We start from the raw sequence: 288,358 nt of genomic DNA, 5'->3' as shown, positions 1-288,358 counted from the left end.
CGTGTCGCATAGCAACAGGCAGCCTGGCTGGGATGGGAGCTTGACGGGGATCCAGCCTCATGCTGCGGGGCAGGAACACAGGACGGAAATTTAGGTGGCGTGCCTGACACACATTCTCTCCTGTGAATATTAAGACAAGGCTTCTTGACAAAATGCACTGGAGAAGTTTTTAACTTTGAGTACCCAATATCTTTTTGGAAGATGGTATTAATTAATTGCCCCCTCTGCGTCCCCAGCTCAATTAATTCAATTTCCACAAATCTTCGTTGGGTCCACACATGTTCTCTGTGCCACCCTTCCCTTCCTTTCTCCCCTTCCTTCCTCCTGGTTTTATTTACACCTCTGTGGGCGATGGATGAGCACCGCCTGTCTATGCATAAGGGAACACCTGCTGGCTGAGTGATGCTGAGGACAAGGAAAGGCACACCATGGATTTTTTGTTGTGGAGCCCGTTACTGATATGCAGGGGTTTCTAGAACACCTAAATGTCCTTGTCGGAATCTGCACGTTTATCTACTACTTCAACATTTTTGCTCATGTTCAAGAACCAGCCTTCAAGACAAACTTCTTACTCTTCAGCTTTCTAACTTTAAAATCAAACCTACTTCAAAAAATGATGACTGTTCCATATTCATGGTGTTTTGTTTGTAGTAACACCATTTAAACATCAGAGCAACAATGTTTTTCAAATTTACAAATTACTTTTTATAATTGCAGTTTCTAATTTGAGGACTCAGACTGGAATATCAAAATACACTGATGGTATTCACTTGGTATTTTATCCAGTTTCCTCCAAAATATAAACTTAAATAATTTTAATTGAGCTGAGTTTTCAGAGATTTGATAAATGTCTGAATTGGATACAACCCATTAGACAAAAACTTCAATTTGTGAAACAGATGTTAGGAAGAAGCTGTTTTATATTACAGGCTTCCTCCATAAGGGATAAGCTTAATGGCAAACTGTTAGAAAACGATTTGAATTTCTAAGAAAAGGATGATTGATTGATGCTTGAAACTTGTCTTTAAAAAAAACTACAGCAAATTAAAATTATTTCTCATCCATAATAATTATATTTAACAGTGTGGTGACCATACAGATACAGGAAAAGAACATACTGTATGAAAATAAAGGAACACTGTTCTTGGAGGTTGTTGTGGAGGATTAATATTGATTTTCTAACCATCATCTGTAAGGTGAATGAAAGGTTCCTGGGCATTTTGATTTCAAGGTTATGCTTTCTTTGCTTACACTCATATATGCTTTAGGTAAATCTGCCGAAAATTAAAATACTGCCATCAAGATTGCCAGGAAAAATATCAACAACCTCAGATATGCAGATGAAACCACCCTAATGACAGACAATGAAGAGGAACTAAAGAACCTCTTGGTGAGTGTGAAGGAGGAGAATGAAACAACTGGCTTGACACGCAACATTCAAAAAACTAAGATCATGACATCAAGTCCCATCACTTCATGGCAAATAGATGAGGGAAAGTGGAAGCAGTGACAGATAAAGATCAGAGCAAAATAAATGAAAAATAAATTGAACTGGCAAAAATCAATAGAAGTAAAAGCTGGTATTTAGAGAAGATAAAATTGATAACACTTTAGTGAGACAGATCAAGAAAAAAGGGATAAGACTCAAGTCAATAAATTAGAAGTGAAAAAGAACTTAACAGACATACAAAGGATCATAACAGACTACTATGAGCAACTATATGCCAATAAAATGGACAGCCTGGAAGAAATGAGCCATTTCTTAGAAAAGCACAATCCTCCAAAACTGAACCAAGAAGAAATAGAAAACATGAGCAGACCAATCACATGCACTGAAATCAAAACTGATTAAAAAATCTTCCAACGTGCAAAAGTCCAGGGCCAAATGGCCTCACAGTCAAATTCTATCAGACATTTACAGAAGACCTAATACCTAATCTTCTCAAACAATTTCAAAAACTTGCAGAGGGAAGAAAACTCCCAAATTCATTCTAGGAGGCCACCATCACTCTGATACCAAAACCAGACAAAGACATCACAAAATTTTTAAAATTATGGACTAATATCACAGATGAACATAGATGCAAAAATCCACAACAAAATACCAGCAAACAGATTGTGGCAAAAGGGCACGTGATGAAAGGAACTTAGGAGAAAGAACAGGAAGGTGTGTGTCTGAGTCCCGGAACATTCCCTCAGAAATGATAGAGAAGTTTTGAGGCTACGGTAAGAATAAGACTGAAAACCAGAGGCAGGAGGCTTAAGTCCAAAACCTGAGAACACCAGAGAACTCCTGACTCCAGGGAACATTAATCGATAAGAGCTCATCAAAAGCCTCCATACCTACACTGAAACCAAGCACCACCCAAAAGCCAACAAGTTCCAGAGCAAGACATACCATGCAAATTCTCCAGCAACACAGGAACATAGCTCTGAGCTTCAATACACAGGCTGCCCAAAGTCACTCCAAACCCATTAACATCTCAAAACTCACTACTGGACCCTTAATTGCACTCCAGATTGAAGAAATCCAGCTCCACCCACCAGAACACTGACACAAGCTTCCCTAACCAGGAAACCTTGACAAGCCATTGATCCAACCCCACACACAGTGAGGAAACTACACAATAAAGAGAACTCCACAAACTGCCAGAATATGGAAAGGCCACTCCAAACACACCAATATAAACAAGATGAAGAGGCAGAGGAATACCCAGGATAAATGCCCACCAAACCAAACCAAAGAGGAGGAGATAAGGAATCTACCTGATAAAGAATTCAGAATAATGATAGTGAAAATGATCCAAAATCTTGAAAACAAAATGGAGTTACAGATAAATAGCCTGAGACAAGGATTGAGAAGATGCAAGCAAAGTTTAACAAGGACCTTGAAGAAATAAAGAAGAGTCAATATATAATAAATAATGGAATAAATGAGATCAGAAACACTCTGGAGGGAACCAACAGTAGAATAACGGAGGCAGAAGATAGGATAAGTGAGGTAGAAGATAGAATGGTAGAAGTAAATGAAGCAGAGAGGAAAAAAGAATTAAAAGAAATGAAGACAACCTCAGAGACCTCTGGGACAATATTAAATGCCCCAACATTCGAATCACAGGAGTCCCAGAAGAAGATGACAAAAAGAAAGGCCATGAGAAAATACCTGAGGAGATAATAGTTGAAAACTTCCCTAAAATGGGGAAGGAAATAATCACCCAAGTCCAAGAAACCCAGAGAGTCCCAAACAGGATAAACCCAAGGCGAAACACCCCCAAACATGTATTAATCAAATTAACAAAGAACAGATATTAAAAGCAGCAAGGGAAAAACAACAAATAACACACAAGGGTATTCCCATAAGAATAATAGCTGATCTTTCAATAGAAATTCTTCAGGCCAGAAGGGAATGGCAAGATATACGGAAAGTGATGAAAGAGAAAAACCTACAACCTAGATTACTGTACCCAGCAAGGATCTCATTCAGAAATGAAGGAGAAATCAAAAGCTTTACAGACAAGCAAAAGCTGGGAGAATTCAGCACCACCACACCAGCTCTTCAACAAATGCTAAAGGATCTTCTCTAGACAGGAAACACAGAAAAGGTTTATAAACTCGAACCCAAAACAACAAAGTAAATGGCAGTGGGATCATACTTATCAATAATTACCTTAAATGTAAATAGGTTGAATGCCCCAACCAAAAGGCAAAGACTGGCTGAATGGATACAAAAACAAGACCCCTATATATGTTGTCTACAAGAGACCCACCTCAAAACAGGGAACACATACAGACTGAAAGTGAAGGGCTGGAAAAAGATATTCCACGCAAATAGAGACCAAAAGAAAGCAGGAGTAGCAACTCATATCAGATAAAATAGACTTTAAAATAAAGGCTGTGAAAAGAGACAAAGAAGGACACTACATAATGATCAAAGGATCAATCCAAGAAGAAGATATAATGATTATAAATAGATATGCACCCAACATAGGAGCACTGCAATATGTAAGGCAAATGCTAACAAATATGAAAGGGGAAATTAACAATAACACAATAATAGTGGGAGACTTTAATACCCCACTCACACCTTGGATAGATAACTAAACATAAAATTAATAAGGAAACACAAACTTTAAGTGATACAATAGACCAGTCAGACCTAATTGATATCTATAGGACATTTCACCCCCAAACAATGAATGTCACCTTTTGCTCAAGTGCGCATGGAACCTTCTCCAGGATAGATCACATCCTGGGCCATAAATCTAGCCTTGGTAAATTCAAAAAAACTGAAACCATTCCAAGCATCTTTTCTGACCACAATGCAGTAAGATTAGATGTCAATTACAAGAGAAAAACTATTAGAAATTCCAACACATGGAGGCTGAACAACATGCTGCTGAATAACCAACAAATCACAGAAGAAATCAAAAAATAAAATATGCATAGAAATGAATGAAAATGAAAACACAACAACCGAAAATGTATGGGACACTGTAAAAGCAGTGCTAAGGGGAAGGTTCATAGCAATGCGGGCTTACCTCAAGAAACAAGAAGAAAGTCAAATAAATAACCTAATTCTACACCTAAAGCAACTAGAAAAGGAAGAAATGAAGAACCCCAGAGTTAGTAGAAGGAAAGAAATCTTAAAAATTGGGGCAGAAATAAATGCAAAAGAAACAAAAGAGACCATAGCAAAAATCAACAAAGCTAAAAGCTGGTTCTTTGAGAAGATAAATAAAATTGACAAACCATTAGCCAGACTCATCAAGAAACAAGGGAGAGGAATCAAGTCAACAAAATTAGAAATGAAAATGGAGAAAACAACAGATAATACAGAAATACAAAGGATCATAAGAGACTACTATCAGTAACTATATGCCAATAAAATGGATGACTTTGAAGAAATGGACAAATTCTTAGAAAAGTACAACTTTCCAAAACTGAACCAGGAATAGAAAATCTTAACAGACTGATCACAAGCACGGAAATTGAAACTGTAATCAGAAATCTTCCAGCAACAAAAACCCAGGACCAGACGGCTTCACAGCTGAATTCTACCAAAAATTTAAAGAGCTAACACCTATCCTACTCAAACTCTCCCAGAGAATTGCAGAGGAAAGTATAAACTCCCAAACTCATTCTATGAGGCCACCATCATCCTAACACCAAAACAAGACAAAGATGCTACAAAAAAAGAAAACTGGAGGCCAATATCACTGATGAACATAGATGCTAAACTCCTTAACAAAATTCTAGCAAATAGAATCCAACAACATATTAAAAAGATCATACATCATGACCAAGTGGGCTTTATCCCAGGGATGCAAGGATTCTTCAATATCTGGAAATCAATCAATATAATACACCCCATTAACAAACTGAAAGGTAAAAACCATATGATTTTCTCAACAGATGCAGAGAAAGCCTTTCACAAAATTCAACATCCATTTATGATAAAAACCCTCCAGAAAGCAGGAATAAAAGGAACATACCTCAACATAATAAAAGCTATATATGACAAACCCACAGCAAACATTATCCTCAATGGTGAAAAATTGAAGGCATTTCCCCTAAAGTCAGGAACAAGACAAGGGTGCCTACTCTCACCACTACCATTCAACATAGTTTTGGAAGTTTTGGCCACAGCAATCAAAGCAGAAAAAGAAATAAATGGAATCCAGATTGGAAAAGAAGAAGTAAAACTCTCACTGTTTGCAGATGACATGATCCTCTATATAGAAACCCTAAAGACTCCACTAGAAAATTGCTAGAGCTAATCCATGAATACAGTAAAGGCAGTACAGAAGAAATAAAAAAATAAATACACATAGAAATGAATGAAAAAATTAATACGCAGATATAAAATCAATTAAAATTAATACACAGATAATTAATTAATAAAATTAATACATAGATATATAATTAATACACAGAAATCCCTTGCATTCCTATAAACTACCAATGAGAAAACAGAGAAACAAACAATGCCATTCACCATTGCAATGAAAAGAATAAAATACTTAGGAATATATCTACCTAAAGAAACAAAAGACCTATATATATAGGAAACTATGAAACACTGATGAAAGAAATCAAAGAGGACACAAATAGATGGAGAAATAGACCATGTTCATGGATGGGAAGAATCAATATAGTGAAAATGAGTATACTACCCAAAGCAATCTATAGATTCAATGCAATCCCTATCAAGCTACCAATGATATTTTCACAGAACTAGAATAAATAATTTCACAGTTTGTATGGAAATACAAAAAACCTCGAATAGCCAAAGCAATCTTGAGAAACAAGAATGGAACTGGAGGAATCAACCTGCCTGACTTCAGGCTCTACTACAAAGCTACAGCCATCAAGACAGCATGGTACTGGCACAAAGACAGAAATATAGATTAATGGAACAGAATAGAAAGTCCAGAGATAAATCCACACACCTACGGACACCTTATCTTCAACAAAGGAGGCAAGACTATATAACGAAGAAAAGACAAACACTTTAACAAGTGGTGCTGGGAAAACTGGTCAACCACTTGTAAAAGAATGAAACTAGAACACTTTCTAACACCATACACAAAAATAAACTCAAAATGGATTAAATATCTAAATGTAAGACCAGAAACTATAAAACTCCTAGAGGAAAACATAGGCAAAACACCCTCCGACATAATTCACAGCAGGATCCTCTATGATCCTCTGTGACCCACCTCCCAGAGTATTGGAAATAAAAGCAAAAATAAACAGATGGGACCTAATTAAACTTAAAAGCTTTTGCACAATGAAGGAAACTCTAAGCAAGGTGAGAAGACAGCCTTCAAAATGGAAGAAAATAATAGCAAACAAAGCAACTGACAGAGAATTAATCTCAAAAAAATACAAGTAACTCCTGCAGCTCAAATCCAGAAAAATAAACGACCCAATCAAAAAATGGGCCAAAGAACTAAACAGACATTTCTCCAAAGAAGACATACCAATGGCTAACAAACATATGAAAAGATGCTCAACATCACTCATTATCAGAGAAATGCAAATCAAAACCACAATGAGGTACCATTTCACACCAGTAAGAATGGCTGCTATCCAAAAGTCTACAAGCAGTAAATGCTGGAGAGGGTGTGGAGAAAAGGGAACCCTCTTACACTGTTGGTGGGAAGGCAAACTAGTACAGCCACTATGGAGAAGAGTGTGGAGATTCCTTAAAACACTGAAAATAGAACTGCCATATGACCCAGCAATCCCACTGCTGGGCATACACACCGAGGAAACCAGAATTGAGAGAGACATGTGTACCCCAAATTTCACTGTAGAACTGTTTATAATAGCCAGGACACGGAAAGAACCTAGATGTCCATCAGCAGACGAATGGATAAGAAAGCTGTGGTACATATACACAGTAGAATATTACTCAGCCATTAAAAAGAATACATTTGAATCAGTTCTAATGAGGTGGATCAAACTGGAGCATATTATACAGAGTGAAGTAAGTCAGAAAGAAAAACACCAATACAGTATACTAACACATATATTAGTATGTGGAATTTAGAAAGGTGGTAATGATAACTCCACATGTGAGACAGCAAAAGAGACACAGATGTATAGAACAGTCTTTTGGACTCTGTGGGAGAGGGCAAGGGTGGACTGATTTAAGAGAATAGCATTGAAACATGTATATTATCATATGTAAAACGGATCACCAGTCCAGGTTCGATGCATGAGACAGGGTGCTCGGGGCTGGTGCACTGGGATGACCCAGAGGGATGGGATGCAGAGGGATATGGGAGGGGGGTTCACAATGAGGAACACGTGTACACCCGTGGCAGATCCATGTCAGTGTAGGGCAAAACCACTACAATATTGTAATTAGCCTCCAATTAAAATAAATTTATATTTTAGAAAATACCAACAAACAGAATCCAACATTAATACATTAAAAGAATCAGACACCATGATCAAGTGGAATTTATCCCAGGGATTCTTCAATAAATGCCAATCAATGTGATACACCATATTAACAAATTGAAGAATAAACAACATATAATCTCATAAATACAGAAAAAGCTCTTGACACAATTCAACACTTATGTATGAAAAGAACTCTCCAGAGTGTAGGCAAAGAGGGAACCTACCTCAATGCAAGAGGCCATATGCAACAAGCACATAGCAAACATTGTTCTCGATGGTGAGAAACTGGAAGCGTTTCCTCTAAGATCAAGAACAAGACAACGGTGCCCACTCTTTGCCACCGTTATTCAACATAGTATTGGAAGTCCTAGCCACAGCAATCAGAAGAAAAAAAAGAGGAATCCTGACTGTAAAAGAAGAAGTAAAACTGTCACTGTGCAGATGACATGATACTGTACATAGATCCTGCCAGAAAACTACTAGAGCCCGTCAATGATTTTGCAAAGCTGCAGGATGCAAAATTGAAGCACAGAAATCCCTTGCCTTCCTATACACTAACAACGAGAAATCAGAAAGAGAAAAAAGGAAAAAAATGCCTTCAGCACTGCAACAAAAATAATAAAATACCTGGGAATAAACCTACTGAGGAGACAAAAGACCTGTATTTAGAAAACTAGAAGGCACTGCTGAAAGAAGTCAAAGACAAATAAGAAAATATACCATCTTCTTGGATCAGAAGAATCAATATTGTGAAAAGGACTAAACTAACCCCAAACAATCTACAGATTAGTGTAGTCTCTTATCAAATTCTAATGACATTCTTCACAAAATTATAATGAAAAATTTTTACAATTTGTATGGAATCACAAAAAAATCAGAATAGCCAAAGCAATCTTGAGAAAGAAAAATGGAGCTGGAGGAATAAACTTTTCTGACTTCACACTATACTACAAAGCTTCAGTAATCAAGATAATATGGTACTGGCACAAAAACAGAAATATTCAATGGAACAAGGTAAAAAGCCCCCTCAAAATCCACACACCTATGGGCCCCTTAACTTTGACAAAGGAGGAATATACAATGGCGAAAAGAGACAGCCTCTTCAATACGTAGCACTGGGAACACTGGATAGCTACATGTGAAAAAATGAAATTAGAACATACTCAACACCACACACAAAGATGAACTAAGAAAATAGGTTGTAGACCTAAATGTAAGTCCAGAAACTGTAAAACTCTTAGAGGAAAGCATAGAACGCTCTTTGACATGAATCACCACAAGATCCTCTTTGACCAACCTCCTAGGGTTACGGAAACAAAACCTAAAATAAACAAATGGGACCTAATTAAACTTAAAAGCTTTTGCACAGCAAAGTAAACTATAAACAAGGTGGAAAGACAACCCTCAGAATGGGAAATATAATTGCAAACAAAACAACTGAAAAGGGATTCATATCCAAAATATACAAGCAGCTTGTGCAGCTCAATATCAGAAAAACAACCCAATCAAGAAACAGGCAAAGACCTAAACCAACATTTCTCCTAAGAAGACATACAGATGGCCAAACACATGAAAATATGTTCAACATCACTCATTATGGAGAGAAATAAAAATCAAAACTGCAATGAGGTACCACATAACACTAGTTAGAATAGCCACCATGAAAAAAATCTACCAACAATAAATGTGTAGAGGGTGTGGAGAAAAGTCTACATTCCCTGTTGTAGGGAATGTAAACTGATACAACCACTCTGGAGAACAGTATGAAGATTCCTTAAAAAGACAAGGAATAAAACTACAATATTACTCAGCAGTTCCACTACTGGACACATATTCTGAGAAAACCATAATTCAAGAAGACCCATGTACCCCAATGTTCATTGCAGCTCTATTTATTGGCAGGACATGGAAGCAACCTCAATGTCCATGGACAGATGAATGGATAAAGAAGTTGTGGTACATATATACAATGGAATATTACTCAGCCATAAAAAGGAACAAAATTGGGTCATTTGTAGTGATGTGAATAAACCCAAAGTGTCATGCATAGTGAAGTCAGAAAGAGAAAATCAGACATCATGTACTAATGCACATATTTATGGAATCTAGAAAAATGGTACTGATGAGCATATTTGCAGGGAAGGAATGGAGACACAGACGTAGAGAATGGACTTGTATTCACAGTGGGGAAAGAAAGGGTGAGGCAAACAGAGTAACACTGACATATATACACTGCAGTGTTTAAAACAGATAACTAGTGGGAAACAGAGCTCAACTCTGTCGTCTGGGACAACCTGGAAGGATGGGATTGGGTGGGGAGTGTGAGAGGGTGGCTGAAGAGAGAGGGGATATTTCTATATTTAGAGCTGATTCATGCTGTTTTCCTGCAGAAACCAGCACAACATTGTAAGGTAATTATAATTCAATTCAATTAATTGACAAAAGGAAAGAAATCATAAAACTCAGAGCAGAAATAAATGAAACAAAAAAGAAAAAGTTAAAAATACCAATAAAATAAAAGTTGGCTCTTTGAGAAAATAAAATTGATAAACCTTTAGCCAGACTTGAAATAAAATTGGATAGGACTCAAATGAATAAAATTAGAAAAAGGAGAAATCACAAATGATGCTGTAGATCTAAGGATCATAAGAGATCCTTATATGCCTTATATGCCAATAAAATGGACAACCTGGAAGAAATGAAACAGGAAGTATTAGAAAATATAAACAGACCAATCACAAGTAATGAAACTGAAACAGTAATTAAAAATCTTCCAGCAGAAGTCCAGGACCTCATGGCTTCACAACCAAATTCTAGCAAACATTTATGTTAGACCTAACACCTCTCCTTCTTAAAACTCTTTCAAAGAATTGTAAAGGGAGGGACACTCCAAATTCACTCTATGATATCACCATCACCCTGAAACCAAAACCACACAAAGACATAACAAAGTAAAGGCCAATATCACTGATGAACACAGATGGAAAAAAATCCTTATAACAGAGTAGCAAACAATTCAAGACACATTAAAAGGATCATACATCATGATCAAATGGAATTTATTCCAGGGATACAAGGATTCTCCAATATATGCAGATCAAACAATGCAATACACCATGTTAATAAATTAAAGAATAAAAGCCATATGATCATCTCAATAGATGTAGAAGAAGCTTTTGACAAAATCAAACACCCATTTATGGTAAAAACTGACCAGAAAGTGGGCATAGAGGAAACACATCTCAATATAATAAGGCCATATACAGCAAACCTACAGCAAACATCATTCTCAATGGTGAAAAACTGAAAGCATTTCTCTGAATATCAGGAATAAGACAAGGCTGTCCATTCTGACCACTCTTATTCAATGTAGTTTTGGTAGTTCTAGTCCAGCAATCAGGGAAGAAAAAATAAATAAACTGAAAAAGAAGCAAAACTGTCACTGTTTGCATATGATATGTTACTATACATAGAAAATCCTAAAGATGCCACCAGAGGAGCTTCCCTGGTGGTTCAGGAGTCAAGAATCCACCTGCCAATGCAGGAGACACAGGTTTGATCCCTTGTCTGGGAGGATCCCATGTGCTGTGGTGCAACGAAGCATATGTACCACAATACAACAGAGCCTGGGAGCTACAAATACTAGCCCATGTGCTGCAGCTACTAAAGCTCGTGTGCCCTAAAGCCCGTGCTCCATGGTAAGAGATGCCACTGCAGTAAGCCCATGCAGAGCAATAAAGAGTAGCCACCACTTGCCACACTAGAGAAAAGCACGCACAGCAACAAAGACCCAACACAGCCAAAAATAGACAAATTATTTAAAAAACGAGTTTTTGAGGTTAATTTGTGCTTTTATTTGCCAATATAATCAACTACAGTGGACTGCAAACTTTGATTAAAAAATATTATTTTATATCACAATCCAATACATACATATATAATATGTATACATATGTAAAAGCAAAATAAAGCTTTACCAAAAACCCTGAGTGCTATTTTTTGAGAACTTTATTAAAAAAAAAAAAAGAAACAGAAGAAACAATAATCTTAAAAACAAATGCCATCAGAAATCTACTGAACCTAATCAATGAATTTGGTAAAATTTCAGTATATAAAATTAATGCATGGAAATCTTTTGTATTTCTATACTAACAAAAAATAAACAAATTAGGAAAACAATCCCATTTACCATTGGAAGGAATAGTACAAAGTACCTAGAAATAAGCCTACCTATGGAGGCAAAGTTTTAAGCTAATTTAAAATTCAGCATTCAGAAAACTAAGATTATGGCATCCAGTCCCATCACTTCATGGCAAACAGATGGGGGAAACAATGGAAACAGTGAGAGACTTTTTTGAGGGGGGGCTCCAAAATCACTGCAGATGGTGACCGCAGCAATGAAATTAAAAGATGCTTGCTCCTTGGAAGAAAAGCTATGACCAACCTAGACAGCATACTAAAAAGCAGAGACATTACTTAGCCAACAAAGGTCTGTCTAGTCAAAGCTATGGTTTTTCCAGTAGTCATGTATGGATCTGAGAGTTAGACTATAAAGAAAACTGAGCACTGAAAAATTGATGCTTTTGAACTGAGGTGTTGGAGAAGACTCTTGAGAGTCCCTTGCACTGCAAGGAGATCCAACCAGTCCATCCAAAAGAGGTCAGTCCTGAATAGTCACTGGAAGGACTGATGCTGAAGCTGGAACTCCAATAATTTGGCCACCTGATGCGAAGAACTGACTCATTGGAAAAGACTCTGATGCTGGGAAAAATTGAAGGTGGGAGGAGAAGGGGAAGACAGAGGATGAGATGGTTGGATGGCATCACTGACTTGATGGCCATTAGTTTGAGTAAACTCCGAAGCGAAGCCTGGCGTGCTGCAGTCCATGGGGTCACAAAGAGTTGGACACGACTGAGTGACTGAATTGAAGGAGGCAAAAGACCTATACTCATGAAAATATAAACACTGATGAAAGAAATCAAAGACAACACAAACAGATGGAGTAATATACCATATTTTTGGATTGGAAGAATCAATACTGTGAAAATGAATACACTACCCAACACAAGCTATAGATTCAATGCAATTCCTATCAAATTATCAAGGTCATTCTTCACAGAATTAGAACAGAAATTGTACAATTAGTATGGAAACACTAAAGACCCAGAGTAGCCAAAGCAGTCTTGAGAAAGAAAAACATATCTGGAAAAATCAGGCTCCTTGACTTCAAACTAGACTACAGAGCTACAGTAATCAAGACATCATGGTACTGGCACAAAAACAGAAATGTAGATCAATGGTAAAGGACAGATACCCCGGAATAAACCCCCACACCTGTGGTCACCTAATCTGTGACACAGAAGGCAAGAAGATACAATAGAGAAAAGGAAGCCTCTTCAATAAGTAGTGCTGGAAAATCTGGACAGCTCTGGGGTGGGATTTGGGGCATGGGAAGACACAAGAGCAGAAGGATATATCTATGTGCTGAGTTGCTCAGTATACGTATAGCCGGTTCATGTAGTTACACAGTGTAAATTAAAACATTATAAAGCAATTAAACTTCGATTAAAAATAAATTGTTTAAATGTTCAATTAGAAAAAAGAAAGCTTGAGTTGCACTTAAATCAGATGAAATAGTTTTAACTTCGAGATTGTTACAAGAGACAAGGTCACAACATAATAATCAAGGGATCAATCCAAGAATAAGATATAATAATTGTATTTTTGCACCACGGTAGGAACACCTCAATATATAAGGCAAATGCTAACAAACAAAACAGAGAAATCAACAGTAATGCAAAAATAGTGGGGGATTTAATATTCCATTTACACAAATGGACAAATCATCAAGATAGAAAATAAATAAGGAAACAAGCTTTAAATGACACGATAGACCAGATAGACTTAATTGATATTTACATAAAACATTCAACCTGAAAGTAGCAGCATTCACTTTCTTCTCAAGTGCACACAGAACATCCTTCAGGACAGAGCACATGTCGGGTCATGATTCAAGCCTCAGTAAATTCAAGAAAACTGAAATTGTATCAAGCATCTTTTCCAAAAACACTATGAGATTAGAAATCAATTATAGGAAAAGAACTATAAAAAAAAAAACCACAAACACATGGAGGCTAAATAATATGCTGCTAAATAACCAAGAGATCACTGAGGAAATCAAACAGGAAATTTAAAAACTACGTAGAAACAAATGACAATGAAAGCACGACAACCCAAAAACTATGGGACGCAGCAGAAGCAGTTCTAAGAGTGAAGTTTACAGCGATTCATTCTCCCCTTAAGAGAGAAGAAAAATCTCAAACAGTCTGCTCTTCCACCTGATGCAACCAGAGAAAGACGAGCAAAGAATCCACAGTGGAAGGGAAGAAATGGTAAAAGAGCAGAAGTGAAATGTAAACAAAACAATAGCAAATATCAATGAAAGTAAAAGTTGGTTCTTTGAAAAAATAAAATTGATAAAACTTAAGTCAGACTCAAAAACGGAGAAATCTGAATCAATAAAATTAGAAATAAAAACGAAGAAATTACAGCTGACACTGAAGACATACACAGGATCATATGGTGCCGCAGAAGCAACTATATACCAATAAAAATGGATGACCTGGAAGAAACGGACGAATTCATTGAAAGGTACAACCTTCCAAGACTGGACCAATAAGAAATAGAAAATATAAACAGACCAATCACAAGTAATGAAATTGAAGGAGTAATAAAAAATCTTCCAACAAACAAAAGTCAAGGACCTGATGGCTTCACAGGCAAGTTCCATCGAACATTTATAGAAGACCTAACATGTCTGCTTTGCAGACTCTTCCAAAAAATTGCAGCAGGAAGGAAACTCCTAAACTTGATTTATAAGGCCACCATCACCCAAATACCCAAACCAGACAAAGATATCACACAAAAAGGAAAATTATAGAAAATTACAGACCAATATTACTGAAGAATACAGATGTAAAAGTCCTCAACAAAATACTAGCAAACAGACTTCAACAACACATTAAAAGGATCATATACCACAATTAAGTGGGATTTATCCTAGGGATGCAAGGAGTCTTTGATATATGCAAATCAATCAATGTGATACACTATATTAACAAATTGAAACACAAAAACCATATGATCATCTCAATAAGTGCAGAAAAAGCTTTTAACAAAATTCCACACCCATTTATGACAAAAATTCTCCAGAAAGTGGGCATAGAAGGGACATGCCACAATATAAATAAAGGCCGTATACAACAAACCCACAGCAAATACCATTCTCAGTGATGAAAAGCAAAGCACTTCTTTTGCGATCAGCAACAAGACAAGGATGCCCACTCTTGCTACTCTTATCCAATATAGATTTTGAAGTTCTAGCCATGGCAATCAGAGAATAAAAAGAAATACAAACTGGAAAAGAAGAAATAAAACCATCACTATTTGCTGATGGCATGATACTATACATAGAAAATCCTAAAGATGCCATCAGAAATCTACTGGACCTAAACAATGAATTTGGTAAGGTTGTAAGATGTAAATTGATGCACAGAAATCTCTTGCATACACTAACAACGAAAGAGTGAAAGAGAACTTAAGGAAACAGTCTCATTTACCATTGCAACAAAAATAATAAAATAGCTAGGAATAAGCCTACCCAGGAGGCAAAAACCTGTACTCAGAATACTATAAGACACTGATAAAAGAAATCAAAGATGAAAAAAATAGATGAATAAATATACCATGTTCTTGGATTGAAAGAATATCGTAAAAAATGACTATCCTACCCAAAACAATTACAGATTCAATGCAATCCAAATAAAACTACCAATGTAATTTCTCACAGAATCAAAAACTAAAAAGTTTATCACTTGGATAGAAACACAAAAGAACCTGAATAGTCAAAGCAATCTGGAGAAAGAAAAATGGAGATGGAGGAATCAACCTTCCTGACTTCAGACTATACCACAAAGCCTCAGTAATCAAGACAATATGGTATTGGCCCCAAAACAGAAATATAGATAAGTAGTTCAGGATACAAATCTAAAAGATAAGTCCATACAACTATGGTACCTAATGTATGACAAAGGAGGCAAGAATATACAATGGAGAAAGGACAGTCTCTTCATTAAGTGGTGCTGGGAAAAATGGACATCTATATGTGAAAGAATGAAATTAGAACACTACCTAACACCATATATGAAAATAAACTCTAAATGGATTAAAGACCTAAATATAAAACTTGACACTATAAAAATCCTAGAGGAAAACATAATGAGGACACTTTGACATAAATCACAGTAAGATCTTCTTTATCCCACCTCCTAGTATAATGAAACCCAGAAAGAAAGAAAGTGAATTTGCTCAGTTGTGTCTGACTCTTTGTGACCCCATGGACTGTAGCCTACCAGGCTTCTCTGTCCATGGAATTTTCCAGGCAAGAGTACTGGAGTGGATTGCCATTTCCTTCTCTAGGGGATCTTCCCGATCCAGGGATCGAACCTGGGTCTCCTGCAATGCAAGCAGACACTTTACCATCTGAGCCACCAGGGAAGCAAACAAAAATAAAATGAGATATAATCAAACTTTAAAACTTTTGCACATCAAGTTCAGTTCAGTCGCTCAGTCATATCTGACTCTTTGTGACCCGATGAATCACAGCAGGCCAGGCCTCCTTGTCTATCACCAGCTCCTGGAGTTCACCCAAACTCATGTGCATCGAATTTGTGATGCCATCCAGCCATCTCATCCTCGGTCGTCCCCTTCTCCTCCTGCCCCCAATCCCTCCCAGCATCAGGGTCTTTTCCAATGAGTCAACTATTCCCATGAGGTAAGTTTCAGCCTCAGCATCAGTCCTTCCAATGAACACCCAGGACTGATCTCCTTTAGGATGGACTGGTTGGATCTCCTTGCAGTCCAAGGGACTCTCAAGAGTCTTCTTCAACACCACAGTTCAAAAGCATCAATTCTTTGGCACTCAGCTTTCTTTATAGTCCAACTCTCACATCCATACATGACCACAGGAAAAACCATAGCCTTGACTAGACAGACCTTTGTTGGCAAAGTAATATCTCTGCTTTTTAATATGGTATCTAGGTTGGTCATAACTTTCCTTCCAGGGAGTAAGCGTCTTTTAATTTCATCGCTGCAGTCACCATCTGCAGTGATTTTGGAGCCCAAAAACATAAAGTCTGACACTGTTTCCACTGTTTCCCCATCTAGGAAACCATAAACAAGATGAAAGGACAGCACTTAGAATGAGATAAAGTAAATGCAAATGAAGCAAGTGGCAAAGGATTAATTCCCAAAATATATAAACAGTTCATGCAACTCAATATCAAAAAACAAAGAAGCCAATCAAAAAGTGAGCAGAAGACCTAAACAGACATTTCTCCAAAGAAGACATACAGATGGCCAAGAGGCACATGAAAAGATGCTCAACATCACTAATTATTTGAGAAATGCAAATCAAAACTACAGTGAGGTATAACCTCACACCAGTCAGAACAGCCATCATCAACAAATCTACTGATAATAAACGCTGGCAAGGGTGTGGAGAAAAGGGAACCCTCTTACACTGTTGGTGGGAATGTAAATTGATATAGCCACTACACAGAACAGTATGGATATTCCTTAAAAAACTAAAATTAGAACCACAATATGACCCAGCAGTCCTACTCCTGGCATATACCCAGACAACATCATAATTCAAAAAGACACATGCACTCCAGCGTTAATTGCAGCTCTATTTGCAATAGCCACGACATTAAAGCAGTCTAGATGTACATTAGCAAATGAATGGATAAAGAAGATACTTAGATATAATGGAATGTTACTCAATTGTAAAAAAAAAAAAAAAGGTCATTTTAGTGATGTGGAAGAGCCTACAGTTTTTGTCTTGCAGAGTGAAGTCAGAAAAACATTGTATATAAATGCATATATATGGACACTATTAACAGAAAAATGGTATTGAACCATTGCAGGGCAAGAATAGAGACACATATAGAGAATGCACATGTAGACATGGAGTTGGGGGAAGAGGAGGGTAGGATAAATTGGGAGATTACGATTGACCTCTATACACTACCATGTGCAAAGCAGACAGTTCGTGGGAACCTGCTTTATAGCACAGGCACTCAGCATAGTGCTCTGTGATGACCTAGGGTGGTGGGATGGGAGGCTGTGGGAGGGAGAATTAAGAGACAGAGGATATATGTATACATAAAGCTGATGAACTTCGTGGTAAAGCAGAAAGTAACACAATATTGTAAAGTAATTATATTCCAATCTTTAAAACACCTGAGAAACACCAGGGCCTACTGTCAGCATTCCATGGTTAAAGTGGGGCCCACAGCAGCACCAACAGCAGGATAAACCCAAGGAAAGACATGTTACAACACACCAATCTGCCGGGGTCCAGCCCTGGTGGGTCCAGGGTAATTCGAAGGAGAGATGGAGCAGGCATCCTAGGAAAAAACTTATTTAATTACAAATCTAAAGAGAGATTAGAAAGGAATAGTGTAGTAGGAAAATTAGTGGAGAAAAAAGAGGCTGAATAACTTGGTTTACGTGGGATACCAATAAAACTCCAAGACAAGGAATTTGCACCATCTACGTTGGGCCACCGGCGCCCATTTGAATATCGGAGGGTGCCCCACCTTGGGCTCCCTCTCTCACGGATCTTAGAAGCCAGAGCAAGTAAGTAGACATGGTGAGTACCCATGCTCCAGATGGGAATTCAGCCAGAAGGGGAAAGAAAGAACGACACGGGGGAATTAGTCTTTCCAGAAACTGATCCGATCTCTTTATTTTTTAGGTTTGCTTATATACCTTTTGTTACACATAGAGACAAATGGACATTTTAAAGTCACGTGGGGGTCAGCAGTCCTGACCTTTATCAAAATCAGGTGCTTCACATAAATGTATAAAAAAAGGTCTTAGGGGTTTTACATCATCTTCTGGCCATGAGGCCTGCTGACATTTTACGACCCTTTCTTTCTGATAATGGTCAGTTAACCAAAAAACTTCTTTTCCAGGGGTGATTTTTCTTAAACCAGGCGCCACCCTCTGAAGGTAGCAGATAAAGTTGCATTCCTATAGGGTGAGGGTGTAGTGGGTTACAACTAAGACAGGAATTTATTTAACCTAAGGTTAACGTGATTAATCTTAAAGGTTAATACTTATTTCTCCTATATGCTAGTTATATTCATTATAAGGGCAGGGAATATGGAGATTTAGCAGCAAACATCAGCCCAACAAATGAAAACCCTTCACCAATGTTCCCCTTAAGATCTATTTAGTCTTAAGATAGTGATAAAGTTACATTTTTGCATAGCAAGGATGTAGTGATTAATAACAAAGTACAGTGATCTATAACAAAAGAGAAAATTCATTAACTCAAAAGGTCTAGTATTGCTAACATCAAAAACTACTATATTTCCTTTTCTATATTCCAAATACATTAAAATTTTCCCAGGTGCCTAAGGATATGGAGGCCTGGCGGCAATCATTGACTCAACAATGAGAAAAGCCCTATGCTAATTAAGATTTTCAAAATACTCCAAACCCTCTGTGCTGTTTATGGTTGAGAGGTAGTAAACAATCAGGAGTATGGATAATCCTGTCACACAAGCTAGTCTGCCAGCAGAGAGGTTTGACCTGAGACACCCTTGTCACACCCAGGGCAGGGAATATGGAGACTTAGCAGCAATTATTGGCACCACAAATGAAAAACCCTTTACCAATATAATTCCTAACCAACCCACTATACTGATAATTTCTAACTTCCCAAAAGAATCTGCCTTTAGTAAGTCTAAAACATCTCATGCCTGTCACGGTCGGGAGGCTGTAAACAATCACATGTGGCCGGACAAACCTGTACAGGCAGGCTAGGTAACCTTCAGAGGAGTTCGTAAGTTGAAACACTTGTCACGCCCAGGAATTTTTATTGACTTGCAGCTGTAAGTTAACTCCTTCTCCAAGAGAACCGGTGGGGAACAGCCCCCCATAAAGTCAGAGGTGGAGGTGAGAGCATGAAACAGTAAAGTAGGTAGACTCTGGTTTGTGGGGTAGATGCTCGGGAACAGGGGGTTTCCTGAGGCTCGATCCCGCCTTTGCGTATGCCGAAGCCTCCTTCCTCATGACCTTTGCCATGGGCAGAGTTCCTCACGCTGGCTCCCGGCACCAATCAAATTAACAAATATTAAATACAAAGAAAAAACAGTGACGGCAACACAGGAAGAGCAACAAATAAGATACAAGCAAGTCCCCATCAGGCTACCAGCTGATTTTTCAGCAGAAACTGCAGAACAGAAAGGAGTCACAGGATACATTTAAAGTGAAGACAGGGAAAAAACCTAAAAACAAGAACACCCTATACCACAAGGCTCTCATTCAGAGGTGGCAGAGAAATCAAAAGCTTTACAGAGAAGCAAAAGATCAGCGAACTCAGCACCACCAAACCAACTTCAGAACAAATGCTAAAGGAACATCTATAGGAAAGAAAAAAAAAGAGGTCAGAACTAGAAACAAGAAAATCACAAACTGTAAAGCTGGTAAAGAGAGACACACAGTAACAGTAGGAAATCAACAAACAAATATGATACCAAAATAAGTAACGATGAGGAAAGAAGAGTAAAATGCAGGAAATGGGAAATGCATTTGAAAGAGACCAGCAACTTAAAAAAAACCTCGTGTATATAGATTTGCTGTATCAAAAATCTGTGGCAACCACAAACCAAAAACTACAATAGATACAGTCACAGAAAGCAATGCTAATACAACAGTGAAGATATCCACAAATCATAGGCAAAGAGAACAAAAGAGGAAGGGAAGAGAAAAGAACTATGATCACAAATCCTAAACAATTAACAAAATAGTAGTAAGAACACACATATCATAATTACCTTAAATGTAAATGGATTAAATGCTCCAACCAAAAAAAAAAAAACATATATTGGCTGATGGATACAAAAACAAGAACCCCATATATGCTGTGTACAAGAGACCAGCTTCAAGCCGAGGGACACATACAAACTGAAAATGGTGGGGGGAAGGAGGGGATGGAAAAAGGTATTCCTTGCAAAGGAAACCAAAAGAAAGCTGAAGTATCAACATAATATGAGAAAAATAGATTTTAAAATAAAGACAGTTGCAAGAAACAAAAAATAACACTACAGAATGATCACAGGATTGAACCAAGAAGATATAAACATCGTAAATACATACACACCCACACAGGAGGTCCTCAACATGCGAGGCAAATGCTGAGAGCAATGAGAGGGGAAAGAGTAGCACAGTAGTACTGGAGGACTGAATAACACAGCACTTGTACCAATAGAAAGACCATCCAGACAGAAAATCAGTAAGGAGACATGAGCCTTAAACAGCACAGGGGACCAAGCAGACTGAATTGATATTTAAAGAACATTCCATTTGAAAGAGGTGAATAAACTTTCCTCTCAAGTGCATATGGAAGCTTCTCCAGAATAGATGACATCTTGGGCCATAAATGAAGCCTGGTAAAATTTAAGAAAATTGAAATCATGTCAAGCATCTTTCCCAAACACAATGCTCTAAGATTAGAAAGTAATTACAAAAAAAAAAAATCTAAAAAACACAAACATGTAGAGGCTAAACAATATGTTATTAAGTACCAATGGGTCAATGAGAAAAAGAAAAAAAGATATGAATGACAATGAAACCACAACAATCTAAATCTTATGGGACAGAGCAAAAGCAGTTCTAAGAGGGAAGTTTGCAGTAACATAAAATCTTAACTCAGGAAAGAAGAAAAATCTACAATAAACAACTTGATCTTACACCTAAAGCAACAAGAGACAGAAAAACAAAACCCAAAGTTAGTAGAAGGAAAGAAATCATAAACATCGGAACAGAAATAAGTGAAACAGAGACAGTGAAAACAATAGAAAAGATCAGTGAAACTAAAAACTGGTTCTTTGAAAAGAAAGACAATAAATCTTTAATGCAGAGTCATCAAGAAGGAAAAGGCTCAACTGATAAAATTAGAAATGAAAGAAGTTAAAGCTGACATGACAGAAATATAAAGAATCATAAGAGCCTACTACAAACAACTATATATCAATTAAATGGACAACCTAAACGAAATGGACAAATTATTAGAAAGGTACAACTTACAAGACTGATCAGGAAAAAAAAAGAAAATATGAACACACCAATCACAAGCACTGAAATGGTGATTTAAAAAATCCCAACAAACCAAAGTCCAGGAGTAGATGCCTTCAGAGGTGAATCCAGACATTTAGAGAAGAATTAACACTGTATTTCTCAAAATCTTCCAAAAATTTCAGAGGAAGAAACACTTCTGAACTCATTCTATAAGGCCACCATCACTGTGATACCAAAATCAGACAAAGATAACACACACAAAAAAAGATAATGACAAGCCGACATCACTGATAAACATAGATGCAGAAATCCTCAACAAAATGTTAGCAAATCTAACCCCCAAAACACATCAAAACGATCATACCCTGTGATCAAGTGGGATCTGTCTTCTATCCACAAATCAATCTATGTGGTATACAACATTAACAAATTGAAGAATTAAAACATATGATCATCTCAATAGAAGCAGAAAAAGTTTTTGACAAAATTCAACATTCATTTATAATAAAAACTCTCCAGAAAGTGGGTATAGAGGGAGCCTACCTAAACATAATAAAGGCTCTATATGACAACCCACAGCTAAATTCAACAGTGAAAAGCTGGAAACATATCCTTTAAGATCAGCAACAAGACAAAAACATCCATTCTCACATTTATTCAAATTAGTTTTGGAAATCCTAGCCACAGAAGTCAGAAGAAAAAGAAATAAAGGTAATCCAAATTTGAAAAGAAGAATTAAACTGTCACTGTTTGAAGATGACATTATACCATACACAGAATATCTTAACAATGCTACCAGAAAACTACTAGATGTTATCAATGAATTGGGTAATGTTTCAGCATGCAAAATTAGTTCACAGAAATTTCTTGCATTTTTATACACTAACAAATGGTCAGAAAGAGCAATTAATGAAACAATTCCATTTACCTTCACATCAGAAAGAACAAGATATCTAGGAATAAACCTACTTAAGGAGACAAAAACCTGTACTCTGAAAACTAAGATGCTGATGAAAGAAACTGAAGATACACAGACAGATGGAAAGACACCTATTCTTGGAGTAGAAGAATCAATATCATCAAAATGACTGTACTTCCAAAGTAAGTTACAGATTCAATGCAATCTCTATCAAATTACCAACAGCATTTTTCAGAGAACTAGAACAAAATTTGCTTAAATTTATGGAAACACAAAGTACATGAATAGCCAAAGCAATCCTGAGAGAGAAAATCAGCTGGAAGAATCAGGTTCCCTGACTTTGGACTATACTACAAAGCAACAAAGGTCTGTCTAGTCAAGGCTATGGTTTTTCCTGTGGTCATGTATGGATGTGAGAGTTGGACTGTGAAGGATGAGTGCCAAAGAATTGATGCTTTTGAACTGTGGTGCTGGAGAAGACTCTTGAGAGTCCCTTGGACTGCAAGGAGATCCAACCAGTCCATTCTGAAGGAGATCGGCCCTGGGATTTCTTTGGAAGGAATGATGCTGAAGCTGAAACTCCAGTACTTTGGCCACCTCATTCAATGAGTTGACTCATTGGAAAAGACTCTGATGCTGGGAGGGATCGGGGGCAGGAGGAGAAGGGGATGACAGAGGATGAGATGGCTGGATGGCATCACGGACTTGATGGACGTGAGTCTGAGTGAACTCCGGGAGTTGGTGATGGACAGGGAGGCCTGGCGTGCTGCGATTCATGGGGTCGCAAAGAGTCAGACACGACTGAGCGAATGAACTGAACTGAAAAACTACAAGGAGAGCCACCACATGATCCAGCAATCCACCACGTGGGCATATAGCCAGAGAAAAACAACTCAATAATATACATGTTCCTCAGTATTCGCAGCAGCAGGGTTTACAGTAGCCAAGACACGGAAGCAACAAAAGTGTCAAACAGATGAAAAAATAAAGAGGATATATATATATATATATGTATACACATACACATAAACACACAAACACACACACAATGGAATATGATAGCCATATAAAGAATGAAATAATGCCATTTGCAACAACATGGATGGACCTGGAGATTATCAACTAAGTGAAGTCAGACAGAGAAAGACAAATATATATTATTAATATTGAAATCTAAAAAGTGATACAAATGAACTGCTTTACAAAACAGAAATAGACTTACAGACTCAGAAAACAAACTTATGCTTGCCAAAGGGGAAAAATGGGCAGGGGAGGGATAAATTAGTAGTTTGAGATGAAAATAAACACATGACTATATATAAAATAATCAACAATGATCAACTATATAGCACATGAAACTCTACTCAATATTCTGTAATAACCTATTTGGGAAAAAAGGGAAAAGGAAGGGACATGTGTATACACATAACTGAATCACTTTGCTGTATGCCTAAAATTAGCACATTTTTAATTGACCATCAGTTCAGTTCAGTTGCTCAGTCATGTCCGACTCTTTGCAACCCCATGAACTGCAGCACGTCAGGCCTCCCTGTCCATCACCAACTCACGGAATTTACTCAAACTCCTGTCCACCGAGTCAGTGATGCCATGCAACCATCTCATCCTCTGTCATCCCCTTCTTCTGCCTTCAATCTTTCCCAGCATCAGGGTCTTTTCCAATGAGTCAGTTCTTCCCATCAGGTGGCCAAAGTATTGGAGTTTCAGCTTCAGAATCAGTCCTTCCAAAGAAATCCCAGGGCTGATCTCCTTCAGAATGGACTGGTTGGCTCTCCTTGCAGTCCAAGGAACTCTCAAGCGTCTTCTCCAACACCACAGTTCAAAAGCATCAATTTTTTGGTGCTCAGCCTTCTTCACAGTCCAACTCTCACATCTATACATGACCACAGGAAAAACCATAGCCTTGACTAGACGGACCTTAGTCGGCAAAGTAATGTCTCTGCTTTTGAATATGCTATCTAGGTTGGCCACAACTTTTCTTCCAAGGAGTAAGCGTCTTTTAATTTCATGGCTGCAATCACCATCTGCAGTGATTTTGAAGCCCCCCAAAATAAAGTCTGACACTATTTCCACTGTTTCCCCATCTATTTCCCATGAAGTGATGGGACCAAGATGCCATGATCTTTGTTTTCTGAATGTTGACTTTTAAGCCAACTTTTTCACTCTCCTCTTTCGCTTTCATCAAGAGGCTCTTTAGTTCTTCTTTGCTTTCTGCCATAAGGGTCGTGTCATCTGCATATCTGAGGTTATTGATATTTCTCCTGGCAGTCTTGATTCCAGCTTGGGCTTCTTCCAGCCCAGCATTTCTCATGACGTACTCTGCATATAAGTTAAATAAACAAGGTGACGTTATACAGCCTTAATGTACTCCTTTCCCTATTTGGAATCAGTCTATTGATCCATCTCCAGTTGTAAATGTTGCTTCCTGACCTGCATACAGCTTTTTCAAAAGGCAGGTCAGATTGGTATTCTCATCTCTTTAAGACTTTTCCACAGTTTGTTATGATGCTACCTTCTTCTAGGTCCTATATTTAAGTGCAGTCATTTTGGGTGTGAGGGCTTCAGAAGATGAATTCAGGTGGGAGACGTGATTTAGCATATAAGTCAAAGGAGACAGAAGTCCTAGTTAAAAACAAACACACACCTCTGCTGGCAAATTCAGTGTGGCTCACCTGTGTTGTGAACAGACCTGATTTGACCAATCATGCTCTGCTGTAATTTGACTCAGAGAGCAGGTCTAGAAACATCACTCTGACTGCATTACATCCGCCAATCTGAAGAGGTGGCTTCATATGAAACCCTCTTACTGCTGTACTACGTTTCAAAAACATGACTCATGACTCTGAGTGCTGCAGAGAGAGTGGACAGGAGACAAGATGGCAGAGAAGGAGGTGAGCCCACCTCCTCGCATGAAAACACCAGAATCACAACTAACTGCTGGACAACCCTTGACAAAAAAGGACTGGAACCCTCTAAAAAAGATACTTGACATCCAAAGATAAAAAAAGAAGTTGCCACAACAAGGTAGGATGGACGCCTTCCTGATACAATCCAATAACTGCTGTGAGGGTGATGCACCAACTGGAAAATAACTGTATCGCAGAGGCTCTCACACAGGAGTGAGAGCTCCGTGTCACCTGTCAGGCTCCACGGCTGGGGGTTCTGGCAACAGGACAAGGAGCCCCCAGAGCATTTGGCTTTAAAGGCCAGTGGGGCCTGCCTGCAGAAGAAAACAATAGGAAAGATCAATGAACCAAAAGCCTTTGAAATGAAAAACAAAAACTGACAAACCTTTGGCCAGCCACATTACCAAAAAAAGGGGAAAGGGCTCAAATCAATAAAATGATAAATGAAAAAGGAGAAGTTACAACTGAGAACAAAGAAATAAAGGATCATAAGAGACTATTGCATGCAATTATATGCCAACAAAATGAACAACCTAGAAGAAATGGACAAATTCTTAGAAAGGTGCAATCGTCCAAGTGTCAACCAGGAAGAAATACAAAATATGAACAGACCAATCACAAGTACTGGAATTGAAAGTGTGATGTATAAAGTCCCAACAAACAAAAGTCCAGGACAAGATGTCTTCACAGTGGAATTCTAACAAACATTTCAGTTCAGTTCAGTCGCTCAGTCGTGTCCGACTCTTTGCGACCCCATGAATCACAGCACGCCAGGCCTCCCTGTCCATCACCAACTCCCAGAGTTCACTCAGATTCACGTCCATTGAGTCAGTGACGCCATCCAGCCATCTTATCCTCTATTGTCCCCTTCTCCTCCTGCCTCCAATCCCTCCCAGCATCAGAGTCTTTTCCAATGAGTCAACTCTTTGCATGAGGTGACCAAAGTACTGGAGTTTCAGCTTCAGCATCATTCCCTCCAAAGAAATCCCAGGGCTGACCTTCTTCAGAATGAACTGGTTGGATCTCCTTGCAGTCCAAGGGACTCTCAAGAATCAGAGAGGAGTAAATACCTAGCCTTCTGAAACTATTCAAAAAAACTGAAGAAAAAGTAATTCTCAAAAACTCGTTCTAAGAGGCTATTACCCTGATACCAAAACCAGATAAAGACACCATGAAAAAATAAAATTCACTGATGAACACAGATGCAAAAATTCTCAACTAAATAGTAGCAAACCGAATCCAACAACACATTAAAAGGATCATACCCCATGACCAACTGGGATTTATTCCAGGCATATAGTGATTTCTCAGTATCTGCAAATAAACCAGTGTGATACATCACATTAACAAACTGAAGAATAAAAACCACATGATCATCTCAATACACAAAAAGCTTTGGACAGAATTCAACACCCATTTATGACAACTCTCCATAAAGTGAACACAGTGGTAACCTGCTTCAATATAATAAACCTCATATATGACAAACCCAGAGCTAACATCCTACTCAACGTGAAAAGCTGAAAGCATTTCCTCGAAATCAGGAACAAGATAAGGGTATCCACTCTCATCTAAACATTGCTGATTATTAGAGAAATGCAAATCAAAACTAAAATGCCAGATCACCTCATACTGCTCAAAATGACAAACCTCAAAAAGTCTACAAATAATAAATGCATGAGAAGATGTGGGGAAAAAGGAACCCTCCTACACTGTTGGAATGTAGATTGATAAAACTTCAGTGGAGGTTCTTTAAAAAATCATTATATGATCCAGCAATTATTATATGATCAAGCTGGAGTCAAGACTGCCAGGAGAAATAACAACCTCAAATATGCATATGATACCACTCTAATGGCACAAAGAAGAACTAAGGAGCCTCTTGGTGAAGGTGAAAGAGGAGAGTGAAACAGGTGGCTTGAAACTCAACAATCAATAACCTAAGATCATGGCGTCCAGTCCCATCGCTTCATGACAAACGGAAGGGGAAACAGTGGAAGCAGTGACAGATTTTATTTTCTTGGGCTCCAAAGTCACTGCAGATGGTGACTGCAGCCATGAAATTGAAAGACACTTGTTCCTTGGAAGGAAAGCTATGACAAACCTAGACAGTGTCTTAAAAAGCAGAGATACCACTTTTATGACAAAAGTTCATATAGCCAAAGCTGTGGTTTTTCCAATAGTCATGTATGGATATGAGAGCTGGATCATAAAGAAGGCTGAGCACTGAAGAATTCATGCTTCTGAACTGTGGTGTTGGAGAAGACTCTTGAGAGTCCCTTGGACAGCAAGGAGATCCACCCAGTCCATCCTAAAGGAAATCAGTCCTAAATATTCATTGGAAGGACTGATGCTGAAGCTCAAACTCCAATCCTTTGGCCACCTGATGTGAAGAGCCAACTTATTGGAAAAGACCCTAATGCTGGAAAAGATTGAAGGCAAAAGGGAAGGGGATGGCAGAGGATAAGATGGTTAGATAGTATCACTGATGGATTTGAGCAAACTCCAGGAGACAGTGGAGGACAGGAGAGCCTGGGGAGCTGCAGTCCATGAAAGAGCTGGCCACAACTTAGCAACAGAACAACAACAAATGATCCAGCAATCCCACTCCTGGGCACGGTCTGGGGAAAACCAAAATTCAGAAAGACATGAAGTGACCTAAATGTCCACAGACAGAGGAACGAAGAAGATGTGGGATATATATATATATATACACACACACACACACACACGATTGAATACTGGAATGAAATAATGCCGTTTCTAGCAACATGGACGGGCCTAGAGATTATCATACTATGTGAAGTAAATCAGATAAAGACAAATACTTAAGATATTGCTTATATGTGGAAGCTAAAATGATGATACAAATGAATTTATTTACAAAACAGAAACAGAATGACAGACTTTGAAAACAAACTTACGATTCCCAAAGGGGAAAGTGATGGGAAGGGATAAATCAGGAATGTGGGATTAATATAGATACAGTACTATACATATAATAATAATCAACAAGGGCTTACTGTATAGCACAGATAATTCTCAATATGCTGTATAATCTATATGGAAGAACATCTTTAAAAGAATGCGTGCGTGTGTGTGTGTGTGTGTGTGTGTGTGTGTGTGAATACATAAATAGTTGAGTATGTTCATATCTCAAGGCAAGAATGCTGAAGTGGTTTGCCATTCCCTTCTCCAGTGGATCACATTCTGTCAGAACTCTCCACCATGACCCGTCCATCTTGGGTGGCCCTACACAGCATGGCTTGTAGTTTCATTGAGTTGGACAAGGCTGTGGTCCATGTGGTCAGTTTGGTTAGTTTCCTGTGATCGTGGTTTTCATTCTGTCTGCCCTCTGATGGAGAAGGATAAAGAGGCTTGTGGAAACTTCCTGATGGGAGGGACTAGCTAGTGTATAAGATGGCAGAGTAGAAGGACGTGCACTCATTTCCTGTGAGTCTCTGGAGAAGCTGCAGGATCAGGGGCACTGACTACAGCAGTCCCAAGAGCCACGGCAGGCTGGCATAAGCCCTGTTTTTTTGATGCTGTTGAAGTGCTGCACTCAATATGCCAGCAAATCTGGAAAATTCAGCAGTAGTCACAGGACTGGGAAAGATCAGTTTTCATTCTAATCCCAAGGAGGGCAATGCCAAAGAATGTTCAAACTACTGCACAATTGTACTCATTTCACATGCTAGCAAAGTAATGCTCAAAATTCTCCAAGCTAGATTTCAATAGTACATGAACTGAGACCTTCCACATGTTCAAGCTGGATTTAGAAAAGGTAGAGGAACCAGAGATCAAATTGCCAACATCCGCTGGATCACAGAAGAAACAAGAGAGTTCCAGAAGAACAAATACTTCTGTTTTATTGACTATGCTAAAGCCTTTGACTGTGTGGATCACAACAAACTGGAAAATCCTTCAAGAGATGGGAATACCAGACCATCTGACCTGCCTCCTGAGAAATCTGTATACAGGTCAAGAGGCAACAGTTAGAGCCAGACATGGAACAACAGACTGGTTCCAAGTTGAGAAAGTAGTATGTCAAGACTGTATATTGTCACCCTGATTATTTAACTTATATACAGAGTACATCATGCAAAATGCAGGGCTAGATGAAGCACAAGTTGGAATCAAGATTGCCAGGAAAAATATCAATAAACTCAGATATCAGATGACACCACCCTTATGGCAGAAAGCAAAGAGGAACTAAAGAGCACCTTGATGAAGGTGAAAGAGGAGAGTGAAAGTTGGCTGAAAACTCAACATTCAAAACACTAAATAAGGTCATGGCAACTGGTCCCATCACCTCATGGCAAATACATGGGGAAACAATGGAAACCATGACAAACTCTGTTTTCTTGGGCTCCAAAACCACTGTGGATGGTGACTGCAGCCATGAAATTAGAAGACGCTTGCTTGGTCCTTGGAAGAAAAGCTATCACAAACCTATACGACATATTAAAAAGCAGAGACATTACATTGCCAGCAAAGGTCTATATAATCAAAGCTATGGTTTTTCCAGTAGTCATGTATGGATGTGAGAGTTGGACTGTTAAGAAGGCTGAACACCGAAGAATGGATACTTTTGAACTGTGGTGTTGGAGAAGACTCTTGAGAATTCCTCAGACTGCAAGGAGATCAAACCAGTCCATCCTAAAGGAAATCAGTCCTGAATATTCATTGGAAAAGACCAATGCTGAAGCTCCAATACTTTGGCCACATGACAGGAAGAGTGTATTCCTTAGAAAAGATCCCAGTGCTGGGAAAGACTGAGGCAAGAGAAGAAGGGGACGACAGAGTTGGTCATTCATTTGTATGATATGAAGTTTAACACTTCATGAAAACAATGGGACATAGAAATTCGGTGTAGTGAAGTCAGAACAGCTATCCTTACCTGTTCTGTTTTTTAAAAGTTTAGAAAGCAAGAACAAACAGCAGCAAGTAATCGTGGCTGAATCCTTAGTTTCACTAAATGTAAAAGAGAAATAGGTGGCTCAGATGGGCAAGAGTCTGCCTGCAGTGCAGGGGCCCTGTGCTTGATTCCCAGGTTGGCAAGATCCCCTGGGGGAAGGAATGGTTACTCACTCCAGTATTCTTGCCTGGAGAATCCCATGGACAGAAGAGCCTGGCAGGCTACAGCCCATGGAGTCACAAAGGGTTGGACATGACTGAACAATTAATACTTTCAAGAGAATAATAAAAAATAAAATAATACCCTTAATAAGATGAAAAAAATGCCAGAAAGGCATGCTGACAAAATAATGTGAAAACTGTAACCTCATATTTCAAAATCAGTTAAATTAAAATATTATAGGAGATATGAAAATTAAAACATAAATAATAATTAAATATAAATAAGGGAAGGCTTGATTTTAACTCCAACACAGAAAGATCTTAGAAGCTATCACTTCCACACAAAAACAAAATTGCTGAACAAACAGAAAATCAGTGATTACTGTTTAAATTCATCAGAGAACTCAGATCACAGGGCTGCTGATCCAAAGTGTGAAGACATTTGAACACAGAAAAGCAAGGGAATGGATAAAGAATCACCTTTTTAAGAAGTGATGTTAAAATGATTGGACATCCATATATGAAAAAACAATTAAATCTAGATACAGAACTTATATTTTTAGTTACTTTTTGTGAAAACTATATCATAGACCTAAATGTAAAGCACAATAATATAAAACTTCTGTAAAATAACACAGGAGAAAATCTTTATGACCTTGGATTTGGCCATAAGTTTTTACATATAATATCAACATCACAAGCACTTTCCTTAAAAAATTAGTAATTTATACTTTGTTAAAACTTAAAACTTTTGCTCTACTTCAAGACACTTAAGAGAATAAAAACACAAGCCATATGATGGATGAAACTATTTGCAAAATATCTGTATGATAAAGGTCTTACATTCAAAATATACAAATTCTTAAAATTCAATAGTAACATACAAAAAAATCCAATTGAAAAATGGGAAAAAGAATTGAACAGACATTTCAACACAGTTGTATGGATGGCAAACATGCATAAAATGATGTTTGACAGCATTTACTAGTTTCAAATTAAAATAACAATGAAACTTTGCTATGGCCTTCCCAGGTGGCTCAATGGTAAAGAATCCACCTGCCAAGCAGGAGATGTGGGTTTGATCCCTAGGTTGGGAAGATCCCCTGGAGAAGGAAATGGCAACCCACTTCCGTGTTCTTGTCTGGAGAATCCCATGGACAGAGGAGCCTGACGGGCTACCATCCAGAGGGTTGCAGAGTTGGACACAACTGGGCAACTAACATACACCAAGGAGGCGAAAGTTCTTCATTCTGAAAATGTTGATAAAAGAAATCAAATAGGACACCAGCAGATGGACGATAAACCATTTTCTTGGACTGAAGAATCAATAGTGTCAAAATGACTATACTGATCAAGGCAATCTATAGAATCAATGCTGCTGCTGCTACTGCTGCTGCTGCTAAGTCACTTCAGTCGTGTCCGACTCTGTGCAACACCACAGACAGCAGCCCACCAGTTTCCGCCGTCCCTGGGACTCTCCAGGCAAGAACACTGGAGTGGGCTGCCATTTCCTTCTACAATGCAGGAAAGTGAAAAGTCAAAGTGAAATTGCTCAGTCATGTCCGACTCTTAGCAACCTCATGGACTGCAGCCTACCAGGCTCCTCTGTCCATGGGATTTTCCAGGCAAGAGTACTAGAGTGGGGTGCCAATGCCTTCTCCGATAGAGTCAATGCAGTACTTATCAAATTACCAGTGGCATTTTTCACGAATAATCAGAACAAATAATTTCTTAGTTTGTATGGAAAAACAAAAGAACCCAAATAGCCAAAGCAGTTCTGAGAAAGAAAAAGCAGGGCTGGAGGAATTCGACTCCATGAGTTCAGGCTATACTACAAAGCCACAGTCATCGAAACTGTAACACCATCAAAAGTAAACTCAGAATGGATTAAATTCTTAAAAATAAGGCCAGATATTATAAAAGTCATATAGGAAAACACAGAACACTTTTGGACATAAATGCTGCAGTATCTTTTTGGATCCTCCTCCTAGAGTAAAGAAAATAAAAATAAAGAAATGGGACCTAATTAAACTTAAAAGCTTTTCCACAGCAAAGGAAACCATAAACAAAATGAAAAGACAACCCACAGAATGGGAGAAAATATTTGGAACAAAGCCACTGAGAAGGGATTTATCTCCACAATATCCCAACAGCTCATACAACTCAACAAAGACACAAAACAATGCGCTTGAAACATGAGCAGAAAACCTAAATAGACGTTTCTCCAAAGAAGACACGATGGCCAAGAAGCACAGGAAATGCTTAGCACCACCAATTATTAGAGAAATGCAAATCAAAGCTACTGAGGCATACCTCACACTGATCAGAACGGCCATCGTCAAAAAAAAAAAAAAACAAACCAAAAAACCCTACAAATAATAAATTCTGGAGAGAGTGTAGGGAAAAGGAAACCCCCCGACACTGTTGGTGGGAGTATAAATTGCTATAACCATTATGGAGAACAGTATGGGGGTTGCTTAAAACCTAGTGTTAGAACTACCATTCGATCCTGCAATCCCACTTATAAACGCATCTGCAACATTGTTCAGAACAGAGAGCACCTCTCAAGGGCCCCTATCAAGTCTCTTTCAGACACCCAAGAACTGGGAAGATGGCAAGTCTACTCTCCAAAAAGCCACATCCTGTAGAGACACAGCCAGCCCGGATCCTGCTGTGGACCCACCCCATCTCCTGCATGCTGCCCTTTGAAAAGACTCAAACCCTCACCCTGCTGTGCCAATGCCAATCTTTGTGTCTGTCCCCTGTCCGCTCCTACAAAGTGAATAAAACCTCTCTTTCTCCTCTTGCTAATATTTCTGTGAATTCTTTCACAACCCATGCCAGCTCACCTAACATTTCGGTGGCCTATGGGGGAATCTTCACTAACTCCTTTCACCTCAACCTCCAGCTCAATCATCCTAGTCGTCGCCCACCAGGACATCTATCAAACTCCAAGTATTATCTTGGGTGGGTCTTTCTTGGGAGAACAGTGGCCGCATGTAGACAGCAGCAAACCCCGCTGTGGGGTCTGTCACTATCTGAGTCAGAATCTGGCCTTGGGGGACATCCCCTGTCCATCTCCCTCTTGTCACTGCTTCATCTCTGAGATCTGGGGATGCCTAACTCCGGAGTGAATCCTTCTAAATCCCACCATGCTCCTTCTGACCTCCAGGATTCCCAGAAAGGCCCCATCCTCGAAATTGGCTCTTTACTCTTCTTCATAATCCAAGTCCCAATCTGGGCTTCGGCCAGGACTGAGTCCTGGCTCAGGGATTCAAGTCCCAGTCTGAGTTACACAGTTTTCATTATGGACCACTCTCTACCCATCCCCTTGGGATGTCTCCTCAAACACTGGAAAGATCTCAGATTAGAAAACCTCAGACCCAAACAAATGGCCTTTTTCTGCCACACAGCTTGGCCTCAGTGTAAGATGGGTCGCACAGCCCCAGCTTGGCTCTCTCAACCGTAACACTGTTTTCCAACTCAATCTTGACTGTTGCTGCCTTGGTTAATCTCCTAAAATTCTTTATGCCCAGGCCTTCTTTCACCTCACACAACACCCCGAGCCTCGGTCCTCTCGCCGCTCTTGAGCCTCTCGTTGCTCCTTTCCACCAAGCTCTCCTCCACCGGCCCCTAGTTCTCCTCCTTCCCTCATCACACCCGGTGGACGTCCCCCTCGGCCTCCTCTTGAGTCAGCCACCCAGTTTCCTTTCTGTGAAGTGGCTGACAGTAAGGAAAACATTCGTATTCATGTTCCTTTTTCTATGTCTGATCTTTCCCAAGCTGAACTCAAGGAAGACAATTTCTTAGAAGAACCCACTCTTTTCCTGTCTCACCTTCCAAAGACTCCACATCTTTTCACCAATTTAGATTCAACCTCTGAGGAAAGTGAAACAATCGTGGCATGCATTTCATTTCCCAGTCAGCCCATGATATCCATCACAAACTCCAAAAGTTCCGGAAGGGCCCTCAGACACCCCGCTGCAGTCCATGGTGTTGCAAAGAGTCAGACGCGACTGAGCGACTGAACTGAACCTGACCCTGAAGGTCTTTAATAAATAAGATGAAAATAGACAACAGGAAAAGAGAGACTGACAACAGTCTCAAGAGCAGAAACAATCTTTCCAAATGATTGTCTCTGCAATTAGAGACACCCTTCAGAATAAAACTTAGCTGAGGACTTCCCTGGTGGTAAAAAAAAAAAAAAAATGCCCACCAATGCAGGGGACATGGGTTCGATCCCTGGTCTGGGAAGATCCCGCAGGCCTTGGAGTAACCATGCAACACAGCCACTGAGCTTGTGCTCTAGAGCCTGAGAGCTGCGAAGCTGCAACTACCAAGCCCCAGGGCCCTGGAGACCGCGCTCACAGGAAAGCCGCTGCAATCAGATGCCTGCACGTCACAACTAGAGAGTGCACCCCGCTCCCCACAGCCAGAGAAAGCCCTCGCAGCAGCGAAGATCCAGCACGGCCAAGAATTAATCAGCAGAAAGACTCAGCCAAGGTCCCCCAACCAACAAAAAGGGAAACAGCCACGGGGGGCCCAGCACTGGCTTCTGCTGCAGCTGCAAACAAGGAGGGCACTGGAGTCAAGAATGCCGCAGGAAAAGGCTACCCCCTGGACAGTGCCCACTTGGTAAACTAGCAAGGCAAGGGAAGTGGAACCGCCCTCCCCTCGATTAAAGGGGACAAAGCCCCCTTCCGGAACCAGGGAACGCTCCTGCAAGGAACTCCTCCACCCCCAAGGGCTTCTACATTCTTCAGATTGACAGGTCCCAACGCTGGACCTGGCTCTACGACAGAAGACTGACATGGCCAAGCCACGCATAACTCTATCCATAGCAGATAAAAAATCAGTCTAATTGATGTTGGAGTTACTCACTCTGCTCCTCTTGAATTTTCAGGTCCCTTGATTCCCTCACCATTATCAGAGGAGAAGGCAAACCTCAATGTGCTCTCCAAACCTCTGACTCACCATGCTCACTGGGAGACCAAGTCTTCTCACATTCCTTGCTCACCCTTCCCAACTGTCCCACCACCTCCAAGGCAGGGACTTTATGACCCGCCTAAGGACTCCACTAATTCTCCAGTCAGAATTCTCCACTAATTCTTCCCTGGAATCTGAGAAGACTCTCCCTCTGATGCTTGGCCCCTCCCTCTCCCACCAGAAATACACAGTTTCTCTCAATTGCATGGGACATTGACATCCCTGGCGGACCTCTCACCTGACTCCTGTCACTATCCCCAGGAGGGACCCCTCTGACTTTCCCCACCGCTCTCAACATCCAATAAAATGGCAAGATCTCAGAAGACACAAACCCCTCACTAAAAAACGTCTCAACGCTGGGCTCCTTAGATCCACCAACTCCCCTCATATCGCCTCTTTCTACCCATTACGAAGGCAAGTGGCACCGATTGTCGAGTACAGGCCCTGTGCACAGTTAACGAGGCAGTGGTCCCTCTCCCCTTCTAGTTGCAAATCCCTATACCACCCTCAGCTCTCCTCCTAATACTCAGCTCTTTACTGTTCTGGATCTAAACGATACTTTCTCCACTATCCCTCTCTCATGAGATTCCCAAGACACACTTGACTTTTCCATGGATGGACCCTGATGCTCACTGCTCCCAACGACTCACCTGGACCTCCCTCCCCCAGCGATTTAGAGATGGCCCCCACCTCTGTGGTCAAGCCCCACCTCTGATCTATCCACTCTAGTCACTCCTTATCCAATATGCTGATGACCTCCTCTGCAGCCAGGACCACAACACCTCCCTTACCAACACCACCGCCCCTCCTCATTTACTTTGCTTCATGAGGATACACAGTTTCTCCTTCCAAAACACAAATTAGTCAGATCGTAGTAAATAACTAGGATTTCTCTTGTCCCCAGTACAAGGATCAATTGCTACTCAACATACCTTGCATGTGTGCCTGCTAAGTCACTTCAGTCATGTCTGATTCTGTGACCCATGGACTATATCCCGCCAGACTCCGCTGTCCATGGGATTCTCCAGGCAAGCATACTGGAGTGGGTTGCCATGGACTCTTCCAGTGGATCTTATATCTTGATAAAACCATAGTTCAAAAAGACACCTGTACCCCAATGTTCATTGCAGCACTATTTACAACGGCAGGACATGGAAGCAACCTATACGTCCCCTGACTGATGAACGGATAAAGAAGCTGTGGTACATACATACAGTGGAATGCTGCTCAGCCATAAAGATGAACTAATGTTTCAGCTGAACTGAGCTGGAGGAACCTAGAGCCTGTTTTGCAGAGTGAAGCAAGTCAGAAAGAGAAAAATAAATATATATGGATGCATATGTATGGAATCCAAAAAAACAGTACAGATGAACCTATCTGCAGGGCAGGAATGGAGATGAACATGTAGAGAACGGATATGCAGAAATCAACAGAGAAGAGTGGAAATCAACACAACATTATGAAGCGATTATCCTCCAATTGAAAAAACCCAGACAAACAGAAGGCACTTTGGTCTCTCTCCTTCCACCTCATAGAAAAAAGGAATTTAGGATATTTCTGGGCCTCACTGGTTACTTCCACATCTGGATCCCCCACTGTGGCCTTACAACAAACCTCTTCATGAGGTTCTCCAGGGACCCCAAAATGAACCCCCAGAATGAAACTCCTCTCTGCGGTTGGCCTTCACCTTACTCCAGACAGCCCTCACCTCCGCTCTGGCCCAGCCCTCCCAAATGTAGATAAGCCCTTTGTATTATACCATACACTCATGAATGACAAGAGATGGCTCTGGGACCCTTAGAACAAAAATATGGCCCAGATTTCACCTCTCAAATTACCCAACAGGTATCTCAAGCTTTAGACATTAAATACTATATGCAGCTTGGCATCCCCAGTCTTCAAGAAAAAATAAAAAGGCTCATTTGTCCCTTAAAACAGGGGTCCCCAACCTCCAGGGCATGGACCAGTAGCCCTGCAGTAGCTTTAGATTAAAGTGCACAATAAACGCAACGTTCTTGAATCATCCCGAAAGCCCCAACACCCCACCTCTAATCCGTGGAAAAACTGTCTTCCGAGAAATCAGCCCCTGGTGCCAAGAAGGTTGGGTCCCACAGCCTTAAGAGACACCGAGAGCGGGCTAGAACTCCTCTCTCCCTCTTCTGACTCAGAGCTGCCTGCAGATTACTCAGAAGGTCCCTTACACCTCAGTCCCTTTGAACTCATGAAGGACATCCAGCAATTCTTACTCCCTTTCTACCAGGAAACCTCCTCCTCTGGGACCATACGATCTCAGTTTCAGAACTAACAGCCAGCCTTTTACGGTCCCATGCTAACAGGTACCCACCCCAAACTCAGGACTTGCTCCTATCTATAATCCTACAACCTGGGGAGCAGGTTCTACTATGGGACCTGCCTGGACATACCAAACCCCTCCCACCCCTCGGAAGGGCCCATAACAACTCCAACAACAATCAAGCTCTCAGCACATCCACCCTGGATCCACCTGTCATGATGCTCATCTACTGATTCCCTGCCATGTCCTCAACACAGTCCTCTCCCTACACCTGTCAAATGTCATCTGACACCAGACTCTGGATCTACTGGAACCCAGAGACGACCAGAGCCGTGAGCACGACTCAAGACGACTATGCCCTGGTGGGCTTACATGTGTCTTGCTCTCTTATTTCCCCTTCTATTCTTTATTTTATAACTACAAACATAACCCTTCTTCTATCACTGGAATGAAGTTCCTAGCCCCTTGCTGGACCAGCCCCGAAGATGCCTAACACAGAACGCTTGGTCTCTTTCTTACCTTGTATTTAACCACGTTCTTTCATACCAGCCACCCCTCCTTAAGTGCCACCCATCAACCCCATTTCCACCACAATAAAACAAACTACAGCCCTCCTTCAAAAGGCTAGCAGCTGACAACACCACAACTGCTGGCTATGTGCTAACGTTGCCAGGACAGGCTTCTCAGGTTCCTAGAACCGCCTCTGGCATGCACAACCTTGTCCCTACTCACGGCTGCCTGGTTAGGGCCCCAACCCCCCAGGGTGGTATTTCTGGCCTCAGGCTGTCTCATGGGTCCAAAAGAACCTCTCTGACCCACTTATACCTACTTCCCCATCCATGGACCCATCTTTCAGGAGGTTTCCTCAGCCTCCCATCTGTGTTATGGCCAACATTAACTCCTACGCGGTCCCCTGGCCTCACCACGTTTCAGTTCAGCTCATTTCAGTCACTCAGTCATGTCTGACTCTTTGAGACCCCATTGACTGCAGCACGCCAGGCTTCCCTGCCCATCACCAACTCCTGGAGCTTGCTCAAACTCATGTCCATCGAGTCAGTGATGCCTTCCAACCATCTCATCCTCTGTCGTCCCCTTCTCCTCCCACCTTCAATCTTTCCCAGCATCAGGGTGTTTTCCAATGAGTCAGATCTTTGCATCAGGTGGCCAAAGGATTGGAGCTTCAGCTTCAGCATCAGCCCTTCCAATGAATATTAAGGACTGATTTCCTTTAGGATGGACTGGTTGTATCTCCTTGCAGTCCAAGGGACTCTCAAGAATCTTCTCCAACGTCACAGTCAAAAGCATCAATTCTTCAGTGCTCAGCTTTCTTTATAGTCCAACTCTCACATCCATACATGACTACGGAGAAAACCATAGCTTTGACTAGATGGACCTTTGTTGACAAAGTAATGTCTCTGCTTTTTAATAAGCTGTCTAGCTTGGTCATAGCTTTACTTCCAAGGAACAAATGTCTTTTGATTTCATGGCTGCAGTCACCATCTGCAGTGATTTTGGAGCCCAAGAAAATAAAGTCTCTCACTGTTTCCATTGTTTCCCCATATATTTGCCATGAAGTGATGAGACTGGATGCCATGATCTTCGTTTTCTGAATGTTGAGTTTTAAATCAACTTTTTCACTCTCCTCTTTCACTTTCATCAAGAGGCTCTTTAATTCTTCATTTTCTGCCATAAGGGTGATGTCATCTGCATATTTGAGGTTATTGATATTTCTCCCAGCAATCTTGATTCCAGCTTGTGCTTCATTTAGCCCAGTGTTTCTCATGATGTACTCTGCATATAAGTTAAATAAGCAGGGTGACAATGTACAGCCTTGACATGCTCTTTGCCCAATTTGGAACCAGTCTGTTGTTCCATATTCAGTTCTAACTGTTGCTATTTGACCGGCATACAAATTTCTCAGGAGGCAGGTCAGGTGGTCTGGTATTCCCATCTCTTTCAGAATTCTCCACAGTTTATTGTGATCCACATAGTCAAAGCCTTTGGTATAGTCAATAGAGCAGAAGCTGATGTTTTTCTGGAATTCTCTTGCTTTTTCCATGATCCAGCAGATGTTGGCGATTTGATCTCTGGTTCCTCTGCCTTTTCTAAAACTGGCTTTAACATCTGGAAGTTCATGGTTCACGTACTGTTGAGGCCTGACTTGAAGAATTTTGAGCATTACCTTACTAGTGTGTGAGATGAGTGCAATTGTGCGGTAGTTTGAACCTTCGTTATTGCCTTTCTTTGGGATTGGAATGAAAACTGACCTTTTCCAGTGCTGTGGCCACTGCCGAGTTTTCCAAATTTGCTGGCATACTGAATGCAGCACTTTCACAGCATCATCTTTTATGATTTTAAATAGCTCTACTAACTGGAAGTCCATCACCCCCAGTACCCCAACTTATGATGACCTTTCTCAGCTGGAAGTGTAGCTCCTTCCAACTGCAAGCAAATCTATACTTAAACCCCGCCTGACAGTGGGATAGACCAAGAAATGAACTATTATTAAAATAAATAATTTCCCCAACAACCAAATGTACCTTCCCAAAATCAGGCAACAGCTCACTCCCATCCTCTCTCAGTGAACGGTCCTTTCATGGGACTGTTTGTCCTCTTGTCAGGTCCACTGACGGCTGCCTGGCCTCATCGATAGGAAACATCTGGCACCTGTCCCACACAGGTAAAACTAGGTGTCACAGAGACACCAGCTCTTTCTTTCCACACAATGTGTGAGGCTTTGACTTTCAACAACAGCTTCACACCTGGAAAATGACACCTCCAGCTTCCCAAAAGCTTCTGCCTGCTTAAACCCATTGGTGGAACTTGCTCCAGCTGGTACATATCCCTTTACTAGGAGGGTCCAGATACAAACTTCCTCTTTTATTTTTAAAGTTTTTAACTGGAAGATAATTGCTTTATAGCATTGTGTTGGTTTTTGCCATATGTCAACATGAATCAGCCATAAGTATAGATATGTCCTCTCTTTCTTGAACCTTCTGCCCACCTCATCCTACCCCTCTAGGTTGTCACAAAGCACCAGGTTTGAGCTCCCTACATCATACAGCAAATTCCCATTGGCTATCTATTTCATAGATGGTAATGCATATGTTTCCATGCGACTCTCTCAATTCGTCCCACCCTCTCCTTCCCCCACTGTGTTCACAAGTCTTTCCTCTCTGTCTGCATCTCCACTGTTACCCTACAAACAGGCTCATCAGTACCATCTTTCTAGATTCCATATGTAGGTGTTAATATATGATATTTGCTTTCTGTTTCTGACTTACTTCACTCTGTATAACAGGCTGTAAGTTCATTCACCTCATTAGAACTGTCTCAAATGCATTCCTTTTTATAGCTGAGTAATATTCCATTGTGTACATGTACCACAACTTCTTTATCCATTCAGCTGCTGTTGGACATCTAGGTTGCTTCCATGTCCTGGCTATTGTAAACAGTGCTGCGATGAACACTGGGGTACATGTGCAGTTTTCAATTATGGTTTCCTCTGGGTACATGCCCTGTAGTGGACTGCTGGGTCATAGGTGCAACCCTCCTCTTTAACATGACTTATGGCCTGCATTCTCCCTACAGCTGGACTACACTTTCTCTGTGGGGCCTCAGCGTTGTCTCTGTATGCCTCCTAACCAGACTGGAGCCTGCACCGCGGTATTCCTTTTCCTCCGGATAAGCATCTGCACTGGGCCCATGCTTCTCCCCCATCTTTTCAGCAAGAGCCTCTATCAGTCCTAGTAACTGGGCTACAGCTCTGGCTTCAGGCACCGGGACTGCGTTTATCACAGATTCTTCCACAACTACCATGCTCTGTTTCCTCCTTTTTGGCCCCTGTCTTATCTGGCTCCTCCCCTTCTTTCTCAAACATCTACTGCCCTTAGCAAATCTCGCTCCTCTATCACAGGTCTTACCTTTCAGACCATTCAATTCCAAGACAGCCCACATGCCCCTCCGCCCCCACCAGGTAGGGACAGCCCTATGCAGCTCAGCAAGAAGAAGAGACTTCCACCCCAGTTTTTCAAAAGGGGCCGACTGGGCTCCATGTAACACTCAAGAACAAGTTATATTCAGAGGGAGGAAATGTAAACCCATTGAACATTGTTCACAACAGAGTAGCACCTGTCAAGGGCCACCATCAAGTCTCTTTCTGACACCTAAGAACTGAGAAATTACTGAAGATGGCAAGTCTGTTCTCCAAAAATCCACATCCTGTAGAGACACAGCCAGCCCAGATACTGCCGTGGACCAGAACAGATGTGAATCCACCCCTTTTCCTGCACGTTGCCCTTTGAAACTCAATAAAAGACTCAAACCCTCACCCTTTGATGCCAACACCATTCTACGTGCCTGGCCCCTTTCCTCCTTTAGAAAGTGAATGAAAACTCTCTTTTCCTCCTCCTAATCTCTCAGAATTCTTTCATAACCTGTGTCGGCTAACCTACCACCACGACTGGGCTGTATCTGGAGAAAACAAATTTGCAAAGACGCATGCCATCCAGTGCTCACTGCAGCAATGAACACGACAGCCCAGACAGGAAAAGCAACCTAAGTGCCCATCCACAGAGGAGCGGGAAAGAAGACGTGGCACGCGTAGACAATGGAACGTTACTCAGCCATGAAAAGAAGGGAAGAATGCCATTTGCCACAATATGGATGGACCCAGCGATTGTCATACTCAGTCAATCAAACAAATCTAAGAAATGTGAAACCTAAAAAGATGACGCAAAGGAATTTATTTATAAAATAGAAACAGACTCACAGACTTTGAAAACAAACTTACAGTTCCCAAAGGAAATGTAGGGAAGGGAGTGATAAGTTAGGAGTTTGGGACGAAAATTTACCCACTTCTATATATAAAACAGATAAACAACAAGGACCTACTGTGGAGCACAAAGAACTCTACTCAATACTCTGTAATAACCTATGTGGAAAAAGGATCTAAAAAAGAGTGCTCATATGAGTGTGTATAACTGAATCACTTTGCTATATACCTGAAACTTACGCAACACTGTACCTAAGCTATATCCCAATATAAAATAAAAACTAAACTAAAAAAAAGGAAAAAAAATAGTTAACGATCTTGAGATGAGACTATCCTGTGTTACCTGAGAAACCCCAATATAACCTCACGAATACTTAATGGAGGAGAACTTTTTCTGGCTGTTGTGGGAGAGTGATGTGATTACTGAAGATGGTGCTAGCTTTGAAGAGGAAGGACAGTGTCCTTGACCCAAGGCATGGGGTGGCCTCTAGAAGTTGGAAAGTCAAGGAAATACATTGTTCCTTAGAGCCTTCAGAAAAGAAGGCATTTTTGCTGATACTTTGATTTCAGCCCAGGCAGACCCATGTTGGACATCTGACCTAGAGAATTGTAAGATGATAAATTTGTGTTGCTTTATGTTATGTTTGTGGTATTTTATTAAAGCAGTAATAAAAACTACAATGAAAACACTTAATAAAATCACCAGACCTTAAAAATTGTGAGCAAGAAATAAATTCAGATTGCAATTAGACTTTCCAATGGCAATGCCCCCGAGGGCAGAAATGACAAGACAATGGGGTAACTTTAAAGGGATGTACTAAGGAACAAAGTGTGAGACAGAATTTTATATCCAGTTACCAACACATTGTTAACAGCATACAAGTCCACGGTGAACACCCTTAAACCTTTCCTGAGGAGCTCTCCAGACAATGAGCTTCAAAGAACAAAAATAACTAGAGACACTGGCATGAAAACCCCTGTGTCCTTAAAATGGAGACTGATAGCAAGGGGAAAGAAAATGCAAATGTAAAATCTGAATATTAAAAGAAAGCTTGAGTTAAGGCATGAAATATTTTCTCTTAAAAAAAAAAAGCGAGTGTTACCTACTTCTGTCTACTGAAAAGGAAAACAACGACCAACCCAGATGTGGCAGATGCAAGTAGGAACCACACCCCAGCTGTGTCCTCAACCATTTCCTGTGGAGCAGAACCCCAGCATCTTCAGCAAAAAGGCTGTCTAGGCCTGGCAAGAAGTCTACAGATGCCCGAAACCTGCCGTGACACAAAATAGCCATGGATCTATCAAGACATCAAAGTACTTTTAGAAGATCTCAAGAGCCACACTGAAGAGCTTCCTAGAGGCTACAAAGATTTAATTTGAACACCAATGAAAATAATAGATACATTGTTCAGTTCAGTCGCTCAGTCGTGTCCAACTCTTTGCGACCCCATGAATCGCAGCACACCAGGCCTCCCTGTCCATCACCAACTCCTGGAGTTCACTCAGACTCACGTCCATCGAGTCTGTGATGCCATCCAGCCATCTCATCCTCGGTCGTCCCCTTCTCCTCCTGCCCCCAATCCCTCCCAGCATCAGAGTCTTTTCCAATGAGTCAACTCTTCGCATGAGGTGGCCAAAGTACTGGAGTTTCAGCTTTAGCATCATTCCTTCCAAAGAAATCCCAGGGCTGATCTCCTTCAGAATGGACTGGTTGGATCTCCTTGCAGTCCAAGGGACTCTCAAGAGTCTTCTCCAACACCACAGTTCAAAAGCATCAATTCTTCGGTGCTCAGCCTTCTTCACAGTCCAACTCTCACATCCATACATGACCACAGGAAAAACCATAGCCTTGACTAGATGGACCTTAGTCGGCAAAGTAATGTCTCTGCTTTTGAATATACTATCTAGGTTGGTCATAACTTTTCTTCCAAGGAGTAAGCGTCTTGTAATTTCATGGCTGCAGTCACCATTCTGCAGTGATTTTGGAGCCCCCCCAAAATAAAGTCTGACACTGTTTCCACTGTTTCCCCATCTATTTCCCATGGAGTGATGGGACCAGATGCCATGATCTTCATTTTCTTTTATTTTAATTTTTACTTTATTTTACTTTACAATACTGTATTGGTTTTGCCATACATTGACTTGAATCCACCACGGGTGTACATGCGAATCCAAACATGAACCCCCCTTCCACCTCCCTCCCCACAACATCCCTCTGGGTCATCCCCGTGCACCAGCCCCAAGCATGCTGTAGCCTGCATCGGACATAGACTGGCGATTCAATTCTTACATGATAGTATACATGTTTCAATGCCATTCTCCCAAATCATCCCACCCTCTCCCTCTCCCTCTGAGTCCAAAAGTCTGCTATACACATCTGTGTCTTTTTTGCTGTCTTGCATACAGGGTCATCATTGCCATCTTTCTAAATTCCATATATATGTATTAGTATACTGTATTGGTGTTTTTCTTTCTGGCTTACTTCACTCTGTATAATCGGCTCCAATTTCATCCATCTCATCAGAACTAATTCAAATGTATTCTTTTTAATGGCTGAGTAATACTCCATTGTGTATATGTACCACAGCTTTCTTATCCATTCATCTGCTGATGAACATCTAGGTTGTTTCCATGTCCTGGCTATTATAAACAGTGCTGCGATGAACATTGGGGTACATGTGTCTCTTTCAATTCTGGTTTCCTCAGTGTGTATGTTGAGTTTTAGGCCAACTTTTTCACTCTCCACTTTCACTTTCATCAAGAGGCTTTTTAGCTCCTCTTCACTTTCTGCCATAAGGGTGGTGTCATCTGCATATCTGAGGTTATTGATATTTCTCCTGGCAGTCTTGATTCCAGCTTGTGTTTCTTCCAGTCCAGCATTTCTCATGATGTACTCTGCATAGAAGTTAAATAAGCAGGGTGACAATATACAGCCTTGACGTACTCCTTTTCCTATTTGGAACCAGTCTGTTGTTCCATGGCCAGTTCTAACTGTTGCTTCCTGACCTGCATACAGATTTCTCAAGAGGCAGGTCAGGTGGTCTGGTATTCCCATCTCTTGCGGAATTTTCCACAGTTTATTGTGATCCACACAGTCAAAGGCTTTGGCATAGTCAATAAAGCAGAAATAGATGTGTTTCTGGAACTCTCTTGCTTTTTCCATGATCCAGCGGATGTTGGCAATTTGATCTCTGGTTCCTCTGCCTTTTCTAAAACCAGCTTGAACATCTGGAAGTTCACAGTTCACGTGTTGCTGTAGTCTGGCCTGGAGAATTTTGAGCATTACTTTACTAGCATGTGAGATGAGTGCAATTGTGTGGTAGTTTGAACATTTGTCGGCATTGCCTTTCTTTGGCATTGGAATGAAAACTGACCTTTTCCAGTCGTGTGGCCAGTGCTGAGTTTTCCAAATTAGCTGGCATATTGAGTGCAGCACTTTCACAGCATCATCTTTCAGGATTTGAAACAGCTCAACTGGAATTCCATCACCTCCACTAGCTTTGTTCATAGCGATGCTTTCCAAGGCCCACTTGACTTCACATTCCAGGATGTCTGGCTCTAGATGAGTGATCACACCATCGTGACTATCCAGGTCAGGAAGATCTTTTTTGTACAGTTCTTTTCTGTTCATTCTTGCCACCTCTTCTTAATATCTTCTGCTTCTGTTAGGTCCAGACCATTTCTGTCCTTTATCGAGCCCATCTTTGCATGAAATGTTCCCTTGGTATCTCTAATTTTCTTGAAGAGATCTCTAGTCTTTCCCATTCTGTTCTTTTCCTCTATTTCTTTGCATTGATCGCTGAAGAAGGCTTTCTTATCTCTTCTTGCTATTCTCTGGAACTCTGCATTCTGATGCTTATATCTTTCCTTTTCTCCTTTGCTTTTCACTTCTCTTCTTTTCACAGCTACTTGTAAGGCCTCGGCAGACAGCCATTTTGCTTTTTTGCATTTCTTTTCCATGGGGATGGTCTTGATCCCTGTCTCCTGTACAATGTCACGAACCTCATTCCATAGTTCATCAGGCACTCTATCTATCAGATCTAGGCCCTTAAATTTATTTCTCACTTCCACTGTATAATCATAAGGGATTTGATTTAGGTCATACCTGAATGGTCTAGCAGTTTTCCCTACTTTCTTCAATTTGAGTCTGAATTTGGTAATAAGGAGTTTATGATCTGAGCCACAGTCAGCTCCTGGTCTTTTTTTTGTTGACTGTATAGAGCTTCTCCATCTTTGGCTGCAAAGAATATAATCAATCTGATTTCGTTGTTGACCATCTGGTGATGTCCACGTATAGAATCTTCTCTTGTGTCATTGGAAGAGGGTGTTTCTGGCTGCGACCCGGTGCACTAAGCGCGGCTGAGAGGAGTTACCCCACGTCCGAGGTCAGGGGCAGTGGCCGAGAGTGCCAGGCTGTGACAGCACAGGAATGGCCGAGAGGAGCTACCCAAGTCCGAGGTCAGTGGTGGCCGGGAGGGGACACCCCGTGTCCGAGGTCAGGGGTGGCTGGGAGAAGCCACTTCGCACCCGAGACCAGGGGTGGCCGGGAGAAGCCACTTCGCACCCGAGACCAGGAGCGGTGGCCCTGAGGAGCCACCCCGCGCCCATGCCAGGGGCGGCGGCCAGGAGGAGCCACCCCAAGCTGGAGGCCAGGGGCAGCACCCGAGGCCAGGGGCAGTGGCTGGAAGGAGCAACCCAAGGAGTGGTGGCTGCACCAGCGTAGGAGGGCCTAGAGGAGCTATCCCAAGTTGAAGGTCAGGAAGAGCGGCGGTAAGGAGATACCCCTCATCCAAGGTAAGGAGCAATGGCTGTGCTTTGCTGGAGCAGCCATGAAGAGATACCCCACGCCCAAGGTAAAAGAAACCCAAGTAAGATGGTAGGTGTTGCAAGAGGGCATCAGAGGGCAGACACACTGAAACCATACAGAAAACTAGTCAATCTAATCACACTAGGACCACAGCCTTGTCTAACTCAATGAAACCAAGCCATGCCCGCGGGGCAACCAAGACAGGCGGGTCATGGTGGAAAGGTCTGACAGAATGTGGTCCACTGGAGAAGGGTATGGCAAACCACTTCAGTATTCTTGCCTTGAGAACCCCATGAACAGTATGAAAAGGCAAAATGATAGGATACTGAAAGAGGAACTCCCCAGGTCAGTGGGTGCCCAATATGCTACTGGAGATCAGTGGAGAATTAACTCCAGAAAGAATGAAGGGATGGAGCCAAAGCAAAAACAATACCCAGCTATGGATGTGACTGGTGATAGAAGCAAGGTCCGATGCTGTAAAGAGCAATACTGCATAGGAACCTGGAATGTCAGGTCCATGAATCAAGGCAAATTGGAAGTGGTCAAACAAGAGATGGCAAGGATGAACGTCGACATTCTAGGAATCACCGAACTGAAATGGACTGGAATGGGTGAATTTCACTCAGATGACTGATAGTCATTTATTCCCATGAATTTATTATAATACTCAAAAAAGAGTTAATTGATCATCATCAGAATATACTAGGAACTAAACTCATTATTTTGGAAATGGGAACATGAAGAGAATCAAATATCTATCCTGCCTTTACTACACTATCACACCACTGGATAACATATGAGTTTATCAGAGGAAGTTTCACTTTACAATAGTATTTCCGCTAATAAATAAAAAAGAAAGAACAGAGCTAGACTATCACCATGTTCTTCCCTAATGAACTACCTGAACTAAGATTTGAGCATTAATGCCTGCTAACATCACAGAAGAGAAAATCACATTTTTGCCTTCTGATAGAACACCCCTCCACCCATGAAATTGTCTTGGAAACATATCTACTCCAAATCTGATCAAAACTCTAGATCCAACTATCAGTGTTCAGGATATATATTAATAGAAAAGACAGAAAGAGCTGTTCAAGAACATAAACCCATCTCTGTTTCTTTAACCACATAGCAAAAGCAAGACATAAAAGAGGGCAAAAGAAGTAGAGACAGAGATGAAAACCGACAATTAAAAAAAAACTTAACCACTGGTGTGAATGTAAATTGGTACAGGAACTATGGAAAACAGTATGGAGGTTTCTTCAAAAGCTAAACACAGTTATCATAGGACCTGCCAATCCCAGTCCTCGGCACAGATCTGCAGAAAACTCTATCTGAAAAGATACACACACCCCAGTGTTCACTGCAGCACTATTTACAATAGCCAAGCCACAGAGACAACATAAATGTCTCCTGGTTGATGTGCGGAAGCACATGGGTGGCTCAGCTGGTAAAGAACCCACCAGCAGTGCGTGAGACCTGGATTCGATCCCTAGGTTGGGAAGATCCCCTGGAGAAGGGGATGGAAACTCACTCCAATATTCTTTCCTTGAGAGTCCCCATGAACAGAGGAGCCTGGCAGGTAACGGTCCATGGGATTGCAGAGAGTCAGACACGACCGAGTAACTAAGTACAGCATGTGTGTGTGTGTATATATATACACACACATATACAATGGAATACTACTCAGGATGGAATGGAATACTATTCAGGCATAAAAAAGGGGGAAATAATGGTATTTGTAGTAATGTGGATGGATTTAGAGATTATCATACTTAGTAAAGTAATCCATACAGAGAAAGATAAAAAATCATGATATTGCTTATATGTAGAATCTTAAAAAAGATACAAATGAACTTATTTACATAACAAATATATCCACAGACACAGAAAACAAACCTATAATTACCAAAGGGTAAAGCAGGAAGAGGGGAGTGGGATAAATTAAGGGTTTGGGATTAGCTTAGACACACACTATATACAAAATAGATAACCAACTAGGACCTACTGTATAGCACAGGAAATACACTCAATATTTTGTAATAACCTTTAAGGGAAAAGAATCTGACAAAAGTATGTAAAAGGAAAAAGAAATTAAGAAATCTCTGTCACATACAGATTTATTTGCATTCTAATTCAAATAATCTATAAAATCAATCCATTTATAGCATTTATGGGATAATGGGAAATTTGCATGCTTACTGGATATTGATAATATTTTTAACATTGTTCAACTTTTTAGTTAGAATATTGACATTTTCTTTACATTATTAACTTCTTTCAGAGACATACTGAAATGGAGAGATGAAAATAATGTGTTTGGGATTCACTTCAAAAGTTCACAAGATGGAAAAAGTAGATACCTTGTAAGCAATAGAGTATAGTGGTGGGTTGGCCAAAAAGTCTGTTTGGGTTTTTCCTGACAGGTTATGGTAAAACCTGAATAAACTTTTTGGCCAACCCAATAGCTACATTATAGGCAACGGAGTGGATAATTTGCTGATGCTGTGTAACACGTTTCAGGGATTTTGTTATATTATTCTATCTTCAAATATGTTTGAAATTTTCAACAATAAAAAGGTTTTTAAAAAATTCAAATAGTGATTGCATTGCTCCAGCTTTCTGACGACCATCCCATTCTTCGAGATTACTCTAAGTGCTACTGAAATGGCATCATGAAGCACTTTAAGGTCTTTAAGTAGTTTGGAATATAATGTATATGGAACTGGCAATCCGCATACATGTAAAGGTCACTCTTCACCATGTTTCTTTCACCCCTTCCAGACTGAAGATTAGTCTATGGATGAAGAAGACAGAAACACAGGTTAGACGGAACCAGCTTATCCTGGTGTGCTTAGTCACTCAGTCGTGTCCAGCTCTTTTGTGACATCAGCCGTAGCCCGCCAGGCTCTTCTGACCATGGGATTCTCCAGGCAAGAATACTGGAGTGGCTTGCCATTTCCTCCTCCAGCTTAGCCTTGGCCAAGGGTCAAAGGGAAGAGCTGTCATAACCCACCAGTCCTCCAGGAATTTCACTTTTACGACAGGATACCCTTGAACCTAAATCCAAAATAGACATGGTTGATTTTCTTTCTACTTTAAGTAAACCCAACTTTCATTTGGGCCAAGAGGGAAGCTACATATAGATGCTGCAACTATTACAGGTTTAGAGGTCTTGTGCTGAGTCTGTTGCTTTGTTAGGATTGGGAAAGTGAAAGGGAGCTAGTGTTGGGCTCTTTGAAACACCACAGTATGTAGCCTGCTCCTCCATCCATGGGAATTCCTAGGCAAGAATACTGGAGTGGGTTGCCATTCCCTTCCTCAGGGGATCTTCCTGACCCAGGAATCGAACCAGGGTCTCCCGCACTGCAAGCAGACTCTCTACTGTCTGAGCTACCAGGAGACTTGTTAGGATTAGCAATCCTTTATTTTGAATTTTAAAACCTGCAATGCTAGCTTTTCCCATTTTCATTAATATTATCTCATAATAAGTTTAAAGACATTTGACAGTTTTCTATACTCTCCAAGTTCCATGAATAATATTCCTTACATGATTTTTGTGAAGACAGAAAATGTTAAAAGGTATCCAAAGTTAGGTTCTGTTATTCCCTAGCTTGAATTGAAGAGTCTGCTATGAATACGAACTGTCTGAATCCCCAGTTCCTCCCCTCCTGGTATATTAGGAGCATACATCCAGCTGCAGGATAACACTGGCAAGCACAGCGATGGTTTTCACTGGGAACCCCAAACACTGAATGCCTCGTTTTTCTTTTCAAAAAATCCCCTATGCTAGGAGATATGTGATGCCATTTGTGCCAGATGCTTTGCATAATAATGGTCCCCTTCAGTTTTCCAGGCTCACACAGAAGAATCACTCAGGAAACTAGCAGTAACATCAACAAAAAAGAAAACTGCCCATTTTTCACTGAAAGTGCTCTTATTTTGCTAGTGTTTTAAATCAATTTTATTTTTTTTAATGTCAATTCTTGTAAGAATTCAGAAAAAGATATGCAATTGTTAACATTTCAGGTAAAATTATTACTCTTCATAATCTCTATCTTTTCCACGGAGCAGTTTTCTTTAAAAGAAGTGTTATTACCTCCCTACTCATGTGGGCCCTCAGTTCAGTTCAGTTATTCAAGACTCTGCAACCCCATGAACTGCAGCATGCCAGGCTTCCCTGTCCATCACCAACTCCCAGAGCTTACTCAAACTCATGTTCATTGAGTCGGTGATGCCATCCAACCATCTTCTAATAAATGTCTACAGGTGGGACTCGGATTATAAAGGCAGAGTGAAATTAATGTTATTAATGTACCAAGGTGTGAAGTATGAACTTCAGCTGGGTTTCCATAAAGAACTCTGTTGATTACATGTTTGAAGCTACAGATATCTGTCTCAAATGTTGCTATTGAAGCCTTTTACGAGCTCTCATGCTAATCAGCGAGGAGAGCCTGCAGCTTTTCCATGTAACGTGGAGTCCATGCTGACGAGCAGCTTATCAGCGCTAAGGATAGCCGCTGTGTTTTAGCAGTGGGCATCAGAAGACACTCTCCACGTTTGCCTTCTTCAGAACTGAGTACTTAAGAAAGTACCAGAATGTTGCCAGGAGCCTTGCCTATAAGGTGCTGCCTTTGAGAATGTTTGCAAGCATTTACAAGAGTAACCAGAATGCATTCCATCCCTTGTGAATTTCTTAGTTTATGGGAAGGACAGACTTGTTAGGCATCCTCCTAGGGACTGTTAGACATGTCTAATAGTCTAATAATTTTCTGCATATTTCTTAAGATTGTTACTCAGATTTTGAAGCATTACAAAAGACGCAACTTTCAGGGTGCTGATGTCAAGCTACACTTGATCTTGACAAGAGGTGTTCTCAGTTAAAACGTTATAGCCCTCCTAATCCTCCAGTTCATTAATCCTTTCTAAATTTAGAAATCCTGACTTGGTGAGACATCATCAACCCACAGATGTGGTCCCACTTATGAATCATCTGTCAATTCACTTACTCATTTAAGTCATGGGTCAGTATTATTTACTGAAATCTACTTTATGCTATAAGCACTGGATTGCATTCCACTCATGTACAAGTAGTCTGTGGAGGATACAAACACAGAAGCTTTGATCAAGTACCTCTGGCAGCAGGGAGTAGTAGTAGCATTAGTTGCTCAGTCGTATCCAACTTTCTGTGACCCCACGGATTGTAGCCTGTCAGGGTCCTCTGTCCGTGGGATTCTCCAGGCAACAAAACCAGAGAGGGTTGCCATTTCCTTCTCCAGAGGATCTTCCCCACCCAGGGATTGAATCTGGGTCTCCTGTGTTGCAGGCAGATTCTTTACCATCTGAGTTATAGGAAAGTTCAAGAACAAAGAAAGCTCCTTGGGCAATGAGGCAGGCCTCTCAGAGAAGGTAACAGCTACTCTAGGCCTTAAACAATGAGGAGTCTATGAAAAGGAATATTGATACCTTTTTCACTGTGTTCTTTATCCTGCCAACCAGGCGTCTCCCTTGTCCTCAGGAAAAAAAGTTAATTAAAATCATGATTGGTAACAATGCTTTATTCTTGGATGTCAAGAAATTCCATCCCCAAAACACATACCCCAAAGTTCACTGCAGCGCTGTTTACAATAGGCAATACACAGAAGCAACCTAAATGTCCGTTGACAGACGAAATGAACGAAGAAGACGAGGTATACATACACAATGGAATGTTACTCAGTCGTCAAAAAGAGTGAAATAAGGCCGTGTGCAGCAACATGGATGGACCTGGAGACTGTCACACTGAGTGAAGGAAGTCAGAGAAGCAGAAACATATGATCTCTCTCATTTGTGGAATCAGAAAAGACATACAATTGAACTTATTTACAAAACAGAGAAAGACTCACAGAAGATGAACTTATGGTAGACAGGAGGGAAGGATGGAGGAAGAGATAGCTAGGGAGTTTGGGGTGTTCAGGTACACAATGTTATATTCAAAGTGGATAACCTAAAAGGACCTACTGTGTAGCACAGGGAACTCTGCTCAATATAACGTGGCAGCCTGGATGGGAGGGGAGTTTGGGAGAGAATGGGTACACGCATATGTATGACTGATTCCTCTTGCCGTCCACCTGAAACTATCACAACATTGTTCACTGGCCATCCTCCAATACAAAATAAAGAAAATTAATTACAAACAATAAAAATAAAGAAATCCCATCTCCAGAAAGCCCCTGTTAAAATGTGAAGGAGGATGGCTCATTAACTCATTTGCCAGACTTGTAGTAACTCTGTTATATCACACAATTGATACAAGGTTCAGTTGAGAAGATATTTGGGAAATCCCATTCTTTGTCAATTGTAAAATATAGATCCCAGCAGTCGTGTATGGCTGTGAGAGTTGGACTATAAAGAAAGCTGAGTGCTGAAGAACTTTTGCTTTTGAACTGTGGTGTTGGAGAAGACTCTTGAGGGTCCCTTGGACTGCAAGGAGATACAACCAGTCCATCCCAAAGGAAATCAGTCCTGAATAGTCATTGGAAGGACTGATGCTGAAGCTGAAACTCCAATACTTTGGCCACCTGACGCGAAGAACTGACTCATTGTAAAAGATCTCAATGCTGGGAAAGACTGAAGGCAGGAGGAGAAGGGGATGACAGAGGATGAGATGGGTGGATGGCATCACTGACTCGATGGACATGAATTTGAGTAAACTCCGGGAGTTGATGATGGACAGGGAAGCCTGGCGTGCTGCAGTCCAGGGGTCGCAAAAAGTTGGATGCGACCGAACTGAAAGTACACAGCAAGTGTTAGATATTTGTGATACACCACTGTTGTTCTAATAAAACCATTCTTACTGTAATAAGGATTATTTTATCAGTTCTCTGCACTTTGGAAATATAACCTGGAATAAGTTGAGAAATACAAATAGATTTGAAATATGTTAATGTTCTGTCATAGTGGATACTTCCAAGAAGACTTATCAGGGAAAATTTTGTCTTAAGTTTTGTGCTTAAGACAAGCTTGTGTCTCTCTTTTGTGCTACCAGAGAGAAAACAACAAATAGGCTAGAAATTAGATCTCGTTTAGAAATTACAACGACCTCCACCTGGGTTGGCCCTGCTGGCTCAGCCATGCTCCCGTGTTTCCGCACTGAGGCTTCACCCCTTCTATGCCTCCACCCACATGGCACCTGCCACGCAAAAACTTTACCCAACAGCTGAGTGTAGACCCAGACCTAGGGTGCTGACAAACTGGGGGTTCCCAGACTATTTCTGAAGGATGACGTTTGATATTTCAATTAGAATCAAAATTAAATATTAAGACAAAAACTCCATTGTATTATCTTAGTCTTCATTTAGGAACTAAGAATCGTTTTACTGTCCCCATGTTTAAGGCTCCCGAAAGGTCTTCGATGCCCCACCTGGGAGTTTCAAAGCGCCTTCAGTTTCCCACGGTCCTAAACGCCCGGACAGGCCGGGGACGCTGTAGACCGAGGGCAGGGTGGACGGCTTGTTCTCTGAGCGTCTCCTGTGCCCTGAGGGCGACACGTGGGACTGGACCGACAGGAAAGGATATTTGCAAACCCGAGGCCGCTCCTGGGCGTCATATCCAGGAGCTTCCTGCCTGTTAGGCCTCTCCCGTCTCCAAACAAACGTCCCGCATTTAAAACGAGCCCAGCCTGCAGCCCTCCTGTCTTCCCCACATCATGCGCAGGACCTACCCAGGGGTACCCAGAGTGTTTAAAGACCCCGTCTCCTACCTTTCTCCTGGTCCGAAGCCGCTCCCGCCGAGGTCCGGGGAGACGGGGCATCAGCCGAGCCTCGTGTCGCCTAAATAAAGGGCCCACGAGCAGGCGAGTGGGCTCCGCCCCTAACATGCACCTGAGCAGAGCGGGCAGGGGGTGGGGTTTGATGCTGGGCTGGAGGCGTCCTGAAATGCACACACTGGCCAATAGTTCAAAGGAGGGCTTTCCCCCTTTACGTTTCTAAGCTCATTGCAGCGTTTCTTAAAACCCCCACTTTCCTCTGGAGTTTCCCTCGCCCCCCACTTTTTTGCACCCACAACTGCTCCTCACCTTCTCTGGCACAATTCTCCCAATTTCGGCCGTGACTTGTGCCTCTCTGCTTGCGTGTTTGCTCACTCGCTAAGTCGTGGCTCACATTTTAAAACCCCATGGACTGTAGCCCATCAGGCTCCCCTGTCCTTGGGAGTCTCCAGGCAAAAATACTGAAGTGGGTTGCCATTTCCTCCTTCAGCGGGGCTTCCTAACCTAGGCATTGAACCCATATCTCATACATTCTGCGTTGGCTGGCCGGTTCTTTACCACTAGGGTCACTTCCGTTTGGTCTGTTATTTAAGGACAATCTATCTTTATAAATGGGGCTGCCACTGTGGCTCCTGCAGATGAAGAGTCTGCCTGCAATGCGGGAGACCTGGGTTCCATCCCTGGGTCAGGAAAATCCCCTGGAGAAGGAAATGACAACCCACTCCAGTATTCTTGCCTGGAAATTCCCATGGATGGAGGAGCCTCGCGGGCTACAGTCCATGGGTTGCAAAGAGTAGGACGCGACTGAGCAACTTCACTTTCACTTCTTCACTGTCTGTCTGGATGATCTGTCCATTGATGTTAGCGGGAGGTTAAAGTCTGCCGCTATTACTGTGTGACTGTCAACTTCTCTTTTATGTCTCTTAATATTTGCTGATAAACTGAGGTGCTCCTGTGCTGGGTGCACGTATACGTGCGGTTGTTATATCTTCTTCTTGGGTTGACCGTTGGATCATTATGTAGTGTCCACAGCTCTCCAGCTCTCCTGAATGCAAGCCCGCTTGCCTTCAAAGCCAGACACTCTGCAGGCTCATTTCTTGGTGCAGGACTCCCAGCCGATGTGGGACTCAGACCCCTCGCCCCTTTGGAGGAAGCTCTGCAATCCTGATTGTCCCCGAGTTTGTGGGAAGCCTGCCTGAGTATGTGGGTTTTGACTACACTGCGTCTCCGCCCCTCCTGCTTGTCTTGCTGTGGTTCCTTTATGTCTTCAGTTGTAGGAGATCTCCTGCTAGTCTTTAGGTCACGCTCATCAACAGTTGTTGTGTAAACAGCTATAATTTTGGTGCACCCATGGGAGAAGGTGAGCTCAGGGTCTTCCTGCTCTATCGTGGCTCCCTCCTGCTTTGCTCCTCTTTGAATCTGCACTTCTTAGCATGACATCTGTCTTGCTGTCAGTGCTTAATAGCTTTGTGTTGAATGAAACTGAATAGAATTTCACTAATCAAGATGGCAGAATTTGGGAAAGACCTGGTACCTCTCTGTTAACTCTCAAATGAGTCTGATAAATTAACTATCTCTTTCTTTGGAGATGGGCTATCCACTACATATTCGTACCAGGCACGCAAAACTGAAAACAGAAGGAACTGGTGTTGAGTTTAGTAATAATAAAACTAAAAGTCTCTAATTCTGAAGTTATGAAGTGGGATGGAATGAAGCATGTAGTCAGGAACATTTTTCTAAAACTCAAAACCCAGGAGGAAGTTAATCCTGTAGTCATTTCTGCATGAATTTTGGGTAAAGGTTCTCAAATTACAGTAACAGTTCAATTAAATCACTCAGTAGTGTCCAGCTCTGTGACCCCATGAACTGCAGCATGCCAGGCCTCCCTGTCCACCACCAACCCCCTGAGTTTACTCAAGCTCATGTCTATTGAGTTGGTGATGCCATCCAACCATCTTATCCTCTGTCATCCCCTTCTCCCACCTTCAATCTTTCCCAGCATCAGGGTCTTTTCAAATGAGTCAGCTCTTCACATCAGATGGCCAAATTATTGTAGTTTCAGCTTCAACATCAGTCTTTCCAATGAGTATTCAGGACTGATTTCCTTTAGGATGGACTGGTTGGATCTCCTTGCAGTCCAAGGGACTCTCAAGAGTTTTCTCCAACACCACAGTTCAAAAGCATCAATTCTTTGGTGCTCAGCTTTCTTTATATCCCAACTCTCAAATTACAGTATAGAAGGGTATTATTATATGTTCTTTGGAAAGATACACAAGCTAAAGGCTATTTTAACTATTTAGGTAGCCTCTCTTGGTTCAATGTATGGGTAAATGTGAAATTTTTATTAAGCATATTTTCTTTCTTTACATATTTTTTGTCCATTAATGAAGTGTTAACAGTAAAGATTATAGTGTATTTTCAGATTTGTACTGAATAATATACAAAGCAACTGACATTTGGTTTATTCTAACAATTGTTCCACACATTTCTTTAATGATTTTGAAACTGTTGGCATAATAGAAAAGAATTTAGAAGTCATTTAAAGCTTAAAGCTTATTTGTGCTTAATTATTTAATAGAATCCTGGCCATAGTCAATCCTTGGCACGTTGTAAAGTAGGTTATGTTCTCATTTTTTTATATCATTAATACTTTAAATGATGTGGTCAGCACCATCAGAATTTCATCCTAATTAGTTGCATCTTATTTTGTGATTTGTCTTGGGTGCCCTTGATTGCAGGATGAACATTTTTTGCCAACCTTTTCCCTCGTGCCACGTTTTAAATGTTACCAAGCCAATATTTACATAATTGGCTTCTCCCTTTCCACCCTTTTCTGTCCATTATACCTCCCCTCCCCCATATGAGGACATCTCTTTTGGAGCTCTGAGGCTCTTCTGTCCTGGACAGTGAAACAGTCGCCTTTCAGAAAATCCCTGTTATGTTCCCTGCAATCTTCTCTTCCACCACCATTTCTTCTCCAGGTAAGATTTCAGGTGCTGTGTCTGATGTCAGTTAATTATGTTGTACTTGGCACCAAGTGCAAGATATTTGGTATTATTTTTTCCATTAAATGAGCAAAGGGAATAATTCTGTTTAGAATGAATGTGAGGAAGTGTTGTAACATGTACTGGATTTAAAGTCATATTTGTATGTTCCAGATACATTTGAATGATTCAGAAAACATGACTCGTGAGCAGCCTCACTGTGGACTGGGAGGGTGCCGACAGCCTCGGGCCTGTGTGCTGCAGTCCGTGAGGTCACGAAGAGTTGGACGCAACTCAGCAACAACAACAACCCAAGCCTCGGAGGTCTAGACATCCATGAAACTGCCAATGAAAGAATGGCGTGGGTTATGGGGAGAGGAGGAAGAAACCCTCCAGGGAACATCAAATTTATATATTTAACTTTACTGAATCAGTACTTAGAAGGTGAAAGTTGTGAAATTTACTGGCGATCCAGGAATCACCAGCTAATCCAGTTTGCCTCCTTATTTTTGGTGGAAGAAGAAACAAGAAAATAACCAAGGAATGGATTTGAAGCTCAGAACAGAGGAACTGAGTTGAAAAGTCCTTAGTACCAAGGAAGAAAAAAGTCAGACAACATGTCCTCTCGCAGGTTACAAAAGGGAATCCTGCTGATATAGGAGAAAGTTAACTGGGACCCAGCAGTTTTGGGTAGAAATAGCTACCTCTTCCTAGGATGATTATACTGCCTCAGCAGCTTCTTGCTAGACAGTTTCAGCAGCCACACGACTATACAGGCCGTCAGAGGCAAGTGTGTGAGTCTGTCTCAGAGAATCCCGGGCAGCCAGGCTCTCACCCTCATGTCCTGAGGCTTGGCCTTTGGGGCACAAGATGCTAGAGCTCTTGGAAGGAGCTGTGACGTGTGCTTGGGAAGGGGCTTCTGGAACAGAGCAGAGGACCGTGAAGACAGCAGAAGGTGGCAGCAGGAGGGTCTCACCCCCCAGTGAACCAAACACGGTGGGACTTGCTGAGCATGGTGGGGGCTGGGTCGCACTGTCCTTGCTGCGGAGGATGTGGGGTGGCAGGGTCCCCTGTGAGCTCCAGGTCAGGCTGAGGGGACAGTGCTGCTGCCCAGGGACATTGAGGGGCCCCCACGCACGTCCCGCCACCTCTTCCAGCAGTGGCCTCTGGGGGTCGGGGCTGCCCTGCAGGAGGGGCTGCAGCCTGTACACCACTCCTGACCAAGAGGAGATGCCAGGGAGGGTGGCACAGCCTGGGGAACCACGCAGACCCCAGCCCCCTCTACTCTTCAATGCGACATCCTCCAGGGAGATGGGGATGCTGCCGTTTATCTCTGTCCACTGGAGAAGGGAATGGCAAACCATTTCAGTATTCTTGCCTTGAGAACCCCATGAACAGTATGAAAAGGCAAAATGATAGGATACTGAAAGAGGAACCCCCCAGGTCAGTAGGTGCCCAATATGCTACTGGAGATCAGTGGAGAATTAACTCCAGAAAGAATGAAGGGATGGAGCCAAAGCAAAAACAATACCCAGCTGTGGATGTGACTGGTGATAGAAGCAAGGTCCGATGCTAAAAAGAGCAATATTGCATAGGAACCTGGAATGTCAGGTCTATGAATCAAGGCAAATTGGAAGTGGTCAAACAAGAGATGGCAAGAGTGAACGTCGACATTCTAGGAATTAGCAAACTAAAATGGACTGGAATGGGTGAATTTAACTCAGATGACCATTATATCTACTACTGTGGGCAGGAATCCCTCAGAAGAAATGGAGTAGTCATCATGGTCAACAAAAGAGTCCGAAATGCAGCACTTGGATGCAATCTCAAAAACAACAGAATGATCTCTGTTCGTTTCCAAGGCAAACCATTCAATATCACCATAATCCAAGTCAATGCCTCAACCAGTAACACTGAAGAAGCTGAAGTTGAACTGTCCTATGAAGACCTACAAGACCTTTTAGAACTAACACCCCAAAAAGATGTCCTTTTCATTATAGGGGACTGAAATGCCAAAGTAGGAAGTCAAAAAACACCTGGAGTAACAGGCAATTTTGGCCTTGGAATGCGGAATGAAGCAGGGCAAAGTCTAATAGAGTTTTGCCAAGAAAATGCACTGGTCATAGCAAACACCCTCTTCCAACAACACAAAAGAAGACTGTACACATGGACATTACCAGATGGTCAACACCGAAATCAGATTGATTATATTCTTTGCAGCCAAAGATGGAGAATCTCTATACAGTCAACAAAAAAATAAAGACCAGGAGCTGACTGTGGCTCAGAACATGAACTCCTTATTGCCAAATTCAGACTCAAATTGAAGAAAGTAGGGAAAACCGCTAGACCATTCAGGTATGACCTAAATCAAATTCCTTATGATTATACAGTGGAAGTGAGAAATAAATTTAAGGGCCTAGATCTGATAGATAGAGTGCCTGATGGACTATGGAATGAGGTTCATGACATTGTACAGGAGACAGGGATCAAGACCATCCCCATGGAAAAGAAATGCAAAAAAGCAAAATGGCTGTCTGCCGAGGCCTTACAAGTAGCTGTGAAAAGAAGAGAAGTGAAAAGCAAAGGAGAAAAGGAAAGATATAAGCATCTGAATGCAGAGTTCCAGAGAATAGCAAGAAGAGATAAGAAAGCCTTCTTCAGCAACCAATGCAAAGCAATAGAGGAAAACAACAGAATGGGAAAGACTAGAGATCTCTTCAAGAAAATTAGGGATACCAAGGGAACATTTCATGCAAAGATGGGCTCGATAAAGGACAGAAATGGTCTGGACCTAACAGAAGCAGAAGGTATTAAGAAGAGGTGGCAAGAATACACAGAACTGTACAAAAAAGATCTTCATGACCTGATTAATCACGATGGTGTGATCACTCATCTAGAGCCAGACATCTTGGAATGTGAAGTCAAGTGGGCCTTGGAAAGCATCACTACGAACAAAGCTAGTGGAGGTGATGGAATTCCAGTTGAGCTGTTTCAAATCCTGAAAGATGATGCTGTGAAAGTGCTGCACTCAATATGCCAGCTAATTTGGAAAACTCAGCACTGGCCACACGACTGGAAAAGGTCAGTTTTTATTTCAATCCCAAAGAAAGGCAATGCCAAAGAATGCCCAAACTACCGCACAATTGCACTCATCTCACATGCTAGTAAAGTAATGCTCAAAATTCTCCAAGCCAGGCTTCAGCAACACGTGAACCGTGAACTTCCTGATGTTCAAGCTGGTTTTAGAAAAGGCAGAGGAACCAGAGATCAAATTGCTAACATCTGCTGGATCATGGAAAAAGCAAGAGAGTTCCAGAAAACCATCTATTTCTGCTTTATTGACTATGCCAAAGCCTTTGACTGTGTGGATCACAATAAACTGTGGAAAATTCTGCAAGAGATGGGACTACCAGACCACCTGACCTGCCTCTTGAGAAATCTGTATGCAGGTTAGGAAGCAACAGTTAGAACTGGACATGGAACAACAGACTGGTTCCAAATAGGAAAAGGAGTACGTCAAGGCTGTATATTGTCACCCTGCTTATTGAACTTCTATGCAGAGTACATCATGAGAAACGCTGGACTGGAAGAAACAAGCTGGAATCAAGATTGCCAGGAGAAATATCAATAATCTCAGATATGCAGATGACACCATTCTTATGGCAGAAAGTGAAGAGGAGCTAAAAAGCCTCATGATGAAAGTGAAAGAGGAGAGTGAAAAAGTCAGCCTAAAACTCAGCATTCAGAAAATGAAGATCATGGCATCTGGTCCCATCACTTCATGGGAAATAGATGGGGAAACAGTGGAAATAGTGTCAGATTTTGTTTTGGGGGGCTCCAAAATCACTGCAGAATGGTGACTGCAGCCATGAAATTAAAAGACGCTTACTCCTTGGAAGAAAAGTTACGACCAACCTAGATAGCATATTCAAAAGCAGGGACATTACTTTGCCGACTAAGGTCTGTCTAGTCAAGGCTATGGTTTTTCCTGTGGTCATGTATGGATGTGAGAGTTGGACTGTGAAGAAGGCTGAGTGCCGAAGAATTGATGCTTTTGAACTGTGGTGTTGGAGAAGACTCTTGAGAGTCCCTTGGACTGCAAGGAGATCCAACCAGTCCGTTCTGAAGGAGATCAGCCCTGGGATTTCTTTGGAAGGAATGATGCTAAAGCTGAAACTCCAATACTTTGGCCACCTCATGCAAAGAGTTGACTCATTGGAAAAGACTCTGCTGCTGGGAGGGATTGGGGGCAGGAGGAGAAGGGGACGGCAGAGGATGAGATGGCTGGATGGCATCACTGACTCAATGGACATGAGTCTGATTGAACTCCGAGAGTTGGTGATGGAGAGGGAGGCCTGGTGTGCTGCAATTCATGGGGTCACAAAGAGTCGGACATGACTGAGGGACTGAACTGAACTGAACTGAAGAGGGGAGAGTCCAGATGACTGATGGGTATTTCTCCTTAAGATGGGAAAAAGCAGCTTTGCACCAAGAACAAGGTAGTGATTGGAGCTGCAGAGGTTCTCCACAGGGCTTGGAGCTGATGACTCTTTTCCTAATAACCAGGAGAATATGACCAAGAAAATTAAAGTACCCTCCAAATGTGAGGATAATCCCTCAGAAGTCTAGTGAGAAACAAAAGTTACAAAACACAGTTGGATTAAACACAGTTGGTCGGAAAGTTCATACTTATATCCAGGGCTGCACTTCTTCAGTTATTGCTTTAAATAGTTAATGATCACAAATACTCTTTTTTTTTTTTTTTTAATAAGAAGAGCTGTTTCCAGAGAGAAATGACTGGCTGGCTGATGTCTTATTGGGCAGCTGGGCGCCAACACTTGGCCATCCTCCCACATCTCCTAACTGGTGTCTGACAGCAGCAAAGAGAAATTGTTATGGTCTTAGGGAGCAAATAAACTGACTTTAGACCTGAATTTTGTATACCTAACTTGTAACAGTGATGAAAAATACCGTAGCATCCCAATAATCTGTTTTTACTTTTCTGTGTAATTGATTCAATCATGTAAAATCCGTTCAGTCTCTCGTGCAAAGTGACCTTTGATCAGATTTATCCCTAAACATAGATCTATTCCTATCAGGATCTAGCTTGAATTTTGACCTAAGGATTGATCTACCATCTTGAAACATTTTCCACCTAGTTTTAGCCTCTCTAATTTTAATTTCTGGGTTGAAGGACACAAAAAGAAACATCCTCTGAGAATAATCCTCTTTAAAACAATAGCTCTCATTAAAACAAACCGAGAATATTTATTATACAGGTTTTAAGATGAACTGGAGAAGGCAATGGCAACCCACTCCAGTACTCTTGCCTGGAAAATCCCATGGACGGAGGAGCCTGGTAGGCTACAGTCCATGGGGTCGTGAAGAGTCGAACATGACTGAGCGACTTCACTTGCACTTTTCACTTTCCTGCATTGGAGAAGGAAATGGCAACCCACTCCAGTGTTCTTGCCTGGAGAATCCCAGGGATGAGGGAGCCTGGTGGGCTGCCGTCTCTGGGGCCGCACAGAGTCGGACACGACTGAAGCGACTTAGCAGCAGCAGCAGCAGCAAGACGAGCTACACATGGCAACAGTGTGTTCGTTTTTACAGCCCTTCTGGGTCTTCATCTGAGACCCAGATAACCTGAGATGAAACAGTTGTCTCATTGCTGGACTGGGCTTCCCAGGTGGCGCTAGTGGTAAAGAACCCGCCTGCCAATTCAGGAGACATGAGCAACATGGATTCCATCCCTGTGTCGGGAAGACTCCCTGGAGGAGGGCATGGCAACCCCCTCCAGTATTCTTGCCTGGAGAATCCCACAGACAGACAGTCCATGGGGCTGCAAAGAGCTGCACTCAACGGAAGCGAGCAAGCACACGTGCTCCATCTCTGAAGTAGTAACCCTTGAGAGCAGGTGTTAGATCTACTGAAATGCATTCGGTAGGCCAACACACTATTCATGTACATTACGAAACTCCATTTAATCCAAATAAATGTAATTCTATCACATGGATGTGTTTGGCTAGTTTCTTCAAGAGAGAGGGACTGGAATTTGTGTTTCATTTAAAATGATTTAAAGTGGCTTTCACCAATTCAGATGACAATATCATATTTTACTTTCTAATTGAAAACAATATTGTCTTTATTCTTTTTTTTCCCCATGACAAGGCCTCCCGTTCTACCAAATGCTAAATAAGTTGACATAATTGGAATCTCCTCTAATCAGTGATTCTGGTCATTAAATGCTTCAGATACTTAATTATTAAATTGATCATCCTTATCCCTCTTCAATTCAGAACATTTAAGTCCTATTACTGCAGATTCAGTAACTGAATCGAATGAGCACTCAGCAGTGAAGGGGTATCGAACTGAAACCCATGTTCGGTTCAGATCTCCAGGCAAGAGGACTTTTTGACTTCTGTCAGTCAAAGAATTAAATAACAACGCATTCAAAAGTAGCAAAGACTTTTAGAAAAACCCGAGTTTGAGTTCACATGGAGACATCTATATCCTGTATGTCAGAGACTTAATCACTTTGGGAACCTTATGAAAGAAACCTTAAGAGTTAGATGTAGTCAAACTTTTTCATGTAACAAAGTATTTTCAAATTAAACCTCCTCTCGGTGGTTAGTATTTAGTTATTTACCTTCGTGCAAAATTAAGCATCCCCAAATTATTCAAATGAAGAGTAATTTTTTGGTTTTGCTTTTTTGGAAATAGGACTGGCCTGGCAAAATAAACTTTCTGAATGATCTCTGGGGAAGCTCACCTGGCAGGTACCTGTGGATACGTGGCCTGATGGTGAAAGGCTTTCACTGTTGATTGGGTCACCGGATGAGCTGACCTATGACATCTCCAAATCCATGACTTGAGGGGCTGAGTCACAACAGGCTCTGAGAGCACCTATGCTTTCGGGACTTTTACCAACATGTATACCAGTTTCCATTTGGTGTTTGCTTTATTTCAGGCTGAATAAACTTCAGTTTTGGGGCCTGGAGCTCCAAACCATGAACCCCTCTGAGAGGTGCCTCTTAGAACTGGAAGAGGTGGATTTGAGAGCAGTTTTCAAGAAGTTGTCACCCAGCATATCAGGAGACCCTGTGGTTGGTTCCTGAAGTGGCTGTCCCCAGGCAGGACTACCAAAGAGATTTGATGGATGTTCCCAGGTTCCTGGAACCACGTAAAGCAGAGCCTGGGCACCAGATCACAGAAGCATGGGCTTAAATTGAAAACATGCATTTTTGTCATCACTTCTCAATGGATGCACAGCAATAAAAGCTGCACTTTTGCTGGGAGCGAGTTGAAATGTGAAAGGTCAGATTCACTTCAGAATTAAGGAAAGTTTCATGCTTTGAATCATACCGCTGTCGAGCATAAAACCAGGGAAAACTGGCTAGCTAGTTATCATCAAAAGGATGATTTAAACCAAGACATGAGGGTCAGTCTTTCTGGATGTGACGATCATGGGTGACTGTGATTCCTTAAGAAAAGAGGTTTAGCGATAATCCTAAAAGACTGGGTTAAAAAAAGTCATCACTGCAAAGAAAACCTTTTTTTTTTTTTTTTCCATTCTTATCATCAGCTGTTTGGGGGACTGAGGCTTTTGATTTATTTTCTGACAATTTTATTGATAACATACAGGTCGTCTGTACAGTTTGTGTCAGTCTTACAGACGAAGTGATTTCTCCAGCTGGATGGGGCTGCCATCTCAGGGGTGATTCAGAGACATGACAACATGAAAAGGTAATCTTTCCTTGCACAAAATCTGCTTGGTTTAGAAATACATCATAAGATGGGTGGGAAGGGGATTGCGGGGCAGTTATCCCTGGGGTTGGTTTGGCAGATAGAGTAGGAGATGGGAGAAAACGGCACCCGTGCATGTCCCCTTGACACTCGGCCTTATCTGAGTGATTGTGGGAGATGCCACACCTGCTGTGCTCACTTGCAGTTAGTGTTTTCATGAGTAACTATTACAATACACCCGTGAGTCAGAGGGACGAGTACTGTTTTTCAGGCTAAATTCATGTCATCTGGATGCGGCAGACTAGAAACTTAAAACCTATCAATATGTTTCTTGGTCTCCAAAGGTTCTTACTGCTGCTGCTGCTAAGTCACTTCAGTCGTGTCTGACCCTGTGCGACCCCATAGATGGCAGCCCCCTAGGCTCCTCTGTCCCTGGGATTCTCCAGGCAAGAATACTGGAGTGGGTTGCCATTTCCTTCTCCAATGCATGAAAGTGAAAAGTGAAAGTGAAGTCCCTCAGTCGTGCCCGACTCTTACTGACCCCATGGACTAGAGCCTACTAGGCTCCTCCGTCCAAGGGATTTTCCAGGCAAGAGTACTGGAGTGGGGTGCCATTGCCTTAAGGTAAGGATAAAAGTTCCTCTTTCAAAGAGCTGTCAAGGTTTTAGTGAGACGTGATGCACAGAATGTAGCTAACTGGAGTCCTGGTCCTTACCAAAAGCCCCCCAACCCGCCCAAAGGATCCCTCGTTATCATTGTAATAACGGAAATTCTCATTACTGTAACGCCTTTCAGTTCTACCTCAAGGTACTGGGACAATTTCTCTTCCATGACTGCAGCTAATACTGGTCGGTAATGATAATAATTATGGTACCCAGGGCCAGACTCTGGGACCACACCGCCCTCTGTCTCAGATGCCGGCCTGTTAAGCAGTGGTCACTTAGGAAGTAAACTAGGGCAGGCGCCATGGCCGGTTTAAGTTATGGTTGTTATTTCCTGCTTCCCTTTGCACTGTGCCTTCGGGAGCAGCGTGAGAGGCCCGTTGCAGGAGCCTTCCTGTCCCTCCTCATAAACATGCCCCAGATGTGGCCCTGGCTACCCGGTCAGGGTGCGCCCAGGGCAGGAAGCGGGAGGGCTGTGTCCACTCTGCATCCAGGCCCCCAGGGCTGCAGATGGCTGTGCTGGGGGGACGGGCACCCTCAGCTGGTCCCGGGGCTGGGATCCAATGGATCCTCATCGCACCTCCCACTGTGGGGACTCAGCATCCGTGTGTCATCTTTTATTATTAATGGACTAATGACTGTCACTCTGCAGATGAATACTAAATGGCTCACCTGTTCCTGGGCAGTAGTTTCAGAAGCAGAGGAGTCCCGCCTCCTGCCACATTCCTGGTTTTTCTTGTTGGTGTGGACAGGTGTGTCTCAGTCATCAACCACTGTGTAGCAAATCAACCTGAAACTTAGTGACTTCAAACAATGACTTCTGATTTCTCTTTGATTCTGTGGCATGATGGGGTGGTCGCTCTGCTGGTCTCACACGGTCACCAGGTGGCTGCATCCAGCAGGCAGGGTGGCTGGGAGCCTGGCAGAACTGAGCCTCTGTTTCCAGGTGGTACATTCACTCCAGATTTCACAGCATGGAAGTCTCAGTACCACCATCTAAGAGAAGGGAAAAAAACCCTTGCAAACCTCTTGAGCCTAGAATCATTTCCACGAGATGTGAGATGCTGTTGGTCAAAGAAAACCGAACGACCAGCCCTGACCCAGGGGACAGCAAGCAGACCCACCTCTTGAGGGAAGCAGTGGCGATGTTATAATGCAAACAAGGTCAACAGGAACTGTCTCCACCATCACTGAAACCAAACATACACAAATTGCAAAAGTACACGGGATGTGAAAGTTGCATCTTTTGCAAATATTTTCTCTCATTCCATATTTTTTTAAAATTTTGTTTATGGTTTGCTTTGCTATGCAAAAGCTTTTAGGTTTAATTGTGTCCCATTTGCTTATTTTTGTTTTTATTTTGATTAAGCTAGGACGTGGATCCAAAAAAATATTGCTATGATTTATGTCAAAGAGAGTTTTCTGTGTTTTCTTCTAAGAGTTTATAGTATACAGCCTTACATTAGGTCTTTAATCCATTTTGAGCTTATCTTTCTGTATGGTGTCACAGGATGTTCTAATTTTATTCTTTTACATGTAGCTGTCCAGTTTTCCCGGCACCACTATGAACTGTCTTTTCTCCACTGTATATCCTTGCCTTCTTTGTTGTAGATTAATTGACTGTAGGTGCGTGGGTTTATTTCCGGGATTTCTAGTCTGTTCCATTGATCTATGTTTCTGTTTTTGTGGCAGCACCATACTGTTTTGATGCCTGTAGCTTTGTAGTATAGTCTGAAGTCAGGGAGTGTGATTGCTCCAGCTGTTCTTCTTTCTCAAGATTGTTTTGAGTATTCAGTGTTTTTTTTTTTTGTTTCCATACAAATTTTAAAATTATTTGTTCTAGTTCTGGGATTAATTTACAAAACAAAAAATTGCTCATACAGCTTAATTAAAAAAAAAAAAAAAACAAGCAACCCAATTAAAAAAGTGGACAGAAGACCTAAATAGACATTCCTCCAAAGAAGACACACAGATGGCCGACAGGCACATGAAAAGATGCTCAGTGCTGCTAGTTATCAGAGAGATGCAAACTGAAACGGCAGTGAGGCATCACTCCACAGCAGCCAGAATGGCCATCATTACAGAGCTCACAGATAGCAAATCCCAGGTAGGGAGTGGAGCAAAGGGAGCCCACGTACACTGTTGGCAGGACAGTAAACTGGCACCTTGCTGTGGAGAACAGTGTAGAGGTTCATTCAAAAGCTAAAAACAGAGTTCCCATATGATCCAGAAATCCCATTCCTGGGCATATATCAGAAGAAAACTCTAATTCAAAAAGATACATGCACACCAATGTTCATTACAGCACTGTTTACAATAACCAAGACAGGGAAGCAACCTAAATGTCCACAACAGATGAATGGATAAAGAAAATACGCTGCATATATATAATGAAATACTCCTCAGCTATAAAAACAAGGGAATAGCTCCCTTCCTGTTTCCTGTCACGGCGCAGGATCAAGGCGAGAAGGAGAGCCCCATGCGGGAGCTGCGCATCCGCAAGCTCTGTCTCAACATCTGCGTCGGGGAGAGCGGAGACAGGCTGACCCGGGCAGCCAAGGTGCTGGAGCAGCTCACGGGCCAGACCCCAGTGTTCTCCAAAGCTAGATACACTGTCAGATCCTTCGGCATCAGGAGAAATGAAAAGATTGCCGTCCACTGCACCGTCCGTGGGGCCAAAGCAGAAGAAATCCTGGAGAAAGGTCTATAGGTGTGAGAGTATGAGTTAAGAAAAAATAACTTCTCAGATACTGGAAACTTTGGCTTTGGGATCCAAGAACACATCGATCTGGGGATCAAGTGTGACCCAAGCATCGGTATCTACGGCCTGGACTTCTGTGTGGCGCTGGGTAGGCCAGGTTTCAGCATCGCAGACAAGAAGCCCAGGACAGGCTGCACTGGGGCCAAACACAGAATCAGCAAAGAGGAGGCCACGCGCTGGTTCCAGCGGAAGTATGATGGGGTCATCCTTCCTGGCAAGTAAATTCCCGTTTCATCCAAAAGGCCAATGAAACATTTTCAATGAAAAAAAAAAAATGAAAATAAAAACAAGGAAATGATACCATTTGCAGCAACATGGATGGACCTAGAAATTATCACACTAAACGAAGTCAGAGAAAGAGCAGCATCATATGATGTCGCTTATGTGTGGAATCTTTAAAAAATCACACAAATTAACTTCTTTACAAATCAGAAATAGACCCACCTATGTAGAAACCAAATCTGTGGTTATCAAAGTAGATGGAGCTGGGAGAAAGATAAACTAGGAGACTGGGATTAGCATATACACACCACTATATACAGAATGGACAGTGGGACATATTGTATAGTGCTGCGAACTGTATTTGCTGCTAAGTCACTTCAGTCGTGCCTGACTCTGTGCAACCCCATAGGCGGCAGCCCACCAGGCTCCCCCGTCCCTGGGATGCTCCAGGCAAGAACACTGGAGTGGGTTGCCATTTCCTTCTCCAATGCAGGAAAGTGAAAAGTGAAAGGGAATTCACTCAGTCATATCTGACTCTTAGCGACCCCATGGACTGCAGCCCACCAGACTCCTCCATCCATGGGATTTTCCAGGCAAGAGTACTGGAGTGGGGTGCCATTGCCTTCTCTGGGGAACTATATTTAATATCTTATAATAACCCATAGTGGAAAAGAATCTGAAAAACTATATATATATATATATATATATATATATATGTATATAGTGGCTCAGCAGTAAAGAAACTGCCTGCCAATGCAGGAGATGTGGGTTTGATCCCTGGGTCTTGGAGAAGGAAATGGCACCCCACTCCAGTATTCCCATCTGGAGAATCCCAGGGACGGAGGAGGCACCCCACTCCAGTATTCTCGTCTGGAGAATCCCAGGGACAGAGAAGCCTGGTGGGCTATAGTCCGTGAGGTCACAAAAGAGCCAGACACGACTTAGTGACTAAACAACAACAATATATATACGCACACACATGCATATATATATATATATGTATATATTATGTATGTATACATAACATCTGAATCACTTTGCTGTATACCTGAAACAACACTGTAAATTAACTATACTTCTATTAAAAAAGGTCAATTAAATAAAAAGTTGCACCAATATTGGTGATGCAAATGCTAGACTTTTCTACTTAAGATGGGGTTTTGCTGATGTATGACAGAAATCAAACCAATATTGTACAGCAATTATCCTTCAATTAAAAATAAATAAATTTAAAAAAAAAACATAAAAAGGCAAAAAAAAAAAAAAAAAGACGGGATTGATCCTGTTAAAGAGAGTTCAGTACAAATACTCCACAGGGCTGACATGGCAGCATCCTCACAGAAGACACTGTGTGTGCAGCCTGCTCAGATGCAGATCTGACTTGCTGGGCTGGTCAGTAAGTGACTTCCTGTGTGTTTGGTGCATCCACATGGGATTATTTATTCATGCCTGCATTCACATATATGTATACATATGAGAGCATATTCCAATGGAAAGCCCTGAACTAGGCTCTGGAAGAGAGTGAACAGCCAGATTACTTAGACATCTTTTTCAAACTTGAAATATTACCATCAATGGTCACCATTTTCTTCTTACCTGTCCAACTTCTCCTCGGTGATTTTTTTCAGTTTGTAGTTTTTTTAAGTGAAAGTGGAAGTTGCTCTGTCATGTCTGACTCTTTGCGACCCCATGGACTGTAGCCCGCCAGCCTCCTCTGTCCATGGGATTCTCCAGGCAGGAATACTGGAGTGAGGAGTCATCCCCTTTTCCAGGGGATCTTCCCTACCCAGGGATCAAACCCAAGTGTCCTGCATTGTAGGCGGATTCTTTACCATTTGAGCCACCAGGGAAGCCTGTAGCTTTTTAAAGTCAGCTATACTTTTTCCTTTAAGCAAGACCTCTTTCTGTCCTTCCCACATAAGTCTCTGTTGAGAAGCTGTAACTCTGATGGCATGTAAACATAAAGAGAATATCTTCTGGAAAACTCTAAACGCAGATACCCAGAGACACCCTCTTCTTGGACAAACACTTTAAACAATATTAAAAACAGAGGGAAAGCCAAAGATTAAGACATTAATAGCTACAGAGCTATGACAGTTTAGTAGCTGGGATGTCCAATGACAAGTCACATAAATCTTGGGCACTTTGGGATTTTGCAGGTGGCAGGTACAGACAATACTCATTCATTATTTGTTCACTTATGCAGAAAATATTGTGATTTTATTGTACGCTAGGCCTGTTCTAGGTGAGAAATTTTTCAGTGAAATAAAGAAGGAGAGCAAAGTTCTTGTCCCACGTCCTCAGAGACCATGTGACTTGTCAGGGAAGGATAAATGGTACGGAAAAAACAAAGCAGAAGCTGGGAAGATGAGGGGAAGATAGCGAAGAGACGGAAATGGGCTGAAACAGTAGGATGAGAGGGAAGTCAAGATGGGATGCTGTCCCACTGGGTGGCGAGGGTTTTGAGAAAGCAGTGACAGTTATTTCAGAGGCGGTAAAGTCTGAGGATGGGCCGCTGTGTTTGGCAATGTGGTCACTGGTGACCCTGATATGAGCTCATCCATGGGGTGGGGCAGGGAAAAGCCACATCAGTTTGATTTCAAAGGAATGGGAAGAGAGGAAGGACAGGAAGAGAAATATTAAGCCCCTTTATGGGTGTGTTGCTGAAAGGTGTACTAAGGAATAGGATGGTAATTAGAGGGAGATGGGGCCACAGCGGGTAATTCTATATGATAGAAAAATAGCAACATGTTTGGTGCTGTTGGAGAGGATCTGGTACAGGGGGAAAGTTGATGGTGCTCAAGGGGGAGGGCAGTGATGGCCTTCAACAGCTGGGGAGCATGGCTTGCTGCCAAACATATATAAGAAGTCATGTTATTAATTTCTTGAGCATATATCCAAATATATAAGCATATATTTAAATTTTGTATTTATATGCTACTTTATTTTTTTTTACAGTATACAAAAGATTTTATTTATTTATTTAATTGGAGGGTAATCGCTTTACAATGTTGCGTTGGTTTCTGCCACACATCAACATGACTCGGTTACAGGTATGACTCCTCCCTCTTGAACCTCCCTCCTCCCCCCGCAACCCCGTCCCACCCTCTAGGTTGAGCTCCAGGTTGAGCGCCTTGCATCATACAGGAAGTTTCTGCTCGATGTCTGTTTTGCATATGGTAATGTATATGTTTCAATGCTACTCTCTAAATTCGCCCCGCCCTCTCCTTCCCCTGCCATGTCCATAAGTCTGTTCTCTATGTCTGAGCCTCTATTCCTGCCCTGCAAATAGGTTCCTCAGTACCATTTTTCTAGATTCCTTATATATGCATTAATATATGATACTTGTCTCTTCTTGCCTTACTTCAGTGTGTAAGGCGTTAGGTCCATCCACCTCACTAGAACTGACTCAAATTCGTTCCTTTTTATGGCTGAGTAATATTCCGCTATATATGTATCACAGCTTCTTTATCCACTCATCTGTCAGTGGAGATCTAGGTTGCTTCCATGTCCTGGCTATCATAGCTAGTGCTGCAGTGAACGGTGGGGTGCATGTGTCTTTTTCAGTTATGGTGTCCTCAGGGCATATGCCCACTAGTGGGATTATGGTAGTTTTATTCCTAGTTTTTAAAGAAATCTCCATACTGTTCTCCATAGAGTCTGTATAAATTTACATTTCCACCAACAGGGCAAGAGAGTTCCCTTTTCTCCACATCCTGTCTAGCATATATACATTTCACAACATGTAAGATTCTAATTAAATCTTCAGAGGAAAAGAATACATAAATATAAGACTATTTTCTCTCCATACCCCATAGTCTTATACACATGCTCCTTTTAAAAATGTTCTTAAATTTTTATTTCATGTATTTATATACCTTACTTGTAGATTTCTATTCCATTTTGTTCCACACAGTCATTTTAAAACTACTTAACCTAATTTCGTTCTCACTGACATTTCCCCCATACATTCTCAAGTTTATTTTAAAATGTATCTTTCTATATTATGCACACAAACTTACCACCTACGCTCCTTGAAGTGTGTGTACGGTACTTGAAGGTTCTTACCTTCAGACAAGGTCACGTCTGACACTGATTTATCAAAAAGCAGCTGAAAGGAAAGAGCTTGGCCTTTTAGATCAGAGAATCCCAGTGTTCCTTTTATCTTGCTCTTCTGTCTCAGGAAGTGTTTTGACCTTAAGCAGCACCTTATAAAGAGCAAGGAATTTAAATGTAAAGCTAGAGGTGAGTTAGTTGAAAGGTTCTTCACATGCTCCTGGAGGTTACCTTTGTTACATGTAATGTCACATAAGCAAAAAATACTCAGAAAGAGGAACAGCCACACTTCAATTTTTATTAGTGGATGTTGGATTGCTTTTTAACCACAGGTTATTCCCATGACTTTCTCAAATCCATGACTAAAGGACAAACCATGTGCATCTTTGCTTTGGTACAAACTAAAACCTTTCACTGCCTGATAGGAAGAGTGAGGAAGGTACCTAGTTTTTTTGTAATTTCTATATGAAACAATGCAGTTTCCAGTGAATGGGCAAACTAAAAACACATCCCCAAGTTGCAAAGAGTAAAGATTGTAGACATCAGCCACTGGAGCTTTTCCCAGAAGACACGTCCTTTGGCAGGCATTTTTGCTAAATTATGAGGCTGAAACTATTGGCACAAGAAACATCATTCTGTGATTGGCTAATATAATACAACAAAACAGTGATTTCAGCTTGAACCACTATGAACATCTGTATGGTGGTCAAGGGAGTTCTTCCTTCAGTTTCAACGTGGTCCTGGTCGTGAATTGATGTTTCCAGGTGCATCAGAAGAACTCTCGGGGGCAAGCGTCTCATTCACAGTGCACGGGTCTCTTCCTCCAGGGGCAGGGTGGCCCTAGATCAGCCTCTCTGCTGCAGGAGCATCCATCACACTCCACATCTCCACACGAGAGCTGTCCTTTTCCTGACGGCTTGGGTTGTAGGAGCCCTGGGTTGCCCTTTTGTTGGAGGCGAGAACAGAAGCCACCACTGCCAGAAAGAGGATCAGCAACAAGGCTAACATCACTGAACCAACGGCGGCGAACACGTCCGACAGCAAGTCATCTGCCAACTGTGAGGATGGAGATAATTGTGATGTGAGTTACAGAGCAAAGGAGAATGGCCAGGACAAGCAAATACTCTGGAATGAAAGTCAAGCAGAGCACAGGTGCCACCCTGTGCCTGAGAAAGACTAAATACGGAGGGACATTCAGGGGTTCTTATTCCCAGATCACGAGAATGGGACCATGTCTCTAGTTTTAAGGTCTGGAGTCAGGAAGTAAGGCACATTTACTGTGTTTACCTTGTGTCTTGGTCTCAGTGACTGAGAGCATTCATCTCAAGGCCACAGGATGAACCCACACGTAGCCATGCATGCGTGCTCAGTCAGTCCTGTCTGACTCTTTGCTACCTCATGGACTGTAGCCCGCCAGACTCCTCTGTCCATGGGATTTCCCAGGCAAGGAGACTGGAGTGGGTTGCCATCTCCTCCTCCAGGAGATCTTTGCGACTCAGGGATCAAACCTGTGTCTCCTGGGTCCCCTGCATTGCAGGCGGATTCTTTGCCACTACACCACGTGGGAAGCCCAAACCCACATGTGTATTTGTAAAATAGTTTTCCAAGTATAGGATCCAACTGTTTACAGTCTTTTGACTCCTGTGCAAAAAGTTCTGATTTTACACTGAAAGAATGGTTGTTTTACAGCCTTTCTTGGGAAATGAAGAAAATTAAATCAGTTGGGCCTCCTGGGAAAGATCTGAGACAAAGGATGGGCTGCAAGGCTCTGGTTTCCACACTCACCACTTTGATTTGGATTCAATGCGACAACTGAACAGTTGTGGACACAGTCGTGCTCCGTGTGGAGCCAGACCTCGACAAACAGGAAACTGCAGGAAGAGCCCCTCTTGGAGGAGCTGGGTCTGGGACACTCAAGGGTGGGCCTTGGACAGACGGGTCTCTCTGATGTTGACTGCATTGTGTTTGCCAAGCACTTTTTGTCAATGGATAAAAGACACTGATTGGGTTGCACAGAAATATTAAAGACAAGACATACTTGCTATTTAAATTTTTAACAGGCTTGCAAAGAAATATTTCTGTCAGGGTAAACAAAGCAGAAGTAGACGGCCTTCTCATCTAGCTTTCCCTAGGACCCATCCCCTGTCACCTAACCAAGTTGCTACTATAAATGTAATCTCTGTTACTGTAATAGCCTAGGGAATTTTTAACACTTTGGCTTTCCTTTGTGCGTGTGTGTGTGTGTTTGTTGTTGTTCTTCACTGTGCTTTGGTTTAAATCATTATATGGTCAATATATTCCCATGATACTGTGTCTCTTCATAATACTATCTTGTATTCACTATGTCTTGTATTCACTTGTTCAAATGTGGTTCATTAGTTTCTTCAATCAACAATATTTACTGACTGTCTGCTATAAACATTGAACTGAGCTAGGAAATAAAAATCAAAGGTAAGCCAAGGTTTGATATCTGGAGCTGAGATTGTGGACATGGGCAAATGGAGGACACACACATGCACACACATAGATAATCATCATATATCTTAAACACGTGTTACGGAAACGTCATAAATGATCTACATGGGCTGTAGGTCGAGTGATAGTGGAGGATGCATGTGATTACCATTGGAAGGATAAATGAGCATTCAAATATTTCAAGCAGGAAATTCTACTTGGATCAAACAACTTGAAGTAAAAAGGGCAAGAGTATACAAAAGTCCTTAAGAGTTTGGAGAAACAGGAAGAAATCTGACATGACCAAAGGTATTGTCCATGAATGTGTGCATTTGAGCGGTAAAGGATTTAAAGAGTTGGTGAGAGATGGGACTCTAAAGTAGATGAATCTTAACCAGAAATCTGAAAGCCACACTAAAATTCAGTCTTGGTCCTGAGGTCACTGGGAGCCTGGGAAGGTGTTTGAGTAAGAGCATAGTATGATCAGATCTGTGTTTTATTAACTTGGCTAGGGTAACAGGGTGGAGGGTGATGGGTGTGAAGGTGGGGCTGGAGATCGAGGAGATAGGAGTTTATTGTATTTGTCAAGATGAGATGATTTGGGTCTAAGTTTACCAGTGGAGTGAGACTCTCCAGGCAAGAATACTGGAGTGGGTTGCCATTCCCTTCTCCAGGGGATCTTCCCAACCCAGGGATCAAACCCAAGTTTCCTGCATTTCAGGCAAATTCTTTACCCTCTGAGCCACCAGGAAATCCCACATTCACTGGGAGAAGATACACAGGAACAGAAACAGGAAGACTTTGGTTCAGGTTGGGAAAGGCGAGTGTCAGTTTCCTGGACAGTGTTCAGGTGCGCAGTGCTATTAGACAGAAAGAAATAACTGCTCCCTCTTCTCCACATTATTGTCTAAAATTCTGGGTCTCAGCAGCTTTCCCAGTTACTGGAGAAAAGCAAGTAAAGTTTCACCGAAATTAGTTCCTCTTGAGAAAAATCATTCACCTCAACTCGAGGGCCCGTCCTCAGGCCACGGGGTGTGGCAGTGACATCCTTTATCAGGGATGACAACCGTGGACTTGAAGAGAACTGTAGACATGGCCTTGAAAGCTCAAGAGTCTGGGACTCAGAAGGGCAAATGGAGCCTCCGGTGCTCTCTGGGGACCTCTCCATCATGCAACACTCGTTCCTAGCTGCTGAATTCTCCTAATCTAGCCGGTAAGTGGCATGGTCTCTGGGAGTAAATGGCTGCTCTGCTGGTGAGGGAGTTGGGAGCGGCCACACCTACACGGAGAAGGGAGAAATCACTGGGTTTGCCTCTGTTTTCTCAACTTTTCTGGCTTCGTCCCATTTGGCCTGAGAAGGATGGCATGCGGGAAGCTGATGCCTCCCTGCAGCCAGAGAGAGGGGACACTGCAGGTGTAGGCACTGAGCTCTCGCTGGAACCCCACTTCTGAAAGAACCAGAGGACTGGTCTGCTCCACTCATCTCGGGACCTGCGGGGAACCAAGGCTCTTCTCCGTAGAGGCTCTGGGCTCTCAGCAACGTGGACAGTGCAAGGGCCAGCTCTGGGCTGGGAGCAGCCCCTGGCCCAGCCCACCAGCAATGTGCAGAGTGGGAAGGCTCAGCCTGTCCCCACAGGGCCCTGAGCTTGATCCAGCGCCCTGTGCCCCGCCAGTGTGATCACCACGTCCTTCCCCACTGGAGACTCAGGTTTATCACTTGCAATGCTGGATCCAAGTGTTGACACCTAGGGACCAGGGTCAGGAGTCCCTGAAGAGGTGCTCAGCACATGAGGACGTGAGCCGCAGTGAAGGCGCGATGCGCCCCCTCCCTGACTTTACTTCACTCTGAAAGATGAACGGGAACTCCCTTGATGCCTTGGGGTGCGACCCAGGAGCCGACCTACAAACCTAAGATTGCAATTCCGAGCTCCAGATAAAGCGCTGGCTGAAATGGCTGGCCTAACCAAATCAGATAAGACTCATCACTAAACTCTGGAGGGGAGCTGAAGGCATCGGGGTTTGAAACCACCTCTGGGAGGCCCTTTGCTTTTGAATTCCCATGGTGGAAAGGCCTTATTAGCTCTGCTATTCTTCAGCTGGGCTTAAAATACACAGCCCCGGAATGGATCCTTTGATACGGAAACTGCTGGGACACAGGAACTGACAAGGCCGCCAAGTGCGGACTGTCCTGGAAAACAGCAGGAGTGCCAGGTCAGGCCTGTTTCGGTGGGTTGTGCTTCTAATGCTGCGGTTTTGAATAACCTTTCTCAGAAAAGACAGATTCCAGGCTAACTAAAACTTTCATGTAAAATTACTTTTCACATGGCTTACGCTGCAACCTGTACTGTTATGCTAACATCCTGTTTATGAAATGTACATCCTCTTTATGAAATGTATGAAACGTACATCTTTATATGAAATGTACATTTTATATGTGATCAAATTAAATGGTGACAAGCTGAACTTCCTATCTGCAGAATAAAATATATCAGTGTTTCATTTTTTTCCCCTGTAGAAGACTCGTTCTGAATTCCTGACTGGTTGTGGCTGAATGAGACCCAAGGAAGGGTGCACGCTGGCATTCTGAGAGAAACGGCCAAAACTTCCTTTGAACCATCTCGCCTGGGGCTAGGCTGAAACACACTGGAAACTTCAGAAGCTTTTTCCCTGAAATTCCAAAAGAGGAATTCTAACCGTGACTCTTCTGAGGGGAGGCTGCAAACGGAATGCGCTCGCTAAACAACCGGAAGTGGGTTGGAATCCAGTTTTGCCACTCTATCCTCTGTGCGTCTCTGCTGACTGCCCACCTGTGAAGGAGGGGTGACAGCTGTGTGTCTGAGACTCGCTCCGTAGCATAGAAAGCATCCAGGTGTGCAGAGCGTCTCCGAGGGCAGGCCCAGAAGGGAGCTCAGTCCTGTGGTCACCCGTTTCTCACCCCCCAGACGGAACCTTCCCGGCTGATTTCCCAGGTCCTGCCTGGGTGTCGGATTACCCATCAGATGCCTCCACTCTGGTGCCGTGTCAGGACGCAGTGCCCAGCCTAGGAGCCGGGGGGTGGGGCGGGCGCTGCCCTGGAGCTGGCCGGGGCCCAAGCCGTCGGCCAGCAGGGCCCACCGCCCCCTGGCTAGCTGACTGCTGGACAGTTCATCTGACTCTGAAAACACAGGATGAACTGGCTTGTCTGGAAAGGAAAAGAAACAAGATCGCTTCTGTCCTCAGCCCCAGAATCCGCCTGTCATAATATTTAGGGCCAACACGGAAAAATGTGAAAACAATAAACAGCGGAAAGAGACGCTGTGGAAAAAAACGGGATATTTTCGGAAACTTGACCTTCTATTTCCAAGTGAAAGGTGGTGAAGATGTTGGAGCTTTGACCTGAAGTGAGGAAATTTAGGACTAAGGTTGGGGCTACCTACCTAGGTGCATGTTTTTCTCAAGTACGTTTGTGGCTGAAAAAAGGAGAAATGGTGGGACTTAGAAATTGGCTCCTGAAAAACACTAGGGTAGAGTGAATTCCCCAAATCCTTCTAAGAATTCAGTCAATATGTCAGCTGTGTGGAAATACGTGGAAAATGATGAGTAAAAATGTTCAGATGCTTGTGGGCTACATTCCAGCTTCCTTGTGCGAGTTTCTGAAGTGTGTGTGTGTGTGTGTGTGTGTGTGTGTGTGTGTATGTAGTGTTACACAAGTACATAATGATATATCAGGTGCTATTATGACCATTATTAACTAATGTGAAAAACACTTTAAGGATGCAATGTTTTTTACAAAGCCGGTTATAATATTTACCTTCCATCTATGTATCTAAAGTGAAACAAGGACATCTCCTTAATTCTCACAGTTCAAATTTAAAAAAAACGAAGAGAGAGTGCAGTCCTTGTGAATTACTATTGTGACCAGTAGGTCTTCTATTTGGTGGATTGTAAAACCCTCCCACACAGACCTGGGTCCTTGAACTATCTCTTATCAGTGAATTGCTAGAAACAGCCGTTTCCATAGTAATATTGAATATGTGCCAGAACCCTGTTTTTAAAATGAATATTGCTGCAGTGGCCAATTTTCAACCACAAATACACTGTCCACTTGACAGTTATAAGAGCGGGGGGAACAGGGGACCGAGAGGCCGAAAGAGGGGCCTGGGCAGTGTCCAGGCCCAGGGAGTGGACCACCCAGCAGGGCTCCCATCACCTCATAAAAGGCTCAGGACTGGGGAGGGTGGTGGCCACACGGCGGGGGGATCCCCTCCAGGCAGCCCCCAGCCACCGGCTCCAGGGGACTCTCAAGGGCACCTGAGCTGAAGCCCAAGGGCATCTTCTCCTTGGCGCCCCCATCTTCATCTGCTGCTTCTCCCAGAAAACACACAGGCTCTCAGAGGAATCAATAGAGGTCTTCCAAACCAATTCTCACCACGTAATTACAGTCCCTCACACCTCCACGGGGTGGGGCAGGGCAGCCTCTCGACAGCCTGGGACGGGCACAAGGAGCTACATGAGGGGGTTCAGGGCACCACTGGCCTGGGGGAGCTGCCCTGGGGAACTTCAGACGTGATTTCCACATCAGGCCCTGTCGAAGGCGCTGGAACAGCTCCTGTGGAAGCTTGGTGTGGGCCCATGCCTGGCAGTGCTTCCCAGATGGCGTTAGTGGTAAACAGCATGCCTGCCGACGCAGGAGACGGGAGAGACGAAGGCTCAGTCCCTGGGTCAGGAGGATCCCCTGGAGGAGGGCACGGCACCCACTCCAATATGCTTGTCTGGAGCATCCCGTGGGCAGAGGAGCCTGGCGGGCTGCCGTCCACAGGGTCGCACAGAGTCGGCTGCGATGGAGCGTCTAAGCACAGCACGCCTTAAGCTGAGAGCGGAAGGGTGCTGAGACAGTGGTCCTAAAGGGACACGGTTATTCCTGCCTTCAGCAAACAGTCCTTGAACACATCCTCTGACTGAGCCCAGCGGCACCTGGGGTTTGGTGAGGAGCCTCCAGGCCCCACCCCATCCCTCCAGGGGTGGGTCTGGAATCCTCCTGATGTCCCACAGGCTCATTCGGATGAGGACGCCAGATTTCCAGCAGAAGGACTGATGCAGCTAGGAGGCTGGAGACCTTTGCTTTCATAGTTCTCTCTCCTTGAGCAGGCGGTCTCAGTGATAGAATTGTTTTCCTTGGAATGCAAGGCCTTGTGAGTAAAACTTCTCTCTCTCTTTGCCTCATACAAGAACCGAATCCCAGTGGCCCCAACTCGGGTTTCAGATGTTGCCGCAAACTTGCTGCGTGCAGATAATCGCGGCCCTTTCTCGGGTCGGGGAAAAGGGTCACCAGACGCTGTAGGCAAGGAAACGTCCAGCTGGTAGGTGGGGATAGTTGCTTCCTGTCGCCTTCGCTGGTCGCCCTCGTTGACTGCTGCCAGCTTCATCTCTCCCTGGCACGTCATGCCCCGTGACACCTACACAGGTCAGGGGTGTCTGCCCTCCAAGTGTGGAAGCTCCATTAAGGGGCAGCCCCATCCTTCTGCCTCCCCGGCACCTGAACTGACCTGGGTCCCCCCAGGGACCCCATGGCGAGCACCACTGGGCAGAAGGGCTTGCCCAGTACACAGAGCTTCCCTCCTGGGATTCCTGCAGGAGGACATCCTCAGCCTGCATCCCGTGGAGGACGAGGCAGCCACTCTCTGATTCTGCTGAAGGGTGGGTGCACCTCAAAGGGGCTGCGGGCAGACCCGAAGGGGCAGATTGGGAACCACGTGGTCAAGGGGCGAAGGGGCCATGAAGACACTTGCTGACTCTTCCTTTCTGCGGAATCAACCACAAACAACTTGTCTGCTTCCAGCTTCTCCTGTCCCTGGAGCCCAGACGGGAATGTCATTAGGCAGAGCAACTAAGTCCAGGCACCACAACTACTGAGCTGTGCTCTGGAGTCCGTGTTCCATGAGGAGAGCAGCCACTGCAATGAGACGCCCTCACACCGCAAGGAAAAGTAGCCTCCGCTCCTTGCGGCTGGAGGAAGCCCACGTGCAAAACGGCGAAGACCCAGCCCAGCCAAAAATAAATAAATAAATAAATGTTTTTTATAAACCTCTTTTTTTAAAATTTGCTTTCATTTCCTGGTCAAGGTCATCATCAGCTGCAGCCTCACTAGCACCTTGCTCTGTGGCAAAATGACCTTCTTGACCAGCCCTTTTTTGAATAGGAACCTCCTCCCCGACCCCTTCTGCAGACCCCTCCTCTATTCAGAGCACCCTTGGGCTTGGCTGCCCTCTGCATTGCCCCTGAGGACCCTTCGGGGTCCCCCTCCTGGGGTCTGTGTCTCTGTCAGCAGAGCCTGGGGCTTCAGCAGCATTGAGAAGACCTGCAACCCCGCCTGCCTGGCATGACCTGCCCCGTGCACTTGAACGTGCTGCCCTGATCAAGAAGGGTTGGGCCCCCCTCCACCCCTCCCCTCTGAACTGCAAGGATGGGAATCCATTTCCTCTGGAACTTTCCAACATGCAAAGTGCAGTGCTTCGCACAGTGACCGAACAATCATTCCCGACTCACCCGCTTGTAGTGCTCACGGCTCTATTTAACGCGTTGATTCCATCCTTTCCAGTGGCGGGGAGAGTTCTCTACAGCACGCAGCGCTGCTGGTGGGGCCCTTCATGCACGCAGCTGCTTGTGCACTCATTCACGCACTGTGTGGTTACTGAACGCTTTCACCGGCGCAGGCGGTTCACGGGGTCCTGGACACACGGAACCCAAAGGTGCGGGCGCCGTCTTGCTACAGCGGACCGTGGAGGTGGTGGTACCGGGCGGGGCGGCCACACGGACCACTGCAGTTCCCGGGAGGGGGCCTCTGGTAGAGCCCGGCGCCAAGGAAAGGGAAAGGGGGGGAGAAGGTTGACTTCCTGACATCTCCCAGTTTTCTTAAGGGGAGCTGCGAGGAGACGAGGCAAGGAAAGGCGCCGGAAGCAGAAGGAAAGAGAGAGCGTTCGAGAGAGGGAGAGCAGGTGCCAGCCTCTCCGGCTTGCCTGCGAGGCTGCTGGGGGGCGTGCTTCTCGCTTCTGTAGAGCCCCGTGTGAGAAGCACCAGTCACGTGGCAGGAAGATCCAGTCACGTGGCTGGGTCACCCAGCCTGGGTGTGGAACCCAACCTGAGTCGCTCCAGGAGGCTTCTCTCCCCTCCCTCAGCGAAGCGGAAGCCAGCATCTCAAGAGCAATTTCTGTATATTCTCTGTGGGTTCTTTCCCCGCACGTCTGACCTACACCTCTTATCAGAATCGCATCAGCCTCACATGCGGGAGTCCTCTACTGACCAGCGTTTTGTAGGACCCAGAAGGACTTAAATTTCTTTCTACCCCTCCTTTTTGCTATGGTCTCTAGATTTTTAGAAGGTGACTGATAAGTATGCCAGTTGATTTTGAAATGCCAGCATTTCAAAAGCAAGAGGATATCCAGCAAACAAGTTAAAAGGGCCTGGGGACTTTTGAGATTAACCGATACTAAAATGACAACAACTAAATGCAAGGGACTGGATCCTGGATCAAAATAAACAAACAAATCTCAAGGACAACTGGGGCCAATTAGAGAAATCTGAGCGTGGGTAGAATACGAGATGGTCAATTTCATGAACGCTTCCTAGTATATGGGCTTCTCAGATGGCACAGTGGTAAAGAATCCACCTGCCAATGCAGGAGACTCGAGAGATTCGGGTTCAAGCCCTGTGTCAGGAAGATACGCTGGAGGAAGAAATGGCAGCCCACTCCAGTATTCTTGCCTAAAAAGTTCCATGGACTGAGGAGCCTGGCGGGCTACAGCCCATGGGGTCACAAAGAGTCAGACACGACTGAGCGACAAAGCATTCACATTTAGTATGCAGTTGCAGAAGGAAGTCCTATTCCTTTGGAGACATTTGCTGAAATATTTAGTGACAAACATAGGGTCACAAAGAGTTGGACATGACTGAAATGACTTAGCATGCAAGCAAAATGTTATAACATCTGCACCCTACATTCTAAAGAAGGACGTATTCTGAGGCAAGAAAGGGAACAAAATACTAAAAAAGTTGCTGTAACTGGGTGAAGGGCATGCATGTGTTCACTGCATTTTTTTTTCCCTGATTTTCTTTAACTTTCATTCCCCCCCCCCCCAGATCATGGAAAAGTAATATTTTAAAAAATGATGGTTATGGTGAAAGTAATTCCCCTAAACCCCCAGTTTGCAGACCTTGCTTCTCTCACTGTTTGTTCCTCTGCTACTTCAGGTCTTGTTGATTTCTCTCTCTGCTATAATTTTACTGCCCAGTCAATCCTGTTTCCATCAATGGTTTTATCTCCCCTGCCAGACACTGAGACACTCATGGATCACATCACACACCAGTTTCATCACGGAATTGGCCTTAACCACCCCCTGCCGGAACCTAACACGGTGCCAGGCACATGGTGGGCGTTCATGGTCTTTCTCACCATCTCCTGGCACCGTCCTTCTTGACCTAAAAGCTGTTGTTCAGTCACTAAGTCACATTTGACTCTTTACGACCCCGTGGACCGCAGCACGCCGGGCTCCCCTGTCCTCCACCATCTCGCAGAGTTTGCTCAGATTTGTGTCCATTGAGTTGGTGATGCTATCTAAAAGCTGTACCTTGGCCATTTCCTCACGCAGATTATGTCCTTCTTACCAACTTTCTTCAGTTGGTGAAAAGCTGCTATTGATTCATTCTCACATTAGGCAGGAAAAGAGAGTGCTGAACCCCCTACATGCTTATGGCTTATCACATGTCCTTTCTTTTTCGGCAGAGGTAATCTAGTCTCTGTCACCATATTTATTGCCCGCAAATCAAAACCAGTTGCTAGAGTAACGATGGTCTATTGGTTTGTGTCGGCTTAATCCATGTCAGGGGGGCTTTAGGGGCGTATAAGGATAATTTGACCAGCAAAAGGAAAGCCATAAAAATGATCAAAAAGCTAACAGATATGCTGAGAACACCAAGCTTATTTTGCTGAGGATTTATGGCCAACTTATCAGAAAACTATTTGGTCCAAGTCGACATTCAAATTGCTCCCTCTGTAATTCAGCAAAGATTCCAGCCTCCAAAAAAAACACCCAAAACCCAGCCCCTATAATGAGATACCCTGGAAACCCCTAACTTGCAGCACATGGAGTTTAATTTTCAACAGTTGTGAGATGGCAGTAAATTCAGCTTTGGAATAACCAGCTCCACTGATGCCTCAGACCTGCATTAAATTAACGGAGCACAGAGATGAACTGCCACGCCTCCTCTGACATACCCACATCTGCATTTATTCAGCAAGTGGAGCTTAAATGTCTGACCTCCCCCAGATGGCACTGGGGCCAGGGCCTGCAGGGTCCTGGCAGAAGTGGGTGCCAAGTCACTGGGCTCTGCCACACGACGTCAGCTGTGCCCCGGGCCCAGCCCTGGAGGCTGTATTTTATTGACCAGACTCAAATTGGCTTCCCCTTGTGTAGGTGATAAAGAGTGGCGTCAAGTCACCCATGTGAAATACATCACTTTAACTCTGACAGCTTGTCATTGAAGGCCTTGTTTATATAATCTATTGTGCCATTTACTCTATTATTATTTTAAAAAGCAGACATAGAAATAAAAACCCTACCTTCCAGTGTTTCGTGGACGGATGTCCTGTACCTTCTCTGAAATAATCTCAGAAGTAGCTATTTCTCTTGTCACTGTTGGTTTACATCAACTGATCAGAGTTTCAGTTTCAGAGTTGGCCTCACAGAAGATGAAAGCTGGATCTCGTGCTTTAATGAGAAGTCTTTGGGGCATAGCTTCTCCCTTCGAAATCATTTGAGAATTGCTGTGTCTAAACAGGCAAGAAGCCTGCCATGCTGAGGTTGGCCAGATCTGAAGCAAGCATTCTTAAATCTGTGAGCTTGTCACCGCTTAAAACACCAGGGTGCCTTACCACCAGCAAAGATAGAAATCTTCATATTGGAAAGGGTGGTTCAAGTAGTATTTAGTTTCAGAACACAGAGTTCTTTCAGAAGTCAAGAGTTCAGATTCCAAATAAGCCTTTTGGTAAAGTTCTATAGGTTTTACTGTGGGCAGAATTAAAACACAAACATGAACACAAGAATCTTATGTCTGATGTTGCTAATAGTCTACCTAAATGCCCCCAAATGCATCTGGAGGTAATGATCTGTTTACATTAGTACTGAGGCATGGACAGTCTTCCTTCTTGGAGAGACAAAAATAAAGTCTAACAGCATTTAACTCTTAGTCTAAAAACACTGGCTTCCTTGGTGGCTCAGTGGTAAAGAATCGACCTGTCAATGCAAGAGACCCAAGTTTGATCCCTGAGTTGGGAAGATCCCCTGGAGTAGGGCATGGCAACCCACTCTAGTATCCTTGCCAGGGAATACCGTGGACAGAGGAACCTGGGGGGGCTATAGTCCATGAAGTCACAAACAGTCAGACATGACTGAGCACCTAAACAACAGCTAAAAACCTTGCTGAACTACAGGACCCTATCTCTATGTACTAATATAGTATAGAATTTAAGATCCCATTAGAGAATGAGATCAGACTCTAGCTGTGATGGTTACTTTACATTTTTGGAGCTCTAAGTGTCTGGACACCTGATGCGAAGAGCCAACTCATTGGAAAAGACCCTGATGCTGGGAAAGATTGAAGGCAGGAGGAGAAGGGGGTGGCAGAGGACGAGATGGTTAGATAGCATCACCAACTCAATGGACATGGGTTTGAGCAAACTTCAGGAGATGGTGAAGGACAGGGAAGCCTGGTGTGCTGCAGTCCATGGGGTCACAAAGAGGTGGACATGACTGAGCGACGGAACAACAAGAGCAAAGTGTCTGGACACAGTAATTATGGCGTTCGACTAGCCTGCACCACCTTTTGAAAGAACAGTCGAGGAGATCCTTGCCTGAGCAGCTCTCTGCCTTCCCTGCAGAGGGCTCAAAGGACAGGCCACGCCCTCCCCTCCTGTTGCCACTGACTAATTTCTAGTCATGTCATGAAGGTAGCTCAGTCGTATCCAACTCTTTGCAACCCCGTGGACTGTAGCCTACCATGCTCCTCCGTCCATGGGATTCTCCAGGCAAGAATACTGGAGTGGGTTGCCATTTCCTTCTCCAGGAGATCTTCCCAACCCAGGGATCGAACCCGGGTCTCCCGCATTGCAGGCAGACGCTTTACCATCTGAGCCACCAGTTAAGCTCGACTAATTTCTAGTGATGTTTTAATAAAATGGAGATCAGATTCTCTGCTGCCTACCCAGTTCAGAAACCTTTTAAAGAAGAAATAAGATAGCCCAGCTAATTTATTTAATTGCATTCTGGTTCAATAATTAGCTGTTAATATTCCAAGAGTGTAAAGCTCTTCTCTGGATTGTCTTTGCTGATCACTGTATTTTCTCATATTCTATGTCATATTGAAATTTTAATTATTTACATTCATTCCCCCCCCCCCCCCCGCCACTGAAGTTTGGAGTAATTGCCCAAAGAATATCCCCCTTACTAACTGGAATAATCTGAAACATACGGAAATCTTGTTAGCTAAACCCCCAAAGAGACTGAGAACTGAGAATTCAGACTGTAAACTAAGCCTCTTCGGTCTGCTTGCTTCTTTTTCCCAGACCCTAGACTAACACCCCTCTCCCTCCCTGTAAAGGCTATGTCCCTTGAGTCTATAACTTTTCTGTTCCACCACCATTTAGATGACTTGTCCTCAGGGACGTGGCTGTGTTAAGAGCCCCAGGAAGCAAACCGTGATTAGTCGCCAGGCTTGCGAAATCCTCCCCGGTTCTGTTTACGAGCACGGCTGCCAACCCTCCGAAGGCTGGCTCGGCACCCGTGTTCTTTTCAGGGTCACTCTGCCTGCAGAGCACAGATTAAACACACAGCCTCGGGACTCTCGTTGCTGTGAGGAGAAACATTTACATTCCACTGACAGCACGGGGTGTAAAAGGAAGCCATCTGCTCTGATTTAACGACTTCAGGAGTTGCTACGACTCCAAGATGAGAAATGTCACAACGTGGCTCACCCTCAGCCCAGGGCTTTTCTGTGAGGCAGATCTGGGGAGGAATCACCTCGGTGTTAGGAGGCATTTTCATCCTGAGAGATTCTCAGAGGTTGGCCCTCTACCCAATGGTTTCATTGTTGTCTTTTATTAATGGTTCTTTGCTACAGTTTTGTAGGGCTCTTTTCCTGGTCTTAGGAACCTGGAATAAATCTATTATTTCTAACATAAAGGTGACAATTAGGTCATTGATTATTTGTGCATTCCACTGAGGCAATTCACCTGTTTGATATCCAGTCCATTTTCTACAATGAGATCAGCTGTAAAATATTGATACTTCAGAAGGAAAAGGTGGGGTGTGCGTGCTCAGGCGCTCAGTCACGTCTGACTCTTTGCGACCCTACGGAGCCCAGCCAGGCTCCTCTGTCCCTGGGATTCTCCAGAAAGAATACTGGAGTGGGTTGCCATTTCCTTCTCCAGCTAAAAGGTTGTAAACAGGGGAAAAAGGAAAAGTAATTTAAACCTGAGGATTTAATACGTCCTTGGCCTCTGCCATGCCATCTCAGTTCAATCTTCATGATTGTCTAAGGATACAGAGATCGTTGCTCTTAATTAAAAGATCTTTTAAGCAATTTGTCCCAAGTAATGAATTGTTTAAGCAGCAGATCTGGTATCCAAATCGTCCGGGTTTGTTCACTTATACACAGATGCATCCTGGGTAGAGCACTAGGTAGATATAACCCTAAGTTTACCCTGAATTTCAACCAAGTTCCCCTTATTCGACATATTTACCCACTGAGAGATGAGTAAGAATAGTTATTTTATATTCGGATCTCTTGCTACGGACAGTGCTTACATAATCAGCACGGCTTCTCTGCTTACTGGTGTTGGTCTAATTGTTTAGGAATTTGCACGACAGAAAAAGCTCCGACAAAAGTAGGCTGATGGGTAGAAGCGTTTTGTCTGTGAGTTCTAGGAAGGTGCCTGGCACACAGCAGCTATCTGGGAGCAAAGCTGTCTCTCTAAACAGTGCCGGCATAGATGCTGAAAAATTCAGCAGAAGAACAAAGAAAGGGACCCCTAATTCACAACTTTCAGTCCTATGCTTTTAACAGCCCAGCATGTCTACCAAGAAACAAAGCAACGCAGAAAAATCTCCCAGGGTTGTTGCTTGTATGAAACAGCCCTGTGCTACCCTCCAGTTTTAACACAATGTTATCAGGCGATGATTAAGAAGGTAGCTGTTTCCTCGCTTTGCAGTGTCAGAAAACAAGGTATCAAGCCAACAACTGCCTTTGGAGGTGCAGCACTCAGATCACAGCCAGGTATTGCTTCCAAGTGTAAATATTAACAGCAAAGGAGAGGAGGCGATCTCCTCTGGCTCTGGGCTGCCTGAGCTCAGCAGATTAACGTGACACTCCGGCCTGATTTGCTGAGATGCAGATAATTGAGCTTCTTGTTAACGAGTTTCCATGTTTTGTTTTTTTTTTAGCCCATCAGCAGGTTCTTGAATCAATGCCTGGATTAGGTTTGACTAACATCAGCACAATTGACTCTGATGGAAAGTTTAAAATTTATAATTAAAAACTGCACGTCCATTTGCTAGTTTCCAAGTAAAAGGAGTTAATCCTTCTGGAAGCATTTATACCTAGTTTCCAGAACATGTTATTTCTTCGGCCTCTGCTTGAATGAAGGAGTCTGTGATGTTTTCAGGACACTGGGTAATGCTTAGGGGCAAGCTGAAGGAGGCCTCTCATGTTTCACCCATTGCCAAAGGATTTAAGGTCTTCATGAGTTTGGGTGAATGACAATGGTTTTCACACTCCTTTTGAGATGCTGGTAAAGAATCTGCCTGCAATGCAGGAGACGTGGGTTCAATCCCTGGGTTAGGAAGCTCCCTTGGAGAAGGGCATGGCAACCCACTCCAGTACTCTTGCCTGGAAAATCCTACGGGCAGAGGAGCCTGGCAGGCTACAGTCCACAGTGCCGCAAAGAGTCGGACACGACTGAGTGACTAACATTTTTGAGACACTAAGTTTCAAAACTATTATATAGGAGCTCTTATTTTCTTGTAGATTTTTAAAAAATGGCCTCAGCATTGTTTATATGAAAACGTGCTTGCATCCTTTTCTTTATATAAAGTACATAAACATGGCTTACTGGTCCTGCATTCAATAAATGCCAGTTGATGAGGATGATGATCCCGGAGTCCCTCAAATGCACTTGAGCTGTCTCGCTGCAATGGCACGTTACTACCCATAAAAATCTGACACAAAATGTGTCCAGATGTGTGTCTTTGCAGCTCCATGGACTGTAGCCCTCCAGGCTCCTCTGTCCATGGGATTCTCCAGGCAAGAATACTGGAGTGGACTCCCATTTCCTCCTCCAGGGGATCTTCCCAACTCATGGATGGAACCAGAGTCTCCTACATCTCCTGTGCTGGCAGGCAGATTCGGTGCCGCTGAGCCACCTGGGAAGCTTGTCCTACACTACCATGCACAAAATCAAGGATGGCAGCCTTGCCCAAGCACCAAATGTATAAAGTCTACACGCTTTTGTTTATAAGAACATACTCTGAATTTATGTGGCAAAAATTCTAATCGGCATATTCTTGGCTATGGACTCCTATGGTTCATCACACACTAATGTCTTAGTGTGTGGTTTCAAGATCTATACTTTTCTATATTTAGAAAGCTGTATTCAAACAGAATATGGCATCTTCTTCTTTTCTGCCAACTTCAAAGTTCGTAACACATTGTAGTTGCTCCAATTCTTTTTGGCTGAGTCGACAAACTAGACAGCACTGTAAAACAATGCAGAAGTGGACGTGGCATAGGTGACAGGCAGCGCCTGATCTATCCAGGTGACACTCAGCTCACTTCTCAGGAAGAGAGCATGGCCTGGTTGGTCTGTGCATCGAGACTGACCTCACTCTGAACTCGGAGAACTCAGCAGGAGCTGGTCATTGTGACTGCAATCCATGACCACTGGGATGTGGACAGTTCAGTTCAGTCACTCAGTCACGTCCAACTCTTTGCCACCCATGGACTGCAGCATGCCAGGCTGCCCTGTCCATCACCAACTCCCGGAGCTTGCTCAAAGTTATGCCCATCGAGTTGGTGATGCCATCCAACCATCTCATCCTCTGCTGCTCCCTTCTCCTCCCGCCTTCAGTCTCTGCCAGCATCTGGGTCTTTTCCAATGAGTCGGCTCTTTACATCAGGTGGCTAAAGTATCGGAGCTTCAGCTTCAGCATCAGTCCTTCCAATGAAGAGTCAGGGTTGATTTCCTTTAGGGTGGGCTGCTTTCATAAGGACATCAGTGAACAAATCCTGAAAAGGGAACTGGACCAAGGATGGTGTCCTTGTCAAATCCACTTCAGCCCACAAGGCCGTGTGAGTCAACGCACAGGACCCAGCCAGCTCTTCCCTCCCCCAATATTTTACTTGAACAGGGAGCCACTCAAACGCTTTGCCCTCTGGAAAGGCACATGCCTGTGTGATGCTCACAAAGGGCCTCCCAGGCTCCTTACATCCCAAAATGCCTCTGTACAAAGGCGCTCATGGAAGGAGCCCATCCCCTGCCAGCCAAACAGCCACCATTACTGTCTCAAGGCAGAAGACAGATGGCACACAGTGACACAGAACCTGGACCTCCTGAACTCACCCTGCGAGGTGACTGGGGAGCTTAAAGGCATCACTTAGGGCTCTGCAAATACAGTATCAAACAGGGATGCTTATAGTGGTTACTACAATTCAAGAGCATCTATTGTGGTAATTTAAGGGGTAATTTAATGTGCATCCATGCGTGCTAAGTTGCTTCAGTCGTGTCTCACTCTTTGCAACCCCATAGACTATAGCCTGCCCGGCTCCTCTCTCTGTGGGATTCTCCAGGCAAGATGCTTATATTGGTTACTATAATTCAAGGACATTTATTTTGGTAATTTAAGTAGCGATGGAATTATCCCAGTTCAAACATATAGGACCATTACCCTCAGGAAGCTGCAAATTAGAATAATTTACATACTGCCCGCTGTGAATATCTTTAGCATTCACAGGACTTAATCGTAAAAACAAATAGGTTATTCTGGATTCCATGGGGGCCCCAGAGCAGATACTACAATCTTCGTTCACAAGATTTACATTTTTCATATTCTCCCTGGAAATGTTCAAAAAATTCCAGAGTTACTTGGATATCGTCTGTCTCGTGAAAACCTTCCATTTCTGTAAGTTATAGATGTGCATGTGTGAGTGCTAAGCTGCTTCAGTCGTGTCTGACTCTTTGTGACTCCGTGGACTGTAGCCTGCCAGGCTCCTCTGTCCATGGGATTCTCCAGGCAAGAATACCGGAGAGGGTCTATATATAATGACATCTGTTTCAAACTCCTATTTTATAATTAAGAAACGCTAACATCTCTAAACTATTCAGGTAGGGTAGTCTGCTGAAAACCAATGTCCAGGTGTTGTGTTTATAAATTAGGACACTGAAACCTGAGGCAGTGTTTTGAAGGAAAACCAGTGACGAGTCTGAGTAAATCATTTAACTCGTCTGGGCCTTAGTTCTTGCATCTGTCCAGTGTCAGCAACCTTCCTACTGATGTCAGGATTAAATGAGGTGCTGCCGGCATGCTTGTGGTCATCAAGACAGCTCAACATCAGAGAAGGCCCAGATCTTGGTGAAAGAGGTATGAGAGGACCCTGGTCAGCCGGCGCCTGAGCCAGTGGGCTGCCCATGGCTGAACTGGTAACTCTCCCTGGGCAGCTAATGGTCCTCTTTCAGAAATGATAGGCTTCCCCAGCTCTGAAACAAATTACACCAAAGAAATGCTCGAACCACCTCTGTCTTGGGGCTTCCCTGGTGGCTCACATGGGAAAGAGTCCATCTGCAACGCACGAGACCTGGGTTCCATCCTGGGTCAGGAAGATCCCCTGGAGAAGGGAAAGGCAAACCACTTCAGTATTCTGGTCTGGAGAATTCCACGGACAGAGAGGGGTATGATCCACACGGTCACAAAGAGTTGGACACAACTGAGAGATGGGAATACCAGATCACCTGACCTGCCTCTTGAGAAACCTTGTATGCAGGTCAGGAAGCAACAGTTAGAACTGGACATGGAACAACAGACTGGTTCCAAATAGGAAAAGAAGTACGTCAAGGCTGTATATCGTCACCCTGCTTATTTAATTTCTATGCAGAATACATCATGAGAAACACCGGGCTGGAAGAACCACAAGCTAGAATCAAGATTGCCAGGAGAAATATCAATAACCTCAGATACGCAGATGACACCACCCTTACGGCAGAAAGTGAAGAGGAACTCAAAAGCCTCTTGATGAAAGTGAAAGAGGAGAGTGAAAAAGTTGGCTTGAAGCTCAACATTCAGAAAACGAAGATCATGGCATCTGGTTCCATCACTTCATGGGAAATAGACGGGAAAACAGTGGCTGACTTTATTTTTCTGGGCTCCCAAATCACTGCAGATGGTGACTGCAGCCATGAAACTAAAAGATGCTTACCCCTTGGAAGGAAGGTTATGACCAACCTAGACAGCATATTAAAAAGCAGATATTACTTTGTCAACAAAGGTCCATCCAGTCAAGGCTCTGGTTTTTCCAGTGGTCATGTATGGATGTGAAAGTTGGACTATAAAGAAAGCTGAGTGCCAAAGAATTGATGCTTTTGAACTGTAGTGTTGGAGAAGACTCTTGAGAGTCCCTTGGATGGCAAGGAGATCAAACCAGTCCATCCTAAAGGACATCAGTCCTGGGTGTTCATTGGTAGGACTAATTTTGAAGCTGAAACTCCAATACTTTGGCCACCTGATGCAAAGAACTGACTCATTGGAAAAGACCGCGATGCTGGGAAAGATTGAAGGCAGGAGGAGAAGGGGACAACAGAGGATGAGAAGGTTGGATGGCATCACCAACACAATGGACATGGGTTTGGGTGGACTCCAGGAGTTGTTGATGGACAGGGAGGCCTGGTGTGCTGCGGTTCACGGGGTCGCAAAAAGTTGGACACAACTGAGTGACTGAACTGAACTGAAACTGAGCAACTAACACTTTTCATCTCCATCTTGGTCTATTTTATAAGGATTTGCATAGCTGGGACATTTTAAAAAGTGAGCAAATGCCTTTCTTAATTTTACATACTTCAAGATGATGAATGATAGCCTTATTAGTCTATTGCCTCAAAGAATCTTTTTCGTGGTGCTGATCCAGGGAATTTGCTCAGTTTTTAGAGAAGAGGGACTTAATCTGATTAAGCTTGAACCTCCTCAGACCAAAACATGCCTTTGGTCCTTTGAGAAAAAAGAGGGAGAGCATCACAGGCCTGAAAAATCCTCAATTAATGAAAAAGAACTTTAGAAAGATTTAAATGAAGTTTTTTTGGGGAAAAAAAAAAGATGCTTAAAGCAAAACTTAGTAACCCAGAACTATGCCTAGAGAAATTTTTAATTAGCAGAAATCAGGTTAAAGAACATGTGCCTTTAATAAGTTAGAGAAAAACCAACCCCCCAACCAGACCTATTCAACAAAATTTTCTGCCCCAACAGCATAATTTAAGAAAAAAAAGAGAATATCTAGAACAAGGAGCAAATTGTATCCGTTTGAGTTCCAATAGGAAAGAATAAGTCTGCGAATATCACTGATGTGTTTCCACCAGTCAAATAAAGCCATCATTAAAGAAAGGTGCTACTATTTTTGGTGGAAGGGAACCCTTTTAATCAGAGTGAGGGGCAGCCCATGGAAAATCACAACCTATTGAAAATAATTTAAAGGACGGCGTGGTGCCGGCCCAAATCGGGTTATGAAATGACTCTTTCCTGCTCCGGCTGGGTTTCAGACAGAAGCTGGACTATCTAATCTGTAATCTAGCCCTCGCTTGAATTTATCCGATTTTACACCCCACCACTTCCAGCATCCTTTGGCATCCCGGCCAGGGCTGGTCCCTCTTTGTACCTCACGTCGTCCAGACTCGGTTCCCACCATCGCATCTTTACTCCTGACCTTTCTTCTCTCTTGAACGCACTCCCGTTTTCTGTTCTGCAATAATCTTCCTCGTGTTTTATGGCCTAGTCGAATTCCCATAACCTCCTTGAAAACTCCCCCTCTTGGAATAACTCGCTGTGACCAAACTTCGGTAATTCATCCTGTGCTTTCACTCAGCCCCATAAATCAGGGGCTGTTTTCAACATGTCTTGTGGCTTCTCTTTCTCCTCCAGAACCAGATTGCTGTTTTATTGGCGCTCTCGGAGTAGGGATTATGCATCTCCCTGATTCCCTGTCCCCCTCCCTCCCTCCCTGTGTCCTGTCCACTCTTAGACACGGTGCAGAAATGCCTGTTTGACGCTGTGGTCACCTCCTTGACCCTCAGCGGGCAGAGACAGCAGCCTCTCAGCAGTGCCCGGCCTCGAGGTGGGACTTGTGAAGGGACAGGAGCCTGGGCTTCCTGCTAGGAGGCCCGGCTCGTCAGCTCAGCCCACAGGAGCAGTCTTGGAAGACGGAGGTGGCTCAGAGGCAGGGTGACCTAGCGGGGAGGAGAAGCTGGTGGATGGCTCAGCCCCTCAGGCTCAGCTGAACTCAGAAAGCAGGGAACAAGTGGAAATCTCTTCAAGAAGTTTTTTCTGACAACCAGTGCTGTGAAAAAATAAGTGCTGGTCTTGCTAATGGTGCTCTTGGGGCAAATACAGGCCATTTCACCCATGTCCGTGCCCTCGTGGGGCAGCTGTCGGGCACCCTTCCCCTTGGGAAGAGCTCTAACTCTTTGCTGGGTCCTCCTAGTCTCCTGGAACTGCCTGAATTTCATCTGCCCCTTTTCCTCTTTCACTGCTTGGGGCTCTTCAATAATCTGTCCAGTGTTTTATCATCTTGTAGGGTCAGTGCCGTAAATCTCCTTGCCTCTCTCAGACCTCTAACCCTCCTCCCATGACCCCGAAGGAACTCGGTGTTCTGACGATTGGTCTTCAGGGTTCCTGTCTCAGACTCTTGCAAATATCAAGATGCCGTTACTCAAAGACAAACGCCTAATCATCTAGGCCACGTGTAATTATAAACACATCACGGCACATCTCACTGCAGAATCCCAGTGAGAACCTGGGGTTCTGGGCTCTCTGCTAACAGCACACAACTTTATTTGCGACAATTTCTTCTATGAGAACCAATTTATTCAGCCCTTTGGCAACAAAGAATCAAACAAAACAAAAAAAGACGTCTGGGGAAAATGTGCTTTTTGTGTGGCTAAGAAAATTCCTGCCCATTCTGTAAGACCTGGTCAAGGATCTTCTGGGAGAAACTTTCCCTGCCCTCCCCTCCTCTGTGCAAACCATGTGCCACCCACCATTCCTTCGTCCATCCATTCATCCCTTCAGTAAGGAGTGAAGCAGCTGCTCTGTCAGGCAGGGCTGCCAGGCCCAGACCTTACAGAGTTAAACAGCCTTCCAGGAGCTCACAGGCCAGAGGACTCGGCAGACAAATCAAAGTGTCTGCACTATCGCACCCACAAATGTGGGGCACGTGCCCCAGAACCTGAGCACGGGTCCTGCACCTTCTGAACTGGATCTGCTCGAGAAAGGCACTTAACCACGGACTTTGTGTTCTCAACAGTAACGCGGGAAAATTAATATCATGTAAGTCTTGGGACATTTGTGACAAATAATCAGCATAATGTGTGAGAAGACCTTAGGCCTAGTGGCTAGCTCGCAGGAGGACTCTACAGTTAATAACCGTCATCCATGTTGTTATCATTATATGTTACAATGGAGGTGTATTTGGGAAGGTGTGGGAGCTTGAAGGCCCCCTAGTGTTGATGGGGGAGGGCAGAAGAGAAAGGAAGACTTCAGTGGCAACTCTGAGAATATACATACTGGACCTGGCAAAGAAGGATTAAATGAGAATTCAAAGAGTAAGGAATTATATTTTCTTTAAAACGTCTTTTTTCAAAGTTGCAACTGTGGTCAGCTTGTTCTGGGTGTAGAAGAGGTGAAGGCCTGGATTTTAACGATGCAACACACCCATATTTGAAGAGAAGAGAACTTAACACTCCTCTTCAGAATCACTGGTTTTGAGGGGCCCTGTCCATCCTGCTGTAAATGGAATGCTTTCCTAAAAGCAAGTGAGTGAGTGAGTGAAGTTGCTCAGTCATGTCCGACTCTTTGTGACCCCATGGACTGTAGCCTACCAGGCCCCTCAGTCCATGGAATTTTCCAGGCAAGAGTACTGGAGTGGGTTGCCATTGCCTTCTCTAGGAGATCTTCCCAACCCAGCTATCGTACCTGGGTCTTCTGAATTGCAGGCAGACGCTTTACTGTCTGAGCCACCAGGGAAGCCTCCTAAAAGCAAAGAGGAAGCCAAGTTAGATACATCCCAGAGGGCTGCCCTGAGACTGTGTTACAGGTGAGCGCCCACGTCTTTGTGAAGCTAAGCTTCCTCTGGGAAATGGTTCAGGAAAGAGCCAATTTATATCAAATTTCACTTCAACATGAATAATAGGGTTTCTGTGCATTTGGTTCTTGGATGGAAATAATGTTCCTCTGTGGGAGAGTGTGGGCTTCCTCAGGGGCTCAGCGGTAAACAATCTGCCCGCAGTTCAGGACATACGGGAGACTCAGGTTTGATCCCTGGCTCGGGAACACCCCCTGGAGGAGACCAGGGCACACACTCCAGGAATCCTGTCTGGGAAACCCCATGGACAGAGGAGCCTGGACAGACATCAGGCTACAGTCCGTGGTGTCACAGAGAGTCAGATTTGACTGAAGTGACTGAGCACAGTGGAAAGAGCGGATCACTGATCCTCAAGAGCCTTCCATCACCAAAGAGGCTACTAACGACCAGCACTAGGCTTTTCCATTCTGCGAATTTGGTAGGAAAGCTGGACAGATTTTCGGTACTTAATATGTACCATCACTTATATCTTCATAACTGTGGGACAGGCTTCACACACACACACACACACACACACACACTTAGAAAATGCCACTCTGAACTCATCTTAAAAACACATCATTTGTTATATCAGTAGGTTCTTTAATATTCATTACCTACTATTCAGGGAGGCCTGGCGTGCTGCAATTCATGGGGTTGCAAAGAGTCGGACACGACTGAGCGACTGAACTAAACTGAACTGATACATGATATATATAATGCTGGCTATTTAAAACTTCAAAGGAATATATGAGCTTTAAAATAAATGTTTTCTTGAGTTTTTTTTCAGCTTCCTAGGTGGCACAGTTGGTAAAGAACTTGCCTGTCAATGCAGGAGACTCAAGAGATGGGGTTCGATCCCTGGGTTGGGAAAGTCCCCTGGAGGAGGAAATGGCAACCCATTCCAATATTCTTGCCTGGAGAATCCCATGAACAGAGGAGCCTGGTGGGCTACAGTCCCTGGGGTTGCACAGAGTTGCACATGACTGAGCACGCATTGTACTAGAGTGATTTCACTCATTCATCAACAATTAATATGTAATTTGCCACTTTGAATAACAAGTATATGGATACCTCAAATCTCCATAACACAGTCTTGCTATTCAGCATAGGGTTATCAAAAAATGTTAGGGGGATTGAGTTAAAATAACATTATTCAGAGTTTTATGTGCAACTAAAGTCAGGCAGACAATAAAGTGATCATATTCCAAATGATTAAATATGTTTCATTGCAAATAGCCTATTTGTTTTCAGAGGAGCTATACCTAGTATGTTACTTTCCTCTGTACAATTAGTTTCCGATAGATTTCCATACTACACGAAACAATCTGTGACTCAGTAATTACAATGTGAGAAGAAGATAAGACCCATGATATTTTTATGTCCTTTTAGAAGGAAAGAATTCTTTCTATCAAGCCTAGGAAAATAATATTTGTATAATACATATATGAATCATGAAAGTTTAAAGCAGAAAAATATTAAACACCAGTACCAATTTCAAGTCAGTTTTCTTGATATTTAAATTTGGTCAAATATAAAATCCCCTGGAGTGGGCCCGGTTTTCTACATTTACTTTCACAAAAAAGATCAGCAATGTATTCAATGAGCTGCACCCTCTTTTCCCAAACCCAATGTAAGCCAGTCAAGAAGAAAGTCCATATAAGAATCTATACATTCAATTCTTGAAAAAAATTGGGAGAAACTAAATTCATGTTATATTCAACTAGATAACATCATGATATTCACTTGCATACTAACTGTTTTGTTTCATTAATCATGACTCTATTTTTAATAGATGAACCAATGTTAAAACTTCTTCTTGAGTAAAAACCAACAGGAATAACTCAAGAAAATAATAGTTAACATGGTGTGATCAGCTTCATTATTCACCTTGAGTCTTTTGTTAAGTTAACTAGATTGTAACAGGGACTTGCTTTCTAAAATGTTCTGTGGGGACTTTCTTGATGGTCCAGTGGTTGAAAATCACCTGGCGATGCGGGGAGCACAGGTTCAGTTCCTGCTCAGGGAACTAAGATCCCACATGCTGAGCAGCTACTAAGCCTGTGCCCCACAACCAGAGTCCGTGCACCTTAGCAAGAGACCTCACGCAAAGCCAAGAAGATTCCTTGTGCAATAACAACATCTTAGTCAAGAGAATGAGGGGATCCTGCTATTTGCAACAGCCTGGATGGACTTTGAGGGTGTTGTTGTTATTGTTGTTCAGTCGCTCAGTCGTGTCTGACTCTTTGAGAACCCATGGACTGCAGCACGCCAGGCTCCCTTTCCTTCACTATCTCCCGGAGTGGCTCAGATTCACGTCCACTGAGTCAGTGACGCCATTCAACCATCTCATCCTCTGTCGTCCCCTTCTCCTCCCGCCTTCAATCTTTCCCAGCATCAGGGTCTTTTCCAGTGAGTCAAGTCCTTCCCATCAGGTGGCCAAAGTATTGGAGTTTCAGCTTCAGTACCAGTCCTTCCAATGAATATTCAGGGCTGATTTCCTTTAGGATGGACTGGTTGGATCTCCTTGCAGTCCAAGGGACTCTCAAGAGTCTTCTCTAACACCACAGTTCAAAAGGATCAATTCTTCATCATTTAACGTTCCTTATGGTCCAACTCTCATATCCGTACATAACTACTGGAAAAACCAAAGCTTTGACTATGCAGATCTTTGTCAATAAAGTGATGTCTCTGCTTTTTAAAATGCTATCCAGGTTTGTCACAGCTTTTCCTTCCAAGGAGCAAGCATCGTTTGTGGCAGTCATCGTCTGCAGTGATTTTGGAGCCCAAGAAAATAAAATCTGTCACTGCTTCTACTTCTGCCTTGAAGACCAAGTGAAAACGCCCCTCTTCTGTACTCCTCTAGAGCTGGCACTGAGTTCCATCCTAACACTGACCCAGGAATTCTTCTCCTCTGCCAGTCTACATCCTCAATGAGACCCTCAGCTTGTGGGCATGTGCTGCGTCTAATCTACTGTTGAATTCTCTAGTCCAGGGCATAGCACATAGAAGGTATTTATCAGCATTTGTTGAATAAATCAAAAAATAAAGTTGAGAAATGAAGTGGTCTATACTACTAGTGATTTTGGCAGTTGAGAATAATTTTCATAGTTTTTTCACTGGTATTCTTCCTAAATCACTAAACTCAAACTTTATGTATCACCGTTCCCAGAAAAGACTCCATCTAAATTTTGCAAAATTAAAGCTGAACAACTTCTGCTGTAATGCTCAGATATGGCAAAGGGATCTTTAAACACAATTTAGTGAAGAATTTGGAAGGTGAGAGATATTGGTTGCCCTTACAGTGAAAAATATGTATTTATGGAAGGCTTATCACAATCCCTGGCCCAGAGAAGTTTCTTGGAAGTGTTAAATTCATCTTTCTGTGCTGTCAAAACACTGATTTCTCCCAACCTCCCTATTTTCTCAACTTTCCCTGTTCTCCAAAAAGAAGGGTGATAAAAACCACATCCACACACAGGAGGAAATGGTATGGCCAAAAATAGACACATAGCCTTGTTTAGTTCAAATGCTGAACCTTAAAAATGAGCAAAATGAAACATTTCTAACTCAACCACTACACGTTATGTTTCAGAGGCAGAGTCTAGAGGAGCCTGTGTAGATTTCCGTCACTCAGGTGAGAGGGCCCCTTCTCAAGAGCCAGGTTAACCGGGGACACTGCACATCCCCAGTAAGAACAATTAAGGATGTCATCAACTTGAGAATCCCAACTAGAGGAGTGTCTGGACATAGAGGGAAGGTACATGGAACTTTGACCTAGGCGGGCACAGGTGTCTATCTGCAGGAACATGTCTGGGGGAAGAGACCACCATTCAGGGTGATCAGCACAGGTTCTTCTGTGTTTGCTGTGTGTGTGTGTGTGTGTGGGTGTGGGTGTGGGTGTGGGTGTGTGTGTGTACCTGCGCATGCACCAGACTTGTGGCCATCTTAGCGTGCAAGACACAGTCAAGGCAAATGAAGACAGATATCAGAAGATGAGGAGTAGAGACACAGAAACAATGGTTTTATTTTTCCGTGCAAATGTGCACAAACTGTAGTCACACACAATGCAACTGAAAATACAGAAGAAGACAGAGAAGAAGGACAGGGTTTTTAGGTCAGATATGACAAGACATGGGGAAACAGAAAAGCAACTGACAATAGAACTGCATGGAGGAAGAAATGGCGAGTGACTCAGAAAGATATCTGGAAGGAAACGTGTTATATTTGGAATGACCTCTATGTACATAATTACAGATCTGCCCAAGAGGGAGTAGATGGAAAAACTGTATGTGTGGTCTTTGGCTATAATCAATTTTATGGTTACTTCAGATAATTTGGGAAAGCAAATATTGATAGGAAGGGTTTCTCCAGGTCTCTTGTCAGGAAATCTAACTGTGCAGCAGATCAGCTGAGATGGCGGGGTAGCACATGCTGTCGGGGGGTGAGGGGGTGGGGAGCAGAAAGGAAAGGAAACTTCAACATAAGCTTCTCCAGTCGAGGGCCTGCCAGCGCTCCACAGCATAGAGCATTTGCTGCATAAAATCCTCTGTGACTGCTGAAAACTAAGGTTGAGCTTACCTCCTTTGCTTTTATAGAATGCTGCTTTGTAGTTTTGATGTCATGCTATATTTAAATTTAGCTTGTAATTTCCACAGGAAAACAATTTTATTAACAAAAAAAAGGAAGAAGGAACTAACTGAGTATTGGATGCCACCCACTGGATAAACCGCCCTCACATTTTCAAACCAGGGCAACTCCTAAAGACACAAATGCATTTACAAAACGATATTTGGCGGGCCTTTGCTATTATAGTGGCTTTCTGAATTATTTCATAAGATCAACCTATTTTCCCTTTAAATGAACACTAATCATGGCTCCTTGGGAAGGTATGTCCACACACAGACACTTAGCATAAATGACAGCAAGTCAGCAGAAGCAATAAAAATACTAGTAAATAAAGTTACTTTCTAATTAATATATTATATACTGTACTAAAGCTAAGCAAGAATATATATTAATCTTTGCATACCTTATTAATTTACTTGGTAAATCCATCACTTCATGTACCTAATTATTAAAAAATCATAGTGCCAAATATATTTTGATTATAATATAGGTCTGTGGGGTCACACAGAGTCAGACACGACTGAAGCAACTTAGCAGCTGCAGTATGTTTTCTGTTCAGAAATATAGTTGAGAGGATAAATTTACTTGCAGATTTTAGAAAAACAGGCCTCCAGGAAATTCAAGTTTTATAAATTGTATTTTTAGTATATACCTATAGAATAGCATTTCTTTCTTTTTAAAATATGTATTGAAAAGCAATTGCAATTAGTTCATTTGATAGGAAAGTCAATAAGCTCATAAATTTATAAGCAATTAACAAAAAGTTATTTGTATAGAAAGTATTGCAGGAAAAAAGGAATGGAAAAAAGTTTTATCTGTCATTTTTTCTGAAGAAGAAAGGTTTTGTGGAATTATAAATTACACTGGTAAGGAGTAACTTGAGAACTGATACCAATTATATCAGAAAAGATTCCTTCTACATTTTGAGGGACTTCATGGGATTCTCCACTTTATATATATTTTTAACTTACCAGAGAACTGGCAACACAGCATAGATGGATAAAAATTTTTTAAAAAAATCTAATTTCAAACTGTTGTGTCCTGAATAATAGATGGGAATGAAAGGACAAGACTGACTGAGCATGAGGGTGAGGGAGAGTGACTTACACTATAAAGGTGCCCACAAGAGCAGGTGTGGGAAAAAGCACCCTCTCACTAAGGGTCCTTCAGACACAGATGCGCTTAGAATGATGGCATATTTGTACTCAATATTCTCGGCAAGGAGACGTTTCTGCTTGCATTGAGAACAATATTGCTTTGCATTTAGAGCCAGAATAAGTAAATATTTGCTACACTCGTAAAGTGCTTTGCAATATGCTTAAAATAGGCCTTGAATTTAGTTTTCAAGATGATTAAATTTCAAGGCATATCCTGAAAGTCGTGGTTTCAGGTTTGGGAGCGCTCAGACGCAGTCAGTAATCGTCCTGGTCTCCCCATTCGACCACGGGCTCATCATTCAGGCGCAGGATGAGGTAGGAGAGGAGCTGGAAGAGGTTCTGCCAGAGCAGCAGCGAGACGTAGAAGGAGAGGCCGCTTACGTCCAGCTCGCAGCGCGGCCCGGCGAAGGCCAGCGCGCACGTGCACCGGAACCCGTTCAGCAGGTCGTGACAGCGGCCGCCGTGCAGGCAGGGGTCGGACGCGCACTCGTCGATGTCCTTGTCACACCTTCAACACAAACAGCAGAGACCGGGCCCGGCTCAGCACACTGGCCGTGACACCACCAGGGAGGGAGCGCTTTGGCCTCCCCAGCGGAGTGGGACCGGCAAATCCCCACGCCCTTCCTGCGTGTCCGACAGCTGGGAGACAGCCCTCCAAATGCCTTTCACGGATTTTGGTTTTAATGAAAATAATGTGTATGCACACGCACACTGTTAATTAGAATGAGAAAACTGGTGCAAATCTTTAGAAACTAAAGCAAAATGGAGCCATGCACAGGTCAATTTCATTTTCCCCCTCAAGAGTTAGTGTGGTTGTCACCTTGTAAAAGTTTGGTTCATTGGGGTACGTGGGGGCCAGGAGAGGGAGCTGTGTTTTTCAAACCCAGCGTCTACAGAGCCGGCCTGGGGCTATGAGGGTTCTAAAGCATCGGTGTGCCAGGCGAAGGGGAGAAGCCCATAAGAAGCGGGAAAATGTATTTGGTGTATCCTGGGGGCTTTTGGATTATTCTCCTTGGGAATTGCATTTTACATATATACATATATATGTAAAATGCATGAGAGCTAAGCCACTTCAGTCATGTCCAGCTCTTTGCAGCCCTGTGGACTATAGCCCACCAGGCTCCTCTCTCTATGGGATTCTCCAGGCAGGAATACTGGAGTGGGTTGCCATTTCCTCCTCCAGAGGATCTTTCCAACCCAGGATCAAACCTGCATCTCTCGCATCTCTTCACTGCAGGCAGCCTCTTTACCGCCCATTCATTTGGCTGCACCAGATCCCAGCTGCGGCACGTGGCTTCTTCGCTGTGGCTAGCGGGATCCCTAGTTGCAGCTGTGGGATCTTCAGTTGCCGCCTGTGAACCCCTAGCTGCAGCACGTGGGATCTAGTTCCCTGACCAGGAATCACACCCTAGGCGCCCTGCATTGGGAGTGCGGAGTCCCAGTCCCTGGACCACCAGGGAAGTCCTGGAGATTCCATTTTTAATAAAAGCCAAAGTAGATAATCAGAAGATTGCAGTCACTAATAAACTGGTTTCATAGCTAGGTTGTAACCTTTCCAGGTCCAGGTAGAACGATTTTCAAAAGCCAAAATTTTCCAAAAACAAGTGATGCCAGTTCTAAGGTGACTGAAACTGCCCTCTTCCCTGGAGCACTGTCACTTTTCACCTGGTTTTCCATCTACCGAAATTGCTTTTCTGTGCATTCACTGATTAACTGCCCAGTCCCTTACTGAGTAGATATTGAGCACATGCCAAAACCTCCACTGGGCCTCGGGATAGAGCAGTAACTGAGACATCTCCCTGACTTTGGGAAATTCATACAAAATCATAGCTTCAAAAGTCTCTGCAGAGCAGCTCATAGAGGTGAAGTCCACTCCAAGCAGGTTTTCATTCCCCACCTCTGAAGAGGTAAGCATGTGCGCCTGGGTCATCCACTAATCCCCAGGCTCAAGAAATGAAAAGAGGAGGCGGTGGGTGGGGCAGGGCCTCCCCAAGGCACAAAGGGAAAAAGATTTCATCCCAGAGAAATAGCTCCTTACCCCGCTGGGTACCGAGCATAGCTGGGGCATTTTGTTTCCCTGCTTTGGCTCAGGCTCCCGGGATGGAGGAGGCCTCTCTGGTCGGAGCAGAGCGGAGCTCAATGACTGGAGGGGGCTTGCCAAGTCCTCCCTGCCCTGGGTGGGCCGGAGCGTTCAGAGCATCCACCACGCATAGCCTGCCGGGGTGACGGCACAGAGCTGGAGGTCTGAACCCCACGGCAGAGGAGGCGGTCTGTTACATGACAGCTTTCCAACATCTCTGGGCTTTGTGGAAGCCTCACCCCCTGGTCCTGGGGAGGCTGCCCAGTGCTTTCCGCTTTTCCCCTAGTTATTCTTTCTCTGTTGCTTATCTACTTCTCTTTCAAACTGAACAGTCCACAGTATACACACAACAATCATTATTGGAGCTTTCGTTAGGAGTTATTAATGGGCAGGAAATTAAAAAAAAATAAATCCATTGCCATCCAGTGAAATAACTAATGACAGAGAAGGACTTTGAAAGCATGGAATCCATGGAACACCTGGGGACTATTTTAGAAATTCATTTTCAGTGGAGAAGTTTATCTTGGTGAAACGATTCCTGGGAGAAGAAGGAGAATGTTGAGCTTGCTTTTCTTACCATATTTGAAATCAACAATTTGGAGGTTAAATGTCAGATAATCTTTTTAAAAAAAAAAAAAAACCAAACAATGTTGGAGGAAAGGGAGACATTTACTGTAAACAGGGACAACATGCAAGCAGCAGAGAAAAATAATCCAAGACTCTGGATGAGGTCTAAGCTGTCGTCATTAGACATCAGTTAATCAACTGAATAATAACAGTAAGCATTAAACTGTGCCATCGAGGCAGAAGGGAACCAGCACTTAAATATATAAAGCACTGTTCAAATTTCCGGACAAGAAAATCTTTGCAGTATTTTGGAGATGGAATCAGAGGCCAGCCAAATGGTCTCTGGGTTAACAATATTATTATGGTGCATGCACGGAAAAAAATGGTGCCGTGAAAAGCAGAATGTGACGTCAGGTCACACCCCTCCATACACACAGATTCTCCAACCGCCCATGCTGCATAGAGCCAGCCACTGAGAGCAGACCAAGAAAGCAAGGACCAGCCTTGTCACTGAATGTTGGAGGGGAAAAATGCAGGTGTGGCCACACTGCCTGCTGTTTGCCAACATGACGAAAGAACTATGTCTGTGTGGTGCCCGAAGCACTAGCTGAAAAAGAGAAAATTCCAGTTAATCCAAACTGCAGTTGTCATGGGGCAAAAATGCACCCATTATTTTACTAACTACTCTTCTGGGGAAAATTAATTCGGTCAAAATCGTTTTGTCCAAGGTGTTGGATTTGATCTAATTTGTTCAATGGAGGAAGCCTGATCAGAGAACAATTTATCTAGCCCTGGATGGTGTAAGAGATGGAGGAGAACTCTTTCCCTTTTCTTTTAGTTGTTGCAAGTAAAGATTTGGTCATATGTTTATGCCAGAAACATCCTAGAGATGGGCAGAGGTTCTGAAGGTGGCCTGACCTGGCTGCAGCACAATCTGAATCGACACCTGACCTCTCCCCTAACCTCTCAGCTTCAGTTTACACAAATGCAGAAGGGATATAAAGACAATTAGAGACAATATTTGTAGGGTGCCTGGCAGAGTGCTAGACAAATGGCCAAGTATTTGTTCTCTGCTGCTACAGTGTATCTGTAGAGTCTCAGTTTGTCACCATTCTGGGGACACTGATCCCCTTGGGCATCTGACAAAAGCTACAGGGTGTGCACTTTTTTGGACTTTCCAGGCAGCACTAGTGGGTAAAGAACCCACCTGCCAAGGCAGGAGACATAAGAAACTTGGGTTTGATCCCTGTGTCAGGGACATATTCTGGAGTAAGGAATCGCAGTCCACTCCAGTATTCTTGCCTGGAGAATCCCATGGACAGAGGAGCCTGGCAGACTACAGCCTGGGGGGGTGGGGGGAGGGAGCGTTGCACAGAGTCAGACATGACTGAAGTGACTTAGCACACACACCTGCACATTTTTGCCCTTGAACTCACCTCAGCAAGTCACATGCATATACAAACATGCTTGCATTTTCAGCAAGTTATATATTGAGAGCAGTAATCAATTCCACGTCAACAATCCCAGCATTAGGTACGGAGGACAGGGCTTCTCTGGGAACAGTAGAGTCATCTGGATAAGATGCGTATACTTTTAGTGTTCTAGGTAAGTCCACAGGGCAGTCTTTAAGGTATATTTTATTTGACCTCAACAATACCCACCTTTGCATCATGTGTTAGAGTTAGTGGGAAAGAAACATGAATCCAGAAGTATTTCTAAGAAAGAAAAATATCACATTTCACATTTTTCAGAGACATATTTCCCTAGTTAAAGTCTTGGCTCATAAAGTGTCCTTGACTTTGACCTCAAGGGTAATTTTTCTTTTTTATTTTGACTCTGGCCAGACCTATACTAAAGCACAGATTTTCCTATGGGAACTGAGACGAGAAAGCGGAGAAGAAACACACTTCGTATTGTCTCACTGTTGTCCGGCCTGGAAGGCCCTCCCGTAAAGCTCTGCTGCGACTCACCGTTCCCCCGTAAAACCTGGCCAGCAGGCGCACTTCATTTCTCCCTGGAACTCCGTGCAGTTGCCACCGTTGTAGCAAGTGAGGTTGGTCTTCTCATTCCCACAGAAGGTGGAGGGTAATCGGAGGTACCTAGGGAGAAAAAAGTAATAGTCACTGCAATTCATCTTGTTCATTTCATTCAAGAACACTTTTTTAGAAAAGTCCGTGTATCTTGTCCGTGCCAAACTCATGAGGTGCTCAGGCCAACTGAGCTACAGACGCTTAACTGTGCTGTTTTGGACACGGATCACTCTTTGGTCCACAGGTCCTGCGGGAGGGCGCTGTAAGGAGCGTGCCTATCCATCTTCCATTTCTACCCAGTGCTCATTCATGAGATAAGATCTGTGCCGGGGGGTGCGGGGGTGGGGTGGTGGTGGCAATAAATTTAGTGTTGGAAAGAAACTCGCTATGGCTAGATTTGCTGCTGCTTGGCTAATAAATCACTTCAGGCCATAGGAAAATTGCATCTCTATAAACGTCAGGAAAGAAAGGCCAGGACTCTGGTACCCAAGCACTCGTGTGATTTCTCCGCTGCCTCTCACTGAAGCCGAACTCTGGTTGCCCCGCCAACACTTGCTGCCCTCATCCAATAATTCATGACTTAGCAGAAGGCAAGCCAAATGCTGTCCAGGAGGTTTGTATACAGCAGTCAGTGGAAAGTACATGTGAATTCAGAGTGTGGCTCTTTTGTTTAAAAACACAACTTTATATGTTAAGGAATGCCTATAAAAGCCAGTACAAATTGTTAGATGCTAAGCAGAACTTACTACCAGATAAAATCCAGGGCTGTGACGGGGCTGGTTAAAAAGACTTCAAAGTGTCTAGGTCCTTAACTACACTGTGCGTGTTGTGCACGGAATCAGATACATAGTTAATATTCAAGAAAGATAAAATGAGTTTTATTTTGTTCTGCTCAGCAGACTGCAGCTAATATGGAGAAAGCAACCTATATGGTAAGTGTGTCTCTTCCCACAAGAGCTAATCAATTTGACTTTAAAAAGAAAATATCATAAGGATTTTTCATAAGAGCCAAAAACGTCAACCAGCTTTGGAAGAGGTCAATTAGCAATGCAAATAGGAAGCTTTGTATACATCTTAACGTTTAATAAACAATTTTTGAATCTTGTTAGAAAGTACTTTTGAATCAAAACTTTAATCTTTGAAAACTTGGCTTTGATGAATTAGGCAGAAAAAAATACTGGCGCACTGGCTCCTAGGCATATGTGTGTCTTTTACTTATCCAAAGTCACCACAGCAGTACTATTGATTTTGATCCTGAATGTCTTTTGCTGTTAAGCATTCAGTTTACCTGTTGGCAAATGAGTAGGTTAACTATGAGAAGTCACGTTTTATGTCCGTACTCAGCAGTCAGCCCTGTGTCTTGCCTTCACAGGCTCTGAACAACAGTATCATGGAGACAAAAATACATCTCCTTGTAGCTGTGACTACATGTTGTGTCTACCAGGAGATTCATCCAGTGAAGGTATCACCACTGAACTACTGTAATGTCTCCAGGCTGCCAGCCCACTCCAGGCATTCTTGTCAACATTCTGGAATCTATTACTTGCTGGAAATAATGGTCTCATGTTCCTACGTGCGTGCTTAGTCACTTTAGTCATATCTGACTCGTCATGACCCTGTGGACTGTAGCCCGCCAGGCTCCTCTGTCCATGGGATTCTCCAGGCAAGGATACTGGAGTGGGTTGCCATGCCCTTCTCCAGGGGGTCTTCCTGACCCAGGGACTAAACCCACATCTCTCATGTCTCCTGAACTGGAAGGCGGATTCTCTACCACTGACCCATCACGGAAGCCCACATGCATATCTATTATGTGTACGTATTTGTGTATATAATTGTACTGTCCTTTGACATTTTGATTTTTATCTTACTGGTTCCCTCATTAATTCATGACAAAGTCATCGAAACATGCTCATTCTGAGTCATGAATTCCCATTTTGGAAACTACTTCAACATAGCCTTTTCAGAATTTTGTAACATTGACCTGCCTGAAGTGACCCAGGGCATTCTTTCAGGGATAGAAGTCGTGCTTCCTCCTACAAAACCAGAATTCAGCTTGTATTGGTTGTCACTGTGTTTATTTCCTGCGGCCTTAAGGCTCGGACTCCAGGGCCCGTCGTTCCCGAGACGTACTCTGCCCGAGGTGACTGAGAAGACATTTTGTTTGAAGGATGTGGTCCAAATCCTGTAGAACGTGCCGGCAGATGCAATCCTGTCTTCACGGGCCTGAACCGTCATGGCCGTGACCGTGAGCCCTGCTCAGCACAGCGTACTGAGTGTACCTGTGCACGTGAGCACACCTCCAGACACGCTTTATATGGGTGTAAGGCTCACCTGGCCGCTCAGAAGATAAAGAATCCGCCTGCAAGGAGGAGACGTGGGTTGCATCCCTGGGTCGGGAAGACCCCCTGGAGAAGGGACTGGCTAAGCTGCTCCAGTATTCTCACGCGGGAAATCCCACGGATGGAGGAGCCCGGCAAGCGACTGTTCATGGGGTCGCAAACAGTTGGATGCGACTGAGCGACTAACGCTTAATGCTCACCTGCAGAACCTTCCCGTGAAATTTCCAGGACAGCGGCAAGAGTAGCTGTTGGCGTCACTCATGCAGGTGGCCCCGTTTGCACACTGGTGATGCTGGCAGTGGTCCACCTCCGACTCGCAGTTCACACCTGTGAAGCCAGGCTCACACCTGCAGTGATAGGCTGCCCCGCCAGGGGCGGAGCAGTTGCCGTGGATACAGGGGCTTGAAAGGCATTCATCGACGTCGAGCTCGCAGTGTGGCCCCGACCGTCCCGCGGGACAGGTGCAGCGGTGGGAGCTGTAGGTGTCCTTGCAGCGGCCTCCGTGCAGGCAGGGCCCGGAGCGGCAGGCGTCCAGCTGCAGGCAGCCCGTCTCTACCGGAGGCCCGGAGACTTTGAGAAACCGCTCCTTCTGAGGTCTGTTCATCAAGCCACCGCCGTTTTCAAAGTAAGATAGATAGAGGCCGCTGATGGCGATCGTGCTTAGACACCCTCGCAGGGCCCGAGTGCTGTTGCTAGCTCGGTCACCCACATAGACGTCTGTGTCATCCTTCAGGAAGCTGAGGCTTCCGGCAGCGACTGCGCTGGTCACAGGAGGCGTTTGCCCGTCCACCTCCATCTGCCACCTGGAAGCCTGGGCCCCCGGGTCTGTCATGGAGATGGTCACCTGGTACCACACGCCGTCGCTCACCGGCTGCAGACTCGTCAGACTCAGCGTGTAAAAGCTGTTGCCGCTTCGCAGTTGAAATAACAACCGGGAATCCCGAATGTGAATACGAAGGAATTCAGGCTCCTTCTCTGCGTGCAGTATGATCGCGTGGGCATCCCTCGTTCTGAAACCGAACGTGACATTGGTGAGCTCTCTGGTGATGTTCCCGTTGCTCCTGAATATTATCTCACGGCTTTGTCCATTAAAAACAGCATTTGCGATACCTAAAGAGAGAAGGCCGTGCCAGTCAGCAACTTGACTAAACCTGTAACATTTGCTTCAGTTCGGTTGCTCAGTTGTGTCCGACTCTTTGTGACCCCATGGACTGCAGCATGCCAGGCTTCCCTATCACCAGCTCCTGAAGCTTGCTCAAACTCTTTTGCTTAATTACCTTTATTAACATTAATGATCAAGATATTATTACCATCATGTATTGACTGATATGGGCTAGGCACTCTGTTAGTTGTCTTTATATTACTTTTAATACAGTTATTAAATACAGGTTTATTATTAATATCATTTCTATTTTATAGAATAAGAAATTGAGATTCATAGAAGTTAAGTAATTTTTTCATGGTCAAATGGCTAATAGTTAATGAAGACAGTGTCAAACCTGGAAGGTCTGACACCAAAACCCGAATCATATATTTCTTTTCCATTGAAACGCTAATACATTCCAATATTATTTTGCTTCAGTTCCCACCAATAAAGCATTGATTACCATTTTATACATCAAGAAACTAAGCACAAAGCAATCTCAAGTCTAGCAATGGTTACACAGCAAATTAACAGTGGACACTGGCTTCTGAGTTAGCTGAGTGTGTGCTCAGTCGTGTCCGACTCTTTGCATCCCTATGGACTGTAGCCCACTGGGCTCCTCTGTCCCTTGAATTTTCCAGGCAAGGATACTTGAGGGGCTTCCATTTACTTCTCCAGGGGATCTTCCTGACCCAGAGATCTCACCCATATCTCTTGTGTCTCCTGTACTGGCAGGCAGATTCTTTACCACTAGTACCACCTGGGAAGCTGACCATGAGGCTCTTAAAAGTAGCAGTCTAAATGACTGATTTACTATCTGCAAACTCCAATTAGGTGTCCAGTTACCAATCTGTGCCTAACTAAGAGCTGTGAAATGGGCAAAACCATAAAACCATACCATCTGCTCCACTGTATGACATATATACGTGATCACATATGACCACAGCACTTTGGGGCAATCTCACTGCGTTTTTCTATTGAAGTGTTTTATCTCTTAAAATATCTGATGCTGTCAGTTTATGATCTCCTTTAATATGTTCTTAAGAAAGTAAGAGAAAGAAGAACTGCTTCAGCTTTCCACCTAACCTGTAAACCTAACAAATTTGGATCCACTCTGCTTTCTATTCTGTTATAATAGACTGTTGTTGAGTTGCTCAGTTAAGTCCGACTCTTTGTGACCCCATGAACTGCAGCACACCAGGCTTCCCTGTCCTTCACCATCTCCCAGAGCTTGCTCAAACTCATGTCCATTGAGTCAGTGATGCCATCCAACCATCTCATCCTCTGTCATCCCCTTCTCCTCCCACCTTCAATCTTTCCCAGCATCAGGGTCTTTTCCAGGGAGTCAGCTCTTCCTATCAGGTGGCCAAAATATTGGAACTTATATGGATGCATGGGATGCATATGGATGTTATAATGGATGCATTGTCCTTCTTCTCATCTGTATAATAACAGAAAATATATATACTGTTCTCTGCCCCTGGTTCCTGACCTGAGGCTCCGAAAATCCTGGTAAATTCCTAAATGATGAGAGCATGGCCCTGGGAGCATGTGTGTTGTAATGAGACAACTCTGCTTGGGTTTCTGAATGGAGCCTGGATGCAGGCTGGTCATCAGGAAGACCAAGCCATGACTAGAAGCCTGAAACTCTCAGCCCCAGCCCATCCTCTAGAGAAGGACGAGGTTGGAAAATGGGGTTAATAATTAGTCATGCCTACATAAAGAAGCTTCCACAAAACCCCCAAAGTATGGCATTCAGAGAGCTTCCAAGCTGCTCAACACAGGTACACTGGGACGGTCACGCACCCCATCTCCTCAGGACAGAAGCTCCTGCACTGGGGGCCCTCCCAGACCTTGCCCTGTGTATCTCCTCATCCAGATGTCCATCTGGGCCTTTGCAGATCTCCCAATAAGCTGCGAAACCAGTAAGTGTTTCCCAGAGTTCTGTGAGCTGCTCTCGCAAATTAACTGAACTGAGGTGGGGATTGTGGGAATCTCAGATTTACAGCTGATTGATCAGAAGCACGAGTGACAACCTGGACTTGTGGTTGGCATCGGAAACGGGGTGGGAGTCTTGCAGCGGGACCGAGCCTGTGGCCTGTGAGACCTCACACGATGTCTGGAGAGACAGTCAGAGTTGCACTGAATTGTGAGAACTTGTAGGACACCCAGCTGGTGCTGCGGGATTGCCTGGTCAGGGGGAGCCTGCACACGTCAGGCATCAGAAATGTTGTCAGTGGGGTCCTAGTGTCAAAATCAAGGGGAAGCACAGAGGAGGGGGACCGCTGGGTTTTCCCTAATCGGGGGGGAAGCCATAGGTTTTGCCTCATACGCCCAAGCCCAGCTGTCCCGGCCATGCCTTGGGTCCCCTTCATTTCCACCTTCTACACGGAACCTCCCGCTGTACTTCATCATGATTTTCCCTCCCCTTCTTTCATTTCCCAACGGTGCACAAATAGGCTGCAATTGCACACGAAAACCCGAGTCCTACACTGACTCCCACCGACCCTCTTGCATTTTTATTTCTCTAGTTCCTTCTCTGGCAAAGCTTTTTCCGAATAGTTTTATATTCACCTTGTCTCCACTTTCTCATCTCCCATTTTGTTTCTTAACATCTTCCACTGAGCCTTTGGTTCCCGTCACGTCACTGAAACCACTCTGGTCAAGGTCACGGAGGCACCGGTGTGACCCGGTCCAACAGGCAACTCTCTGTGCTCATTGTCTCCCAGCTTTCCATGGAAATGAACCTCCCAGCACTGTGTCTGCTCACGCGTGGAGCAGCACACCCACCCTCGGACACTTGAGGTGCAGCCTCTTCCAGCTCTTCCTCAGTGCTCTAGTTTCTATTGCTCTGCAGAGCAACGCACTGACCATTCCTGAGCCTGAGACCCCACTGGCTACCGTCACATCCAGAAAGACGCCCCAAGTCCCACACACGGCGGACAGAATCTCTGTGGCCCAGCCTCTGACCGACTTTCCAGCGCCATTTCCAGCCACTCTTGCTCATTCACGTGCTACAGCCACAAAAGCTGCTGTTTCTTGAAGACAACAGGCTTGTTCCCAAACTGTGTCTTTTACCTTTGCTGTTACTTAGACAGGATATTGGCCCCTGCTCTTCCCACACCCGCCTCTTTCTCAAAATAATATGTGCTCAAATGTCACCTCTTCTGCGAGGGTTTCCCCAACTATCCAAGTGTTTCCATCCCAAATCCACTCTCTTTTCAATTATTCTGCTTGATTTTCTCCATAGCATCTTCTAACTATTTGAAATTACATTGTTAAATTTTCTTTAACAATCCAATTAAAAATAAACAAAATAAAAAATATAATAATATAATAGTGAAATAGTGAAAGTGTTAGTTGCTGTCATGTCTGACTCTGTGTGACCCTCTGGACTGTAGCCCACCAGGCTCCTCTGACCATGGGATTCTCTAGGCCAGAATACTGGAGTGGGTTGCCATGCCCTTCTCCAGGGGGTCTTCCCAACCCAGGGATCAAAGTTGGGTCTCCCACATTATGGGCAGATTCTTTATATATATAAAATATACATTTTATATAATATATAAATACTCATATTTTATATATAAAATAATACATAATAATAATAAAATAAGTAAAAATTTTCCTACTTGTTCCTGGTCTTTCCTCACTAGAACATGAACTTTTACGAGATCTTGGACATTCTCTGTCTAGGTTCCCACTAAGCCCTGTGCCTGGAACACTGCCTGGCATAGAGTAGGTGCTCAGTAAATATTATTAAATGAATAATGTATGAAAGTCACTCAGTCCTTAATTCTGAAAAGTGAGATAATGATTAGAAACCTCAACATGAGTAAATTCAAGTGGATTATTTGACTGGATTAGCATTGCTCTTGATTTTATTGCTTTTGACTGTGGTGAATCTTTTTTTTTTTTTTTCCAGCCAGGTTGCGATTAGGGAGGAAAAGAGCAAGAAGTGCCTCATTACATGCTTTAACATGTAACATGTTAACATAAATGCTAAGATGACAAGTCTCATGATTCCTCCAGCTCCTGAAGAAAGAGTGGCATCTGTCACGCTGCATAACTCGTCTCACAGACATGCTGACCGTGCAGAAGTCACTCCTTGTTATCTGAGTTAGAACCGCCGTGCAGGTACCATTTATACTCTGCCTTCCTTCAGGGGACTTGATCATAATAAACACGTCTCTGTCTAAGGTGGGTTGTAATTTTTAAGTCTCTCTCCTTCTATAGGATGCTCAGATAGAAACAATTAGGCACTAAAGGTAAATTCGGGTAATGCACCAGCTATACTCTCCAGAGTAGTTACTCTAGCAGAACTATCTTTTCAGCACATCTCACTCGGAAAACATACCATACGGTCACGAGATCACATACAACAGAGCAAAGATGATCTGGGGTGATAGCTGTTGGATAGGGAAAGTTCACCCCTCCTACTGGTTTCCCTCCCCCTCCCCCACTTTATTAAGATAGAGCATACATCAAAAATGTTTCTGAGGCTCTATGAAAGGTCAGAGGCAAACTTTCTCCTCTCTCCGCAGAGGCAACGCCTAGGAATGAAGAGCCCTCCATGCCTTTCCGAGGCATCCAAGTCCTTCACATGAAGACAGAAGGCAACAACTCTCACCTGGGGTGTGGTGAGTGCCACTGTTTTTAGAAACCCTTTTCTTTTTTCCCTATGAAGGCATTCAGAATGATTTAAACCCTTTTGTAGAACATAACTGGGACAAACAACTTTAGTACTTCCATCAAAAGAGTAATAATAAAATGAATAAGTAGTAAACTATTTTAAGCAAGGAATTCAGAGGGTCGAGCAAGGCAAAAGGTGGCATTAAAATTCTGCATCACATTTCAGGCCTGATCTCATTCTTTATGCAAATTCATCATGCTTTCTTCATGTGTGCAGCATGTGTTCGTGTGCGTGTGTGCTAAGTCGCTTCAGTCGTGTCCCACTCTGTGCAACCCCATGGCCTGTAACCCACCAGGCTCCTCTGTCCATGGGATCCTCCAGGCAAGAATACTGGAGTGGGTTGCCATGCCCTCCTCCAGGGGATCTTCCCACCCCAGGGACTGAACCCGGGTCTCTCATGCCTCCTGCATTGGCAGGTGGGTTCTTTACCACTAGCGCCACCTGGAAAGCCCCATGTGTAGTACATTATTCTTAAATATGAAGCATGAGGGTATGTGTATTCTTCAAGAAAAGCTCCCCAAGTATATACACAATGCAATACATTTCACACGTCACCTGATAAGTTGACATATCATCTTAAAATACATAAACATCAGAGTAAATATATACTTGTCCTCAGTCACTTCCAAGCTCAGTTGTTAATGGCCCTGAGGGCCATCTACCCTCTAGCTCCAGACTATTATTTTAGTTCATTGTTTTACAAGGTATTTTGTATATTTTTTAAATTGTATGCAGGCAATGTTCTTTAAATCTAGAGCAGTTAAGTGAAGATATTGAGTTAACTTGAAGAAAACAGATATTCATTAAGCAAATGCTTCCTGACAGCCTCCTATGTGTCTGGCATTGTTCTGAGTGCTGGGAGTACGCTGGGAAGCCAGAGTGAATACCTCCTTCTCTTTTGAAGCATATATTCCACTGAGGAAAAGATGATGAGCAAGTGAGCAAATACGTATAAAACAAAACATCCAAGGATGATAAGATCCATGAAGGAAAATGAGGCCAGGGAAGAGGGCGTTTGGGTAGGAAAGGGAATGAAGTGAAGAGGCAGCCTGTGAGGCTCTGGGCTGGGAGGGTTCAGGGTAGAGGTGGGGGGAGCCTGATTGATGGGGTGAATGCAAGAAGACTGGACAGTAAGACGTGAGGAGCGTGTGGAGGCCAGCTCCCAGAGGGGTTCTCCCACCAGGAAAGGGGCAGGAACATGGGAGGCAGCTGGTGGGGATGGGGGGCAGGCGTCATCCCCCAAGGGAATCAGGGGAAGTAGTTTGTGATGAGGATTTGACAGTATGTTTATATGCTGGTGGGAGAACTGATGATGCTGCTGGCGGGCGAGAGAAAAATTTCAGAAGCAAAATCACTGAACGAGGGAAAGAGATGAGAGTTGAGTCCAAACATGGAGGGTTGGCTACACACTGAACTGTGCATTGTCTCAAGTAGAAGAAAAGACAGACTATGAATCACTGTGTCACCAGTACGTAGACATGTCAAAATTGTGAGGACAGTGTTCAGCTTGCTAACATTTGGGAAACCGTTGAGTAGTGCTGCATTGGGGCAGGAAAACTGTTCCAACTGAGGGAAATACTCTTTGCAAACAGGAATTGAGTGCTTAACGTGTTTGGCTGTCTACACACAAGGTCATACAATGATCACACACACAGAGACATACACACACACACACACAGATTTCTCTGCTTGTCCAGCAGACATTTTATCCTTGTTTTACAGAGGAAGCCTTAGATTATGGAGGCAAGTGAGCCATTGGAGGCCTCATAGCTAACCGATGGCAACAGGCTCACGCTGGTGCTTTTGCTCTGCATAATCAGCAAGGAGGAAAGAAAAGCCAAGTATCAGCCAGCTAGCTCTTTCTCTAGAAATCAGCCTTACACGATCCAGGATGTAGGTTTGGAGTTGCTATGGCCACCATCTCCCCACTCCCCCAAAATCCAGGGGTGGGATATGTCATGAGGTTACCCTGGTTTACTACACTCATGTTAGGCTTGTTACACCATCCCTCATGCTGGGGGAAGCAACCACAAGCTTCTCTGCTGAGCTGGGTGTGTCTGTGTTCTTCTTCTGGGTCGACTCATCGACCAACTGAAACGCCCAGCCGGACTGGGTGGCAAGAAGTCTAAAATGCACCTACATTCGAAGCCTCGAGGCAGCTGCAGGCACTGGGCGCCGGGAGGACACGGGCCGAGTTCACACCAGCGCAGCTCCTGGCAGGCCTTTCCGGCTGTGTTCGCAGGGCAGGAGCAGGAGAAGTCGTCCCACAGCGGGTAGCAGATGCCTCCGTGGTGACAGGGGTTGGGCTGAGTAGACAGTAAATCACAGGCGTAAGGAGCTCTGGCAGCTAAATGCGGAAAGGAGCCAAGCAAGACTCCGTGAATCTGTTCATGTTAATTTCCTACTTATTTACATATCGAACATTTTTATATCTGTTGGCTGGTAAGCAGAATAAAACTTACTGTTACCATCAAAAGGAAAAGGGAAATAAATAAAAATATATAATATTGATCTCCTGTAGCACAAGGAAGATTTTCAAAGGTATGATAATAGTCTCTGAAACTTACAAATTACCAAACACTTTCAATGACACTAATGAACATTTGAGTTAGAGCCTTTACCTCTCATTTCTCCTGGTGAGGAAACTGAGGTCCCTTTCATTGTCCAAGATCCTGTGTGCTTGTATGCCTGCTTCAGTCATGTCTGACACTTTGCCGCCCCATGGACTGGAGCCCACCAGGCTCCTCTGTCCATGGGGTTCTCCAGGCAAGAATGCTGGAGTGGGTTGCCATGCCCTCCTCCAGAAGATCTTCCCATCCTAGGGATTGATCCTGGGTCTCTTATGTCTCCTGCATTGGCAGGTGGGTTCTTTACCACTGAGCCACCTAGGAAGCCCTTCCAAGATCCTATCAAAAGCCAAACGGTGAAGCTGGTACTTAGATCCTCTGGGTCCCCATAGAGAGGCACCTCTGCCCTGCAGGAGCCCCACCTCTGAATCAGAAACATACTGTTATCATCTGAGTCCTCACAAGGTTGCTCACAAAGTAATCAAAACAGAAACACTGACAAAGCAATTCCTGAGAGCTCCATCTGCACTATGTCCATCACTCTATTAACATGTCATCTGGGGACTTCCCTGGTGGTCCAGCGGTCAAGACTTCACCTTCCAAAGCAGGTAGTGTGGTTCAGTCCCTGGTTGGGGGTCAAGATTCCACACGCCTTGAGGCCAAGAAACCAGAATATAAAACAAAAGCAATATTGTAACACATTCAATAAAGACTTTAAAAATGGTCCACGTCAAAAACTTAAGGAGAGGGTGGGATGATTTGAGAGAACAGCACTGAAACATACATATTACCATGTGTAAAACAGTCAGTGACAGTTTGATGCATGGCGCAGAGAACCCAAAGCTGGTGCTCTGTGACAGCCTGGAGGGGTGGGGTGGGGTGGCGGGGGGAGGGGGTTCAGCAGGGAGGGGACAGCACGGACAAAGTCCGTGTGAATAATCCTACCTCACACAGGCTGTCTCCGGGACAGCCTTCGGTCACATTGACAAGAACGGCATTGTGGGCTGCGCTGCTTGTTGAATTTGGGAAGAATTCCAGGTTCTCGTTGTTTAGCCTTATATCTTGGATACAGCCTTTGAAGAATCCACCGCTAACCTCAGTCTCTCGCCTGTCGGGCAGTCCACCAACATAGAGGACATCTCCTCTTTGGAGTTTCCACGTAGGAGCAGAAAGAAATCCTAGATTTTGTGACGACTGATACAGTTCAATTTTATTTGGCTTGATTTTCAAAGATACCAAGCGGATGTTTCCGTCGCTGAGAACAAATGTTACTAGTAATTTGGGAGAACCTGGAGTCAGCATCGCTAGCCTGCCATGCTCTAGCCAGACACGGAGGTACTGGTAAGTGCTGTTTCCCAGAGCTAGGAGCAGGCCAGCCGGCCGGCGTGTTCGAACAAACATGGAGAGTGTGAGGTCTTCTTCGTAATCCTTGTTGAGATGAAAAACAGCATATCCAGGAGAGTCATCTTGGCCAAATCTGCCTGCCACATACTCTTTAATAGCAAAATAGAGGAGGAGAAACCAAGAAGAAACATCTTAAGATTCACAAGTAAAAAGCAGCAAAAGATTATATACACACACACACACACACACACACACACATATATAATTGCAATGCATATATGTTGTTGTTTCTTCACTCAGTCATGTCCAACTCCTTTGCAACACCGTGGACTGTAGCCTGCCAGGTTCCTGTGTCCATAGGATTTCTCAGGCAGGCAAGAATACTGGAGTGGGTGGTCTTTTCTTTCTCCAGGGGATCTTCATGACACAGGGATTGAACCCATATTTCCTGCATTGTCTGGTGGATTCTTTACCACTGAGCCATCGGGGATGCCCGTAATGAATATATATATATATATATATATATATATGTGCACAAATACAGCCATATTTTTTAAAGTTCATGACAGACTTATTCAACAGAATGACAATTTAGCCTGACTTTCTGAATTTGTGGGTTTACTTTATTCTAAATTTAGATTTCGGTGTACAGTTTATAGTCGAGGTCCACTGATCACAAGGAGGAAGAGAAGATTTCTGCAGTGATGAAACTCTGCGCCTCCTCCTCACTGTCCTGAAGAGGTGGGACTAAAAGGTGGGAGACCAGATCCTACTCTGCTCCGACTTGGCTTGGAGAAGTCTGGGGAGCAAGAGCTCTTCCTCCAGGACATTAAGCAGACTCTTGGAGCAACTGTCGTCTTTGCTATACGGGGAGCATCCTCAAGCAAGTGGCATTAAACCTAATTATTCCTTGCAAAGGAAAGAAATCAAGAACTAGACTGGCAAATCCTCGCTTGCGAAGATGGTCCTGATAATAAGAGGAGGTGAGGCAGCTGAACAAACGAAGAGGAGGACTCTTCCTCCTGTGGTCCTTGGTGGGTAAAGGAAAGGCATGGAGCACACAGAAGTTGGACAAAGCTGAGTTGAGTCCCCAACATCTCCTGGGGACACAGAGGTTTCTAATGCACGGACGTGGCGACACTACGGGTGTGCCTCACCACAAGAAAACCTTGAGGAGCATGAAAATGAATGGACGCGGACCTTCAAAAGCATCGATGATACAGTAGAAACAAAAGCTTTCGTACTCCTAAAGCTTATTTTCCAGCTGGGTAGAGGTTATGTGGTATGTGAAGTGGTGACAGTTTCTTTGGTATAAAATAAATCAAGCAGACAATGGGATTACAGAGAGCTGGGGGTGGAAGTGGAGTCAGCATTTTAAATGGAGTGGTCAGGGAAGAGCTCTGAGAAGGTACTATTTGAGCAAAACCCCAAAGAAAGGAGAGATATTATTGCAGAAATGCAGGAAAGAAATGACGGTAGCTTGGTGGAGATGGGGAGAAGTGATCAGATTCTGGAAATGTGTTGGTAGGACCAACAGGATCTTCTGGGGCAAGTTCATCTCCAAGGAGTCTGGTCTAAGTAACTAGAAGCATAGAGTTTCTATTTGCAGAGATGGAGAAGAAAACAGGAGGAATGGATTTGGGTGGGGGAGGAATGGGATTCCACAGTAAATTTAAGACGTCCTATTAGATATCCAGGTGGAAGTGTCTAGTCAGCAGTTAGATACAGAGGTTCAGGGAAGACATTTGGCGCGAGCCATGGTAATTTCGGATTTACCAGCGTACACATGGCTTTCTAGCCACAAGACCAGATACGATCACCAAGAACATCAATGTAGAGAGAGAAGAGGTCCAAGAACTGAGCCCTTAAGCATCAGACACCTGGAGGTAAAGGAGCCGATAAATGAGTAAGATAGAAAGAGAACCCAGACGGTGGTGCCCCCCAGCCCAGGGAAGGAAGGGCTTTCAGGAGGAAAAGCAGAGTGAAAGTGAAAGCCACTCAGTCATTTCCGACTCTTTGTGACCCCAGGGACTATACAGTCCAGGAATTCTCCAGGCCAGAATACTGGAGTGGGTAGCCTTTCCCTTCTCCAGGGGATCTTCCCAACCCAGGGATCGAACCCAGGTCTCCCACATTGCTGGTGGATTCCTTCCCAGCTGAGCCAGCAGGGAAACCCAAGAATGCTGGAGTGGGTAGCCTGTCTCTTCTCCAGCCAATCTTCCTGTAAGAGGAATTGAACTGGGGTCTCCTGCATTGCAGGAGGATTCTTTACCAGCTGAGCCACCAGGGAAGCCTTTCAGAAAGAGGGGGTATTCAACTGTGGTAATGGTTGCTGAGCAGTCAAGGCAGGTGAGGACTGAAAACTGACTGCTGAATTTGGCAACCTGGAAATCGCTGATGCACTAGACAGGGCATCACCTTAAAGATATTACCGTCTTCACGCCTTCACATCCCCGTCCGACCCAGAAAAACGGCATATTCCAGCGTATTTAAATGATGTCATATGGTTCCACTGAAGTTTGAACAAAGGTGGGACATATTTTAGTTTAGCTGAACTACAGTGAAACTTGCTCAGGCAACCGTCGTGTTTGAAGACCTCCCACATAAAAGGCTGCATTTTCAGAATTCCGTCTTGATTTCTTACAGAATCATTACAGCTCGAATCTGCATTTGGAGACCACCCGCTCCAGGGAGCTACAGGTGGCTTTCAAAGCGCGCTGTTAGATATAACGGTCTGTTTGAAGAGACTAACATCTCTGAACACACAGCAGTGCTTTCATGTGAGATAAAATGTTTAATAAGGAAAGCTGGCTCTTGATGTTCCCGAGGTTTGGGAAAATGCACAGAACCGCTCAGCTCAGGGGTGGTCCCCGCTGGTCATCCTGGGACGCCTACAGCATCACTTTGTGGATCCAGATTAAAAAGACAGAACACAGAGCGGTTTCTTTCTCTCAGAAGTTTGACTCTTCAGCAGTCCTGTTCATCTTCAGAAGTCACAAGCACGTAGTCAGAGCACATGATTTAGTACATGATTTTAGAAGCACCTGACGCCATACATGACTCGTCTGGGGACACGGAAAGAATGATTCTTGTATGTGTTGTTGATATGTCCTGGAGAGGGATGACAAATATGGCTGAAAAGTAACTTCAAGTTTTAATGATTGATGGACTGCAACAAGAAGAAATGTATTGAGAATAAATAAAAGCCACTTGGGTCTAAACGCACTTCACTGGTTTAGGGTGGAAGAAGCAGAATTCTGCAGCACCATCAGTGAGAACAGCTCAAAGTAAGCCTATCGCAGAATGAGGCTGCCCAAAGGTCAATGTGATCTTAAGCTGCAGAACAGAAGAATGTTCTCCAGAGTGAGAAGGTCACAGTCCCATGGCACTCTGCACTCTCAGACCCAGCTAGGAGCCAGATAAGCACATTTATTCCCAAGCAAGCAAGCAACCAATGGAGGGTCTGAAAATGAGCCCCTATGGAAAGCATTGGAAGAAGCTGGGTGTGTTTAGCATGATAGGCATGACGGCCTGGATAGTACAAGACTTGTCTCCAAATATTTGTGTTCTCATGGAGAACACAAGTGAGCAAGATTGGCATTGGCTCCAAGAGTTACAATGCAGCCAATGAATGGAAGGGTAGGTCATCTTGCATTATTTCAGGACCAAGAAACAACTTTTAGGGGATTTCTAGGAAGATGGAGGATGAATGGGTTCTCACACCTGGCTTTGCATAAGCAGAGTTCTGGGCCACTACACTTGGCATGCACAGCTGTAAGAAATTCAGTCATGGAGTGAAGCACATCCTATGCCTGAGAAGCTCTAATTCCAAGAGGGTAAGAGTCTCAAAGTTTAGGTATATAACTGGAGATAAAACATATGTCAATTGCCTCTGTTAATGAAACATCCTCTAGAAGGAATGAGATCAGTGACATGTTATACTGAACAGTATCTTGGAAGCTCCCTGTTCCTGGATACAGCCAGGATGACAAGATAACACTGATATGGAGCATCAAAAAATGATGCCTAAGGAATCATGTCTATGCTTCTAAGGAAGCATAGACAGTTGCAGACAAGTTCTGAGAAAATTTTCTCTGAACTCTTCTTATTGAGACACTTGATTATTTTTAAATGATCAGCTTTACAATGCAGGAAGCCCCTCTGTCTTCCATGTGTAGTCAGCCAGCTAAATTCTCCATCCAGTCTGTCTGTTCCTTGCAATGGGTACCATGTTTGGGAAATGCTGAGCCGGGATCAAGACCTGGGTGAAGTTCACCTTGTACTTTTTAGCACATCTCCTCCCTCCTGAACGTCTATGTACAATGACAGAAAGATTCAAGGTTGTCCCATAGAGCTTGCAAGCATCTTCTGTGATGGGATAAACTCCCCAGCAAACATTCCTCAAAGATGACAGCAAATACAGGACACTTTGAGGCTTCTCAGGTGGCACTAGTAGTAAAGAATCTGCCTTCCAATGTAGGAGACCTAAGAGATGTGGGTTTGATCCTTGGGTCAGGAAGATCCCCTGGAGAAGGGCATGGCAACCCACTCCAGTATTGTTGCCTGGAGAATCCCATGGGCAGAAGAGCCTTGCAGGCTACAGTCCATAGGGTCACAAAGAGTGAGACTCAACTGAGCTGACAGAATGCACACAAGGATGCTTTGAATTTATGACTAAGAGGTGATATCCGAAATATAACTTTTCTTAAACTTACACCAAGAAGTTCAGAAAGAGACTTTACAGAACTTACTCCCTAAGGAGATATCTTCTGAAGCTTTTTCATGAGGATTAACCAGTTTCAAATAGTAGAGGGGTGGGGGCAGCAGGGTGGGGGAGAAGGAACTTGGAGGAAGACAGGGGACAGGTAACCAACTCAGGAACTGGGTTTCAAGACTGAGTTTTCCAAGTTGGAAAAAATAAAGCAAACCAGAACCCACAAGACTGGCATCTCTTGAATCTATTTACCAGGACAGTTAGCATCACTGCAGTCAGTAGTAACCTCATGGGTCACTGCACTTGGAAGCTGGTCAAAATGACTCAGCATCTGTTTGTTATTTTGTATATGTAGGAAAAATATTGCCTTGGGTCAATTAGACTTTTCTTCAAAAACTGAACATTGCTGCAGTATAATCTCTCCCTTTCTCCTTTAAAAAAAATCTCAAAACAACTTGCCATTCCATTTAAAATATTACTTAGAGCTAGTAGATGCCAGACCTCATTGTCAAGCAGGTCCGTGATTTGTAATGAATATTGTGGTCAGGGGGAGACCCATGAATAGTGTCTAATAATTCTCAGCCCTTCATACATGGAGTAGGGTATAGACCAAGGCTGGTTTCAATTTCACTTCATATAAAACACAGAAGACTATTTACCAGATGTCGTCCTTTTTCAAATAACTCTCAAATCTTGGGGTGAATTACAGCTGCACTTCAAAGCAGTCTGTTGCAATTACCTTTCCGACATTTTCAGCGCAAAAGAATCATAATAAAAAGAAACAGGTATGTATTGATCACTATCAACAGCAATCTTTGGAACGATGTTGGAAGTAAGGCTTTTGAAGTGCATTTCAAACTCATCTGCTGGAGAAATTAAATCAATTAGTTTATGGCATCTACCCAGTTTCCATGTTGTTACTTTTTAAAAATATTTTCTTTCTTGGACACGTAAGTAGAATACCTGTTTTCTCCAATGCAACTCTTAAAATACACCTTTGAATAAAACTGGTGGTTTATAAAAGTGCTAAACTGAGGCACAATTTTGGAGCAAGTGTGAACTGCATAGAAAGGAGGGCAAGAAAGTAACTGTTTCTTAGGAAAGAAACACCTACTACACACGAGCCATTGAGCTAGGACTTGGCATTGACTAGTTTCATGGCCTATTCTTCAAAAAGCCTGCTTCCCTTTCAAGTAAAATATACAAGAAATTTCTGGTACACCACAAATGATAAGATTATAGCAGCACTTTGTAAACACCAAGAAGGAAACCCGCTTGGATGGGAGCTTTGGGCTTAGTTTTCACTCCTCTGCGTGGCTGAAACCCTGGCGTGGGACGCGATCACTGAGATGGAGCTAGTGCACACCCCCAGCCTGCTCCGTTTCCCGTCGGCGGGCAGCCAGCAGCAGCGTCCTGCGGGGTCATCACCGCCAGGAGCAGCCTGGCCGTTACGCCCCCAGCCCCCTCACCTCCGCGACAGCCGTGGCCGCGGTAGGGCCGGTAGCACTCACACTGGTGACCGAGCCACAGGTTGAGGCAGCGTCCTCTGTTGTGACAAGGCTGGCTCTCACACCAGTCCTTTCGGGCACAGCCTGCCCTGACGTTCAGAGACTGGTCGGATGAGATGCTCTCTGCAGTGATGGCATTCGAGTCCAGGTGCACGTCTTGGAGGCAGCCTACGAGCGAAGGTGTGGATGGCCTCTTATAGACGTTAAACAAGGCATCATCACTGTGGGCTCTTCCCTCTGGCAAACCCCCTAAAAAGGAGTTCTGGAGAGCACACACTGATGACCCAGCACTTTCAAACGGAGAAGGAGCCGTAGCGATGCATGTCCCCATGCAAGAGTCGTCACGTAGGGCGAGGGTCACAGCCTCTGCAAACGTCGCCTCCACCGCGTGCCACCCTCCGTCGCTGGTGTCGTGGGGGATGAGCAGGACCACCTTTGGCCGATCGCCAACTTGAACGGTCAAGTGGACGAAGCCAGCCAGCACCTCCAGCATCACAAACGCGTCCTGGTCACCCCGGAAGAGCAGCAGGGCCGCCGGCTGGACGGTCTGGAACCTGAGGGCTATGGTACAGCCTGAGTCCTGGGTCAGAGCTGAGCCACTTGAGACCCACAGGAAGCCGGTGCCCTCAAAGGACAGCGTGGTGACAGTTCCACACCGTGACCCGGTGTAGCCAGCAGGGCACAGGCAGTCAAATCCGTGCCGGCCGTCGTGGACGTGGGGGACGCATGTCCCGTTGTTTAGACATGGATGATCGGCACAGCCCAGGAGAATATCAGAGCAGTCCCTGCCTCCAAAGAAGACTCCAGAACGGGGAGCAAACGGGCAGCGGCAAGCGTAACCCTCAGGCGAGTTCTCACATGTGCCCCCGTTGCGGCAAGGGCTGGACGAGCACTCGTCCACGTCCTCTTCACAGTGGACTCCTGTTCAAGGACAGAGAACAGATCTGAGTTACATACAGTCAGATCGAACACAGACACCTCACGTCATCTTCATGTGGAATCTTGCGGAGGGGCAGACGGGCTCAGGTTTAGGGCTGCGACAGAGAGAAGTGTGAATCATGATCGAGGATGCCATCATTCTGCCTGTGAGGGGCATGGAAGTGCCGTCACAGCAAGCCTGGAATTCTTCCTCTAGAAATCGGCTCCTTGCCATGTAGAGTGGCTGACTCAAATTACCACCGACAGACACATATGCAACACTGAATATCATAACATTTTTTTTAAAGAGAGAGATTGCTATTGGGATCAAATCTAGATACAAACTATTTGTTTGGGGACTTAATTCCCAGATATGGTTTATGCTGCCCTGGGCTGGCAACTTCACTCTGTTCCACTTGGGAGCAACGATCTGCCTTCTCTATTTTTTGGCAGCTCCCCAAAATCCCTAGAAGCCTCCCTGGTGGCTCAGATGGTAAAGAATCTGCCTGCCAGTGCAGGAGAGGTAAGTGTGACCCCTGGGTCAGGAAGGAGCCCTGGAGAAGGAAATGGCAACCCACTCCAGTATTGTTGCCTGGGAAACCCCACGGAGAGAGGAGCCTGGCCGCTACAGTCCACAGGCTCGCAAAGAGCTGGACACGACTCAGCAACTAGAGAAGAAGAACATAATCCCTAGACCCATAGACAGCGCACACACCTCTCTCTGCAGAGGCTTCTGAGGAGAATGGAGGGGCCCCTCTCCTGCTCACCAGGATTCCAACATAAGCCGTGAAATCTGTCCAGCAAGCCCTGGCTTCTAGCTCCTTCACTTTCTTTACTCTTCTTCCTGACTCTCAAGTCAAAAAAATTTTTGATACCTAATTAGAGAGCTCATTAAGTGAATTCTGTTAGAATTCTAATAGGATTCATTTAATCCAAGTAACAAAAAGAAACATAACACTGTGTGAGAGTGATGGCTGCTGCTTTTTGATGAAGTTCAAATGCACAAACGGTGCTGACAGAAACTTCCATGCGTGTGGCACTTACACAGCGTTGCCAACACCGTCACCCACGTGATGTGTCTGTGCTTACTGAAAGATCCAGAGGCTTTCAGGGCAGACGGGCTCAGCTCTCTTTCACAGGCAGTTTCGAAGCTTAGAAAGACTGGTGTCTAAATTCCAAAGCACTTATACAATCTGGTTTTTAAAATGCACTTTCTCTTTTTAATTGATAATTTAGTGCATTCCTGCTTATTGTTATTACTAACATGTCTGTCTAACTTTCCCAATGAACTCCATACCTAAATGCCTGCTTTTAAAATTTACTCAAAGGCTCCCATATTGATAAAGCCGGGTTTGAATCCCAGCTAAGGCAGTGAGCAAGTTACATTTACTTTTTGTGTCTAGGTCTTCTGATCTACAAAACGGGGCTAATAATAGTACCTGCAGCACAGGGCTTTTTCAAGATTGAGTTAAGACACACTGGATGCTCTTAACATTGCTTGATATATAAATAACTACTCCATACGTGTTAGCTGTAATTAAAATGCAGTACAAAAGGGATTATTCTCTCATGACCAAATCAAGTCGCACTATCATCATTGAGAGAGACCATTTAGAAAGGGTGGGCATATGGAGTGACTGACAAATTGTACGGCTCTCCATAATGAGAGGTTTACTGGGACAGCATGTTAGGCTGCAGTCTCACTCTTCATGAGAGAAGGGAAGCTGTCCTGTTCAACAGTCCATGTCTAAACCACGCACGATGCCTGCACCATGTTTGGCGCTTGGAAACTAATTTTTAAATGAATTGATTAATGATGACCATTGTAAGCTGACTAAAATGTTCATATTGAACTTATCCTCATCTAATCCAAAGCCCAAAGTGCTCGTTTTGTGTCTATTTTCAGGTAAATTTATCCGATGTTAATCTGTGCCCCTGGCCACCTAGGCACCATGTGTTTAGACCCTATTGTACTTATATTTCACTCTACTTGGATTGCTTTCATACAATTTCGTTAATCCAAAAGTACTTCAAGCTCCATGAAAAGAGGGAACATACCACAATCTTAGGGTCTCCAACAGTCCCTGCACGGGGCTGAGCAGGTATGTGTTAGAAAAGAAACTGGATGAGTAGACAAAGTAAAATGAAATCAAATGGATTTGTTGGCTATAATATAGAATCATCCTAGACTTCCTCTTGTTGGGCTCTAAAATCCCTGCAGATGGTGACTGCAGCCATGAAATCAAGGCGATTACTTCTTGGCAGGAAAACTATCACAAGCCTAGATAGCATATTAAAGTGCAAAGACATCACTTTGCCAACAAAGGTGCATAATAGTCAAGGCCATGGTCTTTCCAGTGGTCATGTATGGATGTGAGAGCTGGACCAGAAAGAAAGTAGAACACTGAAGAACTGATGCTTTTGCATTGCGGTGCTGGAGAAGACTCTTGAGAGTCCTTCAATAGCAAGGAGATCAAAGAGGTCAATCCTAAAGGAACTTAACCCTGAATATTCATTGGAAGGACTGATGCTGAAGCTGAAGCTCTAGTGCTTTGGCTACCTGATGCAAAGAGCTGGCTCATTGGAAAAAACCCTGATGCTGGGAAAGGTTGAGGGCAGGAGAAGCGGGTGGCAGAGGATGAGATGGTTGGATGGCATCATCGATTCGATGGACAAAATCTTGGACAAACTCCGGGAGATAGTGAAGGACAAGGAATCCTAGCATGCTGCAGTCCATGGGGTCACAAAGAGTCAGTCATAACTTGGTGACTGAACAAGCAATCAAAAAATAATCATCCTTATAGGTAATAGAGAACTGACATAGGAATTACAGGCTACATTCTAAAGGAGAGTTCTAATGCAAGTTGCATTTAACTGAACTTCCAAAAAGGTCTTCTAAAACTTTGTTGTTAGATATTTTACTTAGATTTGATTCTCACAGGATTTTAAGCACAGAAAAAATTAATCTGCAAGCATTTAATTAAGAGGAATACTGAACAACTCATTAGTCATAATCATATAAGTGAAACACCTTGCCCCCACCCATTGTGCCTTTCAACATATTTAATGGAGTGGAGGGTAAAAGCTTGGATAAAATCTCCAGCAGACTCCAAGTCTTTTCTGCTCAGCCTTGAGTAATAATAGTCTTAAGGTCATATTTTGAACACCGATGCTAAATAGTCATAAGAACAGTGAAGTTTCAGTACATTTCAGAATTGAATCTTCTTTCTCCATCTGCTAGGTGGACTTCAGGCTATCTTGGAAATGACTTGAGGAGTTCCCCCTTCTTTTTCCCTCCACTCCACCCCCCTACCCTTCTGGACTTCTGCCTGAGTGTCAGAAGGGTTCAGAAGGTATTCCCTGCCGGGTGCTGGCAGTGCATGCTTCACGCTCCCTGAGACTGGCACGTGCTTCAGGGGGACTTATTCCGGGGGCTCTTTGCTGGGTCCTTGGTCTCCGATGCTCCAGTGAAGACCCCAGAGAGCTGCCCAGCAGGCCTTGCTCTCAAGTTGCCCCTCCACCAGCCCCTTCCCCATGGATTTCCTGAGGTTTACTTCACTTCACCCACTCAGTTTGTCCGTTGGCGTTCCTGAACCTTCTAAGACGGACCAGGACCCATTTCACACTGGCCACTGGCTGCCACCCCTCCTGTGATTCCCTAAGAACCCCAGGTCCACGGGCTTTGCTTCACAAGTGGAGGGGAAGCGGTCGCTGCCCAGCCCAGCCCAGCAGCATCCCCTTCGCCCTCCTCTCCTTCTCCTGCGGCCCCAGGCATGCCCTTTCGCCTCTAGGTTCCTCGGGTAGGTGGAGAATCTAGGCTAAGTTGCCGCTCCTGCTCATCCCCACAAATTATGTGAGACTGCAGTCTCCTTGGAGCCACTCTGGCTGGTTGTGGTGAGAATGTAACCCCCAACCTGGCACATGAGGGCTGGGCTCCAGCTTGGCATAGCGGCCAGTTTATCCAGAGAAATCTCTGCACAGACTTGCTCCTTCAAGCTGCCTCCTGGGAGCTTTCACAGAACCTTGAAATGAGCCTAAAGTCTGTCTTCTGTCTTGATTTTAACATTCTGCATTATAGTCTCTCAAAATTCATGTTGGTTCCTGAAGCAACCATATTTAGACCCATTGTGATCTGCTGTGCTAAGTCACTGCTACTCTGAGGAGCGACAGGCTGCTAAGTTTTGTCCTACCCTTTGCAAGGGTATAGACTGTAGCCCAGCAGGCTCCTCCATCCATGGGATTCTTCAGACAAGAACACTGGAGTGGGTTGCCATGCCCTCCTCCAGGGGACCTTCCCAACCCAGGGATCGAACCTGTGTCTCTTATGTCTCCTGCATTGGCAGATGGGCGTTTTACCACCTGGGAAGTCTTTTTTGACCCCTTAGTAGAAGTTTTACTTTACTGTTTTCTTAAATTTATAAGACACCTATTCTGAGCCTCACAGAGGATCGTGAGAGACACAAAGCAGAAGACACAGGCCAGGCTTCAGTATGCTTACGGCATAGCAGAATAAGAAAACTTGTATTTATGCAAATACAGAAAATGCATTGCGTATAGCAGGTTCTCAAAGAATGTATGGATATTAAGTGAGGATCAAACCAGGGGAACATTTGAGAAGATTTAGCCAAGACAGATTTTATTTTCTTGGGTTCCAAAGTCACTGTGGATGGTGACTACAGCCATAAAATTAAAAGACACTTGCTCCTTGGAAGAAAAGCTATGACAAACCTAGACAGGGTATTAAAAAGCAGAGACATCACTTTGCTGACAAACGTCTATATAGTCAAAGCTATGGTTTTCCCAGGAGTCATGTGCAGACGTGAGAGTTGGACCATGAAGAAGACTGGACACCAAAGAACTGATGCTTTTGAACTGTGGTGGAGAAGACTCCTGAGAGTCCCTTGGAGTGCAAGGAGATCAAACGAGTCAATCCTAAAGGAAATCAACCCTGAATATTCATTGGAAGGACTGATGCTGAAACTGAAGCTCCAGTACTTTGGCCACCTGATGCAAACAGCCAACTCATTGCAAAAGACCCAGATGCTGAGAAAGCTTGAGAGTAGGAGGAGAAGGGGGTGACAGAAGATGAGAAGGTTGGATGGCATCATCGACTCAATGAACATAAATTTAAGCAAACTCCAGGAGACAGTGAAGGACAGGGAAGCCTGGGGTGCTGTAGTCCACGGGGTTGGAAAGAGTTGGACATGACTGAGTGACTGACCAACAAGTCAGGTTTTAAGGAAAAAACGTTGAATGAGAGATTGTTGTAAATCTTTAGTTGTGAAAACTAAAAATTTTAAATCAAATCAATCAATAGATATTGATTACATATCTACTGCATATAAAAAACACTATGGATAACATGGAATAAAAACTGACCCCTGTCCTCACTAGTTTAATGGAAAAATAAGACAAATGTGTGAAAAAATTAAATGAAATTGTAAATTAAGACAACATTAGAGAGAACACTGAACAGGGTATAATGGGTCCCAAGTGAATGGTATGAACAACGGCTGCTCTGGAGAGAGAGCGATCTTCAGGATGGGCTGGATTGGGAAGATTTTGTAGGTAGAATTTAAGACAGGTTTTCAAGTATGGATCAGATTGGCAAAGACACATGCAGACTTAACCGAATCAGCAAAAACTGTTTCATGGAAAACCATTAGACGTTTAGAAGTGACAGTGCGCTTGGCAATCTAGTTGGCATGGAGGATTTATGCAGGAAAATCAAGTTAGAAAGATTAAATGTAGCCAGATTGGAGCAGGTCTGGCATTGAGGGCGTTTTGTTTCATTAATTAATTTTTGGAAGGCAATGGGGATTAAGCTGGTAGTTATCAGGACCTGTCACGCGAGTGTATGTTCCTCGATTCTTTGTCTCGTCACAACAAAGATTTGGAGGGACGGACATTAAAGCCCCCTCGGCGAGTCACAGCTCTCAGGTCTTGGATAGACCGTGTTATAGCTCTCAGGTCTCACATGGACCGTGGTATAGCTCTTAGACAAATCAGTGTTACAGCTCAGTGTTACAGCTCTATTTTATTTAGAAGATAGCAGGAAAATCCATCTTCGAGGCGTGAGGGCACGTCGATCTAAAGACACGAGGAGAAGAGCGCCCCAGCGCCCGGGAGGGAGAGAGAGAGCTGGCTCTGGCTCCTCTGTTTATCGTTTTTCTCCCCCGGGCCTGTCCTGTGTAAACTGGGCCAGCCAGGAGTGTTGCTTGTTTCACCTGAGGTCCTCACTCCGGTCCTCGGACCTTCTTTTGTTTCATCTTCGTGGGCTTTTCCCTTCCTTGTCTGTGGCCACCGCCGTTCTGGACTCCTCCTCCCTGCTCTGCCCGCCTAGCAGACCCATCCCACGGGATCTGTACCAGAGTGAAGTGGGAAGAAACCAGAGATGGGAAGACACGAGGCAGCTGTGAGAATCACCCGCACCTGAGATGAGGAGGGCCTGGAATCAGACACTTCCTTCTTTATCATTACAGTCGCCTTGCGTTTATCTCTGGTCAGCAAATAAGTACAGAGAGGGATATTTCTTTATGGTTGCTGACTGTATTTTATCTTGCAGCTCCTAAAATTTATAGATTTAATCTTCCACAAAATAACTACCAATCACTTGATTATTAGTATGTGTTTCCTCTAAATATAAACAAGAAAAACTAGTTTTAGATTTTACTACCATCATGGGGAAAAAAGAGAGAAAGTCTGGGTCAACAGGTCTGAAGAAAGGTCAATATTTAGGTCAATAGTCTGAAGAAAGTAAGAAGAATTAGATATTAAAAGTAGAAAGGTAATTTATGCTTTCACTTTGCTTAAAATCTGTTCTGTTGACATCTCCAACATAAAGTAAGGTTAGGCATATTTATTTCATGAACCTAGAAATTAAAATGGGAAGAGAGACTGAAACTTCTTTTATTGGCTATTTGACTAGCTTGGCAAAGAATGTCTGCTGTCAATCAAGATAAAAGGATTAAGGAATATTTGTAGGATTACCTGTGTCACTGTCTTCTTAATGGGTATTTTAGTTGACAATGAATTGGTTATTTAGGTCCTTGTATTTATAGAACAAGGTGGATTGCTTAAAGCTGTTATGTTGTCTATGTGAAATCTATTCATTTAATTCAAAAAGGTAACTTCCTTTTATTTTTCTAAAGTTCTTTTATTTGAATATCTGATTCTATGATGATTATATTTAAAAATAAGATAGGGAAAATTCATATTATCTGGAATACCCCACATTTACACAATAATAAATTATATTCAAGGATAAAAAGGACATAGACTTTATGTTTAATATAAATATCATGAACTCTTCAATGACCCTTTGCTATATTCCCACTTTACAGAAAGTCATAGCTAATGAAATATCTAATAGAAAATTATTTCTACAAAAACTTATATATAAGTAAGTTTATCTTTCTTCATTTTAAATGACTCAGGTGTTTCATTTTAATAGAAATCAAGAAAAAATTAAAGTCCAAGGACTCATTGCCTAAATATTCCCTGTACTCATTACTTTCTGTTACTCAAAACTCATAAGTTTCAGTTGACAGTAATCTCTAATATAGCATTAACACTAGCTGCCAAATAACCATCTTAAACACTGTAACAATGGTACCAATCACCTTATACAAATAATAAGAAAAGAGTGAGTTACCTATGAGCATTGCCATTAAAATGTGAAAACCTTGGGTCCTGGCTCCAAACATTTTCCTGTAGAAAAAGGGGTATCCATCCAAACACCTGCTAGGTTGACAGGACCAGTTTCTGACGGTTTTCTACCATTTTCCAAAAGTGTGTCACCTTCTTCCTTCAGGCAGAGGCTGTGGGACTTAGTCTGGGTGCTGGATCAGTGGGGCTTAGTGTGACCCATCTGTGCTGCTTACCAAGTAGACCTGTTACAGCCTTAGTCTCTCCCTAGTTCTGGCGCCTCCCCTTTCTAAGTCCCGAGAGCAAACGTTGACAAGCACACTGCCACCTCTATCACAGAAGGATGCGTTTGGGGGGCTTGACAGACAGACTGGAATTTTTGGTAACTTCCATCATGGACCATTAGAGATCGATTTTATTTTTTCTTGACAACAATGAAAATGGTTTTTGTTTTCATTTTTCCCCCTATTTTGCTTTTGAACAGCAGTTAGAAAATTTATGGCAGCTTCGAATCTACTGAACGTCTATGCAGGGCACTGGCAAAGAGAAACTATGGAAACAGCAGGGGTTTTCATCAGACTTCACAGATTGTGGCCAGTTATTTGTGTGATGCTCCCAGGCTTCAATTCCACTTCTCTGTGGAAAAAAAGAAAAAAAGACTCTGCTTTGTTCGTCTTAAGTATGATGGCATTTGATGCTGTGCAACAGGACAATTTAAACAGGTGAGGTGTTTGGGACAAACTTAGAGCTGGTGCTTGATGGCTTTGTTTTGCTCTTATTTTAACAGACCTGAGGATCTGCAGAGGTTTCACTCGGCCAAAACAGGCTGAGACCTCATCAAGCGCCACAGAACTGCCCTGGGGCCTGAAATCCTTACCACTGGAGCAATTTCTGTAGAGGCCTGGTCTCTTAGAAGTCTTGAAAAGATGAAAATATTACCTGAGAAGGGTGGTAACTGTGTCATGAGACAGGCATCAGTGCCTTCTCGTGGGTCAGTGTGATGTGTGAAGTCACTCAGTCATGTCCGACTCTTTGCGACCCCATGGACTGTAGCCTACCAGGCTCCCCCCTCTATGGGATTCTCCAGGCAAGAGTACTGGAGTGGGTTGCCATTTCCTTCTCCAGGGGATCTTCCTGACCCAGGGATTGAACCTGGGTCTCCCACATTCCAGGCAGATGCTTTAACATCTAAGCCACCAGGATATCTAAGCCTAAAAATCTGCCAGGGGGCTTCTCTGGTGACTTGTTCAGGGGTTCAGGGGGTTCAATCCCTGCTCTGGGAGGTTCCCACATGCCACAACTACCGAACCTGTGCTCCAGAGCCCGGGAGCCGCCACTCTTGTCGCCCTCACGCCTGGAGTTTGCTCTCCACAGCAAGAGAAGCCGCCGCAATGCGAAGCCACAGGCCACAGCTAGAGGGAAGCCCCCACCCCTTGCCACAACTAGGGAAAGGCCTGCATGGCAGCGAAGACCCGGCAAAGCCAAAAACAAATTTTAAAAGTTATTTTTAAACAGTCTGCCGTGGATCTGAGTCAGAGAGGCCGTGATGGAAACCAGGTGATACGGGAAAAGTCATTGCAATAGTATATTCACTCACTGACTATTTGCTCACTCTCTTAACTGTGCTGGATGAATGCGCATCACTCCTTATTCATTCATCCTTTTAACAGGTGCTGGAAATAGGAAGTGAGCAAAAGGAGCCTTGGCTTTGCTTCACGGGAGGGAACATGGGTTACCCAAGTTTACAGCCCTAGGGAAGGCTGGGCAGACGGGGGTCTCGAGGACCACAGGACCAAGTCAGCCCACGGGGGCTAGAGGAGAGGGGGTGGTGCAGAGGAGAAGCAACATAGTCAGAGTTCTGACTAATGGGTCAGCTCAGAGAGAAGTTTCTGGCAACCATCAGGGAGCCAGAATAATGAAATAGAATAAACAAAGAGTAGGAGCCTTGAAAACTGATTTTCAAAAGCCAACTTTGATACTTACTAGGCTATGAGAACTTGGGCAGGCTTCCCAGGTGGCACCGTGGTAAAGAACCCACCTGCCAATGCAGGACACACAAGTGACTGGGGTTTGATCTGTGAGTTAGGAAGATCCCCTGGAGGAGAAATGGCAACCTGCTCCAGTATTGTTGCCTGGAGAATCCCGTGGACAGAGGAGCCTGGTGGGCTGCAGGCCACGGGGTCGCAAAAGAGTTGAAGGCGACTGAGCATGCGCATGCTTGCATGCAGGGGAGCTCAGGGGAGCAGGAAGCTCAGGGGAGCTCAGGCAAGCAGCTATTTTTTAAGCTAAAGCTAATGTATGAAATGGACATAATAAAGCCTATTAAGTAGTCATTTCAGTGTGAGCAAAATGAAAACTATAAATGCTTGGGGCATAGTAGTATTTCAAAAGAATTTCCATAATTTGTGTGTGTGTGTAATGGATAACTAAACTTGAATATAAATGACTAGAACTAAAATGTAGAAGGCATACTGACCAAATTTGCAGGCAATGTGAACTTGTTCAAGATAAGGACTCCTCTGAACCAGAAATGATGGGCCAACCCAACAGTTGTTTCCCCTGCACATCTCACGCCCTTCCTTACGGGCAGAGCACACCGCCACCATAATGAAGGCCGAAGACAGACTCTCTCACATCCTCCTTGGTAGCTGGGCCACGGGCATGTGACCCAGTCCCGGGCAATGGAACCTGAGGAGGCTCTGCTAGGGGGCCTCTGCAAAGGGCTTTCCTTCCTAACATGAAAAGATATGCGGCCGTCCTCTGATATTGTCTGGTACAGCTATGCCCTACGGCTGTCACAGTGGAAAATACTATCTAGAGCAAATAAAATGATAATCCTTCTGAAACTCCAGATTTCTAATGCTTTTAATCCTTTCAGTTCAGTTCAGCCGCTCAGTCATGTCCAACTCTTTGCAATCCCGTGGATGGCAGCACACCAGGCTTCCCTGTCCTTCACCAACTCCCGGAGCTTGCTCAAACTCATGTCCATCGAGTCGGGGATGCCATCCAACCATCTTATCCTCTGTTGTCCCCTTCTCCTCCCACCTTCAATCTTTCCCAGCATCAGGGTCTTTTCCAATGAGTCAGTTCTTCGCATCAGGTGGCCAAAGTATCGGAGATTTAGCTTCAGCATCAGTCCTTTCAATGAATATTCAGGACTGATTTCCTTTAGGATGGACTGGTTGGATCTCCTTGCAGTCCAAGGGACTCTCAAGAGTCTTCTCCAACACCACAGTTCAAAAGCATTAATTCTTCAGCCCTCAGCTTTCTTCACAGTCCAACTCTCACATCCATACATGACTCCTGGAAAAACCATAGACGGACCTTTGTTGGGAAAGTAATATCTCTGCTTTTTAATATGCTGTCTAGGTTGGTCATAGCTGTTCTTCCAAGGAACAAGTGTCTTTTAATTTCATGGCTGAAGTCACCATCTGCAGTGATTTTGGAGTCCAAGAATATAAAGTCTGTCCCTGTTTCCATTGTCTCCCCATCTATTGGCATGAAGTGATGGGATTGGATGCCATGATCTTCATTTTCTGAATGTTGAGTTTTAAACCAACTTTTTCACTCTCCTCTTTCACTTTCATCAAGAGGCTCTTTAGTTCTTCACTTTCTGCCATAAGGGTGGTGTCATCTGTGTATCTGAGGTTATTGATATTTCACCCGGCAAACTTGATTCCAGCTTGTGCTTCATCCAGCCTGGCATTTCAAATGATGTACTCTGCATATAAGTTAAATAAGCATGGTGACAATATACAGCCTTGACGAACTCCCTTCCTCATTTGGAACCAGTCTGTTGTTCTATGTCAGTTCTAACTGTTGCTTCTTAACTCACATACAGATTTCTCAGGAGGCAGGTCAGGTGGTCTGGTATTTCCATCTCTTTCAGAATTTTCCATAGTTTGTTGTGATCCACACAGTCAAAGGTTTTGGCATAGTCAATAAAGCAGAAGTAGATGTTTCTCTGGAACTCTCTTGCTTTTTCGATGATCCAGTGAATGTTGGCAATTTGATCTCTGGTTCCTCTGTCTTTTCTAAATCCAGCTTGAACATCTGGAAGTTCATGGTTCATGTACTGTTGAAGCCTAGAGGAATTTTGAGCATTACTTTATTAGCATGTGAGATGAGTGTAAGTGTGCAGTAGTTTGAACATTTTTTGGCATTGCCTTTCTTTGGAATTGGAAAGAAAACCGACTTTTTCCAGTCCTGTGGCCATGGCTGAGTTTTCCAAATTTGCTGGCATGTTAAGTGTAGCACTTTCAAAGCATCATCTTTTAGGATCTGAAATAGCTCAACTGGAATTCCATCACCTCCACTAGCTTTGTTCGTAGTGATGCTTCCTAAGGCCCACTTGACTGTGCATTCCAGGATGTCTGACTCTAGGTGAGTGGGTAGCCTTTCCCTTCTCCAGGGGATCTTCCCAACTCAGGGATCAAACCCAGGTCTCCCACATTGCGGATGGATTCTTTACCAGCTGAGCCACTAGGGAAGCCCTTGGATCCTTTAATAGGAATTGCTACAAGAAGTACACTTCATAAGGAAATCTAATATAAATCAATTCCTTGAAACCATGTTGTTAGAGACATTCTTGAAGAAAATAGGGAAGTTTAACCCAGAGAAAAGCAGGTACTAGAGAGCATCAGAAGGTCTGCATGGAGCTATAAGTCCAGACTGCAAAACTGTCTTTTTTGTTTGGTGCTGCCAGGAAAAAGTGGCACCAACGAACGGTAAGATGCCATAGGATGCTATATTTATGCTCACTGTGCAGAATCTCCTGGAAATCGATGCTGAGGTTCATAGAATCAGTTGTCTTGAAAGACAGGAAGTTTCCTGACCTTGAAGATGTGCACATTGAGAAAGGATCACCATGCAGGGTGAATGCTACACAGAAAATTAAAGAACAGATGGGTTATAGAGTCCAGCGGCCTCTAAGGACTCTTCTAGCCCTGAGATTCTATCATCATTTACAAGTAAAAGATGTGTTGTATGCATCACTGCTAAGTAAATAATATAAGAAGAGACTCCCTCAGCAGAGCATGCTTAATACAATAAACTTCAACATCTTCATAAGCTTGTCACAGTTTTTAGAATATGTTTAAAAGGAAAGAGTAGTAAATTCCTTAGAAGGCTTCTACCAGAATCAGTGAGATAGTTATTCTGATTTGACAGGTCCAGCTCGTACTGGGGGCTTATCCAACACTATTTATCTTGCCAAAACCTCTTACCTCCATTTTTACTTGCTTAAGAGAACAATTAAGTTTTTAAAAATATATATCCATAATTTATTCTATGTTGATTATAGTTCAATTACACTTTTCCAGAGGTCACCAAAAGTGATCTCAACCAGCCAGAACATAATCATGAAGATATATTCTAAAAGTGTCTATGTTTAAAAAACAGAGATTGCAAAGTTAATTAACTGTATCCTCAGACCCTTGTTCACCAGTTATTATTATTTTGTGTTAGTTGCTCAGTTGTGTCTGACTCTTTGCGACCACATGAACTGTAGCCAACCAGGCTCCTCTGTCTGTGGGATTCTCCAGGCAAGAATACTGGAGTAGATTGCCAAGCCCTTCTCCAGGGGATCTCCCTGACCCAGGGATCAAACCTGTGTCTCTTATGTCTCCTGCATTGGCAGGGGGGTTCTTTACCACTAGCACCATTATTTTAGACACAATTATTATTTTAGATACACACCTTCTGATGTCCCCAGTACCTGCTTTTCTCTGGGTTAAACTTCTTTACCTTTTTCAATACCTGGATTACCAGGTATCCAGAAAGAGAAAAGAGGACTCTACCATATATATTTTCAGCATCAAGAAATAACAGTTGAGAGCTGGACAGTTGAGTAGATGAAAAGTAATTTCTAAGAACCGTGAAGGGTCCCAGCCCTGTGAACAGTTTACAATTTCCACAATGACAGAGTGTGTTGCTTCTGTCATTTCAGAGAAGATGGAAGTGACTCCTGGTGGGTGCGACCAGGGCCCCCGTCTGCATGACTCCTGAGATGAGCCTATTCCTTCTCTTCTAAATCAAGTTGCTTCCAAGGAAAACAATGCAATGATATGGCATAAAATAATATGTGAAAGTAAGCCAGTTGGGAAATATTAAAAATAGGAGCAAAATCAATGTCTATTTTAAGGCTGCACTCCATAGGATAATGACATTCAATAAACCAATAACATAAGTCATCAATAGAATGCCTAAGTGCATGCAGCCTTTTCCGCCCAGAAATGCAATAAAAGTGTCATATATTTCTGAAATATTTTAATGCAAAATGGTGGAAAGAGAACATATTTTCCCACAAGAATCATACAAATGTTTTACGTCTAAAGCTTTTTTACGTGGGCCCCCCCAACCTTAGTGACATCAAAAAAGCAGGATGTTACCATTGGTGAGTGTCTTGTTTATTGAGGTGTGTATGTGCGCAGCATTGAGCACGGGCTGTTTCTTCACCATCCATTTTCCTTTGGTCTATTTCATTATTGCGCTATTCTAAAGTTTGACTCAAGACACATACACACACTCTCTAGACCTGACATTTGTTCAGAACCATACAGCCACTCAGGTAAAAATACTGAGCCCAGAGGAAGATTCAATTCAGTCCATGTGTGAAGAGTATGGGGAGATCTTCAAATGGAAGACGAAATAGCTGCACAAAAGCTTTGCATTTCAGGCCTACGATGCACTTGATTTTTGCACTTCAAAAGTCCCACTTTGAAGCCCAGTGGGGACGGGGGGAGTGATTTTTGGTTATTTTACGGACACCAAGTGGAAAATGCAGCACTGCACACCTTCACTCCTGTTGTCTTTACTTTGAAAAGTAATTTCAGAGAAACTCAATCCAGTTCGACCGGAGCTCTCCTAATTGGCTCCGATCAGTAAATCATCAGAGACGACTCTGCCCTTGCTGAGTCCCTCTCCCCCTCTTCTTGTCAAAAGTGCACGATCAAACACCCGGTTACGGGGAGTTACAAAAACCTGGTCTGGGCTGGGCTCCACGCGCCGCTGTTCCACATGGTGTTTGCCTTCTCTCTGCCATGGCAGCAAGGGCCTTTCCTTTCGTTGGTAGTGACAATCGTGCTCTCACACGTTTATTAATAGTTGGTTCTGCAGGGCCACCAAGTAATGTCCGAGGCTGAGGAAATGACTGAGCTGACATTCAGGGCCCTCGACAATCTGGCTTTTATTTACCATCCCCTCCACCCCACCCCCAAGCCCAGCATTCCTTTCCACTGCCCACCACAGAAAGGGTCTGTATTCACACATTTTTAGCAGAATAAAAATTGAAGCATATTCGAAGCGTTCTCCCTCTCTCCACTTATTCAAAATTTCAACTTTCTTCCCAGACTCAGCTTCGTGGGTGCTCAAGCCTGTGGAATGCCTGCACTGAGCAGTCTCAGGACACCCTGCCCTCCAGCATCCCAGGCTTGTCTCAGAACAGACTAGGTTGTATTGCTACTTATTCTTTAATATTTGTGATTTGCTTTCCTCCAGCTGCACTGTAAGGTCTGTGCATGTGAATGCCTCGATTGTCACTCTCTAGTAGACGCTTTACACACCAGCACTGTGCCCGGTGAACAGTACCCCACAATGCTACAGGGTGATGTGCCTGTCTCTGACACAGTGCGTGCGGTACAGTCACATGTTCCCAGAATCAAAGCTCACACGCATTCAGTCCTTTCCACGCATAAAAGAAGAGTCTAACATATTGGAACACAACTCTAGTCTCTACCTGAGGGCTCTGAACCTGGTGCTCACAGACAGCTAAAGCATCCATGAATGGACATCTCGGGTTTATGGACCTTTTGAAAACATAAGAAATATTTTGTGATTTGTTATTATTGCATTTTCTGGGGAGACCATTCATAGTAGCAACTCTAAAATTTAATATAATAAGTATCACTTAAAAACTTGAGTAGCTTTGTTCTCCACCAGATGTTTGCTAGGGAACAAGTGAAAGTGAAGTCGCTCAGTCCAGGCTCCTCTGTCCATGGAATTCTCCAGGCAAGAATACTGGAGTGGGTTACCATTTCCTTCTCCAGGGGATCCTCCCGACCCAGGGATCGAACCCAGGTCTCCCACACTGCAGGCAGACGCTTTTCCATCTGAGCCACCAGGGAAGCCCTAAGTATCACTTCAGTTCAGTTCAGTCACTCAGTCGTGTCCGACTCTTCGAGACCCCATGAATCGCAGCACGCCAGGCCTCCCTGTCCATCACCATCTCCCGGAGTTCACTCAGACTCACGTCCATCGAGTCCGTGATGCCATCCAGCCATCTCATCCTCGGTTGTCCCCTTCTCCTCCTGCCCCCAATCCCTCCCAGCATCAGAGTCTTATCCAATGAGTCAACTCTTTGCATGAGGTGGCCAAAGTACTGGAGTTTCAGCTTTAGCATCATTCCTTCCAAAGAAATCCCAGGGCTGATCTCCTTCAGAACGGACTGGTTGGATCTCCTTGCAGTCCAAGGGACTCTCAAGAGTCTTCTCCAACACCACAGTTCAAAGCATCAATTCTTTGGCGCTCAGCCTTCTTCACAGTCCAACTCTCACATCCATACATGACCACAGGAAAAACCATAGCCTTGACTAGACAGACCTTAGTCGGCAAAGTAATGTCTCTGCTTTTGAATATGCTATCTAGGTTGGTCATAACTTTTCTTCCAAGGAGTAAGCGTCTTTTAATTTCATGGCTGCAATCACCATCTGCAGTGATTTTGGAGCCCAGAAACATAAAGTCTGACCCTGTTTCCACTGTTTCCCCATCTATTTCCCATGAAGTGATGGGACTGGATGCCATGATCTTCGTTTTCTGAATGTTGAGTTTTAAGCCAACTTTTTCACTCTCCTCTTTCACTTTCATCAAGAGGCTTTTTAATTCCTCTTCACTTTCTGCCATAATGGTGGTGTCATCTGCATATCTGAGGTTATTGATATTTCTCCCGGCAATCTTGATTCCAGCTTGTGTTTCTTCCAGTCCAGCATTTCTCATGATGTACTCTGCATATAAGGTAAATAAGCATGGTGACAATATGCAGCCTTGACGTACTCCTTTTCCTATTTGAAACCAGTCTGTTGTTCCATATCCAGTTCTAACTTTTGCTTCCTGACCTGCATACAGATTTCTCAACAGGCAGTTCAGGTGGTCTGGTATTCCCATCTCTTTCAGAATTTTCCACAGTTGATTGTGATCCACACAGTCAAAGGCTTTGGCATAGTCAATAAAGCAGAAATAGATGTTTTTCTGGAACTCTCTTGCTTTTTCGATGATCCAGCAGATGTTGGCAATTTGATCTCTGGTTCCTCTGCCTTTTCTAAAGCCAGCTTGAACATCAGGAAGTTCACAGTTCACGTATTGCTGAAGCCTGGCTTGGAGAATTTTGAGCATTACTTTACTAGCGTGAGATGAGTGCAACTGTGCGGTAGTTTGAGTATCACTTAGTGAGGGTTAAAATGTGTTTAAAAAGGCAGATTCCCAGGAAAAAGCATTACACAAATTTTGATGTGTAAAGGGACATGCAGATGATTTCAGGAAGCTGCACTATGCTCGTGATAATACAGAGTAAAACTTCGTTCCTGTGTGTGACATAAACAGAAACACATAACCGGTCTCCACCTTGGTTCCTCCCTAGACCTCCTAAGACTAGTCATTTCCTGAGTGAGGGGGTGATAGGAGTGTCCCACACAGCGGTCCTAAATCCCTTGGATGATAACAGTGGCTTTTGTTCTAATGAGGCAACTTTGGGTGGGCTCCTGGATAGCTTTAGGTTGAGGGAGGGTCACCAGAAAGACCAAGCTGAGATCAGAAGCTTGAACGTTCAGCCCCACCCCATATTCTCCAGGGGTTGTACCTACATGATAAAGCTTCCATAAAAACTCCTCAAGTACAAGAGTCAGAGAATTTCCAGGTTGGTGACCACCCCGAGGTGCTGGGAAGGTGGCCTGTTTTGAGAGGGGACCCAGAACCAGCCACCACCACCTCTGTGCCCCATGTTTCTCTTCCATTTTGCTGTTAATAAATTGCGTCCTTTACGATAAGCAAAATCAAAAACACAATATACCGAAATTTATGGAATCAGCAAAAACAGTACTAAGAAGGTAGCTTACAGTGATAAACGCCTACATTAAAAAACAAGATCTCAAATAAACAGCCTAACTTTACACTGCAAGAAGCTAGGAAAAGAAGCAAAACCTGGCCTGACGTTAGCAGAAGGCTGGAAAGAGAGATTAGAGTAGAAATAAATGAAACAGAGAATATAAGCCATGGAAAAAAATTCATGAAACTTAGAATTGATTTTCTGAAAAGACAAACAGAACTGATGAACCCTTAGCCAGACGAATCACGGGAAAACAAGAGAAAACTCAAATAAAACCAGAATTGAAAGAGAAGTCTTTACAACCAATACTGCAGCCTCAAAAAAAGAAAAGAAAATCCTGTACGTGTGACAATGGGGATGAACCTGGAGGACATTATGCTGAGCAAAATAAGCCAGAAGCAGAGAGACAAATGGGGCTTCTCAGCTGGCACCAGTGGTAAAGAACCCGTCTGCCGATGCAGGAGACATACGAGGAGGTGTGGTTCCATCCCTGAGTCAGGAAGATCTCCTGGAGGAAGGCATGGTAACCCACTCCAGTGCTCTTGCTGGAGAATCCCATAGACCGAGGAGCCTGGTGGGCTACAATCCATGGGGTCGCGAAGAGTCAGACACAACTGAGCGAATTAGCACACACAGAAAGACAAATGCGGCATAATCTCACTTACACGTGGAAACTAAAATAATCAAATTCACGGAAGCAAAGAGCAGAGAGAGGGGGCTGCGAGGGACAGGAGCAAGGCCGAAATGGAAGGTTATCAGAAAAAAGCTTCAGTTATGCAAAGAGAACAAGTTCTAGAAACCTACTGTACAGCAGAATGTTGATAGTCAGTAACACTGTATTTTGTATGTAAAATCTGCTAATAGTAGATCTTATGTTCAATGTTTTAATAAAATTTTTAAAAATTTTAAGAGGCTAGATTTCATGTTAAATGTTCTTACTACAATAAAAAGTGTAAATAGTAAACACATGAAGACATCTAAAATGACTAAAGCTGTGTTCAAAAGCAAGTCATTGGGCATAATGATTTATTCCTGATTTAATTTATTAACAAAAGATAAAATAGAATCTTGTAAAACAAAAAGCATGTCATAAAAATAGAGTCAAAATAACTGCTGTTCAAATTTTAAGTTTTGGAAGTAGGAAATAATAGAGGATCGGAAGTGGTAAATACTGGAGGAAAAAGCATAATACACAGCAGAAATGAAAGATTTAAGACCATTTAAGACCCATAGGTGTTTATTTCCACAGAGGGGGAAAAAGATAAATGACACACTAGATTTACTCAAGAAAAAAATTTTAAATTAACAGCAAATACTAATATATTGTAAAAACAGATACAAAAGATATACAAAAGAATACCATTTATAATATACAGAAATACATTTTGAAAATTTGAAAACAAGCAGGCATAATTTTCTGGGAAGTAAAAATGATCAAACGACTAAAGGAAGAATAGAAGGAGATAACAGCTAGGAGAAATATTTCAAGAGCTTTTTACCACAAAAGGCTAAGGTGCTTAACAGTTTTCATAAATTAATAATAACCCTGATGTTAGACAATATCCTGCAGAAAAAGATGGAAAGGTATTCAAAGCGTGATATTTTCCTATCATAAAATCAACATCTAACTGTTAGATTATCTGAAAAAAGCATGCAAATCAACCTTAATCATGCATATTGATACAATAGTACTATTATGAATAGTACTATTGTGAATAAGATACCCCCAATTTTTTTTTAATTAAAACAAATTTTTTTTCAAAAACGACTTTTAAGATGTGATCAAAGCTAACATCATTATAACAAGCCATATTTATAGACTGCAAGGAGATCAAACCAATCAGTCCTAAAGGAAATCATTGGAAGGTCTGAATGTTCATTGGAAGGACTGACGCTGAAACTGAAGCTCCAACACTTTGGCCACCTGATGCGAAGAGCTGACTCACTGTAAAAGACCCTGGTGCTGGGAAAGACTGAAGGCAGGAGAGAAGGGGATGACAGAGGATGAGATGGTTGGATGGCATCACTCAATGGACATGAGTCTGAGCAGGCTCAGGAGTTGGTGATGGACAGGGAGGCCTGGCTTGCTGCAGTCCATGGGGTCCCAAAGAGTCAGACACTACTGAGCAACTGAACTGAATCCAGTTATGGATAACTGGACAGACACATGTATTAATATGCACACAGCAGAATACTATTTAACCTTTAAACGGGAAAGAACTCTGACAGTCTGCTGATGTTTGAACCTTGATTGTATTATGCTAAGTGAATCAAGCCAGTCACAAGAGAAATACTGAATAATTTGACTTGTGTGAGGTTTCTAGATTAGTCAAATGCATAAAGAGAGAAAATAGAATGCTGGTTGTCAGGGCCTGGAGACAGGTTCGCTAGGAGAGTTGCTTAATGGGTGTATAATTTTAATTTTGCAAGATGAAAAGAGTTCCAAAGATTGGCTATACAATAATGTGAATGTACTTAATATTACTGAACTGTACACTTAAAAATGGCTAAGAAGATACATTTTGTTATGTGTATCCTATCACAATTAAAAGCAAAAGTAATAAAAGATAAGAATGAGGGAAACTTTTTAAAAAATTTACTGAAGGATGCAACTCAAATTTCTGTTCTGAAATACAGATACAATTCAATACTAGAAAATCTGCCAATAGTTTACATTAATAGGAATAATAACAAAAACATGATTCTTTCAACAGGTGATAAAAATCAGTTCAATAAAATCCAACACCATTTCTACAAAATAAGATGCTGTCAGAATAGTGAGATGGAAGCATCCAAGATCAACATGGTAAGTATGTCTCTCTTTCATCAGATATGCATGGAATGGTAAGACTAAGGTAAAATCAGGAGTCCAACATGAGTTAGCACTCAATTGTAATTAATTACACATCGAGTACTTGCAAGCTAAGTCAATTCAGTCACGTCTGACTCTTTGTGACTCCATGGGCTGTAGTCAACCAGACTCCTCTGTCCATGGGGTTCTTCAGGCAAGAATTTTGCCATGGGTTGCTGTGCCCTCCTCCAGGGGATCTTCTTGACCCAGGCATCTACCTGTGTCTCTTATGTCTCCTGCATTGGCAGCCGTCTTCTTTATCACTAGTGCCACCTGGGAAGCCCAATTACACACGCAGTTCAGTCACTCAGTCGTGTACAACTTTTTGTGACCCATGGATTGCAGCAATCCAGGCTTCCCTGTCCATCACCAGCTCCCAGAGCCTGCTCAAACTCATGTCCATCAAGTTAGTTCATCTAAACACATAATTACATTTAAAATATACCTTTCGAGATTTGTCATTGATTTGGTCATTTTAATAAGAGATGAGAAAAACTGTAGGTATTGAGAAGAAGAGTTATTTGCAAACAAAATGGAATTTCTTTTATGCAACATTTAAAACTGAGCCACTCTACTGGGCCCTGAGCATTAGCTTGGTTTATCCTTTTGAAAAAAAAAAAAAGTGAAAGTGTTAGTCATTCAGTCTTGTCCGATTCTTTGTGACTCCACGAACGATATTTACATATGGGAAACTGAGCCTCAGCAGGGTTAAGTTCACACCGTTCTCACTGGAATCTCTGCCCATAGAAACCTCACTGTTACTTTGCTTCTTTCATTCCCCGGTTTGACGTGAAGGGCAGCATCTCTGATTTACCAGAGCAGAGATTCAGTCTACCTGAATTATGTTTTCAGGAAATACTTGCGAGGAGAGAGAGAGACGACGGAACAGGAGAAGAAATATACCAAATATTTCTGAGCGAGGGGTTACGATGGTTTTCAGGTTTCCTCATTCTTTCGGTATTTTCCAAAATTTTCTACAATGAGCATATTTTACTTTGATTTAGAAAATATAACAGACATATTTCAGAAAGCGAATGCGTCTTTGCTAAAGCATCCAAGTCTTTGGGAGCCAAAAAAATTTTTTTAATAACTTAAAGCAGGCCTGAATGAATATTTGGGTGAGAAACTGTGTACATCAAAGTGAGGCTGAATGGTGCTTTTATGTGTTTGCATGGTTTACGGTTTATTCTGGAAGAAAAAAAGCAGGACAGGGTTTGTAAGGCCACTAGAGATCCAGGAGTTCCATAAGGTGCTTAATGTTTCTGTTTTTAAGATGTACCCTAGTTTATTTTATCACTTGTAAACGCTCTTTCGTAATACTTCTGGTTTCTCTTGGCGGCTCCTGTGTTCAAAATCTCTGACCCACTTTAATGACACCAGCCATGAAGGGTGTGGCACCATCTAGTGGAAACTCCCGCTAACTGCAGAACCACTGATTTCATTCATTAGTTCATTGACTCATGGGATACAAATGGTGGCTTGAGTGTGAGATACTTGGCTAAACCTTTTGTTTTCATTGATTCGATTCTCACACATGGTAGGTAGACTTCTAATGTGCCTCTAAGATCCCCATTCTTGGTATCTATACTCTCATGTAATCTCTTCCCCATGAGTCTGAGCTGGAACCGGTGACTTGTTTCTAAATACTAGAATATGGCAGAGGTGATGGGATTCACTTCCATGATTATGTTGAAAAGACTGTGACTTCCAAAATGACTTGCTCTGTTGATGACTTTGATCAAATCGCCATTGTTAAAAGCCGACCATCAGTGAGAACTGAGACCCTCAGTCCAACCCTCCTCAAGGAATTGACTCCAGCTGACAACTCCATGAGTGGGTTTGAAAGTAGATTATATCCCAGTTGATTTCTGCTGGATTCTATGTTATCTATATTACGTCCTTTCTGTTTGCTTTGGGTTTAATTAGCTTCTTTTTCTGGTGTCTTAGAAGCTTAGATTATTATTTGAGATTTTTCAGACTTTCCTAATGTAAGCAGGTAATGATATAAATTAGGAATGGGCAAACTTTTTCTGTAAAGGGTGTGATGGCAGATATTTAGGCTTTGTGATCCATATGCCCTCTTGTGCGTGCATACTGAGTCGCTTCAGTCGTGGCCTACTCTTTGCGACCCCCTGGACTGCAGCATGCCAGGCTCCTCTGTCCATGCGATTCTCCAGGCAAGAATACCAGAGTGGGTTGCCATCTCCTCCAGGGGCTCTTCCAGACCTGTGTTTCTCATGTCTCCTGCATCGGCAGGCAGATTCCTTACCACTTGTGCCACCTGGGAAGCCCTTCTTGCAACCACTCAACTCCAGGGTAGAAGATGATAAATTTACAGAAGATTTCCAAGCAAACTTCATTTATAAAAACAAGCAGTGGTATGAATTTTGTTGCTACAGTTTTCTAACTTTGCTATAAATTTCTGAGATTAAGTTTTAGTATTATAAAGATGTCACAGAAAGGCTGAAAGTCCACTAAAATTCCTCTCTTTTCTCCTTTGTAGGTAATATCTCTTTTCTCTGCCTGACCACAAGATTTTCTCTTTCTGTTTAGCTTTCAGCAGTTTGAAAATGATGTATCTAGGAGTGTGTGTATGTGTGTGTGTGTGATTTCTTCCTAGGTTTCTCTGAGATTCTTTAATTCTTTAATCTTGGGATTTAGTATCTTTATTATTATTTTTAGAGAATTTTTAGCCACTTTCTCTTAAAATATTTTGTTCCATCTCCTTTCTTGCTTTTGCATCAATTATAGGTATGTTAAACTGATATTGTCCAAAGCTCCCATAGGTACTGTCTTTTTTTTTCTTCCATTTTCACTCTTATTTTCTGTTTATGTTTAGTTTGAATAATTTCTATTTACTTACCTTCAAGTTCACTGACTCTTTCCTCAATAGTGTTGAGTTTACTGATGAGGTTGCAGACAAAACTCTTCCTTTCTGATATTGTATTTAAAAAAAATGCATTCAAGTTATATGTGATGCTCATGGAATTTCCATCTCACGGCTGAAATTAGCAATCTGTGTATTATCCCTCTTTTCAGTTAGGACTTTCAACACGCTGACCAAAGTCATCCAAAAGCCCTGCCTGCTGCTCCCAGCGTCTGCGCCACCCTCGGGTCTCTTGCTCTTCCAGTATGGAAGTCATCTCTCTGTGGTCCTGCCTCCCTGGAGATGAGCTGTTGCTTGTCAGGTGCTGGCTAGACTGGTGCTGGGGGCAGGAGCGTTCTCTGTTGTCCTGGGGGAGCCTCAGTCTTGGGTAGGGTCTGAGTCGTAGATCTTGGGGTTGGGGCTTTTGGGGACTCCTGTCCCTCCTCCCTACGGCAGCCGAATCCTGCCTCGTGTCCACCGCTGATCCTGTACAGGACAGAGTTTCAGGCTCTCTTCCTGCAGTGGGAGGTCTCCCACGATGTTGGTATTGGGTACTGGACACAGGATTCTCTCCTGCCTCTCCTATAAGATAAGAAGGTTTATTTCTTCTGCTCTTCGCTGTGCCCTGGATGGGCCAGATTTGCTGTCTCTTCCCCCGCGGTTCAAGAATTCGCTCCATAAGAGAGAGGCCGGGGGCAGGCTTTTGCTCCTTTCCCTGCAGTGGAGACTGACCCCTTCCTGCAGCCTGAACCCAGAAAGAAGGCAGCTCTCTGGTCTGCGACCCTGCTTCCAGTGGGGCTTCGTTTCAAGATAATTTCTTCTGTTAATTTTTATATTCCTTTAGTAAGTAATATGGGCTTCTCTGGTGGCTCAGAGGTAAGGAATCTGCCTGAAGTTCAGATGTGGGTTCAATCTCTGGGTCAGGAAGACCCCCTGGAGGAGGGCATGGCAGCCTACTCCAGCATTCTTGCTTGGAAAAATCCCATGGATAGCGGAACCTGGTGGGCTACAGTCCACGGGGTCACAAGGGAATCCAACCTAATTTAGCAACGAAACAACAACAAGTAATAACATGCAATCTCCCAAACAACTCAAAGTATGCACATAAGGTGGGAAAATATTTCTGGCTAATGAAACATTTGTTTCCTGCCTCCATTTACAGAAATTTTCAGGGTTCAGCTAGTTTCAGGTATCACATACACTACTTGGGGTCAGAAGAAACACTTCTAGAAAGTTATTTCACTTAGTTATCACTTGGAACAGTGCTGAAGCATATCAAGTGTGTGAGATGATCTTCATTGCTGGAGCTGGGAGAGTAATTTATTTTTCAATCATGTCTCTGCTGCACTTGCTCTGTAGACAACCTCTGGTGGTTTCTGTTCAGGTTCAATCTTTATGTGGAAACTGTAACTTCAGGCAAGTTACTTATGGTCTGAGGCCCAACCTTCCTTCTCTTGACAAGGCTGATAATAATAACTGCACCCCAGGGTTAGGATGAAAACTGAATGGTGTAAACAATACTCCTCAGCCGCCTCGTGAGTCAGCTATTTATTTCTCTGGTTGCCTTAGGAACTAACTAAGGCATCAAACAGAGATACGACTTGGAGAAACCCCATCTCACTGGAGCACAGCCTAATGCATGTGCTCTTGTGATGGGAAATGGGATTTCTGTGAATGGTTTAGACAACCTACTCAATTAAAATGTTATCATCACCTTTGGAGAAATACAGATGGACAGCTAATCCTGTCACTGACCAGAAATGGTGCCTTGAAACTGACTTCAATAAAAACGGAATCAACAGGATTCTTTGACACAAGAAGTAAATTGAAGGTAAAGTCATTAGGATTTTTAAAATAAACTAAACTATAATGGATAATTATAGAAATTCATGTATAATTCTTTTTATTAATTGGTATAAAATAAGTAATTTCATAATATCTATACATATAAATGCAGTTACATGTATAAATTCTAGTATGTATACCTAAAACTTCCTAAATTTTATGGGAATTTTTAAAAAGGCTGACTATATACTATTTATATACATAGTAAGATTTAAAAATTGGTCTTGAGACGATTGTAGTTTTAAACAGAAAAAGAAAAACTATTTCAAAAGCACCTTTTCTTACTCTATATTCACTTTCCTTTATTCTGTTTTCCTAATGCTTCTTTAAATGCATTTTGTAGAGGTAAGCATTTTGGAAAAAATTAAGTAAAAGAACAGACCAAAGTGACTTAATGTTCATAAAAATTCCATTCTTACTAATGGAAGCAGAGTTTGCAAAGGGCTAGAGTTGTAATAATATGTCATAACGCAAACATCTGAAATTTCATTGGCTGAAACATGATCTGGAGTAATAGTTTGAACCATTTGGGTAATATTTTTGTAAAAGTTTGAATACTTAAATCCTTTAAAGCCTAAGACCTTTTCAGTAAAATAATAGTGTTTTTTTTTTTCCTCATTGGTTTCACCTCTTAACTAATGAATTTTTCTCCTTTGAAAAAATGACCACTTTTTAAGCGATCAGCAGCGCTGACAGTACCTGGTGTAGTCATCTAGATCTGCCAAGGGAAACTGAAACCAGCTCGAGGCGATGGCACCCCACTCCAGTACTCTTGCCTGGAAAATCCCATAGGCGGAGGAGCCTGGTAGGCTGCAATCTATGGGGTCGTGAAGAGTCGGACACAACTGAGCGACTTCCCTTTCACTTTTCACTTTCATGCATTGGAGGAGGAAATGGCAACCCACTCCAGTGTTCTTGCCTGGAGAATCCCAGGGACGGGGGAGCCTGGTGGGCCGCCGTCTATGGGGTCACACAGAGTCAGACACGACTGAAGTGACCTAGCAGCAGCAGCAGCTATTTAACCGCACGAGCTAGCTCCTGAGTCACGGGGCCCCGGTTCGCCAGCTCTGCTGGATCCTCACCTGCGGGTCTCTCCCCAGCACTGTGTGGGGGCTGGGATTCTGAAGCTAGCCGTTCAGCAGCAGCAAACCCAGCTCTAAGAAACGGTAGTTTATATTAGTGCCCATGACCGCATCTAGAAAGGCAAATGAAACATGGAGCAAAGAGTTCTACTTTTCGCCGTGCGTTCACTCCTGTGTCTCTTTTGCGTGTGCTTTTAAATTTTAATCTACCTTTAAATCTGTATTGTTAACACTATGGGAAAAAGTTCATTTAGAGTCTTAACTGTATTTATGTCGTGAGAGACACACTCAACGTACTTAGCCAGTATATGTTTGGATGCAACTACAGAGTATATAAATTTATGCTCAGTTGGTAAAGAATCCACCTGCAATGCAGAGACCCCGATTCGATTCCTGGGTTGGGAAGATCCCCTGGAGAAGGGACCAGCTACCCACTCCAGCATTCTGGCCTGGAGAATTCCATGGACTATATAGTCCATGGGGTTGCAAAGAGTCAGACACGACTGAGTGACTTTCACTTTTCACTTTCAGGGCAGCAGGCAATGCCACCCACCTCCCCCCATTATTTCACCAGGTTCTAAGTTTAAAGAAAACCTGTATTTGTAACCTGATTCCCTACTTGGTTACCGGGGTGGCAGCTCAGAAAATGAAATTCCCAGCTCTTCAGTTCCACTTGCTCATTTCCAACAGGACTTAATTTCCTCACGAGGGCAGCCTTGCTGGTCCACTGCAGATCTGTCGAAATTTTATCCAGTTGCACATCTTATATTTGATCCATGGTATTTTTTAAAGTTATATTTTATTACAATTTCTCTGTAGTCATATTGATTCATTTAAGCAAGGCTTTAGAGCTCTGTTGTTCTACGTTCCATGTTTTATGAAACAGTAGTTTCACAAAAACAATCCATCCCTTTCCCCTTTCCCCTTTTCAATCTTTGGGTTCCTTCTTGGCATTTGACAGTATGGCCGCAGAGATTGGAAAATGGGTATCCAGTAATAGCACCAGGAGAAATAATTATTATACCTGACTAAGAGGAGCTAACATTCCAAGAATCACTGGGAAATGTATTTATTTCCATTTGGACTATTTTCCCCCCAAATTTAATATATACCTAATCCAGCCAACTCCCAAGTTGGTCTTATTTTCACATTGTGCTTAAGCAATAATTCTGTATATTTTTAATGCAACCTATTTTTTTTCTGGTCGAAAGGGTTGTAATATGGAAATTATGGAAGTAAATTGTTTGTGTTTCAGCATAGCTCCAGTCCCTCTAGTGTGGTGTTATTCACTCAGTCATGTCGGACTCTCTGTGACCCTGTGGACTGTAGCCTGCCAAGCTCCTCTGTCCATGGAATTCTACAGGCAAGAATACTGGAGTGGGTAGCCATTCCTTTCTCCAGGGGCTCTTCCCAACCCAGTGATCGAACCCAGGTCTCCTGCATTGAAGGCAGATTCTTTACCATTTGAGCCACTAGGGAAGCCCAGCACCAGTTCCAAAACATCTGCAGTTATGATCCAGTTATCCTGCTGGTTTTCTCATCCTGTGGTGCAATCTCTGAGGTCTTAGCTAGAATAAGGTAATAGGAGCTAGTTTTCTCACTTGCAAGTGGGAAAATGATACACATATATATTTTTAAAATATAAAAACCAAAATATATTTTATATTCAAAATTATATATATACATATATATACGTATATATATATATATATATATAATTGTACATAAGTGATTTTGGTTGTTTTGCCTTGTCATTAGAGAGAAAAGTTGGAACTTCAGGTGTGAAACAAGAGTAGAAGGTGGCCTCAGGTGTTGGCCACACCATCCTTGCCCCTTCCAAAGCTGCTCGGATATCTGCGCTCCCTTTGCCCTGGGACGTGGGCCCCACAGGATGCTGTATCCTATTGTTGTTCAGTTGCTCAGTCGTGTCTGACTCTTTGTGACCCCGTGGACTGCAGTGCACCAGGCTTCCCTGACCTTCACTATCTCCCAGAGTTTGCTCAAATTCATGTCCGTTGAGTTGATGATGCCACCTAACCATCTCATCCTCTGTCACCCCCTTCTTCTCCTGCCTTCAATCTTTCCTGGCATCAGGGTCTTCTCCAATGAGTCGGCTCTTCGCATCAGGTGACCAAAAGATTGGAGCTTCAGCTTCAACATCAGTCCTTCCAATGAATATTCAGGACTGATTTCCTTTAGGATTGACTGGTTTGATCTCTTTCCAGTTCAAAGGACTCTTCAAGAGTCTTCTCTAGCACCACAATTTGAAATTGTGCAGAATTTCTTCTGATCAGAAGAAATTTCACCTGCAAATTCTGTGCAGTTCTTCAGTGTTCAGCCTTCTTTATGATCCATCTCTCACATCCATCTGTACAGGACTACTGGAAAGACCATAGCTTTGACTAGACAGATCTTTGTCAGCAAAGTGATGTCTCTGCTTTTAACATGCTATCTAAGTTTGTCATAGCTTTCCCTCCAAGAAGCAAGCATCTTTTAATTGTGTGGCTGAAGTTACCATCCGCAGTGATTTTGAAGCCCAAGAAAATAAAATCTGTCACTGCTTCCATTTTTTCCCCTACTACTTGCCATAAACTGATGGGACCAGAAGTAAGGATCTTAGTTTTTTGAATATGGGTTTTTTGAATATGAGTTTTCAGCCAGCTTTTTCACTCTACTCTTTCACCTGTATCAGCCTTCAAAGCCCTCCCTGGCCTCACCCCTAGTTTCTTGAATACATCCCTGGGAATAAAAGGTGCCTTTAGGTGTCTTTGAAGGGAGACCCCCAAGTTTCACCTGCAAATTCTATAAGCAGACAGATGCCCCATCACACTCAGCCCTGGACCCTCTCAGATACTGACTTTATCCAAGACTTGAATGTGACTTGTCATCCTGATGTTTATTACTATGGGAGGGTCTTTCCCTTCCTTCTCGACGTTTTTCTTAATTCTTGCTTGTTGCACCCACAATCTGACCCACTAGCACCTCTTAGAAAGCCTGTCCATCCTGGCAGTACACTTCTGGGAACTGGTTACGTTCAACAGCCATGAACAAGAAGGTCAGCAGCTTGGTTGTGCAAAACCCAGGAGTGGAATTAATTATAAAGTTTTGGGACGCAACTCTCAGAAGCAAAAATACCTGCTGGTCTGTGCAGTTATATATGGAGCTCACTTTGCTTGTTAACAGAAAACAACGAGCAACTGCAAGCATCCTTTTCCATTTGAACTCTTTCCAATGCAATCATCTTCCATTACAGTGACAACTTCACAGCAGAAACTTGGTTTGCTTTTCTGTACGCTTCGAAATGATACCATTAAACAACTCTTCTGAAGGGATCAGAAGAAATCACGAGAAATTTATGAGACTCTGTGCGCCTGTAGACCCTCTGCCCCTCCATCAGAGTTGGGTGAACCTGGCCTGCGGGATCAATAGTTATTATAGCAGGTGGACAGGCCAACAAGGCAAATGATTTCGTAAGGTTTCTTTCCTGAGGAGGCCGCACTAAAAACAAATTTGTTTTCACTCCAACAACCTCTGAGGGAGTTTCAGAATGTTAGCTGTTTGATGAATACCACTATCGAGAGAGACTGGGAGGCTTCTAACAAGCCATAAAAGGAATTGTGTTTCTGGTCTCTAGGTGAATTCTCTTGCTTGTTCTAATTGCAATCGGCAAGTAATTGCTCCTGCTGTCTGCTCAGAAACCGGTCCTGCCTTCAACTCTTGCCTGGGGAAATAGTTTGTTGGGAAAGTACTTTGACAATTCCTAGGAATTAAAAAGAATTTTTTTTGCTCCAATATATATGAATCTGCAAAGGATAAGTAACTATGCCTGCATAAGCTTATTGTTGAGTCCTGTCACAGCATATTTATAAAGGCCTCGGGCTAGAAAATGATAATTTTAATAGGAAGTGTCTTTATCTGAAAACACACCAAAAATCAAGAAGAGACTCTTGTTATTTTTGTAAGAAAGGAAGGGAATTTAAATATTTTAATTAAGCTTCCCCCCTCCCTCCAGGTTTACTGAGATTTAAATAATACACCTGGGGTATCTCCTCTCCACCACTCACTGCTCTGCTCCTGGGAGTTGACTGTGGCTCAGATCATGAACTCCTTATTGCCAAATTCAGACTTAAATTGAAGAAAGTAGGGAAAACCACTAGCCCATTCAGGTATGACCTAAATCAAATCCCTAATGACTATACAGTAGAAGTGAGAAATAGATTTAAGGGACTAGATCTGATAGGCAGAGTGCCTGATGAACTATGGACGGAGGGAGGTTCAAGACATTGTACAGGAGACAGGGATCAAGACCATCCCAAGAAAAAGAAATGCAAAAAAGCAAAATGGCTGTCTGAGGAGGCCTTACAAATAGCTGTGAAAAGAAGAGAAGCAAAAAGCAAACGGGAAAGGGAAAGATATGCCCATTTGAATGCAGAGTTCCAAAGAATAGCAAGGAGAGATAAGAAAGCTTTCCTCAGTGATCAGTGCAAAGAAATAGATGAAAACAATAGAATGGGAAAGACTAGAGATCTCTTCAAGAAAATCAGAGATACCAAGGGAACATTTCATGCAAAGATGGGTTCGATAAAGGACAGAAATGGTATGGACCTAACAAAAGCAGAAGATATTAAGAGGTAGCAAGAATACACTGAAGAACTATACAAAAAAGATCTTCATGACCCAGATAATCACAATGGTGTGATCACTCATCTAGAGCCAGACATCCTGAAATGTGAAGTCAAGTGGGCCTTAGGGAGCATCACTTCGAACAAAGCTAGTGGAGGTGATGGAATTCCAGTGGAGCTGTTTCAAATCCTAAAAGATGATGCTTTGAAAGTGCTGCACTCAATATGCCAGCAAATCTGGAAAACTCAGCAGTGGCCAAAGGACTGGAAAACATCAGTTTTCATTCCAGTCCCTAAGAAAGGCATTGCCAAAGAATGCTCAAACTACCACCCAATTGCACTCATCTCACATGCTAGTAAAGTAATGCTCAAAATTCTCCAAGCCAGGCTTCAGCAATACGTGAACCATGAACTTCCAGATGTTCAAGCTGGTTTTAGAAAAGGCAGAGGAACCAGAGATCAAATTGCCAACATCTGCTGGATCATGGAAAAAGCAAGAGAGTTCCAGAAAAACATCCATTTCTGCTTTATTGACTATGCCAAAGCCTTTGATTGTGTGGATCACAATAAACTGTGGACAATTCTGAAAGAGATGGGAATACCAGACCACCTAACCTGCCTCTTGAGAAACCTGTATGCAGGTCAGAAAGCAACAGTTAGAACTGGACATAGAATAGACTGGTTCCAAATAGGAAAAGGAGTACGTCAAGGCTGCATATTGTCACCACGCTTATTTAACTTATATGCAGAGTACATCATGAGACACACTGGGCTGGAGGAAGCACAAGCTGGAATCAAGATTGCCGGGAGAAATATCAATAACCTCAGATATGCAGATAACACCACCCTTATGGCAGAAAGTGAAGAAGAACTAAAGAGCCTCTTGATGAAAGTGAAAGAGGAGAGTGAAAAAGTTGGCTTAAAGCTCAACATTTAGAAAACAAATATCATGGCATCCAATCCCATCACTTCATGGGAAATAGATGGGGAAACAGTAGAAACAATAGCATTTTTGGGGGGCTCCAAAATCACTGCAGATGGTGACTGCAGCCATGAAATTAAAAGATGCTCACTCCTTAGAAGAAAAGTTATGACCAACCTAGACAGTATATTAAAAAGCAGAGACATTACTTTGCCAACAAAGGTCCGTCTAGTCAAGGCTATGGTTTTTCCAGTAGTCACGTATGGATGTGAGAGTTGGACTATAAAGAAAGCTGAGAGTAGAAGAATTGAACTGTGTTGTTGGAGAAGACTTGAGAGTCCCTTGGACTGCAAGGAGATCCAACCAGTCCATCCTTAAGGAAATCAGTCCTGAATATTCATTGGAAGGACTGATGTTGAAGCTGAAACTCCAGTACTTGGGCCACCTGATGCGAAGACCTGACTCATTAGAAAAGACCCTGAAGCTGGAAAAGATTGAGGGTAGGAGGAGAAGGGGACAACAGAGGATGAGATGGTTGGATGGCATCACCGACTCAATGGACATGAGTTTGAGCAAGCTCCGGGAGTTGGTGATGGACAGGGAGGCCTGGTGTGCTGCAGTTCACGGGGGTGGCAAAGAGTCAGACATGACTGAGAGGCTGAACTGAACTGAAATTTATACAAGGTTGTGTAAGTGCAAGGTGTACAAAGTGATGACCTGATTTATGTCTATACTGGGGAATGGTCACCACAAGAAGGTTAGTTAACACTTCTAGCACCTCACATACTCATGTGTGTGTTTGGGTATTGTGAGAACTTTTAAGATTGACCCTTCCAAAAACTTTAGGCTTTCCTGGTGGCTCAGTGGTAAAAAAAAATCTGCCTGCTCACACAGGGAACGTGGGTTTGATACCTGGGTTGGAAAGATCTCCTGGAGAAGGAAATAGCAGTAACCACTCCAGGATTCTTGCCTGGGAAATCCCAGGGACAGAGGAGCCTGATGCGCTGCAGTCCATGGGGTCACAGAGTCGGATGTGGCTTTCACTTTCCTGTTCTTTCATTTCATAACATCATGGTTAATATTAATGAATGCATATATATGACTGTCAACATATTAATACCTTCTATTAACATTAATATTATATATAGAGTATGCATTGTTATAGCATAATATATTCTAATATACTTTTATTATTACTATTATAAATAACCTGTTCAAACTGGTACCCTGAAGAGCTGGAGTGATATGAGAAAAAAGACTCAAGAAAGAAGAGAAACCTGAAAACTTATTTCCTACTTCATAATTTTATGGCTCACATTACATACATATACTTTTCTGATAGAATATCAAAGAGAATTACAGAGCACAGTTTCCAAAAACCCCTCATTTATCTATTTACATTTTTAAAAAGACATTTTTTTGGAAAAAGCAATCCTCCACTGCTTGTTCATTTAAATTACAATTTGGGAATCATTAAGACAACCTTAATAATGATAACGCACATCTGATAATGTACAACCTGTACAACTAATTCAACAAATTAACAACAGCAGTTCATTGCAGAGGGTAGAATTTGTGATATGGGGTTGGTGGGGAAGGTCTGCAATAGCAACATTTCAGAGGAAAATTCCCAATTTAGAAACCTGAATTAATGGGCTTAGCTGACTAAATCGCAGCCCTCCCTCCCTGCAAACTCCTCAGACAGAAAATCCTTCAAAGCTTTCCGCTGATCCTCTGAAGAGCAGAGCAAGTCCCGTTTTATTGCAAGCCTCCCCACCTTTGATGAAGGAGATTAGCTTTCCTTTTACTTTTTTCTACCCAAGAATCTTCACCAGAGAGAAAAAACAACTGACGGAGACAGGTGGTGCCCACACCTCTCCAGGGCAGAGACTACTGCACACGGGCAGAGGAGCAATATCAATATGCGAATGAGGTCGTTCACATCCTCCTTACCTGTAAATGCTAAACAATTAAGCGTGAGATGCTTTGGGGGAATAATTTAGGTAAAACTGCATTTATGCGCTGCAAGCACCACAGTGTAAGGTACGTCTGTGCTCATTTGCCCATTTTATTGTTCCGTTTTGAGGACTTCAAGGAAGCTCCGGAGGCCTGGGGGACTCATGAATGTTAACTGACTTCACGAAAAGGCTACACCTACAGAATGTGGAAAACACATTTAAGATGCAACTCCCCTCTCAAGACAATATGCTCTGAACTTGGAATCAAGGCAAGGGTCCTATACTGAGATGCCTGCTCACACCAGGGGACCATCTGCAGAGGTGGTGCTGTTTTCAGGGCCAGCTCCTGAGGCCAGGACTTTGCATGTCCCCTTGCAGGGCAGAGCACGGCCTGCCTGGGAGTGCTTGGCACCTGGTGGTCTGGGCCCAGGTCCTCCGTGCCCTGTGCCTTCTGTGTGACCCTGGAAAACAAGTTACTGAACCTCTCTAGGCCTTAATTTCCTCATTTGTGAAATTTGAATGATGACAAAGATAGGAGTTTTGAGAAGAGAAAAAAAATGAACTCGAGCTTCATGGCAGCTGAGACAAAAGAGAAATCATGATGTCTGAAGTCCCTTTCTGAAGTCACAATGTCCCACAGAAGGTTCAATTTCGAAATCTAAAATTTCTTAGAAGTGTCTTTGTATAAGGGACAATTTGACAAAGACATGTAACCATTTAGCAAAGAGTAACTTAACTAGCAGTTCTGTTGAAAAAGTAGAGTTTCTCTGAGCCTGCGATCTCGGTCCTCAGGGCCGACCCTAGGCACCTGGTCCTGGAATGGTATTTGCAAGAAGCAGATAAAGAAGGGGGTAGCTGATTCAGATGCATCTGTCAGCGGTTATCTGACAATTCAGAGACAAGGCTTAGAAAAGCTCAAGGAAAGAACCGTCACTGTGATCCCTATTTACCTTTCCCAAATGTCACCAATTTTAGTTGCGGTTCATATGGACACTCATAGACAGATAGGTATCTTATGTGTTGATTGAAAGCAGGTCCACTTTGCACAAACCAAGGAGGTGTGAGGCTGTGGGGAGGGGTAAGCAATTGAGAGGGCGAAGAACACAGGGGTGGGGGCCAAGAATTCTCAGAATGTAACTTGGGGCCCATTCAAGTCCTTGAATGATTCTGAAACAGCTCCAGAATTCTGCACCAAAAAGAGTGGACAAATAACTTTAGCCTGAGAGATTTTTCAGGGAGGTCATCGATTTTCTATTCCAGCTATGAAAGTTAAATCTGACTCCTGCAGGACTGCAGCCTGGGAGGTCAAGAAAGCTTAAAATAGCCACAAAATGTACCTGAAATAAGTTCTGTGTGTACCTTTATTTCCTTCTTCCCTCCCTAGAATGTAATTTGCACAAAGGCCGAGATTATAGTCTGTTTCGTACTTCCAGGGCATGCAACAGTAGCTGGCACAGAGTCTGCTCTTAGTAACTGCCTGTCCAGTGCAGGACCGTAACTGTTACTGTGCATCCAGATACATACCTGTGTGATAGTCATTCAGTGACAGTTCTGGTTTGGGCCTATGTTTTGTTTTGCAGCTTCTGCTGGATATAATTGATAAACAGGTTCTTTTGACACTTAAAGCAGGTTGCTTTATAACACAGATGGTCCTCTGGAAAATGCCTTTCCATCTTAGAATGATTATTATAGCATCTTCTCTGAGATTTGCTTCCTTATGCCAATGAATAAGCAAATTATTAAATGAATTCATTAATTTGCAATGTCTTTCATGCAAGCTAAGTCACTTCAGTCACGTCTGACTCTTTGGACTGTAGCCTGCCAGGCTCCTCTGTCCATGGGATTCTCCAGGAAAGAATACTGGAGTGGGTTGCCATGCCCTCCTCCAGGGGATCTTCCTGACCCAGGGATCAAACCCGTGTCTACTTATGTCTCCTGCATTGGAGGCAGATTTTTTACCACTAACACCACCTGGGAAGCTCTTGCAATGTCTATGTATCACTAAAAGAAGTGTGACGTTGTCACTGATTTCCTTCATTCGTCAATCAGAGTCTATCACACGCTTCACCAGTTATCAAGTCTGCATCAGGCACAGTGCCAGATATTTGAAAGGAAAAAGTGGGTCCCACTGTCACTGTCCTCAAGGGAGACACATGATGATAGAAAATATGTATACTGGGCTTTCTCTGCACCAGGAACTATTCCAGGCATTCTGCACATATTAACTCATCAGTGAGAAACCAGACAGACACATTAGGCTAATTTGTCTTCACGCTGAGGAAGTCTGACCCCACGGTCCACGCTTCCGATCACCACCACAGTTTCATTTCACTCGGCTTGGTAAAGAACTTCCTAGCACAGAGCCAGGCATGTCATATGTATTTGAAAATTACATACTGAGCCAAACTTCTTACAGTCTAAAGGAGGAGAGGCCATTTGGAAAGCCTCAGACCCATCCATGGTGAGGAGTTTACTCCCTGAAGCCCATAAATTATTCAGCTGCCTTACATTAAAGAGTGCAGAACACTTTTAAGGAGTTCAAGCATCTCACTGGTTGGTATGTACTTGATTTTGCCAATCAGTGTGTAAATTTCCAAAATTTTTCATGAGAGTAAAGAGGTTGTGGACAGTTCTAACGATGCTCAATATTGCTACCGTAATGAGTTATGCTGTCATCTGACAAACTGAAGGTTATAAGCATAACCTCTTGTGTCTTTAATGATTTTCTATAGATCTGTGGTTTGACCAAATCAATTATATACATTATAGCTAGAGTATTTATTACAAAGGACAAAATTAATTATGTTTATTGAGGGAGCCCTTTTAGTTACACGTACACAAATGAAACTAATCTCCTAACTCTCTACGGAGAAAACTTTTGTAAGATATCACCGCAAGGCCCTGGAGAAAATAATCATTTTGTGCACCTGAAAGAATATATTTATCTTCTCAGCATGCTTGCTATGATCTAAATTTGCTTGTGAAATATGCAGTAAACGGGGATTCAGCAGACAGTCTGAGTGAGCCAAGGAGAGTCCTAACCCAGTCTCCTGTCGGGGCTTCCCTGGGGGCTCAGTGGTAAAGAATCCACCCGCCAGTGCAAGAGGTGCAAGTCTGATCCCTGGTCGGGAAGATCCGCTGGAGTAGGAAACAGCAACCCACTCCAGTGTTCTTGCCTGGGAAATACCATGGATGGAGGAGCCTGGTGGGCTGCAGTCCATGGGGTCACTAGGAGTAGGACACGACTGAGTGACTTCACTTTGACTTTTCACTTTCATGCATCGGAGAAGGAAATAGCACCCCACTCCAGTGTTCTTGCCTGGGAAATCCCGTGCACAGAGGAGCCTGGCAGACTACAGTCCACAGGGGGGTCACAAAGAGTTGGACCCAGCTCAGTAACTCAACAACAACAACATTTTCCTCTCATTTCTCTATTGTAAAATATTCCTTAAAGTCACTGAAAAATTCTCTTATGACACAATGTCCACTGCCTGAACAGGCTAAGGGGAGAGGAAACCCAGAATGGGGGACCCGTGTAACAGAAGTGGCCTGAAGGAGCTGGTGAGGTACTGCTTAAAGGAAGAGTCATGAAGCTGATAGTAATTAACCATCTGTTGGGATCCAAGAGGAGGAATTCGAATAGGAATGGCTGTCAGATGAGATAATGGGATCGAGAAGAGACATATATCCTCCGTGGAAACAGGGAGGCACTGAGGAATCTCTGCTTTTTTCTACTGCTGTGGGAGGCATGATTGGATGCTAAAATCTCTCACCCACAAGGACAGTTCAGCAAGACAAGATGTGCCAGGCACACAGCGTGCTGCCTCCTGGACCCCTCCATCCCGCTGGGCTGCTTTGCACAGCCTGCCGTGGTGGTGACGTGTTCAGCCAGCATGGATCAAAGTGCCCAAGCGCCAACTGAGAGAATTCAAAGGCAAAGACGGCCTCAGATGATCTGGAAGGTGTCTTGGTGCAAAGCTTCCCAGTGTTTTAATTTCTCGTAGCGTTTTGCCTTTGGGGCTTTGCAGAATTTAACTGTGGTTGAAGTTAAGTGCGCAGCTGGGTGCTTGCTTCTATCATTTTTCCTAATGAGTGCACTACGAGAAATTGGATTATCTTACTTGGATTCTCTCACCGATTTGTCTAAGCTGTTTAAATCTTTTCACTGGAACAAATTCTGTGAGCTTCCTCCTGCTTCTGTGGGGGAATAAGAGATACAAGGATGCCCTTTTCTGCCAGATAAATCTAGCTACTTAACTGAAAGACCACAGCTGGATGGCTGCCCCAAGAAATCATAGGAAAGTGGGTTAAGAGAAGAAATATAGGGTCTTATTAACATTTCAAGGGCAATTGAGACAGGCAAGAGATAATGAATGGTACTGGAGTTTGGCCAGGTCAATGGTGTTAAAACTCATTCAAAGAAATAGATAAATTTGAGGCCCTGGCCTTTGTTTAAACTCCCATCCAAAAGATGATTCTCCTTTGCCAAAACTTTTGATGATATTCCAGTATATTTGTTTAATAGGTAACTCAAAAGGAATGCTGCCTCCAGTTTAATTACCTGAGGCTCTGCAGAACCCAGGTGTGAAGTAGAAAATTAGACAGCTTCTATCTTTATTTGTCTTTTTCTGCCTACTTACTAAATCACTGAAACAAAGTAACATGCAAAAACATTTAAATCACAAAATGAAGTAGCCACATATGGAAGAATATTAAAGAAACAAAGTTCTACATCATGAAAAGATGCAGAAAAATGAAATCTTAATTCTATTCCTGAGCACTGGGTGCAGAGTTATAGAAAGAAAAAGTTTTACAGTCATCATCTAGGCAATATGTTTGTGTTAAAATAAAATTATGTTAGTTTCAATAAAAAGGGACATAAAAGAATTTCACTATGCAGCAGAACCGGCCCAAAGAATGGGATTAGATATAAATTATCAAATGAAATTTATTATTTTGAAACTTATTCTAACCTCTAGCAAGATGTCAGTGGATATAATTCTTAATGTATAATAAAATATTCTATAAATATGGGAAACAAAAATCCCATCCTACTATTCTATGAAATTGAAAAGTCATTTTAAAGGGTATTCTAAATATCATTTTTATTATTAGAAAATGGAATGCCATTGTGCACATTTATAATTGCCTTGTGATACTGCCATGATGCTGATCATTAGTTCATTTTTACATATATTTTTAGAGTTGGAAAGAATCAAAGAAGTCATCCAGTTCAACCAACCAGTGAAGGATCTCATCCTTCCCACCCAGGAACAATTCCAATCCCGTAGACCCTTTCTTTTTCCTGAGATGCTTGTGCCATTTGTAAGAGAATTTTAATTGCTTGAAGGTCATTCCTTTGATTGAACTGAATTTTGCCTTTGTTGCTACCTATGCTGATTCTAGCTGCCTCCTTCAAAAGAAAGTAGCATATATTTAATCATTAACTTGACCTGGATTCTGGATACATGAGTATGTTCCCTTTACAACAAATTTATGAAGCTATAAATGTGTGACACGTGCACTTTTCTGCATGTATGTTATACTTTGATAAAATGTTTACAAGATGCAAAAACAAAAAAAGGAAGAGGAATTATGATATCTGGATTGATGTGGTTCTTTAGGAGAAGGTAAACTATAATTTTGGGACGGTGGCTTCTAAAGAAAACCCATGAAGAAGAGAATTTATACGTGTGTGTGTGTGTGTGTGTGTGTGTGTGTGTGTGTGTGTACAGCTATAGCAGCAGAGTATCTGTGACATCTATGAAATGTTTCATTCAGACTTTCCTTGTCAGGGTCAGACCACCATGAGAGGAACTGAAAAGTAGCCTGAAATAACTTCATTACACAACTTCATCTCAGAGGCCTTAAAAGTGAGTCTAGTTCCTCTTCTGTCAAGAAAGGTTGACAGAGTTTTGGATTAGGGAATCCATCATATAAATTTTAGTGAATTTATTAAGAACTATTAAAATAAGAGAGAAAAAGAGAGATATGAGCAAAAGCAAGACAGAGAGAGAGAGATTAAGAATGAAGAAAGAAGGGAGTAAACCAGGCTAACCTACACAGTAAAACAGCTGTAAACACTCTTGAGACAGAAGAACAGAACTGGAGGCATCAGGCTCCCTGATTTCAAACCACCCGACAAAGCTAAAGTCATCAAAATGAGCGGTTCTGGCACAGAAGCAGACACACCGATCAGTGGAGCAGAATAGAGAGCCTAGAAATAAATGCGCACATTTATGGTAAATTAATCAAAGGAGGCAAGAATATACCATGGGAAAAGACAACCTCTTCCATAAATTGTGTTGGGAAAACTGAACAGCTGATCAAACTGGACCGCTTTCTCATACCATACCCAAGAGTAAACTCAAAATGGATTAAAAATGCAAATGTAAGACCTGGAACCATAAAACTGGAAGGAAACACTGGGAGTGTCCTTGACATCAGCGTTATCAACCTTACAAAGCATTTTTGGCGGTGTGTCTCCTCAAGCAAAGGTAGCAAAAGCACAAATAAACAAATGGAACCACGTCTACACAGAAAACTTTTCACAGCAAAGAAACCGTCAACTAAATGCAGAGGCAACTACGATAGGGAAAAGGTGTTTACAAATAATACATGACAAGGCATTAATATCCAAAATATACAAAGAACCCACACCGCTGAACACCAAAGAATAAATAAATAAAAATGGGAAGAAGACCTGAATGGACATTTTCCTGAAGAGATACAGATGGCCTAAAGGCATGAGAAAATATGCTCAACATCACTAACCATCAAGGAACTGCAAATCAAACCCAAACTGAGATATCACCCAAACCTGTCAGAATGGCTATCATCAAAAAGACAACAACTATCAGTACTGGTGAGGGTGTGGAGAGAAGGGAATTCTCCTGAGATGTTGCTGCAACCACTATGGTATGGAGGTTGCTCAAAAACAGTTCTGAGTACTTTTCCAAAAAGTCCCTCAAAACACTACTTCAAAAAGATATATGCACCCCTATGTTCATAGCAGCACTATGGAAGCAACCTCAGTGTCCATCGACTGACAAACAGATAAAGAAGATTTGTAATATACAAAGAACTATTATTCAGCCATAAAAAATGACATTTTTAATGGCACTTTAAGACATTTGTGACAATATGGATAAATCTAAAGGGTATTATGCTAAGTAGAATACGTTAGACAGAGAAGACAAATACTGCATGATCTCATTTATTAGTGGAATCTAAAAAACAAAAGGAAAACAGACTTACAGATACAGAGAACAAATGGGTGACTGCCGAAAGCAAAAGGCAAGGCGGGGGCGGCTCAGGGCTCTTGGCAAAAGGCAAGGTGGGGGTGGCTCAGGGCTGGGCAAAAGGCAAGGCGGGGGCGGCTCAGGGCTCTTGGCAAAAGGCAAGGTTGGGGTGGTTCAGGGCTGGGCAAAAGGCAAGGCGGGGGCGGCTCAGGGCTCTTGGCAAAAGGCAAGGTGGGGGCGGCTCAGGGCTGGGCAAAAGGCAAGGTGGGGGCGGCTCAGGGCTGGCAAAAGGCAAGGTGGGGGCGGCTCAGGGCTTGGCAAAAGGCAAGGTGGGGACGGCTCAGGGCTTGGCAAAACATGTGAAGGGGACCAAGAGGTACAGTTCTCCAGTTACATAATAAATAAGTCATAGGGATTGAAACACAGCGTAAAAAATATGGTCAATAAGTACTTTGTGGGGGGAGAGATGGTTACCAGAGTTATTGTGGTGGTCATTTCATAATGTATGCAAAAGTCAAATCATTAAGTAGTACATCTGAAATCAACATAATATTGTACATAAACTATATTTCAAGAAAAAGATGGTATGATTTTTTAAAAAGCTATTGTAACTTCCTGGAAAAATTCAATTAATAAGCTGATCTTGATCTAAAGTTTGAATCCATTTTAAATAAAAAGTGACTTTGTGGAGAGCTGGCAACTTTGCTTGGATAGGTTTAAGAAATTTTAAACAATGGCTATCACCTGCATGATTGTATGATACTTGGAAAGGATTGAAGGCTTCATGTGTCAGAAAGGGCCTACTCATACATAGCTTTACCCTATCCCCTTCCCCCTCCCCCACAGTTAGGAAGATAAATCAGGAAACTCAAATTGGAAAAAACAACTGCAATATTGCGTTAGTTCAGGTGTACAGCAAAGTGATTCAATTATACATATACATGTATCTATTATCTGCAAATCTTTAAATTATTGATAAGAAGTTGGAACTGAGGAACTTAAAGATAGGATGTTAAGATGTTAGAGTCTCCTGAAAAGTAAAGATCGATCAAAAATAAAGAGAACACATTTTTCAGATTATGAAATGTCAACTGACCTGGGACATTTAACTTATCAAAATTGGCCTAGACTGTATTTGGGACAAGAATTGTGGGTTTCAATTAATTATATTAAACTTAGAAGAATGAAAGACTCTTCCTAAGATTCACTAATGCTTTTAGCTGCCAAGGGCAAAACTTCCCCTGACGTGGGGCTGATAAACTATACATGCCCGAGTCCTGAGATCTGGCTGAAGCTTCAGTCGAGGGGTTTCAGCATTTTTATATTCAACAGTGGGGTGGGCACTGGGCTAGGTGGACTTCCCAGGTGGTAGAGGTAGAGAGCCTGCCTGCTGATGCAGGAGACACGAGAGATGCAAGTTCCATCCCCGGGTGGGGAAGATGCCCTGGAGGAGGAAACGGCAACCCACTCCAGTATTCTTGCCTGGAGAAGCCCCAGGACAGAGGAGCCTGGTGTGCTTCGGTCCATAGGGTCACAAAGAGCCGGACACGACTGAAGTGACTGTGCACACACACACTCACTGTACTAGGTCCCAGGCCCCAGTAATCAACAAGATATTCACAGTGTCTTTCATGGTGGACGAGTCTAGTCAGGGCTGCGAGTGGAAAAGGAAAAAATAAACACAAGAGGGTGTGCACACATGCTTACAATAAGATAGCAATAAACAAGATGAAGAAATTAAGGTAAGGAAATAGAGTGTGTTTATGCATGTGAAGATCCCCTGGAGAAGGGAAAGGCTACCCTCTCCAGTATTCTGGCCTAGAGAATTCCATGGACTATGGAGTCGCAGAGTTGGACACGCCTGAGCGACTTTTACTTTTCACTTTCCTATGTGTGTGTTGGGACAGAGAGAGAAGCATCTTATTTAGGGAGGTCCAGAAATATCTCTTTGGGGAAGTGACATTTGAACAAAGACCTAAAAGAGGTAAATGGGGAGCTATGCAGAAACTTGGGATCTTTCAGGGAAAGGTAAAGGAAATGGAGAGAGTTCAAAGCAGGAATGAGTTTGGCCTAATCAAATAATATCAAGAACCCAGTGTAGCTAAATAAAGAGCGAGAAGTCTGCAGAGCAAGTCCAAATCCAGGTTATGTAAGGGCTTGTAGAAAGTGTCAAGGTGCCACTAAAATGTGTGAGTGGATGATTTTTATGGTCAGTTTACATTAAAAGTTTTAGGGGGATCTGATTTAGGGATTCAAGGAAGAAGCCCCCAAAAAAGCTAGAAGACTGGTACAGTGGTCAAACTGAGACACCTTCAGTGTCTCGGGGAAAGCATAGGAACAGCAGAGATTATAAGACTTGGTCATGCTTGGGATACATTTTGAAACAGAAACCTAGGAAACTTGTAGATGAACTGGATGTGAAATTAAAGGAAGAGAAAAATCAAATATGACTTTTCACCTTTCGGTCAAACTGGGTGAATATGTTATTAACGTCACTGAGCTGCAGAAGGAAGAGTGTCTTTGTTAGTATCATTCTGGTGGCTCCTCGTTGCTTGCTGGGTTTGCTTTAGTTTGTTTGTTTGTTTAATTTTGGAATTCATGAAGAGGGGAAAATAACAAGTTTCATTTGGTATATACTATCTTTAAAAATCATTTTAGTTATCTAAGTGAAAAAGTTAAAGGAAGATTATGAGTCTGGGCAAGAGATAAAATGTTGACAACATATACATCTATATAACATTTAAAGTCAAGAAAGTATGTGAAATTTCCTAGAGAGTGAGCGTGAATGGAAAAAATATATCTAAAGACAGCCTTAGAGATCAGAAAATAGAGGATTGACTAGCAATCGAAAGGCAGTGAGCAGGAAGAAAAGGTGGCAGATGTCAAGAAAAGAAATTGTATCCAGAAGATGAAAGAGAGCAGCTATAAAATGGTACCGAGAATTCAAGCAAGACGAGGACTAAAAACTAAGCTTTGACTTGGCAAAATGGTTATCTGGTTAACTGTTGATGAGTCAGTTTCCTCTGAAGCAATAGGAACAGTCTGATTGGACAGAGTTAACAGGTAGTGAGAAAGTAGATTAAGAGTAGACATCTCTTTGGAGAAGGCTGATCTAGAGAAGTGGGGTGATACCTGGAGGGGGTTAGGCATTCTGGAGACCACTTCTTTCCCAGATGGAGGATAGTCAAGTTGGTGATGACTTAGAATAGAAGGGACATCAATGTGGGGAAGGAAATGGCAACCCACTCCAGTGTTCTTGCCCGGAGAATCCCAGGGACGGGGGAGCCTGGTGGGCTGCCGTCTATGGAGCTGCACAGAGTCGGACACGACTGAAGCGACTTAGCAGCAGCAGCAGCAGGACATCAGTGATGTCAGGTTTAGATGGGACAGAGGGAGGGAGGTACCCAGGGCTGTGGAGGGAGACAGCAGGTCCTCACCAGCTGGTGTGGCTTCGCATCATTTGATTTCAGTTTCATGTGATGATTTTTGACTCACCCAAACCAACCTATAACATTTTGATCTATCTGAAACCCTGTAATGAATAGCCAGGTCCACTTGCTAAAGGCAAGTCCCTGAGTCATTGAGAAGGAACATACAGGAACACCTGTATGGAACATACAGGTGGAGAGCCTCGAGTGGGAACACTGTAATGGGGGCGGGGGGCAGTATGCCAAACGTAGGCAGATGCTGGGGAGTGGTGAGTTGCGAGTAACAGGCAAACAGGTCGGCGGCAGAGATTCAGTCTGCCCTGGGGGCTGAGCATCACTGCACATTCTTGATGGGTAAACCAAGAATGCAGGACCCAAGCATTCTTCTCCTGGGCCAATACTTAGGGTTGGGTGTTGCAGCAAGCAGCTTTGAAGAAGGAGATGACATCTCCCTTAGGACAAAAATCGGCCAGCTTACTGCTGATGGTGTGGGTCTCCTGCTTCCCTGTCTCACTCACCAGCCCACACCATCCTTCCTAAAGTTGAGCAGCAGGGGTACCATTGAAATAAACAGCCCTGGTGGGTGCCAGCTCTCTCTTGGGCGGGAAGAGGAAGGGGTGTCGTCCTGGCAACAGGGCAACAAGCACCACAACTCCAGCCAAGAGGCAACGTGTCTGTGCTTCTGAGTCAAGAAGAACTGGAAGCTGACCTAGATTCTGTCAACAGTGAGGACCTGGCTATTCATTACAGGGTTTCAGCTAGATCAAAATGTTATAGGTTGGTTTGGGTGAGTCACAAATCATCACATGAAACTGAAATCGAATGATGCGAAACCACACCGACTGGTGAGCACCTGCTGTCTCCCTCCACGGCCCTGGGTACCTCCCTCCCTCTGTCCCATGACCTCCGCACCCTGAAGAATAAATGCCCCCACCCACACAGGACCTCGAGTCACCACCTCACCCAGAGGTGGAGCTGCTCTTGCCTGGTGAGACCCCTTTGACAGGTCAGAGCTCAGAGGGTAGAAACGAAGGGGCCTCCTGGTCCAGGGGCTCAGCAGCCATCAGGAGAGCCAGGGGAGGAAGGAACTCTGACACGTGGACTACATCCCTGGGGTGAGGACCCAGGGGGGTGAACAGGTTTCTGGCAACCCTCCCCACTCTGCCTCAAGAGCAAACCTGCCCCTGCCCAGCCCGCCTGCCCTCCCAGTTGGGGACTGTGTGGTTTTCTGGTGGCTGTTGGTTTTACTAACTCACCATGGCTTCCCTGATAGCTCAGTTGGTAAAGAATCTGCCTGCAATGCAAGAGACTCTGGTTCGATTCCTGGGTCGGGAAGATCCGCTGGAGAAGGGACAGGCTTCCCAGGTCAGTTCTTGGGCTTCCCTGGTAGCTCAGCTGGTAAAGAATCGGCCTGCAATGTGGGAGAACTGGGTTCCATCCCTGCACTGGGAAGGTCCCCTGGAGAAGGGAAAGGCTACCCATCCCGGTATTCTTGCCTGGAGAATCCCATGGACAGAGGAGCCTGGTGGGCTACAATCCATGGGGTCGCAGAGTCGGACATGACTGAAGTGACTTAGCACACACGAATGCACGTGGCAGGTACCCCTTTGTGGGGGAAAAACACTTTATTTCCCATTCAGTTTAACTGCTTACTCAGTGGGGCCCTCTGCCCACAGAGACCAGGATCCTCTGATGCTTGGGCCTGATGGTGTTTCTGGGAAAGCACTTGTCATCCAGTCCCAGCAACTGCAGAAGGCTGACTGAGGTACAGACTGGTCAGCACAGTGGCCTCAGTGGGAGCTGGTCCTCCTTGCCTGAGACAATCACTATCCTAAGGACCAGGTATTTTGTTTTTATTACTACCTCTTGGGCTACACTTAATGATCTGCAAGGCCACAGGCTGGCCAGTTATAGATGCTCCTATTTAGGGCCTTGAATCATGGAAAAAAATGTCAACCACCAGACAGCTTGGTCCAGTCACACAGATAACCAAGGGAAGGGCCCACGTTGTCTAATGAGACTGAATCAAAATGCTCATCAAGCCTGAACCACTCAGGCCACTGTAACCACTGTCTGGATCCATTCTCATACCAGATGAAACAATAGGCTCAACCCCTGTGGAAGACGCGATTGTGAGCTGGAAGGAGCAGTGCGTGCCAGAGCCTGACTCCTGCCAAAATAGGCCCAGTGGTTCTGCAGTGAAGGAGACCACACTTCACAGAGGAGCGTCTTCCCTGTCTCCTCCTACAAAACTGACCACTGGCTCTCCGACCCTCCTTGGGGACTGACGTTGGCATCTTGTCACTTAGACATTTTCAGGTTATGCTGTGGCTGTTCCAGTCCGGTCAGCTGACTCTTCTTTTCAGCTTTCCAGAACATGTGCAATCTGACAGAAGCTTTTTTTTTTTGTAGAGGCACCCAACAAGGGACAGTGAGTCAAGGTCAACAATGGACATTCCACACTTCTTCATTCTCTGATAAGGCTGCTTACACCATTGAGAGGTGGTATAGATTTTTTAAAAGTTTCATTGACATTATTTAAGTCCCAGGTATAGAGCATAGTAATTCACAGTATTTAAGGGTTATACTCCCTTTTCAGTTGTTAGAAAACATGGGCTTTATTCCCTGTGTTGTGAATATATCCTTGCACCTTATTTTATACCTAATAGTTTGACCTCTTTATCCCCTATCCCTGTGTTTCCCCTTCTGTCTCCCCACTGGTCACCACTCCTTTGTTCTCTGTATCTGTGAGTCTGTTTCTTTATTTGTTATATTCATTCATTTGCTATATTTTATAGATTCCACACATAAGTGAATTCATACAGTATTTGCCTTTCTCTGACTTATTTCACTTGGCATAACGCCCTCCAAGTCCATCCATGTTGCTACAAATGGCAACATTTCATTCTTATTTTATAGCTGAGTACTTGTCCATTGTGTGTGTGTGTGTGTGTGTTTAGCCATTCATCTGTGTTGACGGATATTTAGGTTGCTTCCATATCTTGGCAATTGTGAACAATGCTGCTATAAACATTGGGGGTGCACATATCTTTTCAAATTAGACTTTTTGTCTTTTTTTCAGATATATGCCCAGGAGTGTAACTGCAAACCAACCCCAAATGACTTCTGACTCTATCTCCGTCACCTCTTCCCGGTCCACACACCTTATTAAGGCAGTTTGGGCATGAAAAGATTAATCCCTTGTAGGGTACCTCTTGGGTAATGATCAAGATGAAAGAGGTGAGGTGTTATATAAACCTAGTTTGAAAATTCATGATTCTCCCCTCGCCATTAATGCACCTGAAGCCTCTTTCTTTCCCCCAATGACCAGCTTCTTTTGTACCCACTCTGAGTGGAGCTCCCCTACCCTGACGGAGATGCTAAGGGACTCAAACTGAATTCCGATTCTTTTCCTGAAATAACATTGTCCTAGACCATAACGACAATGATGCTTGGTTGAAAACATTGCCCACGAATTCTTCCTACAGTAGTAGCCTGCTTGGGCCATACTGGAAAGTATAATGGACCTCTGCAGATTTTTAAAAATTACCTTTTCCTATTTACATATGACCCCACTCCCTGCAAGGAAATCAGCCCTAAATATTCTTTAGAAGGACTGATGCTGATACTTTCACCACCTGGTGTGAAGAGCTGACTCACTGGAAAAGACTTTGATGTTGGGAAAGATTGAAGACAGAAGGAGAAGGGGACGACAGAGGATGAGATGGTTGGATGGACTGACTTGATGGACATGAGTTTGAGGAAGCTCGGAGAATGATCCTGTCCATCACCAATTCTGGTGTGCTGCAGTCCATGGGGTCACAAAGAGCTGGGCATGACTGAGTGATTGAACCTTACTGAACTGAACTGAACCACTCCCTGAAAGATGTTGTATGTAGATGGCCGGAGACAAGGTAGAGTTACAGGTCCTGGGGAGACACTTCAGTCTTGGGGCCATGGAGGGAGAACCCCCACCCCAGCATCTGAGGACCGAACACTTCAGACCCCAGGAGGTTCGGGGGTGGGCATTTGAAGCTCCCTATGCTTGTCCCTTGGACTCAGTGCCACTAGCTGGCCAAACAATGCTATGGTTGGGTGAATATAGCAGCAGATGCAGCTGACCATTTAACTTGCTACTGGGGTCATCATCCCTGTCTACATGCTGTAGAAACAGAAAAACTCCTTGGACATGGCCAGCTGGTCCTAAATTATTCTGCATGCCTGACACCACCAAAGGCGGTTCCTGAACCCGCCCCCTCTCAACCTTGTATCTGCATAGACAAAGGCATGCATGCATAGGTGCTTGGTCATGGCCGACTCTGCAACCTTGCGGACTGTAGCCCACCAGGCTCCTCTGTCTATGGAATTCTCCAGGCAAGAATACTGGAGTGGTTGCCATTTTCTCCTCCAGGGAATCTTCTTGACTCAAGGATCGAATCTGCATCTCCTATGTCTCCTGCATTGGTGGGTAGGGTCTTTACCAATGAGTCAGCAGGGAAGGCCCCCCTACAATCTTGTTTTGATCTTAATGGCAAAAATTCACATGCCTCTCCTGATGCCCAAGAAGCTCTAGACTGTCCTATACAGTAGTTGAGGCTGAAACTATTCAGTGATGCTCTCCAGTGTACCAGTTAGCTAAACCATTGTAGCTATGGTCTAAATCAAGTTTAACAACAAATTCCAAAACGGAGCAAACTGTGGTCCTTGATATTATGGATTTGTATGTGGGAGAATGTCTGTCCTTTGGGGGCAAGTGTTACTCGTCTACTGCTCCTGTAAAAACATCAGAGATCTGCAGGTCAGTCTAAACTCCTTGTGTGGGTCACTGACTGGCTTTGGACTATATCTTGACTAAAATAAGGCCCGCTGATGCCCTTAGGATTTATTCCCAGTTTGCTGAGTCCAGGACCTTGAGGAGCGGAATTGAAGTCAACACTGCAAACTGACCTCATCCTGTTTCCCAGAGTTCTATGATAATATCCTTAACCAAATGCTAAATGAGGGAACTAGATCAGATTTGACCCCAGTCAGATTAATCAAGTTGGCTAGTGGAGTGGCATATTCAGCCAAAACTTTGCACTCACCCTTGAAAGTGTCAGACCATGGGATGGATTCCTGGACCCTGTGCATCCTTGCAGTCCCTTACTGGGAAAGCCAAGAATGAAAGGCTCTGAATTCCCTTCACCCAGCCCATTTCTCAGGATTTGATGGCAGGAGGCAACTCTGAGGATGAAGTCATGTAAAATCTCCCTCTAGGACAAAGAACAGGCTTCACACTGCTTGCTATAGAAACAGTGAATTGTCAACTTAGTGTTCCCTATTTGCATCTGTGTAATTCTCACCTGGGCCCACAGTGTGTCAACCCTGCAAGGACTGAGTGCAGGAGAAAACAGTGTAAACACTGCCCATGCTGACTGTTGTGCGTGCCTTTCTCCCCCTTACTCAAAACTCTTACTCTTCAGCATCCATGAAGAAGGAACATGCTAAATTATGAGCTAACTTGCAAGTAGGATGAAATCAAATCTCAGATCCAACAATAGATTTAGTGGAGGGAAGATGAGGTGGTTCTTCTCTGAATGAAATTAGACATCTGATAATCAACGGAGGGTAACAACGAGGGAGGAGTTAATTGAAGTTTGAAGAAAGAGAAAGTATAAAAAGGTCATCTTGGGAAGTAGAACTCTGAAAGGAGTATTGTCTAAGGGCTAGGAGTCTCCTTGAAATTTTTGGTCATAGATTTAAAGCAGTATTCATGAGTTAAGTGTTTGAGTTGTGAGTTTTTCTCTAGCCATGCTCAAACTGCTTGTAGGAGTGGAGAAGATGAAGTGTGAAGTTTAATCACACGTGTACTTTTGCCAGGTAAGTACAATGGAGAGAGACAGGATCAGGGGAGCTGAGGTTACCCGCAAGGAAATAGTTGTAGGGTTAGACCATGAAGTCTTAGCTAAGACAGAAGGTGAGGCAATGAGTAGAAAATTGGTTGGAACAATTGACGAGGTGCAGTGAAAAAGTGTTGGCATGTAAATGAACTGGAAGAGTGGAGGCTGTGGTCAGAGAACAGAGGAATGGAAAGTGAGGTTTTCCATGAGTTATTGGTGACAATAAGATCTAGATCATGACCACAGAAGGGGAGGGAAGTAGCCAGGTTGCAGTCAGAGTCATTTGGAAACAAGGAGGTCGAACGACTGGGAAATGATGCTTGCAGGGGTATTCTATACGCGTGTCTCCAAGAACGAGGAGAGGAGTGAGGTAGTAAACTCTTCAGTGGCTGATGGAAAGGTACAGGGGATGAGAGGAAAACCACAATAAGGAGAGGCCACTTGTAGGTGGCTTCATGCTGCATTGCAGGCAGATTCCTCGCCATCTGAGACATCAGATACCAGCCTGTATATGAAGACACATCCTTTCAAATGAGTGGGGTTTTGAATGAAGAGGAAGGAGCAATTGCCTAGAGGTAGAAGGTGACTTTGGGAACCAAAGATAGGATTTTGGAGAAGAATAAAAAACAACCACCATTTACAAGGATAGCAGAAAAATCGCATTCTGAGAACATAGCTAGATTGTAGCTAAAGCATGTAGGTGAAAGAAATGTTTGAAAAAGAGGTTATGGAGGGAGGTTGCTGGGTCATAGGGTAGCTCTATTTCAAGTTTTTTAAGGAACTTCTATACTGTTGTCCACGGTGGCAGTACCAGCTTACATCCCCACCTAACAGTGTAGAAGGGTCTTCTTCTCTCCGCACCCTCTCCAGCATTTACTGGTTGTAGACTTTTGATAATGGCCATTCTGACCGTGTGAGGTGATACCTCACTGTAGTTTGGATTTGCATTTCTCTAATAATTAGTGAAGCTGTGCATCTTCTCATGTGCTTTTTAGCCTTTTAGTATGTGCTTTACTTTTTCAGTATGACTTCTCTGGAAAAAAATCTCTATTTAGATCTTCAGCTCATTTTTTAATTGTTTGTTTGTTTTAGTATTGAGCTTCAAGAACTCAATATTATATATACAACATGAGTTTGTGTATTTTGGAGATTAATCCCTTATCTCTTACTTCATTTGCAAATATTTTCTTCCATTCCGAGAGCTGTGTTTTTTGTTTTGCTTATTGTTTCCTTTGTTGTGTAAAATCTTTTAAGTTTAGTTAGGTGCCTTTTGTTTGTTTTTATTTTCATTACTCTAAGAGACAGCTCAAAATTATGTCAAAGAGTGTTCTGCCTATATTTTCCTCTAAGAGTTTTATAGTATCTGGCCTTACATTTAGGTCTTTAGTCCATTTTTAATTTATCTTTGTGTGTGTTGTTCTAATTTCACTCTTTTCCAAGTAGCTGTCCAGTTCCCAATACCACTTATTGAAGAGATTGTCTTTTCTCCATTGTATATTCCCGCCTCCTTAGGTGACCATAGTTACACGGGCTTATCTCTGGACTTTAATCCTGTTCCACTGATCTATTACTGTAGCTCTGGAGTATAGTCTGAAATCAGAGCCTGATTCCTCCAACTCCATTTTTCTTTCTCAATATCTCTTTGTCTATGTATGGCCTTCTGTGTTTCCATACAAATTGTAAAATTTTTTGTTCTCAATCTGTGAAAAATGCCATTGGTAATTTGATAGGGATTGCACTGAATCTATAGATTGCTTTGGGTAGTAGAGTCATTTTCACAGTATTGATTCTTTCAGTCCAAGAACATGGTATGTCTTTCCATATGTTTGTGTCATCTTTTATTTCTTTCATAAGTACCTTACAATTTTCTGAGTATAGGTCTTTTGCCTCCTTGGACAGGTTTATTCCTAAGCATTTTATTCTTTTTGATGTACACCTGAAACTAACTCAACACTGTAAATCAACTATATTCTAAACAAAAATTTTTTTAATGAATAACAAAAAAGAAAGAAACAGACTCATAGACATAGAAATCAAGCTTATGATTACCAAAGGGGAAAGGGGTCAAAAAGAGATAAATTAGAAATTTGGGATTATCAGATACAAAACTGCTATCCGTAAAATAAATAAGCAGCAGATTTACTATAAAATAAGGAACTGTATTCAATGTCTTATAATAACCTATAATGGAAAATAATCTGAAATACATGTATGTATATAGGTATACACACACACACACACACACACATATATACATACATGCCAGAATCACTTTGCTGTACACCTGAAACTAACACAACATTGTAAATCAATTATACTATAATAAAAAAATAAAAAAAGAGGTAAGGAGAGTGATAATGGAGTTTATAATAAATGTTGAGACCTTTAGCATATAGTATGCAGGTCAGAAAAGGATGGGAAATCAGATGAAATTAGGCTACATACAGAGCATTTTGGCGTCAGAGACCAGGGCTTGCCTGGCCTGGATGAAAACACCTGGGGTGCTGGATGCCTATGAGTGCCAAGATAAACAGACTTGCAAGTCATGGTGAGGAACTTTCAACAGGCTTATAACCAACTCTGACTCCAGCCTTTCCAAGAATACTTGCTCGATGACTCAGTAGGGAGAGGTGGAAGAGGACTACTGCGGAAGGAGGGCTGGTTTTCACCAAGAGCAGGTATAATAGAACCTTTTACTGTAAAAACAGACCTAACTCCTTAGTGAATTTGGTTGATCTAAGGTTCTAATGCTGTCCTGGGGCCTGGGGCCTGGGGCCTGGGGCCTGGGACCTGGGACCTGGGACCTGAGCTGCTCAGGGCTGAGTAAACTCCAGACAAATGTGTGTGTGTACATGGTTAGGGAGGAGTGTGTGATGGAGGAAAAGGTGTTTCTGAAGTATCTTCCATGTGCCTGTCGAGAGACAGCCTCTCAATATAGAACACAGCAGTGGCCTTTGGTGAAAGAGCTATAATCTTTGATGCAGTCAGGTGGAAGTGACTAATACTGTTCTTTCTTAACACTGTTGTTGTCGTTCAGTTGCTAAGTTATGTCTGACTCTTTGAAACCCTATGGAAGGCAGCACGCCAGGCTTCCCTGCCCTTCACCATCTCCTGGAGTTTGTTCAAACTCATGTCCATTGAGTCGATGATGCCAGCCACCCATGTCATCCTCTGTCGCCCCCTTCTCCTCTGAAGATTAGCATGCTTAAAGAAACTCTGGGGGAACCTGAGCAGCAGGGAATGAATGGATTGGGGTTTGCAGATAGCTGTCCTCACCAGCAGCAAACCAACTGCTGCCAGGCCGTGTGCAGGCGTGCAGTGTGGACTCCCATAAACCCAGCTCCTAGTATCTTCAACCTTGTCTCTGAACATCCACTTCTAGTTCTTGCTCTAACAACACCTGGCTATTACTGGGGAGTGTAGCACCAAAGAATTGATGCTTTTGAACTGTGGTGTTGGAGAAGACTCTTGAGAGTCCCTTGGACTTCAAGGAGATCCAACCAGTCCATTCTGAAGGAGATCAACCCTGGGATTTCTTTGGAGGGAATGATGCTGAAGCTGAAAGTCCAGTACTCTGGCCACCTCATGCAAAGAGTTGACTCATTGGAAAAACTCTGATGCTGGGAGGGATTGGGGGCAGGAGCAGAAGGGGATGACCGAGGATGAGATGGCTGGATGGCATCACTGACTCAATGGACGTGAGTCTGAGTGAACTCTGGGAGCTTGGGAGGCCTGGCGTGCTGCAACTCATGGGGTCGCAAAGAGTTGGACACGACTGAGCGACTGAACTGAACTGAACTGAACTTCCCTTACAGGTCTTTTAAATGGTGGTGGCCCACATTTCTCACACAAAAATAGAATCCCAGTCACACCAGTGGCACGACAATGTGGATTATGGAGAATTTAATTATGAACTTCAAGGTGAAGGATTTGCCACGGTTTTATTCTTCTGTTTTAGAAAGCTTTCTTTTCCTGATACATGTTGGCCAGAATACTTGGAGAAGTGACATCTATCTGCTGATTATCCATTTGAGAGCTTTCCTTAGCTTGTTTCATGTTATGTCAACAAAATAATGCTAACCTAATAAAGCCGCCAAGGGCTTCCCAGGTGGTAAAGAATCCATCCACAACCGCAGGAGTAACAGGTTCGATCCCTCGGTGAGGAAGGTCATCTGAAGAAGAAAATGGCAATCTATTCCAGTATTCTTGCCTGGAAAATCCCATGGACAAGGAGCCTGGTGGGCTACAAAGTCCATGGAGTCACAAAAGAACTGGACACAACTGAGTGACTAAACAGCAACAACGGTAAAGCAATAAAGCCACAACCCGAGAAGCTGTTATTATCTCTCTCTGTCCTGAGGGTCTCCCAGATGCGGCCATCTCTGTATCTGGCCTGAATATGACTGTCTAAATCATGACCGTTAATTTTCCCTACAAGATACCTTCGTAGAGAGTAGGTAGTAAGCATAATGAAGATGATTTTCAAAATCAATGGGTACATAAGGTGGTGACACGCCTTTCCTAACTGTTAGAGCTGAGACAGCTAAATCGAGAGTAGTACATGCAGAAATGTGCTCATACCTGTGCTACGAAGGGTTTTGTTCATAGATGTTAAAATTCATAGTAAAAGCAAAGGTAAATGAACTGGATGAATCTGTTGAAAAGATTAATAAACACTTCATTAAGTAAATAAGAATGAAAGCAAACTTTGCTCTTCTAGGGTTACAGCTTCACTTGTATGTCTAATAGCTGTTCAAGCTATTTAGGACTGATAGTCTCAAACTTGGAATTATTAATTAGGGGAAAAGTGCACCTCTAAGAACAGCGAGCCTGAAACAACAAAGGAACGAACTCTGTGGACGATTTCTCTGTGGGCAGGAGCTGCTGATGGCCCCATATGCTTGCTTCATCGCTTCATGAATATAGGAAGCTTTCCAGGTTACATGTTCAGCCCTATGTGTCTATTTTAGTTGGATTTGGGTAGAATGACAGGATTTAACTTTAAAGGAGAAGTGAACACTTCATTTTTAGCAACACTGTGTTGGAGGCGGATGAACCTGATCACGAGGGGCCCCGTGTGCAGTCACTCTGCCAGGTGGCTCTCATCGGGGTGTTCATTGTTGAGAACCCCGCTATTTCTGCCTGAGGTTTGAAGCCAGGACTTCGCAGGATTCCCTGCTGCACGGCTCAGTTCTTCCCATGCACAGAGCAGATGGGTGAGGCAGAAGAAGATCTCCACCTCGGAGGCAACAAGGAAGCATTCCAGAGACCAGCGACGGTGCTGCTCTTTGTTGGAGGAAACGTTAATTGGAGGTGGCGAGTGAAAGTTAGAGCTGAAAATTGGACTTGGCTTATGAGCCGTTGGGAAACTTGTTAGAGGTTTTATCACCACATGTTGATAAACAGAAACAAAATGTTCACATTAAAAACATGAGTCAATTGTTTCCAATTTAGCTTAGAACACAGGCCTCAAGGGTAAGCACAGGGGTCACAACATCCTTTCTTAATGTTTAGAAGTAACGCGATCATTTGTATTAAAATACTACCAAGTCATCTGGATTCTTGGAATTTCCACTAAATTCTATCTGACATAGATAGCAGACATAGGTCTTCTTTCCTGATTTCTCTGGCTATACCTTTTTACGGCTTCACTGTGGCAGCTCCTGTATTGTCTTGTATTCTTGTGCCTCTTTTTTTTCCTCCTGCTCTTTCACTTTCTTTTGGGAAGAGACCATGTATTTTCATCATTATATCCCTAGAACTGAGTCCAGTGCCCCAAAGTCAAAAGTTAAAACATGACGGAAAGAAGCAGCCAACATTCCTTCTAGCAGCGGTCAAGGATGGTCATACAAAATAAAGATAATTTATAGTTTTGGACTAAAATGAACAGTGTTTCTCAACTACAGGCCTTCCCCAGTTATAGATTTATTTAGTTTACCATTAAAATTATCTATGTGGGTTTAAGTAAACAGACTTTAAATCAAGTCTTTATCCACCATTCTCATTACAAGTCGAGCATTGCCGCTATAGGCACAAAATGGCTATGGTGGTATGTGAGGAAATTTTGCCGAAGAATATGTTTAATGGTTTTGAGATAATTAGAGAAGAGGAAAGACTCTGCCTGCAACGCAGGAGATCCAGGTTCGATCCCTGGGTCGGGAAGATTCCCTGGAGAAGGGGATAGCCACGCACTCCAGTATTCTTGCCTGGAGAATCCCAGGGACAGAGGCGCCTGGTGGGTTATAGTCCATTGGGTTGCACAGAGTCAGACACGACTGATGGCTAAGCTCCAAACCTGCCCCTTTTGCCCACGCATTCTCTATTTCCCATTCCCGTGGCTTGGAGCTCTCTTTATTTCTGTCTCTCTGGGAATCTCAGTTAATTTCTACCCTGATATATTTCACTTTTTTCATTATAGAAAGTTAGAAATTGCATTAAATACGCAACCACGACTATTTTCAATGTGGAATATAACTGTACACAGAGTACACAGCAAGAGATACATCCTTAATTATAATTTTAAAACCGGAAAAAGCTTGTAGCTATATTTAACAAATCTAATGGTTTCTTTGAATGGAGGTCTGTCATTAAATGTATTATTCACAATTACAGTTTTCATCATGATAGAAATTTATTTTAATCTAACAAGTGATAGAACTGCAAACATGTACAGCTTGCAAAAAGTAAACTGTGTTATTTATATCATCAGCAGAGATCAATGGGAGCCCAAGTGGCACCAGATGTACCAACCAGACCAAAATAACACTGCCAGGATTCCGAAATCTAACTGGTCATTGGGCCTGCAGAGCCCACAGGAGCAGACTATGACCTGTTTGTCAAAACGAGGAAGCTGACTGCCTGATAAAATTTTAAAAATTCAAATAAGACTAATAGTTTCCTAACATAATGTCCAAAATGTCCTAGATACAATTGGGAAATCACCCATCATACCAAGAATTAGGAAAACTACAACTTGAGTGAGAAAAGAAAGTGAACTGATGTCATCAACTCAGTCTGAGCTGAATCATATTTTTAAACTATCTGACAAAGATTTAAAGTACCATCATAAAATGATTTAATAAGCAATTACAAATTCTCTGAGTAAAAGGAAAAATAGACAATACAGCAAAGAATTAGATGATAAAATATGGAAATTATAAAACTGGAAAATAAAATAGGAGAAACAATCAATTCTCTGGATGGGCACAATAGTGGAGAGGAGATGAAAGAGAATAAAATCTGTGAATTTTGAGGACAGATCAATAAATTTACCCATTCTAAACAAAAAAGAGGGAAAAACTAACAGAACTCAGGAATCTATGGCAAAATAGGAAAAGACACAAAGTTTACATTATCAGAGTTGCAGCAGAAGCAAAAAGAGACTAGGGCTGAAAGAGCAATAAAAGAAACACTTGGCTAAAGACATCCTAAATTTGGCAAAAGACATACATCCACAGATTTGAAAAGTTGAGTGAATTTCAAATTGGAAAAAAAAAAACAGACACAGAGATACATTCATAAATAAAATTCTGGAAACGAAAGATAGAGCTCAAGGTGTTATCACCCCATAATTGCTCTCTGCAAGGAGTCAGAGAAAAGATGCACTATCTACAGGGGACCATGAATTTCAACGAGAGTGGATTTCTTACTCGAAAAATAGAGTGCAGAAGGAGGAGCTATATATTTCCTGAAATGCTTAAAGAAAAGAATTGTCAACCATGAATTCTACATTCAACAAACTATCTTTCAGGAATAAATGGGCAATAAAGACTTTCTCAAATGAAAACTAAAAGAACCGTCACTAGCACACCACCTCTTAAAGAAAAGCTAAAGAAGTTCTTTGAACAGAAAGGAACTAGTAGCATAAGAATCTTGAGGCAAAAGGCAGAGAGAAAGAACAATGGGGAGGGCAGGCAAACAGGAGAGAGCACCCTTCTTTCCATAAACTTTCTAAATTATATGTAATGATTAAAATAAGAATTAGAATACCATCTTATCCTCAAGACAATAATACTTTAAAGTGGGGAAGATAAAGAGACCTAAAGAGAAAAAGAGTTTTCCTCTGCTTCACCCAAAACTATAAAATGTTAATACCAATCAGTTATGAATTGCACATGTAACTTGTAATAGGCAGAAGAACCATATTGTGTATATGAAAAAAAGACAATACATCTAAAATAATAGAACTAAATCAAGATAGAAACCCTAAAAAATGGTCAAGTATCCCATAGAAATGTAAGAAAAGAGAAACAAAGAAATCAGAGAAAACAAATAATAAAATGGCAGAGTTTACCTCAACCATATCAATAATTACATCCAGGTAGATAGTCTAAATATATCAACTAAAAAGCAGAGATTGAAAAACAGGTTTTAAAAAGCATGATGCAATAATATGCTTTTTTATTATAACATTTAAAAGAAACTCACTTCAAATTAAATAACAAAAGAGTTGAAAGTATAAGGATGGAAAAAGGCATTCTGTATAAATATTAATATTTTTATAGGACAGGAGCATGATTGTTCATGTCAAAAATATGAAAGAACTGAAAAAAAAAATCCTAGAACTAATAAATGATTATAGCACGGTCTCTGAGCACAAGGTTAATATATAAAAGTCAAAAGTCAATTGTTTTCCTACATAACAGCAGTGAACACATGGAATTTGAAATTAACAACACAGTACCATATATAGGGACACTCCAGAAATGAAATACTTAGGTATAAATCTAACAAAATATGTATAAGATATATTTAACAAATTATGTATAAGGCTTATATGAGTCAGCTTACAAAGGGGCTTCCCAGGTGGCTCAGTGGTGAAGAATCTGCCTGCCAATGCAGGCGAGGAGAGTTCGATCCCTGGGTTGGGAAGATCCCCTAGAGAAGGAAATGGCAACCCACTCCAGTGTTCTTGCCTGGGAAATCTCATGGACAGAGAAGCCTGGCAGGCTATAGTCTGTGGGGTTGCAAAGAGTCAGACAGGACTGAGCGACTAAGCACGCATGTGACCCTGAATCACCATCTGAAGGACAACTGATTCTGAGAACCCTCTTTGGAAGTCACATGAGTGGAAAGTGAGCAATTTCATGAAGCCATACTTGGGGCAGCCCAGGACTTCTTTTAACTCATGTAGTCATTCTCAGCTGCTCCTCAGAAATCAAGGCCAACACACTTTCCTGGGGCATTTTATTGCCTCTCTTTTTCGGATCTGCAAATACATCGGTCAGCCATGTTCTTTCATCTAATGAGGCAACATTAGCAGAGGCCTCTGACTTTGATAGAATCTCCTCTTTATAACTTTACATCCAAGAAAAAAAACATTTATAACTCCCTTACCTTGTTTCAAGAAGAACTTACAGTGGTTAACAAAACCACTTACACTACACCAAGATCATACAATTCAGAAAATACAAGAAAACAAGGCAACTAAGAAAAGAAACAGAACAATAAATTGTTCCTTAAGAAACAGAACAGGAAATTTGAATAATCCCAGGGGTGGGGTAAATACAGAAATGTATTATCAGAAAAACCTATATGCTTGTAGAACCCACTTTTACCTATAAGATTTCCAGCATCTTACATTGTTGGGAAATGTGATATATTCCAAGATTTATTTCATGCTTTTTTTCATTTATCAAGATTTATTTGCACATCTTTTACTAAGCAGAAATGCATGCAAGCTAGAAGCTATTCAGGAAGAACTATACTGCTTCTGACGTTGACACTGGTGAGAATTTTCTCCTATGTGTTTTCACAGAGGGGACAGTGAATCAGGACATTCTCTACAGCAACTTTATCGCAAACACTGCCAAGAAACAAAGGTCATTGCACATACAAACTGAGATGTTAAAAAAGGGAATACTAAGTGTAAATAGACCCATCCCCCCTTTTTTTCTTATTCCTCATTTAATTTTCTCAGAAACCCCCAACAGCAGCTGAAATATTGCTCTCAGATATCACTGGATCTATTGAGAGAGAAATAAGTTAGAAATCTAGGTTGCAATTAGTTTTCTCAGTGGTATCTATGCAACTGTAGGTAATTGGTGCTGCTGCTGCTAAGTCGCTTCAGTCGTGTCCGATTCTGTGTGACCCCATAGACAGCAGCCCACCAGGCTCCCCGTCCCTGGGATTCTCAAGGCAAGAACACTGGAGTGGGTTGCCATTGCCTTCTCCAGGTAATTGCTACTTATCATCAAATACAGGACCTGTCTCCAAACTTTGGAAAAGTTTCAGAAATGGGAACAGACACAAACACAACTGTTTATGCAAATTTCCACTGGGTTTAGAGTAAGAATATTGTAGAATAAGACAGAGTCCTTTAAATTTGATATGGGGAACAACTTTCGCTATAGAATAGTTGATTACTTGAGACTAGATAATTGTTCTCAGTGTAAATATAAATACGCTAACTTTTTAAGCAAAATCTGAATAACATAAAATGTAACATCATTATAAACTTTAATGACACAGAAATTCTAAACTTTTCTCTCTCTAAGGTGAAGAGCTTGAGTTGGCTTCTAATTCCCCCAGGATAAAGCATACAAGTATTTCCCCTTTCCTACGCCTCTTCTACCCCTGTTTTTAACATTTTCCTCATGATCTGAGGAATTACGATAGGTGAAATGAGGTATTTTCCAGGCCCACAAGGGGGACCCTTTGCACCAGGGCACAGAGGTTACACAGCACCGCTCTCCGGGTGAATGCATGATCTGCTGGCAAACGCTACAAAGGCCAAGTGTCTCCCCCGCGCCGGGCCTTACCTGTGAGTCCGGGTGGACAGATGCAGACGTAACGGGGGGAGGCTTCGGGGCGGCGGGATGCAGACAGCAGCCGGGCCAGGCGCTCACGCCCCGTCTCCGAGGACAGCTCCACGCACCGCCCGCCGGCCTGGCAGGGGCCGCTCCCGCATCCATCGAGGTCGGTCTCACACTGCGCGCCCGTGTATCCTGCACGATAAACGGCCAGAGAGGCTGCGGGCTCAGAGCTCCTCAGCCACGGAGCACGCGCCTGACTGGAGGCTGGCCACCGCGTGGCGCCAGGTAACAGGTGCTGGGCCCCCCTCGAGGAGCCGGCAAGGGGACCTGATAAAGGGGGCTTCTGTGAACGTTAAGAGCAACAGTGGAGTCACTTCCATGGTACCACCCAACACTTGACAAAGAAGGATGAAGGGGCTTCAGGATCATCTTGACTTAACCTGGAAGTTTTAACTAAACTCCAATTCTTCAAACATTCCAACTGTTTGAATGCTTAGCAAGAAAAAAAAAAAAAAAGATATATTTTTCCAGAGCATAGATGGAAAGTCAGCAGACTGCAGGTGGGTGCTGGTGGTAAAGAATTCGCCTGCCAACGCAGGAGATGTAAAAGAAGTGGGTTCAGTCCCTGGGTTGGGAAGGTCCCCTGGAGGAGGAGATGGCAACCCACTCCAGCATCCTTGCCTGGAGAATCCCATGAACAGAGGAGCCTGGCAGGCTCAGCACTGCAAAGAGTCAGACAGGACTGAAGCGACTTAGCACACAGCACACACTCAGCAGAAAGCCCGTAGCCAAGCCTCAGTGCTTCTCTTAAACCTAGGAGCAGAGGCAAATGATTTCCTTACACACCGTGAGACAGAAGAAAAAACTATTTTGTATTTGAATGGATTTAACTGGGTCATTTTACTAGGGACAAGAATAAAAACAATAAAACATGAATGATTTAGTATTTTATAAAATCTTTGGATATTAAATATAAAAGAAAGTCCCTGCCAGAACTATTTTCTGTGGTTTTACCGACATATGCACCTGTTAAAACCATATATGTGTCTGTTTATTGTGTGCGTTAACGTACCTGGAACTGTACTGACTGCACGCATCGTGCGGTATGGCTTGGTTTCTTTACTCCCTTGCACAATCTATCCATGTTAGAAATATAGAGCTGACTCATAATTTTTAACTATTGCCAAGTAGTCCATAACATAGGTGTGTATAATTTGACCATTCCATTCCCTTAGGGGGTTTATATACATTTTTGCTATTACAATATTGTATTGAATAGCATCATATATGCAGCTTGTGCAAATGTGTGAGTGCAACACTGGGGTCTATGCTAGGAGTGGGATTTCTGGGTTATAGGTAACGGGCATTTCAAATTTTAATAGATGCTGGTAACAACCTCTGGAGAAACTGTAGAGGTTGTTACGTGTCTACTGGCACAGGATAAGAGTGTGTGTGGTCCAGACCCTTGTCAACACTTGCCACACCAAGCAAAAATTTTTACCAGTTGGCTAGATAAAATATCATACCTTATCATTGTTTGCTTTACATTTTCGCCAGATATTATTGAATTTGATATTTTTTGAATTTTTTATCATTTCATATCTTTTTCCATATGGTTGTTTTTCTTACCGATTTCGACTATTTACATACTATGTGTAGTGCTAGTCCAAAAATGTAAATTTAGTAAGTGCTAATATAATGCTGAGGAGTGTATCCAGGATCACACCAGCTGTTTTGTGAGATGATGAAAGAGATGTACGAAGTTCCCATAGGAACACAATCTGACTTACAATACAAATGACGTCACCTATGGATCTTTGCAATGTCACTTAGCTGATGAAAAATATGTTTTAAAAATAAAATTGCAATCCAAAGTGGTAAAGGTTATAAATCCAACCATGGTCTTTCTTTACTTTGAAACCACTCAATGGCTTCACTTTTCACACAGAATAAAGTTCAAAATCCTTAACCTGGCCAGCCCTTTATTATCTGGCCCCATTCCCAAATCTGTTCCTGTCTGTCCCTAGAATGCTTTCTGTCCCAGGGCCTTTATAATACCGTTCCCTCCCCTAGAAAACCCTCCTCCAAGACTGCCTGCATAACTCTTAAGTTTTCCGACTCGATCTTTTATTACTTGCTCAGAATGTCATTTCCTCATGGACAGATCTAAATAAGAACCTTTTTTCTCTCACATACCCAATTCTTTCCTTTCGTTGTCTTACAAAGATTGGTATTATGTGCTTATTTTTAGAGGTAAAATTCATTTATGTATATAGTTTTCACTTGATTGCTCAGACAGTAAAGAATCTGCCTGCAATGCAGGAGACTCGGGTTCCAGCCCTGGGTCAGGAAGATCCCCTGGAGAAGGGAATGACAACCCACTCCCTCCATGCAAGGGCATAGCAACTCGCTCCAGTATTCTTGCCTGGAAATCCCACAGACAGAGGAGCCTGGCGGGCTGCAGTCCATGGGGTCGCAGAAGGGCCAGACACGACTGAGCGACTAAACAAACGACATAGCTTTCACTTATTTATGTAGCTGTCTCTCTCAACAGACTGTGAGCTCCATAAAAGCAGAGACTGTGTTTTTTTATTCACCATGCTAGGACTGAGCAACACCTGAGTACTAGAAGTGAAGTAGCTCAGTCGTGTCTGACTCTTTACAACCCCATGGACTGTAGCCCACCAGGCTCCTTGGTCCGTGGGATTTTCCAGGCATGAATACTGGAGTGGGTTGCCATTTACCTTCAGTCAACTCCTGAGTGAGATTCAAACAGAACTAATCAACAATTTAGATGATAATCCTCGCTTAGCAAATAAACTAGAGAGTTGATGAACTCTTAATGAGCAAATAATGAGAACATGATATGAATGCTCATGTAATTTTACTAAAAACCTATATGGGGCCCTATGTCAAGTTATAACCACAACACAAATTCTGCTGCTCATCCATGTAACACTTTTGTCACATTTGAACCCTGGGTCTTTATCAACCTTCTCAAGAAGAAATTGAGAGTTGAAAAGGAAACTGGAAGCACATGTCAGATGAGGGTCCCACAATCCTTTGTCATGACCCCACCCCTAGAACCCTCAGTCTCTTAAGCCTGAATGTTTATTTTTTAAGCGTTTTTATTTCATACTTAAGGATCTACACCTATTCACTAAATAATGGTTTTCACAAGTTTTTATAAACGTCTTGTGCTACAGTTGACTTACTGAAGCTCTATTTTAAATTTTCTTCTCATTCTAAGTTTGAAGCCTTATGCACAGCCCAGGTTAGGAAGTAATTTAGTACTTTCATAAATCCTTTTTTGCTTTCCGGCTCATGCATTGTCTTTATTTCTATCCTGAACATTAGGAAGGTTCTGATTTATGGTCTTACGGGTCCCGTCCCTACCACTGGGCCCTGTGGGGATTCTGTTTGCTGTTCCCTTTAACCAGAGGTATAAATAGATTCTTTCAGTCAAGGCTACATTCAATAGTTCTAACAAGTTTTCCTATAAAACTCTGTACAAAGAAACAATATGATGCTGAGTCAAGACCCCAGGGTTCTTAAATTACATGTTTTAAGAAAAACAACAACAACAACAATCTTTTCTGGGTAACAGGAAAACTTTTAAGATAAGCATTTAAGGTGACCGACACTTGTGATTAATTAGCCCTGAAACAAGGACCCTGGGAAATTACAGTGCTGTATTCTTGTCATTGCGCTCAGTGGCAGGCATCTCATGATCCAAAGGAATGGTCTATGATTCTTAGATAAACCTTCTCTTTACATATAACTGTGAGAACTGGGAACAAAGACATTGTGAGTTTTCTCTCTAGGCAAAATCGACATCCATCCAGTGACCCAAGAGAGAAACTCAGAAGCAGAACTGTACTAAATTGGCGCTCCTTCCCAATCCCCACGTCATTTCCACCTCCTAAAGGGCTCCTGTGGCCGTCCATATGCTCACATCCACCCTCACCACTGGCATCTTTGTTCCAGTCCGTGACTTACCTGTTATTTAAATGACTGCAGAAGTCTCACGGGATTCCCTGCGATTAGCCTTATTTCTCTCCATCGTTCTTCCACTTAAGTGCCAGGAAGCTCTTCGTAACTTAACAGGTCAGACTGCCCCACGGTTTGCAGGGAAGACATCGTGATCTGGCTTCAGCCTCATCTTGCTCCTCAGCCCACCCTCTACCCTCAGCTCTGCATTGCCCATCATTTTGAAGAGTCCCTCCAGGCCCCACAGTTGGACGGGCTCTTTTCTCTGTGCTCCTGCTGCCCTTTCGTCTTTCCCTTTTCTTTTTTCCTCTTCTCTATCCTTAAAACAAGCAATGAGCTACCACTTGCCGGCCTTAGGGTCTAGAATGGCCCATCTCCTAATTCCAGTGCCAGGCTGACATTTATTGACTTGCTGTGGTCTAGGCTGAGCTGGGAGCTCCTTCTGTATTGCCGGACTTCACTCCACAATGACACTATGAGGCGGATATTATTATCATCATCTCTGCTTTATCTGTCGATGAGGAAACCGAGGCTCAGAGCAGAGACGTGGCCAAAGTCACACAGCTCGTGGGTACATTTCTGGGGTGTGCTTAGTGATCTTTCACGTTTTCTAAAATGCTGCCTCCTCAGTCAAGCTGTCGCTAAACATTTTCTCCCCTTATTCCCTTTTACAGAATTTATTAGAGATTCTTGTGAAAGTGTTAGTCGCTCCATCATGTCTAACTATTTGGACCCCATGGACTGTAGCCTGCTAGGCTCCTTTGTCCATGGAATTGTCCAGGCAAGAATCCTGGAGTGAGTTGTCATTCCCTTCTCCAGGGGATCTTCTCGACCCAGGGATCGAACCTGGGTCTCCTGCAATGCAGGCAAATTCTTTACTGTCTGAGCCACAAAAAACTGTACTGTTCACAGTTTTTTCACACTGTTTTCCTGCTAGAATTTAAGCTCCTTGGAAGGAGGGACTGTGTCTTTTTGATCCCCTAATCCTTCATATATATAGTTGGCAGTGAAATCTTTGGGGCTTGAATGAGTGGGACTCATACTGGTCTTTTTTAGGCAGCTCTCCTTTGCTGCCTGACTCCATTACAAACCCTTCAGAACAGCAGGACCCAACTTTTTTGGCACCAGGGACTGCTTTCATGGAAGACAACTTTTCCGTGAACTGGAGAAGGGTGGGGAGGTGGTTTCAGGATGATTCGAGCACATTACATTTATTGTACACTTTATTTCTATTATTATTACATCAGCTCACCTCAAATCATCAGGCATTAGATCCCAGAGATTGGGGACCCTTATTTTAGAGCACAGAAACCATCTGTCATATACAATTTCCACCTCCTGGTGTAGAACCTGGAATGTAGTAATAGCAATTGTTTTTTTTTTTTTTTTTTTTTGAGTACTTAATACATGCCAGGTTCCATTTTTGTAATTTTACCCCTCACAACAATACTACAGATAGCTTTTTTATCCTTCATTTGTGGATGAGAAATGTAAGAATTAAGGGGTAATTCACCCTAGTTCACTCAGTTAACAAATGGTGGACTCATCCTGCTCCCAAGCTGTCCACTCCACCCCCTGCTTCTGGACTGAGGTCCTGTTCAGAGTGTTGATTGAGTGTTGAGGGTTGGCTGATGACAAGAACATGGAATAACATGTTTTGGAAAAAAATTCAGTGTTAGAGGTGACTTGTTGATTCAAGTGGTACAAATTATTTCCTAGTGACAAGGACCAATGGCCAAAGGATAACAAATACGTCCTCTTCATTATCTAGAAATGGGGAGACACATGAGTTACACAGAGCTCTGAGCCACAGGCGAATTCCCAGTTTCCTTTCATACTTTTAAGTTTGTTTGGTTTTTACCAAAGCATGTAAAATGTTCCTCAGGCACCGAGATGCCTTTTGATCAGAAGCTGCTATTGACTGGACTGACCCCAGTCTCCACGCCTCCCCCCAACTACAGGGCCTCCCTTTCTTTAGATAACAATATGAATGGGGAGGTGCGAATATGCGGTCAGTAAGCTTAGATTTTAAATAATTGCATGCTTATTGGTTGTTTTCCAATGGCTCAAGAAAGAAGAGAGGCAAAATGCACTTTCATTTCTAGCGATAAAATCCTAGTAAGGGTTAGGCTGAAGTATGTCAAGCAGGTTATTTTTTGCCAAAATTAACATCAATATTTATGAGTGGCTTGTTGATTCAAGTGTCACATACTCTCTCCTATCACCTCTACGCTCAAGTCCAGTTACCTTTTAAGTGTGATTTTAAATTATGGTTTATGCATGTGTAACTTGTATCGTCTTTTACATTGTAAAAGGTGAGCGGAATACTTACATTTCTGAAAAATCATTCTACACTGTCTGTGGGGACCATGAATAATCACATAGATTGACTCCATGAATTGCGACACAAGTACTTAGGATTTTAATAGAGTTTCATGGGTTTTAATATGTTCTAGGTGTCAAAGAAAACATCTTGGAGGACAAGGAAGCATCTTCCAGTGAATTTTACTCCATGAAAACCAGTTGAAATCAACCTTTCCATTGATTACTTTTTCCCTCTCTGTTTCTTCTAGAAGATTCTGATGATTGGACACCTTGGTAATCTAGTTCAGATAAGGCACAGTGTAGCAATAGATATGTTTCAGCATTGAAGAACATGATTAAATCAAACAATGGTAACTAGAAGAAAGAGTTGGTTTTAAACCTCCGGCAACAAGAGTTGTTAGTTTCCATTTGCCCTAAGTTAGTTGTTTCTATTCTATGCAAAAGGAAAGAGAAAAAAAACAACCAGTGGGAGGAATCCTGTCACTCACCAGGCCGGCAGCGGCAGGTGTAGCGGTCAGCACTGTCCTCGCAGATGGCATTGTTGTGACAGGGCTGTGACCAACAAGGGGGCAGTGGGGTCTCACAGCGTGTCCCCGTGAACCCGCTACCTGCGCAGGTACAGGTGTACCTGGGGAGCAAAATGAAGTCGGGACATCAGCCCGTGCTCACGGGAGATGACGCATTCTTATCCTGTCTCTCCCCTGTCCCTCAGCGTGGGCTTAATACCTACCCAAAGCATACGCTTGCAGGCTTCTAGAGATGATCCCTCAAGGTATTTAGTAAAAGCAAGTGTGTTAAGGAGAGCTAAGGAGACCTACCCCAAGGAAGCGTTCAGTCAAAATTCCTTGGAAACCATGACTGTTTATACTTTTGTCTCCTCACCCATAGACTGAAAGTAATAGTGCCTTTGCCACAGAGTCGTCGGGATAATTAAATGTGCATATGAACAGTGAGCGCGGCATGCCAAAGGGCAGAAAATACTGAATAGAACCACTGAACCGTATGAAATAGATTGGTCAGTACTGGTGAGGCGGCAGAGGATGATTTACACCATCAGGCACTCTTTATATAAAGAACCCAGTAATAAGGTCCCTAGTGAAATAATAAATTATGGAAAAAAGGAAAGCTTCTCATTATATAAATTGTGACTTATGTTTCCTTATTTCTAGATTACAAGAATATTTTGGTCGTGTTATTTATAATGATTCCTCGATTGAATGGGATTATCTGACAGACCTAAAATACAAATCTGACCGGGAGAGTCGTTCACTTTATTTCACTTCAGATGGCCTCTCCTTGAGGATCTAGTATTGAAAAATCATGGGCTTACACACCCAGCTTAGATAAAATAAGTGTCTAGGGGGAGGACACCTATGATTTAATAAAGAGTAACAGTGCTGATGACCCTGGCTATGTGTCTATTACCACCAATGCAGACATTAAGGAAAGACATTTCACTAAGGAAAACGAAACACTAGCAGATACAAGTGACTATAATTTTTATACATAATTTTCCTAGCTAGAAATCCTCTAGTCACTATTTCATTTCTCTGATTAAAAAAAGGCCTACTGCAAATCTAAACACCACATGTGAGACACTGGAGACCAGAGCCCTGTGGTCAAGCCTGGCCAGTGCAGTTCATAGACTGTCTCCATTTACATCTTCCTTTGCCTGCAGGAACCTTCCGGGGGGCATAGTTTTTGCCTTTCCCACAAATCTCATAGGGAAAACAAAGTCAGGTTGTATTTGCTGAACTTGAGATGATCTCAAAATTTAGGTAATGAGAGAGCTATGGATTCAGTAGAAAGAGTATTCACAGCACATACTCCGGTGAAAAGAGGAAAGCCAGCAGGAAGCAGGTTTAGCTTTGTTCTGTTTGTGTTTCCAAAGACATCAAAGGGCTTCCCAGGTGGCACTAGTGGTGAAGAACCTGTCTGCCAATGCAGCAGACAAAAGACACGGGTTCGATCCCTGGGTCAGGAAGATCCCCTGGAGGAGGGCATGGCAACTCACTCCAGTATTCTTGTCTGGAGAATGCCATGGACAGAGGAGCCTGGTGGGCTACGGTCCACAGTTTCACAGAGTCGGACACAATTGAAGCTACTTAGCACGCACACATGCAGGTATCAAAAGCATTGTGTGACTTCTGTCCTGACGCCTCCTGGAAACAGTGAGGCCTGGCTGGGAGAGCCTCCTCTTTCCCGGAGCACTTATGTGGGAACCACTGCTTTGGTCTGTCTGTCCACGAGTTTCCCAGATACCAGTCTCCAGACGTGAAGATTCTCACCACTGGAGAACAAAGTGGGTATAACTGAAAATCACAGGCAAAGCCTGGATCACGCTCAGAGTTTACCAAAGAGGTGCTCCGCCACCTTGTTCCACTTAAAATGTGCTGTTTTCCTAGATGTATTTGAAGCACACAAGACTTTTATTGCTCCCGCTTTTGAGTCTGACACATTTTGAAATTCAGATGTGGGATAAATTATATCTTATTTATTAAATAAAATTGGATTCTAGTCCTCCTTTGCAAAGAATTAACTGTATGAACCTGTGGGGGGTCCCCAGACTTCTCCAAACTTTAGACTCCTTGTTGTCGAGGGGGAGTTTTAAGGCCCACCTTGCCTTCCACTGAGCCGCCAGAGGATATGTGAAGACACCGCCAAGTGCTAAGCAGTTAAAACTCAAGTGTTTGATAACTCAATGCCTGTGCTTTAACTAACTGTTAGAAAGTTCTTCCAAAAAATATCTTATATGAATTCAACTACCATCACCCAAATTTATTATATGTCTTATATTAAGGTGTGATTTATTGTTTTGGTTTTGTTTCTGCTGAAAAGTCAATGTTAGACTCTAATTTGGAACATCACTCTGCTGGCTCAAAAGTACTCACCTAATTCCCTAAACAACTAGAAATTCAAGACATAATTAATTTAATATCACTGCCCTTGCCAACACTGTTTAGATAAAATTCCTAAAGGATTTTTTTTTCACCACTTGATTTATATGCTTGTCATTTCAAAAGTACAATCTTATATTCACATACAGAATAACTCCAGCTTTGTTTTCGCATCTACCACAGATAGGGAAGGTAGATTCCCCTTTGTTTCTTCGATGTGGAAGACTGGCACTTTTCTATAACAGAAGAAATTCTAAACTGTTACAAGAATGACTTGGAAAATGCTCTCTCTTGAGACAGGGGCCCTCAAAGGATGCATTTTTTAATAAAGCGTGACTGCTACAACCTTGAATCACTTGAAGCATAAAAAGCACTCTGAAAACCTTAAGCTGGGGATGTGAGATCTCCAGATTCACCAGAGGTGGTCCAGTAGCTTCTGGCCGGTGAGTGCTCTCTGGGGAGAAAGCATACCTGTTGGCTCCATCCACGCACAGCCCGCCATGGAGACACGGCCCACTGGCACACTCGTCCGTGTTGAGCTCACAGCGATTGCCCAGGAATCCCGGGGCACAGTCACAGAAGTAGGCCCCCACAGCGTCCTGACAAGTGGCACCATTGAGGCAGGGCTGGGACCAACACTCATCAACTTCCAGTTCACAGTTTACACCTTTATTCAAAAATTGGCATGGGAGGGAAAAAAAAGGAAAAGTTTTAGCAAAGTGTTAATATTTTCGCTCTTTGGCAATGCTTTGTTTGCCAAAGCTCTTGTCAAATGTGATGTTGCCCAAAATAATTTTCCTCCTTAATTGTAATTGATATTAACTTTCTGGCAGGCTTGCGGGAAGTTCACAAAGCAGAGCAGCTGTCACTTACAAAGAACCATCGCCTGCAACAGCTTGTGGCTTTTTAGTCCGTGGAAACAAATCATTTTTAGAACAAAGTAATTGTTTACTCTACTTTTGTTGGAAGCCTGAAAGGGACTGGCCAATGTCTTTAAATTATTTTTAAACACTTAGTTTAATTAGGCATCACATTGAACAGTGGGTAAAAGCTCAGACTCCAAAGCCAAATGGCCTGGATTGGAATCTTGTCAAAGCCTCTTTTAGTTGTGTGACCTTGGGAAAGTTGCTTAATCTTTCCTAATCTCAAGTTTCTTAACCTGAAAAATGGGATCAATAGTTGTAATTACCCCATAGGATACTTATTACAATTGCAATGTGTTCTAAAGTGCCTAACATAATACCTGGAGTATTCTACATATTTGCTAGAGAAAAAAAGGTACTTTCTCTTTCCACAAATATTTATTTATCATACAATGTGCAATTATTTCCCTAGTATCCTTTTTGCATAGAAATATTTACATTTTCTATACCACTGTAAAATGTTGCTTTTAAATAGAAAATCCATTCGTGACTTAAACTCAACGTATTTAGTGCTATTATTAACAGCTACTTCATTTTAAGGTAAAATTACATTTTAAAAAATTTGTATTTTCCCCCTCCCCAAATAGTACATGAAGATTATTTTCTAAGCAAGCTAAGTTTAAGACTTTCAAAAGTAATCACACTGAGATCACAAAGTATTCTACTGAATCTGTCTAAATAACATTTGATGGTACATTCATGCTTAGTCATGTCCAACTCTTTGTGACCCCATAGACTGTAGCTTGCCAGGTTCCTCTATCGATGAAATTCTCCAGGCAAGAATAGTGAAGTGGGTTGCCATTTCCTACCCTGGAGGATCTTCCTGACCCAGGGATTCAACCTGTGTCTCTTACATCTCCTGCATTAGCAGGCAGGTTCTTACCATTAGTGCCACCTGGGAAGCTGAAATAGTATTTGATACACAATAATCACATGTGCATATAGGTTTTAAAAGATATAAAAGGGGGCTATCTATATTTGCTCATCTTTATTCCTGGGCCTATTCCCTAGGATAAAAAATTATGAATTAAAATTATAGAGGAATTTCTCAAGAACTCAGAGGTTATTCGATTTTTTGTCCTCTTTTCTGACAGAAAATGAAATAGGATATTCCAACACCACCTGCCATTTACAACTGTGACTAGACTCTACAAATGCTGACCCAAAAAGAGATGCCAGCATGTTAACTTTGAGTGATTTTTGAAAAGAAAAAGAATTTAAATTTTACATCAGTAAAAATGGAAAGTTGTAGAACAGTATCTGTTGTAGGTAAGTGGCTTGCCATTTTTTTCAAACTTTAAACTTTTTATTTCATATCAGAATATAGCCAATTAACAATGTTGTGATGGTTTCAGGTGGACAGCAAAGGGATTCAGCCATACCTATACACATATCCATTCTCCCTCAAAGCCCCCTCCCATGCAGGCTACCACGTGACACTGAGCAGCGTTGCCTGTGCTATACAATAGGTCCCTGTTGGTTATCCATTTAAAATATAGCAGTGTGTACACGACCTTCCCAAAGTACCTAAGTATCCCTATTTGAGGCCTGGCTATTTCTCACACGGCCTGCAAATGGGACTTTCTCTGTCAGTTTTATTTGGCATTAGGAAGGTTGGTGGCTCAGTGGTAAAGAAGTCGCCTGCCAATGCAGGAGATGTAGGTTCAACCCCTGGGTGGGGAAATGAACTGACCACGAGACACCGGTGTTCTCGTTCTATCTCTGAAGCAGTTTTTTAGCAATGCCTTGGTATCTTTATTTCTGCCATGTAAAATAATACAATTACACATACCTTTTTTATTAAGAATATATAAAAGATATAAATGATCAATTCTTTTAGAAATGTTTCATATAATTATTTTTTAAATATTTGTTATTCAGTTGCTAAGTCATGTCCGACTCTTTGTGACCCCATGGACTGCAGCTTGCTGGCTTCCCTGCCCTTCACCATCTCCCAGAGTTCACTCAAACTCATGTCTACCTAGTCAGTGATGCCATCTGACCATCTCATCCTCTGTCATCCCCTTCTCTTCCTCCCCTCAATTTTTCCCAGCATCAGAGTCTTTTCCAGTAAGTCAGCTTTTCAGAAATCAGGTGGCCAAAGTATTGGAGCCTCAGCTTCAGCATCAGTCCTTCCAATGAATATTCAGGGTTGATATCTTTTAGGATTGATTGATGTCCTTTAGGATTTGATCTCCTTGTTGTTCAAGGGACTCTCAAGAGTCTTCTCCAGCACATTTCAAAAGCATCAATTCTTCAGCACTCAACCTTCTTTATGGTTCAACTCTCACATCCTAATAGCTTTGGATTACATCTTTTGGTATTTTAGTCATCTATATTTACTAAAAACCATTAACATATAAAGCCAAATAAGTCGTTTAAAACTTGTTAACACTTGCCCAAATTTTATTTCATAATGTGAATAAAATTCATATATCTATCTGTTATACACTCAGGTTACTTCCTATTGCTTAAGAAATAAATAAATTAGAAACCATTATTTTAGACACTGCAGCTCCATTTATAACAATGTCATTCAAATACTTTAGCTCTTAAGTGATCCTGATGCATGTATAAGAACGTGTTTCAAAAGCTTAAATTCAATTTCAGTACAAACAACGATTTGCTCTGGATTTATCTGATATGTCTTATCACTCTTAATATTACTTAACAATGTGATTCTTATCACCGCTTTTCAGTGGTACTGATACGGGAAGAAAAGAAAACGTGGTTTGGTCTCCGTCTGAGTGCTGCCAAAGCAGCTGGATGAAAAGTGATGCGCATAGTCAGTCATCCAGATGTTTCTGTATTTCCAGATGCTTGCCTTCATAGATGAAACATCTGGAAAACTAACTATGATCTTCAGTTCTCATTTGGATGTTTACTGTTTCACGCATACAGCCATCAAGTATAGATAGTTAATTGACCTTCAAAACCATACCTGAACAGTGTGGTCCAGTCTGTCTGGAGACATGCACTTTGTAAACAGTGTCCCTGAGTATGGGGCCATGTCATTCTAACCCTATGTAGCAACAGAAACTGATTGCAGCTACCTAGTACCCTTCTGTGGCTAATTGTCTAAGAAAAGGAAAATTCGTAACGTTAAATTCTTTCACAAAAACTCCTCCAGGAGCTGAACCAGTCTGTTCGATTTGGTTTATAGTTCTGTGAATTCCATGGATGGTATAGTCCCTGGGGTCACAAAGAGTCAGATATGACTGACAGCCTTTCACTTTCACTTTTTTTTTTTTCTATATGAAAGGAAAGTAGAAAGGTTGGGATAAAAACACAAACAAAAGGAACTCTGCATCAATAGAAAAATGTACAGGACAGGAAAAAAACCCTCTGACTTTATTAGGTTCGGGGACGCACTATAACTTACACAGTTACTACGTATACATCACTACGTATACACAGATGACTAAGGTGTTACATCACGGATTCCTGACAGTCACGGATAGTTCCACTCTGAACTGCGTGACTTCCATTAGCTGTCAAAGGCAGTTCAGACATTCTCTCACAACCAAATATTTTTAAAGATATAAATTTCAAAGAAGGATTGAAATCACATGCATTTAGGGGAGGACAGGGAGACCTGGTGTGCTGCAATCCATGGGCTCGCAGAGTCGGACATGGCTGAGCGGCTGAACAACAGTAGCAGAAAAGAAAAAGGATGAGAGATTCCCATGTTGACACACTGGCTTCGGTGGAGAAGCACCATTCCTGGCAAATAATCTAAAGATGCTTCTTCTATAATTAATTTAAAGCAAAAAAGCACTCCATCTCCTCCTGGTTTTGACGATGCTTTCGGTAGGTTCTCATTTAGTCTCTTCAAAGGCTTCTGGATTTGATTGACTCTTCCCTTCTCAAGTCCTCCTTTCTCTCCTCTTCTTGCTTACTTGCTACATCAATTTTTTTCCCCCTTTTCCTTATATGGAAAGGTCATATTCCCTGGAGGGAGGAGAGTTCACTTCAGAGAGATCTCACTTCATAGCCCTGAGGCCAAGAGAAAGGCCAGCGCTGCTCCTGCCTCTGCCCAGACCTCGCCCTTGTGAAAAGACATCCTTGCCTGGTGGGGGGTAGGGGGGTGTGGAGGCAGTCTTGTTAGAACCCAAGGAAAGTGACGTCCAAACTTGAAGGGCAGAGAGCGTCAGTCCAAGGGCACCGGGAAATCTGCTGTCCACGCAGCGCTGAGATTACCCCTTCCCAAGACCACCTGCCCTACAACAGAGAGACGTCAGGACACACACGCCCTCAGACTCCCTTCTCCATGCAGTTCCCGGCTTGAGTTCCCGGCTTGTGGCACTTCGGGATTTGGGAGGCGGGAGAGAAGCCGGGACTCATGGGGGCAGGTAGGCTTCCCAGCAGCTCCCTGGAGAGTCTGGAGACCACTTGTTCCCACGGCTGCAGGATGAGGTGTCTGGGAACTTCCCAGAGATCCTTCAGACCTGCAGCACCTTCTGGGGAGCTTTCAAGAACCCCCACTTCAGTGCTTTGGTGAAGATCTTTTCTGGGAATTTCTGTGACTCCCCCTGCCCCAGCCATCTGACAAGCAGGGCCAGTCTCCTGGAATTCATGGCATGTGACCTTTGCTGTCACTCAGGGCCTTGTGCCTAGAAGGGCCCTGTATGAGTTTGCCAGGGCTTCCTGGGAGGCTCAGACTGTAAAGAATCTGCCTGCAGTGCAGGAGACCTGGGTTCCACCTCTGGGTCGGGAAGATCCCCTGGAGAAGGGAATAGCAACCCGCTCCAGTATTCTGGCCTGGTTCAGACAGCATCACCCACTCCACGGACAGGAGCTTGAGCAAACTCTGGGAGATGGTGAAGGACAGGGAAGCCCACGTGCTGCCGTCTATGGACTTGCAGAGTTGGACATGACTGAGCGACTGAACAACATCAAACTACTGGAAATCAAGCGGCTTAAAAAGCGGAAATTTGTTATCTCACAGTTTCCAAGTCTGAGACAGAGGTGTCGTCAGGACTGGCTGGCTCTTTGTAGGAGGAAGACTCTACTCCAGGCCTCCCCCTGCTTCTGGGGCTTGGCTGCCAGTCTCTGACATCCTTTGGTTTATTGAACCATCACCACTATCTCTGTCCTCATCTAGGAATTAAGGGCTTACAAATTGTATTGCCTGTTCTGCATACAAGCCTTTAATTCCTGTACGAAACTCCTCATATCTGAAATACATAGAAAGAATTTTTTTCCTAACCAAATCCCAATTGATATGCAGACTAGAAATATCAATAACCTCAGATATGCAGATGACACCACCCTTATGGCAGAAAGTGAAGAGGAACTAAAAAGCCTCTTAATGAAAGTGAAAGAGGAGAGTGAAAAAGTTGGCTTCAAGCTCAACATTCAGAAACGAAGATCATGGCATCCAGTCCCATCACCCCATGGGAAATAGATGGGGAAACAGTGGAAACAGTGTCAGACTTTATTTTGGGCGGCTCCCAAATCACTGCAGATGGTGATTGCAGCCATGAAATTAAAAGACGCTTACTCCTTGGAAGAAAAGTTACGACCAACCTAGATAGCATATTCAAAAGCAGAGACCTTACTTTGCCGACTAAGGTCCATCTAGTCAAGGCTATGGTTTTTCCAGTAGTCCTGTATGGATGTGAGAGTTGGACTGTGAAGAAGGCTGAGCACCGAAGAATTGATGCTTTTGAACTGTGGTGTTGGAGAAGACTCTTCAGAGTCCCTTGGACTGCAAGGAGATCCAACCAGTCCATTCTGAAGGAGATCAGCCCTGGGATTTCTTTGGAAGGAATGATGCTAAAGCTGAAACTCCAGTACTTTGGCCACCTCATGCGAAGAGTTGACTCATTGGAGAAGACTCTGATGCTGGGAGGGATTGGGGGCAGGAGGAAAGGGGACGACCGAGGATGAGATGGCTGGATGGCATCACGTGAGTCTGAGTGAACTCCAGGAGTTGGTGATGGGCAGGGAGGCCTGGCGTGCTGCGGTTCATGGGGTCACAAAGAGTCGGGCACGACTGAGCAGCTGAACTGAGGATAGAAAATACTGAAGGAGCACGTTCAAACAAGCAGAGACTCTCCAGCATTTGGTCCAACCTTCAGATTAAAGGAGAGAAACTGAGGGTCAAAGATACATCAGAAATGCAGGTGGAGGAGAACCCCAGACTTCTCACCTTTATCCTCGGTGAGCTAGGGATAGGATGGGACCCTAGACACATGCTGGGACCCAGAAAAGAGGTTGTGAGTATCCTGTTTTTCCTTTTAGAACTAGGAAAACACATCAGGCCACCATAATTCCCAGGCTGCCACACCACAGAATGGGCAAACAGAGAAAACTACATGAAACCTGAATATATGGAGGTAAATGATTTTATGGAGAATGCTTGTGCAAGCCTGAAAAACTGCCAATGCTTTTTCTGGTAAGCGAAGTAATTACTGCTTTATAAGACCCGGTGAGAGAATTATAACAATTGTCCCTGCGGCTCTCACTTTCCTTTTCTCCCCGCTTTCCTCTGCTGCTCATCACAGGCGAGCAGAGGAACGTGGGTTTGTGGGCAGACTGCCCAGGACTGCACGCTGCTCTCCACCTCCGAGTGAGGCTGGATACAGCTAATGCTCAGGGAAGGGTAGGGACAATCCACAGTCATTTATTCTTTCCAGTGTTCCAGCCTTGATTTCTCCAAGTAGGTAGAATTTTTAAAAATTTTGAAAAGGAATTGGAAGCAAAGATAAATTTGCCAGGGAATCTGGGATAGCTTCCAACTCAATTAAATACAGATGTGATGCTGAGACAACAGGAGCTAGAAACTGGAAAAGCGTGAAACACCTCTGTATTACATATGATTTTTAAAATCTACAACTGACATGTAAATACCTGCTGAACAATACTAGGGGCTTCCCAGGTGGCACAGTGTGAAAGAATCCGCCTGCCAATGGAGGAGATGTGGGTTTGATCCCTGGGTTGGGAAGATCCCCTGGAGTAGGAAATGGCAACCCACTTCAGAATTCTTGCTTGGAAAATCCCGTGGACAGAAAAGCCTGGTGGGCTACAGTCCATGGGGTCATAAAGGGTCAGACACAATTGAGCACACATGCATACACACACGAAAAATACTAAATACATAACTACAGGCAGCTAATATCTGAGGTGGCTCAACAGCCCTTAAAGCATGAGAAAAGAAAGCAGGCAGTGGGGGTTCCCAGGTCTGCAAAGTTGCAAAATACTAATTGCAGGTCAAGGGCAAGAAAGTTAAGGAAAGAAGCTCATCGTTAAAGCAGCTCCCCAGGAAGCTCCCCACCTGCCAATGCAGGAGATGTAAGAGACACAGATTCGATCCCTGGGTCAGGAAGATCCCCTGGCGGAGGGCATGGCAACCCACTCCAATGTTCTCGCCTGCAGAATCCCGTGGACAGAGCGGCCTGGCGGGGCACAGTCCATGGGGTCACAAAGAGTCGGACACAACTGAGCGTCTGAGCACAGCACTGCGTGGCCCTAATCCCAGGCTGGCTGGGGAGACAGCAAGACAGGGAAAGAGTGATGGGTGGCACAGATGCAGAGAGGCCAGGAGACGGAGCTTCTGCTAGAGCTGAAGGGAGATTTCAATAGAAGCAAGGAAACGGGAAGTTTAGTTGTGGGCATTTGGGTGGTAAAACCTTTTGAACGAGGGCAGGCTCTGAGCTGAAGTTGTCTTCTTGCATGGTTATAGTGGAATAGAGATGGGGGTCACCGAAAATAAGAAGCCCAAGAAATTCTAAAAGCTCGGTCCATAAAATTCTGCAATAGCTGCTAACTGGGTTTAGATAAACCAAAAACTTACTCTGGTACCAAAACATCTTTGTAATATTTTCAAGTTCTTTTCCCATGACAATTCTGTCACCCTTCTACATTCAAGTCCTATGAGACCATTTGCTTTTTCTCAAACCCACTAGGTCCCTCTACCCTCACTCAAGTTTAGATACACTGCTCTCTCTCCCTCTTCTGGAAAATTCTTTCCCACCTATCTACCTGATGAAGTCATCCTTTAAGGCTCCTGGTAAATGTCCCATCCTCAATGAAGTCTTACTCATTTCCCTTACTCTTTCCAGCCTTCTGGGTTCCACAGACCATCCACTGTTATATTTCACTTATTTGTTACTTGCTTATATCCCACAACTGTTTTGAAGACAAAGATCTTTGCCTGTTATTAATGGTAACAGCTGGCATTCACTGAGTTTATTTCACACCAGATACTGTGCTAAGCATTTCATGCGCATGATCTGATTTTGTTTGTCAAAAAATTATCCATGAGGTACTACTATGATGCCCATTTTATTAAGGATGAAACTGCAGCCCAGAGAAGTTAAGAATTTAAACAAAATCAAAAAGCTAGAAAGTAGCAGAGTCAGGATTAGAAAAGGAACAGCTTATGAGGAAGACGAGAGAGTCATGAATTAAAGGACGGTCTTCAAGGAGCAGTGAGCTGAGAAAGTCAACTTCCCTCTTGGCCCCGAGACTCAAGGAGAGAGGAAGGAACCCTTTAATAAGGGCTGTGTGGAAAGCGCTTTCAACCAAAAAATACCAAGTTCTAGTAAAGCCAACAAATTAAAGGTGCACTGGAAAAAAATTTTTTTAATGTTTTACTTACTTGCATTTGAGAAAAGACTATGGGAGCTGGGGGGAGAAGCAAGTGACCATTCTCAGGGAAATCAGGAAGCAGTTTTTCCCTTTAACATCTTCTCAGAAACTACGATTTTGATCTGTAACTTGAGCCAGACCGCCCTTCTGAATCCAACCATCTCTAGGATGTCTCTGCAACTATCTCACAGGCATCATTGAGCAATTCCAAATATCAACTCTCTCTCCCCCGTCCACCCTCTCTGACCCCCCTTCTCCTCCGTCCACCCTCTCTGACCCCTCTACTCCTATGTCCACCCTCTCTGACCCCCTTACTCCTCCGTCCACCCTCTCTGACCCCGCTTCTCCTCTGTCCACCCTCTCTCCCACCCCTGCCGGTGAATGGGGTTATCATCCGGGTCACTCAAGCCAGTTTTCCAGGAATTACCACGATCTTCCTCGCAATTTCCCATGCCCTAACTAACCATCAAATCCCGTCACTAGTCACTCTTCCCTTAGAAATGGATGTAAGGTGCCATCCTCATCACTGTAAACTTGCCCAGACCCTGCTCACCATCTCTCATCCTGTCTGACGACCGGCTTCTCTCTTCCAAGTCTCTCTCTACATTTCTTTTCTAGGCGTGATCATCATAAGAGACAGATCTGCTTTTACCATTGTCTGTGTTAATTTTTAAAAATAGTTTCTTCCATGTTTCCAGGAAAAAGCATGTTGTCTTGGAATGCTACAGAAGCTTCTAAAAGATATGGACACTGTTGGAGCCACCTACAAGGATGGTCTTGCAGCCCACCATCTCTCACACCCCTCGACTGCACACAGCTGTTCTCCTTCCTGGTAAAACCTGCTGCTCACCCAATATACTCAATCACTAACAGGGCTCTGTGCACAGTTTGCTCTTGAGTAAGAATCATGTACGCCATTCCTGGGTTCTGCAGGAGCAATGCACAGTGTGCCAGTTACAACAGCCATCAGAGCGTGTCTGCAGCCAGTGTCAGTGCAGAGGTGCGGAGCACACGCTTCCATTACAACTATAGGCTTACGGTAGAGGCCTGGGTTTCTACATGTCACTTACAATCTTTTAACCTCCTGGAGCGATGAAAAGAGTCTGTGTGACTTCCTGCTCTGATTCAAAGTGTCAAGCTACCGTAATAACAGTTAGCAAGATATTATGAGAGATTAAGGGCCTCCCAGGTGGTGCTAGTGGTAAAGAGCCCACCTGCCAATGCAGGAGACATAAAGAGATACACGTTCAATCCCTGGGTCAGGAAGATCCCCTGGAGGAGGGCATGGTAACCCACTCTAGTATTACTGCCTGGAGAATCCCTTGGACAGAGGAGCCTGGTGGGCTACAGTCCATAGGATGGCAAAGAGTCAGACACAACTGAAGCAACTTAACACACACAAACATGAGAGATTAGAATTGGGACTTTTAGTTTCAATGGGAGCATTTTGAATTTTTATCCAATAAGATTTCTGGCTTGTGCATTTAGACACACCTTTAAATGGCAATCCACTCCAGTATTCTTGCCTGGAGAATCCCATGGACGGAGAAGCCTAGTAGGTTACAGTCCACGGGGTCGCAAAGAGTCGGACACGACTGAGCGACTTCAGCTTCACCTTTCTAAGGATACCAAAACGTATTAACACACTTTTCAAAAAAGCATTTGCTTAGAGTAGACTTTACAAGCTTAGGACTCGTCTCTGAGAGACAGTTGAGTTTCATCGGCTCCCAGACTGCTCTGTGCCACCTCACATTTTTAACTTCTATAAACCACCATGGACAATCAACAGGGCCTTGGTGTTGCGTTATATTTTAGTCGCAGAGGTTTTCATTCTTATATGAAACCAATGTCATTATCAGGGATGAATTTAACCCTGATAAAACATGAAAATAGATGTATTCTTTTATTATTTTAATCATATTTACTAATTACATATTATTATTATGTATTAAGATCTGTTGCTGTTATCAGTTGTTAACTCATATCTGACTCTTTGTGACCCCATGGACTGCAGCATGCCAGGCTTCCCTGTCCTTCTATATCTCCTGGAGTTTTCTCAAACTCGTGTCTACTGAGTCCATGATACCATCCAACCATCTCATCCTCTGTCACCCCCTTCTCCTCCTGCCCTCAATCTTTCCTGGCATCAGGGTCTTTTCCACTGAGTTGGCTCTTTGCATCAGGTGGCCAAAGTATTGGAGCTTCAGCTTTAGCATCAGTCCTTCCAATGAATATTCAGGACTGATTTCCTTTAGGATTGACTGGTTGGATCTCCTTGCTGTCCAAGGGACTCTCAAGAGTCTTCTCCAGAACCACAGTTCAAAAGCATCAATTATTTGGCACTCAGCTTTCTTAATGATCCAACTTTCACTTTCATACAAATAACTACCAGAAAAACAATAGTTTTGACTACATGGATCTTTGTTTGCAAAGTGATGTCTCTGCTTTTTAATATGCTGCCTAGGCTTGTCACAGCTTTTCTTCCAAGGAGCAAGCATCTTTTAATTTCATGGCTGCAGTTACTGTCCACAGTGGTTTTGGAGTCCAAGAAAATAAAGTCTATCACTGTTTCCATTGTTTCCCCATCTGTTTGCCATGAAGTGATGGGACCAGATGCCATGATCTGCCATGATCTTAGCTTTTTGAATGCTGTGTTGCAAGCCAGCTTTTTCACTTTCCTCTTTCACTTTCATCAAGAGACTCTTTAGTTCCACTTCACTTTCCACCATTAGGGTGGTGTCATCTGCATATCTGAGGTTACTGATATTTCTCCTGGCAGTCTTGATTCCAGCTTGTAGTTCCTCCAGCCCAGCATTTTGCATGATGTACTCTGCATATAAGTTAAATAAGCAGGGTGACAATATACAAACTTGACATACTCCTTTCCCCATTTTGAACCAGTCCATTGTTCCACGTTTGGTTCTAACTGTTGCTTCTTGACCTGCATACAGGTTTCTCAGGAGACAGGTAAGCTGGTCTGGTATTCTCACCTCTTTAAGAATTTTCCAGAATTTTTGTGACCCACACAGTCAAAGGCTTTATGGGTAATCAGTGATACCAACATTATACATTTCAGCCTTCTGTAATGATAATCCTGTAATTGTAACAATTATCTTTCTTGATAATTGTTATTCCTGAGTGTTTGAAATGTTATAATATTAACAAATCCTTAATTCCTTTATTTTATGATATAAACTCATAGAGTCCTGGGACTATGACTCAGTTAACCCATTCCTGAGTATGATTCTAATCTATTCAGAATGAACACAGCTCACATATAAGAAAATGATATCTGCAAAATGCATTGGTCAGGGCTGTATAACAGCTTTGGTAGCAGCAGCAATATTGAAGATGTTAAAATAGTGACAACCAGCATACACACAGCCTTAAAGAGTTTATGGAAATATTGTCACTAAATCATTTCATTCTCACCAAGAACCTGACATTAGGTGCTAATATGTTTACTTGTTAAAGTGAGGAAATGGAAACTCAGAACTCTCGTTGTTTACCGTCATCAGGCCACTGGAGAAGGTCCAAGCTGGGCCTGGAATCCTGTGCCCCATTCCCCACGTTGCATGCTGGCAGCTGTATGGCCACACCCTCCTCTCTCAGACCCGCACACCTACGCACAGCTGCACGGCACTGAGAGGAGAGCCAAAGAGGGAGGGCGTTTAGGATGGAGCACGCCATCCACACTGCCAGCTGGACCACAGGCCAACTGTCAGCAAACACGACGGGAGAGACGCCACCTCTTTCCAAAACACCGCCGCAGCCCTCCCCCTTGCTCGCAGCTCGCTGTGACTCACACAAAAACAACAATAAATGTAGCCAGATTACCAGAGTCTCAGCTCCACATCCCGGAGCTGGTGCACCCTGCCCTGCTCACGGACCACTTTTTCTCCGGAGTGTTCCCTGACTCTGAGTGGCATCTTTCTTCCTGCTTCCCCAGCACTTGGTTCAGAGAGAGACTGTAATTTTTGTTCACATGCTTTCTCCCTGAACAGGCTGTGAGCATTTTGTCACGGATAAATTCTGTCTTAGCCATCTTGAGGTCTTCATGGTCTGGCACAGTGTCCAGTGCCTGGCAAAACTGTGATGAATATTTTCTGAGCAAATTGCATTTGCTACTTTGTACTCTCATTCAACAAACATTTGTCAACTGCAAGAAACCGCATTTCTCATGAAAACTATTTCAAATGGTTCTGTTCCTGAGCAAAGCCCTGAGCAGTATTTAACTGCCTTTGCATGACCCCACCAAAAATTGGTCAATTTCACAGCTAAGAGCCTGTAGGAAAACCACCATTTCCCTTTGATAAAATAAAGATATAGCCTGTGAAATTCAGAATTTCTCTTTAGGCTGTTATATATTATTTGTCTTTTGGGTTTGAAAGATAATTCTTATGGGTATATTATATGGTGAGTAAAATTTGAAGTGTCTAGGTAGGTGCTCACAGAATCAATATTTAAGTGTTCTTTAAACTGGTGCCTCATATATTTATGTAAATATGGACTATCTAAGAAAATTATTCCTGGTAATGGATCTAAGTTCATGTCTTAATTTTGTAAATAGGATTACACTATCAACAAAAAACTTTCAATAGTAATGGTAATAAAAATAATAGTTATCATGAAATAAGATTATATTTTACATAATACATTTGTGTTCCCCAAATTATTTTCATGACCATTCAATCACACATTTGATTCACCATAGCTTCAAAGTGATTTACCTGAACAAAAATACATTAAGGACAGATGGAACAACAAGCCTAGGTGCGAATCTCCACATTGACTGAAATTCAAATTTTGCCTGTGATAAACGACACTTCACGGCAGTGTCAGAGCTGGCTACCTTTTGAGGACTACTAGAAAAAGCTTAGAGAAGAACATGAAGAATTATCAGAAAAAAAATAAAAAAGAGAGAGAGAAGGTCTTATAGTCTTATAGGAGATTTTACGTAAGTAGCGTCTATATCATGTCATGTGGAGAAGCAGAGTAAGTTTCAGGTGCCCAGAAAGAAGCTGCATGATAACACGGTTTATCTGCCAGCCTCTAAGGGGGGCTTCCCTGTGGCTACACCTGTTGTGAAGGGGAGACCTGTGCGGGATAATCTGGATTTCCCACCAGAGGGCAGAAGGGAGCAGGCCCGGGAAGGCGTGCGCGCCTCTTATTTGCATCATTCGTGACCCTTCAGTGTCCATTTCTGTCCTAAATTTTAAAGGAAAAAAGGCGGTGGTGTTAAACTATGATACTTCTCTTTCCCTCTTTCCTCTCCAATAATAGTCCATTTGCTTGGATTATTATATTACCCTCCACTGGCACTCTAATTGTACCCTAACCTCTCCCTTCAGTGTATCCTTAGCTCAAGGAGCAGAGTGATTTTGTTGAAATGCAAGTCGAAACTTTTCAGTCCTCTGCTCAAAACTCTGCAACGAGTTTGGGATTAACAGATACTCAAACTACATATAAAAGAGAAAAACAACCGGGACCTACTATATACAGCAAGGAACTATATTCACTATCTTCTAATCACCTATAATGAATGGAAAAGAATCTGAAAATGATCCATCAAAAAGATGGATCACTTTGCTATACACCTGAAACTAACATAACAGTGCAAATTATACTTCAACACAAATTAAAAAAAAACTCTAAAGTCATTCACTAATGACTGAATGAATTCAACAAATATTTATTTTTACCCATATCATTTATCTGGAACTTTTTCTAATTAAAAAAAACCTATATACATGCAGATACATAAGCATATGCAGTACATACCTATGTGCTACATATAAAGATAAATATGTAAGGGTGTGTGTTAGCTGCGTCCAACTCTCTGCAACCCCATGGACAATAGCCCACCAGGCTCCTCAGTCTATTCTGCAGGCAAGAATACTGGAGTGGGTAGCCATTTCCTTCTCCAGGGGATCTCCCCAACCCAGAAATCAAACCGGGGTCTCCCACCGATTGCAGGCCAATTCTTTACTGTCTGAGTCACCAGGGAAGTTCCCTACATAAAAAATAAAATATAAGTATATAAAAATGCATGTATAACTACTTTGGGTTGATCCTTGTCTTACAGGCTTTGTAAAATAAGAATCAAAGATGTCACGTGACAATCCATTTACTTGTTTACATCAGCGTTCTCTCAAAGCGTGGTCCCCAAACCAGCAGCAGCAGCACCACGGAGGAGCTTGTTATAAATGCATGCTCTTGGACCTCACCTCGGATCTATTGAGCTGGAAGCTGTATTTTATTAAACTCTCCAGGTGAGACTGTTACATGCTAAGATTTGAGAAAGACTGAAACAGATCATAAATTCATTAAGCTGGAAATGGCAATTGAATATTTAATGCATTCTCATTTTCATATTAGAGATTTCAAGTATTTGGTGGGTAAAATAAGTTTGAAAATATTCTGGCTGTGATGATGTCAGAAAGTCCTCCTCCTGATGACGTGGACACCTGTTCTTCCCTTGCCTGCCTTTAGTCCCTTATCCAGGCTGGTCCTAAAGTCTTATGCCTGGAATTGCAGTGTTTTCTAAATAGCCTCCATGTACTAACTAGCTTCCATGTATTAACTAATCTCCACATACTAAGGCATTTTATTGAATAAAAAAATAAAATTTTCATACATTTTTGTTTGTGCAATGAGATGCATCTTACAATCAATAAATACATTACAGTGCTTTTTTCTTATTTCCCCAAAGATTATTTTTATATCAAAGATCTATTTCACTTGAGGAACTAAGATGTTTTCCTATACTGCTTTGCTTCATCACACTTCATCATGCGTCTCCCTGCCCTCTAATCGCTCTGTTCATCTCATACTGCAGGCATTTTTAACATGAAAAACGTTTATTAGTCAATCGGACTAATTCTAAGGAAGATGTCAATTTCAGAATGATCCACTGCAAACACTTGAACTAAGAGTATGTCACTAAGGTGAGGCTGTTGAGGTGGCCCCTACTCCAATCAGACTGGTGTCCTCGTAAGAAGAGGAGACGCGGACACAGAGATGCACAGAGGAAGGACCATAAGAGGCATTTCTCATTTGGGATACATCCTTGACATCTTTTATGCCTAAATTTAGACCACTTAAAGGAAACCTTACAATTCAATTAAAAGGTAAAAGTAAAAAAAAACAAAAACCACATACTCTGTAAAACAGAATTTTTCAAGCTATGTTTTTGCAATTATAAGGCAGTTTTAGAAAACTAATCTATATGGCTGAAACATTTCCTTTACGTCTATTCCTCTCAGTCACCATTCATGATGCTATACTAGGAGAGGGAAACAGGAGATAGTATCTTAATAAGCTATAGTGGTTTTCCAACGCGACTTTATAAACAGATGCAATCCCAAAAGCAGTCCTATAAAAATTAACGTCTCATTTTTATTCAAACACTAATAAAATGTTGATGGTAAGCACACTGTAGTGTATACAATGGAAATATAATGCGGTGTGCATGAAACATGTAATATTATGTCAGTTACCCCAATAAAAAATTAAAAATTTTAATACTTGAAATTCAATTGCTGTAACTCAAAAGAATGGACATGATAATATGGACTGTGAACAAAGGGTTTTTCACGAGGTAGTTCTGTTTTATGAGCTACTTTAGTGTGCCCGTAATTTTTAGCATATTAGATAATTTAAAGACATTGAACAAAATAATTTTCCATGTGACATGTGTTCCACCATTGTAAAGTATGCATAAAGTAACAGAGAAAGTAAAATCTAGTTTAATATCTATTCACCCAGTTTCATTACTAGGAAGAGTACCCAGAAACATAAGGAAGAATTAATTAGAACAATTCCCTAACAGTTTATTATTTCACCACGATTCACTGTGCTGAGTACTCCTCTTTTTAATTCACTAACTTAGTATAATAAATACTCCCAAAGTATTGATGAACTGAAGGATAAACAGAAAACTAGTTCTTTCAGAACTAACACTTTAGTGGGAGGAGACAAAAACACAGATAATCTGAAGAAGAGGACAGAATATAGGGCATTCTTTAACAGAGACGCAAACTACTACGGAAGTAATACATAATCATAGTTACTTGGTGGCTCAGACGGTAAAGAATTCACCTGCAGTGTGGAGACCCGGGTTCATCCCTAGGTGGGGAAGATCCCCTGCAGAAAGGCACTTAAGTATTCTTGTGTTTCCCTGGTGGCTCAGATGATAAAGACTCTGCCTACAATGCAGCAGACCTGGGTTCAATCCCTGGGTGGGGAAGATCCCCTAGAGAAGGAAATGGCAACCCACTCCAGTATTCTTGCCTGGAGAATCCCCCGGACAGAGGAACCTGGCGGGTTACAGTCCATGGGGTCGCAAAGACTGGGACACACTGAGTAACTGAGCCGGCAGGAGCCTAATATTGAATGAGCTACTTGTTACTGTTACTAAATCAACATCACCAGAACCTTTGTGAATAGATATATGGGGTTATTATTTGCTGTTTCCATGAGATTCAGCCAGAAGTCGCTTTTTTAATAATAAAATCATGGCTTATCTCAAACGCCATGCTCAGTCAGCTTGCTATCCTTGGTGTGTTTATCACACTTTGACATCCTGTGTCCATCCCTGGCCGGCTCCCACCAGGCCGCCCACACCCCTGGGACAAACGGCGTCTGCTCTGATGGGGAGACTGGACTGCCTTAACGAAGCCCAGGTCCTAGAAGCCCTCTAACTCTAGACTGAATCTAAAATAACAGAGACAAACGCTCAAGCTGGGTGGATTTTAAGTAGCTAAGAAGGCCCCCTATCTGCTGATGAGCTCCTATCAAGGCTATGTTCAGGAGCAGCAGGGTGGGCCATACGAGGTCTCTTTCTGCTTCCATCACATTAAGCAGAGGGCTAGGTTCCTCGCCCCGGACTGGACCCCCACTTACCGGAGAACCCGCGCGGGCAGAGGCAAGTGTAGCGTCCGATCTCGTTGAGGCACGTGGCCGCATTCTGGCAGGGCTCCGACACACACTCGTCCACTTCCACGTCGCAGCGCCGGCCTTGATAGCCCGGGACACAGAAGCAGGAGTAGCCGTCGCCCCCGTCCCGGCACACGGCGCCGTGCAGGCAGGGGCTGGAAGCGCACTCGTCGAGGTCCAGCTCGCAGAACCTTCCCGTGTAGCCAGCGGGGCAGACGCACACAGGGGGCCCGGAGTCCCGGTGGCAGACGCCCCCGTGCAGGCAGGAGCTGGGCCCGCAGGGGCCAGCGGCGGTGTCACAGCCGGCCCCGCTGTGCCCGGGGGGACATCTGCACAGAGAGCGCCTCTCCCCCGGGACGCGGACGCACGTGGCGTGTTCCGGACAGGGGCTGGAGAGGCAGGGGTCCTCCTCTTCCCCGCAGTCTTTGTCCCCGTGAACGGCTGTGTCTGAACAACGGCAACTCTTGTCTTTTGAGAAATCCTTGCACGTAGAATTATTTTGGCAAGAATTGGAGACGCACTTGGTGTCATTTTTATTGCAAAAGGAACCTACAAGGAAAAACATCAGATGAAACATGCAAATAAATGGTGGATGATAAAATTAAAGAACGTCCATCTTTCTGCTCTTCATGCACTTCAAATGAACTCATTAATGGAATACAAACTTGACTGGTTCTGGTGATGAATTTGTCAAGTGATGTCTAATAACGAGCTCTGTCATAGTGCTGATTTGTCATCTTTTTTTCCACATTGCTGTTAATAAGAAGCAGAAATGGCTGGTTTCTGATTCTTTGCTTCTCTTGCATTTTCCTTTCTCAGGTAGAAGTGCTGTTGAGCAATGGGGTAAATTGTTAAATTTCCCCATAAACCCTAAATTTTGAAATCCACATTCTCTCATGGAGGATTTTTGGGGTATCCTGGGAGATAAGCTACAAAATTGTCTCTGAATATACTGTCTAACTGAAACTAATATATGAACGAATACAGTACTTTGGTTTATGACTGCTTTATTACAATGATCTTGTGTGGTCTAAAAAGAAAAGTATAGAACAGTGAGACTATAAAATTAAAATAAAACACAATTTGTGAAGGTTTACTCTGTGTACCAAGCATGTCAGGTGTTTCACATAGATTATTTATAATCATCACAGCAACAGATATGCTGTGCTTCTTACAGATGACAGGTTAAGTCCCACTGAAAGGAAGCAGATGTAAAGTGTATGGACTTCCAAATTTCTGAAAGCTTCTCTGTTCTAGGGAAACATTTTTGAAATTCTAATTGGAATGATGACCAGCAAGAAAGCAATACTTCTGTGATTCGTTTCCAAATTCACTGGATATCTGCATGCGTATAATTTTCCCCTGAATCTACACATATTATGATCACAGCATTGTTATTTTCTTAATCATGTATATTGAGAAGCTGTTTGATTTGGCAACTCAACTGCATCAGATAACAAAACATTGTCTTTTGTGTATGGATTTATCTAGTACATCATTCTTTTATTGTTACTTCCTGTCTCACAATATTCCTCACTAATATAATAGTGGATAATGGTCTAGGCTTACAATTTTAAAAATTATGAAATTAATAGTGTGCTCTTAGGAGACATAAATCAATTACTGTCAGAAGAAAGTAGCATGAAAACTTTGAGAAATATGTAAAAGTGGTAAATCTCTTCCTGCAAAAAGAGAATTGGTTCTCTTTAATGTGGTCTGGTCACCAAGAGTGTGATGGGAAGATGGAAAGATAGCGATTGACTGGTTCATCACACAAGAGTGAGGGCTTTCACAGTTATCTTGCTTGGAGTCTTTCTGGCAGCTGAAAGTTCCCCTCCAGTGCCTGTGCACAGAAGGCTAACATACGCTTATGTGTTATCAGGAGGGTTGATCTGAGAGCAGACCTTTTCTAGTCCCTATGGGAAAACTCAACCAGTCATCCTTTTCCCACATTGTCTTTTTCAAGCACTGGCTTTCCAATCACATCGTCAAATGTATGACTGGCTTCTAGCTGTTCATGTCTCAGCTACAGTGTCACTTTCTGAGAAGAGCTTTCTCTGAACCCCTTTTCTAAGCCTTTACAGCGTTTTGCTTCCTCATGTTTATGGGAGTGTGCTTGTTTCTCTGGGCGTATGTTTGTTTTCTGTTTTCCTCACTGCAGGTCTAGCTCCACTAAGGAAACGGGAAGACCTTGTCTCTGGCGTTTTCTGGGTTTGTAACATTACCTGTTGCATAGTACCTGCTCAGCGCATACCTACTGGAATAGAGTGGAGGAATGTCACAGCACAACATGGGAGGAAGGGTGCTGTGTGATCACAGGGTTCAGGGCAAGTCTACCAGGAAAGCCTCACTGAAGAAAAGGTACTTAAGATGCCTTCTAATTTATTTTTATTGATAACTGGATGTTGGTTTACAGTGTTGTGTTGGCTTTCACTGTACAATAACGTGAACCAACCATGGTGATGGTGGTGGTTTAGTCACTAAGTCGTGTCCGACTCTTGAGACCCCATGGACTATAGCCTGCCAGACTCCTCTGTCCGTGGGATTCTCCAGGCAAGAATACTGGAGTGGGTTGCCATAAGTATACATATATCTGAGATGTCATTTTAAATGAATGCAAGTGAAGGAATGGCATTATTTTCAGAAGAAAAAAGGAAAAAGCATGAGAGGTATTGGCTTTGCTCTGCCAATCATATGAAAAGCATGAAAGTGTGGGAAGGCAGAGGTCTGAGAGCGGGGCAGAGGGCAGAGGATAGAGAGGAAGATAAATATTCAAAAGTTCTATCATTTACAGTACTTAGAGTTCCTGTGTCCAAACTAAAAAACAGAGAAATAAATATTGCAATTCTGCTCTCTGAACTCTCACTGTCAAAGGCATATGATGAAATTACATTTTCAATCTTGTTTTGTTTTGTTGCATTTTGTTAGTGGTAATAATGATGGTTTTCCCCTTCCTTCAGCAATCAAGTATCTTGGAATAATAGTGGAAAGTAAGAGAGGGAAAAAGGGAAAGTGAACTGTAGCATAGTTCTTAAGAGATACTCTGAAGAGGTTCAGTACTATTTATAGGCATATTGTGATAAGTCAAAGATGTATATTGTGAACTCTAGAGCAAGAGTTAGCAAACTCTAGCCTGTGAGCCAAATCTGACCTGCCATCTGTCTTATAAAAAAAGTTTAATTGGAGCACAAAAAAATCAAGTATCTTGGGACTTCCCTGGTAGTCCAGCAGTTAAAACAGCCTTCTAATGCAGAGGGTGTGGGTTCAATCCCTGGTCAGGGAGCTGAGATCCCACATACTTCACAACCAAAAAACATTAAAAAAAAAAAAAAAGCAGAAGCAATATCGTAACAAAGTCAATAAAGACTTTAAAAATGGTCCACATCAAAAAAAAAATCTAAAAATGAAGTATTTTCATTTAAGCCATTAATTGAAGCATTTGTATAGAAAAACACATAGCAAAGGAAATTAGCATTTATATCATAGGCCGTTACGGTGCAATTTTAAAAGTAAACTTCTAACAGCATTTGTGCAAAGCATTTTACAGATGGAAAACTGAGTTTTATAGGGAATGAGCTATTTGTACGGGGTCATAGAGAAGGGGGATTTGAACCTCTGATTTGTCTGATTCCAAAGTTCATTTCTTTTTCCTGCATCATTTTAGAATTTAGGATACTTCTGGGTAGAGTTTCCTACTTAACCATGGTGATATCCACCTAAGTGTTTACTTCTGCTGCCTTCTAAACCCCATGAAAAGCCTAGTGAAAGTGTTAGTTGCTCAGCCGTGTCTGATTCTTTGCAGCCCCGTGGACCCTGCCAGGCTCCTCTGTCCATGGGATTCTCCAGGCAAGAATACTGGAGTGGGTTGCCATTCCCTTCTCCAGGGGATCTTCTCGACCCAGGGATCAAACCCAGGTCTCCTGCCCTGCATGCAGATTCTTTACCATCTGGGCCATCGGGAAAGCCTGTATGGCTTAAAACAGTATGGCGACTCAGTGGAGAAGGAAATAGCAACCCACTCTAATGTTCTTGACTGGAAGTTTCCATGGACAGAGCAGCCTGGCGGGCTATAGTCCATGGGCTCGCAAAGAGTTGGACAGGACTGAGCGTGTGCATAACTGCTCGCCCATTCAAATGACTAAATGACAAAGATTGACAGTACCAAGTGCTAATGGGCATCTGGAGAAAACGGAACTCTCCTTCATGCCCCCTTTATTATAACTTATCTTTCTTGTCTATATGTTAATAATTGTACTCATCTTTCAAATAATGGACTTTGATTTTGTAGAATTTGTCTATTCTATCTTGGTTTCTTGGTTTTCTGTCCTACAGACTTCTACTTTTACCTTTTCTTTTCCCCTTAATTTTACTTTCTTTTTAACTTTCTATTTACTTTTCCAGATTTCTTCTAATTTATTAATAAGATAATTTTTTCTTTAAAAATACAGCTTTGCTGTGCTTCTCACAATTTCTTATTATATTAAAAATCTTTTCTAATTTCCATTGTGAGTTATTCTTTGCCATATTAAAAATCTTTAAGATTAATTAGATCAAGTTTGTTAACTGTGTTATTTAGATCTTCTATAGCATCATACCCCTCGTCCAAGGTAAGGAGCAGCCACTGCGCTTTGCCGGAGCAGCTGTGAAGGGATACCCCACACCCAAGGTAAGAGAAACCCAAGTAAGATGGTAGGTGTTGCAAGAGGGCATCAGAGGGCAGACACACTGAAACCATAATCACAGAAAACTAGTCAATCTAATCACACTAGGACCACAGCCTTGTCTTACTCAATGAAACTAACCATGCCCACGGGACAACCCAAAACGAGCCGGTCATGGTGGAGAGGTCTGACAAAACGTGGTCCACTGGAGAAGGGAATGGCAAACCACTTCAGTATTCTTGCCTTGAGAACCCCATGAACAGTATGAAAAGGCCAAATGATAGGATACTGAAAGAGGAACTCCCCAGGTCAGTAGGTGCCCAATATGCTACTGGAGATCAGTGGAGAAATAACTCCAGAAAGAATGAAGGGATGGAGCCAAAGCAAAAACAATACCCAGTTGTGGATGTGAATGGTGATAGAAGCAAGGTCCAATGCTGTAAAGAGCAATATTGCATAGGAACCTGGAATGTCAGGTCCACGAATCAAGGCAAATTGGAAGTGGTCAAACAAGAGATGGCAAGGGTGAACATCAACATTCTAGGAATCAGCGAACTAAACAGGACTGGGTGAATTTAACTCAGATGACCCTTATATCTACTACTGCAGGCGGGAATCCCTCAGAAGAAATGGAGTAGCCATCATGGTCAACAAAAGAGTCTGAAATGCAGTAATTGGATGCAATCTCAAAAATGACAGAATGATCTCTGTTCACTTCCAAGGCAAACCATTCAATATCACAGTTATCCAAGTCTATGCCCCAACCAGTATGCTGAAGAAGCTGAAGTTGAATGGTTCTATGAAGACCTACAAGATCTTTTAGAGCTAACACCCCAAAAAAGATGTCCTTTTCATTATAGGGGACTGGAATGCAAAAGTAGGAAGTCAAGAAACACCTGGAGTAACAGGGAATTTTGGCCTTGGAATGTGGAATGAAGCAGGGCAAAGACTAGTAGAGTTTTGCCAAGAATATGCACTGGTCACAGCAAACACCCTCTTCCAACAACACAAGAGAAGACTCTGCACATGGACATAACCAGATGGTCAACACCAAAATCAGATTGATTATATTCTTTACAGCCAAAGATGGAGAAGCTCTATACAGTCAACAAAAACAAGACCAGGAGCTGATTGTAGCTCAGATCATGAACTCCTTATTGCCAAATTCAGACTTAAATTGAAGAAAGTAGGGTAAACCACTAGACCATTCAGGTATGACCTAAATCAAATATGTTATGATTATACAGTGGAAGTGAGAAATAGATTTAAGGGCCTAGATCTGATAGATAGAGTGCCTGATGAACTATGGACTGAGGTTCATGACATTGTATAGGAGACAGGGATCAAGACCATCCCCATGGAAAAGAAATGCAAAAAAGCAAAATGGCTGTCTAGGGAGGCCTTACAAATAGCTGTGAAAAGAAGAGAAGCAAAAAGCAAAGGAGAAAAGGAAAGATATAAGCATCTGAATGCAGAGTTCCAAAGAATAGCAAGAAGAGATAAGAAAGCCTTCTTCAGTGATCAATGCAAAGCAATAGAGGAAAACAACAGAATGGGAAAGACTAGAGATCTCTTCAAGAAAATTAGAGATACCAAGGGAACATTTCATGCAAATATGGGCTTGATAAAGGACAGAAATGGTATGGACCTAACAGAAGCAGAAGATATTAAGAAGAGGTGGCAAGAATACACAGAAGAACTGTACTAAAAAGATCTTCATGACCCAGATAATCACAATGGTGTGATCACTCACCTAGAGTCAGACATCCTGGAATGTGAAGTCAAGTGGGCCTTAGAAAGCATCACTACAAACAAAGCTAGTGGAGGTGATGGTATTCCAGTTGAGCTCTTTCAAATCCTGAAAGATGATACTGTGAAAGTGTTGCACTCAATATGCCAGCAAATTGGGAAAACTCAGCAGTGGCCACATGACTGGAAAAGGTCAGTTTTCATTCCAATCCCAAAGAAAGGCAATGCCAAAGAATGCTCAAACTACTGCACAATTGCACTCATCTCACATGCTAGTGAAGTAATGCTCAAAATTCTCCAAGCCAGGCTTCAGCAATATGTGAACCGTGAACTCCCTGATGTTCAAGCTAGTTTTAGAAAAGGCAGAGGAACCAGAGATCAAATTGCCAACATCCGCTGGATCATCGAAAAAGTAAGAGAGTTCCAGAAAAACATCTATTTCTGCTTTATTGACTATGCCAAAGCCTTTGACTGTGTGGATCACAATAAACTGTGGAGAATTCTGAAAGAGATGGGAATACCAGACCACCTGACCTGCCTCTTGAGAAATCTGTATGCAGGACAGGAAGCAACAGTTAGAACTGGATATGGAACAACAGACTGGTTCCAAATAGGAAAAGGGGTTGGTCAAGGCTGTATATTGTCACCCTGCTTATTTAGCTTCTATGCAGAGTACATCATGAGAAACGCTGGGCTGGAAAAGCACAAGCTGGAATCAAGATTGCCGGGTGAAATATCAAATAACCTCAGATATGCAGATGACACCACCCTTCTGGCAGAAAGCGAAGAAGATCTAAAGAGCCTCTTGATGAAAGTGAAAGAGGAGAGTGAAAAAGTTGGCTTAAAGCTCAACATTCAGAAAACGAAGATCATAGCCTCTTGATGAAAGTGAAAGAGGAGAGTGAAAAAGTTGGCTTAAAGCTCAACATTCAGAAAACGAAGATCATGGCATCCAGTCCCATCACTTCATGGGAAATAGATGGGGAAACAGTGGAAACAGTGTCAGACTTTATTTTTGGGGGCTCCAAAATCACTGCAGATGGTGACTGCAGCCATGAAATTAAAAGACGCTTACTCCTGGGAAGAAAGTTATGACCAACCTAGATAGCATATTGAAAAGCAGAGACATTACTTTGCCGACTAAGGTCGGTCTAATCAAGGCTATGGTTTTTCCTGTGGTCATGTATGGATGTGAGAGTTGGACTGTGAAGAAAGCTGAGTGCCGAAGAATTGATGCTTTTGAACTGTGGTGTTGGAGAAGAGTCTTGAGAGTCCCTTGGACTGCAAGGAGATCCAACCAGTCCATTCTGAAGGAGATCAGCCCTGAGATTTCTTTGGAAGGAATGATGCTAAAGCTGAAACTCCAATACTTTGGCCACCTCATGAGAAGAGTTGACTCATTGGAAAAGACTCTGATGCTGGGAGGGATTGGGGGCAGGAGGAGAAGGGGACGACAGAGGATGAGATGGCTGGATGGCATCACGGACTCGATGGACGTGAGTCCGAGTGGACTCTGGGAGTTGGTGATGGACAGGGAGGCCTGGCATACTGCGATTCATGGGGTTGCAAGGAGTCGGACACGACTGAGCGACTGAACTGGACTGATAGCATCATTCATTGTTTTCTACTTTTTCTCTCTGCTGAGATTGATGCATTAAAACCTTCCATAGTGATTATATATTGGGCTTCCCTGGTGGCTCAGTTAGTAAAGAATCTGTCTGCAATCCAGGAGACCTGAGTTCAATCTCTAGGTTGGGAAGATCCCCTGGAGAAGGAAAAGGCTACCCACTCCAGTATTCTGGCCTGGAGAATTCCATCGACTGTATAGGCCATGGGGTCGTGAAGAGTCAGATACAACTGAGTGACTTTCACTTTCTTTCCATTTTCATAGTGATTATAAATTTTGTCTATTTCTCCTTATAGTTCTGGCAATTTTCACTTTTATATTCTGAAGCAATGTTCTTATGTTCATAGATATTCAGAAGAGTTACATCACACTGTTGGTTTGATCCCAATATATTTTTTAAAAATCATCTTTTGTCTTCAGAAAGGCACTGTAACTTAAAAGACTACTTTTGCCATTATCAATATTGCTGTATCAGTTACTTATCACATACATTGCCGGTGGAAATTCAAAATAGTGTAGGAACTTTGAAAAACATTTTTGAAGTGTCTTATAAATTTAAACATACATTTACCATATGACCCAGCAATCCCACACCTAGGCATTTCCCCCAAGAGAAATGAAATCATAACAGCCATACAAAAAAATTGCTTGAAAAAGAAAACAACTTTATTCATAATGACCAACACCAGAAAGAGCTAAATGTTCATCAACTGGTAAATAAATTTTAATATATTATACGTTGGACCACTACTCAGCAAATTACGGATCCACAGAACAACGTGAAGGAATCTCCAGAGTATTATGCTAAGTGAAAGAAGGCAGACCAAAGGCTACATGCTGCGTGATTCCACTTTTGTGATGTTCTGGAGAAGGCGCAGTTATATCGCTGGACGCAGTTCAGTGGTCACTGGAGAACGGAACTGGTGAAGGGCCTTAATGCAGAGGGTCATAAAGAAATATTCATGGACATACTCTGTATCATGATTGTGCCTCTAGTTACTAATCGTATGCATTTGCCACTTAAAAGTGGTGAGTTTTCTCATACTGTATGTAAATTATACCTCAATAAATCAGACCCACCCCGAACCCTAAAATAATACAGAAAGGAATAAATCACCATAACCTTTCAAGAGCCAGGACAGAGGTTGAGGGGGTAGACAGCCATAAATACACATACACACTGGAAGCTGGACTATGGGGGGTGAGAAGTACTAGACTTAGGAAGCCAAAGAGAGCTGACACCAAGCCAGAAGTGGGAGAACCAGCTGATGCCCCAGAATCCCCAACAGGCTCAGGAATTACACACGTCACGCACTTCTACAACGATCAAGCAAGTGGAGCTGAGAAAAGGGAGGTTGTTTGGGAAACTGGTAGAAAACAGATGCTCTTGTTATCTCTCTCACTCTAGGAAACTGCACGTGTTTCCCCCACGAAGGCAGATTCAGAGGCATGGGTGATGAGCGTGGGGCTGAGTCTGGTTTGTGGAAGAATTAAGTGGGTGTCTATGCAGAATTCTGAGACACCCCCCAGCCTCATTTTCAATTCATTTCTAACAATGCCAGGAGCCAGATGTATACTCCAAGCAGGAAAGGGAATTATTTCTCTTGACAAGCCTGAGTGAAAATACTTTCAGATACTGATGCGGAATGTCATCTATTGAAATGACCCAGCTGGACCACTCTAGAATAAATCCTAATAAGCTGTAAACCCTAGCACACCAAGAAAGATCTTTCAAACAGCTTTAATAAGAACTACTATATGAAATGTACGTAAGCATACAGGGCATGCATACGTGCTCAGTAGAGAGTTATTTTTTAATTATACTTTAAATTATACTTCAATTATACTCTAAAAAACAATGATAAATGAATGTTTTTGAATCTATTAATCAGCTTAAGAAACAATAGTACTTCCTTCTTATATATGAACAGATTGCATGAGATTTTCAGACATTTGAGGAAAATCTCCAACTAAGATCAAACACAAAGACCAAAACACATATTGTTTTAAAGAAATGTAACTTGGAAGAGGCAAAGACAATGTAGGAAGATAACCAAAATTTATGTAAACTCAAGAATTATTATTTTCAAAGAGTGAGGAAAGGATATAGCTGCAGTGAAATGAGTAGAAGGGTTATAAAGATAAACTTCCAGAAAACAAGAAATTAAAAATGTGAGTCTCAGACATTTAAAAATTCAGCTGAGTGACTGAAAGCTGGGAAGAATCTCCCCCACCTCACCCCGACAAAAGAATTTGACCAAGAGATTAGAAACAGGAGGTAGGAGGAAAGGGGAACTAGAGGAAGAGTCAAGGAGGAATTTCAAAGTGAGACACCAGAGAAAACGGGGAGGACATGAGGGGGCAAGGAGAGGAGGGCGGAGCTCAAAGTCATGTCAGGATGTGCACGATTCCAAGCGATCGTGCGAGTAGCTAAAACTGAGGAATAAAACCTAGCCTATTATTTTAAAACATACAAATGAAAACTACAAGAAATATCTAGAAGAGTTTCAAGTAGTTGCTTCCAGGGAGTGCATGCGGAGAGTGAGAAGCTGGAATGGAAGGGGAGGTGGGAAGAAGTGTATTGTTGTTCCCCTTATAACCCTTAGTGACTTTTAAAGTGTTGCTGAATAAATGTAATAAAAATATTTTTCAAAGCAAAACAGGAATAGTTATAACATAGACACACACACACACACACTCATTGGTTTGCTCACATGTGCACTCCGAATTCTGTTTTCCGTGCTGGTGCAGGACAAGATGGTCCCTCAAGCACCTCCTTTTACTGGGTCTTCTCAGGGGATCAGGTTGTCATTGGCACCATTTGCTGCCTGGGTTTATGGGTGTGCCCTAGGTGAGATGCCAACGGCCCTTTTAGAAAAGCAGCCTGTGTGTGTGTATGTGCGCGCGCGCGCACGCATGTGTGTGTGTGTGTGTGTGTGTGTGTGTGTGTGCGCGCGCGCGCGCACGCTCAGTCTCTCAGTCATGTCTGACTCTCCACAACCCCATGGACTATAGCTCACCAGGCTCCTTGGTCCATGGGATTCTCTAGGCAAGGATACTGGAGTGGGTTGCCACTTCCTCCTCCACGGGATCTTCCCGACCCAGGGACCGAACCCAAATCTCCTGCATTGGCAGTCAGGTTCTTTACCAATGAGCCACCTGGGAAGCCCACAGACTGTGATCTAAGCATTTTTTTTTTAAGATTTTTTTAATGTGGACCATTTTAAAAGTCTTTATTGAACTTGTTACGATATTGCTTCTGTTTCATAGCTTTTGGTTTTCTGACCACAAGGCATGTGGGATCTTGGCTCCCTGGACAGTGGTTGAACCCGTACGTCCTGTATTGGAAGGCGAAACTTTAACCACTGGACCTCCTGTATCGGAAGGCGAAACTTTAACCACTGGACCTCCTGTATTGGAAGGTAAAGTCTTAACTGCTAGCCTCGGCGTTATTAATTGATGCTTCAGCTGACTGTACTAAACAAGCAAAGACCATAGCCTGTCAAAAGGAAAATAATTTTTTTCAAATATAGAAAGAACTGCAATTTACTGCCTTATTAAAAACAACGGATTAAATAGCCAACTAAGAAAACAAAAGTGGAATATGCAGAGACCAATGATGGGAGTGTCACGAAGTAAGGGTTATGATTATTCCACTTTTGTACACCTGAATTGAAAAAGAATCTATCGTGTATACATTACTTCAGTGTACCGTACACTGTGTGTATACTCAGTGAACAATAAAATAATTCTCATCATGGCAATACCTTTAGAACAAGAGTGAAACGGCCATGCACAGAAGCAGTCTACAGGAGGAGGATGCTGTTCCCAACCATCACGTGAGCCTTAGCCACCGGGTGAAAGCCTTACTGCATGTGCAGTGGCACTGCTATCCTCAGACCACTTTACAGAGGCTGCCCAGCTGTTTTCTTGCAGTAAAGTTTGCCATCTACTGGATATTGTAAGAAGTTCCAGAATAATGGGGTTCGGACTTTTCCTTTTTTTCTTAAGCGCAGCAGGACTCCTCCAAGGAAGATGCCGTGAGCAATCCCAACACACATAACTGCACCGAGGAGCAGCTCAGTGTGAGGAAGGGAGGAGACCTCCAGCCCAGCCACTCAGCCCCCAGCCTTTCTGGGGACACCGGCGGGGAGCCCAAGGGGCTGAAGAGCAGTCTGAAATCGCTGTTAGGAGAAAAGGAACTGTTTCGGAGAGTTTCTGTAATTCTTTTGTATTTGCTATTTTGGTATTGCTAGGGCTAAAAAAAATGTGTATAATTTTAATATAAATATACACTATATATAAGTATATATGCAAACATATGTATATTTGCTAAGAAATAAAAAGTAACTTGACCAGTTTTAAAGACTATAAGCACACAAACATTAGTATTTACTTATGTGTATTTCTATTTTCTAATAATTTGATTTATTTGGAAAACAGCCATATTGGTAATTCAGCTTAGTTATAAGAATATATTTATTTGGAGCAATGACATACCACAAGGTGATTTCAGGGAAAAGCATTTTAACATCTCTAAGATTACTCTGCATGTGTGCATGCTAAGTCACTTCAGTCGTGTCTGACTCTGCAACCCTATGGAGTGTAGCCCGCCAGGCTCCTCTATCCATGGGATTCTCCAGGCAAGAATACTGAAGTGGGTTGCCATGCCCTCCTCCATGGGATCTTCCCAATTTATTCCTTTGTCCTTGATGGCTTTAATACACTTATCTCTGAAACAGAAATGTAATCCTCAGATTTAAAAATCATCAGTAAAGAATCTAAAAATTTTATCATTAGACTGGCCGACCATAGATGAGCGTGTGTGTGTGCGTGTGTGTATGTGTGTGTGTGTGTTTTGGATGACAGACAAAGCCTGTGAAGTGAGACACACTCTGTCGGGCCTGGCTCTGGCATGCACAGCCTCTGCTTCCTCAGCTACAGAGAAGGAGAAACAGTAGAATCCACTTAGGGTTTTTGTGATAACTAAGTCACTAGATTTAAATGCTTGGCAGACATACAGTAAATGGTCAGTAAATGTTAGCTCTTACTGTTATATAAGATGCTTAGAGATTGTTTGGGAAAAAGTTACTGAATTAATAGAAAATGGAGCAATAACAATAATAACCAAAAAAGTGTCATTTACTAACACAGTGTCACTGCAGGAGCTTTATTTGAGGAAACTGTTAACAGAGACCTGGCAGAGAAGGCAATGGCAGCCCACTCCAGCACTCTTGCCTGGAAAATCCCATGGATGGAGGGGCCTGGCGGGCTGCAGTCTTTGGGGTCACAAAGAGTAGGACACAACTGAGCGACTTCACTTTCTTTCTTTCTATAGCTCCTTTTGGAGAAGGAAATGGCAACCCACTCCAGTGTTCTTGCCTGGACAATCCCATGCACGGAGGGGCCCGGTGGGCTACAGTCTATGGGGTTGCAAAGAGTCGGACACGACTAAGCAACTAACACGCACACACAACAGAGACCCAAGTGCACACTTACACAGCGAGACTACCAATGGGCTGATCCAATACGCCAAAGACACTTTTCCCATAAACTACATGACACATATACAACACTACGTATAAAATAGATAACTAATGAGACCAGACACTCTATCGATGCTCTGTGGTGACCTCAATGGGAAGGAAATCCAAACAAGAGAATATATATATATATATATATATATATACATGTAGAGAGAGACAGAGAGAGATGATTCACTTTGCTATACAGCAGAAAATAACAGTGTCGTGAAAAACTACACTCCAATAAAAATTAAATAAAGTACCTGGACTCAGTCAGGATCAAACCGAGATGAATGAGGTTTAGACTGAGAAAAAAACCTGCTCTCACACAAGAATATCTTCACTATCTCACTGCATATTTCGAGTGCCATTTAAATTTGGGGCTCGGAGAAGCACCTCACAAATTGATAAGCATTTTCTGTTCAGAGGATCTGCTGTGTTCCCAGTGCCTATTTACGCCCAACAAATGCTCAGTGACTATTCCGTGAATTTTCATAGTCAAAGCCAAGATCTCACCTTAAAGATGTCCCTTCCTGTACAAACTCGGCATGTGTACAAGTCCACCTGCATTTATTTGTAGGGGTAACAACTGACCCTTGTTTCTCTGTTTTTTATGTAAAGGCCCTCTTATTACAGCTCTTCTTGGTCTTTCCCTAGGAACTCCCCCATTAGCACTCTCATTTTTGAGTTGAGCCCTCATTTTTATTTACTCTAAGAATCAAGTCTGTTAGCAGAAGGGAAGGAAGGAAGGCAGGAGGGACTAGTGTTATTGCTCATATCCGGGTTAAATTAGCAGTTCAAAATACGCCTCACCTTTACGTAGGGCACTCACCTGCACTCCCACAATTACAAACGGAGTGTCCTCTGCTCACTGCTCTGCGGCAGGTACTTCACTGTGTTTTCTCCTCAAGCAACTGAGACCTGGCCAGGGCCTGGGGAAACTGCTGCCTGGGGTGGGAGTAAGGGTGTGCCGGCTGCAGGACAGGCACTTCTTTAACACGCTAAGGGGCAGGCTTTGCTGCTGCTGCTGCTGTTCAGTCCCCAAGTCATGTCCGACCCTTTGCAACGCCATGGCAGCATGCCTGGCCTCCCTTTAAAGATACAGGCACAGGATTTAAAGGTCTATTATTTCTACTTTTAATATACATTTAACCTAATTTCACCTAAATAAAAATGAAAGATGAATTGAGGGATTGTGAATATAAATTCAATTTTCCCAGCAACATCTACTGAATAGTTTCTGATACCCTGTCATGTCAAAGATCTTTTCTTACAGAAGTAAATGTTTGTTAGTGAATTGCTTTCATTTGTACTTTTGTTTTTATTAAAATAACAACAGTCTACTGTCTTATAGAGACATTTTGCTTATATCCTTAGTGTTTTTAGAAGTTAATATAGATTTCTACATTAAACCAGCTCTCAAAAGCCACTGTTGATTTCTATAATTGGAACAACCATTGACTTAATAAAGAGGACTTAATTCAGCTGATGCTGGGAAATACTGAAGGCAAGAAGAGAAGGGGATGACAGAGGATGAGATGGTTGGATGGAATGAGTTTGAGCAAGCTCCAGGAGTTGGTGATGGACAGGGAATCCTGGCGTGCTGCAGTCCATGGGGTGCCAAAGAGTCAGATATGACTGAGTAACTGAACTGAACTCAGCTGTCAAAGGAAAACATTTTTATTCACATTTTATTGTCTCTTCCTCATTCAGAAATATGGTAAATTGGATGGACCCTGTCATTTTGGTGAACCATCTCATAATTTCAATCATGGTGCTGTGTTAGCGGCTCAGTCCTGTCTGACTCTTTTGCAACCTCATGGACTGTAGCCTGCCAGGCTCCTCTGTCCATGGGATTCTCCAGGCAAGAATACTGGAGTGGGTTGCCATTTCCTGCTCCAGGGGATCTTCCCCACCCAGGGATCGAACCCCTGTCTCCTGCATTGTAGTCAGGTTCTCTACTGCTGAGCCACCAGGGTAGCTCATTTCAATAATAGTTTGTATTTCAAATAGCAAATATTTGGGATTTTGGGGTTTCAAATTATCCACAATAACTTGCCTTTAGAATGAAATAGGTTATAAACAATGCTAGAGATAGAGGAGAAATTTCCAGATCAAAGAATTCCACGTCAGGGAAGGGGCTGGTTGAATTTTCTTGAGCCTGGCTTTCTGCAGAGACTGAACTTTAATTCCAGGGTTGGGACTGCAGTGGGGGGTGGGGAAAGGACGTGGCAGGAGAGGTGCATCTTTATTCGGGAAGTAGCCAAAATGGCCCACACGTGGCGGGTAATCAATAGGAATGTTGAATAATGGATGAATGAGCAAGAAAACCTGGATTCCCGTTTAAGCCTGGCTGTGAAGCTCTCACTCTCACCTCTTTTGATAAAATCAAGTGGAGCAAATCATAGGGTAAATTGCTCACTTTGATACACATGATGAGAGGATCACACGGGACAGTTCAAGAAGTAGATGGGCTCTTTAAGACGCTTCTTTTCTCTGCATTCCTGTGGCCTCTAAAAAACTAGGTATTCACTCTCTCCTACCTAGCTATCTCTATAGACGGGTTTTAAATCCTAAATTGAGGCAAATTTACTGTAATAGCAAGAGTACAATTTTGTGGTAAGACAGAGAGAGGTTTAAATTTTGGCTCTGCTGTTTCCCATACCTGTGGTCTTAGAATGCGTGTCATTAGCCTGCCTCCTCATTTCTGAGGGAGACACTACGCAGCCTTCAGAACAAGGGCTTTGGAACCTGGGTTTAAATCCTGACTCTGCCACTTACAGACAGTATGAGTTGTATTCAGATACTTAACACCTCTGTGCCTTAGCTCTCATTTTTATAAAAGTGATGCCTACCCCATAATTTTATTGGCAATATTAGTTAATACATATAAAATGCCCAGCAGTGCTTGTAACAGCGAGAGTGTTGTCAGCCAATTTATATTATTGTTATTATCATGAGAGGTAAAAAGGATAACATAATAAAGTTCTTTATAAAAATGTATAATAAAGTAATTATCTAATCAGTATTACTTGTTTTTCCTTTCAATGCAGAGTTCAAAGCATAGATGCCTTGGTCCCCTTCTACTGACAAGCACAGTACCACCACATGGTGAGTGCCTGGTAATTGCATGTTTAATAAATGAATCCGTGCAAGGAAAATGAGAGTGTATGTCTATCCTGGAAAGAGTTATTAGTTTCTGAGTTCTGGGAAGTGCAAGGGTACTGTCATCACACACGCCTGAGAACCCTTCCTCGCGATCAGGAGGGAGCCAGCCCCACCAACTGCGCATTTAGCACCCTTAGCGCACGGGCAGACTCCGCAGCATGACTTCCCTGCTGTGAAGCCTGCGCTGGAGCTTGCTGCTGTCACCTGCATCTCACCTGCTCTAGAGTGTCCATGGACTCACCAAGGACTTTTCCCACAAAGGTACTTTAAGTCCCTTGCGTATGGGTGCCATCTTGCTAGGTGCCTTTTACGTACGATTTCCGATCGTTAACATTGGCACACGTGAGATCGGGGCCTGCTTCTCCAAAGCTTTCTTTTGCTCTCAAAGCTTCCCCATGAGAACAGAAGCCTCTGGGTCCTCATCTACACAGCCAACACACCTGAGCACAGGTCTGGATGGGGTCAGGGTGAGGGACCAATGGATCACACACGCTAACCCCAGAGAAGGGGCCCTGCCCTTGGTCATCCTTAAACATGGCTAAAGAATGAAACTGTGAAGGTCATTTTTACTAAGTGTCAATCACTGACGATTGCAATGAGAATCTAATTATGTCCCTTTGACATTAAAATCATCTAAAGCTAATCAGGCCTAGGTACTCTGACCTTATTATAATCCATGTACACTTTAGTAAGGATAGGCTTGTAAGTGACCCCTTTTATTTAAAGGGATACTTACATTTTACTAGGTCCTTGCCTCTAGTGAATTGAATTCCACAGTAAAGCTAAAAATGTTCTAAATGAAGAGAAAAATAAAAGTTCTTTTTTCCCCACTCCTTCAGTTCAGTTCAGTCGTTCAGGTGTGTCCAACTCTTTGCGACCCCATGGACCGCAGCACACCAAGCCTCCCTGTGCATCACCAACTCCTGGAGTCCACCCAAACCCATGTCCATCGAGTCGGTGATGCCATCCAGCCATCTCATCCTCTGTCGTCCCCTTCTCCTCCTGCCCTCAATCTTTCCCAGCATCAGGGTCTTTTCAAATGAGTTAGCTCTTTGCATCAGGTGGCCAAAGTATTGGAGTTTCAGCTTACCACTATTTTCTTAACTAATCAATGATCAACAGACATAATCTCAATATTAATTATAAAACCATCCTACAGAATCATTTAGTTACATGGCTAGTCTTGTTCTAAAACGATACTTGAAAGTTTTATTATTTTCCACTAGATTTTTATCAGATTTTAAAGTAATTATGTTATACAGAAGGTTAAAGAAAAAAAATAAAGAAAATTAGTAAAATAAGTGAAAACAGACTTTCAAATTTTAGCACATTCTGCTGTACCCAAAACAGTACCGACAATATAAGAATGAAAAAATTAGGATAAACTAGTGTTTCAGTTTTATTATTGATATTACCAAAATGCCTCCAATACCTGGGTTCCTAGGGATAAATATCTCATTAATTCCTCCACAAAAAAATATGGGGTTGGAGGTATTATAGCTATTTTATAAGTAGGGAATTGAGGTTCAAGGATGTTCAATAAATTCTGCAAAGTTATGCAGCTGATATGTGTTCAATTAGGATGCCATGAAGACGTTAAACATTTTTTGAAAAAATTCAAATAAAAATGGAATCATTAAAAAGAAGTACCGAAGACGTGTCTAGACCAGCATTCCCATACTTTGTCACTCACTCATCTGAACCATGAGGATCTCATGAACTTGTGGACTTTCTGAGTCAGCATCTAGTGAGCTCCCAGGGGTGCTGATGCTGAGGGTCCAGACCACACTTTAAACGCCAGGCCTCTCTCCCTGCCTTGTCTAACAGAGGTATGATGTGGGTGGGTCACATATGTAACGTTAAGTCTTCTAGTGAAAAATATAATTTAAATTATAACTAAGAAGTAAAAATTAGCAGGTACAATTAACTTGTGGATCACAATAAACTGTGGAAAATTCTGAAAGAGATGGGAATACCAGACCACCTAACCTGCCTCTTGAGAAATCTGTATGCAGGTCAGGAAGCAACAGTTAGAACTGGACATGGAACAACAGACTGGTTCCAAATAGGAAAAGGAGTTGGTCAAGGCTGTATATTGTCACCCTGCTTATTTGACTTACATGCAGAGTACATCATGAGAAATGCTGGGCTGGAAGAAGCACAAGCTGAAATCAAGACTGCCGGGAGAAATATCAATAACCTCAGATATGCAGATGACACCACCCTTATGGCAGAAAGTGAAGAGGAGCTAAAAAGCCTCTTGATGAAAGTGAAAGAGGAGAGTGAAAAAGTTGGCTTAAAACTCAACATTCAGAAAATGAAGATCATGGCATCTGGTCCCATCACTTCATGGGAAATAGATGGGGAAACAGTGGAAACAGTGTCAGACTTTATTATTTGGGGCTCCAAAATCACTGCAGATGGTGATTGCAGCCATGAAATTAAAAGACGCTTACTCCTGGGAAGAAAAGTTATGACCAACCTAGATAGCATATTCAAAAGCAGAGACATTACTTTGCCGACTAAGGTCCATCTAGTCAAGGCTATGGTTTTTCCTGAGGCCATGTATGGATGTGAGAGTTGGACTGTGAAGAAAGCTGAGCGCCGAAGAATTGATGCTTTTGAACTGTGGTGTTGGAGAAGACTCTTGAGAGTCCCTTGGACTGCAAGGAGATCCAACCAGTCCATTCTGAAGGAGATCAGCTCTGGGATTTCTTTGGAAGGAATGATGCTAAAGCTGAAACTCCAATACTTTGGCCACCTCATGCGAAGAGTTGACTCATTGGAAAAGACTCTGATGCTGAGAGGGATTGGGGGCAGGAGGAGAAGGGGACGACAGAGGATGAGATGGCTGGATGGCATCACGGACTCAATGGACATGAGTCTGAGTGAACTCCGGGAGATGGTGATGGACAGGGAGGCCTGGCATGCTGCAATTCATGGGGTCTCAAAGAGTCGGACACGACTGAGCGACTGAACTGAACTGAACAATTAACTTTAATAATATATTATGTTTAACCACATATAACTAAAACAGTAGCATTCTAATATGTAATTAGGGTTAAAAATTAATGAGATATTTACATCTCTTCTCATACTAAGTTGTTGAAATCCTACATGTGCTTTACACTGAGTGCATCACAGCCCTAGCTAGCAACAGTTTAAGTGCTCAGAGCCACATGTGACTCATGGCTACTATATTGAATAGTGGAGATCTCAATGGTTTTCTCATAATATTGTTCAAAGAACTAATGTCTAGAAAAATTACATTTGGTTATGAGTAAAGACATTCATCTTCTAGTATTGAAATAATCTTCTTTTAAGGCATGATTATAGTACTAGGCATAATATAGTACTGTGTGTGTGCTCAGTCATGTTCAATTCTTTGCAACCCGGTGGACTATATAGCCCACGAGGCTCCTCTGTCCACAGAATTTTCCAGGCAAGAACACTGGAGTGGGTTGCCATTTCTTCCTCGAGATATAGTACTAGGCATGAATAAAGATGCTTCAAGGTACTTTCTAAGCGCTTACTTATTACAATGTATATTCAAATTGTGCGCATCCTTAGAAGCCTATGTTCCCATGAATCATTCCCAGATCTTTTGTGTTCTTGTTGATCTCCTGGCCTGAGCTGGCACAGAACTGATCATGTTAAGACATCACACTTATTTATGTTGTTCCTGAATTGTTCTGTTTCACAAATGGTGACTTGTCTCCCCAGTTAGCAAAGGAACTCTTTAAGTTCAGGAAACAGAACATTCCCCACTTCAGTCTGTCTGTACACAGGCTCTGTGTATTTAGCAGCAACCCCACTTGGCACCCTAGCTCCTGCATGGTGCAGTAAGTACATGCTGCTGGCTTTGCTGATTGATAGGTTTTCCCCCGGGGAAATTTGTCCTGCTCACTTTAAGGCTCACCGCACTTAGACAGAGAGACTGATTTTCTAGTCTGGTCACTGCAGGTCGTTAACCAGATTTGGGGAAAACCCAGGTTACTGTGGTTACTTGATAACTTGGAAACAATGGTGAATACATTTCATTTTCTTTTTATCCAGCTAAAAGCCCCGTGACACCGAGTGTAGCGAGTACAATGCCCTTGTGCCTTTGGTCTGGGCAAGATTCTGGTGGCCTGCTGCCCAGGGCACCCTGGCACCCACTGTTCTAGCAGGCCCCAGTGCACTCAGACCCGCCCCAGCTCCCCGGCACACCACATGGCACGCCTGGACCGTGGGTCTCCATCTCCCAGGACCCATCTGGCAAACTCTACCTACCCCAGAAGGCTGTAGCAAATGCACACGAGATGAAGGCTGAGCCTTCCTTGCTAAGTACAGAACATCGGGAAAATGAGAGAAAACTGGAGGGAGGTGTGTGGTTGCTGACGTTCTTCTGAAAGTTGAAAGACAATGTCTCATATTTGAATTGGCTGCTTAACTGAATAGAAAATAAGGAAAGTCTAAGGCTAGTTCTACTGTGGAAATGACACAGAAGGGAGCTTCATGAGTAGACACAAGATGCTGTACTGTAGGAAGGCATGGCTGTACCTTGGCACTTAAAGTATTGTGGAGGTGGGTGGGTGGATAGGTAAAAAAGGATGAACTCAAGAAAATAATTAATTCCTAATAAATTAAGTAAATTAATATTTTGCATCGTAATAGAAAACATTTTACTTGATATAAATTAGGTTTTTAAGTAAATCCCATATATTATTCATCATTGCGTATACCACCCATTTCCAACATAGACTCAATAATTGGTAATTCATAACTGAACTGAAACAAGCAAGCTTAATCCCTATCTCCCGAAATGTAACTAATTGTTTTTTCTAAGCCTGGTAGGCTACGGTCCATGGGGTCGCAAAGAGTCAGGTGATTTAGCAACTAAACCACCACTACCAGGCTTACTGTATTTTGTTTTCTCTTGAAAAGTTGTCTGCAGCCCACCACCATCTATTACTATCTCTGCATCATATACCTGGTTATACTCCCACTGATCTTTCACTTAGAAGGAGCTCTTGAATGAAACACGTGTATGAAACGGAAGCCTTCATTGTGTTAGTTGCTGAGTTGTGTCAGACTCTGTGACCCCATGGACTGTAGCCCGCCAGGCTCCTCTGTCCATGGGATTCCCAAGGCAAGAATACGGGAGTGGGCTGCCATTCCCTTTTCCAGGGGATATTTTCCTGACAACGGGACCAAACCCAGGTCTCCCACATTGCAGGCAGTTTCTTTACCGTCTGAGCCACCAGGGAAGGCCAAATGGGCGTTTTCATTCTTTTCTACACCATTTTTTGTTTTTTTTTTCATGTGCTAAAACAATAAATTCAGAGCAAATCCAGTAAACTTACCTAGGATAACACCTAGTAAATTGTAAGTCAAATGGAAACCATGCCTAATTTGAAGCACTCTGAAGGGCATAGCAAAGGATGAGAACTCAGCTTCATTAGTTGGAGCAGAAAGATGACCTCCTGTCAGTGAGCCTGGCAGGTATAATCACGGTGTGCCCCAGGCTTCCCCAAAGCACAGCCTTTTGGTGACCTGTGAGAAAGCTGATAGATGCTACCGCAATACAATGAAAGAAGCCGCTTTACAGACTATTCCAATTTCATGATGGAGAGATAGACTAAGGATACAATCAATAATTTTCTGAAATGAAGGAGGCTAAGATCCTATCAGCTAAAGCCAGGTCTCTAGAGAACAATAAAATGCTTAAGCTTTACAAAATAAAAGCAACTTTATTTACAAATTAAAGGGCTTCCGTCAAATAAGCCAATTAATATTTATCTTCCAAGGGGATGCTAATCCTGTGGTATAAAAGGGGTTAAGAGACCCTGAAAGAATCTGTTTACCTCGGGTCTATTTCTAAAGCACCCTATCATGTTGTTATAGAAACTACTGCGGGCTGAACATCTCCCTCTATGATTATTGCTATAGAAACCACCAGACGGCCAGAAGCCAGTTTTCTACCCATTAGCCATCACTCCCCTACCCTCCTCCAAGATGGTTTTGCTTCTAAATGCTTCTGTGCTGCTAGAAACAAAGGAGGAAACAAGGGTAAACAAATTTGGTGGGAAAGAAAAGACAGAGAGAGAGAGAGGAGGGCTCTTTACAAGCAATAAGGAGACCCCGGGTGTTTCAGTTTCCCTTTACAGAGAAAAGAAAGATAATTAGACAAGCAAACAAGCCTTTAACCTGGTGATTAAATCGCCTCATGACCATCTGTTCAGATTAAAAGTGAGCAATAAAGAAATTGCTATTCTCATATTTTTAAAGCCATCATTGGACATTTTCAAGAATTTCCCAGTTGAATATATGTCTATGTCTGATTTTTTTTCTCCTATTTAACTCAAATTAAATATAAAAAGTAATTTTCTAGGCCTTCCCTGGCAGCCCAGCGGTTAGGACCTGGCTGTTCCTCTGCCACGGCCCAGACTCAAACCCTGGTTGGGGAATGAGATCGTGCCAGCCGCAGAGCATGGCCAGGAATATAAACACATTTAAAAACTTAAATAGATAAATAGATATGTAAATAAACAAGTAAATAAATAAAGAAAAGGCTATTTTCTTATGATAGTTTCATATAAGATATTGTTAAGTTCTAGTATGGTGTCATAGTGAAAAACTCATGCTTTGATAACCATAATTTAATTCATTTCCCTTCCTCACAAGGTTGTAATCAGTTTTTAAGTTCTCATATGATTTTAAAGTTTTAGCACTGTTTTGTGTAAAAATGGCCTACATAAATTAAACCAGATGACAGAATTTTTTTTAATTTTCTTTATCATACCTCAGACTTTATCTTTTCATACTGAATTGCCTTGTCTGTTAATAAATGACAAATTTGCTTGGACTTTATGGCTTTTGTTTTAAAATTCCAGCAGACATATACATAAGCATGACACTGAAATAACTCAGAATCAGATTTTTTGACACAAGGATGATGGTTTAAATGTTTAAAAACTGTCACCCCCATGAAGATCTTAGAGATATCAAGGGTTGGAGGAGTTTGCTGGCAAGATAGCAGAGCAAGACATGAGCTCACATCTTCTTACAAAAACACCTAGGTCAAAACTAACTGCTGAACAATCATTGACCAAAACAATGCTGCAACCTACCGAAAAAGATAGCCCACCTCCAAAGACAAAGAAGAAGCCACGGCGCGGTAGGAGGGGTGCAATCACAACAAAATCAAATTCCATACCCTGCAGGTGCGTGACCCACAGAAAGGAAAATCATTGCACCACAGATTCTCCCACAGAAGTGGAAGCCCTGAGCCCTATGTCAGGCTTCCTAGACTGGGAGTCAGGCAATGGGAGGAGGTGTCCCCAGAGAACCCGGCTCAGAAGGCCAGAGAGGTTTGAGTACAGGAATGCCACACGACTGGAGGAAACAGACCTTGTGTGTACCAGGGCCCAGGGAAAAGATCAGTGACCTCATAAGAGACGGGTCCAGACCTGCTTGCTAGTCCCGGAGGGTCTCCTGTGGAGCTGGAGGCAGCTGAGGCTCACTGTGGGAACAAAGACACTGGCGGCAGCAGTTCTGGCAAGTACTCATTGGTGTGAGCCTTCCTGGAGGCCTCCTACTAGCTCAACCCAGGGGCCTGCAGGCTCCACGGCTGGGCTCCCTAAACCCAAAGCACCCACAGGATAGGACAGCTGGACCATAAAGAAAGTTGAGGACCAAAGAACCGACGCTTCTGAAATGTGGCGCTGGAGAAGACTCCTGAGAGTCCCTGGGACTGCAAGGAAATCAAACCAGTCAATTCTAAAGGAAATCAACCCTGAATATTCACTGGAAACACTGATGCCCAGATATGCAGATGACATCACCTTTATGACATAAAGGGAAGAGGGACTAAAGAGCCTCTTGATGAAAGTGAAAGAGGAAAGTGAAAAAGTTGGCTTAAAACTCAACGTTCAAAAACCGAAGATCATGGCATCCAGTCCCATTGCTTCAGGGCAAGTAGATGGAGAAACAATGGAAACAGTGACAGACTTTATTTCCTTGGGTTCCAATCACTGCAGATGGTGACTGCAGCTAGGAAATTAAAAGATGCTTGCTCCTTGGAAGAAAAGCTATGAGCAAATCTAGACAGCATATTAAAAAGCAGAGACATTACTTTGCCAACAAAGGTCTATATAATCAGATCTATGGTTTCTCCTGTGGTCATGTATGGATGTGAGAATTGGACCATGAAGAATGCTGAGCACCAAAGAACTGATGCTTTTGAACTGCGGTGTTGTTGGAGAAGACTCTTGAGAGTCCCTGGGACTGCAAGCAGATCCCACCAGGCAATCCTAAAGGAAAGCAGCCCTGAATATTCACTGGAAGGACTGACGCTGAAGCTGAAGCTCCAGGACTCTGGCTCTCTGATACGAAGAGCCAACTCGCTGGAAATGACCTTGATGCTGGGAAAGACTGAGAGCAAAAGGAGAAGGGGGCAACAGAGAATGCGATGGCTAGATAGCATCACCCACTCAATGGATTTGAGTTTGAGCAAACTCTGGGAAATGGTGCAGGACAGGGAAGACTGGGTGCTGCAGTTCATGGGGGTTCAAAGAGTCAGACACGACTCAGCGACTGAACACCACCAGCAACCTCAGAGTTGCCTCTGCTCTGACCCTGGAACATGTACATCTTTATTATTCTGAAATTATAATTATTTGGAGGACTACTGTTGCTGCTGTTGTTGACATGATAACATATCATTCCTTCAGAAGAAACCTCCCAGAATTTGTGTCAGTTTATATCAATATTTTGTCAGTAAAGAGTTTATTTGGCTTCTTTCTACAAGATAAAAGCACAAAAATTGTTCTTATAGACATGATTCACCTGTTTTACAAGCAGATCTCTTTTCTGAGATTTTTAATAGTTTTGAAATTTGATCTGAATTTATAGATATATTGGATCCTAACTTTCCATTGAGATATATATATATATATACACACAATATTTCTTACAATTGCATTTTCTTTTCTTTCACTAATTTTAGCTGTGCTATTTTATGAATCTATTACCTTCTTGAAATTGGACCAGACAAAATATTGTGGAAAAGGGTTCATGTACTCGATAGAGACAGTGAAAAATACATGAATAATATTAAATGTTGCCATGTGTAGTTTTTGGAGAAACAGTATAAAAGTACTGTCTTTTGTTTGAATGGATAATGGCCTCTATTCTGTAGCCATGCTCTGTTTTTCCTGCCCTAATGGTGTTTTATGAGTGAAATGGTGTGCTCATTTGGTTTCTATGGTGGGTTTTTGGGTGTCTTATTGAATAGCAACTAATAGCAACTGTTGGTATGTATTGATAGTTATCCTTCCATTTGGAGGTTTATTTTCATATTTTTAAATATTTCCTATTTTCAGGAATGTTTGAATTTTTCCCATTTTATTTAGTGTGGAACAGTATGCCTAAATTATATTATTTATGAGAAATCGAGGGCATAACAATTTAGCATCGTTTACAGAAAAGAAAGAAGAATATTTGAGAAAACCCTTATCTTTTACTCAGACTTGATGATTTTTAATTTAAGAAAATTTCAGTGGTGCAGTGCCTAAGACTCTGCTCCCTAAGCAGGGACCTAAGTTTGATCCCTGGTCAGGGAGCTAGATCCCACAAATTACAACTAAGAATTCACATCCTGCAAATAAAGATCCCGCATGTCACAACTAAGACCTAACACAGCCAAATAAGTGAAGATTAAAAAAAAAAAAAGAAAATATCACTGGGAAAGAACCTTCGTTATGCCAGAATTGACAACAAAATCTCTTTTAAGATTTCCAATCATAACAGCAACTTTATCTAAAATAACACCAAGTATTTAAAGATGTGGGATTGCCTGGTGGCTCAGATGGGAAAGAGTTTGCCTGCAATGCAGGAGACCCAAGTTCAACCCCTGGGTTGGGAAAATCCTCTGAGAAAGAAATGGCCACCCACTCCATTATTCCTGCCTGGAGAATCCCATGGACAGAGGAACCTGGCAGGCTACAGTCCATGGGGTCGCAAAGAGTCGCACACGGCTGACTGATCGACTTCACCTTTATTTAAAGACTTATTTTTTTCTAAACAACTATTTATACTTATTTTTATATGATGTCATAATCTGTCACTCAAACTGGTGTAAGAGATTAAAGATACTTTGGTAATCCAGTTACAGTGTTCAGAAACAATGCTGACCTCTTACAACTAACTATATATCCTAAACATACAACGAACCAAAAAACCACCTCAAGGATATTTGTTTCATAACCATTTGAGAAAAAAGAAAGGCACATTTGTTACTTGGCTAAATTTAGCCAAGGCACTCCACTGGGTATCATACGAGTCTATCATTTTGTAGATATTTACCAAGTTGAACAGCCAATAGTCAAAGGCTGGATAGTGCAGAGAGTTAAATCCTTAACTCTGCATTTGAACTCCTGCCTTGGCACAGAGTCCTGTGTGTGATCCCTGAGCCTTCTGCTCGTTTGCAGATTTAAAAATGGAAAGTGTACATTCCTTAATGAAATAACAACTGAGCAGGCAGGGTGTTCCTCCAATTCATGATTTCCCTGCTAGAAAGACTTAGTATTTAACACCTAAAACTAATAGAATGTGTGTATCTTTCATTAGAGACTGTGATACTTATTTTAAACAATATTTTTAATCCAACAATGTACAGAAATAGCCTCAAATGAAGTGCCAGTTGTAACTGGTGGAGAGTCATACGTCGATACTTGAAAGCATACAGAGTGTCCACAAGGAGGTTGTACCTCTGAGATGCTGTGGGCTCTAACAAGGAACTCTTGGCTAAGAGTCATAGTAATTGTAATGTTTTAAGCATTTTACATTCTAGGAATGAAGTTTAACTTGGGTTCTAGGAAACTGGCTGGGGCGTTTGGGTTGATGTGAAATGCAACTTTTTCCATTTAAAATATTACATAGTAAACAGTTTCACTCTCAATGTTTGATTCTCATGAGTGAATTACTGGTATTAAGCAGGCAATGTTTCTCCCCCACCTTTTTTCTTTGCCAAAGCACATTTGAGTTGCATTTTAGTAACTTATAAGCCAAAGAATCCTAACTACTATTTCATTAGTGTTTTATTTTTATGGACTCAGATGTTTTTGCCTTGCTTAAGAAAACCTTTTTCTTTCCAAGATTATAAAAAAAAAAGTCTCTTATATGTCATTCAAATCTTTTACAGCTTTCAATATTCTTGCTAAAATAAATCTGAAATTATGTCAAAATAGTAAAGTGAAGAAACTATTTTTAGCTGAATCTTCAGGTTTAGAGTTTTAATATTCGGAAATTTATTTCTAGGCACGGTGGAAGAAGGCCACTGCTCTGGATGAGATTACTGTCCCTCAGAGTAGTCCTTCTCCTCACCTCGTGGAACATATACTTCCCCACTCCCCTGATGTTGGGTTTGGTGGTATGACTTGCTTTGACCAAAGGGGCATCAACAGATACTAACATATTGCAGAAGCACATAATACTTCCTACCACCCCATGTGGCCTTATACATTTGCACTGAGTTTTTGTTAAAACAAGAGTCATTGTATAATTAGTATAATTATGCAAACACGGTTCTCAGGTGAACGCTCTAGTAATTCTAAGGTTCACATAGAGCACTCTAATTATGTATCCATTACTACATATTTTCAATTTTATTCACTGAGTTTTCTGTATATCTAACTCTAATTGATCTAGGAGCTTTGTGGGAGAACTCTAAAGTTCCTCTCAATATGGTAAAAACACATTTTAAAAAATTTATAAATCCATTCTCTTGTAGACAAGCTGCTCAACAGCCTAATTATATGGCTGGTAGGCTGAGATTTCCCTTTGAGTTATCTTGGGAATTCCTTTTCCCTGGGGCCTGTGGTCTGGCACTATAGCAGCAGTCCAGGGTCCACAGCTTCCAGGAGGAGATACCCCCAGCCTCCAAGTTAGTAAAGGATAGAAGATTTAGGTACCACCACCTCCTGCTAAGGTCTGGTGATGGGGAAGGAAACAGGAAGAGAATATTTTCTCTTTAACCCCCAAATGCTCAGATTTTCTTTTATGTTTTTCTATTCTGAAAATTGCCACACCAGCAGGGCTTTGGTCATTCCTTGAGGCCATAAGGAGAGTCACAAGAGAGGCTCTTTCCTTGAAAGGAATTTTATTTGTTTTTTTTTTAAGTTTTATTTATTTTTTTTACATTACAATATTGTATTGGTTTTGCCATACGTTGACATGAATCTGCCATGGGTGTACATGTGTTCCCAATCCTGAACCCCCCTCCCACCTCCCTCCCCACCCTATCCCTGAGTCATCCCAGTGCCATATGACCCAGCAATCCCACTGCTGGGCATACACACCAAGGAAACCAGAATTGAAAGAGACACGTGTACCCCAGTGCTCATCACACCACTGCTTACAATCACCAAGACATGGAAGCAACCTAGATGTCCATCAGCAGACGAATGGATAAGCAAGCCGTGGTACATATACACAATGGAGTATTACTCTGCCTTTAAAAAGAATACATCTGAATCAGTTCTAATGAGGTGGATGAAACTGGAGCCTATTATACAGAGCGAAGTAAGCCAGAAAGAAAAACACCAATACAGTATACTAACGCATATATATGGAATTTAGAAAGATGGTAACGATAACCCTGTATGCGAGACAGCAAAAGAGACACAGATGTATAGAACAGTCTTTTGGACTCTAGGAGAGGGCGATGGTGGGATGATATGGGAGAATGGCATTGAAACATGTAAATTATCATATGTGAAATGAATTGGTTCGATGTGTGATACAGGGTGCTCGGGGCTGGTGCACTGGGATGACTCTTTAAAAGAAATTTCAATTATTTTGTTTTCAACTGTGAGATGACTTCTTATAACCCCATACTGCAGGGCAAACTCTGTGAGCAGGGAAATGTACCAATCAAATACATATAAACACCATACCATCGGACAGACGCTGACCGCCCCAAACGAAAAAATTAAAAGATGAAAGCTATGTACGAAAAATCACTCATTGAACTTATTTTCATTTTATCACCCAGTGAGCAAGTGTGGATTGTTTTCAGTTTCCATTTTTTAAATATGTTGTTAGACCAGCAGACGTCCAGTTGCTAGAAGTGCTGTACACTATATTCAAGAATCTACAGTAAAGCAAGTGTGCTTATATTACATTAATTCTATCATGCTCTGTGTTCTAAACTTCCTGAATCCTTACAGTGAAGAAACCAATTTCTCTAAATACTTGGATTCCAGCGCTATTCTTTTGGAGGTAGAAAAGCAATGGCAGAAGCAGAGGAGAAAATAATGCAAATTCCATTAAACAGAAGACCTTATGCCAGCCTAGATACCAGCTAGGAAATTTCGTGTGTGTGTCAGAAAGACACAACAGGACGTTCAAAGATCTTCATGGAAGTCCAAACTACTCTAACAATGAACTATGAAATGTGAATGATATTGGAACAGAACTGTCTGTCCTATTCCTCTTTGATCATCAATGAATATACATTTGCACACTCTACACACCCACATATACACAGAAATATATTTTTATATATTTCTATATTCAGACATTTTTGGATTTTTAGGTTTATATTTTTTTGTATTTTTATAAAAGCACTTGGTATATTGTGAAATGCTAAGCATACCTGAGGAATTCTTTTCTTAATCACTATCACAATAGTTAACATGTATCAAGAATTTGATATATCAGGAATTTTTAAATTTAGCCCTCATAACACAGTTAAGAGATAAATCTCATTCTTCTCCCTATTGTACAAAGAAACACACCAGGCGTTATCACTAGCATCATAGTAACAACGTGAGCAACAACAGATAACTTTGGTTGAGTCCGAACTGTTTGCCAAGTTTTCCAAGCACCTTATGTAAATCAGCTCATTAGCTGATTAGATTAGCTTCACAGTAATTTTATGATTTAGAACTGATTATTATTCCCATAATAGAACAGCCTTTAAGTAACTTGCAAAAGATTATGTAGCTAGTAAGTAGAAAGGCCAGGCAGAGGGAGGGTCAGGAGTGCTCCCCAGCTGGTCAGGTTAAGTTAGGATGAGATAGAGCCTGAGGAAGCCTTGGGACTCCGGCAAACTGCGCTCGAGAGCTCTAGTCATTGTTGGTATTGTCACAAAGTCGTGTCCTCGTTTTTTTGCAACCCCACAGACTGCAGCCCACCAGGCTCCTCTGTCCATGGGATTGCCAGGCAAGAATACTGGAGTGGGTTGTCATTCCTCCTCCAGGGGATCTTCCCGACCCAGGGACTGAACCTGCGGCTCTTGCTACATCTCCTGCACTGGCAGGCAGGTTCTTTACCACCAAGCCACACGAAAAAGGCTCTATTACCATTAAATTAATGAGTAACCCACTCCTCCACTAGTGTAAGTTGTCTAGCCATCAGTGACAGTTTATGGACATTTCTGTTCATTTTCAAATTTTAAAATAATTAAACAAAAAAAATCAGCATTTATAGAGTGCCGCCTGTGATCCGGGCTTCTCTCTGCCATTTTAGCTCCTGCCATTAATGTCATTTGTGTGCAGTTCTCTCTCCTCTTTTAGACTCAGGACCACAGTGGTAGAAACCATGGCATCTTTTCCTTTCCATCCCCAGGGCCTTGCGTGCTGTTTGGGACACGTTATTTTGTTAACAAATATCCATTAAACTAACTGAGTTGCCCATGTAAAGCCCCTTAATCCTGTCCATCTTGTAAAGCAGCTTTTATTATCCTCATTCACACTTGTGAAAACTGGTGACTGGGGAAGTCATCTGCTGAAGGTGTCTGCCACTTTAGAAAAAGGTCTGAAACTTGACCCTGGCAATCCTGATGGTGGCTCTAAAGCTTTCACTACCTCCCAGCTCTACAAGCATTCACCAAGTCCTCTGAAGACTTGTGTAAAATATTGTAGGTAAAGTACAAGGCAAACAAAACATGCTTAATAAATGTTGTTGTACTGGCCTCCGGGTAGCACACGCATTCAAAAGAAATTCTAACGGAAAAGAAAAGTGAATGGACCTCCATTCTTCACCTAAGAATTATTTTCACAGTTACAACTAGGGGACTTGTCCCGCTACACAAATCAAGCTTCTTTTCCAGCATCCTGCTAAGGGCACAAGTGACAGTGTGATGTGAGTGGGATACAGAACGTTCTGCTTGGTTGCAGTGGCTGTTTCTGTCTGCCCTGCTTTAGAAAAGGGCCCTGTGAGCTTTCATTAGGAGTGAATATGACTGGATGCCAAGGAAGCCCAGAGCAAGCCCTCCCTGTGCTTGACTTTGGGTCATTATTTTCTGTGCCATTTTCCTTCTGCTACAAATGCATTTTCAGCAACAGAGTGATTTCTGTTTCTTTGATCTGCAGCCCCGGAGTCTTCTGTGCCCATATCCTGCCCCTGGCAGAGTCTCTTCCCACTGTCTCACTGCTCCACACAGCACCCACCAAAACCTAACCCACCACCCACCACCTGTGCCAGCCTCTTCGCCTCCAACCCTCAGGACAGTACTTTCAATTTCTTGGCCAGGCTGGACCATCCACTGTGGGATAAGCTCTCCTCTAGAGTTTAGAAAACCCCAAAATCTCAGACGGGGAATCTCTGCCCAGTCGCCACCATAATTCCCGTTCTCAAGTCATCATGTGTCCCGTTGTTTTCTCCTAGCTCCTCCTGATGGTTGGTTGGAATATTTTCACAACTTCCCTTCTTTGACCATTTAATTTCCCTCAGCCCCCTGGGAACTACCTGTTCTCCCACATTCTGGACTTTACACCAGTGAGCCTCTCCTTGTTAAGCACTGTCCAGAGACTCAGGGCCAGAGGCCTCCTCTGAACCTTGACCTTCTGGGTGCCCATCTTGGCTGCTTCCAGAGTCAGCGAGGTTTCTCTGCTCATGTTCCCCAAGGCTGCTCATTATCAGACACTCTTCACTGCTGCTGAGGTTGACTCCTGAACTCCTTTGTTTTGCCTCTGATCCTCTTTGGTTTCACTCCCTAAAATTCAGTAACAAAGATATTCCCAGAATTGAGTCTGAAAATGCTGGAGGATCACTCTGTTGTTTAGTTTGGTTTTTTAATTAGATTCCCCAAATCAGTTTCCAAAATGAACAGTTCATCATCTGCATTAGAAAGATTTTTCTTTAAAATATAAACCCTGCAATTTGGGTGGAGAGGAAGAGTCACAAGGATTGCGGGTGTTTGAATGTCCTGTTCAAGAAAGCTGTGAAATATTCAGGTGCAGTTAAGACTGATAATCAAAGACACTAAGGAGTTGGCTGTAAGAGTCAGATAATTCTTCAGGTGCTATAATAGTTTATCCAAAGTAAAAATTATAAAAGGACTCTAGTGAAAGCTCGTGGATTATAAGGATCATTCATGTAACTATTATTCCTCTCTATCACATTATAATATTTATATACCCATACCTGTATCAAATACTTTGTCATCATTCTAACCTCCAAAAATCCTTTTGGAAAACACATTTAGTCACATATTTTTAAATCTACTTCAGACGTTTTAACCCACTGTATTATTACACAAAGCTTTTAAACACGTATATCCACTCTTCATTTTTAACAGCAACCCCACAGTTATCCTCTGACTTACTGATTCATTAACAAACATGTTTACACACTTGACTCTCATACTCAAAACGAATGAGTAGATAATTATTGGATGGTATTTAAATTACACCATATATAGACACCACATAGAGAGAAGCTGAAGTTATTTAAGAAAATAACCATAAAAATTAGCGACTGTGCAGCAGAAACGACATGAGGAAAGCGCCCCGTGAAGACAGTGGACTCAAACAACATTAGAGCAGAAAGCAAGTACGGGCCTGTATTAGGGCTCAGTACAGGACATATGAGGCTTCCCTGGTGGCTCAGCAGTAAAAGCATCCGCCTACAGTGTGGGAGACCCGGGTTTGATCCCTGGGTTGGGATACATAGAACATATAAAGCAAAATATTTAAGTATAAACAGACTTAATATATGCAATTAGATGCAAACACCACCATTGGAAGGGCTCAAGAGTGGGCTCCAGTTGGGCTTAAAACGACCTCCAGAACACTACAGAACTACCCTGAGACTGCCCCTGCCAAGTGCAGAACACAGGGCTGTAACTCTGAGCCAGAGGTCAGGGCTTCCTGCTGTCACCGCCACCATCGCCACAGTCTTTGCCACAACTGCCCCTTGACAACAGGGTGGTGGGCGATGGAATGCTGCCCTGGCCTCGTGGCTGGGCAAGCCTATACACACAGCCCCAAAGAGGAAGAGGGCTCACTTCTGCCTTCCAAGTGCTTTTAATTGGTGGAAGCTAATTCATGCATAGAAATTTCTTCCCCACCTGCAAGGAAACTGAGAAAATGTAGACTTTAGCTTTCTGGCACCCACAAAGCAGAAAGGCACAGAGAAGGACAGTGGGGTGAAGGACAAGCGAGTCAGGCCACAGTATCTACACAGAGGTCACCTGTGTGCATTCCTCCAAATTACAGAGGATAAATATGAGGATCGTAGAGGGTTAGCCTGAACATGGCACGGCCAATCAAACAGTTGCTTTTAGATTAAATCCAATATTCTTTTTTTACTATGACCCACTGCCATTCACAAAACAATGTCTCCCATGTGGTTAAATGTTTAATGTCATTTAAAATTAGCATTGATATATATTTTTAATTGTGGTCATTAGAAGAGCAGCCATCAAATTGAATTTGAATTATTTTAAAGTTATTATTTTCTGCTTTATTGACTATGCCAAAGCCTTTGACTGTGTGGGTCACAATAAACTGGAAAATTCTGAATGAGATGGGAATACCAGACCACCTGACCTGCCTCTTGTGAAACCTATATGCAGGTCAGGAAGCAACAGTTGGAACTGGACATGGAACAACAGACTGGTTCCAAATAGAAAAAGGAGTACGTCAAGGCTGTATATTGTCACCCTGCTTATTTAACTTATATGCAGAGTACATCATGAGAACTTCTGGGCTGGAAGAAGCACAAGCTGGAATCAAGATTGCCAGAAGAAATATCAACGACCTCAGATATGCAGATGACACCACTCTTATGGCAGAAAGTGAAGAGGAACAGAAAAGCTCTTGATGAAAGTGAAAGAGGAGTGAAAAAGTTGGCTTAAAGCTCAACATTCAGAAAACGAAGATCATGGCATCCGGTCCCATCACTTCATGGGAAATAGATGGGGAAACAGTGGAAACAGTGGCTGACTTTATTTTGGGGGTTTCCAAAATCACTGCAAATGGTGATTGCTGCCATGAAATTAAAAGACGCTTACTCCTTGGAAGGAAAGTTATGACCAACCTAGACAGTGTATTAAAAAGCAGAGACATTACTTTGCCAACAAAAAGCAGAGACATTACTTTGCCAACAAAAAACCATAGCCCTGTCTAGTCAAAGCTATGGTTTTTCCAGTGGTCATGTATGGATGTGAGAGTTCGACTGTGAAGAAAGCTGAGTGCTGAAGAATTGATGCTTTTGAACTGTGGTGTTGGAAAAGACTCTTGAGAGTCCCTTGGACTGCAAGGAGATCCAACAAGTCCATCCTAAAGGAGACCTGTCCTGGGTGTTCATTGGAAGGACTGACGCTGAGGCTGAAACTCCAATACTTTGGCCACCTCATGAGAAAAGCTGACTCATTGGAAAAGACTCTGATGCTGGGAGGGATTGGGGGCAGGAGGAGAAGGGGATGACTGAGGATGAGATGGCTGGATGACATCACTGACTTGATGGACATGCGTTTGAGTGAACTCCTGGAGTTGGTGATGGACAGGGAGGCTTGGCGTGCTGTGATTCATGCAGTCGCAAAGAGTTGGACATGACTGAGTGACTGAACTGAACTGAAAGTAATTATTAAAGAATTATTAAATTATTAAGAATTATTAAAGGATATATTATATTCAATATAATTCAAAACGGTATATGAAATTCAACTTTCAAGATCTGTATTGAAAAGACTTTGGGACTCTTTTTTTTCTGTTAGGAGTAATAACTCTTTTGCCTCAGAGTAAAAATAAACAGAAAAATAAATTGACCAAAGTCTCCTCTTCATTAGGAATAAATGACCTAGTCATTTGGATTTGGGCTTCGTTTTAACAACAACAACAAACTGATAATGAGAAAATTGGATGCTGGAGACCAAGACACACAAAATGCTTGTATTCAGCGAAACATGGGAGGTGGGAGATTTGGAAGTGTGTGTGATTTAAGCCTTGAGAATGGATCTTTAACTCTCAGGAAGAACTTGACGCCCCTTCCCACTTGACTCCTGTAGCCCGAAGTAAGTGTGTTTGGTTCTTCTGATTTTAATTTGTTATTGTTTCTAACCCTAACAGATTCTAGTTCAAGATGAACTAAGAGGCTCTGGTGTGCAGTGTTGATATTCCCCTACACCTGTCCCAAGACGTCTTGCATCCTTTCCGCCTGGCCTCCAATCTCACCCTGGATTCTCTATTCTTCCTTCCATCCATTAATCAGTCTGGGACCAGCAGATTCACCTTCACTCCTGACACATTTGGTTACTTTTTCACCCTCCTTTTGTGTGTTTTAGACCCTTTTTAGGCCTTTATATTGGTTACTTTGGGGTTAATTATGAGCTTTATAACTATAACCTAGACAGCATATTAAAAAGCAGAGACATTACTTTGTCAACAAAGGTCCATATAGTTAAAGCTATGGTTTTTTCCAGTAGTATGTATGGATGTGAGAGTTGGACCATAAAGAAAGCTGAGCACCAAAGAATTGATGCTTTTGAACTGTGGTGTTGGAGAAGACTCCTGAGAGCCCCTTGGACAGCTCTCAAACCCGTCAATCCTAAAGGAAATCAACCATGAATACTCATCAGAAGGACTGATTCTGAAGCTGAAGCTCCAATTCTTTGGCTACCTGATGTGAAGAGCTGACTCATTGGAAAAAATCCTGAGGCTGGTAAAGATTGAAGGCAGGAGGAGAAGGGGATGACAGAGGATGAGACGGTTGGATGACATCACCAACTCAATGGACATGAGTTTGAGTAAGCTCTGGGAGATGATAAAGGACAGGGAGGCCTGGCGTGCTGTAGTCCATGGGGTTGCAAAGAGTTGGACATGACTGAGTGACTGAACAGCAACTTGATCATGGTTGTAGTCTACAGAGTCTTGCTCCTTTCATTCAATATTAGATTTTTAAGACTCATGCATGTACTTGCATTAGCAGTTGCTCATTCATTTTCAGTATTCTCTAATAATCTGTTGCATAAATATAGTTTATTTATTCACTGTCTTGTCAAGGCAGATTTCCGCCCCCCACCCACACACAGGTTTTTACCATGAGGAACAACACTATATGAACACTTTTGTACAGACTTCCTATCACATATACGCATTGAATATTTTTCCTCTAGCTTGTAGGGGTGGAATTACTAGGACTTAGAGAATATTTGTGGTCAAATTTGTAAAATAATGTCACACTGCTTTCTAGGGTTCCTGTGCAAACTTAAACACTTCTCTTCATAATATGTAAGAGGTGTCCTTGTGTTGTCCCACAGTCCCACCTAGTTGTCTTTGTAAAATTTACTAATTCTGACCCCTATCTAGAAGCAAAATGGTAATTTTTGTGAACTTAACTTGCATTTCCCTGAGTATTAGTGAGATCGACTGTGTTTTCTTCTGTTTTTAGCCATCCATGGTGGCTTCTGTCAAACAATTCTTCACATCTTTTACCCATTTTATTATTGGGTTGACTGTCATTTTCTTACTGATTTATAGAAGTGCTTTACATAATAATTTTTGGTTGACTATATAACCTGTAAGTTTCTTCTAGTTTGCTGATTGCTTTTCACATTCTTTGTTGTATTTTTGATAATTATAGTTTTTAATTTAATGTAGTTGAATTTAATCCTTAATTTACTTCACAATTATAGCTTTTAGTCTTTAAAAATTTATTCTTATAGTGAGGTAAGAAAATATTCTTTTGCTTTCTTTAGAGCCAAAAATATTGCTTTGCAAATTTTATTATGTATCTGGAGTTGGTTTTTGTGTATGAATGAGACACAAATCAAATCCAAGTTTTCCATGTGAATAAATAATCAGGCAATTCCATTTAAATACAGTTTATTCTGTCCCAAGTGTTGGCAAGACTGCTTCTGTCATGTACTGTTTTTCATCTCTATATGGATCTTTCTGAGCCTCTGCTCTATTTATTCACACCCTGAGCCAATTTCCCACTTTCTCAGCTGTAGTATAATGATAAGTCTTGCTGTATTATCTGCTATATTATCTGGCAGCTCTCCTTCCTCAGCTTGAGGATTATAAGTCTTATTTTCCCTTCAACTGCTCCATTCTAACTCAGCTTCACAAACACAAGACTCCCCTTGTCATCACTTACCCCTGCACTCCCCATCCAACACTTTTCCTCCTGCCACATCTGCAGCTTGGCCAGAAATTGATGGAAGAACTGGCCACACAACTGACCAAACCAGAATCCTGGGCATCGTCACTGACTCCTCTCTGTTACTCAACCCACTCGATGATTCATCAGACCATGTAGACCCTCACTCATATCACACCTGGTATTCTCTTAGTCTGGAAAGGGACAGTTAGGACCTTGTAAGCAACGTTAAAAAATTGTTTGAAGGGAGATAAGTACAGTTTGAATATTAAGACTGTTTGTCAAGGTCCAAACAGAGGACAGAACTGAGATCATGGAAAGTAGTCAGTAATCACGGGTGCCCCTGTGTTCAGAGTAGAGAATCAAACCACAGGATTCAGTGACCCAATCGTAGAGAAAATCAGTGTAACAGGATTAGAAAATCCAGATACTGAGGATACCAGCTCAGACAGAACCAAATTCTGCTGTTAGGAATGGAGAGCAAAGAAGGAAAGTCAGTCACGGGGAAGACTTGGTTATTGGGAGAAATTGGTCCTGAAATCCAGTGCTTTAAGGTCAGATAAGTGGGGCCTCCAAGTTAAACCACTTTGCCAAGTCCCTGAGGTCTATCTTTTTCTCTTATCTGGAGACTTCAGAATCTGTGGCAAGGCAGCTTTGACAGAATAAAATATAAAAGAGACTCGGTGATCTCACTGGATAACAAAAGCAGAAATTAAAAATTACTGATTGCTATGTGCCAGGCATTTTTTGGCACCATCCTAAATCATCCCCTCTTATGATGCCATTAAACATCATAAACACAGTAAACAATGTAAGTATCATAGTTATTCTCAGATGAGGAAACTGAGGCTTAGCAAGGTAATGTTCTCAAACTAAACACCTGGAAAGGGGTGCAGACGAGGATTAGCCCCAGCAGTCTGGCTCAAACCTGCTGCAATTACCTTCTATGAAAAGTGTGCCTTGTCACAGACAACAGACTTGCGGACACAGCAGGGGAAGGAGGGGGTGAGACGGACTGAGAGAGTAGCCCTGACATGTGTCCACTCTCGTGTTTACAACAGACGGCTGGTGGGAAGCTGCTGCAGAACACAGGGAGCTCAAACCCGTGCTCTGCGATGACCTAAGGGACGGCTGGGGGGTGGGAGGAGGGTTCTAGAGGGAAGGCATATACGTATACTTCTGGCTGATTCCCTTGCTGTACAGAAGAAACAAGCACAACACTGGGAAGCAACTATCCTCCAATTAAACTTTTTTTTTTTAAGTGTGCCTTTTTACTATAGCTATGGATGTTATTCATGCCGCCATTTAGCATGTGGAAAAACAATCCAAGAAGATTAAGAAATTTGTATGTTATAGTTGACTCACTGGAAAAGACCCTGATGCTGGGAGGGATTGGGGACAGGAGGAAAAGGGGACGACAGAGGATGAGATGGCTGGATGGCATCACGGACTCGATGGACATGAGTCTGAGTGAACTCCGGGAGTTGGTGATGGACAGGGAGGCCTGGCGTGCTGCAATTCATGGGGTCTCACAGAGTCAGACATGACTGAGCGACTGAACTGAACTGAACTGAACTGATGTTGTAGTTTAAGCATTTCTAGAACTCAGATTCCCCAGTCAGGTGTTCATACTCTTAAAGCCTCATTCTTCCACATATGAATGAAAGACTATATCTTATCTGAGAGAAAACCAAAAATCTCAGGAGTTTAGGTGCCATCTTTCTTAGAGCCAGCAGCAGAAACAAAAGAAAACTGCCTTCTAGCTGTGCGATGCCGCACTTCACAGTAAGGCTGGCTTTGTCTTTATGAAACACAGTTATTTATTAGGATCATCCTAGGTACATCCAGACTCAAGCAGAAATAAGATTAGACCTCAGACGTATGTTCCACTTAACAGAAAATCTAATTCACAATTTTGATCTACCCAACAGATATTGCCATTAACAAATCTTAATGCTGGGGATGGAAGAAGGGAGGGTGACTAAAACAAAGATGCTGAAATACAGAGTGGCTATTACGTGTTGCAGGGCCAAGATATGCAGGCTTGGAACTGAGCCTTTGTAAAGAACAATGGACCCCAGAGTTCCCTGGTGGCTCAGACAGCATAGAGTCCACCTGCAATGTTGGAGACCCAGGTTCGAGCCCTGGGTCGGGAAGATCCCCTGGAGAAGGGAATGGCTGGAGAATTCCATGTACAGTCCATGGGGTCGCAAAGAGTCAGACACGACTGAGCGACTAATACTTTCACTTTTCACACAATGGACAGCAATTAACATGATGAAGCACAAACTCAGTGAGACTGCAAAGTCCTAGAGTACCTGGTCTCGTGATTTAGCTCAAAAATGCTGTGTCCTCTGACATTTCTGTCCTATAACAAGATACTCACCTGTGCTCCCTTGACCCCAGGTTCAGTTACTCTTGCCTCTGGCTTTCCCAGGCTGCTCTCAGTCTTCCCTGCTTCATGTCTGATCCTTGCTCTTGCCTTCCTCATGGGACTTAACACATTTCCTTGGCTTCCTGCTTCAGTCCTGTGGGAGTCAGACGTTCAGAGCCCAAGTGACACCATCCAGGGCCACCTTCACTCAAGTCTTGGGCACACTGGAGGCCAAAACAGTATCCACAGATACTGAGAAAAGGACTGAAATCAGCATTCTTACACCCCACCAGTAGGTTAAAAGAGGTAGGTGGTTTTGCAAGAATTCAGAGTATATCACTCATGCCATTTAGGAAAAAATTACTCCTTTGGCTCAGACAGTAAAGTGTCTGCCTGCAATGCAAGAGACCTGGGTTCGATCCCTGGGTTGGCAGGATCCTCTAGAGGAGGAAATGGCAACCCACTCCAGTACTCTTGCCTGGAAAATCCCATGAATGGAGGAGTCTGGTAGGCTACAGTCCATGGGGTCACAAAGAGTCGGACACGACTTCACTTTCAGTTTCTGCCCAAATATTCCAGTAAAACAATCTTAGTTCTCACAAATATCTCACACAAATGTCCCAGAAGAAGACAGATAGGAAAGACTGGTATGTAATAAAACATGTGTATAGATACAATATTGTGTATTATACATACATTTATGTAATATAAAATTTAAATGAATAAATGCAAGTTGTCTGGAAATGGCCTCTTGTTAGCACTAGGCATGCAACCAAAAACTCTGGGAACAGAAAAGACCAATAAATCTCTAATTCTGCTCTTACTATAGAAATATTATAGCATGAATATCAAACAATGTCATAAATTTTTGATAATTGAATTGATATAAATGTCAATTGAATGAAATTTTATCATGCAATTTGAGGCTATTTTGAACATGAGATATTTACAATAATCAAGAACATTAATTTGAAAAGATATACAGCCAAATAATATTGGAAAGTTAAGGAAATATCAAGATATTAAATTCCCTAATGTAATTACAAGGCTTCCCAGGTGGTGCTAGTGGTAAAGAACCCACCTGCCAATGCAGATGTAAGAGACACTGGTTTGAACTCCTGGAGAAGGGAATGTCAACCCACTCCAGTATTCTTCCCTGGAGAATCCCATGAACAGAGGAGCCTGGAAGGCTATAGTCCATAGGGTTGCAAAGAGTCAGACATGACTGAAGTAACTTAGTACGCACACTCAATGGAATTACAAGTTAGACTAAACTGCTTAGAAAATGTCTTGTAGCCCACAGTGATAAGGAAAGTAAAATTCAATCATTATAATGGAGAGAAAAGACATATATGTCTACCATCTTACATATTTCAATTTTTTCATTATGAATATCCCTTTCAAGCGTTTTTAAAGAGTATATTGTTCAAGAAATAAATTATTTTGCATGGATATTTAAATATTACTGATTAAGGTTTATGATAGTAAGTCATTCTGGTTCCTGAAATTATTGTCTTTACTTAGGTCCTACTAAATGCAAACTTACAAAAGTTGCCAGCTTTGAATAGCCTGTGAGAATGCCGTGTGTGTGTATATATATATATATATATATATATAGAGAGAGAGAGAGAGAGAGAGAGAGATGATTAATGTTCGCTTCAGACTTTTAAAAAAATCAGATAGTGCTTTTTAAATTGTGAGGGCAACACTAAAAGAATAGAAACAAAATAATATTGTCAAATCAGAAGGCAGGGATGAGGGAGGAAGAAATAAAACTGCATCAACCCAAAACAGTGCACAAATGGAGGGGGATAAGAATGAGACTGTGAGAAAACATGGTAAACAGAAAGCCCAAAATAAGATGACATAAAAAGCCCAAATATAATAACAATTACAGTACATATAAATGAAACCAAATCATCACTTGGATGATAGAAAGTTTCAAATTAAAATTTAACTATAGTTTGTGTGTAAGAAATTAATCTAAAGCATGGTGGAGCAGAGTGGAGCAGAAGAAAGAGCCCTCAGCTAAACTCATGTAACACTGTGCATGCCTACTGGCCATCACCATGTATCACTGTTCCATGTCTAAACTTCAAAAAACAAAGTAAGAACACATGCTCTCACCTTAAAGAAAGTGTTCTGCCTATAAAAGCTAAGCTTGTCTAGATTCCCGACACAAAGGAAGTATAAATGAATAGATGTTTGTTGTCATGGAGTTGATTTGTTACGCAACAAAAGATAACCACCTCATTCAAAGATCCTGGAATTGGAAGATGCTATGAATGATGAGAATATGAATGAAGAGTGTTCTGCTGTCTTCTTTAAAGGAGGAATAATTTCATTCTATTAGCCTGTTGGCTAAGATCAAATGTAGCACGTAGTATGGGGCTTCCCAGGTGCTAGAGTGGTAAGGAATCTGCCTGCCAATGCAGGATATTCAAGAGATGCAGATTCGATCCCTGGGTTGGGAAGATACCCTGGAATAGGAAATGAGGATCTGCTCCAGTATTCTTGCCTGAAAAATTCCATGGATAGAGGATTCAGATGGACTACCGTCCATGGAGTCAGAGAGTTGGACGTGACTGAGTGACTGAACACAGAGCACATATGTGGTTTTTATTTTTTGGTGTTTAGACAAGGAACAGTGAGGCGTGCTGATGGCCAGCAGACACGCACGGTATTACATAAGTTTTGCTGAACAACAATATTTGAAAACCTTTTTAATATTTAGTCAACTTCTTCCTTTATAAGCACTCAAGGGAGAAGTCAGTTCTTTGTAATCTAATCTCAAAGTGACATCTCATTGCTTTTGTGTTATTTTATTCCTTAGGATATAGGTTCAGTCCACGCTCAAGAAGAAGGGATTTCACAAGAATGAGAACTGTTGGGGGGATCATTGTGGGCCATCTTAAGGATGCCTACCAGCCAGTTGATGGTCATTTCTCTCTCATCTAGATCTCTCGATGTGGTAGCACAGCTCACTGATGCTCTGTTTTGGTGTGGTTTTGCTTTGTTTTCTTTTTAAATCCTCTTTCTCTGTATTTAATTTTGGATAGCTTCTGTGGCCACATCACTAATTTTTCCTTCAATGTCAAATTTGCCACTAATCCCACCTGTTAGGTAGTTAGAATAGGAAACAGGAGTCCAGAATGGCGGTGGCTAAAAGACAAGGAAGGGAAAAGCCCGCGAAAATGGAACAAAGGACGGTCCGAGGACCTGAGTGAGGACCTCGGGTGGGACAAACAGCACTCCTGGCTCGCCCGATTTACGTAGGCAGGCCCAGGGGCGAGGAATAGACTTATAAAAAGAGGAGCCAAAGGGCCGGGGGTGTCTCTCTCTCTCTCCCATGTGCTGGAGTGCTCTTCTCTTCACGTCTTTGGGTCGACATGCCCTCACACCTCGAGGATGGATTTTCTTGCTATTTTCTAAATAAAATAGAGCTATAACACACAGCTGTGATTTGTCTAAGAGCTATAACACAGTCTGTTCGTGACCTGAGAGCTATAACATGGTCTGTTCGTGACCTGAGAGCTATAACACAGTCTGTTCATGACCTGAGAGCTATAACATGGTCTGTTCGTGACCTGAGAGCTGTAACATGGTCTGTTCGTGACCTGAGAGCTATAACACGGGCTGTCCAAGACCTGAGAGCTGTGATGCGCTGGGGGCTTTAATGTCCATCACTCCCAATCTTTGTTGTGATGAGACAGAACCGAGGAGCATACACTCACCTGACACACCCATGGTATCTCATGTGTTCTTGTTTTAATCTAAGTTTGACTTAAATCTTTTCTTATACTGCCCATATTTCTACTTAACTTTTTGAACATCTGAAATACACTGCTGCTGCTAAGTTGCTTCAGTCGTGTCTGACTCTGTGCGACCCCACAGACGGCAGTCCACCAGGCTCCAATACACTAGTAATAACCATTTTAATGTCTTTATCTGCTAAGATGTGTCATCTGTGTCAATTTATGATCATTTTCGATTGACTGGGATCTTACTTTCCTGTTTCTTTGTGTGCCTCTTTTATTTGTGAACTTTACCCCAGTAGGTGTTGATTATTTTTGTCCTCCTATAAATATCTTTGGACTTTGTCCTGGGATGCAGTTATTAGGAAATAGTTTAATCCTTTCTGGTTTGCTTTAAGATTTGTCGTGTGGAACAAGAATAGGCTGAATCCAGAGCTAATTATTTACCACTGCAAGATCCTTCTGTTTACTCCATGCCCCATCAATCATGACGTTATCTAGTCTGGCAGGTAGCAATAGTCCTTTGTTGAGTGCTGGGTGCTATTATCTTCCATCATTTCAGGGCATATTCTTTCCTGGGTCTTAAGTAGTTTCCTCACATGCACGAGTGGATTAGAACTCACCTGAATATGCAAGAGGAAGCCTCTGCAGGTCTCTGGTCCTCTGTCTTGGGCAGCAATCTCTTCTCAGGAACTTTGTACTGAGAATTCCTACTGGCAGAATCTCCTCAAACATTCAGCTTTGCCCCTCAGTTCAGTGATTCACTGGGCTCAGCTTGGGTCTCCCCACTCAATGCCGTTTCCTGGAAATTCTCTCAAGGTCATAAGCTCAATAAATTATAGGGCTCATCTTGCTCGTTTCTCATTACTTAGGGATGACTGTCCTTTGTTACCTGATAGCCCATGTCTTAAAAACCCTTGTTTCATACATTTTGTCAAGTTTTTAATTGCTTCAGACAAAAGGGTAATTCTGTCCTTGTTATTCCGTCTTGCACAGAAGTGGGAGTGCCCTTCAAATATGACTTTTATTTTTAAATTAAAATATGTACTTATTTATATTGATGTAATTATGGTTTCTAACACTATACAAATTTCATGTGAACATTATATTTTTGGCTTCTATATACACCACAGTATGCATGCATGTGTCCTAAGTTTCTTCAGTCATGTTTGACTCTTAGCAACACCATGGACTGTAGTCCACCAGGCTCCTCTGTCCACGGGATTCTCCAGGCAACAACACTGGAGTGGGTGGTCATGCCCTCCTCTAGTTGATCTTCCCAACCCAGGGATCAAACCTGCATCTCGTATTTCCTGCATTGGCAGGTGAGTTCTTTACCACTAGCACCACCACAGTACACTTATCAAGAAAAACTGTTTCCATTCATTACTGCACAGTTGACCTCCTTTAACCATTTTGGCCTCCCGCCATCCCTCTTCCTCTCTGGTAACAGTGCTCTTTTATCTATGTGATTTGGTAACTTATTTATTCCTCATATGTGGGAAATCATATGGTATTTGACTTTCTATCTAGGACTTATTTCACTTAGAATAATACTGTTGGGGGTCCATCCATGTTGTCACAAGATTGCATATATTTTTATGGATTATACAGTGGAAGTGAGAAATAGATATAAGGGACTAGATCTGATATACACAGTGCCTGATGAACTATGGACAGAGGTTGCTGACACTGTACAGGAGACAGGGATCAAGACCATCCCCATGAAAATGAAATGCAAAAAAGCAAAATGGCTGTCTGAGGGAGCCTTACAAATAGCTGAGAAAAGAAGAGAGGTGAAAAACAAAGGAGAAAAGGAAAGATATACCCATCTGAATGCAGAGTTCCAAAGAATAGCAAGGAGAGATAAGAAAGCCTTCCTAAGTGAACAATGCAAAGAAATAGAGGAAAACAATAGAATGGGAAAGACTAGATATCTCTTTGAGAAAATTAGAGAAACCAAGGGAACATTTCATGCAAAGATGGGCTCGATAAAGGACAGAAATGGTCTGGACCTAACAGAAGCAGAAGATATTTAGAGGTGGCAAGAATACATAGAAGAACTATACAAAAAAGATCTTCACAACCCAGATAATCATGATGGTGTGATCACTCACCTAGAGCCAGACATCCTGAAATGTGAAGTCAAGTGGGCCTTAAGAAGCATCACTACAAATAAAGCTAGTGGAGGTGATGGAATTCCAGTTGAGCTTTTTCAAAACCAAAAAGATGATGCTGTGAAAGCGCTGCACCCAATATGCCAATAAATTTGGAAAACTCAGCAGTGGCCACAGAACGAGAAAAGGTCAGTTTTCATTCCAATCCTAAAGAAAGGCAATGCCAAAGAATGCTCAAACTACCACACAATTGCACTCATCTCACACACTAGTAAAGTAATGCTCAAAATTCTCCAAGCCAGGCTTCAACAGTATGTGAACCGTGAACTTCCAGATGGTGAAGCTGGTTTTAGAAAAGGCAGAGGAACCAGAGATCAAATTGCCAACATCTGCTGGATCATCAAAAAAGCAAGAGAGTTCCAGAAAAACATTTATTTCTGCTTTATTGACTATGCCAAAGCCTTTGACTGTGTGGATCACAATAAACTGTAGAAAATTCTGAAAGAGACCGGAATCCCAGAACACCTGACCTGCCTCTTGAGAAACCCGTATGCAGGTCAGGAAGCAACAGTTAGAACTGGACATGGAACAACAGACTGGTTCCAAATAGGAAAAGGAGTACGTCAAGGCTATATATTGTCACCCTGCTTATTTAACTTAGATGCAGAGTACATCATGAGAAATGCTGGGCTAGATGTAGCATTAGCTGTAATCAAAATTGTCAGGAGAAATATCAATAACCTCAGATATGCAGATGACACCACCCTTATGGCAGAAAGTGAACAAGAACTAAAGAGCCTCTTGATGAAAGTGAAAGAGGAAAATGAAAAGTTGGCTTAAATCTCAACATTCAGAAAACGAAGATCATGGCATTTGGTCCCATCATTTCATGGGAAATAGACGGGGGAACAGTGGAAACTGTGGCAGACTTTTTTTGGGGGGTCTCCAAAGTTACTGGAATATTCTGAAAGAGATGAGAATACCAGACCACCTAACCTGCCTCTTGAGAAATCTGTATTCGGGTCAGGAAGCAACAGTTAGAGCTGGACATGGAACAACAGACTGGTTCCAAATAGGAAAAGGAGTACGTCAAGGCTGTATATTGTCACCCTGCTTATTTAACTTAGATGCAGAGTACATCATGAGAAACGCTGGACTGGAAGAAACACAAGCTGGAATCAAGAATGCCGGGAGAAATATCAATAACCTCAGATATGCAGATGACACCACCCTTATGGCAGAAAGTGAAGAGGAACAGAAAAGCCTCTTGATGAAAGTGAAAGAGGAGAGCGAAAAAGTTGGATTAAAGCTCAACATTCAGAAAATGAAGATCATGGCATCTGGTCCCATCACTTCATGGCAAATAGATGGGGAAAAATTAGAAACAGTGTCAGACTTTATTTTTTTGGGCTCCAAAATCACTTCAGATGGTGACTGCAACCATGAAATTAAAAGACGCTTACTCCTTGGAAGGAAAGTTGTGACTAACCTAGACAGTGTATTAAAAAGCAAAGACACTACTTTGCCAACAAAGGTCCATCTAGTCAAGGCTACGATTTTTCCAGTGGTCATGTATGGATGTGAGAGTTGGACTATAAAGAAAGCTGAGTACCAAAGAAGTGATGCTTTTGAACTGTGGTGTTGGAGAAGATTCTTGAGAGTCCCTTGGACTGCAAGGAGATCCAAACAGTCCATCCTAAAGGAAATCACTCCTGGGTGTTCATTGGAAGGACTGATGTTGAAGCTGAAACTCCAATACTTTGGCCACCTGATGCAAAGAGCTGACTCATTGGAAAAGACCCTGATGCTGGGAAAGATTGAGGGCAGGAGGAGAAGGGGATGACAGAGGATGAGATGGTTGGATGGCATTACCGACTCAATGGACATGAGTTTGAGTAAACTCCTAGAGTTGGTGATGGACAGGGAGGCCTGGCGTGCTGTGGTTCATCGGGTCAGAAAGAGTCAGACACGACTGAGCGACTGAACTGAATACTCCATTATGAATATGTGTGTGTATATATGTGTATATATATATCACGTCTTCTTTATATATTCATCCATTCATCACTAGGCACTTGGGTTGTCTCCATATCTTGGCTATTGCAAATAAGGCTGTGGTGAACGCAGTGATGCGCATACCTTTTTGAATCAGTGTTTTATTATTCTTCAAATAAATACCCAGAAATGGAATAGCTGGCTCATATGGTCTTATATCTAAAAAGGGGTTAATATGCAAAATATACAAAGAACTCACCCAATTAGCATCAGAAAAACAATCCACCCAATTTAAAAATGAGCAGAGGTCCTAATTGACACTTTTCCAAAGAAGACATACAGTGGCCAACAGGCACAGGAAAAGATGCTCATCATCACTAATCATCAGTTCAGTTCAGTTCAGTCGCTCAGTTGTGTCCGACTCTTTGCGACCCCATGAATCGCAGCATGCCAGGCCTCCCTGTCCATCACTAACTCCCGGAGTTCACTCAGACTCATGTCCATCGAGTCCGTGATGCCATCCAGCCATCTCATCCTCTGTCGTCCCCTTCTCCTCCTGCCCCCAATCCCTCTCAGCATCAGAGTCTTTTCCAATGAGTCAACTCTTCTCATGAGGTGGCCAAAGTACTGGAGTTTCAGCTTCAGCATCTTCCTTCCAAAGAAATCCCAGGGCTGATCTCCTTCAGAATGGACTGGTTGGATCTCCTTGCAGTCCAAGGGACTCTCAAGAATCTTCTCCAACACCACAGTTCAAAAGCATCAATTCTTAGGCACTCAGCCTTCTTCACAGTCCAACTCTCACATCCATACATGACCACTGGAAAAACCATAGCCTTGACTAGACGGACCTTAGTCGGCAAAGTAATGTCTCTGCTTTTGAATATACTATCTAGGTTGGTCATAACTTTTCTTCCAAGGAGTAAGCGTCTTGTAATTTCATGACTGCAATTACCATCTGCAGTGATTTTGGAGCCCCCAAAAATAAAGTCTGACACTGTTTCTACTGTTTCCCCATCTATTTCCCATGAAGTGATGGGACCGGATGCCATGATCTTCGTTTTCTGAGTGTTGAGCTTTAATCCAACTTTTTCACTCTCCTCTTTCACTTTCATCAAGAGGCTTTTCTGTTCCTCTTCACTTTCTGCCATAAGAGTGGTATCATCTGCATATCTGAGGTTATTGATATTTCTCCCAGCAATCTTGATTCCAGCTTGTGCTTCTTCCAGCCTAGCATTTCTCATGATGTACTCTGCATCTAAGTTAAATAAGCAGGGTGACAATGTATAGCCTTGACGTACTCCTTTTCCCATTTGGAACCAGTCTGTTGTTCCATGTCCAGTTCTAACTGTTGCTTCCTGACCTGAATACAGATTTCTCAAGAGGCAGGTTAGGTGGTCTGGTATTCCCGTCTCTTTCAGAATTTTCCAGTTTATTGTGATTCACACAGTCAAAGGCTTTGGCATAGTCAATAAAGCAGAAATAGATGTTTTTCTGGAACTCTCTTGCTTTTTCCATGATCCAGCGGATGTTGGCAATTTGATCTCTGGTTCCTCTGCCTTTTCTAAAACCAGCTGAACATCAGGGAGTTCACAGTTCACGTATTGCTGAAGCCTGGCTTGGAGAATTTTGAGCATTATTTTACTAGCATGTGAGATGAGTGCAATTGTGTGGTAGTTTGAGCATTCTTTGGCATTGCCTTTCTTTGGGATTGGAATGAAACCTGACCTTTTCCAGTCCTGTGGCCACTGCTGAGTTTTCCAAATTTGCTGGCATATTGAGTGCAGCACTTTCACAGTGTCATCTTTCAGGATTTTAAATAGCTCAATTGGAATTCCATCACCTCCACTAGCTGTGATCCTACTGATGCTTCCTAAGGCCCACTTGACTTCACTTTCCAAGATGTCTGGCTCTAGATCAGTGATCACATCGTCATGATTATCTGGGAAATAATCATCAGGGAAATGCAAATCAAAACCACAATGAAATATCACCTCACACCCATCACAATGGTTGTTCAAAAGCGTGACAACGAGTACTGAAGAACATGTGGGAAAAAGGGAACCTTCCTACACTGTTGGTGAGGCTGTAAATTGGTACAGCCACTATGGAAAACACTATGGAGATTCCTCAAAAAATTAAGAATATAACCTTTAAATGCAACATAATCTTTAAATGTAATAAATTTCTGAATTTTGCATTTTTTTACTGAAGTTTAACTGACTTGCAATTTTATATTAGTTTTAGTTGTACAACAACATCATGATTCAATATTTTCATACATTATGAAATGACCACCATAATCAATCTAGTTACCATTTGTCTCCATACAAAGTTATTACAACGTTATTGACTGTATTCTCCTCATGTTGTATACTACATCCCCATGGTGTATTTATAGCTGGAAGTTTGTACCTCTTAATCTGTGCCTCTTATTTGTTTTTATCCAAGTTTGTGTAACTAAGAAGGAAGGCAATTCCTGGTGGATCATTGGTATTTCTTTCTCCTTCATGAGCAGAGTAAAAACAGAATTTCCAGACAAGACAGTTAAATTGAGTATAAGGGAATTTTGCCTTGTTACTGCCTCCAGCATCTTTCTTTAGCATCTCTCTTCCTCTCAGTGGAAAGTCAGTCATGCTGCACTGGGGTCATTCAGGGTCCCCACTATAGAGGTCACGATAGTAAAAATCTTTCCCAAGCTCTCCACAGGTGATCTGCTTTAGGTCTTGCTGCTTCAAGTCTCTAAGTTAAGAAACAAAGTAAATCTATGTTGATAAGTGCATTATCTTTTCACAAATGAATCTTCTGGAGACTCTAAATTAACAAAAGCAATAAACAATGAGGAAGAATGTCAGATACCACAGCAAGCTATTCGGAGAAGATATTGGGTTGGTTGTGTGTATGCTAAGTCACTTCAGTCGTGTCCAACTCTTTGCGACCCCACAGACTGTAGCCCAGCAGGCTCCTCTGTCCATGGGATTCTCCAGGTAAGAATACTGGACAGTAGGTCAAAGTCACTCTATAGTTCAAAGGACTGGGAACACCTTTGTTAAATCGTCCCAACTTAGGGTTTACCAAATTCAGCCTCTTTGTTATCAAGTTCTGCCTTTCTTTCTTAACTCCTATTTATTCTTTGATCTAGAAATTTATTTCACCTGTCCGGTAACCTCTGAATATGTGACACAATGTGAATTCTTAGAATAACAAAAGCATATAAATATTGCACGATATGGAGAAGGCGATGGCACCCCACTCCAGTACTCTTGCCTGGAAAATCCCTTGGACGGAGGAGCCTGGAAAGCTGTGGTCCGTGGGGTTGCTGAGGGTCGGGCACGACTGAGCGACTTCACTTTCACTTTTCACTTTCATGCATTAGAGAAGGAAATGGCAACCCACTCCAGTGTTCTTGCCTGGAGAATCCCAAGGACGGGGGAGCCTGGTGGGCTGCCGCCTATGGGGTCGCACAGAGTAGGACACGACTGAAGTGACTTAGCAGCAGCAGCAGCACTGCACAATAAATGAATCTATCAACCCAGGTTTAATTTGAGAATTCTCTGATATTTATGAACTTTTATTTGTAAATGTCCATTACTCGATAAAGTAGAAAGTTAACAGAATTCCAGTTTTTTCTTTTACCCATGACCCAGAGACAAAATGAACCTGTGAAATAGTTAAATATTCATTTATTCTGATGACCATATGGTTCTGCTTTTAATTGCGCACATAAGCAAAAATTTTATAAAATAATGCAAAAAATGAGAACTGTGTGAGTGACTTATAAAATCACGGGGTTGGGTGATGCATTAGGAAGGCATTCACAGCATCCAGGGGTCCTCAGGTACCAAGAATCTGTGATCACACTGAAGATTAATTCTAGCAAAACACTGTGACTTTATTGTGCCAGCTAAGAAGTCTAGGGAAACTACACAGGCTCAGGAAAACTGATCAAAAAGAGATTCTTTCCTAATTCACTGAAAGTGAAGACTGAAAGGGAAAGTGTTGGTCTCGTAGTCTCATGTCTGACTCTTTGCAACCCCATGGACTATAGCCTGACAGGCTCCTCTGTCCTTGGGATTTCCCAGGCAAGAATACTGGACTAGGTTGCCATTCCATTCTCCAGGAGAAGCTCCAAAGCCAGGGATTGAACCTGGATTTGTTGCACTGTAGACAGATTCTTTACTTTCTGAGCTGCCAGGGAAGCCCCAACTCAGAGACTAAACAAAATTAAATTAATAATTCCTGAAAGTTAAGATTTATTGAGACAGTTTTAATTCTATGTAGATGATTCTTGTCATCATTTAATCAGCAGGTGTATTTCCCAGGCATGCTCGGCCTCTGGTGAAAATGGGAGGAGCTTTGTCTCTTGTCTCATGAATTGCTTCTCAAAACTTCTGGCTTATGATCATCAATCCTTATTTCCATCACTTTGGCCTCAGCAAAGAGGAAAATGTAAGTCACAATAAACTGTTCATAGCTCAATTCCACTATTATTGCCATTATTCACCATTCCACTCCCCAAGCTTAGAAAGCAATAAAATCTCACAGAAAGTTTGGACAGACAGAGGCTTTGGAATGCAATAACACAGATGAGCTAAACTTGAGACTCTGACATTCTCATTCCTAGTCCTTTGTGCATCCCACGGAGAGGAACGTTTCACCGGCTATTTTTTCTCTGGAGGTCGTAGCCTCTGTCAAGTTGACTGATCTCTCTCCCTATCCTCCATTTCTTTCTGAATTCTACCTTTTTTATTATCTGACTCCCAAACTCATGGTCATTTATCATTAAGAGCAGTTTAGCTGTCATTTCGTTGCACAATCATCATAGAAGCTATGCCCTTGGAGGAGGTGGAGCCTCACCTTTCTGCTCCCGCCAAGCAGTTATCCCAACTACCTTCCAGGTCACTTCCCAACCAGAGGGACTGCAGTGCTGATCACAATCATCCTTCTCAGTTTTTTTCTCTGAGAAAAAATCGTCTATCTCACACTTCAGTAGCCTGCACCCCTGACCTATTTCAGCAACCAGCTCTCAAGACCACAACTTGTCACCCTCCATCACTCCCACTACATAGAACTGTTCAATGACATGGTAATCACTGACCTGCAGCACAACATGGTTTCAAAGACAGCCTAGGTTTAAATTTTCACTAGAAATGAAAGGACTGTGACAGAGCATAGGGTGAACCTCTAATTTCAGCAATGATCATTTCAAAAATCCATCAAGGAAGAAAAGATATTCCAACCGAGCAGTGGGTTTCCTTGTTCTCTTTTAAAAACAACTATAGTATTATAATGAACACTTGATTCATCCACTTTTGAAAGACATATCCAACGATTCTAAGATTTTTCCATGCTTACTATGAGTCTGTGTAAGACAGGCCTGAAGATCCGACCTTTAGTCTTGCAAAGCAGCAAATGATGAACAGTTAGAAATTTACCTAAATCAGAGGCAAGATAACTGAGAATTCTGTGTACCAGACTGAGTGATTACACTCATCATTAAGGCTGCTTAATGAGTAACTGGGAGCGAATGGAACAGAGCTGTCCTGGAGAATGGGGGCAGTTTATGTCAATGAGGGGAGATGTGACCAGCCAAGTACATGCATCAGTTCAGTTCAGTTCAGTTCAGTCGCTCAGTCATGACCGACTCTTTGAAACCCCATGAACTGCAGCATGTCAGGCCTCCCTGTCCATCACCAACTCCCAGAGTTCACTCAAACTCATGTCCATTTAGTCAGTGATGCCATCCAACCATCTCATCCTCTGCCATCCCTTTCTCCTCCCACCTTCAATCTTTCCCAGCATCAGGATTTTTTCAAATGAGTCAGTTCTTCGAATCAGGTGGCCAAAGTATTGGAGCTTCGGCTTCAGCATCTGTCCTTCCAATGAATATTTAGGACTGATCTCTTTTAGGATGGACTGGTTGGATCTCCTTGCAGTCCAAGGGAATCTCAAGAGTCTTCTCCAACACCACAGTTCAAAAGCATCAATTCTTCAGTGCTCAGCTTTCTTTATAGTCCAACTCTCACATCCATACATGACTACTGGAAAAACCATAGTCTTGACTAGATGGACCTGTGTTGGCAAAGTAATGTCTCTGCTTTTTATTATGCTGTGCTGTCTAGGTTGGTCATAGCTTTTCTTCCAAGGAGTAGTAAAGTGAAGTTGCTCAGTCGTGTTCAACTTTGCAACCCCATGGACTGTAGCCCATCCCGCTCTTCCATCCATGGAATTTTCCAGGCAAGAGTACTGGAGTGGGTTGCCATTTCCTTCTCCAGGAATCTTCCTGACCCAGGGATGGAACCTAGGTCTCCCACATTGCAGGCAGACACCTTACCATCTGAGCCACTAGAGAAGCCCCAAGGAGTAAGCATCTTTTAATTTCATGACTGCAGTCAACATCTGCAGTGATTGTGGACCCCCAAAAAATAAAGTCTCTCACTGTTTCCATTGTTTCCCCACCTCTTTGCCATGAAGTGATGGGGCCAGATGCCATGATCTTAGTCTTCTGAATGCTGAGTTTTAAGCCAACATTTTCACTCTCCTCTTTCACTTTCATCAAAAGGCTCTTCAGTTCTTTTTCACTTTCTGCCATAAGGGTGGTGTCATCTGCATATCTGAGGTTATTGATATTTCTCCCAGCAATCTTGATTCCAGCTTGTGCTTCTTTCAGCCCAGCATTTCTCATGATGTACTCTGCATATAAGTTAAACAAGCAGGGTGACAGTACACAGCCTTGACATACTCTTTTCCCAATTTGGAACCAGTCTGTTGTTCCATGTCCAGTTCTAACTGTTGCTTCCTGACCTGAATACAGATTTCTCAGGAGGCAGGTCAGGTGGTCTGGTGTTCCCATCTCTTTCAGAATTTTTCACAGTTTATTGTGATCCACACAGTCAAAGGCTTTGGCATAGTTAATAAAGCAGAAGTAGATGTTTCTCTGGAAGGCTCTTGTTTTCTTGATGATCCAGCTGATGTTGGCAATTTGACCTCTGGTTCTCTGCCTTTTCTAAATTCAGCTTGAGCAACTGGAAGTTCACAGTTCACATACTGTTGAAGCCTGGCTTGGAGAATTTTGAGCATTACTTTGCTAGCATCTGAGATGAGTACAACTGTGCAGTAGTTTGAGCATTCTTGGGCATTACCCTTCTTTGGGATTAGAATGAAAACTGACCTTTTCCAGTTCTGTGGCCACTGCTGAGTTTTCCAAATTTGCTGGCATACTGAGTGTAGCACTTTCATAGCAACATCTTTTAGTGTTTGAAATAGCTCAACTGGAATTCCATCACCTCCACTAGCTTTGCTTGTAGTGATGCTTCCTAAGGCCTACCTGACTTTGCACTCCAGGATGTCTGGCTCTAGTTGAATGATCACACCATCATGGTTATCTGGGTCATGAAGATCTTTTTTGTATAGTTCTGTGTATTCTTGCCACCTCTTAGTATCTTCCACTTCTGTTAGGTCCATACCATTTCTGTCCTTTATAGTGCCCATCTTTGCATGAAATATTCCCTTGGTAATTCTAATTTTCTTGAAGAGATCTCTAGTCTTTCCCATTCTATTATTTTCCTCTATTTCTTTGCATCTATTACTGAGGGATGCTTTCTTACTCTCCTTGCTATTCTTTGGAACTTTGCATTCAAATGGGTATATCTTTCCTTTTCTCCTTTGCCTTTAGCATCTCTTCTTTTCTCAGCTATTTGTAAGGCCTCCTCAGACAGCCTTTTTATCTTTTTGCATTTCTTTTTCTTGGGGATGGTCTTGATCCCTGCCTCCTGTACAATATCACGAACCTCCATAGTTCTGCAGGCACTCTATCAGATCTAATCCCTTCAATTTATTTCTCACTTCCACTGTATAATTGTAAGGGATCTGATTTAGGTTGTACCTGAAAGGTCTAGGGGTTTTCCCTACTTTCTTCAATTTAAGTCTGAATTTGGCAATGAGGAGTTCATGATCTGAGCCAGTCAGCTTCCAGTCTTGTTTTTGCTGACTGTATAGAGCTTCCCCATTTTTGGCTGCAAAGAATATAATCAACCTGATTTCGATATTGACCATCGGGTGATGTCCACGTGTAGAGTCTTCTCTTGTGTTGTTGGAAGAGGGTGTTTGTTATGACCAGTGCATTCACTTGCCAAAACTCTGTTAGCCTTTGCCCTCCTTCATTCTGTACTCCAAGGTCAAATTTGCCTGTTACTCCAGGTATCTCTTGACTTCCTACTTTTGCATTACAGTCCCCTATGATGAAAAGGACATCTTTTTTTTAGTGTTTGTTCCAGAAGTTCTTGTATGTCTTCATAGAATGGTTCAACTTCAGCTTCTTTGGCATTAGTGATCGGGGCATAGACTTGGATTACTGTCATATGAATGGTTTGTCTTGGAAACCAACAGAGATCATTCTGTCATTTTTGAGACTGCACCCAAGCACTGCATTTTGGACTCTTTTGTTGACTATGAGGGCTACTCCATTTCTTCTAAAGGATTCTTAGAACAATGTGTAAACAGAGTGTGTGTGTGTATATATATATACCATTAATGTAGATTTGCCTAGAGAACAATGATCTTTTCCATGGTCAATATTTTGCTCATATTAACTACTTAATAAATATTTGTTGAAATGTTTGTCAATTTCAGCAAATTCTTAATATTCACCCTTAATGGTGGCTTGGTGATAAAGAATCTGTCTGCAATGTAGGAGACATGGGTTCAATCCCTGGGTCAGGAAGATCCCCCAGGGAAGGGAATGGCCATCCATTCCAGTATTCTTGCTTGGAAAATCCCAAGAACAGAAAAGCCTGGTGGGCTACAGTCATGGGGTTGCAAAAGAGTCAGACATGATTCAGCGGCTAAACAACAATAGTTATTAAAATAAATTTGTTTGAGATTGCCCTCTGGAAGTTGGAAAGAAAGGAAAAGTGAAACAGACCACACTATTTGTTTTAAATATCCTCTGTTTTAATATATCCTGAGTCCAATCACATCAGGCTTAGTCATATGACCTGCCTTGACGAATTAACTGTGACCCAGAGTGACACAGGTCACGTATGTGCTGAAGCCGCTCTTTCCCTCTGCTGTAGAAACACCCATTCTAAAGGGACTCTCTTTCTGGCCTGTGCCCAGATGAGGACACATGAAGCAGAGCTCCAGTGAGCCTGCCCCAAGACGTGATGAGGAACAAAATAGAAACTTCTGTTGTTGTGAACTGATGTTGAGTTTGATCGTTACAATATAAATCTAATGAAAGCTACCTCATATAGGGTGAGGCTACTAAAAAACACTTGGTATATATTTCTGTATTTGTGCTAGTACCATACTGTTTTGATTATCATCTGAAATCAGGGAGTCTGATTCCTCCAGTTCTTTTCCAAAGACCCCAATTTGTGTTTCTGTACAAATTGTAAAATTTTTTGTTCAAATTCTGTGGAAAATGCTACTAAACAGGATAGAAAGTTCAGGGAGAAACCCACACACCTGTGGTCGCCTAAGCGACGACAAAGCAAAGACAGTCTCTTTAATAAGTGGTGCTGGGAAAACTGGACAGCTGCATGTAAAAGAGTGAAATTACTACATTCTCTAACACCATACACAAAAATAAACTCAAAATGGATTAAAGGCCTAAACATAAGACTGGATACTAAAGTATTCTTAGAGGAAAACATAGGCAGAATACTGACAAAAATCACAAGATCTTTTTTGATCTACCTCCAAGTATGATTAAAATAAAAACAAAAATAAACAAATGGGACCCGATGAAACTTAAAAGATTTCACACAGCAAAGGAAATTATTAACAAAAGGAACAATTCATAGAATGGGAGAAAATATTTGCAAATGAGGTGACTGACATAGGATTAATCCCCCAAATACAGAAACAATTAATGCAGCCCCACATTAAAAAAAAAAAAAAAAAAAAAAAAACCTCCAAACAGCCCAATCAATAAATTGGCAGAATATCTAAATAGACATTTCTCTGAAGAAGACATATAGTTGGCCAAGAAGCACATTAAAAGATGCTCAAAATCACTAATTATTAGAGAAATGTAAATCAAAACTTCACTGGTATAAATGTAAGTCAAAACTTCCGAGTTGCAGGCAGATTCTTTACTGACTCCATGAGAGACCTGGGTTCGATCCCCCATTTGGGAAGATCCCCTGGAGGAGGACAAGGCGATCACTCCAGGATTCTTGCCTGGAGAATCCCATGGACAGAGGAGCCTGGTGGGCGGCAGTCCATGGGGTCACAAAGAGTCGGGCATGACTAAGCGACTAGAAACACACAAATCAAAACTACAATGAGGTATCACTTCAGATCAAATGGCCATCATCAAAAAAATGTACAAACAATAAATGCTGGAGAGGGTGTGGAGAGAAGAGAACCCTCCTACACTGTAAGTGGGAATGTTAATTGGCACAGCCATGATGGAGAACAGTAAGGACTTTCCTTTAAAAACTAAAAACAAAGCTATTGTATGATACAGGAAACCAGTCCTGGGCATATCCAGAGAAAACCATGATTCAAAAGGACACATGTACCCCGGTGTTCATTTCAGAACTATTTACCATAGCCAAGACATGGAAGCAACCTAAATGTCCATTGACAGATGAATGGACAAAGATGTGGTACACACATACAATGGAATATCTCTCAGCCACAACAAAAGGCATGATAATGCCACTTACAGCAACATGAATGGACCCAGAGATTGTCATGCTGAGTGAAGTACGTCTGACAGAGAAAGACACAGGTCAGTGATATTGCTTATAGGTGGAATCTTTAAAAAAAAAAAAATGCTGCAAATGAACCAATTTACATAAAACAGAAATTGAGTCACAAATGTAGAAAAAAAAAAACACTTATGGATGCCAAGAGGAGAAAGATGGGGAGAGATAAATTAGGGGTTGGGGATGATATATACATACTACTATACATGAAAGATAACTAATAAGAACATACTGTATAGCACAGGGAATTTTATTCAATACTCTGTAATTACCTATGTGGGAACAGAATCTAAAAAAAGAGTGGATAATGTATAGGTATAACTGATTCCCATTGCTGTACAGCAGAAACTAACAACATTGTCAATCAACTATACTCCAATAAAAAATAATAACTAAAAAGATAAAAACACTATTGATCCAAGCCTATGATTCCATTACTTAGAATGATCATGGAATCAAAAAATGTAGATCTCACAGGAATCTGGTAATTATATAATCACCCCCCTCATTCTACAAATGAGAAATCAGAGTGTAAATGGTGCATTTACGGATGAGCAATTAACCAACATTGGCCAGGGCCCAAATTTGAATATCCTGACTCTACTTATTTAAAAATTGATGCTGAATATATAAATATTTGTTCTTCAACTACATTAAAAGGAAGAATCACTAAAATTATAGACAGGTATGAAATCAGAATAATGAATTCCTTGTATAAAGAAGTTATTGCTGCTAACTCACAACTGGCTTTCCAATAGCGCTGCTTTATTTGCTAAGTGCTATTTCCGTTTTCTCTCTTTGTGTTCAAAGCAACAAATTTGAGACCAGCTGATTAGACTGACGAGTACTTGTATCCACTCGGTCTCTGTGGGAAGCAAACAGAATCATACAGATTGGACCACAAACCCAGCCTCATTAGCACTCTGCTCTCGCCAATTTGCCTAATTTTAAGAATCAAAGAATTTTGTATTTAGAGAAAAGAATCATTCATTTGGCAATTATCAGGATAATTATGTGAAGAACCAAATAGACCCCAGGAAGGTTAATCTAGGTTACATATGAGTGAGTCTTATTTCTGCAGATATTAGTTATGGGGGTGGATAGCAGTTGAAACTATAAACATTTTTAATTTGGAAAACTTTTAAAGGCAAAATGGATACTCAGTTATCTAGCACTCATTAATAAAAAAACAACCCTGATTTGTAGCGTTTGCCAATTTCCCTGATGCCAGTTACTTCCATCATTGCTCACTGAAGCCAACAGTTTAATAACTCTCTTGCAAAATTCCTGAATGTTTGCCTCTTGGCTTTCGTGAGTTGGTATGAAGCTTGGAACCTGACAGACCTGGGATTAAATCTCAGTTATCACTTTGTAGTTGTCTTTTAAGTATATCACATAAGCTATCATGATCTTAGGTGTCTTAATAATAGCTACTTGGTAGGATTCGAGGTATGGACAACAAACCCATGATACCTCTTCTACTTGGCTCTTGTCTTGCTTAAACTGCTCCAGCAACACCGCTCACCTCGTGACGCCTCTAAAGCTCTGGGCACGCTCCTCCCTTGGGACTAAGAGCTGCTGTTTTCTTTGCCAAAATGGTTTTCACCCACATAGCTTCATGGCTCACTTGTTCTGTTGCTTTTCTCCAAAGCACTATTGGCAGCTTAAAATTACATATTGTACTTGTGTTTTGTATATCTCACCCCATTTAAATATAAACACATTAGCAAGGATAGTAGTCTTCTTGTTCACAACTGTAAAATGAGCAGTAGCAAACATGTAGACATTAAATACCTGTTGAATAAAGGAGTCAATGAAGAAATGATTGAATAGTGAACATTTAAATATTTATCATCCTAACCAACCACGGTCTGTTTAGACAAAGCTATGGTTTTTCCAGTAGTCATGTATGGATGTGATAGTTGGAACATAAAGAAAGCTGAGCACCAAAGAACTGATCCAACCAGTCCATCCTAAAGGAAATCAGTCCTGAATATTCATTGGAAGGACTGATGCTGAAGCTGAAACTTCAATACTTTGGGCACCTAATGAGAAGAACTGACTCATTGGAAAAGACCCTGATGCTGGGAAAGATTGAGGGCAGGAGGATAAGGGGGTGACAGAGGATGAGATGGTTGGATGGCATGACGGACTCAATGGACATGAGTTTGAGCAAGCTCCGGGAGTTGGTGATGGACAGGGAAGCCTGGCCTGCTGCAGTCCATGGGGTCACAAGGAGTCGGACACGACTGAGCCACTGAACTGAACTCCACTCAGCTGAATCATCCTGTTCTCTGGTGTCCCAGACGGTAAAGAATCCACTGGCAATGCAGCAGACCTAGGTTCAGTTTCTGGATTGGAAAGATCGCCTGGAGAAGGGAATGGTTACCAACTCCAGTATTCTTGCCTGGAGAATTCCATGCAAGAGGAACCCAGCGGGGTCACAAAGAGTCAGACACGACTGAATGACTGACTAACACACACATCTCCAGGCTAGGGATAACTAGTCTTACCTTCAATTCCCTACAGAGCCAATACGCTTTTTGCTTCAGCTAAAACATTTCAGCTCTGAATAGTCAAGCTCATTTCTACTGCTATGCCTTTTCTTATTTTTCAGTCCCACACTGTTATTATCCTAAGTACACTGGTTTGAGTTCTCCGTGCAGTAGAACTTTTCTGAGAGCAAAGAGAAGGCTGGGAATATATGACAACACGCCTAACACATTGCTGGAAAACTCTGGAGGAGTCACTGCTTTTTATTAAATTGGGAAGAAAACTCTACAAGATTGATAAAGGGTGTTAACAGTATCAGCAAATAGGACCTGGTTCTAGATGACTGAGTCCATTCCTTCCTCAGATTTCACTGTTAACGGCAAAATCATGAAGTCCTAACCCCTGGTACTTATTCCCTGCGTACTTTATAAGGTCTTTGGGAATGCACGCGCGTTAAGATATGGTCATTTGGATGGGCCCTAACCCAATGTGCCTGATGTCCTTGTAAGAGGGACAGAAATGACACAGACAGACGCAGGGCCCACACCATGTAATCACAGAGGCGGAGCGTGGAGTGATGCAGCTGCAGAACAAGGAACGCCAGGGCTTGAGCATCACCACCACCAGATGCTGGGAAGAGACACGGAGGATTTGACCCAGAGTCTAGGAGGGAGCAGAGACCCGGCTGACACCCTGACTTGAGACTTCCAGCCTCTAGAACCAGGAGAGAATGGATTTCTGGCTGAGCTGCACAGTTTCTGGCACTTGGCTACAGCTTACGTAGGAAACTAAGACCATTGCCCAAGATTGGAAGCAGCCAAGATGACCTCTAATAGGTGAATAAACAAAATGTGGTACATCAACATAATGGGATATTATCCAGGGATAAAAAGAAATGAGGTATTCAAGTCACAGAACATCATGGAGAACTCTTCAATGAATACAGCTACTTGAAAGCAGCTAGTCTGAAAAGGTTACACATTTTATGTTTCCAATTATATACCATCCTGTAAAAGACAAAACTATAGAGACAGTAAGATCCCCTGGAGAAGGGAACGGCAACCCACTCCTGTATTCTTGCCTAGAGAATCCTACGGACAGAGGAGCCTGGCGGGCTACAGTCTATGGGGTCACAAAGAATAGGATATTAATGAAGCAACTTAGCAGCCACGCACACAGGAACAGTAAAATGATCAGAGACTGCCCAGAGGGCGAGAGCAGAAAAGGAGGGTGAGAAAGGGGGCTTACAGAGTAGTGAAACTGTTCTCTATTATGTTGTAATGGAGCATTTAAAAAACCTAGAGAACTGTAGAGCAAGAAGAGTGAACTCTATTGTATGCAAAGATCCCAGGAAGGAATGTTGATCAGAACACAAAAGAAATGTATAAAACAATCACACAGAAGGGGATAGGGGAAAAGGTGCTATCCAAAGGAAACACGCAAGGCTTCCCAGATGGCTCAGTTATAAAGAATCAGCCTCTCAATGCAGGGGCCGCACGTGACCACAGGTTCAATCCCCAGGTTGGGAAGAGCTCCTGGAGTAGGAAATGGCAACTCACTCCAGTATTCTTTCCTGGAAGATCCAATATGGACAGAGGGGCCTGGTGGGCTATAGCCTATGATTACAAAGAGCTGAACACTACTGAGCATGCACGCAAGGAAACAAGCAAGTGTCAAAACAAAAACAGAAACCAACTCATTTTAAAGCGATTAACCTCCAATTAAAATGTTTTTAAAAAAAAGAATAAAAGCAAAAGGAAAGTCACATAAGTAGTACACCCAAATTGATAAAGATATTTCTACAGGATTGTGGGTTGAACATTTGACTTTGGTAGTGTGCGTGTTAGTCCCTCAGTCGTGTCCAACTCTTTGTGACCCCATGGACTATTAACCCAGCGGGCTACTCTGTGCATGGGGTTCTCCAGGCAAGAATACTGGAGTGGGTTGCGATTTCCTTCTCCAGGGGGTCTTTCTGACCCAGGGATCAAACCTGGGTCTCCCGCATTGGCAGGCAGATTCTTTACCATCTGAGCTACCAGGGAAGCATTATATAACTTATAAACTCTTTAAGTTATGTTTACTGAATTTAAACAAGTAAATGAATGGGAGATGGCAGGTTTCTCACTGTTAGAGCTGGAATTTATAGACAAGCAAGGAGAAGAAGCTAGAATAATCCATGTGGTAATGAAGTTAGAGGTATCAACATAAACTCAAGTTTAGCTTAATATATGTACCAATGTACATATAGATACATGTATCAGTTCAGTTCAGTTGCTCAGTCATGTCTGACTTTCTGCAACCCCATGGACTGCAGCACACCAGGCCTTCCTGTCCATCACCAACTTGTAGAGTTTACCCAAACTCATATCCACTGAGTCAGTGATGCCATCCAACCATCTCATCCTCTGTCGTCCCCTTCTCTTCCCACCTTCAATCTTTCCCAGCATCAGGGTCTTTTCCAGTGAATCAGTTCTTCGCATCAGGTGGCCAAAGTATTGGAGTTTCAGCTTCAGCTTCAGTCCTTCTAATGAATATTCAGAACTGATTTCCTTTAGGATGGACTGGTTGGATCTCCTTACAGTCCAAGGGACTCTCAAGAGTCTTCTCCAACACAACAGTTCAAAAGCATCAATTCTTTGGCACTCAGCTTTCTTTATAGTCCAACTCTCACATCCATACATGACTTGGAAAAACCATAGCTTTGACTAGATGGACCTTGGTGGGCAAAGTAATGGCTCTGCCTTTTAATATGCTGTCTAGGTTGGTCATAGCTTTTCTTCCAAAGAACAAGCGTCTTTTAATTTCATGGCTGCAGTCACCATCTGCAGTGATTTTGGAGCCAAAGAAAATAAAGTCTGTCACTGTTTCCCATCTATTTGCCACGAAGTGATGGGACCGGATGCCATGATCTTAGTTTTCTGAATGTTGAGTTTTAAGCCAGCTTTTTCACTCTCCTCTTTCACTCTCATCTAGACACATGTACAGAAATGTGTGCACAAACACACATTTCCGTGCTCTGTCAGCTGAGATGGCCTAAAAGAGATGACACCCCACTGGCGCCATGCACACCTGGTGCTGTGCGCTCGGTTGCTCAGTCCTGTCCAACTCTTCAAGACCCAGTGGACTGTACGCCTGCCACACTCCTCTGTCCTTGGGATTTTCGGTCAAGAATACGGGAGTGGGTTGCCATTTCCTTCTCAAAGAGATCTTCCTGACCCAGGGATCGAACTCACGTCCCCTGTGTCTGCGGCACTGCAGGCTGATTCTTTAACCACGGAGCCATCAGGGAGGCCCACGTGCATCTTACATTCCGATAACTGGTCTCTATTGCCATTATTGCCACACTCTAGTGAAAACAAGCTGGGGCTCATGGGAGCAGTGGCCTGCGGTGGGGATGGGACAGGAGACACAGAAGACAAGCCTGGAGCATCTTGTAGAGACAGAAAGTCAGGAAGGAAAGCGCCTCATGTCGACGGGGAGGGTGATAAAAGAGGACAGGCACCAAGTGAAGGAGCTCCCGGTGCCCAAGCTGGAGCAACTTGAGTAACAAAGGAGTAGAGTAGTATTAGATTATAACCCAGGGTACAAAACAGATATCCATGACTCTAAGGTGACATAAATACTTGCATAAACTAATAAACAGTGGAGAAAAGCCAAGTCTCCCAGGCAGAGTAATCCCAAGTAACTTATATAGATGCTCTGCTTCTCTCCAAGGGGAGCATCATTCTCCCCTCCTTAGTCCTGGGCAGTGTACAGTGACTTCCTTCCCAAGAAGAAAATACAGGAAGGGAGAAAAGTAAGTTTACAGTGGAGAATCCTGACCAACACCACATCCCAGGTGATCAAGGTCAACATCAGAAGTCATAAATCATGTGACTGTCCATATCCTTGGTGTGATACCTCGAGAATGACATCTTACCTCTGTGGTTTTCCTCCCAGTGAGCCGTAACTCCAGTCTTACCATGAGGAAAACATCCAACAAATTCCAGTGTTGGAGGATCCCATAAAATATCTAAACTATACTCCTCAAAATTGTCAGTGTCATCGAAAACAAGACCAGGGGAACTGCCACAGACAAAGAGAGCCTAAGGACAGCACTTAGGTACTAAACCAAATGCAACATGGTGTCCAAGCAGAATCCCAGAATAGGAAAAATGCTGGGTAAAAATCCAAGAAAATCTGAATAAACTACTGACTTAGTTAATAATAATGTATCAGTATTGGCTCATTAATTGTAACAAAGCTACCATACTGATGTAAGATATTAAGATTAGAGGGGACCCTCCTGTACCAACCTCTCAATTTTTCTATAAATCTAAAATTGTTCTAAAATAATAAAGGCCATTATAAAAATATAAAACCATGTAAGAGTTTTAAAATACTGCCAACATGTCATGAGGAAGGAAGATATTCATCTGGAAAGGCTATAAAATTTCCATTATTCATTTACTCATTTAGTAACTATTCTCTGAGTAACCACCCTGAGATAGATACCACCTGCTCACTGACTAAGGATACGTCAGTTAGCAAAACACCCATGGTTCCTGCAGCCATGTCTTAGCAACCTCATAGGTAAAACAGAATTCAACAGAAAAATAATATTTTCAAATTTTGGTACATAATATAGAAAAGAAATGAAAATTATAATATAAGGATATATAGAGAAATTTAATGTAAACAGAGATAGTATGAACGGGGACAAATGACACTCTCATTTTCATTTTCTAAAAGGAGAAAACTGGGCTTCTCGAGATTTCCAATAAATCTGCAGCAAAATTTAAAAAAACCCTGATTGTTCTTGTCCTCTTTAATTTCAAAATTTGATATCATAATACCATTAATGGTAATTTTTGAAGGTCAGCAATGATAAAAAAGAATGCAATTCTCCTAAAAAATCCAATTCACCTAAAACAGACATCAAAAATTATACACTAAAATTAATTCTGCTGCATAATTCAGAAATAGTGAATAACCTTCATGAAGTGGAGACTTTTACCGTACGTTGATGAGATAATTATTTAATTTATGAAGAAGCAAAGATATCTTTTTCTCACTCTGTAATTCTGTAAGCACTTTACAACATGCTTCTGCAAAGATGTTAACCGGCATGGTGAATAGAAAAGTTTCATGTGTTTCTACACTTGTAAGTATTAAAGATGAGTGGGTAATTACTCCCTAATGAATAACATTGCTAGCGATACTGGTGGCTCAGATGGTAGAGAATCTGCCTGTGGTGCAGGAGACAGGTTCGATCCCTGGGTTGGGAAGATCCCCTGGAGAAGGGAATGGCAACCCACTCCAGTATTCTTGCCTGGAGAATTCCATGGACAGAGGAACCTGGTGGCTACAGTCCATGGGGTCACAAAGAGTTGGACACGACTGAGCGACTAGACTAATGAATAACATCAACCTTCTCTAACCTATTGAGCAAATTCAATTATTTATTGATAACAGCCACCAGGGTTATTATGATTGAATAAATCTGATCATATTTTATCTTTATAGATTCAATTTGTTCTGTATACTTCAGGTAGATTGAAAAGAAAGCTTTCTTTAAAATGCTTCTTCCCTTCTCCAGGGGATCTTCCCCACCCAGGGATCAAACCCAGGTCTCCAATATAGCAGGCAGATTCTTTACCAACTGAGCTACCAGGGAAGCCCTTCTTTAACAATTCAAATTCATCTACTTAATCATTGCTGATGGGTTCTAGAAGATAGGATGGCATCCCAAAGTCTTTGAAGTTATTCAAATAAATTTAATAATAGTTTTGTCAAAGCACATTTCTCTTATACACTGTTAAATATGACCACACTTTGAATACTGGTTAAAACAATTTTAAGTTAAACTAGATGTTGAATCTACATTGACAATATTCAATTTAGATCCAAATGCATGAAAGACTCAAGAAAGATAGCTATAAATGACCTTCCTAAAGCACAGTAGCTCTAATATGGTAGTTTCTTTTCATGTGTCAAGGTCACAAAGAAAGTCATTATAAGGTGCTCTCATTATTTAAAATACTGTGAACCATAAGAAAATCTCACGCCAATAAAATTCTCCCTTGGGTTTCCCTGGTGGCTCAGTGGAAAACCATCTGCCTGCCAATGCTAGAGACACGGATTCGATCCCCAGTCCAGGGACGTCCCACACACCACAGGGCAGCTAAGCCCCTGCGCCACGACTACTGAGCCTGCACTCTAGAGCCCCCGAGTTGCAACCACCGGTCCCAGGAGCACCCTAAAGCCTGTGCTCCACAACAAAAGAAGCCACCGCAATGAGAAATCTTCACACAACGCAGCTGGGCTTCCCCTGTGGCTCAGCTGGTCAAGAACCCGCCTGCCATGCGGGAGACCTGGGTTCGATCCCTGGGTTGGAAGATCCCCGGAGAAGGGAAAGGCTACCCACTCCAGTATTCTGGCCTGCAGAATTTCATGGACTATACTCAAGGGGTAACACACACAGAGTTGGACACTACTGAGGGACTTTCACTTCACTTAACTTCCCACTCACAACTAGAGAAAAAGCCTGCACAGCAACAAAGACCAGCGCAGCCAAGAAGTAAATAAATAAAACTATTAAAATTCTCTCTTAATACATCACAAGCAGAAAACTTCCTGATGGCTCAGCTGGTAAAGAATCCACCCACAATGCAGAATACCTGTGTTCGATCCCTGGGTTGGGAGATCCCTTGGAGAAGGGAAAGGCTGCCCACTCCAGTATTCTGGCCTGGTTACAAACAGTCAGACACGACTGAGTGACTTTCACTTTCACATTAAAATTCTCTCTTAATACATCAAAGCAGAAAACAATAGTTCTTGAATTATTAAAATTCAATGTAGGTTATGTACAATAACCAGAGAAGGCAATGGCAACCCACTCCAGTACTCTTGCCTGGCAAATCCCATGGATGGAGGAGCATGGTGGGCTGCAGTCCATGGGTTTGCTAGGAATCAGACACGATTGACCAACTTCACTTTCACTTTTCACTTTCATGCACTGGAGAAGGCAATGGCAACCCACTCCAGTGTTCTTGCCTGGAGAATCCCAGGGACGGGGGAGCCTGGTGGGTTGCCGTCTATGGGATCGCACAGAGTCAGACACGACTGAAGCGACTTAGCAGCAGCATGTACAATAACCAGTTTTGTAAAACTACGGAACAGATAGGAAAACAACTGGCAGCGTGTAACCGCAAATTCATCGCAGCTCTGAGTAAAGGGGAGTGTCTCTCTGCACAGAAGAGGAAGGGAGTGTCCCTTCCTGTACTCTGCTCTGAGACTCCTCATGTCCACGTCCCCATCCAGAAGGAAACGGAATTGTAGGACACTGCACGGTCGACAGAAAGAGCACACCCCTGGAAGGAGAGGGAGGCATCACTTCCATGAAAGAAAATACAGCATGGAACCAAGGGTGACTCTTCCCTCCTCATTTAAAAGAATGTATTTCATTTGCATTTCAAAAACTTTCTGTTTCAAAAGTTCAAGAGGAAAAAAACATTGATTCAATAAATTCATATGATCCAAATAACCAAAATGTTCTCTATGTTTTTATGATGCTCTGAGCAGCGCGCTAACCTCCCTTCCCCCCACCACCGCCCCCGGCTCCCCGCACTGCTGCTGCATTACCCCTTCAGGAGCGTCAGCACACAAGCTGGGAGCAGAGCAGCCAGAGTCAGACCTCTCGGCCCTAGTCCCAGGTCCGTCACCCACGGCCGCGTGGCCTCAGGAAAGCAAATAACCTCTGTGTGCGCCACTGCTGCTTCAGCTGTAAGGCCATTAATAAGTTCCACTTGATAATGTGGTCATGTGTGTCATATGGAAGAGACGCTCATAAAACTCGTATTACTTATATTTTTCTCCTAAACAATCTCTTCGAGGAGAGAGACACTTATGTCTTACAATTCTGATGATTAAAGTTCCCAGGAAAGATGGATTGTGCAGTGCAGAACTTGTGATCGCCTGTGTTTGAAACAGAGAGCTTGTTGACAGTACATTCACAGGACCCACCCAGGCATATGAATTATCAGGGGCTTTACTTGAGAGGTGGCATCTTAAACATTCCAGCTCTCTGTTGTCTGCCAAAGGCTGAGACACCTGGTGTAGCCTTCTGACTCTATACAGCAGGGATGGTTATAATCATATCTATCTTATGGGGGAGTTGGGAAGAATTAAATGAAATCTAGCACATATAACATATTTAGCAAGGTCAGCAAATGTACTATTATTTTATTAATATGGATAGAACATAGGATTTGTCACATAAGCAGTCAGAGTGGAAAAGAAGGCTGAGGTTGTGAAAGTTTTCAAGTCGGGGGAAGAAAATGCCTAAACTCAGTATTAGGACCAAGAAGGCAGTATCATCTCTTCTTGAAAGCAAATATACTAACACAGAGTTTGAGAGTTTGCCTGCTTAAAAATTAAAATGAGACTTCAAATTTTTTTAACTAATAAAAGATGTTGTTTTAGAGAATGTATCAAGTAATTCCAAAGTATTTATTTACAGTCTATCAATAAAATTGCCAATTCAAAGAGACAAAAAACAAATTATTTGTATATCTTACAGCTACACAGCTGTGAGACCCCTGAAAAAAAGAGATGGTACTCTAAAAGGTACACACTCATCCCCTTAAAAGCTACGTGCAGCAAACACTAGGAATTATAATAAACCTAACTGGAATTAAAAGTTCTTTGCCATAAAATGTACTGTAAAGTCACCTCATCTCACGTTTTACCTATCTTCTCATTTCTTTTGCTCCATTTCTCCCCCCGCTTCTTAACACAAAGCTTCTGTGTCTCGTTTCCTAGTGCATGGGGCCCAGTCGAAGTTTCAAGGAGGATGAATAACTTAACGACGACTCTTTTCAATAAGTACACCTCTGGGGAAAAAACAACCCTGAGTGTGTGTGTATGTGTTGCAACTTTCCTGTTCGTTTGGTTTTTCTCCACTCCCTTCGGCTGCCTCAGTTATAGCATCTAGTCCTGTTTCCACCCAGCCTTTGCTACACACTCAGCTGTAAGCCATACAAGTAACAATCTCACTGTAAGCCATACCAGTAACAATCTCACTGTAAGTCATGCAAGTAACAATCTAAGCTGTAAACCAAAGTAACAATCTTGCTGTAAGCCATACCAGTAGCAGTCTCAGCTGTAAGTCATACCAGTAACAATCTCAGTTGTAAACCATACAAGTAACAATCTCGCTGTAAGCCATACAAGTAACAATCTCAGCTGTAAACCATATGAGTAACAATCTCGCTGGTGCAGCCACAGCAGGTGACCCAGATTACAGAACACTGTGCTAATGCCAAGCTGTCTTGTTTAACAGCAGCTGCTCTATGCTTTGCCTTATTGATATTCAGATTCAGCAGACACAAATCACACGGCCCCTTTGAGGAGCACGCACTCAGCTTGCTTCCTTTTGAATGTGTTCAATAGCTACCGTCCTGCATAAACACACAGCTGAGGCCGTTGGTCTCCTCTGATTTTCCAGACTGCCATATATCTGACAAGACTATCCCAGAAAACATTACTCTTGTTTTCATTTGGGGAAGTTGGTGGACTATGATAGATAAAACAAAGCACATACGATAGAAAGGAAGCCCATTCCTCTCTGGTAAAATAGATGCTTTGAACCATTATCCTTTGGGGAAAATTGAGGTTCTATCCCCTTCATCATGAGAGCAACTGTTGGAACACAAAGTTCTTTAAAAGTGGAGATACACAGCATTGGGGATAAAATTCTGTATAGCTTATGAGTAAGTTCCTTTTTGACTATATCAAAGTGCCAAATCTATTCTATAAAAGCATAATCACAACAAAATAACCTCTCTATGTGGCCATTTCAAACTCGTGCTCACCACTCAAAGGGGTGAAAAAGAACATTATATCTAAATACTTATTGGAAATCATAGAATCTGAAAACCGTTCACACTGGCTGGTCCCACTGATTCAACACTAGATGCTAACACCAAACCCTTTTTACTTTTTAAAAAAGCCTTGTATTTTGCAGAACGTGCAACACTACACACTATTCCCATGAAACATTTGCAAGTCAGGAAAAGCGCCAAAAGTTCAATAAATGCAAAATACTTACTCTTTATGGAGATGAGCAGTGAGAGACTGAAGCAGAGGAGGAGATGGTGGCTAACTGTCCGTAGAGCCATGGTGTCCTGGAGGACATGCCCCGACCTGCTGCTGGTGGTCTGGTCCCTGTCCAGCTCCAGCTCCCAGCCCTGCCTAACTCAGGGGGTAGCCAGCGTCTCAGAGTCTCACCTGAATGCTATCTCTGCCCCTTCCCCTCCAACAGCTCCCTCACCACAAGGACTCAGATTCCAAGAGCAGTTGAACTTCTTAGCATCTTACTTGCACAGGGGAATGGGGTGAT

At 42.7% G+C, this 288,358-nt stretch overlaps 2 protein-coding genes across 2 annotated transcripts; one reads left to right on the top strand and one right to left on the bottom strand.

Moving 5' to 3' along the window:
• The first annotated feature begins 69,345 nt into the window (after positions 1 to 69,345).
• On the top strand, positions 69,346 to 69,969 carry LOC138090311 (large ribosomal subunit protein uL5-like). The gene is given in 1 exon segment (XM_068985796.1): positions 69,346 to 69,969. A coding segment is annotated over 1 exon segment (624 nt).
• A 4,896-nt stretch (positions 69,970 to 74,865) lies between these two features.
• On the bottom strand, positions 74,866 to 218,660 carry CRB1 (crumbs cell polarity complex component 1). The gene is made up of 13 exons (XM_068985794.1): positions 218,652 to 218,660; positions 217,595 to 217,679; positions 216,394 to 216,975; positions 198,443 to 198,638; positions 195,563 to 195,702; positions 188,766 to 188,951; positions 126,612 to 127,571; positions 120,030 to 120,577; positions 118,658 to 118,823; positions 110,884 to 111,793; positions 108,285 to 108,413; positions 104,049 to 104,175; positions 74,866 to 75,081 (listed from the first exon to the last, which is right to left on the bottom strand). The coding sequence occupies exons 1-13, from the start codon at positions 218,658 to 218,660 to the stop codon at positions 74,866 to 74,868; spliced, it is 4,254 nt and encodes a 1,417-aa protein (XP_068841895.1).
• Between the last annotated feature and the right edge of the window lie 69,698 nt (positions 218,661 to 288,358).

This window comes from Capricornis sumatraensis, chromosome 14 (assembly GCF_032405125.1).
Source record: "Capricornis sumatraensis isolate serow.1 chromosome 14, serow.2, whole genome shotgun sequence".
NCBI classification, from domain to species: Eukaryota; Metazoa; Chordata; class Mammalia; order Artiodactyla; family Bovidae; genus Capricornis; species Capricornis sumatraensis.
The sequence above is the reverse complement of the archived record's forward strand: the minus strand, read 5'-3'. Positions and strand labels throughout refer to the sequence as shown.

Coding starts and splice junctions, on each gene's coding strand:
- CRB1 (XM_068985794.1), bottom strand. Junction 120,578..126,611: donor CGGCCACGGCTGTCGCGGAG/GTGAGGGGGCTG, acceptor TTGCTATTAAAG/AGTATGTGGCAGGCAGATTT. Junction 111,794..118,657: donor GCTGCCTCGAGGCTTCGAAT/GTAGGTGCATTT, acceptor TTCTCTCTTTAG/GTATCGCAAATGCTGTTTTT.